The sequence below is a fragment of the Neopsephotus bourkii genome, unplaced genomic scaffold (genome assembly GCF_033783945.1).
Source record: "Neopsephotus bourkii isolate Nb327-2 ecotype Australia unplaced genomic scaffold, CSIRO-AGI_Nbou_v1 NB_962, whole genome shotgun sequence".
In the NCBI taxonomy this organism is placed as follows: domain Eukaryota; kingdom Metazoa; phylum Chordata; class Aves; order Psittaciformes; family Psittacidae; genus Neopsephotus; species Neopsephotus bourkii.
Genome location: NW_026901456.1, coordinates 5,809,426 through 6,097,783, shown reverse-complemented (window position 1 = coordinate 6,097,783; position 288,358 = coordinate 5,809,426). Strand labels below are relative to the sequence as shown.

The 288,358-nt window shown below is 40.3% G+C and overlaps 1 protein-coding gene and 1 long non-coding RNA gene across 7 annotated transcripts; one reads left to right on the top strand and one right to left on the bottom strand.

The window, feature by feature from the left end:
• Positions 1–44,062: 44,062 nt before the first annotated feature.
• Positions 44,063–45,273, bottom strand: LOC133215357 (uncharacterized). Its single transcript, XR_009726393.1, has 3 exons — positions 44,717–45,273; positions 44,532–44,609; positions 44,063–44,422 (listed from the first exon to the last, which is right to left on the bottom strand). It is a non-coding gene; the product is annotated as an uncharacterized LOC133215357 (long non-coding RNA).
• A 71,102-nt stretch (positions 45,274–116,375) lies between these two features.
• KCNJ6 (potassium inwardly rectifying channel subfamily J member 6) lies at positions 116,376–284,925 on the top strand. Of its 6 annotated transcripts, XM_061359153.1 has the most exons (5): positions 116,901–117,032; positions 125,730–125,821; positions 170,062–170,110; positions 244,039–244,959; positions 284,460–284,925. In XM_061359153.1, the coding sequence occupies exons 3-5, from the start codon at positions 170,086–170,088 to the stop codon at positions 284,783–284,785; spliced, it is 1,272 nt and encodes a 423-aa protein (XP_061215137.1). In that variant the 5' UTR covers positions 116,901–117,032; positions 125,730–125,821; positions 170,062–170,085; the 3' UTR covers positions 284,786–284,925. The 6 variants fall into 6 exon arrangements, with proteins under 6 accessions (XP_061215135.1, XP_061215141.1, XP_061215137.1 ...); XM_061359151.1 differs by lacking the exon at positions 125,730–125,821 and having other exon boundaries at positions 116,376–117,032; XM_061359157.1 differs by lacking the exon at positions 125,730–125,821 and having other exon boundaries at positions 116,376–117,032; positions 244,039–244,985; positions 284,460–284,597.
• The last annotated feature ends 3,433 nt before the right edge of the window (positions 284,926–288,358 follow it).

Below are 288,358 nucleotides of genomic sequence, written 5' to 3'. Positions count from 1 at the left end.
CTAGGCAGGAATTCAGGACTTAACTGGTTACAGCAGGAAAATGCTGTGCAGAACCAGAGCTATGTTTCTAATGAGATGTGTATCTGATCAGAATTACCAGCCTAGTTGAGGTTATGGATCACTAAACCAGTATTTACAACCCAGTCACTTCAAATATGAGTTATTTTGTTAAGGCACCTGTACTGGTGAAGGAAAATGGATTGCCAGGGAATTGATTTGCTGATACTTATTTTGCAATGGTCAGATTCATAAGTGGTTGGTGAGTCTCAGTTGATCAAGATGGGGTTTATATGTGAAGAAATTAATTCTTTCTTATTTGTATTTAAACAATCGTCATTGCTTTTTCAATAGATAACTTCCATTTAAAATCAATTACTCAGTTGACTCCTTTATCAAATAAAACTCTTAATTTGCTTATATTCTCCTTGTCACTGTCACTGGGCAATGGTTTTCAGCTAAAATTGCATTTAATGATACCACAGCTATAGTATAAAGACACTCTGACCAATCAATTAACTCCAGTGGCTGTTATAAAGTCCCTTCCTTCTGCTTCTTGTGAAAGCTAGAACTCAGTGCTATTGTGAGACCTTAGCAGGCAAACTTGAGAATACAAAGGAGGCTTCAGTAAACTGAAATCTTCTTATAATAATTTTACTGATACAACTACACTATGTTTTACAAAGAGTAAAATCTATGCTCATTTTCTGGAAGACATTATGCTAATGGTAAAAATCACAAATGAAAGCACATAACAAATCACTTCTGATATAACAAGGGCTGAGATTCAGAACTTATTTGTCAGAACACCTGCAACCTGCAATTACGAAAGCTGCCTGCAATGCAGTGGGAACCACTGCGTTGTTACATCCTTGGTTAAAGAACAGAATCTTGCACAAAGTTTAACACATCAGTAAGATTTCTACTATGTATGAACTGTATCCTGCTACTTTTTAACCATTCCTGATGAGAAAAATCCTGAAAATGTACACTAGGTCAGTTGTTCAGTAATCAGAGGATTAATTCCTACCCTTAAGTAGTTGCCCTGCCAGTTCCTGCATCATTCTTCAGCAATTAGAGGTCCAGAGGTTAACTGAGGATTTAACCAGCTTCTTACAAATACATGGGGACAAATCCTGTTCAGTGGCTCATTCACTGACATGCCAGAATGAATAAAGACATCAGGATCTGCCCATCATCATAGGGACCGAATGAATGGCCGTTCCATTCAGTGGTGAGCAAGCTTTGCTACAGCAGAAGGTGCTGAATCAGACCTTTATCTCAGAATAAATTAGCACCAGGCAAGGGAGTTGGGGAATGCAACTGCCAGTTTAAACTGTAGCATATTTTTTATTTAATTTAACAGCTTTCAAACCATAAGTCCCATAACCTTTTGCAAAAAAAGGCAAGACCTGACTGTCATACCACGGTCCTGGAAATGTCTCTCAAATAACACCAGAAATAATTAGAAAGTGTAAAAGTATAATTTTCACTAAGAAAAAATAAATCAGGCTATAGTGATCAAATTTTATCCATGTCAACATGAAGATCAAGGTCAGAAAACTGAGACAAACATCCTCAGCTATCTTTAACAGAAGGGTTTTTTTCCTTGTAGTACTGCCATAGTAAAACAGATGCTAGAAATTCTCACTCCAAAACTCTTTGCTTTTCATCCAGTTTTAAAGCTGTGGTGGCTTTCCAAGTTAAACTCACAAAGGGGAAAGAAATATGCTGATGTTTTCATTGTAATATGAATTTTCCATTGAAGATGTGGTTGAATTAGCAGTTCATTTTTTAACTATTGCTTTAATTTGCTCCTTGTGGTCAATCCTTTTTTCTTTCTATAAAAATCATGCCCTAGTCCTATGCCTTTTGAGACAGCTCAATGAAAATGTTTTAAAAGGAAGGGAACTGTCTAATTATACGTCCGTAAAGTGGCTAGAGAGCTTCATTTGTGTGGAATAAAACAAATAAGAGAAAATGTGGAGGAATGTGCTACTGAATGAATGAGGACATACCCATTTTGTTCCCATAAATGGGCAGTAACATTAAGGTGTTGGGAGTGATTCTAAGTCTAGACATCCATTATAGCTTTTGTGTTTTCAACCCCCTTTCAACTTGTGCCTGGAGTAACTGATGTCTTCGCACACTGGGACATTTAAACAAAACAGAAGGAAACATTTTTCCCACTTTTTTCCTCTTTAGTATATGGAAAGTAAAGAGAATTTTGTGCTTTTTGATTATAAATTTCCCACAGCTTAATTTTCCAGGAGGTAACTCATAAGGAATTCAAGGGTGGTGGGTCCTCTTTATTTGGACAATCAGTGTGGAGCTGGAAACTTAATGCCAGTATTGAACACTATGAGTATGTGAGAGGGACAAATGCAACTTATGTTCCTTTTCTTTTACAGAAGGTAAGAGAAACTAAAAGAGGGCTAAGCCAATGGCATAGTGGAGAGAGAGGAAGCTGGCAGGAGGAAACAGAGAGAAGGCAGGTGACTGAGACCCCTATCTGAAACTAAATGGAAAACCAGTGAATTCATCTCACTGAAAAGTTGGAGAGGCCAGTAAGGTTGTGGGCTGTGAGAAGAGAGGAGGAAGGGCTCTGGGGAATTAAGATTACTTTTCCCTCTGTTCACAATAATAGTTGTCTACCTCCGAAGAGGGAGTGTCGGAGCAGCTGCACTTCAGCTCCTTCCAACCTATTATATCCCAGGATATGGCTACTATATACATATTGTATGCCAAGGCAATATGAAGAAACCTCAGATGCCCTGTGCAGACCCCAATGAAACAAAGATTTCAGTACACTTAATGAAGCTAAGGCTATTCAGAAACAGCAGCAGCTGTGGGAGACTCAGGGTGAAAGTACCACACAGCAAATCTTAAAAGAGCCCTACATCTTCCCCCAGGGGATGCTTTCCCCAGGCTGCAGTATGGACACTAGACCATTACTAATGAAATAAGACTTTGTAGTGATGTCTGGATAAAGTTGCCTGGGGTCTCTGTTTTCTTGCTTAAGGCAGCACCAGAGGGAGCCCAGATAAAGTTGTCTGGGTGACTTAACTGGGTGTTTTCACAAGTTTGGGTTCTTTTCAGTTCCATTTAGAGTGTACATTTCACAGACATTTATAGTTTCCTGCAATCTGCAATAGTGCTTCATTTTACGAGCTTTCTTCCCCAATAGTTGTGCATGCTCAGAAAGCTTTCCTTAACTGGACTGCACTGCCATTTTTAAAGTATTCTTAAATTCAGTTTGTGCTTAGAAGTTGTTTCCTTTTCCTTAGTGTACAGTTCCTAAAGAGGAGTGTGAAGAAAGAGCCATATAAGGGCCTGACTGCCCTTATGCCATGCCTGAAAACAGAAGTTAACAGACTTCGGATAATTTGCTCTATGGGTACACAACAATTATTCAACACTCCTGATACAACATTTCATCTGGGAAAAAACAGGACAGTGCTCTAACAACAAAAGAAAACTCCACACTGCAATAATTCATTGCCAGGTTAAAAATAAACTTTGCAAGACAGACATCTGCTACCTCTTCTATCATCCATTCTAAGGGATAAGAGTTTCTGCATTTATAATTGCATGCATAGGTATATATGACCTTGACAAAATTCAGCCTCTTTTACTTTTCAAAACTTCACTGATCTTCCTGATATTGATGCATTTTAATATTATCCAAATCCATTATATCTTAATCTAAATTTTGTCAAATACACTTGCTGTACCAAAATATGCCTTTATATAAAAAGTCAAATAACCTTGAATCCTGAATGCCATCTCAGAAGTACTTTAGTACTCAGAAGACACTGATGCTGCAGCCCCACCTTTTAGTCTCTGTCAATTCCTTCTTGACAGTGAAGAAATATTTTCAGGAGGTTTTTTTCTGATGGGTATCCCTAATTTCTGGGACTGACTAAGTGTGTGAAAGCTAGCCACTCTTCTGGCAATGTCTCTTCAGCCATATTTCTTACCCAGGAACCCTCCTCTGGCCTTTGTATTCCATAGGTTCAGCTCCCACCCCTCTCTCCCCTTTGTATTTTCCCCAAAGGAGCTGAATTTGCACCAGATTCTGTTCTATTTTAGTATAACTGCTTGGATATGAATGATCATTTGCAACTGTTACTGGTTTAACCAGAGGCAACTGCCCTCATGACTGGTGATTGTTATATTGTTTCACTGCAGTAAGCACAATTGAACTCCAGGAGCAATGACTCGTCTCATTACAGCCAAAGAGTTTTCTTGAAGATAAAAAGGTTCAAGACGGAGATGTAGATTTTTGGCCAATTAAGGTCTTGGTTCAGCATCAAGTTTGAGCAGGCACTTCATGTGTACTTAATGTATTGTCTTGTTCACAAAATCCTGTGACCCTCTCCAAGGAAGCTAACTCTATAGCAATATACGCCTAAATGCTTTGCTAACTATATGGGCATCAATTTGTCTTTATATATTTATCTATATCTGGGCTTCCCAAGCTGTAGAAAACAAATTAATTTGAATGTGTCAGAGGTGCACGTGGGAATTTAAAAAGAAATCTGTGGGGAGGTAGCTGTGGTACTCAGATCCTGGTGGTAGGAAAGGGAAATAAAAATGTTGGAAGGTGGCTGATGACATTTGAGAACAGACTTTGCAGTGAAGATGTGAGATCAGCAACCTTGTCTGTGTGCTGGGACTAAAGAGCTTGAGGCTGCTCAGCACAGCAGCATGCTTCCACTGATCCTCATAAGCCAAAGCCAGTGGGGTTTAATAAATGAGGGGCTACCAAAGCCCTTCTTTCTCTGTTTTCAGAATGCTGCTCTGAGAAGTTTCAGAAGCCGTTTATTTGTGTTCAAGAAGCCAACACATTGACATGTCAGTGAATAATATACCCTGCTTCTTCCTACCGCTGCATGAGAGAAAGAGGGTGACTGTGTACCTACGACCTTTGGGGAATTTTCCTTTTCCCACCTCTGAGCTTGGAAGGTGCTGAGCACTTCTAACAGGCCCTGGGCAAACCTGACTCTCCCTGAACTGTAACCATGTAGTCCTGTACTATAGTATTGCCATTGCAAGTCACAGGCCATAAGAGCAGTCCCAAGTCTGCAGTCTGCAAAGCCTCAAGACTGAGGTCTCTCGGTCTTGCTCCTCCTGAGCAGCATCTTGACCTGCCTGCAGCTTTATTTTATTTGGTTTAACTGTGGCAGCAGTTTCTTTAATTGACTGTGTGTCTGTGGCTAATTTGTTCTACTTTTGTCTTTGTGCAACACCCTCAGCATGCTCCCGAGATGGTCTAAAATGTCCATACAGGTTGGAGCACCCATCAATAGTCCTTTTCCACTATGACCATTTCCTTAAGAGAATTACCCTTTTGAACTGCTCCTGAAGTCATCTCTGGGCTTTCCACTTGTTAGCCTTTGAGGCTGCAATCTCATCTGTTTAGCTGACTGTGTTCTCTAGCCACTGACTCCTCAGCTATGTACACAAGCTCCCAAGGTAGTTATTTTGCCATTCCAACTGTTCCACCTGAAATGGTTAAATTCTGGGGATTCCTTCTTTGTTTAGAAATGCTGAGTCAGTGGTTTATTTGTAACAATTTATAACAATAAATTACTTCAAAGGGTGAGCAACATTCCACGCACTATCAGGAGAGTATTTGCAGCATTTTGGCAAGCAGTAAACATAAACTTTTTTTGCCAAAGTTTAAAATACATCAAGCCATCTCTGAATGAAGTGATTGGAAAAGAGCATGTGTTTTTAAACTCTGCATCAAGTTAATACTCTGTTTTAATCTTAAAGACTGTTTGAGGAGGACACTGTGTTTAAATTCCGTGCAGGTTAAAATTCATATCCTATGTTTTAGGAGTTTTTTTATAGACTACATACTGGTAAATCTTACAGCAATAGGAGATTTAGAACACAAACCAAAAGAAAAGAGACTTGTGAAGCAAGGGTGTTTAGCTTTATGAAGTGACTTTTCAGACAGAAAAGATTAGCCTACAGAAAGGCAGAAACCTAAAATTAAGTACTTTGTTAACGTTAGTAAAAAAAATGAGTCTGCTGGTGATTTGTGGTTAACTAACTGAGCACCAAGGCATGCAAACTCAGTAAAAAAGATGTGGTTATAAAACAGGTCTCTGTTGGCAGAGTTATTTCCGTTTTCACAAAGCTAATGAATAGCAGAGATAATTATTTGCTGCATAAAGTGCTGTCTAAGCTTCAACAAGTTTATCCTCACAGCTCCAGAAGTTAGCATGGGAATAGGTAGTTAATGACTGGACAACCTAATCTGCTGGAGTTCCCATTTAGTGCCATGTCCCCTCACAGGCAAGACTGCAGAAGGATGTAGGACTCACTTCAGAAACTCTTGATTCCCTATCTTGTGCTAAATCTCTGTTTCTAAAGAGGGTGAGAAAGGGGCTGGCTGTAATAGCTTTTACCTTACTGGAAGGTGGCGGGGGGGGGGGGGGCTAGACAGCCAACTGTGTGAAATTAATCCTGTTGCCTGTATTCTAGTTATTGAAGAAACTGAAAGTTTTCAGGGTTTACAGTTCAATGGTAACTGTATTAGCAGTGGTGTTGACATCACTTTGCTGACATTTGCTGACTTCAATAACTTCTTTTAGAGGCTGTGGAAAAAGTTAGTTTGAAATTTTTCCTCATGGCTTCTTATTACTTAACACATCCTCATTCCTTTACTTACAGGAAGAGCGAGGCAGATCTAACTAGACAGAGATTGTGACTTTGCTAAAGATTATAGATAGTTTTTTGTCATGTTATTTTTTACTAGCTTTCTTCAAGCTATCCTAAGTCAGCTATCCATGAGCAGTAGAGCAAACATGGTTCTTCTTGTCCTGAAGCTATGTGAATCCTACCATGCTCATGTCACAGCTACTTGAATGGCTTTATGGAGGCATTTTGCACATATGCAATTTATCCATAGATTGGTTGAAGGCATGATTCAGGAGAACTCTAAACCAACACTTAGTTACGATGAAACCTTAATATAACAAATCAATCAACAAACATTAGGGAAAAAACTTGTAAAGACAGGAGAGGAAACCATGCTCCTCCCAGTCATTCAAGCAGTAAACACCAAAGTGAACTCAAAGCAATTGGTCTAAGCCAGAATATGATGGGAATGCTATATATCAGCCCAAAATGTTTATAAGGCCAGATGTTTATATTTACATGGAAGAAGCTATATGATTTTCTGGAACATGGCCATTAATTAAGTTTTATTTCATAATTACATCTTTAAAATAACTTACCGGCATTTAGTTTTATGCTAGCTCCATGACAAGGAATTGAAGAGTCTTTTATGCATAAGAATTCTGAACAAAGAAACAAAAAAGCAAGAAGTACAATGTAACCTTAGAATTAGAAAGACTTTTTCATTACTTGTGGTTAATTATCTCCAGAACTGCCAGCTCTATGCCATTTGGACAAAGAAATGGAAATTTGTTTCCTCTTCCATGAAACAAACACTGCATTTATGCCTCCTGAATATAGAAACAGGTTTTGCAACCCTAATTATAAACAATTCTTTATTCTCAGTTCAGAATCTATAACCTCTTCTGTAACAAGAAGTAGCGTCACTAACAAACAGACCGATCCCATACTGAAAACTTCAATATTAGTGTTAGAGAAGGACACCATACACTGATTTTGGAAGGGGAGTCTGACACTGGCATCCTGGATTGAAAATGAGACCATGCTTTTTAGAAATACTCCTACAGGGCTTTAAGGTGATGCTCGAGTCACCAAGAAGGAAATAGTTTTTCAGAACATGAGATTTGCTGCTAAAAGTCAGGAGAAAAAACTATCTGCTTTCTTCTTTCTGTTTTATTCTTCACAGGAATTATAATTATCACCTTAAACTAGACTGGCTCCTCTTACATCACCAGGCATTTTTAGCTATTTACCACAGAAAGTGTTACAGGTAATAACAAAGGTTGGGGTCTGTGACACCATGTATCAGGAGAGCTGGTTGGTAATTTTCTACTAACATTGTATTTCTGTGGAGAAAGCTTAATTTTCCTGATGTTTTCCTATATCCCAGCAGACCATTCCAAATCAAATGTCTCATTGTGGCTGGCTTGAGGTATTCACTACAAAATAAGCACCTTCCTGGCAGCCAGGTTTTGGCTGAAGCCCAATATGAGAGGGGTGTAATAGGAAGGCCTGTTGGATCAAGCAGATCACAGGTGAGTTTGGAAACAGCCCACCTGTGAATGCCAGCAGGGCTTAGCCATGGGATAAGTGCTCAGACCTGCCAAGACTGCACAGGACCTCTAAGCACAAAGGGAACGTTTTTGTAAGAAAAAACAGCACTTCGAAGAGCAGGCTTCAACGGAGAGGGTCTCTGGGGGCAACCTAGGCTGTGGTACTTGTCCTGCTGTATGACTCCAACCCTGGATGACTTGTCCCTGCTCCTACACAATCAGAGCAGAAAACAGTTTTACAGACATGTAGCCAGTCTTTTGCCACAAAACTATCTCCTACTCATTTGTTTGTCCCATAAATTAAAGAACTGCATTTGTGGCTGTACATAAAAACCATGGGGGACAGAAACCTTTGCTACTTCGTAAAAAAAGACTCGTGTTTTCCTTACAGTCAATCTAAATTTTGCTTCATTCCCTTCCACCCCTTGCAGCCTCCTCCAGCCACCTGGCTGCCCTTTGTTTTCTGTAGGCTCCATCCCCTCTCTGACTCTGCCGGTAGCCGTGAAAGTTAAAGTCCTTACACTTTTCCTCACTAACTGGTTACTCTATCCTTTTTCTCTGTGTATTGATATTCGCTAGTGTGGCCCTGCCGAGTACAAGGATACAACGTCTTGTGTAATGTCATTTAAAGGCTTCCCCACACCAGGCTTGCTGCATCTGTGCCACCTTCTGGATGTTCAGTGAATCATGTTTATCCCGGAGCATGTCTGGCAGTTGCATGCTCTGACTAACGTGTAAACCTCTTTACCAAATGTTACCACTTCCTGAAATCAGTAAAGGGCAGATTAATGATATCGGGAGAGGGACAAGGTTTTGGGGCCAGGGTCACAGCTTCAGATGTGTTTCCTTTGTTTACTGTCTGTATACTAGGAAAAGTGATTGCTCTGCTGCTCGGTGAACTGTCACTTCCACGCTAAGAATAGTTACTGAATTTAGCAAAAAATTCCTTTTTAACAACGGAGCTAATTTCCCTAATTTATCAAATGCTTTTTTTTATGCAGTGTGCACCTGTTTAGAATTTTCTCAGGTTTGGGGTTTTTTTGTCTGCAATATGTTTAAATTATAATTTTCTTTCCAGTATTTTCTCATCTTTTATGTCTGGGTTTCATCTCACTATTTCTTCGAGAACTGTAGCTCACTTTCTTTCAACTGTTTTAACTAGAACTGTATCTGAATAATATACAATTTATGATTTCCCTAGGTGATGAAGGAACATCTTCATTTTGGTCATTGCTCTGCTATTATTTATATATAAATTCAAATAAAATAATACTGTGGCTTTCTTTGGTGGAAACTAGCTAGAATTCTTCAGTAGTCTCTCTGGTATAAAGTCCAGAATTAGTGATGACTTCAGCCAATAAACAACTTCTTTCTTGCATATTTAAATGTTAGCAACATGCTTAAATGACTTGCTAAATCACAGCCTGGATAGCAATCTCAGAGAGTTAATTTCAGCTTTAGACAGGGAATGAATAATACTAATTACTTAAGGTTTCCACTTAATCTCCTCCAGAAGTGCAAATAATTCATAGGAAAACCAGAGAAACAGTAGGCTATTTTGTTATTTTAAGTGCTGTATTCAATTAGGCAGTTTTAGCCTGATCAATGAGGCTGTGGTGCAGTATAATTCCTTGATTTCAAAGTCAAACACTAAACAATTTGTTTTTTGAAATTAATATCATAATTGCCACAAACTGAGACTTCTTAAGAAAGTTGGCTACCTCAGATATTAAAAATAAACATCTAAAGAAATCAAGCTTTCATTGCCAGCAAGAAATTACAGTAACTTATTGCTGAATGGTACTTTCACAGAGTGATATTACAATCAGCTGGAAAAAAAAATAATCATTTTCACTCCATCATAGATTCAGATTATGGCCAGGAATGAAAGTGTTGTAATTCTTCAATAAGAACAGATTCCAGAAATGAGAAATTTTCATACTTGAGCTCATGTCCACCTGCAAAGACTCAGAATCCTGCATCCTACATATTCTACTCCACAGATGAAGGAAAGATGTGGACAAAAAACACTCCTGGCCCAAGTCCTGGATCTCAAGTTCAAGGGTGGACAACTACAAGGTTCAGGACATTCAGAATGATCCTGCTGTTGCCAAGCTTGCCGTTATCTCAACCAAAATCCCAAACATTCCCTTCACTTGCCAGGAACCTAGACTGAAAAGTAGAATTTGGTAAATCATACAGCTAGTTTTCAAATTGTCATCCAGTCTTTATTTACAGAGAGGAGTACCATTATTTACCATCTTTGAAGAGCAGACAGTTCCATGGACATTTTGGAAAGTTGAAGCATGGGGATGTATCACCATCCTAGCAATGCTTAAGTAAGTACATCTAACAATCTCCCCTCACAGTCCATACCAGGCTGGGATTCATCTTACCTAAAATATCCAGTTAACTGCATAAACTGGTGATCTTTGCTCTCTCCAGATTCTGTGCAGACAGGAAGCTCCAAGGGACAGTCGACTCTGCCTAATGTAGACATCTACCTCATTGGCAGTTTACCAGCCTAATCTAGAAGCTTGAATGATAGTTGGCAAAAGCAAGGTGGAATGGGACTTAACTTGGAAAAATTTCACCTTGAAATTTTAAAGTTTTTAAAAGATTAAGTTGCAAAAATAGAAGAATAAATGTTGGTGCAAATCAAGTAAGTTATTACCCTTTCAAAGCAGTCTGGAGAACTCAAAAGCAGGCAAAGAGAGAGAACTCTCATCTTCTCCCCTGTGAAGAAGATTCACAAAATCAAGCTGACTGTACCCCCTTAAAAGAATGGGAATCCTCCTTCTGTGAATTATACAATGCCTCTACCTAAAGTGAAATAGTCCCAGTTAGCAATCCACTATTATGATTTGTGTTGTTCTAAATGCAACTATAATCTATCTCTCTCCAAAATTAGTAATAAACTTCTGGAAGGAGGACTGTAAACATTCAATACTCAGCCACCTTCATTGTTCTGTAAAAAGACATCTTTAATCTAATGACCTGGTCTAGCATGTTTATGGTGTTGCTCCCAAATCCACTTTGTGTTGCTAACAGACTATTTCTGTTTCTGGGTTGCTGATTATTCATTATTTCTCACTAATTGATGTTAAACCCACAGAGGTTTGGATGAAAAGTCTGGTAGATTTGCTTTAGGTTTCCAAAAAGAGTTATAATCCCCTGAATACCCTTTTATTGTCAGTATACATGAAGAAAAACCTGCAGCTAACTTATGCGCATTCTGCAGTAGAGATCCATGTTTTTAAGACCCATGCCGCAGGCATCAGTCTGGTCACAGCCGACTAAACACAGCGAATCAAGTGTCTTGCCCATGTTCCCACGCTAAGGGCTTGATCCTGTGAGGAGGTAGGCATGCCTTCACATGCCCTGCAGTCAAATAAAGCATGAGCTATGCTTAAGTAAAGGCTCAACCCAATTTAATCTTTCTCTTAGCTTAAAATGCCCAGAGCAATAGCAGACTATGGGAGAGAGAAAATGTGAAATATTTATGAGTGAGAAGCAGATATTCCCGTCATGGAAAGATTTGCATTTGTGTCTGGTTAAGCAGAGATCAAAGTCACAGTAAGAAACCACTCTTCTCTAAGAAACAGAGATGCATGAAGGAGTTTCTTGCATTGGCGGGAAGGGAAGGTTTGGGTGTGGTAAGGAATACAGTTCCCGAATTAGGTTCATCATTGCTGTGTTCCTCAGGGAACCATTTCTATCAAGGCATACAGTTTGTGGGGTCCTGCCTGCTTCCTATAAAAATAGACTGCGTTAAGCAAATGCACAAGACAGAAGCTGACCCAGCGTTAACTTCAAGCCATCCTGTTTAGCAATTAAGTCTTTATCTTCATGTGTGAATCCAAATGCAAGGGCAGTTCTGCACAGAGCAAGTTTAGTCAAAAATGGCCAATATTTAGTAGCAAATGTAGAATTTAAAGTCAACAGTCATACTGCTCTTATTTCCAGAAGGTAAACATGTGTATATGTAGAACACTTGCTATATGCATGCTGATAAATTCGAAGTGCCCAGGACCATTCTCTGGAACCAGAGGTAAAAGGCAAGAAAGGCCACATTTGTTTAAATGAAATCTCAGCCTCTCTGCCAACTCATCTATATGTAAACTATTTATTGGGAACTGCCTCTGGGACATACTAACTTCCAAAAGAGGACCAAGAGGCATTTGGGAAAGCCCTATCTGTCTAAGACTAAAACCATATTAGGAACTGCTCTAAAAGTCGTACTGAATAGGAGACAAATTTGCAGCATCTGAGAATGTTTCATGGCACTTTTTAATTTACTGGTAGAAATGTGGCCTCTATAGAAAGATACGGTTAGTGAACTACTAAAAAAAATACACCCCACAAATTTAATGTTACGAAAGGGTTTACAACAAGAGAGAAATACATAGCAGGAGTAACACTTAAACTGGATTTGAAGGGATTCTTTTTTGCCTCTTTTTAGTTTGAACATCTAGTGTAATTTCCTTTCAATGATTTTTTCTTCACATGAAAGATGAGCTTCTGAAGAGAAGTATGCTGTAACTGGAAATGAATTTTACATGCTTCAGCATACTGAAACTCTTTGACTTTTCAGTATAGATAGAGGAAAAGGGATATATTCCATGCAACTTAGCAGACTCCAGTATATGTCTCTCCAAGATTTGCAAACCTGGCTAGCTGGCTATCCATGCTGTAAACATTGTGCTTAAAATGGCTGTCTCTCTTGATTAACCCAGCAGAGATGGAGTAATTAACTACCTGGATCTGCTGTTCTCCCAGGTATATAGTTCCCAGCTTAAGTTTCCATTGGTTTACTGGGATTTCGAGCAAGCCCTGCAACAACAACAACAAAAAGTCTGCTGTGTCTCCTATCAGGGGCAGACTTCTATGCAGTCACAGAAAGAGAGTGCCATATTTTATGATGAAAGACTTATAATGCAGCATGCATGTATACATACAGAGGTGAGGTTTTATTAAGACCTTCAACTGGTAAGATCCAGAGAAAATCCTGTTTAGCAGCTATGGCTAAGGCTACTAAGGAATTCTTGTGAGGAGAGGCTCTTAAAGCACTGCTATTCCATTTCTGACACGAGAACGTATGCTAGAAATAGCACAGTCATGCAGAACAGGGAAAAAAAAAGCAGCACCTGGACCTCCCAATGTCCTCTATTAGCTCTGATGGCTCAGTAGAAATAAGAGCAAGTCAGATGAATGAAGTATTCCTATTATTTTTCTTTTTAAAAGCTAGCTACTGATTCATCTTTCTATAGTAAGCATAAAAGTTTGTGTAATCCTGTGGAGAGCTGAAAGATTCCCATTTTAATAAAAGCACTTCTTTTCCTTACTTTTTAAGTCAAAATATCTGGAAACTGAACAACCCACTATTTCCATAAACACTCCCTCCTTCTGCATTGACTAATAGCTGGAGGATAAGGCTATTCCTTGCATCCATTCTTTAGAATTTATAATGGAAAAAACACATGCACACATAGACATACACATAATGTACATCTTTCATGCATAAACACACTCTGCAATGATCAGAGAGGATACAGAAATACCAACAGGATGGTTTTCAAATCTCAGAACATTTATTTCTTACTGCAGATCAAGGTGGTTCCCCCACAACACCAGTCCATGCAGGTGCAGTTAAGTGACTTTGTACACAGTTATACAAAGTAGAGGTATGAAAAGCTCTTGTACCCCAAATGAGGGAGTACTGCTGTTTCTTTCCACTTTGGGTTACACCCGTTCATGGTTTTCAAGACAGCGGCATTTGGGTCTGGTATTACTAACAGCATCATTAACAAATCTGAAGCAAGCAAAGCAAAACTTGCTGTTGTTTTCAATAAAGTTTCACATTCCCTCCCCCCTTTCCCCAGGAATTCTCTGCTAATCACAAATTGCTTTTCTATCTGATAAATAAAATCAATTTACTATGTTTTCTTTCCCTACTGGTTTATGTACATGAAACAGACTGACGAAAATATTATGTGCACCACCCAGCTGCTTTTCTTGCTACTCCAGGGCTGGCAGGATCTGAATTGCTGTTGTAACCACTGACAGAGCTCTTATCAGAGAGGAAACGTTACTTATATCAAAGCAAAGTCTGTAAGGTAAGGCAATCTACCCAGAATGCTTAGATAGCACTGTTCACCTCTATGAGAAGGCTTCAAAGTATGAGAGCAAGCTGTGAGACTGAGAAAAAGAATTTGGTAGTTTTTGAAGTTTATATAAGCCACAGTGACAGTAAAATAAGACTTAGCTAATCAGCAATGAGTGTAGAAATGTATGGGCCACCAGTTGGTGAAGAGCATTAGTTTGTGTCAGCATCATGGAGTGCAGTGCAATAAAAGCAAAACAGCTGTTTCTGAAAAGATACAGATTCATGAAAATTTAAGCGTCCATGTGTATCTTCTGGTTCAAAGCAGCCTGTTTTGATAGAGAATTTTACAGTGTCTTATGGGTGGTGTTATTATTAGTACTACTTTGCTCTTAGGGTCTTTTCCCAAGGATTCAAAAGACTATCTCATGACAGCTCTTCTACCTAGTTACTGACCCAGCTGGACATAATGGACAGAATCATACACATGACTTAGGCTTCAGAGCATTTTTGCTTTGAAGTAATTTTGAAGACTTTTCTGGTTTTCATCAGCATCAGTTTAGGATTGACTGCTGTATTTTTTGAGTAGCAATAATAATAACCACAACAATTATGATATTAATAATAATAATAACAATAATAATAATGAAAATTCCTCTCTTCTATTTATACTCTAATGTTTCCAGAAAAGAGAAAAAGAGGCAACATGAATTTCTTTTTTCTTGTTATGTTTTTCTCCCTCTGTACACAAAGTGCTAATGATCGTCTCTTAAATGACCTGAAAAACATCTTGGCAAGTTTATGGCCAGGCCAAGCATTAGTATGTTTTCAGAAGACAAGGAAGAAGACCAAAGAAATAGCCACAGAAGGAATAAAGAAGAGCTGTGATATTGCAAAAACAAACAAAGCAGGTGAGAGAAACAGTCCCTGCTGTCCAGACAAAGAGTGAAGTGTAAATAATACCTCTCACACAGAAGGAGTCTGCTGCAGAGTGAACTGCAGCAGGCACTGAGCAAAATAAAGCAAAAAACAACTGAGAACTGGAAAAAAACCCACAACATCCAGGCTCTAGGGAAACAACCAGCAGGTTGTTGACAAGGAGGTCAGCATCAGAAATTCCCTTTTTCACCCAGTTTGAGTATCTCCCAACTATTTTGTTTTCAACTAGTGTTAACTGTGACTCGGCTGCTTGAATCAGTGGGATGGAAATAATTTTCACTACTTTTGCAGACTTGCCTATCAGAACAGTACTTAGTGCCCTTATTACTTTTCAGTCTCCCTCATACTAACAGTTAAACATTTCTTCTGTGCCAACTGTGAAGAAGCGAGTTGCTGACAACCCATGTCAGTCACACATCATTCTGTGGCACAGCTGGTTTCTGGAATTTTGCTTGTACCATTGGTAACATAGACTCATAGGCAGATAACAGAGCAAAGGCTCATAGGCAGATAACAGAGCAAACAGATCTTGGGCTGCAATCATTGTTATGCAACAGGACATCTTATTCATGCTCAACAGACATTAAGACCACCAGAACCCTTTGGAGCACAACCATGGGAGAAACAGTTCACGCACCTTACGAGCTATGGTTTTACCACAATGGAGAGGTTCTGCTGTGAGCAACAATGGATGACTTTTGCAAAATTTTGTTAGTACAAACGGCACTCCAAGGAGCTGGGAAGCTCTTCCATCATCCAAATATATTCATCTGCAGAGGTAGTTTTGATCAACTTGAGAACAGAAAGGCCAAGTTCTACAAGTAACTTTGCCATCCTGAAGATACAAAATGCTGTTAACATTTTTAGTTTCTGAGTCCCACAGGTGAGTGGACTTGGTATCAAGGCCCTCCCTACACAGCATAGGGAGGTACAGTCCTGCTGAAATGGACAGCTTCCAGTGTAATGGTCTCACAGAAGAAGTCACATGGGGCCCCCAGCACCACACAAGGATCTTGTAGATCTGTCTCTTGCATAAAACAACAGAGCCAGGCCAGTTTTCCTGAATCCAGGTGTTTCTGCAACTCAAGTCAGCACATTTAAGTTCTCGGTAGACAAAATGATCAGGCTTTGCCGATAATAAGAGCTGCTCTAGCACTGCTTCGGGACCAGGCACTCGAATAGTTATTTATAGATGAGAGAAGAGCAGCAACAGGGAAAAGGAAGGAAAAAAAAAACAAACAAACAAACTAACTGGCTGAATGGGTGAGCAAGATTTTTCATTTTTAAATTATATATCTGCAAAAGTGATCTTAGGAGCTAGCAACACACATTCTGTTCTCCAAATATGTGGTTTCATCAAGAAGTTTTAAGGACATGATAATCCCTTCATTCATAGTTGTGCATTAAGAATAAAGATTAAATCTATACATAATGCTCTGGATTTTCAAAGCCCTCAATAACTCATGGTGCAGTGACCCTTGCTATTGTCTTTTCCTATTGGGCATGAACATCGGTCCTGTTTAATGGTCAAGAAACACATGGAAATGATCCTGTCCTCACGACCAACTCTCACATCTTGCATCTCCAGGCATTGGCAAGGTGCTCATGACTAATCCAGAGCAAAACTCTGCTGCTCTAAACCAAAGTTTAAAAAGCAGCCTCTCAGAGATTGATCTAGTTAGGGGAATTGCAAGGGAAAAGCTGAACTCCAAGGCACTTTGTCCTAGCCTTGGAGCCATCAAGTGGCACCTCCTATCTCATCTCACCACTCCCACATCTGCTGCCCACTGGGGTACTGCAGCATTTCCTCCCGCACTCTCACCAGTGCAGCACAGTAAAGAGCTATATCCTCAGTACTTTCTGTGTTGTATATGGATTAATTTGACCTTGCAGGTATCATGTCATTGGCTCTTAACTTGCTTTGCTAAAAAAAAAAAAAAAAAAAAAAAAAAAAAGAAGAAAAATAAGAAAAGAAAGGAAAAGTGCCATACTGAGATACTGATGTAAAGCTAAAAACTGCCCCTCATCCCTCTCACTTTAGGGTCAGAAAATATCTCCTACGCAGCCAGCTTGATCATCTCGATATGTCAATCCATTGGATGATATAGACATTCACTGCCTATTACCTTTCCTGTGCAAATGGGCTACGTGGAGGCTCCTGCTGAACCTGTTTTCTTGTCACAAGCCTAGAGGGACAACTCAGGAGAGAGATGGAAAGGACTTCCTTGTGTCTGAGGTTTGGCTTACCCAGCATTTTCCACAGCAGGATTTCCCTCTCAGCCCCAGGTTTCAAGCACCCTGAGTAGAACCGGTTTCCAGTACAACTGTCAGCAGTTCAGGAATCAAGGAAAACACAAATCACTCCCTTTTTTCCAGCTTATCAAAGGCTTTGACACTTGGGGGACGCAGTCCAGTGCCGCGGTGTGTCCCCATCCAAGGCATGCGTGGATCACTGAGGCTCACTGGTCTCCATATCCCGACGGTCGTGGAAGGGGGCCGATGTCTGCCCGCACCCTCCTCCTGCGGAGAGCCAGCAGCTGTTTCCACTAGATGGCATCTCGGTCCCGCAGACATCTCCGGCTCCCGTGGCGTTATCTAACCCTCCTGGACTTGCACGGCTCGTAGAATATCGTTCTAGTATCTAACAACTAAAGAGAGGCAAATATTTCATTGGCCAACATCAATTTCTGCTCCAGGATACCACAAAAAGAAAAAAACCCACCACAAAATCAAAAGACTAGCGGCATTGGAGCATCTTCCCTGCAAACATCCCTTCCAAAACACTGTTACTGCTGTAAATGATCTCCCAGGGACAGTGTTTGTTCTCACAGTATTTCAGCACATTTATTTCCAGTTGTACTTCCTGATTAGGGCAATCTTTTCAATGCTAGTAGCAGTTTGCTTAATATTTCTCATACTTAGGGGTTAAACCACCAGGTCAAACAGTAACAAAACAAGGTATTGACTCCGAAAAATTCCATCTGTGAATCACATTGTAACATGTGCAAGCTATATATTTTGGATTGTGACTAATGTGAACAAAATATCAGCTGTAACAGACCTCTCCAAGTCTCCTGTGCTACAGCTTACTAGAAGCTTTGCTATCTGAACCTTGAAATAAATGTCCAATCTGATATGTCCAGAGCAACAACAGTAGCTTGTCAAAACTGGGTCTGTAGCAGCTAGTCTGTTTGGTTAGCACCAGGAGGGCTAAGGAGACTTCCTTTACTTAACCAGGTTTGTTAAAATACCTGCAGCTCAGCTGTGACTCATAGACAGCACTATCTTAGAGCCAAAGGGATATGTTTTGGAGAACACTCTTAGGAACCAATGCACTGCGTGCTTGCTTCTCTCCTCTACCATATTATTTACATGCTTTGGGTATCAATGAAGTACAGCTCTACTAACAGAAAAGAATATGGTCCAAAAACCATGAAACAGATTCATTTAAATTACCTGTCAAGGTAGAATAACATATATAGAAACAAATCCCTAGTGCTGCCACACTGGACTAGTCTTCAGTAGCAGTCCTTCTCAGGAGACTGAAGGGGTTCTGATGTGAGAGAGACAGACAGACAGATAGAATATAGATACACACACAGACCTCATCTTATTAAATGGATTTTGGTGCTGTTCCTAAATTACTCACCCTGATTCACTCCCTGGGCACTTCCTAACTAGGAGAATAAAATATCTGAACTTTTTGGAGGCAAATGCACCAGAAGAAACAGCAGGCATCAGCCCAATAGCTGGTGAAAGACAGCCAGATTTGTGCCTAGGGAACTCATCTGTTTCTGCAGCACTTTTCTGGAATCACTGCAGCTGCTCTAATTGGGAAAATGTGTCAGAGACGAGATTAGGTTGGTTTCCAGCAGAAGATAGCTCTTCCACTGGAAGGTGAATATGATGATAACAAGTCAATACATCATACCCATTGAAATTAACCTTAACAGTATTTGAGTTAGACCAATTGTCCCTAATAAAATGAACACAAGGAATAATGCAGATGCTATAATAATGTTAATCAAATGCAATTTTATACTGTAACTTTCCTCATGACCATTGCATGGCTAGAAGGTCAAAGAAGCAATATAGATGCAAAACCGCAATGCTATCGTCATGGTTGTTTGAGCACAGATTATAAACCATAGAACTGAAATACTGGATAAAAGTATTTTGATATCATAGTATTTCCACTGACTTAAGGAGTGCATACTATGCAGAACCCTAGTATTCCCAGACTCTGTTCTCGCAGATTGAGGGTTAAGAGTTACAACAAAGATAATGTGATGAGGAACAAACATTATCCAAACCTCAGATGCCAGGAGACAGCCAATGAAACACCACAGGTGAGTTGTTGAAACATCAGGCTGAAAGCCTCAGGGTCTGTGTTTAATTTGCTCATGTGCTGCCGGCAGATCCTCTTTCTTCAGGTGTGCTTTTTCCTACACCTCTGTGCTGTTGTTTCCACCAGCACCTGGGATGTCCAGCGCATACAGGGCCCTGTGCCTTTGTGTGACTCTGACTGATGGGCATCTGCCACACAAATGAGGTTGTCCTCCTGCAGTTTCCTCAGATATGAGGCTTACATGTTTTCAAGTGCAGAGGAGAAAAAGCTCAACCAGCAGCAAGTCATTTTCCAATTGTAATCTTGAGGCCACAACAGATATGGAGCATGTTGTGAGCATGGTGTTCTAACAGGCTCACACCCCTGAGAGAGGTGGAAGGTTATTCTGCCATCTTAGTGCTAAAATTTTTCATCACTTCTACTGCCTCCAGCAAGGATCCAATGGATTAGGTATGAAGAGAAATATAAACCCACAGAGCTTGCAACCTTGAGGAGCTATCTGAATTTGAAATCCTGGCAAATCTACTCTGTGCTAGTATATCACTAATATCATTGCTCAAAGAACATCTGCTTTAAAAAAACACTCTTCTGTGGTGATCTGTGGCTGTGCCCTGTGGAAAAGGACCTCGGAGTGTTGGTTGACAGCTGACTGAATAAAAGGTGATCAAGAAGGCCAAATGGCATCCTGGCTTGTATCAGAAATAGTGTAGCCAACAGAACTAAAGACAGCAATTGTCCCCCTGTACTTGGCACTGGTGAGGTTGCACTTTCAATAATGTACTCATTTCTTGGACCCTCACTGCAAGAAAGACATTGAGGTGCTGGAGCAGGTCCAGAGAAGGACAACGAAGCTGGGAATATTTAGCCTGGAGAAAAGAAGGCTGGGGGAGACCTCATCATTCTCTACCACTACCTGAAAGGAGCTTGTAGAGAGGTGGGTGTCAGACCCTTTTCCCAGGTAGAAAGGAGTAGGATGAGGGGAAGCAGTCTCAAGTTGTGCCAGGGGAGGTTTAGATTGGGTATTCAGAAAAATGTCTTCACTGAAAGGGATGTCAAGCATTGGAACAAGCTCCCCAGGAAGGGGTGGAATCACCATCTCTGTAGGTATTTGAAAGATGTGTAGATGTGGCACTGAGGGACATGGATTAGTGGTGGACTTGACAGTGGTAGGTTAATGGTTGGACTCAGTGATTTTAAAGGTCTTTTCTAACCTAAATGATTCTATGATCTCTATTGTGATGGTAATATTGGCTTTATACACTTAAAAGCATAATCACTCTTCATATGAATGTTTCTCCTAAATATTTTCTAATTTCGCATTTCATTCCATATTTTCATATTTCTTCAAAATATTTTCTAAATATTTATATGCATATTTCTTCTAAAGTCAGGAGCTTTCAAGTATGTTCTTTTTTATCAGAAATATTTGTGCCCCAAGCCCACTGTGATCAGTTTGACTTTTTCACTTGGGTAGTCAATTCCTTAGAAAAAATTAGAAGTATAATGAAGAAAAATGTCACCATCTGTCTGAAAAGTGTACAGAGTGAAATGCTTTAAAAGAAGGATATTATTCCTAGAAGTAATTTATCCTTTTGACCCCAAGATTAAAACAAACAAACAAAAACCAAAACAACAACCAAAACTGCTATGAAACCAGTATTACACTAGCCACAAAACCTGTGTGCTCGGAAGCTTTGAACTTTGTTGTTTTTTCTCAATGTTTGCCAAGACCTGCTGGTGTCAGTACCAGCAGGAAAGCACTGCAGGTGCAGCAAGAAACAGATAAACCAGAAAAGGCAAAAGAGAACATGGGGATCCTGAAACTCCTACCTCTTAGCACAACACTGGCACTTCCCCTGGAACACTTCCCCATATGCAGCCTGCTGTGGGATGATTTGTGTGGCCTGCTATGCCCAAGCAAGCTGCAAAACTGAGGTGGTACTTTTGCAATGAAATCATGACTGCAGTTAGGGAAGTTAAACAAGTTCTGATCAGAGAAGAAAGACCATAATTCTTCTGTCTTTTTCAGTGCAGTAGGTTTTGTGCTTTCCCTTTTTTCCTTCCCCATTTCTTTTAATTACACCCTAGCTGAAAAAATAAACCTCTGTGTGGGAAAGCATTTGCTATATTTTTATGTCCCATCCCTAGCGGCACAACATGTTGCCAAAGTTATAAAACATTATGTGGGAACATTTGGATCCAGTGAAGTCCATGTGAAGTCTTCTTTTTAGTCCTTTGGATCACCCTTGATTTTTTCAACATGTGAGAGCTTCATATCTCTCACTCTAGAGGCCATTTCTAAGGCCCTAAAAATCTGTTTCAAAATGTGGCTCACTAGGAGAAACAGTAACCACGCTGGTGTGAGACCAATGAGGAGCAGCTGTATCACGGAAAGTCATACTCAGCTTTGCCACTGTGGTGGGTTGACCCTGGCTGGACACCAGGTACCCACCAAAGTCACTCTGTCACTCCCCTCCTCAACTGGACAGGGGAGGGAAAATAGGCCTGTGGGTTGAGATAAGGACAGGGAGAGATCATTCACCAATTACCATCACAGGAGAAGCAGACTTGGGGAAAATTAACTAAATTTATTACCAGTAAAATCAGACTGGGATCCTTTCTTCCCAAGCTCGTGATTTTCTCCACCTCCTCCACACCAGCAGCGCAGGGGGATGGGGAATGGGGATTGCAGTCAGTTCATCACATGTTTTCTCTGCAGGTCCTTCCTTCTCGGGGGGAGGACTCATCACACTCTTCCCCTGCTCCTGAGTAGGGTGTCCCTCCCACAGGACACAGTCCTCCACTAGCTTCTCTAGTGTGAATTCTGTCTCCACAGGATCACATAACTTACTCAAGAACACACAGCAAATAAACAGCAAGACTGAGACTAGGACGCACATACCCTGAACACTTCCAAACTCAATTGTTCTGGCAATGTATTGCTCTTCCACAGAGATCCTGTTGAGCTCCAGCTACTTTCAGAGCCTGAAGATTAATCAGGGTTGTTATCATAGGTTATCACTGCTTGAACCTTTTCATTCTGACAAGTATTTGGTCACTCATAATTCTTCAGTGCTTCACCCATTGTGTCCATTTCTTCACAGCTCTGTTTCTGACTTGTATGTCAGTGATCAAGTTCTGTATCAGTGTGCATCTGTCATCCATCAGGAATTTTCCCATAGATTAGATAATTTACAATTTGCATATCAAGTCTTCAGATTCTTCCTAGAATCGAGGAAGCTGAGATGGGTCCCAGCCAGCAGGTGGGAAAGGTTATTTGGCACACAAGGTTATTACAGCTACCTCGAATCTGCCCTCATGACACTCCATCAAATGGGACGAATGGCACATAGTGACCCCAAGGCATCACTGGAGGCCTGACAATCTGGCCCACATGGCAGAGAATGAACAGTGTCAAGTGAGAGATGATCAGGCCCATAAGCATTTTGATGCAGTAGTTTCTAAATCTGCAGAAAGCAGATTGCCTCTGCTCAGATCTGAAACTGAGTCCTGACACAAGAGAGAACTATGCCTTTATGATCAGCTGCTTCCCTTGCACTCTCTTGGTTTGCTGTTTTGCTGCCAAGATGCTGAATTACTTTAATCAGATGTATAACAGACTATGGATATCCTCCCAGAGCACTCTGGGCTTGTCCTGCCCTAGAGCAATCACTTTACAATCATAGCAGTCAGGCACTTTAGAAGCAGAACTGGGAGTACATGGCTTTTTCTTGGCAATTTGAGGGGAATAAGAGAGCAGGGATACAGAAGAGAGCAGGGATGCAGAGAGAGCAGGACTGAACAGCCCATAAGGAAGCAGCAGAGGAAGAGAAGACGCACCCCTGTAATTTTCTTGGGCAGAAATCTTGGATGTTGAGAAGACCAAAGGAGCATGAGCTCTGGATTCAAAGCCAGTTCAAGCTGTCTGCAACTGCAACAAATCTCTGCTAACAAGCAGTGGAGTGGCAGAAGGTCCCAGAGCATATCTGAACTCAGAATGAATCAGGAGAGCTGTGCTGGCTTCTGTCCAGGCTTCATTACATCACAATCTGCCTCCAAAATGGGCCCTGCAGAACTGGGACTGTGCACTACACTGAGGACAATTAGCATTTCTTCCACCTTTTCACCTTACTGCTGTGCCTGCATGTGGCCACTTAAGGTAGAGTTGAAGCAAACAGGTTTTCCTTCAGATTTCAGTTTGGGGACGTGCAAAGAAAAGTAACTCAGGCAGATGACTGCAAGACTTCACTGCTCCCATCATCATTCTTCTTGCCTGTTTGTTCCTCAGCTCCCCAAATCTCGCTCATTTGCTTTTCTTACCATTCCTTTGAGAAGCTCCATCTCTCCTCTGCAATAAATTTAATATTATTTTGGACAGATGTATGAATCCTGCAGATACACCTGATGTTTACCTCCACTTTCACATTTGATCTAAAATCATAGCTGCTCTAGAAGGTGATCCTTAGCTGAACTGTGAGCAGTGCTAATTACAAAACAGAGCTCTCCATCCAGACGTGGTGGGAAGCATATAGGTTTTGCCATTGCCTTTTCACTGTCATGCAGAGACTTTGCACAGCTTAAGTTCCTGCCTTAAAATTTAATTTCAGCAAATGATAAAAATAACAAAATTAATTAGCAAGGGTGTCTTTGAAGTGGAGATCTCGAGATGTTGAGATTATTTCTGCATTATTTCATTTCCAAAAAAGGATTGACAGCAATTAAGTATAGAGTGAAAATAAAAATTAAAATCAACAGCAGTTTAAAAAAGGGAATTCTTTTGTCTCACACACGACTTTGTTAGGAGCACAAAGGATTTTCTCTGTTAAAAATCAGATCTGATCCCTACATTAATGTAGTAAAAATCATCTTTATGTGCACAGCTCCAGAGGGGTGTAACCTTCTAGAGACTCTGAGAAGGGGAGCTGTAAGGGATTAAGCTTCTTCATTGTTTGGCAGACTGAAATAGGTTTGGCAAGAGGAGTCTTAGAGACTTTGCATGGCTTTGGGGGATGAAAGAGAGGAAATCATAACAAATGGGAGAGAAGACAAGTCCAAACTCATCAGTTACACAAGAACATTAGCAGATCTACCACCTGTTGTGGTGATTTACCTTGCCCAGCTGCCAGCTGCCCTCCCACAACTCCTTCTGCTCTGCCCTTGAGCTGCAGGACTGCTTCCCACACCTTTTCCAACTCACTCCTTTCTTACAAAACCATCTTTTTTACCCTTTCTTACAGATGTTTCCACAGAGGTGACAGCAGCTGGGCTAATAGGCTCACCTTTGGCCCATGGTGGGTCCATTTTGGAGACACCTGGAACTGGCTGTGTCCAGCATGGGGCAGCTCCAGCCTCCTCTCACAGAGGCAGTTTCTGCAGCACCCCTCCCTACCAAACCTTGTAAAGTAAAGCCAGTATACCTGTAAACTCTGCAAATCTTTGAGACGGTCAGCAAAAATTGAATGGTTTCCAGAATTGGCTGTGATGGATCTGTTTTCTTCTATGTATGTCTTGTATCACATGTCTCTCAAAGTCAGCTTTCAGAGAAACAGATCTACATCCAGCCATTCTACTAACTGAAGCTCTAGTGTACTTATCCCAGTCACCCTGCCCAATGCCAAGGTACAGTACTGCGCCTTCCAGCAGACAACCAAGAAACAGGCTGAGAGTTAACCAAATGAATATTTGGATTGCTATGCTTTTCAGTCTGTGTGTGCACATTCACATGTTGTCTTCAAGAAGGCCTAGATTTCCTAAACCTGTTGTGGTTTAAACCCAGCCGGAGGGATGGGGAGGAGAATCAAAAGAATGTAACTCCCACGGGTTGAGATAAGAACAGTTTAGTAACTAAAGTATAACACAAATCACTACTGCTGCCACCAGTGATAATAATGATAAGAGAAAATAACAAGGGAAGAGAATACGATACCACCCGCCAAAACAAGTCCAACCCAGAAGACCCTGTGTCCTTCTGGGTAACTCCCTATTACCTCCCCGGGCATGATGTGCTGTGGTATGGAATACCTCTTTGGCTAGTTTGGGTCAGGTGTCCTGTCTCTGCTTACTCCTGGCTTCCCCTCCTCCCTGGCAGAGCATGAGACCCACAAAGTCCTTGGTTAGGGTAAACATTACTTAGCAACAACTAAAAACATCGGTGTTATTAGCACTCTTCCCAGGCCGAAAGTCAAAACACAGCACTGCACCAGCTACCAAGAAGGAGAAAAATTGACTGCTACCGCTGAACCCAGGGCAAAACCCTAGAGGACATAATACATACAGCTGAGGGTTACTCTGCGCTATGAAATGGAACAGACTGCTGGGGATGGCAGCAGCCCTCCAAGTCCAACCATGTGAGAGATGCTATAGTGAAACTGCTGCTGAGATTGCTGATTTACAAGCTAGTCCCCTGTTCATTTAAAGTGAATCTAGAGTTCATTTTAAGGGCAACTAGGCTCATCAGGCAAGCCATGTACAATAAAACATAAAGAGGAAGGGCAATAAAAAGTAATTCCCTTCATGTTCAGCAATCTTTTTTCTGATTTACCAAGATGTATTGACCCAATTGTACATTTGAGCATGGACAAGTCACAGGGGATAAGTTGGCCTGCACAGCCTGCTATAGATGGATCATTGATCAGACAATCAAGGATGATTAGCCATATTCCTTATGAGCATGTCATTCTTAGTTCAGATGTTAAAATGAAAACCATGCAACATGAAACAAAAGGCTACAGTCATGTCTATTTTTTGGCAAAAGAATACAGTCAGATGAATGCACATGGAGAGGGGGAGCTATCTATGAAACACATGGGATTCCAGACTCCCTGGTGTTTAGCAGCTTTTTTCCAGTAAAGCAGAATCCAAGACCTGTCTCTGAAGAGGAAAGTGGGACCAGAATAGTGGGAGAAAAAAGACGTGACTTGTCCAATGGCCACCCAGCTTCTTGGCTGTGTTAAGTCAAACTTGCAGCCTCTGCCCTGAGTCTTTTCTGTGCTCTGTCTCCTGTGCTTAGAAAGGCAGAAAGGTGGATGGGGTTACATTGTTGCTGAACTCCCATTTCAGTCAAGTGTGGCTTTCTGTTCACATCATATAAATCACCAGGATCTAAGCCAGATAGCTTTGAAATACCTCATGAGCTAAATTCTCACACTGGACCAAAAGGCTTGGATGTAATCTAAAAGATTTTAGAAGGAAATGAGGTGATTCCCTAGACAACAGATCTGGATCTGCACAGCTTAAGGAAGTTGAGGATTACAATTGCTTTCTAACTTTTTATTTCTGGCAAATTCCAAGAAAGAAAAGAGATTCATTTTGCACAGAGGGAGAATTTTGCAGAACTATTTAAGGAAATATGCATTATCATCTGAAAATTAACACAAATTTTTTCAGGCTTCCATGGTTGTTATCTTTCATTGGCCCTATTTCAAATTTGCCAGTTTTCCCAGTGGAGAGTTTTTAATTTCTCTCATTTTCTGTATGAAAAAGCTAAGCCAAGAAATCCAAACAACACTTGAGTAAAAGAAAACTAGGAACATTCTGCCCTTCCACAAGCCCCATACGAAAACTCCTAGAACTGCTGCTGTGAGAAATGAAACAGAGGTTTCTGTAAGTTAGCATGTTTTCTCTATAGAGTTAATCCTGTTTTCTAGAAAGGCTGAGCCCACTCTCTCTCGTTACCCTGGAAAACTGTTCCTGGAAAACTAAAGACAAGGCCACAAATGGGAAACTTGACACAGAAATTTATAGATGCTAGGATAGCAAATTAAAAATTCAGTATTTTAGCTGACTATAAATACAAGGGAGGGAAAGAAGGAAGCAGCATAAAACCTTGTCTGTCAACATTTTAAAATAGGATTTTAAACAGCAGCTGAGCAAGGAGGTGTTACAATCAACATTGTCCTAAAGCTCAATGTATTTCCTACCCCCAACCCACACAGAGGGAAAGCCCCAATTCATTTGAAATGAAAACTGAGCCCTTCAAGCTTGTGTCTGACAGAGCCCCCAGAGTGCTCCCAGTGTGACCCCCCAGTGCTCACTGCCCTGGGCCAGCTTAGACCTTGCTTGGGGGTGCTCCTTTGCATAGCTGGTTGGACGAAGGGGACAGGAGCCCGTGGGCCCACAAGAAATAGCTGAAATTCACCTCTAGTTTCAGGGCTCTGAAATACACCTGCACAAATAACAGTTAAGCATAAACATGCCTCAAAACATAAGCTGTCCTATCCATCCATCCATCCATCCATCCATCCATCCATCCTATAGTCTCTCAGCTGTGTCTAAAATCATCTAAATACCTTCTCTGGTCATACAGGTAGAAATACCTTTAGAAAGAGATTCATTTCATCTGTTTTTCATTTAAAGATGGCAGGAGATCCCACTGGAAATATCAATTTATCTTTCATGGAATAAACTCAGATAATTGCCTTACATGAGACATCTACCTTGCAATTGGGCAAGATAAATCCCACCAACTGTGGTCTTAGGAAGCCTTACAGAAAATCTCCTCCCCTCTTCTGGGATTCCCAGGTGTAATTAAAACAATTCCCTGTGGTTGTGGGTACTCCTTCTCCAGCAGAGAAAAAACGTTCAGGAGGTACAGCTTATGGATATTTGTAAACCACTCACATACCATGGCCAAATCAATTAAGTGCATAAGCCCTTGCACTGACACATGGATTTTCATTAAGGACTTGTTTAAACCAGAAGAACCTGTGAAATCAAATATAGGGTGAAGAAGAGTACCTACACACATAAAAAATATATATTAGTTTTTCTACATTTTCTAATGTTTTAAAGGCGGATATATTTTAAGTCCTAATTACTTGCGCTCCCCAGGGACTATGAATACATTTTCTACCAGTTTTCAAGGGAAAAAAATGAGAAGACGTTTGAGTCAATTTCAAACTTCACTTAACTTAGCGTTCAGCTGCAAAGTCACAGCTTCCTATCACAGCTGGAGGGAAAGTTGAAAGTAGTTAAAGACTATGGTTATATACCTGCTGACCCTAGGACAGATGGACTGTGGGTTGTTTCCATCAGTGTCATAGTTACTTGCCAACATCCAAGTCCCTTTTGTGAAGGGGTTGGATTTTTTTGGCTCTGTGACTGTTCTGTGTCACCAAAGAGGTGAAAAGAAGCAAGAGGATATTATAGTGCTAGCTCAGAGCTTTGGTGGAAGGTGTGTGCATAGGATTATGACTCCCCTAAATCCAGTCTTCTGGGAACTCAAGAAAATGTATGTCACAGCCTCAGATTTATCCAGGGGAGAGGCTCTGGCCTCAGTGCAAATGTATAGATTTGCACAAGATATTCTACAATGGACAGACCTTAAACCTGCATGCTACAAGCTCAGAAAGTATTTTTTTGTCTTGAGCAGATAGGTAAAATATAAATTTATTTCTTTTACTTCCTAAACAGAAAGACCAATGTAGGAATGAATAATTTTCTTAAAAACAGCCTGAACCATCCAGAGAAATACGGTACTGTGGAAGAACAGCACAGTACACAGCACAACAAACAGAGAACATGCAAAGATACAGCTTTTACTGAAAATCTACAAGCCACTGCAGCAAACTGCAATGACAGAAAGGGAGAGAGAGCTTCTCTTATGCTGCTCACGAGAGCTATGTACAGAGAACTGATTCTTTCCCTTCAATGCTAAGCACCTTAAAAGGCCAATGATGTTAACCACTTCACAGCTGGCAGCACGTTAAGATGACAGAAGGCTTTGCCTAGGGTGGGACTTGTTTGGGAAGGTAAAGTGACCTGAGGAAACAGCTAACCTAACCAGCTCCTGCTGCAGTCAGTGGGGTGGGATTGACAGCAGAGATGTAGACTGGTGCCACTGGCAGAAAGAGACCTGGCTTATTTCCCCTTAAAATCAAGTTGTTAACACTAAGCAGAGGGTCTGGGGAATGCCAAGTTCAACGAATGTTGAAGATCTTTTTATGATCTCTGCTTAGTCCACTGGAAATTGTGATCCTTTTTTAGCCAAGGAAACCAGGAGGTAACCTGATTTTATATATTAGATGGATAGATAGGTGTATAGATAAAGATATCAAATAAGGAAGATGAGACAAAAATATATTACTTTTTACCTGCCTGATTTAATCCTGGCCCAGGAGCAACCAAGAGGGAGAAAACATCACTCTGTCCTGCAGCAAAGCTGAGAAGAGCCAAGCCCCAAGTGCTCTTTCAGACTGAAATCTAGAGGAAAACTGAGCATGTTTTCTCTGAAGCATCTGCTTTGCCAGCACTGGAAAATGCTCAGGATTTCTAAAAGTCATTGTTGTGGGTAGTTAGGCCAAATCTGGCACTTGACAGACAAATCACCCAGAGTAAGCAGGCACTGTCCTGAACTTTCAGACTAGCTTATCCCAGGAAGCTTATGGATAAGCTGAACATCAGAGCAAAACTAATAAATGAAAGGTGAAACTGAGTCTTTAACAGAGAGTCTGTACAGGGGCTGTGTGATACAGCCTCAAAACACAGATTAGGTGGGGCTTAAGAAATCCATGAACTTGATGTTGTGTGTCTGCACAACTGCAAATTTCTCCCTAAACAGAATGACAGTTACGGAGGTGACAGTGTCCCACCTAAGCAAGATTCAAGTGCTGCCGTAATTCAGCAGTTCATATATACTGTCAAATAATTTTGTATGCTTACTAGCTCTGTTCAAACCAAGGAAGAAAAGCTATATACATATTATCAAGTTGATAACTAAAGTGATCTGATTTCCCTTGTGTGACCCAGTGTTCGGCTTTTGTAGAAGTTTAGTCATATATAAATGGATTTAATGGATACAACCCTTGTGCTGACAACCTGCTTAAATAAGTATGGAAGTATTTATATGTGTCTCACTGCTGCAGTCAACCACAGCTACACAAGAACGTTCACCTCTCCAGAGCTACAACATTTTCACTGTATTTGTGTAAACCCTATTATCCATATATATCTACAAAAAACATTACGTATTTTATGAAGGTTATTAGGGTGTACCTAAACTTAGTAGGCTAAACTAAGTGAAGCAAACATTCAAGGATAACATGTAAAGTCAGAAGTGTAAGGCTACACAACTGTTTCATTTCTACAGCATTCAAATTATCTTTTCTTCCTACCATCTTTAGTACTGAGTCTCTTTTCTCCAATTTTTGCACAATCCCCTATCACATTTGAGTAGCTTCTGGTCTACCTTGAAATTGCTTTTAGAGTCCCATCATTCTTCCTTATGTCTACGTGCTGCAGAAAGCCATGCAGAGTGCTTTTATTCATGAAGGGTGGGAAGGTCTAAAAGTGCAATTAAACCAAACCCAAACCTACAATTTTACAACAGGCAGGAAGCAAAGCCAGAAAAACAGAGCCTAGAGAGCAGAAGCTCCAATCTTAGAGTATCACTGTTTCAGTCATGTTGCCTGCCTGATACAATCAGTCAAACCCTCAATTATGACACTTAAATATGCATCTTGATGTAAAGCACTTAGGCAGTTGACTTGTGAAGCATCAGCCATCGGTTCTAAATGTTAATAACACTTTCCTGCAGATTACTAGAGCTTCTTTTGCTGATGTTTCAAAGTCATCACCGTATTTCTTTCCCTTCGTAGTCCACTTTTTTATGGTTTTCAAATACCCTTCTACTTTCTTTACAGTACTGATTCTTTGGAAAAGTATGTTTCTTTGTCGTACTTCTATATTATACTGTGGTGCACTACTCAGTCTTTATTTCAAGGCAAACAAGTATGGATATGTTGTCATTTGTCTACTAAGAAGCAATTTTATTAGAGCCAAAAATATAAACAAGATCAGCCAGGAACCATGATATATCACACATATTACTTCCTCAGGGACATTACCATGTTTGGTGTGGTGCCAAGCAACAGATCTTAAGCGTATACCTAAATCCATGCTCTTCAGTCATCCTCATGGCCTTCATGTTTTCACTCTGACCTTAGTCAAAAGAAAGCCTATAGGTTTTCAAGCCAAGCTGCCCACCTATGGGGACGTCTGGGATTGAGCAGGGCTTGCAGATGAGCCCCTAAAACCAGCGAGGTTGTAGATGTCTTGAGTCATAGAAGTCTCAGGAATTAAACCCAAACTTGCTCAAAGACAGTATAAATGTAGTCCCAGTAGAGTGTATAGAACACATGTCAAAGATCAGTTTGAATTTCAGTAACAAACACACAGAGCCAGAAACTGCTTTGTTCTGACAAACCAACTCCCTCTGTCCCTTTAAACTGCCTCCACACAGCTGTGAACAGCTAGGTGAGAAGGAGGCAGCACATGTGTGCTCGAACTATCCAGAGCAGGCATGCTCTCCCTGGGGAAGCAGAGCCAGCTGAGCTCAGGTTAAGAGTAATCCCTAGGCTGCTGCAACCAGACACAAATCCTTCATAATTGGCTTCCTGGCAACCCTCGCCCCAGTAGACCTCAGCTACAACAGAGACTCTGACCCCAAATGCCCTGTAGTTCCCAAAGTATTCTACATCTGAAAAGCTTCAGGTCTTGTTTTCCACCATTAACCCCTTCTTGTGAAAGGAATTGCTGTCCAGGACAGAGAAGCTTATCCGAAAGCTGTTTTTTCTTTCAAATAGCACTACAAACAAAACCTATAGTCTGTTGTGATCAATGAAATTCATGCTGCTTGTACTTTGATAGAGTCAGCCATGAGAAAACAACCAAAGACAGACTTATGGTTGATGGAACCTGTGAACACTACTTGATTTTCCTGATGTTGTAATACCTGAGACAGAGCTAGCAGCAGAGGATTGCAAGAGAGAGATCTAGGAGAGGAAAACGAGCTAGTTCCAGCCTCCATTACAGATAATAGCTATGCTCAGTAAACATTTCACATAAATTCAGGACTGAAAGCAAACCAAATATTGCAGCAACATGAGCTCTTCTTTCCTCAGTAAGGGATGCCTAGCATTTTTCTGCCAAGCCCACAGGCTCCTCAGCAGCATACAGTATGTTTCTCCTTGTTCATTCATGTGGACAAGCAATGATTATTGACAATTAACATCTCTGCTGCTGAAGGCAAATTAAGTGCTGTGAAAAACTCAAATGCCATGCTAAAAAAAAAGAGGGAAGAAATGAAAGAAAGCACATACTGACTATGGTAGCATGCATGTCACTTAGGCACTTTGTAATTGGAAAGGTACCTGGGTTTTGCTTCATGATTTATTCAACGAAACACTATAAAATGAGGCTCCAGGTGAAATACAGTAGTGATTAATGCAATGTCCCACTGTGACGAAATATGGTACTGTAGGGAAGTAAGGAATTAGTAGGTTGCAGCCACATTCACAACTAATATCCAAGTTCAAAATAGGATTTCTCTTATTCATACACATGGTACTCCAAGGAAATGAGCCAATAGCACATGCCTTTTGCCACTCTTACAGTCTTCTAGCATTCAGGGAAAATAAATTCACAAAGTAGTATGGATGTATTGCTAGAACTTCTGTGCTACAGTCATCACCACAGTTTCTGAGCGGTTCTCTAATGTTAAATCAAATCTTAGGGTGAGATATGCAGAGAGGAGGAGTGGAGGGAGCCAGCTGGGCTTGTACATGAAGAGACCATAGCGGCAGCCAACCTGGGCTCTCAGACCTCCTCACCATTCAGACTCTATTTGCAAGGTCACAGAGGCTGAAAGGTACAGGGGATGTCAGCAGAGGGAATCATAGAATCATAGAATAGTTAGGGTCTGAAAGGACCTTAAGATCATCAAGTTCCAACCCCCCTGCCATGGGCAGGGACACCTCGCTCTAAACCATCTCACCCAAGGCCTCGTCCAACCTGGCCTTGAACACCACCAGGGATGGAGCATTCACAACAGCACTGGGCAACCTATTCCAGTGCCTCACCACCCTAACAGGAAAGAATTTCCTCCTTATATCCAATCTAAACTTTCCCTGTTTAAGTTTTAACCCATTACCCCTTGTCCTATCACTACAGTCCCTAATGAAGAGTCCCTCCCCAGCATCCCTATAGGCCCCCTTCAGATACTGGAAGGCTGCTATGAGGTCTCCACGCAGCCTTCTCTTCTCCAGGCTGAACAGCCCCAACTTTCTCAGCCTGTCTTCATACAGGAGGTGCTCCAGTCCCCTGATCATTCTTGTGGCCCTCCTCTGGACTTGTTCCAACAGTTCCATGGTCTTTTTCTGTTCAGGACACCAGAATTGTACACAATACTCCAAGTGAGGTCTCACGAGAGCAGAATAAAGGGGCAGGATCACCTCCTTCGACCTGATGGTCACGCTCCTTTTGATGCAGCCCAGGATACGGTTGGCTTTCCGGGCTGTGAGCACACACTGAAGCCGGCTCATGTTCATATTCTCATCGACCAGAACCCCCAAGTCCTTCTCCGCAGGACTGCTCTGAATCTCTTCTCTGCCCAGCCTGTAGCTGTGTCTGGGATTGCTCTGACCCAGGTGTAGGACCTTGCACTTGGCATGGTTAAACTTCATGAGGTTGGCATCAGCCCACCTCACAAGCGTGCCAAGGTCCCTCTGGATGGCATTCCTTCCCTCCAGCGTATCAACCGAACCACACAGCTTGGTGTCATCGGCAAACTTGCTGAGGGCACACTCAATCCCACTGTCCATGTCAGCGACAAAGGTGTTGAACAAGACCTGTCCCAGCACCGATCCCTGAGGGACACCACTCATTACTGGTCTCCAGCCGGACATTGAGCCATTGACCACAACTCTTTGTGTGCGGCCATCCAGCCAGCTCTTTATCCACTGAATGGTCCATCCATCAAATTGATGTCTCTCCAATTTAGAGACAAGGATGTCGTGTGGGACAGTGTTGAATGCTTTGCACAAGTCCATGTATATGACATCAACTGCTCTACCACTGTCGATTAGTAGCCACATCATAGAAGGCCACCAAATGGGTCAGGTAGGATTTCCCCTTACTGAAGCCATGCTGGCTGTCACCAAGCACCTTGTTGATTTTCATGTGCCTTAGCATGCCTTCCAGGAGAATCTGCTCCAAGATTTTGCCAGGCACAGAGGTGAGACTGACTGGCCTGTAATCCCCCGGGTCATCCATTTTCTCCTTCTTGAAAATGAGGGTTATATTTCGCCTTTTCCAATCGTCGAGAACTTCACCTGACTGCCATGGTTTTTCAAATATGATGGCCAGCGGCTTAGCAACTTCATTTGCCAGCTCCTTCAGGACCCGCGGATGGATTTCATCAGGACCCATGGACTTGGGCATGTTCAGATTTTTAAGATGGTCTCGACTAGCTCCTCTCCTACAGTGGTCCCAAGGTCTTCATTCTCACAGTCCCTGTGTCTGCCTTCCAAGACTTGGGTGGTGCGGTCAGAGCCTTTGCCAGTGAAGACCGAGGCAAAGAAGTCATTCAGAACCTCAGCCTTCTCCAAATCCTGTGTAGCCAGTTCACCCGAGAGCTTCCTGAGGGGGCCTACGTTCTCCCTAGTCTGTTTTTTATTTGCCATGTCCTGTAGAATCCCTTCCTGTTATTCTTAATATCCCTAGCCAAGTTTAATTCTAACTGGGCCTTAGCTTTCCTAACCTGGTCCCTAGCTTCCCAGACAACATCCCTGTACTCTTCCCAGGCCACCTGTCCTTGCTTCCACTTTCTATAAGACTCTTTCTTCATTTGAATGTACACGCATATTTCTCAGTCATCAAGAGGAGGACATGGCATCCAAAGGCAGGGGACTGGTACTTTCTAAGGCAGTTTCTTTAACTGCAGGTCCTGCTAGGAAGAGTTAGCATTCAGGTGCTCAGCAGGACCATGGCTTCTTCTGCTGTGGGTGGTTGGTCAAGCAGGTCCCCGTGCTGCACTGGGACCTGCAGAGAAGCAGCAGCCCCCCTCCTAGAAATGTGTGAATGGGCAGTACCACCTCAGATAATCAGGAGATGGAGATGATCTGCAAAAGACCTCAGTTTGGTATGTGACACTATGCGCCTAGCAAAAAAAGCTGCATTAGATTTTATTCCTGCCCTCTGCTCAGGACTCCATGTGCAGACCTTCTGCGTGAACTTACATCACTCCTGATGTGCAGTCTAGACACCAGGCAGAATGACAAAACATATCAGAAACTCAGGACTTGAACATCTGAGCTAGCAGCAAAGAAGTGGTGAGAAACAATCCTGAATCTGCAAAGCCAAGTACACCATGCAAGCTGCTTAACTACCTTTCACACTGATTCATACCATCCAGGAGGGCTCACACACTCAGCAGCTGCATCTCGACTGAAGTAGTAAACTGATGACAGTTTGAAGTGAAGCCTGAGCCATGCCAATTGTCTTATAGCTGCAATTTCCAGAGCTGCCAGCAGAAGAAGGTTTTGGAACAAGATTACCAGTCATATGCATGCTGGTGACTAAATCTGTTCTGAAATCTTCCTTCTCCTGCAGGGAACAGCTCACCAGCTGCAGCTGTGCAAGTCTCAGCTCTGCTGTTCCTTGTGCATGTATATGCCTGGTCTGGATATAACAGCGGGTTTGCTAGGCTAAGGTTTGCAGTCAACGTATATAGTGTAGACCCACTTGTGAGTTCTCACCTCTATCAAATCCTCATTAGAAACCATGAGAACTTCTCTGAGCAACCTGTTCCAGTGTCTCGTTACCCTCACAGTAAAATATTTCTTCCTAATGTGTCTAATACATCTCCCCTCTTTCAGCTTGAAGTCATTCCCTGAATGCAATATTTCAGATGGGGTCTCATGAGAGCAGAGGAGAGGGACAGAATCACCTCCCTCAATCTGCTGGTCACACTTACTTTGATGCAGCCTAGAATAGAATTGAAGAAAGTTAAGGCACAAAAGGTCTAACAGAAACATAAGCTATGAAAACACCAGCCCTGCCTGAAAACTGAAGTGGACACTCTGGTTAGCTAGGGCATGTTTAATTTGTAAGAACACTTAAGATAAAGTACGTGCATCAAACCAGCAGAAGCACTCTTGTGGATGGGATCTGACCTTGGAAGGAAATTTGGCTGATTGTGTGTGTGCCCAGCAGCAAAAGGACAATATCAGATTGCTGGCAGTGAAAAGCACAATACAGCATTCTATACCATAAACAGTGAAGAGAGCATAAGCTGCCCAGTTTCCACAGAGCCACTGCTTTTTCTGCAGGCTGAGTTTGCCTATCAAAATAGCTGCATCCTCTCAATGTGGTAACACAGTGGAGAAAATTATGCTGTAGGGTGGTTAGCTTCACAGTACATGCTCCTTTATGTACTCCCAGAAAAGTATGGCTCATGCGAGCTGAATGAGGAACAGGCAAAAGGCATCAGTGCCCCCATGTTCCTCTGCTCATGCACCATCTTCTCTGTCATCCTACTCTCCAGAGAGAGTACTGCTAGATGTGAGACAGCAGTGTGGGCACAGCACTACCATAAGGCACTGCTGGACAGATACCTCCACAAGGTCAGAGGACAAGACAAGATGCACCAACCTCCAGTCAGGATCTCAGACTCTGGAGGCTCCTGAAACATAATTACAGGGGGAAAAAAAGCTGAAAAATAAATCAGAAAATATGCAAATTTGTAGAAAAGCAAGAGTGAACTCCATCCACCTCACACCAAATACCTTTTCATTACCAACCAAGCCTTCCTGTCTCTGCTCCTTTTTTTTCCCCCATGGGCTCTATCCATCAATTTCTTCCCAGTATGCCCTCAGATAGTCCAGGCAAGCAGTGTCACAACCTTCACAGCTGACCATATATCCCCTATATATATATATATATTCCCTATATACATATATAGGTAAATAGCTGCTTCTCCGGATTCTTCAGTGTTCGTACAGGCTTGCAACAGGAGGTTACCTCCATCAGCTTACACCCATGCCACCAGCTCATACTCCAGGCACCCGTGACTACCTGCCCTGATGTGATTCATGTGCTGAGTGACCCATCTGAACTCCTCCTTCTCTACATGTCCAGGTATGCTGGTGTCATGCTAAATGATTGAAGTAGGGGGGTTGGAACTAAATGATCTTTAAGGAACCATACTATGATTCTATGAGTGATAAATGGAGCAAGATGAACTCTCCATGGGTATCAGGTAAGTTTGCTTTTGAGTCCTGGAGAAGAGGTAATGGTTCATAAAATCATTCTTATCTCCTTCAGATTACTTTATAGAGCTCTTTCTCAGCATGAGAAAAAGATCAAGGGAATACCCCAGTACTGCTGGATTATTTGGCATTCATTCTTTAAAATAATTTTCTGTTTTGGTTTAGCTTCATATTCAGCAGCAAAAAACTACAAAAAAAAGGCAGAATCAGCATGAAAAATGCCATGTTCAATCACAAAATAGGTCCCCGTTTTAAACAGGAAAAAAGATCTTACTATATCTAATAAAATACAGTGATGATCATTGTCAAATCAGTGTAACAAAACAACAGTTTTGCTTAGATGGGTGTTCATGCCCAAATTTAATTAATAGACTAATAATTTCCTCTGTATTTATAGCAATTGAGGAACAGCTGCTGCTAAATACAGAAAAACGCACCCCCAGGAGGTTAGATTTTTCTCATCTGGGGTTTTCTGAACACAAAGGATAGCGTTTTTACTGAAAGATGAACTAAGTTCTTGACAAATTGGAGTCCTCAGTAACCATGATTCTCCTAATTTCTGAAAAAATGGGTGTCAGTCAGGTATCTAGGCAAATTTTTTCAGTACAAAATCCTGTTCTTTAGTTAGACTAAGTCCGTGTGGTGTTCATTGGCAGCAGAAGCTTATATAAGTTTATATAGTTAAGATCTGCTTTGCTGGGCCAGATGGTACTATCCTTTTATAAAGAGAGGTCTTCACTATAAATGAAGTTCTGTCTCAAAACTGGTGGCATGTATTTTGCAGATATCTTTACAGTAGCTGATGTTGCTGGAAAGCTTAAAATATTACCTTTAGTACACTGGGAAAGTGTTCTTTGTATCTAATTACAGGCACCTATCCTTGCTGTCTGGCCTTCTCAGGCCAGCCTGGAGTTACTGGAGAAAGACATGGTTCACTTAGGGTGATCCAGTGACTAAGTTAGGATTTGACTTGGACTTACTCCCTCAAAATAATCTCTCTCACTTTGCAAAAGACAACCAGCTTCCAAAACGAAACCTTCCCGCTTCTTTAGTTTGGCTTACTGTCTTTAGGGAAAGCCTTCAAACTGGAGAATCTAATAGGATCTTGCTACCTATAGTAGACCATAAAATATTCACCCTTCCTGTAAGAAATGTGTGCATGTTCAAGTCTCATTCTGCAACAGACTAAAATCAGGCTTCTTTAAGCTTTTCTGGAAAGAGAAAACAGGTCTTCTGAGAAGGACCAACTTATCAGTGGCTGTGGGTAGCAGAATAACTGGGGTCCACCTTCTTGTCTACTGTATGTATTCTGGAGTAGACACTACACTTCCCATGTGACAGCCTGACCCCTTCCTTTGGGATATTTTTGAAAGAGGAGACGTATCTTGTCCTTGGTATCCTCCCTTTTATCTCTTCTATTCCCCAGATTCCTTTCTGGACTGGAGCTACGTAGGCTGATGAACACGTGTGATTTCTGAAAGCAGTGCATGCCTGAAAATGTCCCAGTTTTTCACACATTTGACAAAAACACCACCAAAACCTGAAATACACCAACCTGCTCGATTCTGACATCAATATTTAAACAGTCAAGCCAGAATGTCCCACTTTCCAGAGGTAATGAACGACCCAAAATTCAGGCTAAATAAGGAACATAATATTCTTCATTTGAATATGTCTAGGAAACTGAAGTCTGGGAGTTTACTTAGTTGTCTTGGGATAAAAAAGATGTTGGAATGTTCTTAAATGCAAGAAATCACCAGGTACAACAAACAATCATGAAGCCTAATATGCTAAATAAAAGGTCGTTTTTGTTTATAAAAACAATAGCTTTACAAGGTAAAGAGAGTTTCGATTCATCCCACATTAAGGTATTTTATATAATTTTACATCTCAAGACATTTAATACAATTTTTATTATGCCAGTGTAGTGTTAATGTTATTAGCTTCATCTATTCCTACTCGCTATTCAAACCCCCTAGCTGACAGCTTAAACCCCTGTGAGTGGGAAAATGTATGAGGCATTATATATGAAATGTCTAATAACTGTGTCTACAGAGAGAGACAATAAATAGCATTTTGATGGAGAGTAAAAGAATAGTTTGAAGAGACAAGCTTATGAAATGAGTGGGAGTGGAGGCTCACGATCATATTTGATTCTTCTGAGGTTATGACTGTATTCATTTTACTTTTAAAGAGGCAGGAACAGTACTGCACACTAAGTGAATTAACTTCTGTAATCACTTCACTAATGGAAAATGCTGAGCAAGGTTGCTGTGATTTTGGTCACTAGAATGGGTCTAGTATAATATGCTAACTGGTCATCAGTCTGTCATTTAAAATGGGAAGAAAAATCACAAGTGATAAGGCTAAAATTAGACCACAGCATTACATTATTTTTCCATAGGGAGTAGGTATAAGCTATTCTAATGTCATAGAAAAATGAACTAAAAACATCTCTCCACCTCATAGCCAAGCTGCTTGGTAGATTTACTGAGGTGACAAAACAGTTCCTGTTAGTGAACTGATAAACATCCTGATTAAAAGGTGAATCAATTAGTCTTTCTTGATGGGTTTCTGCTTTACGACAAAACCACAGCTGGTTTATTTCAAAACAAGTGAGCACACAGCCTGAAAAACACTCTGAGCAGAATGAAATGCTGGCTGCCACACATGGGTTTTAATCCCAAGTCTACTTTTTGGAATTAGAAAAGCAAAAAGTACTGATACAAAAAAATTCTAAGTCACTGAAATATATGATTATTTGTATCACCAGAACATGTATCCCTACTATACTAGACTTGCTGCAGTCTTATAAGACATCTAATCAAGCTGCTGGGGAACACTCACTCATTAAAAATACCACTTTCAAACCATTAAAATCTGGACCTGTTTCCTCATTATCCAGTGAGGTTTGTTTATTACATTCAGACAGAAAGTTCCAAATAAACAAGCAGCCTTTCTCTAAGTTTGATGCTGCTGTTCGTACTGGGAGTCACACTCTATTTGCCTTGCTGTGCTGGTTCTCAGCTTTGGATCAATAAGTGACCTCCATTCCTCCCCATAGTACTATTGAACACAATAGCTAGGCTGACCCTTAGCGTTTCTTTCCATCCTCTCACAGCCTGCTTTCTACCAACTTACTCTATTGCATACAGGTGCAGCATACATTTTCCTTTAACTTTTCTGCATATTCACTTCTGGTGATGCACAGTAGAGAAGGATATGCACCCTTTGGTCTGAGCCTTCCCGGGTGTACACCTATACAGTATTTCTAACCTATATACACTACATATATGCCTTATGCTTACCCATATAGCAAATGCTCTTTCACATGACTTAACTCTTCTATGTGAGGTCATCGACACTGTAAAAAAATTTTCAGCCTGCACCACCTTATATGCATATATTTGCTTTAATATATAGATGTTTGCATCAGAGCCACCAGTGAGAGAAGAGAACATAAGAAATATTCAATCCATCTTTATACTCACTGACAGGTAACTCTAAAGTTGGATGGGTTTCTAGTCTGTCAGCACATGGCCATTCTCAATATTGACTCCCTTCCCACTGCTGCAGGATACCGGTTTAATTAACACTAGCTTGCCCTTGGCTCACCATGTGTGACAAGGGGTCTCATTGGTCAGGCCAAGCCAAAGGAGTGCTGGAATGGGGAAAAGATGCTACCAATGAACTCTTTTTTTTTTATACACTTACAAGGGTTTCTCAGAAGCTGACAGGTAAAGACCTTCTGGCTGCTAAATTTGTCACAGCTAGCCCACAAGCCCTTCTCCAGACACTCACCCCCCCTTTCTCCATGTGTTGCTAAGCTTCATATTAGCAAGTCAAGCCTAGATAGACCTTTTCCAAAACACTTAAGTTCTCTGTGGACTTCTCATGTCAAATTTATGATGTTTCGTAGCCTGGGATGTGAAATTTAAAATCATACCCTAATTTTAAGTTCTATGTTCCCCTATTTTGTCTTGTATTTGAATACATACTGAAGAGGTCAAGGTCACTCCATTGGCATAATCTGTGCATCAAGATACGACCTAATGCCACTTGATTCCTTATCTTCTTACCTTGTTCAAAGCTGTGCACTACTGCACAGAACAAACACTGTGGGTAGCTATACACTCATGTATCTGTGTGCTGCTTTTGATGCCAGGCACAATTATAACAGAAAACAATTAAAATATAAAATGATTTACTTGTAAAGACAGGGACACCCCAGACAGAGTGCTTCCCAAATAGCAAAAGAAGTGGGTTAGAAAAGAACATAAAAATAGAGGCAACACAGCTTAAATTTTAATTACCAGAGGTAAAATGTCTTTACCATATCAATAGTGGAGTTTTATGGTAATAGACCCACTGGCAGTGGGTTCTATGTATTCAGACCAAAAACATGATAGATTGTGCACACTGACACTGACCTCTCCCCAGCCCAAAGGAGGGCCCAGGTTCAAGGCATGTTTTTCCAACTCAGTGAGTTGGTTATTCTCCTTCATGGAGGGACATAGCTTCAAATGAAGGAAGAGCTTCTTTCTTAACCTGCCCTGTGAACTGAGACAGCCTCAAGGGAGGAGGTCGAAGTCTGAATCCCTGAGAGTATGTAAAGAACCATACCCTGGCTTCCTGGCTGTGTTCCCTGTCCACAAGCAATGACATCACACCCATCACTATCACTTTCAAGGATGGTCATGCTCTGCCATGTTCTCAAGACAAAAAGCATTTTGAGTTGCTTTTCAGAGCCAGAAGAGAAGCATCTCTTAGCAGTGCTGGTTGAGACATCTATGTTCCACGTTTGAGACATACCTTTCTACTAATGTTTTTGCCATCCCCCACATTACTTTCCCCCTCTCAGGGGCTGGCTGCCAGTGACATTTCTCAGAAAGCATGTCAGTTCCTTGATTTCACTGCACTCTTGCTCATATAAAAACATTCAATCTGCAGTGGGGACAGGAGGGTCACACATGCCATTGTTTAAGAGTAATAGCTATAGCATGATATTTAATGGTGTAGAGATGTCATTCCTCACCTTACCGCTCTTGTAAATGCCTCCAGCTCCATTTCTGTGATCTATAAACTGTTTTTTGTACAGTCATGTACAGCTGGATCTGGCTTCAGGGCCTGGATACCACCAGCACAGTTGGCATTTCCTCTGCTGTACAGTGTGTTCTCATAGAAGAAATGTTTCTACTGTGCATGGCTTTTTACAGAAGCCACTTTCCATGGCATGGTGTATATTGTAAGCAATGTTTTACTTCATCTCTGGGAGAAATGAAACCTTTCTGATATGTACTTATTAGCTTCATTGCACAAATAATATTTCTTACAATAGAATACAAGATTTTTTTGTTTGCATGCAAATTGTGACAGCTAAGTCACATAAGCTGTGCATGCCATCTTATTCTTTCTTTTGTGACAGCCAGGCCTTTGAGAAAACGCTGCCTTTTGTGACAGGTTCTTGCAAACACTGGGCCAGAGAAATTCTAACACATCCTTTATTCAAGCTGGCTGTTAACTTTGATAGTAAATAATTGTCCATTTCTTCTCCTCTGGTGGAGCGGCTGGCAGGACACACTCTGCATGGGAGAAGAGAGGGAAAGTGCTATATGCTATGAATTATTCTCAATCTGGTGTAATATAGAACCATGTCAGGGGTAAGCAAAATGGCACTTCATTCCCTTAAACTGGACTTTCTAACTTTAATGGTCAGCCTTACACAAATGTCTGTCCTTGGAGATGCTGGTCACACACAGTGAAGCAGAGGACAGAGTCAAGCTGGAGCAATTCTTCTCAGTAAGTTATTTTAGAACAAATGAACGTTGGAGAGCAGTGTACTTCCATACTCCCACCTCCCAGCAAGCACTCATGAGTCATGGGTAGAAATAAAAAAACAAAGAATAAAACCTAGGTTGGAAGGTTACTAGAGGAAATTTTAGTTCTAGTATTACAAGCTCTGTAAGATAACATCATAAACCATAAATTTCTGATACGTTGTATTTTCAACAGGTGAAGACCTCCTGAAACACAAGCTAGGAGTCCCTTTCATCATATACACTTAAACATTAAGAATTCACGAGGACATGAGAAAGGTAGCTTCACTGCAAGAACTGTTTAGGTGGCTTGACATGGTGTTGGTTCAAAAGGTTTGATACAAAAATCACCATAAAGCTGCTTTCAACCCTTGTGTCAATGGCTACTCACACCTCCATTTAAAACTACAATTAAAGATGACACAAAGCCACCGTGCATTTCACCCAGTTTTCTAGACATGTCACAGAGCAAATATTAGCACCACAATTGCATTGTGACTATGATTTCTTTTACCAGATCTGTCAATACACTCATAAAAATTACAGTCAGTCTTTACAGTTTGGTTTTCACTAGCACTGCTTGAACTTCAATGGCTGATTAACCTTTCTAGAGAAAAAAAAAAGCCTCTTTAAAGATGTAACACTCTCCCTCTAAAGTGAGATCAAATCCGTTCAACACTCCCACTCACACTGCTCTTCAGAAGAACCAGGGAAGAGAGGAGAAAATATGTTTTAAAAACATGGCCAGACATTTCTTAAACAAGTTAAGGTGACATAAAAAGCCACATTTTTCAAAAATACTTCATGTGTCACTTTTAATAGCAGCTTCATCCTTTGCATGTGTCCTCAATTCAGATGTATTCTTTCCAGAGCAGGAAAGGAAACACTGGTCCTCTGTCTTGAATGCCCACATGGATGTTCTAAGCTGCCCTATACGGTAGATATTAGGATCACTGTGACTAAATCCCCTGAAAACAGGGGACCAGAGCAAAACAGAGAAAGGAAGAGCTGAGGTTGAAAGAAACTAGGGAAGGAGTCCTGAGGCCAAGGTGAAGTTAATTGGAGCAGGAGACTCACCACGAGGGAATGTCCCATTCTCCAGGAGATTTCCAGGAGGAAGAGCTTGGGAGCATTTCTCTTCATAAGGCACCACTTCTGCAATGTGGCCATTTAAGCATGACAACAACACTAGTTACAGATGCTCCAGGGTCAGAGCACCAACTGTATGGGTTAAAAAGCAGTGTCTTCTGTATTTCTGATACCTGGAAAGCTGAGTGGTTACTGACTCTGGGGGTCTTTCTGCCCCTCAGACTGAACCCCCACAGAAGGAGATGGATGCAGTGCATAGCATGATTTCTTGCTTAATACTGGTATGTCAAAACTGCAGTACAATATTACAATGCTGGCAGTCACAGACTGCGGATAATGAGTGAAATAGCTGCCACCTGGGATGGTACACTAACCTTTAATGCAAATTTGCCTTCAAAGCCATTGCATCCCCATTACCATCCACGTTATTTTAAAACAGGCAAAGTCCACTTAATGTTTCCATCCTTAGCATAAATGTCATTTCAGTTGTAAGCATTAATTTAAGCCTCTTATAGTCACAATGAGGAAAGTTTCCTGGTCAGCCAGTGGTAAGGCACTTCTCTGACATGCACGACACCTCATGATGCTGAAGGTGACTTAAGCTCCTCATATGCAGATCAGGCTTTCTAGGGCTGCGTGGGGCACAGTGCTGAGAAGGGGTGAACACTTCCCTCTCCTCTGCTGCCTACAACCAATGTGCCTCTGCCCTGGAGATCTTCCTCCTCCTCCCCACTCACACTCATTGTCCCCTGTTCAGAACAGGCAGGACCAAAAGCCCTGGCTTTCCAACACACAGCAGCACTGTGATTCCATGGTGCCTGACATCATTTTGCTTGGTAGGAATAGAACTTGATTTGCACGGCTGTAGGCCCCCAGAAGTGTCTGAAAGAAGTGATCTCCAGAGGAAGACTTACAAAAAAAACCTCTTTAATGTTTATAATGAGATACAGAGTGAAAACAATAAATAATGAAACTTCATATTTGCACAGTGAAGGGGAGGCAAATAGTATACAACCCTATAACACCAGCCCACTCCAGTAATTTTAATGTCTCTTGCCAGATTTTTAGACAATTAGATCAGCAAGGTATTTTAAATAGCCCCTGAAAATTAACTTGCACACCATCTATCTATCAAAGCAACAGTCAGCAGAAGCCTTTCCTTGGGTATTGCACAGCGTGCTCTCACTGTTGCCCTGGCAACCAGCTGGTTCTTGACTCTTTGGCAATTGCCGCGGATGGAACAACTTTTAGATTTCTGATTATAATGTTATTATTTTTATAAGACACACAAAAAAAAAGCTGAAGGAACAGTCATGTCAAATTTAGCCTATGTGCTCAGGTGAGGAACACTTAGAAAGTCTGACATTTAAATAGCTCCTAATGACTAGGGCACAGCTTAATTTTAGAGCACTGTCAACCAACATAAATATCCGTAGGTGCTTTGATTCGTCTATGACAAGAACCCTGTAACTACCTAGATAGTCCAGTGTTGAAATGTGAACTCTCCATCTGGATTTCTGAGCCTGGGACAAATCCTTCTCTTCTGAGGCTAATCCTTTTTATTTTCTGAGGAGGTAAGCTAATATTTGTAAGCTAATACACATAAGTATTGTAAGCTAATACACATAATAATCTAAACGTAGCTGAAAGCAGCCCAAAGAATTTTTCTTACATTTTCTTGACTGTCACCAGGTCCCCACTACTGTCTTCTGCCTCCTCCCTCCCCCCCACCCCCATCCATGAAAGGGCAAGCCAGTAACCATAAAGCTTCTGGGACATGTTATGCTCTCAAGTGCTCTGGTGTAAACCTACAGCCATTCCATCAGTTTCCCATTTAATTTAGTTCCACATTTATACCTCTGCACAACAACAGTTTTTGGATTTCTCTGTGTTTCTGTCTCGCTCTGTCCAAATACATTCGAAAGCACAGTCCCTTCATCAGTCTAACACATTATCAGATACTGATTTATAATGTGCATTATAGACTCTTGGCTAGAAAAAGCAGACATGAATCAGCTATGACACCGTGTCTTCTGCAAAATCATCCACAGACCATTGGCATACTCAGTGAAAGGTTGCCATTTACACCTTTGCAGGTTTTAAAGTTTAGATGTAAAGTGTATGGTGAAGGTTTCATTTCACTCTCACCCTCTCCCAAGTAACCCAGTTACCCATACAGTGCGTGTTCATTAACATGCAAGCAAACATCTTGTCCTGTCATTCTTTTGGCTCCTATTTATAGCCATTACATTATTAACAGCTGTACTGTTTATCAAATAGAAGCTTTCATGGATTATACAACAGAAAAGACAGATAAAGTGATCATTTAATTGTAACTTTTAGGCTGGATTGTTACACATTTGATTTAGAACCTAATGGGTTTATGAACACAGCAGAACAAACAAGATCAAAAATACTATATTTCAATTTGAAGTAAGCCTCACAAAAGCTGTCTTTTGTCACATTCATCCAAACATATTATTCATCAAAACACCATGCTATCAAAAGACTCTTAGCCAAGAAACACAGAGGATGAAAAATAATCTGGTAAATTTTAGTTAGGCAGACATTGCAATGAGAGTACACTTCAGAGTTCAGGCTACAATTTGTCCCTCATATGAAGTCAATTATTTTGTAGGATCCTAGGAAGAGTTACACGAAGAATAAATGCACTTGATAGCTATCCAAGTTGTTATACAGCCTCTTTAGTATCACCACTGCACTCTGAAGACTGACAGACTGATTACAACCTCTTTGCAACTTCTGTGCAAACCAGGTTCAGGGCCACAGGGTCCACAAACTCCCCTAACATTGTGGGGCATGGAATCCTACCACAAAGCAAAAATAGGAAACCAGTCTCAAGGCAGTAATTACAAGGATTATCAGAACAATATTAGGCTGAAGAACAAATAGTCACTTCTCTGTTCACATGATTAACAACAGGGTGCTTGGTGACAGCCAGCATGGCTTAACTAAGGGGAAATCCTGCCTGACCAATTTGGTGGCCTCCTATGGTGGGGCTATGGAACTGATGTCATCTACCTGCACTTGTGCAAATCTTTCGACACTGTCACGCATGACATCCTTGTCTCTAAATTGGAGAGACATCAATTTGATGGATGGACCACTCAGTGAATAAAGAACTGGCTGGATGGCAGCATGCAAAGAGTTGTGGTCAATGGCTTAATGTTCGGCTGGAGACCAGTAACGAGTGGTGTCCCATGGGGATTGGTGTTGGGACTGGTCTTATTTAACATCTTTATCGCTGACATGGACAGTGGGGTAGAGTGCACCCTCAGCAAGTTTTCCAATGACAACAAGCTGTGTGGTTCGGTTGATAACGCTGGAGGGAAGGAATGCCATCCAGAGGGACCTTGACATGCTTGTGAGTGAGGTGGACTGATGCCAACCTCATGAAGTTTAACCATGCCAAGTGCAAGGTCGTACACCTGGGTTGGAGCAATCCCAGACACAGCTACAGGCTGGGCAGAGAAGAGATTTAGAGCAGCCCTGCGGAGAAGGACTTGGGGGTTCTGGTCGATGAGAATATGAACATGAGCCGGCTTCAGTGTGTGCTCACAGCCCGGAAAGCCAACCGTATCCTGGGCTGCGTCAAAAGGAGCGTGACCAGCAGGTCAAAGGAGGTGATCCTGCCCCTTTACTGTGCTCTCATGAGACCTCACTTGGAGTACTGTGTGCAGTTCTGGTGTCCTAAACACAAAAAGGACATGGAATTGTTGGAAGAAGTCCAGAGGAGGGACACGAGGGTGATCAGGGGACTGGAGCACCTCCTGTATGAAGACAGGCTGAGAAAGTTGGGGCTGTTCAGCCTGGAGAAGAGAAGGCTGCTTGGAGATCTCATAGCAGCCTTCCAGTACCTGAAGGGGGCCTATAAGATGCTGAGGAGGGACTCTTCATTAGGGACTGTAGTGACAGGACAAGGGGTAATGGATTAAAACTTAAACAAGGGAAGTTTAGATTGGATATAAGGAAGAAGTTCTTTACTGTGAGTGTGGTGAGGCACTGGAATGGGTTGCCCAAGGAAGTTGTGAATGCTCCATCCCTGGCAGTGTTCAAGGCCGGATTGGACAGAGCCTTGGGTGAGATGGTTTAGTGTGAGGTGTCCCTACCCATGGCAGGGGGGTTGGAACTAGATGATCTTAATGTTATTTCCAACTCTAACTATTCTATGATTCTATGAAACAAATGCATAGTCCTCCAAAGTCTCATGCTCCCTTCTGAACTGCACATGGTCAAGAAGGCAGGAGGCATCCAGATGCTCAGAAACACCTGCTTTTTCACCAGCTTCTAGGCAAGCAAATCCTGAGAAGAAATATTGGACAGCCATTATGTTAGATATATTTTTAAATTAAGAGCTACAAAAAACATTGCCCTGATTGTAAAATTAAGTGATTGAATTACTACTGTTGGCACTCTATTTCTGGACTTTGTACAATACACTAAGAATGAGCACATTAAACTTCCTTTAAAGCTGAATTTCCCAGTGCATTATAAAATGCTAGAAGACAGTAATGTCTGGTTGTGTTCATGTTCACTATCACAGTGAAGTACTAGTGAGAGGTACTTTCCTACTCAAAGATAAAACCACTGTATGGGTTCCATGAGGAACTATTTCCAGGCTCCTTACTGAGCAAAGCTCACTGGTGAACAGACTTTACCTAACCTGTCTAGACTACGGCGTAACCTGGAGGCAAAGACTTGTATCTGTCCCCTTTTATCACTGCCCCAGTACCTGGGCAGGAGGCTCACTGGTTTTGTGCATCCTGAGCTAGCACATAGAACAGCATACTGCAGATTCTCTCCTGAGAGGCTACTATGAACACATCCAACATGCCCTGGGCTTTCTCCACTGGAATCCTGTTGAAATGTTGGTCAGATTAAAAATCTTGGTTCCCTCTGTAAAGTTGATCAGTCATCCGATTCAGCATCTCAATGCGCAGCTGAGGCTTTCTATAAGTAATTCTCCTCTCCTAACTCAATCACATTTCCTTCATAAGGATGAAGATGTGGCACATTTCTTCCACCTTTTGTTTACAGCCAACAGACAGAAACCTAGGCCTTCAAAAATCATTTGCTTAACAGTTAGCTACTAAAGTACTGTACAAAGAAGGCAGTCAAAGTGAAACATGGAAAGCATCTGAATACTATGGTAATGACGGATGGTGTCAGGACTTTGACAAACTAGGATATTAAAAACATATACTAAAAAAAAAATGAAGGGATGAAACTTCAGGTTCAAATAGTTCAATTAAAGGTTATTCTGAAGTACAAATGACCAAATCTGTTGAGCACGTATTTCCTTTTAACTTTAAAACTTTAAGCATAACCTTAAAATTAGGCACAAATTTAATTACTTTGCTCAGGCAGAACCCTTGAGAGGTGTTCAACCAAATGTGAAGTGTAAAGCAGAGTTTAATAGACACATTTTCAGGCTCTCTTAATTGTCGCTGCTATAATTCAGTTTTCCCTTAATAACATGCAATGACATTTTCACATCAACACTAGACTCTATAGCTTTCAAGAAAAGCGTAGATGAGCAACAAAATGTCTTAAAAGTCACTGTCCTGTTCAAAGGGAGATGTAGTTTGCAGGCAGAGTTATTTTTATCATTACCATCATCATCATAATTATTATTTTTATTAACTAGTCAGCAGATAGAATCAGGAGAAAAAACCTTTCAGGCATACATTCGCTTTCCCTCAAACTATCATTACCAACTCAAAGACAGAGACACTGCAATTCATTACAAAAGAAACATTGAATGGTGACAGGAGTGTCTTGGAGAAACCAAGACAACTTGCAAAGACAGCACAAAGAAAAGTGCCAGGAGAGACAGAGGAGCAAGGCGGAATTTACCCCTGTCTCTGACTGTTAAAAGCTACATCTTGGAAGCTAAAGCAGATGCAGCAATTTTGATGTTCATCAGCTTTGCTCCATATTTGGAGGCAGAAGATGTCAAAGCAAAGTCCTGCCTTGAAATACTGGGATGATCAAATCATGGTTATTTACAGCCAGGTCTTGCCCTCCATTTCCCAGTGCCCCTTTCCCCCACAGCCAGCACCAAGCCTGGGGAGATTGGAGGCAACCCTGAGCATAGGGTGAGTGAAAGGCAGGCATTACAGTGGACATCCAGAGGCAATGTGCATGGATCCAGGGGCTGCAAACCAGTGGCACATGCTGGGATTCAGTGTATCAGGCCACCAACTGCTCCATCCCTGGCAGGCATATCTCCCTAGTGCAGCTCAGCCTCCCCACAGCCACAGCAGTCCCTCGCTGGCCTGATCCTGCCCCTCAACACCAGCTAGTACTACACACATAGGATTTTGCAGCTTTTAAGGCCAGTGCAGACAGTGGCATGTATATCAGTTGTTATATTCAAGTCCTTGCTAAAGTCATAATTAATAATCTCACAGATTATTGAATATTAGCTTGTTCTGTATGACCTTCCCCACTTTAGTCCCCAAAAGGCAGAATATAAGGAAAAATACTAAAAATGTATCATAGAGACGAAACATAAGGTGAAAAAAAGGCCCTCCCACAAATTGGTCCCCCTGTGTATAGAAGCCTTCATTTATCCTTGCGCATTTGTGTGCTAGCAATAATTAATACCCAGCCCAGATTTCCTTTGTGTCTTAAATATTTCTGTTCTTTTTTCGGTTAGAGATGCCAAGGTTCATAAAATCAGAGCTCTCTACAATTAACTACTGTATGAGCACAAGCCACTGTACTGCTCTGCTTACTGCCCAGTTCTCCCCAGCAAAGCAGTGATCACTAAGGTAAAGCAGAAAAGAGACTGTAAATACTGCACATGTGTGCTTGTATATCTATGTGTACAAGAGGTGATAAGAACTGTGCTCACCTTACTCTGGGTAGATGAACAAAGAGAGAAGTTCAGAACAGGACGTGGACAAAGTCATGTTCAGTGGTGGGTTCCTAACAGAACCCCAAGAACATCTGATGCCTGGCAGATCTATCATCAGCTCAGCCTTTTAGCCAGCACACTTCTTTGCTGTCTCTCAATGCAGCTGTTTTTCTCTGCTCATCACAACTTCTATGAGATGCCTTCAGTCAGCCCAGCTGAGCCCTTCTTGGACTGCTTCTGCCTGAGGGTGCTGAATGCATACATGGTTTTTGAGGTCTGGGCAAAATCTCTCAGGGACTTTACTGTACTTTGCCTCACTGAGGGTATGAAGACCTGTGTGGTCTCTTCATTCATGTGAGAAAATAGCTGCCTGCAAAACAGCTATAACCCCAAGCTTAGAGACTGTTTCCTGCTTCTTTTGGGCATACTTACTTTTTCTTTAAGATAGCATATTTGTCACAATCAGCTCTAGTGTTCCGTAGGCAAGGGTAAAACAACCCACTTCTATTTCAGTTTTTGCAGTATTCTAGCTGCTTGAAGGGATAAGGACATGCACTGGGTAACTACAGTTTTCAGGTTGGAGAAGAGAAGGCTCCACAGAGACCTTGTAACAGCCTTCCAGTACTTAAAGCAGGCCTACAAAAAAGATGGAGAAGGACTTTTTACAAGGGTATGTAGTGACGGGACAAGGAGGAATGACTTTAAGCTGAAAGGATGGATTTAGATTAGCTATAAAAACAGCATGGAACTGTTGGAACAAGTCCAGAGAATGGCCACGAGGATGATCAGGGGACTGGAGCACCTCCTGTATGAAGACCGGCTGAGAAAGTTGGGGCTGTTCAGCCTGGAGAAGAGAAGGCTGCGTGGAGACCTCATAGCAGCCTTCCAGTACCTGAAGGGGGCCTATAGGGATGCTTGGGAGGGACTGGTCATTAGGAACTGTAGGGACAGGACAAGGGGTAGTTTAGATTGGATATAAGGAAGAAATTCTTTCCTATTAGGGTGGTGAGGCACTGGAAGAGGTTGCCCAGGGAGGTTGTGAATGCTTCATCCCTAGCAGTGTTCAAGGCCAGGTTGGACAAAGCCTTGGGTGATATGGTTTAATGTGAGGTGTCCCTGCCCATGGCAGGGGGCTTGGCACTAGATGATCTTAAGGTCCTTTCCAACCCTAACTATTCTATGATTCTATGATTCTATTAGGAAGAAACTCTTTACTGTGAAAATGGGAGGCACTGGAACAAGTTTCCCAGAGAAGCTGTGGCTGCCCCATCCCTGGCACTGGTCAAGGCCAGCCTAAATGGGGCTTTAAGCAACCTGGTCTAGCAGAAGGTGTCCCTGCTTATGGGGGGGGGGGGGTGAAACTAGATGGTTATTAAGGTTCCTTCCATCCCAAACCATTCTATAATTCCATTATATGCATGCACAGGAGTGCAGTTAAACTGAATTATTAAAACATATGCTGATGACTTAATTAGATAAAAAAAGACTTCTCCAGCTCCACTGAAGTCAAGGGAGACACCAACTCATAATTCCTCATGGGCATCCAAAGGCATATCACACTATACTTTTGCAAATTTCCACTGCTGTGCAATGACACTGGATATCAGTTGAGGATCTCTTCCTGGCTTTCCCAGTCCTGCACAGAATAAGATGTAAATGACCATCATTCAAAACGAGAAGTCACAGAAGATATTTAGACATCAGGAAATTCAGGTTAAACAGAGGCCATATTCCTGTCCTCATATACTTGGTATAGCACTTAGAAAGATTCTAGCCAGTCTCTACAGTCAAGTCTATACCTTACATGATCTTTTGCAGAAAAGGTATTCAAACAAAATCCCAAACTGGCATATTTTGCACTAGTCTCCCAGCTCACAAGATGCAATTTAATTTGCACTAGTTAATCTGAAGTGATGGGAGCCTGAAATTCACACTGTAATTTAGAACCTGATAGTGTTTTGTGTCTAACCCATACGTTAGATATTGAGATCTATATTCAGGCTTCTTCTTTTAGTCACCTAAGTATAGCATTGCAGCACCCAAAATTCAGGCTTCTCACCCCACCATGATGATTCAGACTATCTAAATTAGATGCTTATATGATCTTGGAAAAACAGAGTCATGTGCTTCTTAAAGCCTTCAGTGGGCAGTTCAGTAAACCTAGATTGATGGTGCAGAGTCTGCACTTTCTTGTAAGATGATTCACTGGCTCTACAGTGTAAGCCTTACAATTCAAAATGCTGAGTTTCTTTTTGGCCTCTTGTATAGGCCAGTTTAATTGCCGGAAGAGGACACTGGGTCTGCCAGTCCTGCCTCAGCCTGATTCCAGGACTCCCACTGACATAAGAATGTTTTTTCTCTAAGCAAGACATTGGCTGTTCATTCTTTTGTTGCTAGTGGTAGGGGCTGCAGCCCTATGTCATGCAATCTGACAGCCAGGACATCCAGTGAGCATCTATCTTGGCTGTACTGGATTTTTGGTATTGGATGACCAGGCCATTGCATCTGCAAGAGTTATTTTACCTGCTTTTTGCACTTGCTGACTGAGGGCCAGGTCCATGCCCACCAGCCACCTTGGATTCCCTTCCACTCACTTCATGGAGCACACTCCAGGAGTCTGCCAACACTGCTGAGTCCTGGTTGATATACACACTTCCCTTTCTGTCTTCAGATTCAACCTGGGTTCCAATTTTTTACACCAGTTTGAAGCAAACACAATATTTTGGCTGTTATACTAAAAGCATAACATTTTGACCAGTTCTGATTATCACCAGGGCCTGACTGTGGCACAGATCCCCAGCTCTGGATTGACCAGGGCCTCAGTAAGGCTATCCAACTCTTTTTGTCAAGACTTATGCTTAGCTTTATAAAGTTCACTCCCATCAACTCCAGTGCTGCAAGTGCTTAACTAACAGGAATGGAGATAAACACATGCTTAAATCCTTTGCTAAATTAGTGTCCCAGAGAGGAAGAGGATTAAGACTCATGTTCATTGACTGCATGTGATTTTAAAGCATTGTAAGTTCTACTGAACTTTCTCATTAGAAAGCACAGCAGGCCATTCACTCTTAAGAGCACTGTTTATTTTATTTCATTATATTAGAATGCAGTTTTATTTTTTCAGTTAGTCCAAGAAATTGAGCCTGAACTTTTATACAGACTCTATTCAGCTTTCTCCATCTATGAAATCAGCAGCTTTCCGTTTGCTCCAGGGGTAAATAAACCACTAAACTCAAACCAGGAGTGAAATTTTTGAAATTAGAAACCTTCCCAGGCCTCAGCTGAGCCAGTTTGTCTTCAGGCTCCTGGCCATTGGGTGGGAAGTGGTGTGCAATATCCTGAGCTGTCCAAGGTATTTCAGGACTGCAGCACTAAGTGGAATGCAATGGCTAACATGCCTACTTAGCCGTTCCTAATTGAATATGCAAATTGAAAAACCTACATTAACATCTCAGAAATGTGTGATTCTGTACCCACTAGTGTTTATTTGCAGTTTGAACAGTTTGTTTCTGGAAGAAGAAGAAGAAGGAAAAAAAATGCTTTCAAGCTTGTCCATTACATTATTCTACCAGCTGTCACCTTATTAAAAAGTCTGCAGTTATTAATAAAACTACTTTAAACTACTCACCAGAAATTGCAAATTTAAGAACAAACTCCCTTCCCCCAAGGGTTCCTTAGAAAGGTTCTCAGATTCTCTGACAACCTCCAATATATATCTCTCATTTTGCCAATACTCCTGCATGCAGTACAGCAGAACCTAACAAGAATATGAATGCAGATTTTCAGATCTGAAGGTGAGGGGGAACAGGATGGATTTTTTTCTGTGACAAACACTGCTAAAACATGGTACAGAAATTCTGATAAAAGCTGAAATTCTAAGTAAACATTTGTCTTTTTGTGTATTTATAAAAAAAGTTGCAAATTAAGACATAAATGAGGAAGAAATAGAGCACTTGATTTATAGGAGATGGGAGAAAAATGAAAGAGAATTGTAAAGCAGGAGATATAACCCTTTCTTGTGCACCACAGAGCAAAATATCAAGATTTATCTGAAAATGTAATTTTAGGTCAACAGGAATTAAGAAAGTAAGAATTTATTACCAGCCTCCATCAACACAGTTGAAGAAAGAGACTTTTAATGGAAAAAAACAAGCAGAAATCCCCTCTCACACACACGAAAAAACCCACAAAACTTAGAAATAAATTATCATGTTGAACTCATTAATTTTTCATCACACAAATAAATATTAATCGTGTCATCAGGTTAATAAGTTGATACGATTTAAGTTGATATTGTGCTTTTGTCAAAGCCCTTGCTTGGGTGGATTTTACTAACTCTGCACCTCTAGCTTATTGGGTTGCTATCTAGAGCTCATCCAACAGGAACTGGCACAGTTTATGCCCATTTGTTCCAAGCAGGAAACAAAGATGAATCTACTGCTGGATTTGAGCCATGGTATCTCAAGTTGGGGGGCAAATGAGGTAAACATCAAACTGAGACCCAGAACGTAAGTGTTGTGGAAAGCCTGAAAATGGGGAAAGACTACAAACTTTCACTTCACTGAACTGCTATCAGCAAGAAGGAGGGGAAGAACCTGGTATGATTCTCCTATTTCTGAACTGGGAAAGCAGATCACTGTGATCACAGTCATTGTGATTATCTCCATTAAAACAAAACAAAACAAAAAAAAAATAAAACTTCAACCTTTTCTTTCAGGTAGAAAGACAGAAAGAAAGAAGAGGAAACAAAAGGAGCTAGAGAAGGTCAGATTTTTTTTTTAAATGCCTTTAAGATTTTTGCCATTAAAGAGAAAAAATACCTCATCCCAAGTGAGCAGCTCAATCCTGTCCATGTGGAATACAAGCAATTGCTAGTTCAATGACCAGCAGGCAGGCCTGCCAAAGTTCCTGCTCATATGGACATACATGTTTTCCACTAGACAATGACAATTTTTTTACCTGTTTTTTTTTTTCCTTCAGCTTCTTGGTCATTCTTCATTTCTTACTAAACTCATCAGAAAGCTCAAATTATATTCAGCTGATGCTGAACAGAATAAACAGTACTTCCAATCTTGTAAATGTTGATGGCATTCTTGTTCCTCATGATGCCCTCTGTGATGGTGCTTTCACCATGTCCTGTGAAGAAATGTAACACCACCAGACTGGCTTGAAAAAGGGGTCTTCTGTGTAAATAACCAAACAGAAACAAAACCGTTACATCCCTGAAGGCATGTCTCTCTCTTTCTGTTTTGGAACCTCCTCCAAATTTGTCATCCCTCTATTAGCCCAATAGAACCATCCCACCATCCTTCTTCTAACTTTATGTCAGTTCAACTTCTTTGCTTTTAGTAAGTCAAATCAATTCTGATAAAAACTCACAGTGTACGGCTCTTCAAACTGTAGCCCATCTCATCACTCCAATTTATTTCAGTGCTTTATAAACAATGAGTGTTCTGTGGTATCCTAATTTCATCATACATATAAAAGATGAAGTCTGGCCTTTTCTGAGCTTTTTACTGTCACTGGAACATGGGTGGGTAGGTAGGTGGAATAGCACTCCTTTTCCTCACACACAATCCTGAAAATAACATTTTCAAGAAGCATTAAAGAGTAACCACAAGGCTTGGAGCAGAATGAAAGTTAATACAAATATATATTTTAAGAGTAATTTGATTTTTATAATAATGGTGATATTAAATATTTCTCATTTGTAGGGTCACCAGCATCTTCAGACTCTAACTCAACCAACAAGGTTTCATTCAATGGTGGGTTCTATCCTGTGGAATTTGAAAAAGCCCTCACTGTTTACATCTTTGGATGTTGCAAATTCTTGTCTTGATACACCAGAAATGTTTGAGATTAATTAACTCTACCTTCTTAACATGGCAATTCTTTTTGTTTGTCTCCAACCACTGCCTTCAGTTTTAAAGATTGTCTGATAAATGTACAGAGTGATGTCTGACAACCATTAAGCACTAGTTGCTCATTTGCAGAACAGATCAACAACATTCAAGTTTAGTCAAAGCAGAGGGTGAAAGAGCTGCCAAGAAAATGCAACAACAAAAGAACAAAGAGTGAAAAAATAAAATTAGCTCACCTGTTATGCAGAGAACCACACTGTGAGATGCCTTCTGCACATGGTGGTGGAGCAGAGTACCCCAGCAGGCCTGACAGCCAACTTTGGACAGGAATGCCACGCAGCCAGCACAGGAGCCCCAGCTCATCTCTTCCTAAAGAAGTCAGTGTCTGCCCCAGCAATGCTATCATGGGTTCCCCCAGACCCTGCCTCCTGGGTGGACCTCAGCTCTGTGCTGTGGTATTTCATCTCCTGGATGGATCCTTAAGACAGACATTTTAGTTTGTCCCCCCACTCTGTCTCTAGCATGAGGGTCCTATTGGACCTTCAGGAGCGGGCAGTCCTTTCTGTGCTCTGACAGACCTGAATGTGCTAACACTGAGCTGCATACCTTTAATGAACAGTTGAAAAGATCCATTTGAAAGCCATACAAAATTACATTGTTCATTTCTTTTGCCCTGTTAGGCTTTTGTAACATTTTGAAACACAGCAGCACCAGGATATTGTCCTTGCTGCCTTTTACATTGTTCAGCATCTTGTGTGTAGATATGGGCTGAAATTCAGGTACAATGTCTGCAGTAACCAATTCTTCCAAGTATGCAATATTTGGACTTAAGGCTCACACAAAAGCTGCAACAATAAAAATAGAAATAAAAACTAGAAAGAGAAGAAAGATCCTCTTAAAACTCTTTGCAGAGCAAGGCATTTGGGAAGTGCCTCCCAAAACCACCTACTCCAACAGGTTCCATGTCTCCAGAACTTCCCAGAATACACTTTACAGCTACCTCTCCTTGTTCTCCAGCCCACTTGCTCTTTCAGCCTCCTTCATTGCCTCTAGCATATTCTCATGCCCCTGTTCAGAATGGCTAGTTTGTAGGTCTCTACAGTCAGCAGCCCAGAGTAAGGAGGTGTCGTTCACACTCACAGTGAGTCCCAAAGCAGGGTTCCCATGAAGCACTGGAAGATGCAGAAAGGAGACTGTTATGCCTTGCTTATTCCTTTGTAGTCCTTCTTTGCAGTCTCTGCTAAGAGCAGCATCTTGAAATGTGAAACAATGTAGGAATTTGTTTACTGTTCTGTTTTCATCACTCAACTAAGTTGCCTACAGCCTATAGAGATGAAAGGAATATTTGAGCTGTTGTAACTTTAGACTAAAATGTTTATGTAAAAAAAACCCTAGATTTTTATTTTGATGTCACCATGTGCTGGTTTTGGCTGGACTAGAGTTAATTTTCATCATAGTAGCTGGTACGGGGCTATGTTTTGGATTAGTGTTGGAAACAGCGTTGATAATTCAGGGATGTCTTAGTCACTGCTGAGCAACGTTGACAGAGGTTGAAGGCCTTTTCTACTCTTTACACCACCCCACCAGTGAGTCAGCTGGGGGTGCACAAGAAGTTGGGAGGAGACATAGCCAGGACATCTGACCTCAACTGATCCAAGGGATATCCCATAACATATGGGGTCATACTCAGCATATAAAGCTGGGGAAAGATGAAGGAGGGGGGAACTTTCAGAGTGATGGCATTTGTCTTCCCAATTACTCATCATGCACAATGGAGCTCTGTTTTCCTAGAGATGGCTGAACACCTTCCTGCCCATGGGATGTGGTGAATAAATTCTTTGTTTTGCTTTGCTTGCATGAGTGGCTTTTCTTTACTTATTAAACTGTCTTTATCTCAATACAAGTGTTTCCTCAATGTTACTCTTCTGATTCACTCCCCAATCCCATTAGGGTGGAGTGAGTGAGCAGCTGTGTGAAGCTTAGTTGCTGGTTGTTAAACCACAACACAGTACCAGCAAGATCTTGCATGGTAATGTCACAGTACTATTACAGGCAAACCCCATACAGTTAAGGCTATTAGCCTAAAAACTCTTTACTCATGTGCACTGCTACTTTACTAGAAGTTAAGTTTATAAAGAAAATCATGAATCAAAGAAAAGTATCTGTTTTCCTACTAAACCTTTTTAGTGGCACCGGATCCGCCAATCTGAAAAAAACAAAACAATTAGGCTTTCAACAGAGTAGTAGAGAGTAGACCTTTTAATACACACACACTATCATTTTCAAAATGACAAATCTAAATTTAGGATTTCAAGCTTGCAAATATGGAACTTTCAAAAATAGTGGCATGGTTTAAGAATCTCACTAAATTCAAAATATATTTCTTAATTAAGAAGTGCAGTTTGCCTAGCTCTCATGTCTTGCCAAAGTTACTAGAAAATGTTATCTGATATGAGATGGGTTTTTAAAGGATGTTTTATTCTTCACTGTCTTTTCATGGCAAATGTGAAAATAAACATCAAAAAAATATATATCAAAGATTAAATTCTACTACTTATTACAAATCTAGCAGAAGAGGCACAAGACAAAGAACGTTCAGAAATTATAGGTTTAAAGTATAATTAAAAACCTAGCTGTATATACTAAAAAGGAATTTTCAAAAGCATACAGGTACAGGTATACAGATTCTACCAAATGCCTGACACAAGGCAGTGGAAGAGCAATCTCCTAAAATGTTTTTCTTTCTTTTAAGTACATTTGAAGGAGGTAATTCTGCCCTTTACTCTGCTCTCGTGAGACCTCAGTTGGAGTATTGTGTGCAGTTCTGGTGTCTTCAACATAAAAGGGACATGGAACATGGAACTGTTGGAATAAGTCCGCAGAAGGGCCATGAGTATGATCAGGGAACTGGAGCACCTCCTGTATGGAGATAGGCTGAGAAAGTTGGGGCTGTTCAGCCTAAAGAAGAGAAGGCTGCATGGAGACCTCATAGCAATCTTCCAGTATCTGAAGGGGGCTTATAGGGATGCTGGGGATGGACTCTTCATTAGGGACTGTAGTGGTAGGACAAGGGGTAATGGGGTAAAACTTAAACAGGGGAAGTTTAGATTGGATATAAGGAGGAAATTCTTTCCTGTTAGGGTGGTGAGGCACTGGAATAGGTTGTCCAGGGAGGTTGTGAATGCTTCATCCCTGGCAGTGTTCAAGGGTAGGTTGGACGAGGCCTTCAGTGGCATGGTTTAGAGTGAGGTGTCCCTGCCTATGGCAGGGGGGTTGGAACTAGATGATCTTAAGGTCCTTTCCAACCCTATCTATTCTATGATTCTATGATTATGTATGTTGGTTGTCGTAAAAACTATTTCCGTTAATTAAAAAAGCGGATGTCCAGTGTAACCATGTATCTTCAAAAGAAGAACGAGATTCAGTGCTAATCACATCACTCTCATTAGCTGTTGGGAAGCAGCAACACACTCCCTGTGATCAGGAAATCTTGTTCTCCAAAAATGGTTGCTGACATGGCAGGTATTTAGTCCATGCAGATCCAGATCTTACCTGACTCTCAAGAACTGCGTAAATGTTCCATGCTGTGACCACCCAGCTGGAATTTAGCTATTTCATGACACATCCAATCTGTGCTGATAAAAGAAACAGTTCTAATTTAAGATGCTTACACAACAAGGATGGATAGAAAATAGGTTGTAGAGAAGATACAGCATATCTTTGATAGTCTTTAGGTAGTTTCTTCATGAGGAAACCTTCCCTTTGTGAAAATAGTAAAGAAATTTTGCAGCCTTCACAACCATAAAGACCTTATCAGAACAGAAGTATTTGCATTCCGGTAGCAAACATAAGGAGTGAGTAATTTCTGGGGCTGGTGGGCTCATTTCTTCACTGTTGCCAAACTGATTAGCCTCAAAGGATCTGTTTGAATAAATATACCTCAAAGGTAACCACAGAAGTCTCAGTGTATTTGTACAGGAGATAAAGACCCCAGTTTTTTATTATTACTATTTTTCCATGCATGTCATCATTTCTTTAATCTACACAGCTAACATTTTCCTGCTTCCCAGTGGAATACATTGCAAACATTTCTTTTTAAGACCACTTGACTGACTTTAAAGACTGGCCAGCTGGGGAAGTCCTCAAATATATTCGTGTTTGAAAGCTGCATATTTGAAATGAAGAGTGTTACTATAGAGTAACTTCTCAGTATTTTCTCCTTGATATAAATTTTCACGGGGGAAATTTTTCAATGTTTCCTTCACAGTCTTCAACAAGAGTGCCCTGCCTCATTCTGTGACTAAGCCTGGCTAACTTCTATGAGTGGGTTACATCTAACTCATCTAATGTCTAGATGTTGGGCTAGCGGTTCACATTCCTTCCAAAGTCAACAGAAAGCTGGGCAGTGCTTAGCTTTGAGAAGGCCACTCATTCCATCCTCATAGAAGTGTATCAGACAGATTGGCTGAATCACCACCTGCAGCTGACTCCACGGGTAGCATAGACAGCAGGACTCCACCAGGGACTGCAGTGTCTGACCTAGGTCTCCAGTGACAGCTGAGATTATCTGTCATATCCTGCCTGAATGCTACCCCAGAAGGTCTCTGCCTATCCTACAGATTGCATTTCTTTACTGACAGCCTCACATAGATGCCCCAGATACCCTAAAGTGTCTCTAACTGCATTATATGCCTGTACTTTGCAAACAGATCTTGAGGTTTCTGTCCCTTATTGTCTCCTTATTGCCAGCCTCTAGGCAATCTCATAAAGAAGCTCTCATACAGGTTGCCTCCTTAATTCCTCCCCATTGAGTATTTACTTCTCTTAATTTTCTTGCAATCAAAAGCAGCCCTAGTGGTATTGTCATAGTCATGACTGACATCACTGCTTTTGTCGCTATGGACAAAATGAAGTCATCATTGTCATTGTCTTATTTGTACTCATGACTAAAAACTTCAGTTTAAAACTGCAAGCTTGTTCCACTACTTTCAAGTAACAGAACCTGCCCTGGAGAGCCCAAAATCTAAGCAGATAAGAAGATAGAAGGTAGGCAAAAAAAAAAAAAAAAAAAATTGAATGCAGACATCCATCCTCATAAGCACTGTCTTCATCATAAATTTCATTGAGGTAATTTCTCTTGGAAAGATAGCAAGGCTGTAAAGAGCATTAACCATGCTAATATACAGTTTCCAGCAGACACCCTTGCCAGCAGAGCCCCTGCATGAGATTTCCAGCAGCGGGGCAGCGGGGGGAGGGCAGGAAGACTCTGTTGTTAGACCTGCCAGCCAGGGCTGGATCCACATGCCTGCAGAGCATCATAGTTTAAGGTCAGATTGTGACAAATTCTTTAAAAAATGAACCAATAAAGAAATATCTACACGTATCTTGAGAAATTCTTTAGCCATGGCAAGACTTTATAGAGTTGACAAAATAAAACGATTGATCAACATTAGAAGATGTTAATAACATAATACAGAGCTAAGCATATCTTTCACCTGAGCATTTTTAATTTAGTGGCTTAATTTAATGTTTTAGGAAGTTAATTCAATATTCTTTGCTTCTGTTTTGTGGATCTATCAGCATGTTTTAATCATTTGATTTTCCATTTTCCATCAATTTTGGTCAGAGTAGCACTACTGTAATATTTCAATAATCTAATCTGCTTTTTTGTTTGTGTGTGTTGATTTATAATTTATATTTAAAATTTGGTTTGGTCTTTGATAATCTAATCTGGTTCTTAAGCAAGTAATATATGGTATTTCTCCGTAAAAGGAGAGAATAATCTTCCTCTCTTTTCAGTGATCATTTTTCAATCCTCTCAAAAACATTATGAAAATGAATAGGCTGAGGTTAACTTGTTTATTCTGAATGAGCTTTCTGAACATCCATCTAGGGAAGAAGAATTCCTCCTGACACTTTGCTCACTCCTGCAAGGATTATAGAAGTACTTCCAGTGGCTCTTGGAGTCACAAGTCTTCAGCATCCTCCCATACAATTGTTATCTTTCTCGATATTTTACCTGACATAAATGAACACACTTCCAAAAACATTGCTTATGAGCATAACAGAATCCCTATATCAGAGCAATGATTTCAGAGCAATATGAGGTGATTTAGACAGCCAGTGAAATTTAGTGGTGGCTTAGATAATGCAGCCTGCATACAAAGCTTCAGATAGCTCAATGATGTACATACACTACAACAGTACAGTTTTCAGTATTTTCATTTATTTCATGTCATAGGAAACTCCATGTCTGGAAAATGGATTTTATTTTTACTATACTGCATATGGTTTGCATCTCAGTCCCATGACTTGTCCCATCAAGGATCCCTAGTTATCTCTCCTCGCTCACTTCCTGTGACTGCTTCTAGTCTAAGTACACTTGCCTAGGCAACCTCTGTGGCTTCTGAGTCCTGGTATCACCCACCAGGCTCCTTTCTCATGCTCTTTCTCCAATTTCTGTTGGTTTCTGACTATTTTAATCTGTTTTCATAAGTGGAAATAAGTTTTAGGTTCAGTAGCAGAGCCACTGAAACCAAAGCATGGACCCTGAGTAGCCTACAGGTGTCTGAATTTGCAGGTACAGGAAAGATACTGCTCAGCTCAGCTCTCACCTGGAATATGCACATGGACATGAAATTGCAAAAGGATACTTCTTGCTAAAAATCCATGTTCAAGTTCTGAGCACATGGGGTGAAGATTTACTTCAAGAAAAGATTATCGAATGTTCCACTTGAGCCTCTTATAGGAGAAAAATTAATTATTTGAAGTCTCCTCTCTCCTTCAGAATTGTCCACCTAAGGCATATCGCTTGCTGGGAAAGTTTCCTCTAAGTGAAATTCCAGTTTAGTGTACAGATAAGAATTTAATACATGCTCTTTTATATGAAGTATTAAACAACCTGAATAATATTGAAAGGTTCTTCCTTCATTAGTAACAGCAATTTACTTTTGAGTTGTATAAGGAACTACTACACTTGCCCCAGCAGTATGCCAGTGATACTAGGTTTTTATCAAGACCATACATATCCTTTATCTTTTTAAAACAAGGAAATAGCTGAAGAAACCTGTGAATGTTTCATTTGTTTACAGAAGAGGGTCTTGTCTCCATAAATTGCCTGTCCATATTACCTTTGTGAACCAATAGTGTTCTGTATACTTGGATCCAAAACTGAAGCATAGTACCACCCTTCCTTCTGCATCTACACAGTCATTGTGTGCTACCTGATCATTATTTAAATGAGGAGAGATATGTGAATTAATAGTCGATGTGTGTTAAGACTAAAAGTTTGTTAACTCCTGTACATAAGGTACTTTCTGCTGAAGGGCTGAAACACTCATGCATAATACGAAAGGACTGGGAACAAACAGCACCTTTTACAAACCCAGTGAGATTAAATTGCAATACAAATTATCTAATAAAAACTTCATCAGTGAGTCTGTAAACTCAAACATCTAATAGGAAAGAAGAGAAAGAACAAAAGTGACTGCTACAGAGCCCTCTGTGGAAAAAAAACACAAATAAATCAAACTATATAAATAAATACAAACCAAAATCACTGCAGAAAGGCAAGAAATTTTATTCCTTAAAATGCAAAGTACATACACTGCAAATTCACACACAACTATGTATTTTAATCAAAGGTAAAAACACCAATACTGTAAGCAAAATGTAATTCTGAATAATAAATAATATTCAAAGCTCAAGAGATGTATTAGTAGACTTTCTGCATATTTGGCAGTCAACCTCAATAGCTCCACATGGCATATTTTTTTTAAGGCATCATTAGATAAATACCTTTCAAGAATCCTGACCCCTCTTTTTGAGAGTATAATTCACAAGGCTAAATGAAAAACAGATATTTAAATTCAGTGTTTGGATCCTTTCAGAAGTACCTTTGTGGACTGAAGTAAATCACTCAGCACATAAGAAAATACATTTACATTGCAAAGCAATGATGGAAAGCACAAAATGAGTTCTCTGACCCTAGTCTCAACCAATGCAAACGTATGCAGTCTCTAACAGCCATTTGGTTCTAAGAAATACAAATAAATATTTTTATGGTCTGTTTTGCTACTTTCCTTCAAGGGGAACTCAACACACCTGTGGAGATACAAGCCTTTTGTCACCTCTTCTTCACAACAATGCCCATACAGACTCTCTTGGCTCCCCAAGCAGAATGTGGCTAATGATTTTGAAGACTTCATCACTGCTCTCCCCCAGTGAAAGCCAAGGGGAGTGGAATGTCTCCGTGAATAGTGGTTTCAGTCCCACCAGCAACTCAGTCCCTATCCCATTCTCCAGTGATGTCACTCTTCAGTTTTCGAATTACTGGGGTACGTAAATCCTTGCTATTAAAAAAGCTATTTCATCCTTTAGCTCTGTCTTCAACCACAAAAGTTAAATAGAGAAAGGAAAGGCAGGTTGCTTCTTTGCTCCTCAAGATGTATACAAACCCAAACAACTAACAAGGGGTGTTACCATATCTAAATAATGTGTGTGAATCATTATGAATGGGATTGGAGAGTATAAACACAATTTGTTTGTATTCTCAGATATTCTCTCCTAAGGGCTTTTCAGGTTTGGATACTACAAATGCCATCTAATGTCACCATTCCAACAGTCCCACTTGTTCCTTTTACAGACCGGTCCAATCTCAAAATGTGAGATTCTCACATGGAGCCACAGGCTGAAAGATGACAGTCACATGTTGAGAGACCATATTTGCTACATGAGCAAAGAAGGCCACAGGGTTTGGCTGCTGTAGGGGAGCATAAGGATGCATGGAGCACAATGCTACAGCTGCTCCTGCCCTTGTGCACCAAGCACAGTTGGGGAACAGACCGCAGAGCTGTCTGTCAAGAGTGTGTAGAGGGGAGCCCTGAGAGAAGGAAAGGTAACAGCAGCACCACTAATGCATGAGACACGACACGGCAGTAGGCAAGTTTGAGGAGACAGGTGCTAAAGGATCTCATACTCACCACAGGAGACTTGACAGGCCTGTTAGACATCTGCTTAGTGCAGAGAATAGCAGAAGGTGCAACAAATCTGGGAGCTTTAGTGCAGTAGAGAGTTATAGATCAAGCAAGAAGTGCCACAGAAAGGCCTAATTCCGTGAAATCCAACAGACAAAGAATCCACAACTTCTACCATATCAACAGGACAAAAGAAGAGAGGGGCAAAAGCCCCACTAGCTGCCTGCTCCGTACACCTCCCACCACCAGATACCACATGCTGTTGTTGGCAGGCACGGAAGACTACTGCTACAATAGGTGACGGTAATTTCCACTAATCTACAGTGCACTACAGTTCCTGCAGATTTATATCTGGCTGACTTGAGTAGGTAAAAAAAAGCTCTGCTTTCTTCTGGTTTACAGGGACCTGTAAAGAAATTACAAGAACAATTCTAGGATGTCTCCATTCATCCTATGTGTACCTTCAGAAGTTCTTACACATCTACACACTGTCTGGTGCTTTCTAACCATTGCTAATTATCCCAGAAGGGAGTAGAATTACCCCCAAAGGAGCCACTTGAGTTGTGACAGAGATCCATGTTCCTTTGCTTTGTCTTGCTATTTGACATAATCTGAAAAGTTTTGGATTATGGATATAGCATCTATTTACATACAGCAATTCTGACTCTTTTCTGGAATCTTCATGTTGTTTTCAAAACAGAGAATTCATTACAGGTATTTCTACAGATGATGTCTGTTGCTTTGAATGTGACATGTGAAAACCCTCACAAGAATCCCTATGGAATCGTGTACAGCCATAAGTGGGTGTTGCTTTCAAGAGAATTTTAATGAAGCTGTTCCCAAACTTGATGGAAAAATTTCAAGGGCATCTTACAGTTAGAGGAAGACACTTCTAAATTGCCCGTTTATGGAGGGATCAGTCTTCTTGTGGCAGAGATACTGAAGTGCAATTACTTCTAAAATGTGGAATAATTCTTTTTCTACAAATGCCCACTGTCACATAGCTGCAGACAATCCAGGCCAATTAAAATAAAATTAAGCCCTACAGGCCAAAGTCATCACTCACTATCAAATGACTGTAAAGGCAGAACGTTTTTAGCTAATTAAGAATTCCCAAAGCTCTAGTATATCTTATAACTGTCAGAAACAGCAAGTTATAGACATAGATAACATATCCTCCTAACTGAGTATGTGTAGTTTCTTTAGAAGACTATGTTCCCTTACACTTGAGAGAAGATTTTTTTTTATTACAAAACTACAAAGTAGCAGGGATCAGTAAGAATCGAGAAATCATTTAAAGACGCATTTACTTTCAGCTAAACACAGGAAAGGAAAAATCTTTTTGGCTTGGATGGAAAGAGAAAATTTGAGGAAGAAAATAAAACTAGAAAACAGAAAAACATCATGTCACTGAAGATAGAATTTTAGTTTCTGTCATTTCATTTATCTTGATAACTTGATAAAGGAACATAATGGATATTTATGTCCAAATTTAATTCATACATATTTGTTGATAAGGATGTGCTCTTTTGACTTTTTCATAACCTACTGGAGATAAACATCCTTAAAACAGACCCTCCAGCACTTTCAGAAGCCAGCCTTCCATCTATAATTAACTGTTTTCTTCTTAGAGTTTTGACCTATCTTCCACAAGGATTTCAATAATACTGTTTATAGCTTCTTTATTATGTCTAATATGGCAGATAGTATGTCATAAGCAGCTTAAAATTCAATAATAGGAAAAAGAAAGTCAAGAAAGTCACTAGCTTTATCAATAAATACCTCCCCAGTCACAGCCTGATCTGAGCATACATTATTTCATCATGCGATTGAAACCAAGATTGGCATGGAGAAACATTAGAATTTGTCAAATACTGCCAGAAACAAGTTAAGCAATACGATAATACAGTACATTAATTGGTGTTTAAAGCTTGCCAAAGATTTAGATGAGTGAGAACTGGTGAGGCTGCCAAGTAAAGGTAAGATGGAATCAGACACCTGAATGTTTTGGGCATGTGGCTCATTAAGCCCATTTGTAATAGGGAACAAACAAGATTTCATAAGAGCAGACACATAGACCATTTCTGGACACTTTCTAGATTTTTTTCATATGAAGCGGAAGTAATCAAACTCATTTCCTAGAGATAAGTGTTCTTCTGGTAACTCCCTCATTCTGGTACTCCCTGGCTCATGTGACACCTCTAACATGGGGACACAAGAAGATTTTGCCTCTTGTGAACATCAGTTAGCAGCTAATAAATTGACAGCAGAAATAGTGAGTTGTGCAACACTGGGACAATAGTTTGGGTCTCTCAAACAATGAAACTGATTTTCACCAAAGTTACAAAATTTTAGTTATCTTAGTGACCTGCATGTCAATTTGCTCAACAGAAAGGGTTTGATTGACAGACAGGTCGTACCAGACTCATTTGTTTTGAAAACCAGACTAAGAAAAATAAATGTAACTTGTTTCTGACTGAATATGTTACTGGGATTCTGATCTCTGATTTTATATCTGACAGAAGTTCAAGAAAAAGCAAGGAGAAGAAGGAATATTGATAAAAATGATTGGTGATCTTTAATATCCTGGCACAGCAGTGCTCTCTTCAGCTGGTGATGCTTTAATGCACAAATTTAGATATGATCTATTGAGTTCATACTGGGTGCTGAATTTTGTCTACCTTGGCATTTGTTGCACACAGGATGTTGAGACAGGCTTATACTCCAAAGCTTTAGTAAGCCAAGCGCACAGTTGATGGCATATATCACTTTGCATGAAGGCCCACCATAACAGTATTATGTGGGCTCGCAGGCCTCTCGAGACCCACAAGGGATACGTTACTGTCACCAAGGCTCTGGAAAAAACTGCCAGCAAAGCTTGGCTGAAAGGGTTCAGAACAGCAAGCAGAGGGTAGGCTGGAAGATTGCAGATGGAAAGCCTTTAGTACTAGAGGGTTTAATTCACCCAAGGAGCTGTGCAACACACTGAACTGTTAACATTTAATTTGCCATTTGTGGAGGTTGCTCAGAGCACTTCAGAGTATGAAAGTCAATAAACAAAAAGCAAAATCTATTATTGCATTCCACAGCATTGCCTGCTCCCCAGCAGTATAAATCAGTGTCAGGAAACAGATAGTGCACCTGCAGCTATAAGAGCTTAAAAGCATAGAACTTTCTCATTCCTTGAGCACTGTTTTCAAGGCACTAAACTCACTAATTCAAGCATCTTAGAGAATATGAATGCCCCAATAACATTATAGCTACAGTCAGCTCTATGCAATGCCTCTGCAAGTTTACACCCTCTCTCTGCCCCTCCAGTTTTAGCCGTATCCCATGTGATGTGGTCACAGCTGTGTGGCAACTTCTAGCTCAGTGTCTGATTGCCAGGTGGCAATAAAGCCCTTTATACATGAGCCATAAAGAAATATATAATGTATCTCATAAGAGGTACACACTTGGGGAAAAAAAATATTGCCTTTTCCCACAAATGAACCACCCCACCATTTCACTGTTCATGAATGTGAACATAAGATGTGGACTGTTGAAGGCACTCCCTGACTGAAGATGTAAAAGCATATAATGCCAGCCATGTATATGGTGAACACGTGACAAATGAGGAAGTCTGGTGTCAAAGATCTGCGTGTCTCACCTCCCTCTTAGATGTATAGGACTTGGTGGGTTTAAGCCTAAGATGTGCTATTGAAAAGTCATTAAAATGCACATAGTGTGAAATCAAGTCCCCAGCTCATTTATCACCAATAAAATTATTCTATCTCAGCTCAGCTGAGGATCTGTTCACGTTGCAGAATAAATGAGAGTACATGACTTCAGGTTGTCAGTCAGACTCCTCAGCTCAGTTCTGTAACCTGCTAGGATATATACTGTTTGGGCCCAGATATATGAGAGCAGACAATCATCCTCTGATTGCAGACATCTTCATCTGTGTGGGTTATGAGACTTCCATGCAGCCAAACAGAAATGGCATGGGGGGCTATGGCCCTCTCAGTTTTCCACCTCTTCTGGTGTTTTCTGCTTGAGGCTATAGACTGTCCTGCTTCTCACGGCTGACATTTCTTACATACCACAATGATGAAGTACCACTGTAGCTAAAACTGCCATGCTGGACAGATATCTAACTCTGCACAGTGTATAATGGATAAAATGGTTACAGAGTGCACAAGATAAAAAATCGTGCCCATGCTGCATGCAGTGGTGTTGTGAAGAGGCACCTAAACTACTGCTGTCATTTATCCCATTGAGCTGCTCCTCCCACAGAGCTCAGCACAGACCAAATCAGCTTGTTTCTCCTTTAGATTTGTATCTCTGTATTTTCCTCTGGCACCATTAACTGAATGTGTCAACATAATATGAGAGGGACAAACCCAATATTTTTAACCCTCAAATCTCCCCATTTACTAGCTCACCTGGAGAGGTGTTGATGCAGTGTGATAATGATGTTCTCTGTGCTGGCACGTGCTATGGGCTGTGGCCACTTGCAGTGAACTTTTTGGCCAGGGGGAAATCATCATCACTCCACAGTACACTGCAATTTGAGAAGTCTTTCAAGAGAAGTCTCTCTACAGTTGCCTGCCAAGTTAGAGAGATAATCAGCAATTCCTCACTCACAACAGTCCCCTGTATCTATATCCCATCTCACAGTTTCCCATTCTGCTATTTTATTAATCCCTAAGAGTGCATCAAGAATTTATTTTGGATCCCTTCCCGAAGAAGGATGCTGCCTGCCAAAAGGATCTCCTCACATATGGGCCTCCGGTCCCCTTACACTCACACATGCATGTTTCCACATGTCCAATGAATCAAAAAGCCTAGAAAAGAGTGGGCAGATTCTGTTGAGGTTACTGTTGAATTTTGAATTGCAGATTTATTTAAAGAGCACCTACAGTTGCATTTCAATTTTATTTCCTCTGGCAGCAAAGTTAACGGGGCATCTTTTTCCTTCACAGAGCCACAGGCTTCTTACCCTTAATACTTAGCAAACATGAAACTGATTGCCACGTAAATTGCTTCTTCACTCATCCAGCTCTCCTTCTGTAACACATTCTCACAGCCCTCAAAGCCTGGGACTAGAGGGTAGAATTCTTCAGTGTGTCGCTTTTGGGACACTTTGAACCTCTCAGAAACAGTGATCTCATGTTAGTGCCCCCAGATCTAGTGCACAGATTATTTAAGGGCATTATTTAAGCTCCTGCTAAATTCCTGCAAATAAATACCCAACTCCAGACACAGACAGTACTACTGCTGTCACTGCAAGAAGCAATGTGCAGGAAAGGACTGCAATGGTACAGGGGGAGAATGTGTGTGGGTCATAGTATGAGATGCGCACAACACTTCTGGGCTTCTGCCTGCTAGGCTGGTTCTAATGCCTGAGCAAGCCTGGGCTTTGTATCGTAGGGCAGGTTTTTAAAGAACATTAATGCCTATTTTGCTTTAACAAAAACAGCTCCATGTTCAGTCTTGGTTAGTCTTAATTCCTCCTATTGCCTCTACTGTGCAAGGAGATTTTGGGATTATACTTTCAGTGGTTTAGCTCAGGACTGACATTATTCTACAATTACTCAAAAACATACATACACAAGGGTCATAATTAATTCCTTTTGCTCTTTGTAATAAATTGTTCTGCAGGTAACAACTGAGGAGCTGAATACGTTTGAGGGATTTCTTAGGGACGCTTTAGTAAAAAATATTTTCTAACAAAATCTGTCCTATTCAAGCTTGGGACCAGCCAAGGTGTTTTTAAATATTCTATCTGTCTGTCTCTCCTCTGTAAAGACACATTTTTTACAGTGTAGGAACATAAAAAGCAACTCCAAAAAGGAAAAACATCCAACTTGAGTCACACTGGGTAGTCTCTCCGTTATTAGAATATGGGGGATTTGCTTAATCTTATTGTCTTGGGGTTTGTTTTTCTTTTTTTTTTAATTAGCGCTTGAAACTTTTTTTGGGGAAAAAATCAGAATAGTCGCTATGATCCCGAAAATGAAGTTTTCTAGATCAAAGTAGTCAAATGCAATGCTGACAATTTTGTCACATTTACATTTACAGTCAGGTTACTTATTACCACTACATCTGCTTTCAACTGGGTTTGGAGTCTTTTGGGATAAAAAATGAAACAAAACAAACCCCCAAAATCCCCCAAACAAAACCAAAATAAAAATTAAAAAGAAGCAAGAGCTGTTCAGTGGGTTGCTGGCAAGCTCTATTCAAGATGTTCGAAGCACAACATCTGATTCCATTCTGTATCACATCACATTGATATTCTGCAGCAAACCTACTTATTTCTACAGAGTTCTATGAAGACTGCATTTCTGTGAGAAATAGGAACCAGACCAAAAATGCCAAAAATACAGGATGCAAACAGCCAAGCCAGATAATTCTGCAAGCTGAAACTTTTTCAGAAAGATGTCAAGAAAGTATGCTTGCCTCAGAATTCTTATACCAGACCACAAATAATCTGTCCCCCAGACCCACACTGAATCTAACACAAATCCATAGTATATGCTAAGTCTAAATTGAGGAGATGCACTTTGTTGTGCATACCTGATCAAGTTGAAACTGAGACTGCTAAGTTAGTGCACTGTCCAGTGTAAAGAGCTTGAATGGCTATTTCAGGCTGAGACTGTCAAAATGCAAGGCAATATCACATGTACACTGCCTCATTGCAAAGCATATGATTTTAATAAAATGCATCTAGTGTTCCAGCACGCTGTCAAATCCCAAGATGAAAATTTGGATGTACCTGTCTAATGACCGAACACAGAAATGAATTCACAAGTTCTGTGTCTAGAATTACAAAAAAACCAAAAACCACCTAGTGTGGATGGCTGGCAAAAATATTCCCTTAGTCCCTTCACAACAAAAGGAGAGTGAAGACTGCAAAAACCTTCCTTCCTCTGTTCATTCCTAGAATGTGAAACGAAAATGGCAGATTTTTGCAGCCATGCTCCAGGCAGATTTAAAAATGAAAGTCAGTATGCTTCCCCTGGGAAAGAATACACTATTTGCAGTCAGACCGCATTCGTACAGGCCAGGAGACTCTGGGAGCAGGGGACAAAACCACAAGGTTAGAAAATAAAATTTAAGTAAAATTCAAAGTGTGAAAAAGACCAGGGAGGCAGTAAGAAGGAAAGCCTGTATAAGCACAAAACATGCTTTCAAAAACAAGCTGTGCTTTCTACTTTACTGCTGTACAGCAGAGTGGCAGCTGCTTTCCTTCCCCTCTTGGCTGCAGCAGGCTGAAGGTGGTGTGGGAGGTATTCTGAACCCCAGGATCTGGCAAGAGTTCCAGGGTGTCTGCAGCACAAAGTGAAAGGAACAGGTCATTAAACATCATTCAAAATTGACACTGATATAAAAGAAAACATTTTTGTGTTTGTTGTTCTTGAAGGAATGCAGCTCCAGATCACAGATAGGGTACAGAATGTTAATAAAAGCCTGTGGTTCTGACACTGGTGTCTGATATGAGAAAATACATGACACCATGGCAATGTAAATAGGGGACAAAATCAGAGCCATTTAAGCATCTCCTGGTAAATCACTGCCTAGCTAAGATATATTTTTTGGTGTATTACATGTCTGTAGCACAGATAAATATCACCATGTTCTTTAGAATGAATGGTTACAGTTTTGATAGGCTCTTATGGATATTTTGCTTGGAAAGTGAATAAATCAATTGATGGGGGAGAAAAAAAGGTTTTGCTAACAACTGCACGGATTTTCCCATGGTTTCCTAGGAAAAAAAGCATTTATGCAATTTTTTTCTGTGCACCCATATCCTCTCTCCTTCCAATCTCTTTTGAACCTTTCACAAGAGATCATCCATATTTGACAACAGTGAACAGCCACAAAGTGTATCTGTGCTGGTAGAAAACCCACCATATCCCTACCTGCAGGAGCAGGAAATTACATGTACCTGTTAGAAAGTGATTTCATCAGATTAGACTTCACTACAGTTTTGTTACTATCAAAATTCTGAACATCTTCAAGTGTGCAGAGAGTCTGTTGTCAGCTTTCAACCTATCTACACCAGCACAGTACCCTATCAATATGTGCCAGCATATAGCCAGCACAGCATCCTATAACCAGCAACACTAATCTGGAAGGCTAGAAAAAAACCCTAACATTGCTTATGACACTTTGAGCTGGAAAATGACAAGAAATTTTAACATTTGCTACTTCTATGCTCTGCATTGGTCCCAGAGGAGACCCAGGCCAAGAGGATCACAGTGGCAAATCCCCTCCAGAAAGGTCAGAAGCTGCTCTGCAGCATTTGGCCCCTGAGTCAGGGATAGCTCCCTGTGGCAATGAAGCAGAGCCACATTCATTTCAGGAATGAGGGACTGAATGCAGTACAAGAAAAAATAAGTCCATGAATGTATTAACTACAAAATTGCAACAATCAAGTGCAACAGTCATCTCATAAGATGTTCATAAGATGTCCATGTGACAATGATGTCCATAAGAGAGAAAAATGTGAATGACAAGTCATTTTCAAGTGCTCTAATGCAACCAAATAGCTACTGCAGACTTTATTATAGGCATTTCGGTGTTAGGGTTTAGCCTTAGGTTTTGCCATCCTCATACTTTTTGCAGATTACATTCACAAACAGAGCAAACCATGTCAATCAGCTTTTGCAAGAAAAGATCTGCGCAAAAGCTAAATGGGACTGTCACAGGGCCCCGAAATATACTGTTACAAAATTTGTCTACAAATCATTAGCTCAGTGGCAAATGAAATAAACTGGTGTTTTGTCTTAGTGAAAGGAGTTATTATTTCCCATTTGCATCTTCGTATTAATTTCTTGAAAGAGGTTTCCAGCAGAGATGTCCTGTTGAGCACGTGTGAGATAAAGGTTTTGCTTCCAAGAGCCTGCACTTGAGGGAAGAGGTGGTGGGATTTGACTCATCAGCCCAAGAAAGGGTACAAAATTGCAGCTCCCAGCCTGCAATCTGTATGAATTTCTTTAAGCGTGATATAAAAAACACAGCAAATATGTACTATCTGCTGGAGCAATGGTAGGACTAAGCTGGAGACCTGCTGGAATTTACAAATTGTCTTGATAAGTGAACACAGCACCATGTTTCATGGAAACAGTGAATTGGATGCTTGCCTGATTCAGTAAAGAAACTGTCTTTACAACTTGCATTTCACCTAAATTTTACCCATTCCCTAGTTTTATTTCCAAGAAGTTGGTGTTCAGTAGACTGGGGTTCTTTTCACTCTCTCAAAAATTCAGTTCCCTTGAAATAATTTTTAAATTAGGATTTTTATTTATCAGTTGTCAAGTATAAAATCTAATTTGATTCAGCATGAAACATAGTTGTGATGTAGAGCAGAGCTGAAGGATTGAATCAATAGCAAAAGCTGAACAACTAGTCATCAACCTACACTGAAAATAAGATGAAACTTTTCAGTCTACTGAAAGTAGAAATGGCATTTGGGCAATGGAAAGTGTGCAAACAAGGTCCTATTTTTTAAAATAAATTATCAGAATCCAGATCTTAAAGAAAGGAAAAAAATTGGTTTGTGAAGGTCAGATCCACAGAAAATAAATCCAAACCCAAGATGTACTCCATCTGGGGCTCTTGAAAGAAAGACAGAGTGGTGTACAGGGTCAAATGGTTTGAACATGCCTCCAAATATTGGCCTCTCTTTATAGAGCTGGCCACTCTCTCTATGTTTTTCGTGTGATAAGGGCCAAATACCATTGTGTGCAATCACTGTGTTGCGCAATCACTTTGTTACACAATTGCTGGGGTGAACATTCCAACGGTATTAATCTAATGTAAATGTCTGGTAAAGTTTTGTGGCTGCCTTTCTTTGCTGGAATGTTGGCACAGAAGATGTGAAGGACTGATAGGCAGATGTTCGTTTGCTCCCAGGTTTGTCTGGCTCTTGATTAGCAATTCAAAGATCCATTGTTTATAACGCACAGACACATCTAAAAACACACAGAGCCCTTATAAGTTCTTATTCAATAAAACTGCTTAGAAGCAGAGATGAACTTTTGCATCTTAACCTTGTACAGGAGCACTTCTGATGGAAATAGAGCAGCTCTAGCAAGAGTTGCTTGGGAGAGAATGGAACCAGCTATGTGATACCACTTCATAGCATTTAAAAGAGCGTGTTTTAAAAAATTGAGTGCATGCTTCTGATTCTTCACTGTACAGCAGGGAATGCAGTACTTGGCAACATGGATGACAGATACAGTTGGGACGGATTAGAAGTGGATTCATATTTGTTCTTAGAGAATCACTGTCAATTAGAACATCAAATGAGGAAAAAAATAAAGAACAACAAACCAAACAAATAAACAAAAACCCTACAACCACTTCCCCAACCTAAACCAGCCTCCAGAAAAGCATTAAAATGCCTGCATTTGGTATAAAGAGGGAGTTTGCTTAAATTAAAATGAAAAGTATTGATGGCTAGACTAATCTTTTAAAACTATATTTTGGGCTTCATGAAACTGTAATAAAGAAAAATGTCAGCAAGTGATTTCCCTGCAGTAATGGGGAAATTTATAGAATTGACAAGACTCAAAAAGCACTGTATAGTGCCACTTCTGGAAATCACAGTGTCTTAAAGAGAAAACAGGAAAAAACACTGAAAACCAAAGAAATTCTATAACTAGATAGTGGACATGGCTATTACACTGTGTCTATATGAAACACTGCGTGAAAAATGCATCTGTGATGAAGTTGAAACTACAAACTGCTTCATAAGAATTGCAAGCACCAAAGAATTAAGAGTAACAAGGGGCAGATTTTTCAATCAAATAAATGAAGTGTGTAGAAGCCCGTAAAATCCATTCAAAATGAGCCAAATTAAAACCCACTTTTGATCACTGGAAAGATAACAATGGACTTAGTGTCAGGGCCCAGGATGCCAGAAGACTAGATCAAAATGTAGGCTGAGACAGTATTTGATATGTGTGTTAAGTAAAACCAAGAATGACAGATACCATCTCAATACAGTACAGTCCAGCCTACGTTTTCAGAGCAGTGAAGAGTGAATGCCTATTCCGCTGCATCACACGGTGAGCATGCCTGCCTGCAGTGATCAGTCGGTACCTAGGGAAGAGAACCAATGATGTCACTGTGAAAGCAAAGTATTCATCAATGACATCACAACCTGCTGGGCATGGATTAATTTCACTAAATAGAAACAAAATAGAAATTTTAAATGACAAATGATGGCAGGGTTACCTTTTATCTGGCACTGAAAACCTTCAATGGAAGAGGGTTTACACAAGCTCCCTCCAAGGGCAAGAAGTTAGAACCTCCAGGAGACGTGAATTCAGGGGGAGATAACACACCATGGGAGCTACTGATCAATAGGAAAAGACGAGAGAGTTTAGCAGCAACAGTATTAATCCTAGTTTTGAATTACATTAAATTTTCAGATCATTTGCTCACACTGTAACATAAATGTCCCCTCTTAAAAATACACACTGCATACTTTCTATTGTCAAAATCCATTTTTTCTCTTTTAAGTGGGGAACTTTGTTGAGCAATGGTGCAACTGACTTTAAAAATGGCGGCGAATAGTATATTCTAGATTTCATGCAAAACAAGATTCACAGGGCTGTAACTATATAAAATGGTTATGCTACAACAAAAGAGAACCTAACCATCTGGTTATGCTGGTCCAGTACATGTGAGCAGCATGTCCAGCGCATGTGCTTACTCTGTAATGACTGACCCTACCAGTCTGACAGAGGAGGCTTGAGCTAGGCTGTATATACGTCCATCCAGACAGCGTAGCAACTCTGTAAAGACAAACAGGTTCTTTTCTGTCACTGCTAAAGTCTCCAGAGGAAAACCCTAGGAATCATTTTCAAAAAAAGCTCTCCAATTCCATTTGCAAACACCGAAGTAGCCAGTGTGCAGTGAGAGCTCTTCTGTTAGAAATGCCCTTCATCAAGACTAGTTGAATACCTGAACATGAGTCAATAACAGACTGACAACTTCTCCATATAAAAGACAAATCACAGGTTAATTTGAGTTCTATAGAAGGTAATAGACTTGTGCAGAAACCTGCAGACTATTCATAGGTCCACTGGTGGCCACCAGTACCATTTCTCCTGCAAACATACCAATTTTCCTGCAAAGATCCAGCAGTGGATTAGACCTGAAGGCTCTTCAAAACAACACACAAGAGAAATACACAAAAAGGTGATTATAAATGCATTTCTCTTTTGGCACATCCCTTTCCTACATGGAAGAAGGTGGATTTCCAAGATTTTTCCAAATGCAAAGTGCCTTTTTCATGGCTACTTTCAGGAACTAAGGGGCAGAGTTCATTTAGAAACACAATTGCCAACAATTGCCAGACTCTCACTATATAGTTTTACAAAATACCATTTCCCTTTTCTGCAATTTGCAAAAACAGTTGGTGACAAGTATTGAAAATAAATTGGGACAAAATTTGTTAATTTTGATAAAATTATGTAACACCATTTTATGCCACTTTAATAGGAAAATCATAAAGCAACAGCATGTTTCATAGAACATTGATTTTTCTGGGGAATAAAATAAATCTGTCTTTGTTGCATAAAGCTTAAATTAGTAGCATGGGAAAATCTTCATCAGTACTAGGCTTAATGAGAGAGCTGATGTTTTCCTAATGCCTCATATTTTTTAAGTAAGTTCTTTTCCTGTCAGCCTTACAGGTTTACATATCTACTAGAAATTTTTGTCACTTTCAGGTAGAACGCTTTATTCCAGATACTTATGCCTATTTCTTGATAACTTTTTTTAACTCTCTGTGTTTACTTCCACACTCAGAGCATGACACCAGTTTCAAACTGATATGGTTCAATCAGCCACTAAACCCATTGTTATAACTCACATACTGTTGCCTGCAGCTTTGATATTAAAACCTTCCTTAGACACATTGCAGTGAAAAAAAATAATAACATATTCACATTAAAAAAGGGGATGAGGGAATTAGTGAGGTTGCAAAATTAGTTCTTATGTGCAAGGAAATAACAGAACTGTTTTTTTCTGTGCAATTCCAATTAAGTCTTTCTGCATGTGTGCATGACAGTCACATACTGGTCACATACTCTTTTCTTCCCCATGGGTGCCCTATTTCATTTAATGTGCAAAGAGAATGACAATTACACAAAGATTTGTCCTCTGATTTCTTTTTACTGCTATAATTGTCTCTGTCCCAGACCATTTTGCAAAATGAGGACTGAAGACTAAATAGTTTTCTTTTTCATTTGTTATGTATGAAGCTCATGACAGGTGTAGGGAAGCCTCTCTCCAGCATAAAAAAAATAGTCTTCAGAGTGCTCTTAAGTGCTTAGATGCTTTATATCTAGACATCTGGAACAAATAATTATCCAGAGGTGTTTTTTTCTCTCTACTGACTAAAGTAGGAGCCTACATGACAAGTATAACTTTTAATAGTTGTCCTGGGTTCAGCAGTAGCAGTCATTTTTCTCCTTGGTAGCTGGTACAGTGTTGTGTTTTGACTTTCGAGCTGGGAACAGAGCTGATAACAATGATGTTTTGGTTTGGCCAAGGACTTTCTGAGTCTCATGCTCTGCCAGGGAGGAGGGGAAGCCAAGAGGAAGCAGAGACAGGACACCTGACCCAAACTGACCAAAGAAGTATTCAATACCACAGCACGTCATGCCCAGGATGTAACTGGGAGTTACCTGGAAGGACATGGGGTCTTCTAGGTCGGACTCGTTTTTCGGCGGGTGGTATCGTATTCTCTTCCCTTGTTATTTTCTCTTATCATTGTTGTCATTGGTGGTAGCGGTGGTGATTTGTGTTGTACATTGGTTGCTGGACTGTTCTTGTCTCAACCCGTGGGAGTTGCATTCTTTCGATTCTCCTCCCCATCCGCCCAGGAGTGGGGAAAGGGGTAGCACCCAGCAGGGGGACACGGGCCTTGGCTGCTTCCAGCCCAGCACCACTCACTGGGAGTGAGTGCACGAACTGGCTGTCTGGGTTTAAACCACGACAGTTCTTTTTGGTGCCCAACATAGGGCACGAGGGGTTGAGATAAACTACGACAATAGTTTAACATTAGATAAGATTTATTGTTCTGACCAGCATCATTGTCTAATTCTGTGATGGAGATCGAGAGAAGCTGTAGCTCTCCTGAGCAGCATGCAACCCTTTACAAAAGAGACAAAATTCTCACTTCAGGCTTTCTCCATCCTCCATCCCTTCAACATGCAGCTCAGCTTTGGTAGTAAGACAGTGTCTTCCTTTCAAAGGTCTTCTCTGCCTTTTAACACCTATCAGCATCAATGATTAGGAATACTGGTGGATTAGGAGCTAATTCTCCCACTGCCTCTACTCATAGTATTCACTGTCAGATCCTCAGAACTCTAGTATAAGCCAAATATATGTTAGGATGTGAAATTTCAGATCCTAGCAAGGTGCAACATCATCAATAGTTCAGGATGCTGATCACTGGGACAGCACTACAGATCTGCCATGTCATTTCCATTTATCATGGTCCCAGTAAAGAATTTAAGCCACCTGTTTTTAATCCACTTACTTAATTTTATTGTTTAGAGGACCATCACACTTAGCTGCTGTCACAGATCCATTTCAAACTCTTGCTGAGGTGGCCCTAGAACAACTGCCTGATTAAGATCAATTAATTCATGCATTGCCACTAGCAACAGCTGTGATGGTGCCTACCTGCTGCCTGTGCCTTACACAACCAAAGGGCAGGGAAGGGACAAAGAGGAAGAGCAGATAAGTGTGGCATCCTGGAAGATATATATAATAGCTGTCTCAAAGACAAGGATGACAGATTTCTACCTTCTGTCCATCTTTACAATAAATTATAAGGTTATGCCTTTTTGTCAGAGAGCATAGCTTTGCAAAAGGGCAGATTCTTTCAAGTCCCATGGCAGCATTTGCAATATTTTGTTGGTCAACAAGTCTGGCATTTGTATTTGTGCAGAAAAGCAGTCATTATCAAGACTTATTTGCTCAGGTAAAGCTTTACAGATGCTGCCTTCAGTTAGCATCATTTACTTGTTGGCTGAAATCCATTATTGTGCAACTCTGTAAAAAACATAGATACCTCTTAGTGCATGTAAGCCTGGAGGGCAACTGGTGAGGAGACATTGTACTTGTACTTTATAGAAGAGCAAATGTCATCCCGGAGGCATTAGTTGATGTGCCTTGAATTTTCAAAGCAGATGTTAACAGAACTCTCCTTTTCTAACAGTCTTCTGTGTATTTCAGTGAAAAAAATACAAATATTACATCCCTTCTGCTCAAATCAGCTTATAATAATTCAGCACTCCTCTCTTTGTTACCATAATTCTCATTTTAAATGAGGACCTTAGTCAGGTGACACAATGCTTTGCGATTACCTTTTTCAAACAAAAAATGAGCAATTTTTTACTTTTGCCAATCTTATGGCTGGCATTTTATGGAGCAGACCCATTGCAAAAAGTTGGTAAACACATGAAATGTGAATGTTCATATTTGAAAGAAAGTGCTAGACTAATAGTAAGCGGTAGATGGGCTGTATTTGTTTTATTCTTTTTAGAATCAAGATAATCATATAGGATATGATACTATAAATGTGTTTACAGAGTAGGAAAGACCTCAGCAATAAAGGAAGCAAAATATAACTGAGGCTGTAACTGAGGTCCCATTTAATAACCTACTCAACATCAGAAAAACAATGACTAGGTTGATTTCAATGGGAAGAGGATAGGATACAGCAGGCAAAGGTCCAGCACACAAGAAGAAACAGCTTGAATGAAAAATATGAGAAGTCTGGAAAATCTGACCAAGCCTTGCTGATCTCCATGTGCTTTCAATTGCAGTTAGATGCCTGCATGTTGGAGAGCTGATTGATCCTAAGTACTTGTAGGAGTTGTGTTACTGTAGAATCCGTCTTGTTGATCACTTAAAATATAAGACATAACAAGTCCTTGACATTTTGCCATGCTTGGCATAGATACATAGATATGGCAATCACTGATCCAATCTCTCTGCCTTTTGGAGTAGTCATTTTGCTCATTTTCAACCACTACAGACTGCATCTTGTTAAACTCAGAACAAGAAAATAGAAATGCATGTATGTGAAACACTGTTCTCCCTACCTACTCTTCATGTAATTCAGCCATTGTACTGTGTCTATCAGAGCACACTTATCTTTACACACATGAGTAATCATACTCCTCAATGCATCTATTCAAGTGTCCTACCTTCCTTGTATTTATATTGCATTGGCCAGCAGAAGCAACTTTAAACTGCAGAGAGAGACAGGCTTGAAATTTTCACCACAGTCTCACATCTGCCCAGCATGGGAGGAACATAAATGTCTCTCAAGTTCTAAGATTAAAACATAAAATCTGTCATCCTAATATGTTGAGCCAGGGGTTAACCACTGAGCCCTGCAACAGGGCAGCTTTACTGAAGATAAACTGCATTTAGAGAACAGAGGAGCTCTCCTTTGAAAACCAGAAAAGTACGCTCTGTTTTCAAAGAACTTCTTGTACCTGAAGAGAACACAATACAGTTTTACATACAACTTCTGAGATTCTCTTTCAAGTAATCGTGGACATGTCTCAGAAGCAAAAAGTGAATTTGTTCTTTTTCCTTCAGCATTTGGATTGATGAGCATTTACTTAACAAGGGTTACTTATGAAATGGTGTGAAGCCCCAAGGAAACACATTAAGCCGATGTAAACACCATGCAATGGTGCAAAAACATTTTGGCAGGAACAGAGCTACATACATAGGTGTGGACAGGTGAAATGCAACAAACACAGAGGTGGGTGCTCCTGGTCTCAGGACCATGGTCACAGCCATGGCAGAAAGCTGTTACACAGCACCTGTGCAATGCCCTTCTTCCCTGAGTTGTTTTCCCTGTACAACAAGGACAAGAAAAGGCCAAAGTTAATGGAAACAGAAAAAGTTACCTTTGTTAAATAGCCCAAGAAACATGGAAAGCATCTGATGTAAATCTGAAAGAGGAGGAAAAAGCTTCTCTTTGCAGAGGGTGGGAGGAAAGCCATTATTTTCCTCCCTCTCTCTCTTATCTTCACCTCTGAGGATTATAAATTGTTTATATACAGTACATAGGTTCTGCAAGGATTAGTTAACTGGTATTTGTACAGTATTTTTCTTAAGGAGAACACCATACAAGTATTATCATTATATGGAAAAGCTTACTGCAAATGTTACCCACAGCAAGTGGGATAAACCAAAAACTTCAAGATGGGATGTGACTCATATGCCTATAATGACAGCCCTGGAGGTTATTCTGCTTTCAAATACAAGCTTCAGATACCAGATCAAGATTAATAATTGTAGCCCTGTTCTAAGGAAGACAGAAATGGAGAGTGACATTGTGTGTGCAAGTACAGAGGAATCAAGAGTCAGCACTGTTATAGATGGCCCCAGAATAATCCAAAATCATTAAGGCTTTGCAATCACTTTCCACCAAGCATAAACAATTCACAGAGTTAAAACAAATGCTACATAAACAAACAAATGTTGAGCTTGATTTTTTTTTTTTAATATAATGACAGATTGTTCACAAACATATTCAGACTTTGCTAGAGGACACTGGCTGAGAATATAAAAATGTGTTGCTTATTTACATAAAGAGACATTTTTAGCTTGAATTTTAAACCCATTCAGTTCAATGACAGCTGCCAATTTTAGAAACAGTCCAGTCAGGCCTACCAGAGAAGCAAACATTGGCTTGCCTGGGATATCAAGTAACAATCAAGAGCTCAAATACACAAGCATTAACACAGGATAAGAGTTTCATATGCATCTGCTGATCACCTGTAACTCTCCACACTGCAGGCAGAAAAGGAAAGGTAATTTGAATTAACTCAACCAGCTTTCAGTGAAGAAGCCATGCTTGCATAAATCTCATCCTGTTTTTCAGGGGAAATATAAAGTGCACATGAATTGCCATTATGTATCGGCTCTTGTATGAAGAACTGTTACCCTGTGATAACCTATTTTGCTATGTTTTCTGTGAATATAGCACATCTGAGTTTAATTAGGCATAAAATCTCTCTTTAGTCCCTTCATCTCTACTCAAGCACACCTATTTTTTAGAAACATAAAATGTATTCCTATATAAAATATAAAGGTAATTTTGGAGGAGTGCTTAGGTGTGCAAGCAGTAATCCCAGCCTGCCAGCTGTACAGGTTATTGTAGAAAGCACATCTTCATATTTCACAACAATGAAAGAAACATTACCTCTGTGGTGTCTTATGGCAAACCTATGTGTGTCATTTGGTATCTCCACACTCCTCTAAGAAGTAAACCACTGACAATAAGACTACAACAATCACTGTCATAGTCTACTCCTGCTTCAGGGTAAATGGAGAATTGCAAGGAACCCTATAACTTTTCCAGCATGCAGCAATTTGAGTGACTTGTTACACTTCTCTTCAACAACAGCAGTGTCATTAGGTTTTTCTTTCCAGTTTATGAGTCTGTCTCACAGCATCTAGCCACTCTCCTGAAAAGTATACAGCAAGAAATCTTGTTACTGCAGCTATTCAGGCTGAACATCAATGCTCTGAGGCCTCCTAGGAGCACTTTAGAAGCCACAACCTGTTGGAAAGATAGCATCTACTAAAAAACCACTTTTTAAATGGTATCCTCTATGAATGAGACTCATCTCACATACTTCAGGCACCTCTTTTGTCTCAGGCAATTGTCTGGGCTCCATTTTCAGACAGACGATCAAGACCAAGGTCTCCATAATGCAATTTTGCTCTCTTTAGTAATGATAGACAAGGCCAGGAAAGTGGTACAGACTGAACATGAACTGGACGTGAATAGGTGAGCCAGCTGACAGTAGTATAATTAAAGTAATGAAATCCAGTACAGTATTTTTCAGAAATGTGTCAAGAAGCTTGCACAGCTTTATCTCACCAGGCAGCAATACATGTCAGCTTTGAGGTTCTGTTGTATTGGCAGTGACCATGTCATAATTTGCATAAACATACATGTAGATGTATGCACACATGTGTAACAGACATATTTCCCTCTACCATCATCCTGTCCTCATTTTAACAACTCTGAGAACTCAAGAACAGGTTGGGGGTTTTCTCCTTTGTGTCATGGGAGTGGGAAAGTAAATCAGACTCTTTCCAGTCATCTCACAAACACAAGTGGTAGATTCCATTTCTTTTTCTGTTTCTTTTTTAATCCCTAAATTGCTTCTAGAAAAGAATACTTTCAAAGTGCGGTTCTGTAGTATTTGTGGGTGCATGTCTAATATGCAACGGTGACAATAAAGACCACTTTGATTGCTACTGGGCAAAACATCAGTTGATTAAACAGCTCAGTGCTAAGAAGTCCCAGATTTAGTATTTAGCCTGCCTTTCAAAAGGAACATGCAAAATATAGTCCTTTTATAGCTTTATTTTGATAAGGCATCATTCTCTTAATCAGTCACATTGTTAGAGTGGCACTTAAAAGGAACTGGAGCTAGCAATCTAACAATAGCAAGGTTCATATAGGTCATTGAATCACCAACTTTATATGAATCACCAGCAGAACAGGACATATTGTCTAAAGGTAATGTTTGGTAAATGATTTTATTTTGACAGGGAAACATATGCTTCATTGTTGATTCACCAGGTGATGATTTAATTGGAAGACATTAGCCCAGTGTTTGCACATTGCCTTTTTCCAGCTCAGGCTCTGGTGAATCTGCTAAACAAAGTAAGCAGGACTTTCAGTGCTCAGCTCTCAGCCCATGGGCTGGGTATTTCTGAAAGAAAACCTGTCTCCAGTTTTCTAATCCTATCTACAGATATAGGTCTCCCTGAATTTCCTGTTTAAATGCAGAGCTGGGGAATAAAAACTGTTAAATTTAGTTTGAATGATGATTTTGGGCACTACCTAGGCAAGTTGCCACAATTTTCAAAATGAATATTTTTAATAGGTTAGATAAAACCTAACTTGAATTTGAGCTATTTTAACCCTAAACAGGATTTTAAATTAAAATGTTAAGGACTGGACTCTGGAGGCACAGATGACAACTAAATGACCAAGTCCCGCAGCAAAGGGGCAGGAACTGGGTGGTTCATTCCTGTATATGATATTAAATATCTCCCACTAAGCCTTTCTGTTAAACACCCAATAAAATATTTTGTTTTCTGAACTTCATTTTCCTATTTGAGTCTTCCCTTACAAAACTAGTTGAAAAAGTTGCTCCAACTGTTGGAGATTTCCTCTGTTTCTTCTTGGAAATGGTAAGAAGGCTTGCAGTAAAACTTTTGGATGGACATATACAGTCAGAATAGAAGTAAGCCCTGGTGATTCAGTTTGTCTTAGGGTCAGTTAACTGATACACAGTCTGCCAGGCAGCTCATTTCCAGTCTTTTTGTCTTCTCATGAATGATCCAAGCTGGGACCTCCCTGTGAGCAGGATTCACTGTCACTTTCCCTTAACTAGTGTTCAGTGTTCAAGCTACCCTCAAAATCAAGGGACGTTCAAAGCATCTCATGATTTATACACTGAGTCCTGCAAGCGTCAGAAAATATACTTTAGTTTGTCGCTATCCATACCTTCCTTGCTGTATGTATTAGATCACCTGGTTAAGCTCATGTCCTGGAGCACACTGTAAAGGAGACTGTTTATCTTTCTATACATGGGATATTTATAACACCCTTGGTAATATTGCAATGAAACTTTATACTACAGTTGAATTATCCAGGAATAGGAATAGTCTTCTGCTCTGCTTTATGATTACACTGTGCATTTGTTCCAAATGCTCTTCTTACCCCTTGAAAACCACTCTTTTCCTCAATAAATCAGTGCATTTCTGGCTTACATATTCATGGGGGGGGAGAGAAAAGGGAGGGAAGTTGGCCACCTTGATTTAATTTCCTCTCTGAAGCAGAGCATATTTTGATTAAGGGAGCCACAAGGAGACATTCCCTACAGGGACTCAATATTTGAAATTTAATTTCCTTCTTACTGAGCTGTATGTTGTTGGAATCAACAACTGAGCAAGTGATGAAAAGACCTACCTGAAGGTGCTGTGGCTGCAATTTTCATTTGAAAATTCCTGCTAATGTTTCTTGGATTTTTTTGACAAAAAAAGTTGCAGAATTTATTATGCAATAATTTTTAAACAAAACACATGAAGCCAATTTTGAAATGCAGAAGCTCAGCTACCTGTGCTGAGTAAATTGTACTGCTGTGTAAGAATAGAAAAATTACACATGTGGGTGTTTAACTCTCACTTACTTACAGTTACAAAACAGATTTTTGGAGCCACAGTTAACATTAATTGCAAATAGGGAAGTATTTTGACTGGTCAATGTGCAATGGATACATACAAACCTCTTTCCTTCTGATCTAGCTTGCAAGGCTACATTTTCCTTCCCTCTCTTCCTCTACACTTCCTGGGTGTTCAGCAGGTGTTATGTAATGAAGTTAATGGAAAAAAATAAAAAGGAAAAGAAAAAAGAAAAAAGAAAAAGAAAAAGGAAAAGAAAAAAGAAAAAAGAAAAAGAAAAAGAAAAGAAAAAAGAAAAAGAAAAGAAAAAGAAAGAAAAAGAAAAAGAAAGAGAAAGAGAAGAGAAAAAGAAAAAGAAAAAGAAAAAGAAAAAAAAGAAAAAGAAAAAAAAAGAAAAAGAAAAAAGAAAAAAGGAAAAGGAAAAGGAAAAAGAAAAAGAAAAAGAAAAAGGAAAAGGAAAAGGAAAAGGAAAAGGAAAAGGAAAAGGAAAAGGAAAAGGAAAAGGAAAAGAAAAAGAAAAAGAAAAAGAAAAAGAAAAAGAAAAAGAAAAAGAAAAAGAAAAAGAAAAAGAAAAAGAAAAAGAAAAAGAAAAAGAAAAAGAAAAAGAAAAAGAAAAAGAAAAAGAAAAAGAAAAAGAAAAAGAAAGCATTCTAATTCTACAAAACCTGCCTGCCAGAGGCAGGCCTATCCCCATCCTGATAATTTTGTACTCAGGGTACCATGAAACTTCACAGCAAGAAAGACTCCACTGTGTGCACCATTGTGAGCCTCTGTAAGGTTATATTTGACAATTGTATATATTGGAAGCTTTCATGTAAGTTTGAATTAACTAGGAGCAGCCATAGCATTTGTTATTTTATATACACACGTGCATACAGGATTATTCGTAATCAAGACAATTACTGCCAATCTGAGAGCATCTTGCTGTACAACATATTGCCATAAAACTTACGTGGTCCCCAGGCTTCAGAAGAAACTCATGCAGTTAGTGAAATAGAGGGTCATTCTTTTAATCAAATAAAGCATATAAGATGTGCTAAATTTTTAATTCAATGACACTACTCTTATACTTCAGGATAAGCTTCAGGATAAGTCATAAGTGTTATGACTCCATGCCAGACTGGAGTCATAACACTTACTGTTGCATTCCACTAGCCCCAGTGGGGTTTAAGGCAAACATAGAAAATACCTTTCAGTAACTTAACAGGAAGTTTGATATCTGTGCTAAAATAAAGATTCCTCAAATTTAGGAGACTATCAGTAAAGCAGATGATAAAACAACGCAGACTATAAAATATACAACTACAAAAGGAAGTATATAGAGTCAAGTAATTAATACAATATTTATTCATATAAATAAATGGTTAGAAACAGGGGCTTATGTGGTTAGTAATTTTTTTTAACACTTATGAAAATTAGTTAATTAGTGTAAAGAAAGGATCACACAGGACTTTAGCAAGTATTCCCTTCTAACAGCTGGATTGAACAAGAGGAAATTCACTACTTTCTCCATATCTCCTTTCTTCTAGCAGTGAAAGTAAATGTAAAGGCAACCTTTGGACAGATTTTCCCTTAAGGCTCACACAATAAAAACAATACTAAGGACAGATGCTAAAGTATGCCCACAGTTTTTATGCTTGTAATTTTTTCTAATCATGAGCATAGTAAAGGTACATATCAGATAACTGACTGTACAATTTTCTCTTTCATATTGCAAGCAAGTGCAGTAAACAATTATCACTAATTCATGCTAATGACTGGCAGATGAATTGTGAATTACCATAGATTGCAAATTGATGAATAATCAAACAAAGACAAGCAATAAGCAAGCATAAGGCTTCACATACTATACTTTGCTCATTAAGGCTAATAGCCACCCTTAAGTTCTCTTAGTTATGTTAATAATTCAGAGAATTGCCCTGGTAAATGAAGTGTAGCAAATTTGGTACCAAATCCCACAGTCCAAATATTAAAACTTCACTACCAGATCTCACTCATATATTTTACCAAGGCATAACAAAGACCACCAGATCCTTGCTGAGCATCACAAAATGCACAGACAACAAGTTAGTGTTTCACTTGTATTTTAAAAACTTTTCTCCTTTTTTTCCTTACCTGAACTCTAAGAAAACAAATTGTTCCAAATCATCTCCTAAAATAACATTGTCAAACCTGAATAGGTAGGAGCCTTTGCAATTTGTAAACGACAAATCCCAGCCTAAAAAGTTCAAGTAGTTCTGTCATACATACATTTGCAACAGCCTGCTTTGGAAGCGTGCTGTGCTACTGATGAAGGGTCTGAGGTTGGGGTTTTCAATCCTGTCCTGGGTTTAGCAGCACACTCAAAAACATTTTGTTTCTCTCTGAGGTTTTCACATATCCCCACTGCACATAAACTAGAGGTTTTTCTCTTACTTTCTGAAGTATTTGTTTTTTAATCTTTCTACCTATCATCTTATAAACTGCATGCTCTGTCTCTTGCTAGTCTGACCTGCTTTTTGTCATTATTAAAACCAGCAAAGATTTAAATTAGGTTTGGATTCAGATTCATAAAATAGGGCTTCCAACTTTGATCACAAATATTAAAGAAAAAAAGCTTGTTCAAGTCTTTACAATCTTATTCTTAAGGCAAAAGAGCACCATTAGTTGCATCTCAGTACTTTTTCCGGTGGCCAAGTGTTGAAAATTATTATCTGCAAACATTCACATAGTTGTTTTGAGTATGATATAATATAAATGGAAAAATACAAATGGAAAACTCTCTTAAAGGTCTAAATTCTTATCTTCCTAAGCAAATACTTTCTTAAGAGAGTTTTCTAAGTGGTTCTATAGGACCAAAGATTCACCCAGCTTGTTTAGCTTTTTTGATTTACAGTCCACTTTACTGCTATATTATTCCTTCTCCTTAATTGCTAAAAGAGGATATAACAAATGCCATGTTTTAGTGTCTGTGAGGCTTGAGGTCTCGGAAGGCCATTTTTGGTTGGGTTTTTTTCATTTTTATGGATTTTTAGAACACGCAAGTTGCCTTTTATCATTCAGAGCCTGTCTTGCCATTTGTTGAGCTACAGATAGTACCATAATTTAAATAGAAGCTCATAACTGAAACTGAAACCAAGTGAGAAACAAGTAGCCTAGACCAAAGGTCCACTGGTAAGTGACTGCTTTCCAGCCTGTCCTGGTGCATCCTATCCCCAGGTATTTTGTAGAAGGGTAGGACATCCAGAACACATTTGTTTTCCTGATGTTTCATGCCATCAGCTCTTCTATCAGCAACCTGACACTTTGATACTTACAGCCTCTATGGCAGAGAAATTAACATATGGATTTTGTGGAAAGGGGAGACAAAAATGTGTATTATTTGTTACCTATATCTCTGTACTCTAAAGCCAAAAGAAGCTGCACAAGATATCTTGCACTTCTTATTTGCTTACATATTGGATGTATGAAGAGACACAGCAACTGGCATAATAACCTAAACCTGCAGTACACGATAGGCCCATCAGTTCTGGTCACCAAGCCAAAGAGACCTTGGTTTGAGTGGAAGTTATTTGGTGGAAAATCTTGCCTACTGACAACATACCTTGGCTTTGCCAGTCTTTCTGTATTCACAAAAGATCCCATATAATTGCAAGTTCAAGCAATTCCTTCCCCGTCTAGAAATAATCTGATATTCCTACCTTCTGGGAAAAATAGTTCTTCTGGAAGCTTGTTCTTTAAGACTATTTTTTGAATCAGCTCTTCCAAATTTTGAACTGAATAAATTATTATTATCCACAGCAGCAAATGTTTAGCATATACTGCTTTTTGCTAGCCTAATTAATTTAATTCCCTTCACTCCTGCTCTCCTCTCTTAGCCTTCCTCAAACTTGAAGACAGTACAAACTGATGTGAGGATACTTTCGCCTGAGAATATAGCAAAGACATTCTCAAGAAGAATCCCTATGTCTAATACTATTAATTTAATGCTTTCACTAAAGCAGAAGAAATTACCTATAATAATTATCAATATACATGAGGTACTTAACAGCATGCAATCAACAGCGTAGGTAGGGTTTAGACAGAAAAGGACTAGATGAAAAAATTCATCTCATGCTAAGGTAGATATTTCAAATAGATTTAGAACAGAAGTCAGAATCTCTTGCAGGAAATATGCAACTGTCTTCACTACTACAAAAAGTCCCAGGTGAATACTACAGATGCAGATGTCTGTACTGGATTTGTCTGACGTTAGGTAAGGGAAATACCACTCTGAGGGTTTATGTGACTTTTAGATAAAATAATTGCATAAACTCCCTAGGAAGAAATTACAAAACCAAAGAAATTGCTGTCGCTCAGATCTCTAAAGGGCCACAAATCTTTGGAAAAGTTCCAGGATTCATTTAAATTATCATTATCTAAACCACGTTATAAAATCACAGCTCCTCTGACCCCTTTGTGTTGCTCAGGAAGTGCAGGTTTCCTATTCCCACATCCTTCCTTCACTGGTTACTTTTCCAGGAGGAGCAAAATCCTCTCAGATATCTCCTGCAGCAAGCATTTGTTTCCATAACAGTTCTTGCTGTCTTTTTGCCCTTCTGCCAAGATGAGCCCTTCCTCTCCAAGCTGATCCCTTTTCCACCCCCTAAGCTCTTATTCACTGTTCTGCTTTTTAATACATTTTCTCTGCCATATAAGTCTCCTCTAGTCCTCCTCCTTTTACTTTTGTACTTCCATAATCATTTGGAGCTACAGGTTGCAAGAAAGCCTTTCAGTGCTTTTGAGTTTTCTAGATTTTGAACATTCCCAGCATTATATCACATACTACAGCTTTTAAAAATCCCAGCAAACTCATGTGCCTGGTTAGCTGGCCTCCTTTCCCTCCATTACAGTCCATGTTGAGCAATTGTTGTCTAAACACAAGACCACAAACTTATCAAATGTCAGACTTGAGAAATCTGAGGCCCAAGACACTTGCTAACCAACATTTTCTTCTAGCTGGTCACAGCCTGGAGAGGGGACCCAACTTTTTCTCCATTCTTTCATATGCCATGGGTGATATTGCATTTATACTTGCAGCTTCCCCTAGCAAACCCAAAAATTTATCTTCCAAAATCTTTTGATTTTTCCATAAATGGTGATGCACACTGCAATTGAATATGAAATGGGCTCTGAAACTGATGCTGTTAGAAATTATTTTTCTTGCCCTAGGCTTTGGCAGCTTTGGGTACCAAACATTTAAATGCCAAGCTGATGAAATCCCTGGTTAGAGTCTTTTCATGTCAGCTCCACTGTAAATATTAGACTTTTGCTGATGCTAAATAGTCTAAACCCTGAGTCAGCTATCAAAACTCCACAGCTCATAAGGGATCAGGCTGTGCTTAGTATCCCACCATTCGTATCTGAATTGACTTACAGGTCACATTAAGTAAATACATTCTTAGCTCTGCCCATCAAATTCTGTTAGGAGGCATGGAAGCAATGACAAAACCTATGCAGTAACTTTAGCTTTGTTCATCATCTGACTTATTTATTCTTGCTAGGTAAAGTAGTCTTCTGAAAGACTGAGTGAAAAATCTCCCCCCAAAAACTGAAGGCAAAACGCATGCATGAAAATGCGAAGGGCCAGGATGAGTCAGGGTACCAGTGAGAAAATCTTTTGCAGCTGTGCCATTGTTCCTAGACCAGCAGAGACTTCAAGTTAATGATGGTTCTTCAAATTATTATATAAAGGAAGTTGGAAATTTTGGTTCAAAAGTCACAGAAAAAGGCCTCCACATTACCGAGGGCACCACTGTCATTAACAACCAGGTTACCTGCAGTTAGCAAGGGGTAAAAGGCTGGAACTAAGGTAGTGAACAACTTACCTCTGTGAACACAAGTGTTTCCTCCAAGTAACAATTGCCAGGGAAGGAGAGAAAGGCTGGACTTCTGGTCTTAGAATCATAGAATCATAGAATAGTTGGGGTTGGAAAGGACCTTAAGATCATCAAGTTCCAACCCCCCTGCTTTATGCATCCAGAAGACAAAAAAAAAAAAGACAGGGAGGAGGAAAGGAGAGAAGAAGACGGGAAGAGACCTATGTACCCAAAGATGCTCACAATTACGACACTCCCAGCGGAAGCTGAAAAACAGACAAGAATTTCCATGCGAACCTTTCATTTACACATTTGCATAACGCTTTAGGAAAAACACTGAAAAGAAAATAAGACTTGTCTGTAACCAAGATAATGAATTCTACCATGCTTCTTTCATTTACATTTGATGATATGAAGTTTGAAAAATACATAATCTTCAGTTATTCTGCAGGCAACATGGACACAGAGAAATTCCGCTCCCATGCAGCTCATTCTCAAGGCCAGCAATATTTACAACTTAAAAACCTTAGCAGAATTTAAACAAAACATATGCTTTTCTCTGTGAAAGTTTACATCTATTTTTATGTTCTGATGATTTAACCTCAGCAGTAATGAGAACAGATTCAGTAAGATGATCTTTCAGCTGCTGAAAATTAAGACCATGGACAAAAGGGTGACAGAGGCACGTGGCTCAGATGGGTAAGCCCTTCAAAACAAGAGCCACTTCACACTTGTGAGATATAGCCAGGTAAAGTCTACTAAAATGAGACATCTGTATTTTGAAAAATCAAACTTCTTATGAAAGAGAACATTGTCCTTTCCAGGTCAAGAATATTATAGTGCTGAGTCTAAGTACTTTTGCTTTTGCCACCTTAATATCTTGTGTGAATCCATTAAAGCAGGAAAAAACTACCACTGCAGTATGAAAAGATCCTCCTTAGGCTTTCACCCTTCTTAGAGAGAAAAAAGTCAGCCATGGATCTGAAGACTTTCTTTACTAGTAGAAGCATTCTGATCTTACTTCTTAGAAAGCTTTCTATATTGTCCATATACCCTGTCATATGAAGAAAAATCACTACATATTCTTTTTTTTTGACATACCCAATGACATATTGAGATTTTCTTACCAAGTGCAGTTATAACTCTTAGGATATATTCAGGTCCAGTCTTCCATGCTTATTGCTCTGTGTCCTCTGAAAGAATTGCAGAGGTCTGGTATTTACAGGTTATACTACAGAAGGACCAAAACCAGCAGCCATTTCTTTCAGTCTTGGATTCACTGTGCAACTGTCATTTACTCTGCTTCAAAGCAGATGGCCCCTATTTGAGGATATGAATTGGATGTGCAGGAAAAGGGCTATTTAGGAAGCAAAATTTGACCTGCTCAAATCTAATAAGCAACTTGAGCAAGGTTGCCAGCAATTATGGTTGACCATCACTTCAGTAAACTGTTATATCAGTTAGTCTGTCTATCTAGTCCAAAAGGACCTTGTACACAAAAACAGAGAAGGCAAGTTACCTCTTAGCAACTTGCAAAATATTATTAAAACCAAAACAGGTGACCAGCCTGGTATCCAGACTCAGCAGCCCCAAGGCATGTACCTCTAATTTCCACTCCTCCCCACCACTCCACTAATTCCCTTATATTCAAGTATCTACAAGTGAACCTTAATTTGGGGGAGAGGGGGAGAGTGGGAAATTAACAAAACCACCAAAAATTCCATCCAATGTGTTTTCCCATTATTTATTTTTTAGTTACATCTAAGGTTTTTGTTCTCAGTAGCAGGCAGGAGCAGGGAAAACAAACTTGATTCTTTGTCAGAATCTCACTCATAAATCCTATGCAAGATAGTGTAAACACATGTGCACTGTTACAGTCTCTTTTAGCAAGGAAATCTGTTCCCCTGCAAATGAAAATGCTGAAATGGATATTAACCATGACTCTTTCTACTAAATATTTAGAGCTATGTATTTGTCAGTGTTTAAAATCCCTGCATGTTTAAAGTCTAATTCATAAAACCTAAGTTTTCTGTACTTCACATTAGCCTAATAAAATATGTACACTTATGGTAAGGATTTTATATATATATATGTGTGTGTGCGTGTGTAATTACAGGTTTGAATAAATATGGAAAAATGGAACGTGGGACTTCCCTGTAGCATTTATCTGGATGCAAGCTTATACAAGCATACCTGCCTGCATGGCAAAAAACAAGTAAACCCATTAATATGTTGGATGTCTGGCTTCCCTATTATCAATTTTGTGTTTACATAATCTTCACTTGTTTACCATATACACAGCTCTATAAATATGTGGAAATACATATATGTCCCATACTTGGGTCACTTTGGTGACCCAATCAGTCACTTTTTCTCTGTTACCAGTAAATATCTGCGCACTGTCAGCGTGACAGGCAAAATACTTAGGATGGTTTGCATTAAAGATACTGTCGAAGACGATACTGAGCAATAGCCATTGCTCTTTGGTTGACGTGCAGCCAGTATTTGCTGATGATAAACATGGCAAAACCTGAAATATATAGTTTTTAAGAATAACAGCACAGCTGCACATCACAACTGTGTTCTGAATATAGAAAAATACGTGTAAAAAATAAGCATACAGCTGGTCATAAATCCTTCGTACTCTTCTGTCCAAAATTCTGATAAGCTGAAGAAAATCCTCTGAAAAATACAGTTTTCCAGATTTCCAGATTCCAGTCTGATACATCATGGGAAAATTCAGTTTAGCATAACAATAGAAAAATCTCACAAGGCATGTTTTAAAGTGTAAAGAGCAAGATAACAAGTGTACCCAGCGTAAATTGCATGAGTATCTGTGTACAGTAATTATTTGATTACGAAAGGCCATAAATGAGAAGACAGTGCTGCAAATTACAGCACCCAGCATAAGCACCAGGAAGCCCGAGATGTTTTGATCAATACCTTCAAACAACTTCTTTCCAATTATAAACTTCAAACTTTGTCACTTCTGTATAAAATAATGAGGTCTATGTTTCATGTAGTGTCATGTGTCAGGGATGATACTCAGTAGATACATCATTAAAATGACTGGATTAAAATTAAAAACGTAGTGTAGGAGGAAGGGAGGGAAGCAAGAAAGGAGGTTAGGAAGCTACATTTCAGGAATGATGCTCAAAACACTTTCTGTTTTGGTCAATCTTGTATTATTTCAGTCAATACTGAATCACATTCCTAAGAAATATATATACTGTAAAATGTATAGAGATCTTTTTATAGGCATACTGAAAAGTATTATTAGTTTATATTCTAATCCTCGCTAAGTATTTTAGTAATACTATCTAATGAATAACAGAAACGGCTGTGTTTTCACACTATAATTGCGTTACGTGTAATTCACCCCTGTGAATTCCTTACCAGATGGTGTATTGGTGGAATTTAGTGGATATATAAACGGTGAATTTGGACTGAAATAAAATCTTTTGCTTGTGAAATGTATTTTGCATTCCATTACTGATTTCAAGACAAAACTCTGAAATGCAAAAGCTGGAAAATCAGCAGAGGGAAATAACAAAGGAGTGTTAATGCACCATACAAATGAATCACTGCAATTCATGCTCGTCATAGACTATATTTTTCTGCATGCTCAGCTCTCACTGATGTTGTGAAAGTGGGAGACAAAATTACTATTTATGAGGTTCGTGGAGGACACAATGAATGGTAAATAATATTGAGGACTGATCAGTTATACAAAGTGATGTGAAATGCTTGTTAAGCTGAACATATTGAAGAATTATGCAGGTAAAGAGTAGAAAAACCAAAGTTACAGGAGCAAACCTTGTGTTTTTCGGCTAGTAAATCTTGTCAGACCTTGAGAATAGACACCAGAGTCTTGACTAGCAGAGTTTGAACAACAGGCTCAAAGTCACAGGAGTCACACAGCTCAGCAAAAAATATGTTAACATGGTGCTTGTATTTCAACAGGGAGAAGTAGCAAGAACATGATTTTATAATGGCAGTGGTAAGAGTGATACGGTTTTGTTATGATCAGCTTTACAATCCACATTCCAGAAAGAATAACTTAAAAGTGGGAGAGATCTACAGGAAAAAAAAATAAATATACCTAATGGTTGGAGAAACCAACATACAGTTTGAGAGATGGAGATTTGACCAAATGAGACAGTTACCAAGAAGAACTGAATAGAACAGACTATTTCAGTTGGAAGGGACCTACAATGATCATGTAATCTAACTATGTGACCAATTCAGGGCTTACCAGGTTAAAACGTGTTCTTAAGGGCATTATCCAAATGCCTCTTAAACAGTGACAGGCTTGGGGCATTAGCCAATTCCCTAGGTAGCCTGCTCCAGTGTTTGAACAACCTCTCTGCAAAGAAATGTTTCCTCATGTCAAGCCTAAACCTCCCCAGGTGCAGCACTGAACTGTTCTCATGTGTCCTGTTACTGAATACTTGGGAGAAGAGGTTGGCACCTCTCTCTCTATATCCCTTCCTCAGGAAGCTGTAGAGAGCAATATGGTCACCCCTCAGCCTCCTTTTCTCCAAATGAAACAAGCCCAAAGTCCTTAGTTCCTCCTTCCAGCTCCTTAACGAGCTTTGTCGCCCTCCTCTGGACACATTCAAGGACCTTCAGACACTTCTTAAACTGTGGGGCCTAGAACTGCACCCAGCACTCAAGGTGAGGCTGCATCAAAGCTGAATACAGCAGGATAATGACCTCTTTTGACTGGCTGGTTATACAGTGTTTCATCATGGCTTGACTTTGCAAACGAAGATTTGGGAAGGGCATTTACCCACGCTTACTACAAGCGCGCTGATGACTAAGAAGGCCAATGCAGGATAGGCAAATCCGGCTACAAAAAGCACAGCAGAAGGTCTGCAGGGTTGGGTCTGCCACTTCCAGTGCACCTTATCACCTGCTGTTTCGTCCCTTGCCTGTCGCTCCAGGGCTTTGCAAGTGTGGGTAAACCCTTCCGGCCTGCGCAGTGGATTTATTTTAGGTGAGGCACAGCGTGCGCAGAACTGGCCTCACCCTTTACACCTGAGGCTTATCTGCCAGGGCCTAGCGAGCTTGGACAGTGACAGCAAAGTCCTCAGGTCGAAGGTTTAATTAGAGTATCCTTCTCTTAGATGGATGGCCTTACAGGGCTACACGAGCTCCATCTGCCCGAGTTTGAAGTTGGAGTTGTCCTTCTCCTAGGATGGTTGCCCGAAGGCTAGTGAGCCCATCCTGCCCATGGACACACCTTGTCTGACCCTTCATTTGAGAGCTGACTGGCATGGGAGACCCTACCGGAAGCATAAGCCACCACCAGCATAACTCCCAACTTCACAAGGGCACGCAAGCTCTTTCCCCATGACAAGGGGGTGTCCGTGAAAGAGTATACAGTGTTTAATGCACCAGGATAGCACAGTAACCCAACTACTGTTTGAAATATCCTGAAGATGAGAAAATACTTTATAATAAATGAAACTTCAGGCAAGTGCAAATGTGTCTTATGAATGATAAATAAATTCACACCAGATTTAAGACCTTTTTTTAACAGAATTGTGTTTAATCATATGAAAAATACTATGATGCTTTTCATTTAGAAGAGGATGAGGGGAGTTATTTTGAATATATGCTTTAAAAAATATTCAAAACCTGGGCAAAAGTCTTTGATAAAAGTTTTGAAGGATGCATTATTAGATTTTTGGGTGATCATTCTGAACCTTAAAATCTCAAGATGGTATTCATGGACCAAATGTAGCTAACAATCCTTTCCTAGAGACAGAAACCAAGGCAGAGATGCTACTTTTTGAGTAAATTAATTGTGTATTGGGTTTTACAATTTAATTTTGTGACCTTTAAGATCCATTTCTTCAGTAAAAGAAAATATTAGGGATGATGTCTATGGCTTTTTCTCCCTTTGGTATTATTTAAATAACCACCTTCAGTGAAATCAATTCAAGCTTTACTACATATGGTATCCACCACTGAAGCTGGGATTTTCATGAAATTAGGCTTTTCAGTGGGATGCAGACCCATATTTCCCATAACTCCTTAAGTGCAACAAGGACTGGAAGATTTTGCTGTTAATCTTGGAAAAATGACAGCCATAAAAAATGTTGACTCATCTCACCAGTGGATCTAAAAAACCACCATTAGGCTGTTATCACTAGGAACAACACTGTGTGGGTTGTGCATGTGCAAATGATCACAAAATCACAGCTGGTATTTCTAATTCTGTCCAACCCAACAGATACATGTTCTCAGAAGTATCTGAGATAATTACACAACTAAATCAAACCCAAATACTGAATTCCCAAGGGAAAGAATCTTTAACATGTGTCATACATAACTATTGAAACATTTACTTTCCATCTGTGTACTTTCTAATTTTTCTTGTCACACATTCTAGTCATTAATAATGCTCATAACCAGATACATGTTTACACAACTTACATCCACCGCTCCAGACCCTGCTGAGAGACTACACAAACTTGTTACTCTAGCATCCTGTTTAGAGTGATTGCATGATAATTTAACTTGAAAGTTCTGCAGGCATTAAACCAGAAAATTATTCTGTATCACAAAGAGTATTGCCATTGTGTAGTGGATACTACACAAGAAATTGCTTTTTGAATAAATGCTTTTTCTTTCACTGGTTTGCCATCACAAGATGAAAAGCATCACTTTTCTCACATATTGCATTTCAAGACAGACTCCATTCAGATAACATGCAGTGGTTACAATTACAGCTTTAAATCCAGAGTGGTGTTAGTCTTCTTACAACGAATGTAATTCACAAGAATTTTTACAATAGTGACAGGGAGAAAACTTCTTTTCTAATGTAACAATCCCCATTGCAGCATTTCATCCTTCCACAATCCAGAACATAGAGGCTTTTCAGCACCAGAGGGACACAAAAATTCCTATAAAGCCTTGTGCACACAAGAAGAGGAATTCAAAGCTGGGCAGATGGAAAGAAAAGGTAAAAAGTTGTGGCAGTGTGTACCAATTCAATTGTTAGAACTCTGTTTATATTAAATGCAACCCTGTGAGCAACTGACTCATGAATAGCTCTCATATGCAAAAATAATTAACAGAAAAAGAAGGCTGAACATAAATTTTTTCACAGTTCAAGTTTTTTTACTCAATGCTGAGTAGAATTAATACAGTTTATTTTGCTTACATTCATAATTCAATTTCTTGAAAACTAATTTTTAAAATAGTTTTAAAATCATATACCAAGCAGGCTGTTCTATGAAGATACATATATGATAGTATGGGGCATAGATTCTACAAGTACCTTTGAAATACTCATATCAGCTGTGATATCTGATATACACATACTCTGCATATTATACACTTATATTTATATATAGACTTGTAAAAACAAACACAACATTTTGTCTTGTTTTCTCCAAGTTATAGTCAGAAGATGTGCAATCACAGGATGAACTAAAGCTCAACCTCCAAGTGATTCACTCCAGCTGCTATGACCCATAGACAGAGCACAGTTCTACCCTGAGATATTCATGCAGGTCTCCTAAAAGCACTAGGAGTCACTAAGGTTGGCCATAGGACTGTATCTGTAACTAAACCTGAGAACTAAAACTATTCCATGAGTTAGATTGCTTACATTTTTCTCTCCATGTGTGTACGTTCCACTAGGCAGGGAGAAGGCTCTTGTTTAGCACCTCTAAATAAAGATGCTGAATAACTGACAGTTTATTTATGAAATATTGTATCATTTGGTGTAACTACAGCTGGCATAAAAATGCCTTAAACATATGTGATTGTTTGCAAACCTGTCCAGTGAAGGTGAAAACAGTAATGTTTTTTGTCTAACCTTTTGCACTTGAAAATGTTGGATATAAATCACAAAGTTTTGCAAGTTATATTTTTTCAAACACTCTGCTTAAAATATGCATAGAAAATATGCATTATGTTATAAGTACACACATAAGCAGTTTACACTGTATTGCCTGTTTTGTAAGTGGGAGTTGATCATACAAGTGCTTAAGATGCATTTCCATAAAGCAGCAGGACTCCATCTCTGTGGTTACTTAAAAGTGGCTTTAGAGCTAATCTGAAAAGCAAATTGATAAACCACAAATAAATCACTCAGGGACAAGTTAAGTGCAAAACAGTTAGGAGGGCTGAGAGGCAAACTCCACCTCTGCCCATCACTGGGGCAGGGCACACAAACATGCTCTTGCCTGCTGAGCAGACAAGCTCCACTCTGCTTTGCTTAACCCAGCTATCTGCCTGTATCCCATCTGCTGCGCCAACATTGTCACATACAAGCCTGACATCAGCCAAGTGAGAGGGTTAGTGTCCCTCCTGCATGGCTGCTAGAATCACCTGCTGGCAGAGCAGATGGGATTTGTTGACAGATTGAACCTACGTAGACTACCTGCCTGACAAAGCTGGGTCTGAAGGGGCTCATCGGCCATCTGAGCATAAAGCTGAGTGTTAGCCTGCATCACTGTGTACAGAGACTTGCTTCTGAGAAATTCCTATGTGAAAGATGTGATTTTTCCCATGGTCACATATCAAACGATTGACAGAGCGGGAAACAGAATTCAGGAGTCCCAGATCAAAGTATCCTAATTTATAACTAATAGAGACAGAAAGCCACAATGGGAGATGAGGCTGTCTCTGTCAGTCTTCAGGGAAACAATCCTGCTGACAAGGAGAAGTATTTCATTGTTCAGTGTAAGTTTGATTTCTAAATGAACAGACATTCTTAGAAATGATTACTTAAGACTCCCTCAGTATTTGCACATCTTCTGTCTCCGTGTTTCTAGCAGCTCAGCACGTCATTAGAGCACTGCTGATTTTAATGACTGGTTGCCAGAAAATGGTGCAACTAGAATAAAATGGGGAGCTGGCTGTGCTGAGTAAGCTACTGTCGTTTACTTGCAGGGTGGACATGGAGTCACAAGCACAGAAGGTGCACACAAGTTCAAGCTGTCTTCTTCCCTTCGTCTTCCATGTCAGTGCTTTGTTTTTAATATTATTCAGACACTTCATGTCTCAGCAGTAAGTCTGAAATGTAAAAGTCAGCATTTCCACAGTACAAAAGCCAAAATCCATTTAGGAAACAAAATGTCTTCCACTGAAACAAAAACAATGCTGTGAACTACAGCAGCAGTAATCAGAGTTGGAATAACTGAAAGTCAGTTTTTAACCTACAATGTTCCATAGAGAATCAAAGAACTAACTACTTATGTGAACAGGAGGTGTGGATTTCATGTATCTATACATCAGAATGCAAATGCATGCTGCAATTATAGCTTTATGCATATTAACATTTAATAACTTGTGTTATTTATGTACATAAACTATATTGTACTATATAGTACCATATTTTCATGACAGCCCTCTATTAAGCAGATCCTACTTTCTTTATCATGAATGGAGACGTAAAATACAGATGAACCCGTGAACCCATTTTACTGCAGAGTCCATAACAACTGTTACGTTAGAAGAGAAAAAAACCCCAAACAATATGGACAGTCAAGACCCAGTATCCTGAGAAGCTTCCCTGATCAACAAGTAAGAGAGCACTTCTGAGGCGATAAAATACTACATAAATCTTCCAAGAAACAGATAAGAAAATAAGCAAGATCATAAATCCTTAATATTCAACTCATCTCAACCCCACTGAAGAAACACCTTTTTTAAAGTATTTGGTTATTTTTTAACTACAGCTAACCAGTAAAATGAATCAATATAAGCTATAAAAGAGACGATCGCATAGGGTGTGAGGGTAAATTTTCACAGTTCAGAAAAGAAAAAGAGCCAGAGCAAAGTGAGAACAGCAAAGTTCTGCTGATCTCCCCAGGCAAGTGAGATGGTCTTTTGTTACAGGTGACAGGTTTTTTGTCCCCAGATAATTAGAAGAGTTAATATGTTGCTATAAATAAAGGTGGGTTGAAAAATAAACTCCATAAATTGACCATCAGTCTTTTTTTCCTAATGACTGCAAACAAAGTTGTCTTGTGTGATACAAATGACAACACACTGCCTGTCATGCAATTGTTTCCAAACATTCCTTAATTAGCCTCAGCCATTAACCTTCAGTCAGTGGATCATTGAGGTCAGGATTGGGGATTTATAATCTAGTCAGTTTACACTTATCTCCCCACAGAGTAAGAACTGCAGAGGGGCCTCTAATCAGAAGTGTTTCCTACACAACCTTACAACTCAAACAGGACAGTTCGCCTGTCCACAGAGCAACCTAGGTTTCCTTGTCAGCTGGAGGTAAACTAAGACTACCTGAACATGCTTCAGTCAATACCGATTTTCAGCAGGAACTTTGGTGTTTGGGCAAGCAAAATTTCATTAAAATTATCTACTGCAAACAGAAAAGCATCTGCTTTTGTCAAAAGCTGACTACTAGAGAAGTTTTCTTTTGTCTAATAAGGGAAAACCACTTGAAACTTTATCATGAAAATCCAGTCTTTCTCATACTCCAGTGGCCCTGTTCTGAACTGTGAGGTGGGCCACTGAAATCTCCCAAGCCATGTCACAGACCCAGGATGCACAACAGGGGTGGAGTTAAAACCTGTGGTGCACCAGAGGATAGGTGTTGCAGGCTACTAGCCCACGGACTGAATGGCGGTGATAGGAAAAATCTCAACTGTAACATCTGCTATGTACAAATAGGTAGCTTTTCAGCCAATTTTTTTAAGCAGAACAAATGCCACCACTTCAAAAAATCTTATACATACGTAAAGCAAGACGGTCAAACAGAAACATAGAATCAGAACCATTCAGGTTGGAAAACACCTTGAAGACCATTGAGTCCAACCATTAACCTAGCACTGCCAAGTCTACCACTAAACCATGCCCCTCACTGCCACATCTATGTATCTTTTAAACACCTCCAAGGATGTTGACTCAACCACTTCCTTGAGCAGACATTTTTATTAATATCCAATCTAAACTTTCCCTGGCACAGCTTGAGGCCACTTCATCTCATCCTATCACTTGTTACTTGGGAGAAGAGACTGACACCAACCTCACTACAACCTATAAGGCCTTCTCGACTCTTCTGCAGGCTAAACAGCCACAGTTCCCTCAGCTGCTCCTCACAAGACCTGAGCTTTAGTCCATTCTCCAGCTTTGCTGCCCTTCTTTGAACACAATCCAGCACTTCAGTGCTGTTTTAGAGTGATGGGCCCATAACTGAAAACAGTATTCCAGATGCAGCTTCACCACTGTCGAGTACAGGGGGATAATTCCTTACCTAGTCCTGCTGGCCACATTATTTCTGATACACACCAGGATGCTATTTAGCCTTCTTGTCCACCTGGGCACACTGCTGGCTCATATTCAGCCAGCTGTCAACCAACACCCCTATGTCCTTTTCCACTGGGAAGCTTTCCAGCCACTTTTCCCCAAGCCTATAGGATCACAACATGATGTTGTTGTGACCCAAGTGCAGGACTCAGCACCAAGCCTTCTTAAACCTCATACAATTGGCCTCAGCCCATCGATCCTGCCTACACAGATCCTTCAAAGACACAGACATGCTGTTGAGCCAAAAGACTGCAAAACCCCCTCTCAAAAACATCAGCACTCTCAAAGTACCTGATCCAAAGCTATTAAGTCAGTAAGACTCCATTAGCACCAACTGGCTTTCTGTCTGATCCCACACATTAAGGTGGAAATTGTATTCCTTTAAAATACCCCAATGAAATTAAAGAGCATTTCCAGTGAAAATATCTTCATGATCTCCTATTACAGAAGCTGTACTTTTGTTATTTAACCAGAAATACTGAAAGTTTGTGTAAATGTAGTGTATTTCACTCCATGCTTAAACATTTTGTTTAAGCCCCACAAGTGGTAGTTCCTTCTTTGTTTGAAAATGAACTATCTACTTTTCAGTGCTCGAGCTGCAGTAGGTGGAAATTAATTTAGACCCTGGCAAATCAGGAAGAATCCACCAAATTATTGACAGCTTAAACTACAGAGTGCTAGAGGAGCCTTGACTGCTTCAGGCTACTGCCCACCATTTGGCAAGGCTACTAAAAGATTGTTAACTTACAGCTATCCTATTTATTTTTTTTATTTATTTTTTTGTAAGACCTTCTTATAGACTTTCTGCTGAAGAGTAAAGATCCTACAAAGCGGAAGAAAGCCAGGAAGGCATGTGGTTGAGCACCAAAGAGAGAGGACAGTCAATAGGAACAAGAACAAGAGTAAAGTTAGGGAGCAAAAGCAGTAAGAAGAGGATACTGAAGGAAAAATAACCAGCTACCCCTGGCAGCCTCCACATGTCACTCTAGAAGCCCTTCTGAGAGTTTTACGTGAGTGAGTGCCCAGGGAATAGGCCCATGGATACCAACAGGCAAAGTCCTTTCTGACATGGCTTTTCCTGGGTGGGAGAATGGAATTCTACCAGAAACAGGCTGACCAAGCTATGTACAAAAGGACCTTCCCTGTATGGATCATAGCATTGAAAACAGCCCACACGTGGCTTCACAAATCTAATTAGGCATGGCACAGGGGAACAACAGATATTTCTGTGTCTAGGTTTATAGAGTCTTTGGCTTCTCTCTGGAGGCTACCAGCAAGGTTACCAGTGACTGCCAAGTGTAGCGATGGTGTCATTATAGAAACACCTGTCCACGGGACCACAGCAATACAGCTCACCCACGAAGGCCGACAAACAACAGATGGTAGCAAGTTTTGATCAGTACCAACATGGACTGGATTTGAACCAGCAAGTTAGAAGTAAAAAGGTTGCCAGCTCATTTCTTATTCTTTTGAGCTATTTTTTCCCCTGTTAACATTATATATTATGTCTTACCTTACATGAAGTCCTAGAGAAGGACTCATTTAAAAAAAACAACAGCTTTCTCTTTGCTGTGTAATACAAAATAAAACTGGCAAACTTGGATGCCTACTGTTTACATTTTACAGTAAGAGGGCAATTTCACACTGCCTACTACTGCTGCTGCAATATTTCCATACCCACTTTTTTTGTTTGTTTGTTTTAACTCAGTTCATGCCAGAATTAAAATGAGAAGACTCATCAAAAATGTCAGGTCTTCTCCATTATGAGGAGTCTGTGCCAACCCTCTGCCTGCATTTCTGTTGTGTTATGATATTGATCCATTTACAAAACCAGGTCAGCTCTGTGGCTGGCCTAGATGAAACAGCAGGGATCCATCCCTTACCTGATTCCTGCTGCCTGTCAGCCAACCGCAGCTACTGTGCTCCTGCTCAGTACTTACTCCACATGTGGTTGTAGGTCTGGTTTTACTAACTCGACTGTTTCCACCAGTGTCACTCAAGGCATAGGATTCCTTAATACTTAAAATCATCTGCCTTGCTCTCATTCAGACATCTTTTACTGTCCACAGAAAGTCAATGAATCAAAGGTGAAGCAGAAAGCTAAAAGTTAAAAACATCCAGGCAGATTGCCGAAAGCATACGTTGTAGGGCAGGCATGATGCAGTGATGTGTGGGTGGCCGGCTGCTTGTCTGGCTGCCTGCCTGCCACTCTTCGCACATCGGCAGTACACCTCCAGGTTGCTGCTGTACCATAACCAGCCTCAATGGCACAGGCTGCCAACGCTTCAGGAGACAGGCACAGGCCTCTTGTGTTTGGAGAGCTTTTGGATCTGCAGTTATTTAGGATTCTATTTATGAGCCTGTTGTGTAATAAAAAAGCGTGCTGGGGGAAAAGAGTGGCTTTTCTGTACCTCAGACATTATTACTTGGACAGAAATTAAATTATAAGCCTTTATCACCACTTCGGAGTGGAAAGCGCTGGAGGTTATAAACCCCCTGGGTAAAATCTTAACCTAGTGGAAAGCAAAGGCAAAATTACTGTTGACATGAATAAAGCCAGGATCTCACTCTATATATCTGTGTGTGTGTGTGCATAGGTGTGCTTACATTTTCATAGAGAATCAGGATTACTTATTAACTGTCAAGCACAGACTGCAGCAAACACTGCCCACAGCATCATTGAAGCTTATGGAAATGTTCCTAAGATTCTCACTTCCTTTGAAGGTACCAGTAAGAGCCAAATAAAAATGTCCCAAACCGAATGTGGGTTTTGGTTTAAATATAATTTATTTGTAAAATAGCATGCTTGAGTAATTACATGATTTTTTGTTGTTTTCTGAGATTAATATTCATTTGGTAAAATGAGAGTGCATTATTCTGTGTTTTATTAAATCACATTAGTTACTGAGCTTTAAGTGGCCTTCTCAGTTAGAAACAAATCTCACAACATTGGCTAGTAAGTTTTGACTGTAGATACCATATAAAAGCAAACTGGTTGTGAATGCCTTATTTTTAATGCAGCATTTATTATTGTGTCTGTATTGTATCTGTAATTTCTGGCTTTTTCAGAAGCAAGATATACTTAGCTTTGTGTTGCTATTCAAGCAAAAAATAAGAATGTAAAATTTGTGATATAATCATTCCTAACTCATCTATTTGCTTATTCTAATGTCTACATGGAATTAGATCTATGAATTTTAAGGAATTACCCTGTTTGGGTTTTTTCACTTAAGCACTTTCTGTCAAAGGCAGATCCCTCAGTGATGTTAATGACTACAGAACCTTTGGCATACATGGAAATAGAACAAGTAACTCCACCGGAAATCTGCTCCAGGTAACCAAAATACTGCTTTTCTTAACATCTGCTAAGTTTCACATTAAGTTTCACATTAATTGACTTTTCTCAGTTTATCTCACATAGCCACGCGTCTTTTCCCACACAGCTCGCTGGTGACCTCCTTCTGACTGAACGGAAATGGAACCCTTTTTCCAGGTTTGCCACCTCAGACCTTCTCTTGGTTTTCAAGAAGCTGTTCCAGTCATCTTTCGGTCTTCACAGTCCACTGTATCACAGGACAGGATTCATTTCAGCCAATTCTAGCTGTTCTGGTGCAGGTATCTAATCTACACTTGTAAAATCCCTCAGAGACCCCAGAGAAGGAAATACAAACGGGATAATTTGTCTCATCTTTACTGCAACCAGATCCTGAGATGCCCAGATTGCTGAGTACCTCTTCATCGTGGCAAACTCCACAAAAAGGTAAGACACATTCAAACTTTGAAAGACAAGGATGTTGCTGATCACGAACTAGGATAATGGACTTTTAGATGGCAAAAGCTGATATATGACAAAAAAAACCCGAACAGAAATAGAAAGGATTTAGTTACTGCTTTCACCCCTGATCCTTTTCTTGCTTCCATGGAGGGCCTCAACAAACTCAGGGAGTGGTGGCAGACACTGGCTTATCCTCCTGTTCCTGCAGCACATTTTTGCTGTATCTCATCCCCAGGACATGGGTCCCTCCTGATTCTTTCAGCAGTTTCTCAAGCTGTCCTCTAATCATAAGCCCTTAGCACCATGATGGGAACTTCTCCCTGCTTCCTCTGCTTCCCTGACTCAGTAGTTTCTGGCACCTGGTCCCCTGAGAAGGCCCTGCAGCTTCCCTCAAGAAGGTGCAATCTCCCCTTTCTTGTGGACAGATTTAGGGCAAACTCTTCAGAAGATGTGCCAGGAGAGGAATTCCAGGAGCTCACCCAAGATTTTTAATACTACTTTGCATCATATGGAAGAGCTGGAAGAGGGAATCTCACAGTCTGGACTGTTACTATGAGTAACCAGTTCACCTCCATTTTTTTAGCAGCACCTGATTGTGACCACTTCTTTTAGCTGAACTTCAAAAGGGACAATCACCCAATTGCTTATTTCCATTTTTGTACATTATCCAGAAAATGTGAACTGCCTCATGAAACAAGCAGTGGTAATGCTGTATGTACTTTCATGACATTTAATTTCTTATGAGGCAAGACAGAAGAGACACACCAACACCACAGCTGGTGTACGATCTCATAGACTTGGACAAAAAGACATTGAGATGTTAATCCAATTTGTTTCTGTACAAAGTACATTTCATTTAATTTGGAATTTACAAATCAAAATGTACTTATAATTATAGGAAGAATGGTACCAGCTTGTTTATAATTGCTAAACTGAGCTATACAGCAATGGTTTATGACTAGCATAAACCAAGTTCCTCCTACATTAGCCCAACTTGCCCAATCTTTAAATTAAACAGAAATCCACCCTTGCTCTAAAGAGACCATATATTGTAATTAAAACTCTTTTTAGAACCAGTAGTTTTCTGTAGCCAGACATTGCACTTCTGCGCATTTCACCAGGCTCGGTGACTATGTTTATGTAAGGACACCTTCTAAAGGGGTATGTGCTCAATTTGACAATGGGTGGATGGAATCCATCTTCCTTAAAAGCCGCTTAGCAGAACTGTCCTTTTCCTTTTCTTTTTTCTGTCTTTTTACCTTAAGCAATAAGAATATATTCATTACAGTCTATGGGACCTTTCTTCTAAATTGCCACTAGCTTCTTCAGTTTGTTTCCTTTACACAGATTTACTTTTATTGATACAGACCTCTTACATCCTTAAATTCAGTATCAGTTTACCTATGTTCTTTGGAGAAGATACCTGCAATGACACAAATAGCAGCTGTCTGGCCAAGAATTAACATACTGATAAGTACCTCAAGCCCCTTTAACACTACAAGAGGTATAGCACAGATAGAGGCAATATCAGCTTTCAAATCTCTCCATATAGGACAAGGGGCTCCTTTCTTATCCTGCTGAGTCAACCTGAAATGTACCACATTTCAAAATATTATTATTTTTTAGGAGCATAATGCTTTTAAACTAGTTATTAAACACTCTGGAGCCTTACCAAAGACACCAACCCCCAGATAATTTTGTAATAAATAATAGTAGGGAAAAAGTAGCTACTGCAAAACCTAATTAAGTATTTTGATTAGATCATACTTGCTGCATTTTGGATGCTGTTTATAATTAATTTTATTACCTGATGTCTGTCAGTGCTGTTTTTTTCAACTACTGCTTTGTTTACTTAATTGAGCAGTTTATAATTATCATTTTGGAAAAACAATTTTTCCTCTTTACTTTTATAGCTGATCATATTTACTAGGCTTTTTAGCCCTTTCAGTTTCAATACCCTTCATAACACTGGCAGGATTAACCCTAAGCAACAAATCATCTTTCCACTTGCAATGGCAGGGTGCTGAGCTTTGTTTCCCACCCACAGTCAAACACAGACATTCCCCTACCTTCAGTCACCTTTTCCTGCAACGTGCAACCTATTCCCCATAACACCAATCAGTCTGTGGTAGTGAATTCTTGCACATATGGAGAGGTCTGTGGCAGAGGAGTGTCTTCTGGACACAACCAGTCAGCCTTGCCATGAAATTACTCCAGAATCAGAGCAAGTGCCACAAAATCATTCTGATTTTGCAGCAAGAAGGATCCACCATAATTTTCAATACATGACTTTAGACTCTGAACAACCAGACTCCTCATTTGTTTTTTAGGTTTCACCTTTTGAAGTAGGTTATTTCCTTTCTCCTACTTGGGCAAGGCAGTAATTTACTAAGAATATGAAGGCACACACAGCCAAAACTATTTTATGTTGCAGAGTGGGAAAGTACCTGTAAAATGTGTCAGTTGCACAGATTGAGGCACTACTGTGTGGAAAACAGGAAGACTGGGTATATCACACTGAATTGCATGTCCTTGAAAACTAGAGTGAAGTAACAGGTATGCAATGAGATTTAATAGTACAAAGTGTGGAGTCATGAATTAAACAGAAACTCCTACCCTCAGGTATGAATGTGATTGGACTGACAAGGAAAAAGAAGGAATTGACTGGTAGCCTCCTCAGTCATAGGATAAAAAGGCCATGAGTGCAATGTAACTGTAAAGAAGTAAATGTGATCCTACATCACATCAGCTAGGATGTTTCCTGTCGGGAGAAGGGAATATTGCTTCTGTTGTACATGACATTGATGAGCCCTTTACAGTAAAACTGTCACAGTTCTAGTCATATAAATTTAAACTGATATTGTACAGTGGGGGAACAACAGGCTGATAAGGAGAATGGAGAGCTCAGAGTAGAAGAGACAAATAGCAAGAACTGGTCTAGCTCAACCTAGAAACATTAAGAGGGGATTACATTATTTAACTTGAAACTGAAAGAAGGCGTATTTTGATTAGATAAAAGGAAGAAGTTTTTCTCTGTGAGGGTGATAAAGTGCTGGAACACATTGCCCTGAGAAGCCACAGGTGCCCCATCCCTGGAAACGTTCATAGCCAGGTTGGACTGGGCTTTGAGCACCTAGGTCTAGTGGAAGGTGTCCCTGCCTGTGGCAGGGGGCTGGAAATAGATGTTCTTTAAGGTGCCTATCAACCCAAACCATTCTATGATTCTAGATGGGAAGCTGAAGTAGAAATGGGAGGCAAAGGAAACAGAAACGGAAAGACAGATGCAAAGAAGCAGCGATGGACTTTGCAATGGCAAAGAAGCAGTGATGGGCTGCTCTATAAGATGCATAAGGAAGACCACAAATGCATTATTTAACCCAAACTTTGTAAAAAAAAAAAAACAAAACAAAAACTGTTGAAAATTAAAATTCAGAGTTGATTAAGAAATCCCATCCAAACAAGAGAGCTGAAGGGAGTCACTTGAAATTTAAAGGGTTGAAATAATTACTCTCAAAAGGAGTACAAGGGGATAAAAATTAAACAAGCCTTGATTAATTAAATTTGTTTGTAAGGGAGGGAAAACAGTTTCACACAACTGGTATGTGTCCTACAGTTCACAAAGAAAGAAGAATACTCACAAAAATATTTGTTGTCCAGTCATGAAGCTACACTACCCAGGAAGATGGTTTGCACATCAAATTGGGATACTGTGCAAAAGATGAGGAGATTTTGCTTCTGCATGCAGTAAAATTTCAAGCTTGCCATTGCATTTCTGTGATGGTTGCAAAACAGCTTTACATAAGCAGCTTTTATAATGCTCCGTGCAGATCAATAGCTTTAGGTTGGAATTCTTTTTTCCCCCTAATCTCCTATTACAAGAGTACTTGATTGCAGACAGGAAAGATGCTTCATTGCGTCAGGTACTATCAAAAAATATGAGGAAAGATGGACTTTACCCGGCAGAATACAGAAGATAGATAAAGGGCAAAGGAGAGAAGGTTATTGCAAACCCCTCCATAATACATTTTGGCAACTGTGACACCTAACTCCATATTTATAGCAATTCCCTATCTTGACATCCAGAAATGGGAAGGATAGCAAGTGAAATAGGAGATTTTGCACAGTAAAGCAAACTTAAGTATCGGGCAGCTTTTCAAAACAGCTGTGCTAGGTTTACCAGATTGCATTATGGAAATGTTAGACACCAAAAAATCATGCATTGATGTGTAAATAAGGAAAAAAATGGGGGTGGTAGGCTGGGAAAGAGAATTCCCTCTGGTATTCCTCCTGCCAGAAAACAAAATCAGACAGCTTCCACCCACTAGTCTCTCCTTATCTCCCCTTCAGTTTCCAATGGCTTGCTCTGCAAAATTTCCCCAACTCTAACAAGCCATAAAACCTACTGAGGATTTAAAATTACTGTTAGATTAACAAATTTTGACCCTTTGTCAATATTATCAGGTTGTGTGAACTAAAACTGTTTAGCTGATCTTTAAGCAGATATTTCTAACCATAGCTTTTCTTGCTGTTGTGCAAAAAAGCTCTCGGTGTTGCCATATGGTCTGAAGCAATATCTAGACTTACACTTCCTAGGCCAGTGAGAAAAAAATGTAATAACGAGAGGAGGAGCAAAGAGGCTGTAGGCAAAGTGGCTTCTCCAGAGCTTTGATTGGAGAAGGAAACAGATTTGTTTCCTTTGTACATTAAAACATTCCCACTCCTGATCTTCACATGCTTTTTATTCATGATGGTGTCTAAGAGCTGTGGGTCAGGGTCAGTTGGCCATCTGGATGTCAAAGTGTACATCTTAGTCATAAAACTAGATGCTTTCTTGTGCTCAGGAGTGGTTTTGATATCTCCAGGTGTCATAATTTTGAGAAGAACATTGGACAAACTTTGTCTTACAGCTAAACAGCAACCCTTTAACGAGGCAGAATGAAAACCACTGACTATAAAATAATTGAAACTCAGAGTTTATGTATGAATCACTATTCTGTGGCCAAAATTCCTCTGTGGGTTCATATTTTATTCATCTACTAACCCCTTCCAGATGAAAGGAGGGATGTATACCAACAAAATTAAACATTTCAGAGCTTGAAGGGAAGAGCCAATACCTCTGACTCAATTTCGTCAGACTTCAAACACGCAATGCTGTTTGTCATGCATGGGATTCATTTGCAGAATGCACACAGCAAGCAAAAATCTATACACACAGGACTGGTGCAGGTGATCCAGCGCATCAGAAACATCATAGATAGCAAGCTGATGGCATTGCATACACTTTATGGATGTGAATTAAATAATGTTAAAACAAAGCTGCACAAGCTTGCAGGATAAATTCATGGGAATAACATGTGTTCACATTTCGCACTGGCAGCTGTAGCTTCACTGAAATTCAAGTATCTCCCGCTGCATCAAAATCACTCATAAAGAGGTGCTGGCAGGTGATTTCCCCATGTGTAAATGTCATGTTGCATTAGCAAAATAAAAACTAGAGGGGCATAGTCATGCATCAGATCCTAGATTAGGCAGCTAATCTCTCTAAATAATCTCTTCACAACCTCTGAACAATCCCTATACAATTACAATCACCAGGAGGCAAGGGAGAGAAAAAACTCCACAGGGCGATTCAGAACTGAAGTTTATTCCAGGTGCACTGAGTAGCCCTCCATGGGCTCCTCTCTTCAAGTAAAACAGACTCCCAAAGTGAACTCCTAAGGTTATTTATCTAAAGAAGGATGTAACAATCCCCTCTACCACTTACCAACTTTTTATCCTCTACTTGTTCTCGTGTTTAAAACATGTACTGTCCAAAACCAATTCCAAAAGCCTCAAGCTGAAATAAACTTTGGCTCCTGACACAGCCTGTTCCTTTGGGCAAAGCACGAGTCTGCTGAAGTCAAGTTGTTTCTGGGAATATCCATCCAAAGGGTGGCGGAGGGTATCTCTGAGTCAAAGCCCATTAACTGAAATCACACTGAACAAGCAACATGGATTTACAGACTGCCAGTTCGAGCACTGCTTTGTCCTTCAACTGAAACAGAAAGGAAAAAGAAATCTGAGCAACGTACCAGCCAAGCATTTGCCTGGGACCTTAAGAAAGTAGCCGGCATCCTTTATGTATGAGATAGCATAAGTATTAACAGACTTTGAGAAGTTTTGCAGTGAGATTCATGGAGCTGGCTTAGAAAAAACTGCAACTGAGACAAACAGATTGAAGGGGGACAGCAGGCTAAGGATAAAATAATTATTCGTGCACCTGCTCAAAAGCCTTTTTAGTTTGTGTGCCATTTGGAAAGCATGAGGGTTTGTGCAATTTAATGATGCTATTATGGTTCCAAGCTCAATGTAACCACTCATACGTTACTCCTCCTGAAATATTTAACAATTAATAGAGATAAAAGGCCCTATCACACAACACATTGTGTCAGGATCATGAAGTCAGGAAGGATAAGCTCATACATATCCTTGTTGTTCCATAGAAACCCTTTCTCCATTTAGAATATGCCCACTTTTCCTGCTGTGTTGTCAAATGAAAGCATGAAAAATGAATAACAAGTGGAGCAGGCTCTAGAAAAGCAGCTTCAGCTTGGAGAACAGATATTGTCCCAGTAGATACGCCCCTAGCACAAGGGAAGAGATTTAAGCAGCAGTAGTTTGCAAGAAGAAACAAATAGGCATGCAAATCTCCAAGGAAGAAGAGGCCCCATGTTGCTCTTTTCAGTGAGGTTCCCTTTTATGGAAAAGCCTAAGAAAGTAGAACACAGCCATTTTTTACACTAGTTTGAATAATAGATACTTAACACAAACCCATGGATTCAGAGGAGATTAGACAGATGAAGAAAAAAAAAGAAAAAAGATTCCCAGGAAGTACATAAATACATTAGGAAATGTAGGAAGGTGTGAAGAGGAAGGGTGAGGTGAGAAAGGAAATGCAAATAAGGAAATTTTACAAGCTAAAGCAGTGCTGGTTTAAAACACTACTTTTGTCTCAGAAGGAAAAAAAAATAAGATCACTGGTGATGCATGGCCACAGAACATGAATGAGCCATGGAGCTGTGTTTGCAGCTAATCTCGGGGGGAAAAAAAATACAGAGAAACTGCTATGACTGGTGCAAGTGCAGATTGCTATTTATGTTACCTGAAAAGCCACAACTCCATTCTGCTTCCCATCGAATAAGTAAAGCCACAACCCCATTCTGCTTCCCATTGAATAAGTACATTAGTTAGGAATATGGCTAATTTGACAGAATGTAAACACAAAAGGTAAAGTGTAAGGTGGAGTTGTCTGGAAAGGATGCATTCTACACAAAAAAATGATAATGTCTAGCAGATGACTTTGTGGTTCTACTTTTCAGCTAGGTTTTCTAGGAAAAGGAGGCCTAAGTGCCTGTTAATGTCTGAATGGTTTGTTTGTCAGCTATCCTTCCTTCTCAGGAATATGTTGGCCAATTTCAATCAAACCAGAGAGCTCAAAAGTAATGTCAAAGATACTCCCTTCCCACAGACTGAATCAGCGGGGAGTGTGTGTAAAGGTGATAGAAACATAGAATGGTTTGTGTTGGAAGGGACCTTAAAGCTCATCTAGCTCTAATCCGTTCCCGTGGGCAGGGACACCTTCCACTAGATCAGGCTGCTCAAAGCCCCGTCTAAAAGATGCTGTTAAGGGCCCTAAAGGAGACAGAGGTTTGTTTGCACTGCCGGATCAGCCCTTACTACACACCAGGAAGCTTCGTGGGACAAAATCCCAGACCTCCCCGGTCACCTGGACGCACCTGTGGTTCCTCCTGACGCCCTGCCGGGGAGGACTCTCCTTGGGAGGACGGGAAGGTCCCGCGGCAGACGGCGGGGCGAGAGCTGGTGCACGCACTGCCAAGGGGGTGGGGGGGAGCACAGCCGGGGCCTCGCCCCCTCGCACACCCGCCCTGTCATCTATTCCCTCGGGCAGCAGCGGAGCCCTCCGCCGGGGGCAGCTCTGTGCCTCGGCTGCCCCAGCGGCAGCCCGCCCGGGCCGAAGGGGGGGTGCAGGAAGCGGGCAGGACCCCCTCCTGCGGAAGGACCGCACCGCCCCCACTGCCCCGCGCTGCCCGCAGGTGGCGCTGCCGGCAGCCGCGCTCCGACCCGAAGCCGCCGCCGCAGCCGCGCCGGCTGGGCTAGAGCAGCCCCCCGGCGCCGGCCGCAGCCCCTGGGCCCGCCCGCGGCTGCCTCCGAGGAGCCGTGCCTCCCCCGCCCGCCCTCCCGCCGGGCTCCGCGCCGCCTCCCCCCTATCCGCGGGCAAGCGCGGCGCCGCCGCGGCCGTCCGGTCGCTTTCCGCACTCCGCTTCCCGCGCTCGTTGCTAGCGGTGCGAAGCGGTCCGGAGCGCAGCTCCACAGCCGGCTGGTGCCGCTGCCCCGGCGTGCCCGTCTGCGCGGCGGCGGAGCGGCGCGGGAAGTGGGCGAGCGGCGTGGGGAATGGAGACGCCCGACAGCATCCCCGGGGCCGTGTGACAGCAGCGGCGCTCACACGCGCGCACGCACCAGCCGGCCCGAAGCCGGAGACGGTGCAGAGCCGGGCAGCACCGCCCTGCCCCGTCCCAAGGGAAGCCGGCATGGAGTGAGAGCAGCGTGTGGCCGCCAGGTAAGGAGGGAAGCGTTACCCAGAGGGTAGAGGAGGAATGCGGGATCGGGGCTTGCGTTTTGATGTCTTCACCCTTACGGATCGTTGCCGCCGCGTTTTTTCAGCTTTACCCCCTCCCCAGAAACGCCCTTCCTCAAACCCCCCGGTAGCTACCGCGGCCGTTCCGGGAGACACGGGGCGCGTTACTTATGTAACCGGGGGTCTAGCAGCCTCGGCCGCTTTCCGCTGGGCAAGCGGCGAGGTGGAGCAGTGGCAGATGGGGACACGAAAGGTGCCTGGGCTGGCCCCGAAGCGGCCGTTTCCAGCTGCCGTCGCGGGAGCCTCCCGCCTGGGAGCCCCGGCACCAAGCCATCAGGCAGAGCGCTGCCGCCGCGACGGGGCCGGGACTCCTCCGGGCTCTTCGAGCCTCGGGACTAAACCGCGGGCACCAGCGGGCGGGAGCGACCAGAGACGACGTCCCGCCTGGCCACCCGCTCCCCAGCGGTGCTCCAGCGGCAGTGCCGAAGCCGGGAAGAACTTCAAAGCGGGGTTCGGAGGGAGATGCTCTTTTGGCTGCTTCCGTCTCACTCCACCTCTGGGAGGGCACTGGGGCCCCGCCGCTGCTCGGCAGGGAGTTGAGGTGCCTCCCGGCTGAGGGCTGCCGGGGCCAGGCTGAGAGGAGACTGAGCTAGGTTGAGGGATCGGTGGGGCCCCGGCCCCGATGGGTAGGCAGGGAGAGGAGAGCCTCCGCCGGAGACAGCGGGAACGGAGGGGAGGACGGAATTTCATGAAGGGGTGCCCGTCTCTTCTTGATCGGAGGGAGAGCGAGCTCCGTATCACCATGGCGACCTGAGGGAGGAAAGAGCTAAATAAATAAATAAGTAGGAGATAACTCCCCCCTTTCTCTCTCCCGGCCCCCACCGTTGCCCCTTCCCTGCCAAGTCCGGTCCCAAAGGTGGGGAGCAAGGCACCACAGGCAAAACTTTCCTCTCGTGATAAAATGGGGTGGCGAAGGACCGGGGGGACCGAGATGGGAAGGGGCGGCCCCACCCGGCTTAGCGAACCGCGGTTGCGGGGACCCAGGTGCCCCCGAGTTCCTGTGCTTGCAGGCTTTTGTCCGGTCGCGGCAGGCGGAGGAAGCTGCTTCGGGAAGAGCTCCCCACTGCTACTCCCCGCTGTGTCCGCCATGCCCCCAGCCGCCCGCTGCCCGTTCTCCGGCCCCTCTGCGCACCGCAACCCACGGGCGCTTTGTTTGCGGCCCTGCTTCAGCACCGCGGACAGCGGCAACAGCACCCTGGACAGCGCCGGGGCCGGTGGTCCTGACGGCGGCCAGGGAGCCTGCCAGGGTCTTTGGACTGGGGCCCTGCGCTGGGAGGACCAAGTGCACCCCCCGCTGCTGTTCCCGTGCCAGAAGCGGCTGCCTTTCTCTGCCAGAGCCCGCCTTGAGCACGGTGCTGTTTCCCACTGGGTGCAGGGAGCCAGAGAAAGCCTCACCTCAGGCCACAAAACTTTCCTGAGCCGAATGCATGGAGGAACTGAGAGCAAACATGTTAACAAATGTTAACATCTTTCACATGAACTTGCTCGAGGTTGCTTCTTACGACTCTTTCACACAGGTTGCTTCTTAAGGCTCTTTTGCAGAGGTTCTCTGTAACCTGTTACGGCTGTTTCTCTGGCAGGACTGTTCACATGCACGACATTCATAAAACATGTCCTGCAGAAATTGAAAAATATGTGCTCTCAACTTGTTTTCCTTAAGAAAACTTGTTGAGAAATTGCCCTTGAATAAATTGCACTTTTAGCTCTAAGAAGCTATCCTATTGCTGAGGTGCAAGATTAGAGAGCTGGAGTTTGTGTTGGTCAGACTGACATAATCACCTAATCATTAAAACACCTCCTGTTAAACAACTGTTCTCCTCAGACATTTGGTGACCAGTTTAAAGCACTACACAAGGTGGGGGGGGAAAGTATTCAGGTTAGTGATAATTCACCAAAAGCGAAAGCATTGATAGGTTGTAAATTATTGGCTTAGTTTTCCTATACGTATCTCGTGCTAGTAGTTACATATGCAATTATTGCTTCAGACTACCAAAAAAAAAATCTAGAAAAGCAAACAGCATAATGAATATTCACTGGGGAAGATAGAGATGGATTAGTCACTTTTATGTGTTCACTGTGTCAGGATGTTCTTTTTTTCATTAAGCAAACAAGATTTATTTAATCTTGCCTCAGTCCTGATAGGCAGTAAACTATAGGTACATGTAGAATTATTGGGTTTTGAATCCAAATACCCAGCCTTTTCAGGTTAGGCTTTAACTATAAGCTGTCAAATCACACAAACGATTGTGTTCCTTCTTTGTTATAAATTGTCTGTTTCAAATAAGTCCTAGCTTAGTAGTGGCAACCACATAGGTGAGTCCTATTCAAGCATGGAAGTTTGTCAGGATTTGTGCTTATGCAGGGACTCCAAGCAAATTCATCTCTAAGAATAAAAAGTTGAAGACTTTTTAACTGTAGATCCACATTTCGCCCTAGCTACACTTCTTGACAAGACAAGGGAACCAATGAGTTAAGCCTTTATGGAAATGGAGACCTGAATTTCTTAGTGACAGGCCTCACATTTTCAGACCTATATCATGGGTAGTACGGAAATAAAGGACAGAACTGTAAGTATGGGCTTGGAAACTCGTTACTTTCCTGTGGGAAAATGAGGAGAAGTAATAGAATACAACTCTTCAGGGCATTTGCTAGATCATTTATAATACTTGAAGCTATTGATTGTGTTATATAAGGCAATATTCCTGCAGTGTGAAAATTGTCTTATCAGATAATTACAAAAATATTTAGCTTTATGAGCAACATAAGAAAAAAGTCATAGAAAAATCAACAGAAAATCCCACAATTACAACCTCAATCATTTTAGTAAAAGGCAGATTTTTTTGTACAATTACTGCCAGTGCATTTACATCATGTTCAATATGAGCTTCAAAAGATACATAATTTCACTGCAGAAAATGCTCGTTTTTAATAAACACACATTTGTAGCCTTGTTTTATATTCAGTATTGAAACATGGTGTTTTGGAAGGAAGACAAGATCTCTCCTTCAGAGTATGCAAGAGAAACAGAATTTCATTTATATTTTCATAAAATATCCATTACAAGGGATTTACTGAAATTTTTCACAGATACAAGCTCTAAGTTGTTCTCTCACGTTTAAAATACCAGAAACTCTGGACACTGTTGGTGTAAGGTTACTGAGTTTGTCATGATCTTCTCTTGGTATTTTTACATATACAAGCAGATTTTTATTCAGGAGTTGTTTACATGCTTCTATAAAAGTAAGAAGTAAAAGAATTCATATTAGCATTTTCCCACATAAACTATGTCCCACATAAATTAAGTAATAAGGTTGAAGCATAATAGAGAACACTTTTATATATATATAAATATATATATTTCTTTTCATTGTTGTTAAAAGCTTGGGAGCTCTGTTCAGTGTTTTCCTCACCTGCTTGCTACAGAATGTTGCTTTTTATTTGGGACAACTAGACACTGGCAGTTTTAAAAAAGAGATACAGTTTAGGTTAATGTTTGTTACATTTATGTGGATGTACAATTTTTATTGGTGGAGGCAGTTTGATATTAGCGAACAATAATCCTAGTGTATATTAAGTATCAATATATAAATATTGATCATGCAGAAAAATACTGATGTTTCTTAAACAATGAATGCTAAATTTACCAAACAGTAAACACAAGAAAAAGTGTTTTAATCTCATTCCCACTTGATAGTAAATTCCTGGAAGATTTTTTTTTTTTTTTCCCCCAAAAAAGCCATCAGATGCTTTCCTGGAATGCTATTGCTATTGGAAATACAATTTTATTATACGGGCATTTTGAATAGCTGAAATAAAAGTACATAAAAAAAAAAGGTTACTAACTCCATTTTTCCACACACTCCTGCAATTTTGAATTGTGCCCAAGCATGCTGGCTGTCATGGAAGCTTGAAGCCTTTTGATGGAGCAGTGTTGTGGAGTCCCTGTCAAAAAGACAACCCACAGCAGGCCACCCCTCCCCCCGGGTACTGCAAGAGGTGAATGGGAACAGGCTTGTCAGTGTGGGGGCTGGAGGAGGAAAACTTCTGTAGTGAAAGGTCATGTGCTGAGACTAGAATTTTTCAGTCATATACATTAGTATGGCAGCTGCAAAGGTGCTGTGCTGCAGGTATGAATCATGACCATAAGGAGGCTCAGAGCACCATCCTCATTTAACTCATCACCCATGGCCTGCCTGGCAGAATACCACACAGGGACAAGGAAATATGACAGCTAAGGAAATACATCTTGTTTGCATTTTAAGGTCTCATTAAAATTTATTTTTGCTAGCTAGTAACATGCAGTCTATTCACAAGCTTTTACATACGACCAGCAGAACATCCTGTCTTCAGATAGAGGACAAAAAAGGAGTAAATTTTAAATGTCTTAAAAGATAGACAATTTCTACCAGCAGTTCATGCAAATGGACCCTCAGAATCGCACAATGCCTAGTAATATCAGTGAAAATCTGAATGAGTACAAGGACTGTACACAGTCCTGACTGAAGAATGCTATTTCATGCCATGAGGTTGCTGAAGAAGCTCTAACACAAATGAGCGGAGCCACTAACAGAGGTTTGCTCTACAGTGTTAGTAAAACGATATTTGGATTAAAAAATGGATAAAAGCCCATCGATTCCCTGCTGCTATTTGCCAGTTACAACTTCAGGTCAGACATTAGTAGTAGACCCAGGTCTGAGGTACAGTATGGTATTGCTGATATAAGAATCCAAGACTAGAAATCATACTATTACTATGAGTCTAATCGACAATAAGATCAGAAGTGCCCTCAGAATACACATTGCCCTATCATGATAATAAATATCACCTTAGTATTAGAAAATGAAGGACTCATCAGGCTTGCACTGCTGCAAAATGAATGCAAGTATATGGCTGGAAATGTGAATTCACAATACACACCATTCTTCAGTTTCATAATATTTTCTTCCAAGAAACATTTACTTTCTTATCTCACTTTGGTAGGAAAAATTATTTATTATATCTAAGGGCAGAACTACCATTGCAGTCAGAAAACTCGTAGCTTGCAATTCATGGGAGTAAATTACAGTTCCACAGAGATTTAAGTTTTTTAGAGCATTTGCATTAATAGCACTGAAAGTATTAGTGCAGACAGTGAAGTCTCATTCAAATATTTAAGCCAGAGAGCCTGCTATTAATCCGTACTGCAAATGACCTACCTACCCTTTCTGTCATGTGCACAGTGAGTGGTTCATACTGAGAGACCTCAGCTTCAGACTTTGACATGTACATGGACATCCGAGCCTTCAGAAAAGTCTTCCAACCAGAAGTATCTGACTCATTCTAACGGAGAGACTTCAGGAGCTGGCACAAATGTAGATGTGATCTTTGCTGTTTGGCCTTGAGGCAGTGCCACCTGATCCTCACATGCCCCATGGCTAAAGTCAGTGGTTGATGACAGTATGGGTGGGGAAACGTGCTTTAGCACAAGCTTGGATATGGTTCTACATCCCGTCACAGGCCTACAGAAACAGCCTTAATCTTGACTGATTTCACTTCGTACTCTTTGACCTGACTAGGTTGGGTCTTTAAGTTCAACCATGCCTTTAGAAAAAGAAGTCCTAGTACTAATTGCTACAGTCACAGCATCAACAGTATTTCATAGGCAAATAAATACTAAAGATCATAGGTTTATACAGCTGTTCTGTATTATTCCACATTCATTTAATCTACATAGACTGCTGTAGCCTGACCTGAAGAAACCACCCTGTGCAGGATTTGTTGGGACTCTCTGGAGCAGAAAGCTGGGGCTTGTTTTCTGACAAAAGCCAAGTGCTGGCATTTGTGCTGAATTCTCAAAAAAACCCACTTCTGGATAAGAAAACAATAATGTGCAGATGGAAAGGGTAAAATAGGAGTCTGAAAGAATCAAGAAGATGATGAGAGAGAGACTGCATGAGAGCACAGTTAATTCAATGCTCTAATCAACTGTGTTCTGCAGTGCTTTATCATAAGCATCCCTGCATTAGGCTCACCAGCTCAGAGCACTTTGCAGCATTGCAGGAAATTCTCTGCTTTTTGATTCCCATTTAAAAAAAATAATCTTATTGTATCTTGTCAAAACAGGCAACTTTGTCAGTGAAAGCAGAGGAGGAATTATCATATAATTTAGTATTTATCATATTAAAGAGGAGGGGCTCATTAGAACAACAAGCAATTGCCAAATTATTCCTCAAAGTATTAATCTAAAGAATGAGAAATAGTGATATTTCCTACCTTCCTGCTTCTTCTCCCCCTCCTTGACACACAGTCTGCAATTTCTATCAGCTTGTCAGATCAATTTCCCATTCCTGAAAAGAAGCATTTATGCTAAATGATTGTAATGAAGAACCTTCTTCCAGCTCAATAGCTGTCTGGACATGCAAAGGTAATTCCCATTGACTTCCATAGGTCCAGATTTTCACAGAAAGTTCTTCAAAAGGCAATGCCTGCTTTGGAAGTATAACATCCCTGGGATCCCTATATCATCAGTGAAAAGATAAAGGGCAACTCTAAAGGGCAACTTTAGTCTACCAAAGATCCCAATAGGCTTCTAGAGATGTCAGATTTTGGTGCCTTAAGTTTCAGGGGTTACATCTCAAGTAATCAATTTAATGTGGCAATTTACAGATGCAAAAGGTGTGGGAGATGAATCCCTGTCTTCAGAGCTCCCACACAGAACTGTACCCACTAAACTTCTTCATTTGCATGGTCCTACATCACTGTCTTCCTGAGTAGATTATAAAAATACCAGATTATGTAGAAACCAGGCTTATTTTTTTCTCCCATTGTTTCTGATACTCTCCAGCTGCAACATAGGAGTAGCTCAGTGCTTCCTGGTTTCAGAGGTGGCCTTAGACTATCAGAGCTGGAACCAACAGCAGGAGCAGGGAGAACATAATTATGCAAGGAAATGGAAGGAAACCTTTCTTAATAATTAAAAACAGTGGCTATTTAACGATACCAAGATTGCTATCAATTGCAATGGACTCTGAACCATGACCTCTGTGTCAATGCAGAGAGGAAAGGAGGTTGAGCTGAGAGCAAAGTAAAGGAAACTGTGCCAGCTTTGGTACAGTCCTAGTGCTGTAGTCTCCTTAGTATGCAGCTTGCTTTCTCTGGTATAAATGCAGGAAAGTATATCAGTTAGATGGGAAATAAATAAAATGCGTCATTTATCCTTTACTGAATTGGAACAGAGATTATCAAATCTTCACCCACCATCATTTTTACAGGGGAGGAGGAGAAAGGAATCTATTGGATAGCAGCTCGTCAGCAGTACCCAGTGTGGTGTGTACACCAAACTGGGGCCGTGTTACAGAACAGTGTCTCTCCAGTAATCTTTCAATCCCTGGCTGTTGTGAATTCCTGTATAAGAATTCTAACACTTCAAGAAGTTAATCATGTTAAATAAACTAGATACATGTTTATGTCAGCCAAGTATCCTGCAGGGATATATACAATCTTTGCAAAGCCATTGGATTCCATCTATTAGGCATAATTGCATTAAAGTATAAAGTGCATCAGAAGTCTTTCAGGATTACAAACAAGGCAATGTTAATTTACTTTCCAGAAATATACCAAAGTTACCACTGAATCAGAAAGGAAAACAATTAAACAGAAGATCATGGTTACTAAGAAAATGTTCCTACAGTATCTGCAGTATTCTAGTGATGGTAACTTTAATTACATGTAGGATATTTACAGTATGAGTTAGTGGTAGCTGTTGATAAGCATTGACTTTGCACTTGTGAGTGCCATGCAGTGTGTGAGAACATGGCTCTCATGTAACTGCTCTCCTGGCATTCATTGCCATTATTTTGTTCTCTAAAACTGGACTTGAACTTTTAAGAGGTCACCACAAACCATCCCAGTGCCAAATTCTAGTCTGACTGAGCTCTTCATTGCTAGTCAGAGACTGCAAAGCTATGTAAAAATTTAAGATGGCCAAAATGTTGAACAGGTAGGAAGGAGAAGAGCTCAAGAGGAAATGAATAAAGACATTCAAAAAGGGGAAAGGACAAAGGCCCATAAACACTCCCATATTTGGAACAGTCCATTGCACAGTTCTGGGGTGGCTCACTGAAAACAGGGCTGATTTGCAACATCCAGATGTTGCTGATCACTATTTCCCTTATCTCTGCACCTTCCAACTAGCAAATTCATGGTTTTACTTCGAATCCACCTCTTGCCAGATCACAGGGCTCAGAAATGCATTTCACAGGAAGCTGCAGCAGTTAATCTGATAACACTACCAAAGCCTTTGCCTTCTGGATATAGAAAAATAATTACTAAGGTATTCTAAACTGCTATCCAGAAAAGAAATAGTATGCATTGTGTATATATGGCAAATATATATTATTATCACACTGCATTCCAACAGTGCTTGCTGCAAGAAATAGCTTTGCTCTTTCATGAAGTAAGATGTAACAACAGCAGAAGCTGGTACGTCTCCAACCAGAATTTAAACTAAAATACTTTATAAAGTCAAAGACTTTAAAAAAATATATAAACAGACAGAGACAATTAGGAATAAAATCTGGTTTGAACAGTTTGTAAAGCATGGAAGCCAATGCTTGATTGTTGCTTTGTTTTAAATTACAGCTGCATGCAGAAGCCAAACTGGTGGGTTTGGGGAGTCACACACAGCTCACATCTTAGAAGAGAATTAAGCTGCTGGCTAGCAGGAAAATCAGGTAGGACCTTAGAGATGCTGAAAAGAAAAGATGTATGATACTATCATGAGGAGAAATAATAATAACAGAAAAACCCTGGAGGAAGCCTTGCTGGAAATATGTATGCATAGTAAATCTTGCCAAGCTGTAACAGAAATAGAATCACAGAAAATATGCGATCTTTTACATGCATTTTAATCAAAGAACATGAAAATCATTCCATTAACTTCAATGGGTTTCATATCAGATCTTAAATGTAAATTTATTTTAAACAGGCTAGTATATAGGAGATAGAGGTCTGACATACAGCTTCCTCAGTGGATCACAGGATGACTTCATTACTTAAAACTGTCATTGGAAATCTTTGCATAATCCAGCCTAAATTTTGTTCCTGTCTGTGCTACATAATTGCAAGGGTGTGGCCAGCAGATAGAGGGAAAGGGATCAACTAACATGTTCTAAAAATGTCTCCAAATAATCCAAATAATTTTCCTTCATGATGATTTTAAGATGCAGTTTCTCACATTTTGCCATAATGGAAGCACATTGTATATTTTCAACAGAGATGGCTGTGTATCAACCCAAACATTTACCAGGAGTTTGAGCCTGAGTATTTCTGCTTGACCTTTAATAAAGATCATCCTGCTTTAGTTCCAAAGCATGGATTTGTGAATAAACATTAAAATATCTTTAAAAGCACATTATTTTAAAATTAATGGCTGTTGCAAGCTGCATGTGATGTCAGTCAACAGCGGTCAAGGTGAGCATAGTTGAAATGGTCAAACTGGAATCATAAAAAATGTCATCTGTTTTATTTCCTCACATCAACCGGTGAAATACCATAACCCTTTTTTAAAGTTCACAGTAAAGTCAGATGTATTGCTTCTTTCCCTTCATTGAGTTTTCCATAAACAATAGTGCAGGATCAGATCCATATCAATTTATGGCAATAAGTCTATCCATTCCATCAATTTAAAAACAAAGCAAAAAATGTTTAGATCAGCTGTTTATAAGGATAACTATGCTGAAGGAGAAACTAAGAGAAAGGAAACGGTATTTTAGTGTATATAAATATATAAAGGGGGAGTGTCACGAGGATGGAGCCAGGCTCTTCTCAGTGGCAAACAATGAAAGGACAAGGGGTAATGGGTACAAATTGGAGCACAAGAGGTTCCACTTAAACCTGAGAAGAAACTTCTTCTCAGTGAGGGTGACGGAACACTGGAACAGGCTGCCCAGGGAGGTTGTGGAATCTCCTTCTTTGGAGACATTCAAAACCCGCCTGGACACGTTCCTGTGTAACCTTATCTAGGTGTTCCTGCTCCGGCAGGGGGATTGGACTAGATGATCTTTTGAGGTCCCTTCCAATCTCTAACATACTGTGATACTGTGTGATTATGCCTGAAAGAGGTATCATGTCTTGTAATCATGCTGCACTAAATCCTGTGTGAAGAGGACCTTTTCAGTCGTAAGCAAACATTAGATTAAGGCTAATGAAAAAATATTTTCTTGAACAGTAGGCCCAGTAAAACGCCAAATACATAGGCAAGGCTACCCCATATAGTACAAGGCAAAGCAAACCTAAGGAGCTGGGCTGTGCAGTTGGGAAAGGTGAGAGCAAACACTGGCAACTGACATGACAAAAAAATCTTCATTTCGTTCTCAAAAAAAGGGCCTCAGGTGCACCCCTTATGAACAGTAGAAGGAGAAAAATCGGGCTTCTCTTTTTGCAAATTACATAGAAGAAGAACTTTAACTTTCTACAACAATTCGTTTTCTGGCTTCAGGCCAATTTTAATTTCAGTGAAATCTGAAGTTGAGTGTGGTTGGTCCCAAAGCGTACATCCACAGTTCAGTATAGCCTTAGTTTAAAGACTGGATTTTGATTGGCTTCATAGTCAGTTGAGCATCATTGCTAAAGATGTGACATCAAACAACAAAAAAAAAACAACAAAAAAACAACAACAACAAAAAAAAATACAAAACCCCACCACAAATAAAACAAAAAAAACTCACCCCAAAACCCAAAGCTAAATTTCAAACCTTACTCTCCATTTATAACTGTAATTACCAAAGCCATACTAAATAACCTAGAATTAGCAGTTTTACTTAATCATACACACCAACATAGGAAGCAAAGAGGAGAACAGTATAGTTCAGATGCAGCTAGATAAATATGTATTAACGATTAGTAGAGAGGTCAAAATTAGAACTATTAGAACTAAAAGTTAAAAGAAATGTTTAAAAAGTTTCTCTCCCCAAACAAAAGTGTTTATAGAGGTAACTTACCTTTATATTGCCTATGAATATTTCCTCTGTGCCAACTCATTTCCCATGTCCTACCAACTTCCAGGATCTTGGTCCATGTAAAAAGACTCTTGTTTAGTATAGTTATTATTCTAATTTAACCCCTATTATGGACCTCTAATGAACTCAGAACAAAACCTAATGAGCAGTACTGAATATAAGCCTTAAAAAATCATTTCACAGGATTGTAGAAAAAAATAGATCAGAAGAGACTTCTGAAGTTCTCTAATCAAATTTCACCAGTACTAAGCAGAGGAAAATAATCCCTTCCATCAACATGCTCTCTGATTTGTTACTAACGCATCCCAGTATATGTTCACCCTTCATTGCCATAAGGGTAAACAGCTGATCCTTGTGCAACTTGCCTCCTATAGAACTCTCAGGTCCTATTCTGCAGTGTTGCTACCAGCGAGTTGGTTCCCAGTCTGTACCTATGCATAGCTGGCTCTTCCCCACGTGCAAAACTCTGCAGTTGTCCTTGTTCAGCTTCATGAGATTCTTGATAGCTCATTTCTCTTGCTTGTCTAGACCCCTCTGAGAAACATTATACTCTTCCTGTGCATCAACTTCTCCTTCCAGTTTGGTGTAATCTGGAGGTTGGCTGAGATATCTTCAGTCCTGTTGTCCAGGTCTCTGATGAAGGCTTTAGAGCTGGCCACAATAGCTATCAGGCACCAAGGAACACCATGAACTCTTAGACTTGAAATCATAGACCCTTCAAGTTTAAAGGTCTAGCCAGTTTTCCACCCCTTCTTTCAGTCCACCCATCCAGTCGATTTGCTCTTGTTTGGCTAGCAGAAGCTATGGTACAGTGCCAAAAGTATTGCTAAAACTTGCTACTCTCCCCTCATCTACAGACCTAGTGACAGTAGAAGTCTGTCAGATTGGCCAAGCATGATTTACCAAGGGGTAAGTCCAAGCTGACCATTTCTGATCATGTTCTTGTTTTTTGTGTGTCTGCAAATAGCTTTTTTGGGAGTATCCTCCATAGTTTTCCTAAGGACTGAAGAATAGCTAATCAGACTGTGATTCCCTACATCTACCTTCTTATCTTTCTTAAAAGGAAGGTGTTTCATTTTGCTGTTTACAGTCATAGGGGAGCTTTGCATGTATTTGGATTTTTAATATTCTTATGTTTGTTCTTCTCATTTTTAAATTTCATTATTCCTTCCACCGCGAGTATCCTTGCCTCTTGCTGCTAACTTGGCTGATTCTCAGGGTATAATTTGATTTTCTATGTGAATAGTCTATCATCAGATGATTACTTGGCAACCTTTTTCAAATTTGTGTCATATTTCTGGAAGTTTTATTTTTCATTTGTAAAGCTTTCTCCTGCAGAAAGTAGCCCAGATATGGATTTGGAATTTTCCTTTATAAGATGTTACCTTTGTAAAATTCCTACCCTTGCTAAATACTTCAGCTATATTCTTTCGACGTGCATGTGCACTGTAATGGTAAGCTGCTTAATTTGGAGAAACTTTTAACTCATCTGCAGCAAAACAAATATAATTTTAAAAATATTTAATCCATCACTTGGCAAATATTTGTTGTGTGAGTAGCTTTGCACTACTGAAGTCCATAGAGCTATCTGGGCATATATAGGATATAGGTGCATAAGAGTTTTGGTTTGGTTATTTCTGAGTCCTTACCATTAGCTTGTTTTCTTCTTATACTTTCAACTGTAATTTTTTTTATGCCAGTCATACATAAAAGGTAGCTGCTGCTTTTGAAGTGAATGAGAGTTTTCCCACTCATTTCAGTGGGAATAAATTGAAACCCTTAATTAAATTTTGTCAACCTATATCAATCTTTGTGGAAGAACTTTAGCATGGTGATATTTTCCTCATAGACATAGCCTTGTGGGATAATAATTGAAAATGTGAATCAACTGCACTGACTATCACAAAATCAGGTGTTTTTTTTTGTAAGACAGTATAATTTCTGATTGAGTTACACTGCTTCAGTAGTGACTTGAATTAAATTACTGACATTTCAGTCCACTAATAAAAGCACAACAAGGGCATTACAAGGAATTCTGAAACAAATATACCCCTGCACTGCTTTGGTTTTGATCAAACTCCTTTCTCCAGCTTGTTTCTTAACTTCATGAATACAAGTGTGTATGGATACACCCTAGGCCACCAGACCTGTTTCAGGTACTGAAATAAACTAAACACTCATTATTTACTCACCTTCAAGTGGCTTATCTTTCTCTGTCTTCTTTTCCCCATGCTCCTTCTCCTGATCCTTATATCTGTAGTAAAAAGCATTTTTTCGTCATTCATTTTGTCAAGGCTGCTAAACAAAGCCTTTTATCCCCACTGGTCCTCTGAAAATGTGCCACAGTTACCCTTCACACTTGGAGGGACTTTCCACATCCTTCCTGAGGGTCTTCTTTTCTTTTTCTCAATGTATATGAATGAGAAAGCTCAGGGGTATAAAGGTATGTTGAAAAATGAACCAATTATCCTGTTGTGAGGAGTAGACAGATTTCAATTTCTCAGATTAGAAGTGCATAAACTCTATCTCTTAGTACATGCCCTCACTAATACTGAAATGGTTTTCATTTTCCCACTGGAATGATATGTTCCATCTCCTATTGGAACGACATATTTTGTCTCCAAGAGCATGCAGGGGTGAAGTGCTAAGAAGTGCTAAGAACAGAGCACCCACCACAAGGAGACAGAGTACCCCATTTTCTAAGCAGAAAGCAATTATAGCCCTTATTAACCTGTACTCCTTCTACAGGCAATGGGACCAGATCAAAGAACACAGTCCTTACTAAAAAAAAAAAAAAAAAAAAAGAACAGTTTCAGTTTAGAAAACAAAGCATCAGTGCAAGGACAATGACTGGGAGAGCAATGTTGTAGGGCTCTGTTTATTCTCTCTCAGACTCATCAAAAGCTCTGAGTGTTCAGATGACACATATTCAGTTTACAGTAAAATAATGGGTTTTGCTAATTACTAGCACTTTGAACTTTTAAGGAGTAACTCAATGTGAAGCTCCTCTGCCTCTAGCAACTCCCACAGAAAGAACATTTCAAGCCTAGCATTGCTACAGTAAATGCAGCACGCAGCATCTTACAGCTCTACATTATTGACAGTGCCATAAAAAGAAGGTATGATGAAAAGAGATGCAGGCCAAAGTAACTCCTGATTTGCATGCCATGCATTCTCTCTGGTGTTGGACAGAATGGATCATACACTGGGAGACAAATACTCAGAGGCCTGCTGAATATAGCAATCTTGTACCAGGCAGAAATTGTATCCCTACAGAGCTAGTTCCTCAGCATGGGTGGGCAAGGTACAAGAAGTTGACCCACAGACAAACTAGAGTGTTTTCCCAGTCTTGGTCAGGTTCTTTGCTGACATAGACAATATAGCTATTCTGTACTATGCTGGCTGGCTCTTAGTGTCTTCAGTCTAGTGCCATGAATGGAGAAGATCAGATTCCAAAAGCTTCCAGTGTAATCTCCACATGCTACTGATGATCACACAGCTAAGCCTACCTGGGGATTTCTGAATGTCAGAAGAATGCCATGGTCAGCTACTGCAAATGGTCAACTACTTTCACAGAACCAGGATCACAGGGAATCATAGATCAAATACTAAGTATGCATTTATGCATGCTTTTTATCAGGTCACTGAATTAAATCAGTGGGCTACACCAGTTTATTACATACACACAGAGATGGACATTTTGCTTGGTACAATTATCCTCTAATCCAAATAATCCGTGTTAAAGAACTTCGTTCTCTTAGCTGTCACAAACTGAAGTTGTTCACCTTTATAATGAAATTCAGTGCTCCATTCCACTGTCACTTTCCTCATCAAGTAATTCTTGTCTTTCCATGCTGCTGCAGTATTACATAACCAGCCTTGTGCAAAAGCTGGATGCAAACCCAGCTTAAAAGCTAAGCTCGACACAGCACAGACACGTTCAGTTATCTATTTGGAGAAAAGCACAAACTCTCAGCTGACCAGTTCCCACTACAGTGTAACAGTGTTCAAGTGTCATAAGTGTGATTCTTCCCTGCGTTGACCTCCAGAGAGTCACACATATACCTGAGAAAATCAGGAGAGAAGGATTTGACAACCACTTTGCAAGAGTGTGAACAGCATGCAGAAACAGGTCTCCAAAACCACGTACTGACATTATCAGCAGGTAAAGTAAATCCGTCATCTAAGTCAGACTAACTCCCAAAGGTGCAACATTTGCACACACAGGGCATGATGCACAGGAGAATCAGGTCTGCTCTTGATAAAGGTAGTAAAATTACAATATAAAAGAAAGGAGTGGTGGAATGGAGAGAGCAGAGAATGATGTTTTAACAGTAAAGTCCAAGAGGACACATTACCTTTCTAAACTCTAACATTTCAGTGAAGGAGTTTTAATCTTTCCTTCAGCAAGGGTGTGAATTTCTCCCAATGTGCCTGAACAGAGATTAAAGAAAACATAAAGGTCAAATCTCATGAATAGCAATACTGGTTACTTTTTCTGAAATCCCACTATTCAAGATGCACATAGGGCCTTAAGCTTCATTCTGGGCATACAAAGCATGACACAAAACACAGTGCAGAGGCTGTGGCTGAGCCATTTTCAGATCCAAAAGTTCAATGTGGTGCTGCTCTCTGGAGAATTATTCCTACCAACAGCCAGAACTTCCTCAGACACAGGCACACAACCATGCTAACTCTTCCATACAACATTTAGAACCTAAGTTAGCAATGCCATACAATGAAATGTCCCACTATTAATTCACCACAGGATTCAGTGTTTCCTTACAACAAAGCAGCAGAATTCATGTAGGCAAACAGGTCGGTAAGCCACTATACCAACAGCTCTAAAGAGCTACTAAACACAAGTTTCAGGATGGAGCTTTAAATATAAGGCGTTGACAAGTATCACAATGTACATAACAGTGATGAGTGCAGGCAGTTCCACAAGAACTGTCTTGACTCTGAAATATTTGTCAACCTGCATCACTAAGGATGAGGACAATTCTTGATCCCAAGCCTTGGATTACTTTTGCAGGGACTGTATTTCCCTTTCCAGGAAGGTCAAGAGTGGAAAGATACTCGGCACTGAATGTGCCACGTAATAGAATTTCATTACACTCATGAAGGAAAGTTGTGAGATTGGACCATAAAATGAAACAATCATAAACATTTTAACACAGGAAATTTCAAAGACAGAGACAGTAGATGATTGTCTAGATTTTGCAACATACCAGTAACAGAATAGGACGAAGAGAAGAGATAAAGTTGGCTACATCCATCTTTGGATACAGACCATTTCTAGCTCCTTAGTAATCATCTGCTGAGATCAGGAGTAGACACATCATCCTGGTAGGCAGAAAAAAAAATCTATTCCAAATCTATTACAAAAGAACTCTAGAATTCAGAGGATACATTACTGCCAAGCTGCCCGAGTCTGAACTGACTAACTGAAAAGTTACTCAGGCTTACCTGTACCACTAAGCATGCTTCTTACTCCAGGCACTGATACTACCTTGAATGAACAAATCAAAATAATTTAGGAAGCTCAAAAGGCTGGAGCAAAGGACTTAAGGGAACACAGGGAACATAAGAATCCATAGTAACATAAGAATATCAGTATATGGTCTTGGCCCATTCTTTAACTGAAGAGCCAAGCTCATAAGGACTAGGGTTCAGGCCCCTCTGCTCACATGCTATAACTGGGATGTAGTGTGGCTTCCTTGAAAACACAATGGTGTTCCACAAGCTAGTGGTAAGAGTAGTGCAACCTCCTGGCAAAGAGAAGACCAGTTTATGCTTATAAACTTCCTCCTGGAACAGGATTTTAGCTGTCCTTGAAGGGATAGATAACAGAAACTTTTAGGAAAAATGCCTTCGCCAAGCATTGGAACAGGCTGCATAGGGAAATGTTTGAGTCACCTTTCCTGAAGGCATTTAAAAGTCATGTAGGTGTGATGCTCAGGGACATGGTTTAGTGGTGGACCTAGTATTAGGTTAACTGTTGGATTCAGTGGTCTTGAAAGTCTTTTCTAATCTAAATGATTCTAGGATTTTAGATATTTGTAAGCCCCAATAACTTTGACAAGAACCTAAATTCAAAGGCATGTACAGGGCCATTTATGGGAAAGTCATAAAAATGTGAAGTAAATTAATGAGTCTATCCATTGAACAAGTCCAATTATTTGCCTTTTATTTCTTGTCTTTCTTGCATTAGCACAGACATCTTACAAGATGATCAAGACAACATGTTAATTGTGCAACAGAGGCTTAAAAAGGTGGATCACATGGTAGGTTTGTCCAGTGCTTATCCAGCCATATTATGTATAGGGAGGGACTGACTAGATGCAAGTGTCCAGTTAATAAATGAAGAGGAAAGGACCAAGGTGTTAATACTCTGGGGATTTAAAATAGGTCACTGAACTAGAAGGATTAGTAGATGAGTTCTTTTGTGGGTAATTAGAAGAATCACATGGATTGCAGGAGCTGCTGGTCATAGGGATTTGGGGGATTTTTGTAGAAAACTGCAGCAGTTAAGGAAAGCTGTCCTTCAGAGAAAGGGCACACGCCCACACAGGCACACACACACACACACAGAGGAATCCAGATGAAGTATAAGCAATGTGGTAAGAGATCAGCTGAGCTAGCTTGTGAATTTCACATTGACTTTACAAGAAGGAAGTACAGACAAACTATGTCATAGCATTAAGAATAACTGCTGAAGGAAATAGGGGCTGACTCTGGAAGCCAAGAAACAAAAAGAAATTCAGCTTGCAAGAGGCATCAGTGATAGCAAGAAATTAGTCTATAAATAGATTAGTAGAGCTGGGAGAATCTTGGCCTGCTTCTCAACAGGAAGAAAAGCTACAGATGATACTCAGTAGAATAAAGAGTATTTAACATGTTTTTTTGCATCAGCTTTTACAGGAAAGGCCTGTGGTGAGCAAGGGACTGCTCAAATCAAGAAGGAAAATCTTACCTTCTAACTAACTGGGAAAGTACAGGCTACAGTGTATATAAAGCTAGATGTTTTCAAATCAGTTAATGAATGCATTAAAGGACTGTCTGAGACAACATCAACGCTACCTTGTAGAAAACTTCTAGCAGACTGGAAGGAGTAAGTGTGGTGCCCGTCTCTAACAAGAAGGATGTTTGCCAGAAAAAGGAAGAGAAACTGGTGAGTTATGGACCACTCACCTTAATGTAAGCTCTTTAAAAAATAGAAACTTCTTTAGGCACCAGAAAATATAATCTGAGAGCTGCCAAAATGGTCTTATCAGCAGCACATTGCATCAATTTCATTCAGCTCTAGATTAGCACAGGCTACAAAAGAAGCTGAGGCAGTCATATAATTTCATTTTATTAAGACATTATAACATCTGCCGCAGTATTCTAATAAGGAAGCAGTGAAACTTGGTCTAGAAGATATTACCTGGTCATGGTTACAAAACTAATTGTAAAAGTGCGCCGGGGAAGAGTTATCAGTGTTTCACTGACAATATAGAAGGATGCATCAAGTTGGGTCTGTAGCATGTCCAATTTTATCTTAAATGCGTCGATGCTCTGCATCACAGAATCAACTGCACTTGCAAAGAATGCAAATGTTTTAGAAGATAAGGTTAGCATTCAAAAGGATCTTGGCAAAGTGAAGAAGAGGTCTGAAAGACCAGATTTAAATTCAATAGCAACACAGGCTATTCCCCTAAACCAAGAATAATTGGCTGCAAAAGGAAAAAAAAGACTGGAAACAACTGAGGAATGATATACCTTTCCCAAATATGCTAGATCTTTCCTATTCCATCCTGAAACATCTGATTCTCTCTTACTCTAGGGAATTAGAAACAAGAGAAGTAGTGCATTCTGCTCCTGAGAGCAAGGATCTAACAGCTAGGTTTGATCATGCCTGGTGACTTTTTACATTCTTTCTTATGCTTTGCTTCCACAGAGCCTCTGCTTCAAATGGCTTCAAAGTTTTTTTACATTGCTTCCAGCCAAATGTTTCTTCAAGGTGTTCAGCACTCCAGAAATGTAGGACAGCTGTTTTATCAGGTTGCCTGTAAATTACAACAGACTGATTGTGTCTGCCAGGAGCATCCTGCCCTGTGAGCAGATATTGAGAAAGAATTAAGCATGCTTGGCTGCTTCACTGAGACATTTGGCAGAGGAGGAGGAGAGAGGAGGCCTTTACCCAGAGCTCCAGAACACCGACTGAGTCACCCTGGACTCAGGACCCCATGAACAGCTATGACTGGGGAGGAGCCCTGATGCCAGGCCTAAAATGTCATTGATTCGAAGTCTGTAAAACATGTGATACGAATTGAAGAGCCTGGGAAAAGCATCAGTACACAAAAGCATATTTTGATAAAGAGGATAATAAAAAAAAAAGTCTATGTCCTTTTCAGTCATGAGTATTGAAGCAACTGAATGTTCTTTTCTCATTTTTGGGTGGAAATCACAAAAAACAGATGTTACACTATGCTAATTTTTGTCATTGGCATCTAGCCCCCTGGCAAGATTAAAACAACTGTTGGCATCTTTGGAGCAGCTGGGCAGCAGAGCTGCTTCCTTTACTTACACAATACCATTCTGAATAACCTTTAGGCCTAAGATTTTGTTGCTTTGTAATCCATGTTTTGGCAGTGTTCCCTTCCACTCCCCCTGTTTAAATGTGTCATTCCCTAGTCCTCACAGAACCTTATACCATAAACTTTGATGAAATATAGATGAAAAATCTGTGACATCTTTGACATCCATTTAACTTCCACTGCAAGGAGGAAGGTTATCTTTGCAGTTTAACTTCTTAGTATCTTTCTGAATTCACACTTGATCAGTAAAGCAGGATAAACAGACTTCAGTGTGGTGTCACCTGGATGTCTAACATAAGTACGTAATTTCACATAAAATGTTGAATACTTCTGACATTAGACATATGATTTAAAAGTTGAAATGGCAGTCACTGGCACATTTGAAGAATAAGCACTATTAATTCCAGAATTGATAGGTGGGATAAGAAAAGATATTTCTTATAGATTGCAGTTCTTTTGCTAAAAGCAAAAAGCTCCTAGCTCCTATGTGAAATGTCTAGGAGCCCCAGATATCTTCTGGAGGCAAAAAAAAAAAAAAACCACCAAAAATTATTTTGCACACGACCAAGTGTACAAAATTTGAAATGTGTCACTGAAACAATATAAAAAAGCAGAATTACTATACGCTCGGTTTGACAACAAACGTAACTTTGCCTCTGGCTTAGTTAATTGTCATTAGGAAAGCACATATTAGTCCAAAAGAAAACAATCTGCAGCTTATCACTTCTGCAGTCTACACTCTAAGTTGTAAGATCACACAATAAAATACTAGACATTGCTATATAATGTAAATTCTATAGGTGGGTGTTCCCAGCAGTAAAATGGGAGATATACTTAGTAACTAGAAAAAAAAGAATCATGATTCAGGGGAGAAGGGGGAAAGCTAAATGGAACAGTGTTTCGACACTCTGAGCATTTCAATGGTTTTTATCATAATGTTTGTTAGAAAGACTGCGTTTGTTCAGACGTTACCTCTTGAAAGTGTTTTTATACGAAGCTGGGAAATAGATAGATACCTTTCAACTAAATGACATCTTACGTAGCCAGTACTGTAGGCATTTTATTTTTGCCCATCAAGTTAAAAACTGAAAAAAAAAAAAAAAGTTTAAAAGATTCTTAAGTGAACTGAGTTTTCAATTACATTGGTGTAATAGGTTGCCATCAATGTGCTAGCTTAACAGAACCAATAGGATACTAATAATATATTAAAAGCAATTATATATGACTTAGAATCTAAACACCACTCAAAACCATAGTGTCTATGGGACATGCAGAGCTGCTGTGACCAAGCCCAACAGAAAGGCTTTACTAATGATAAAATTTTCATGAAGATAAGCAAGGGAGCACAGCTAACTAAGCCACTGTAATCATAAAGTGATGGCTGGGACTATCCTCTGACAGGGACACACTGATACCAAACTGTCCTAAAATCCCAAACTTTGTCCAAACACAGTTACGTCCAAGTAGCTTGTCAGGAGCAGGCTTTAGCCCATTACTAACTCCAAAATGATACCTGAGAGTGGCAGACAGACAGTCAGCATAGGCCAAAATTATGCTCATGGGCACTCTAACAGTTCAGAATTACAGACAACTGAGTTCCAGTAACCATAATTTTTATGTGCCTTTTTTTACTTACTCATGCAGACAGAGCCTTGGAGGACAGAGGTGAAAGAGGCTTACCAGAACTTACCACATAGCCCTAGACTAGTAGCATCATCTATTATTATGCCAACTATTCCTCTTTGATTCTAGAAAGAAGAATGTGACTACTCTGTGCTACTGTACTACTATATCAAGAATACATAATGCAATGGTGAAAAATTGTTATAATTTCCAGTATATCTTAATAATAATCAGCCATTTCAGTCATGATAGCTGTCAAAAACGCAGGCATCTGGAGTAAGTCGGACTGCTCCCTCTGCAGTCTGTCAGTGAAGAGGAAATTAATTTTTTCTGTCTCAAATCCTGTTTTCAGGGGTATATAATGATCTCTGGAAGTACCTGCTTGTTGCCTGCTTGTTGCCTCCTTGGTTTTTGCCTCAGTTGACTACAGAAGGAGCAGAAAGGGCATCATTATTTAAGAAGGAAAAAGGTGAAATGAATTCCACAACTGCCACCTAAGATTTCTTTAGTTTCTGTAGGCTTTTTGAATATACCATCTATGAGAAACATGGTTGCATGGAAAATTCCACTGAAAGTTTAACTTGGTTCATATCCTCTTTAAAAGAAAACAACCTGTTTCTAAAGGGACAGAGCAAGTTGCTGTTAGTATTAAGGAGTTCCTGGCTTTTAACCTTTGTTCAGTACACTGGATCTTACCAGCAGAGACAACCTTCTACATCTGGAAGGAGTAGATATTTTCAAGGGTGAATAGTGTGATGAAACAGTTTTTTAAAATTGGGGAATACATTCAATGTAACATCATCGATCATTTGTGAAATATCTGCCTGTACTGCTTCTAAGGTTTTCAGGCAAAATGGTGCTTTATGAAATGAATTTCAAGTAAAATGGTCCTGATCTGAGGAGATGCTATAACTAATCCTTTTCCAGGTTTTACTGGATGTGTGTAAGACAGAGATTGATTACTGAACATGGATACCAAACCTGAATATTCTTTTAATAAATATAGAAAAACCAATAATAGATATATATCTGTAAATGCTATTTATATGTCTTTGGGAAACATAGACAAAACTCTGCAGGATGTATTTTTAGATTACTGCATGATTTCACGTGATTTGAATCTAAATTTAATTCAGATTTATACTGAGTAACTACCCCGTTTCAAGCCCCTAGAAGCTGGAGATCATTCCAATAGATTATTCAATAACAAACCAAGAATTTTACTTTTGATGCGTAAAATTGTAAAAATATATATTTACTTAACAGAAGAGGTGACTAACTAGTTGAAAAAACAACAGTGTATCACCCAAAGGCACAGAAGAGACTGCTGTCTAATGAAGAGAAAGCTGTCATTGCATTAAGCATTCCTACAGTTATACACTTTAGAACATTCTCATTAAAATCAGGTGATTCAACTTAAGTAATTTATTTGGACTCCGTCTCTCTTCTGGGTTGAATATGGACCTACAGAAAGGTGATTAACTGTTGTCAAAGAGAACCAAAGTCCCTAAGACATCTGATAACACACGTCCCATGGTTCCCAGGAACCATAGCCCACGCATTAATATCAGCCAGTGCTTTATTCCAGGTCTGTTAAGCCTTTAGCTAAAATTCTAAATTTTGGGGGGCAGAGCCTGTAAACCAAGGGAATAACATGACTCACAGATAGGGTCTTCTGTTGTTTTAAGAGTAGGGGTCATCATTATTTCATTTGATTTTACTCCTGTAAAAGCAGAATTTACCACATAACCCTAGACTAGTTCCTTGTCTTTGGCAAAAACATTTTTCTAGGCTATCTACAGGTCTTATAATGAGAGCTCAAGAAGTCATGAATCCATGTCACACCTGGCAGCTGAACCCACAGGTTATTATGCAGACATTACTAACCATTTGTGCTTCTGTTCTTCTTGCTTTAACTTTCATCTGTTGTTTCCCATTACACATGCCTTCCTCCACCACATCAGAGATATTTATAGGACTACCTGAACAGTGATTAGTTACAGAGCTGGAATAAAGTTGTGAAATAATTCCATATAGACAACATATGGCACACTGGCTTAATCTTGGCATAAACCACAGGCTTATGAAAAATGTTAGTACTTCTAACCTATATGATCTATTAATTCATATCCACGCATTTGCCTTTTGTAACAACCTCCCTTCCCCTCCAGTGTTTCGTAGTGAGCTGTATCCAGCTTCAGGTAGGCTGCATAGAAGCTTTTTAAGCCACAATACATTCAGTTATTAGTAAGTACAGAGAAATGCCAGCTCATAATAAGCCAAGATATAATATTTAAATATCTACAATTTTTGTCAGTTCTGAAAGTGATGAAAGCTTGCTAATGCCATTATGTATGCAATTCCATGCCTCTGCTTCAACACTGCAAATCTACAAGCAACTGTTATTAACTGTTTTCTTTATTAAAGGTTATGTAGTCAGAAGTCTGCAGAGGACTTTGTTTGACTGTAAATAACAAATTTCCCTCACCAGTTTTCACTGTGAATCACTCTTATGTTCTGGTTCTGTCAGAATAACATCCCTTGCAAGCATATTGAAGGTACCCCACTTGAGTACAATATATAGCATGCATTAGAAATGTACGTTGTTGTCTGGAGAGAAGGATTTTCCTCAATTTCTTTCTCCATATATAGTCTTTTCTATTAATTTGCCATGAGGGGAATTTAGGAATCAATAAGGAGAGAAGAAAGGAGTCCATCAAAAATTACTGGCAGGAATAACAAGGAAAATAAGTGTAGTAAAATTAAATTATGTGCAGACAGTGTGTGTATTTATGCCCACATGCTTGCATACGTGAGCACACAACAAGATATGTCTGTACACTTGTGGACTAGGGTGCATTTGAAGGGACAGCTGATTCAATACCTTTACTGTAAATTAATTTGCAACAGTCACCCTTCTTCTGACAGTCAATTGCTTGATATGTGTATGATCTGCCTATGTGAAGAGGTGATAGCGCAGCACAGAGGTATGCAAAGAAGCAGGAAATAGCATGCAAATATGTTCAAACTGGAAACAGGAGTTCAGATAGTAGCAACAGAACAGGTCATCCACCTAGCATTCCTCAAAAGGAAGTTAGCCCACGTGTGTCTGGTCATGACAATGTTCATGATACAGTTCTAACATGCATACTTCATAAAGATGAATGAGTCCATCACCAGTGTGCTTCTAGAAGACAGGGAAAAAATATGAGATACAGAGATAATACAGAGGAAGAATAACCTTAGGAACTCAAAATCTCACAAGATTACTCTAGCACAGCAGACTGCAAGATTCAGAATTTCACTGCCCTGGTTGATTTCTCACTCTTTGGAGCCATTACAGTAAATTTGAGGGAAAGGAATGCTGCCACCATGTTCTTCCAAACAGATCATTCTCCTACCTCCTCAATAAAAAAAGCAAGCAATACACTTCTGAAGCACAAATATTGCAAAACCTTTTAATTTTCAGAAATCTGTCTGAGTTAGGGGAAATTTAGGAAGCCCAGTTGATGAGCAAATTTTTTTCCTGCTTTTAAAAATACAGCATATTTCGTTCTGTAAGGTGTTGAAGCCTTGTGTGCTGTTGCCATTGAATGTGCTTTATAATGGAAATGTAGAAGATACCAATCCCCAGCATGTGTTTCCAATTAAGATTCTTCATTTTCTGCTCAGATGTTATAATTTGACCTGATTAGCTCTTCCAGTTATCAGAGCTCAGCTTCTGTGACTTCTTATCTTATTCGACAGCTAGAGTCTGACTGCATATTTGGAGAGGAAACAGCCATATCCCTCAAAGATCAGGGAATTGTTCTGAAGATCATTGGCAACATGAAAAATTTAGTGTGGGTCAGGGGACACACTTCCAGCCTGTTTTCTGTCCTTGGGTCTCCCATGCCTGGTCATTCATTGTAAAAAGAAACAATTAGCACAGCTCAAACTGCAACTTACATCCTAACAATACAGATAGATGTCTATTTTTCAGGTACACAGTTTTACATAGCAGAGTTTACTGCAGTAGAATAATCTGCATGTTGTTAAGGCTTAACAATAGGAAAAGTTGTTTCTTTCCATCAAGGAATCCTCAGTGGTGTTATCAAATAAGGAGAAGCGAGAAAGTCCTTTCTTAAGAACTACTGTCCTTTGTCAGCTAGAAAAGAGCAGTATATTATTTATGGAAAGCAAACTAGATGGAATCAGAGTGAAAGCAACTGACATGAAGGGTGATAGATGGAAGTACCAGATGATTAAATCTGAGCTTTGAAAACGTATTATATGTCACGTATAAAAAATACCTCAGCATGGCTGTTAGGTAAATTGCATACAATTACCAGAAGTTACCTTTTTGTATAGATTTTACTTCAGGTTTTTATTTCATGTGTTGGCCACCCATATTCAACCAGTGTCATAAAAATCTTTTTTAAAGCACTTCTATGTCATGCAAAGGCAGCAGCTGCCTCTCCTCACCTTCCCCGAAGACATACCAGTACATACTATGCAGCCGTTTTCAGTGTCTTGTTCTGCCCCAGCAACATGAAGGAATAGCTAGACAGATGGGGAAAACAGGAGCAAGTTCTCCAGCTGAGAAAGGGAATGTTTTTAGAACAGAGCTGCATACGCAAAGACTTAGCCTGGAGGTGGGTGTTAACGTAACTTTTTTAAAAGTGACAGTAAAAATGCAGTGCCCATAAATGGCAGGACAGATGGATTTCTCTCTGCTTTCACGGGTTATGCCTCAAATACAAAGATGCATATGTATTTCGTGTGTGAGGTGACTTTCCTTCTGGGTAAAATGTACTCCTAGTCATTGCACTGAAGCCTTTTGGTATTGATAAAGCCATAGATATAAACTGGGAGTTTTCCAAGCCCTGAGATGACAGGTTTACACTTTACTGACAAAGGTATCTGTTATCTGTAGTTTTATCCTTATGTTTGCTCTAAACAGCCTGCATTACACTTGCCCATACTGAACCGTACTTTCAGTGTGAACATGACCATGTTAAACAGAAGAAAGCTATGTGCTTTGGACTTGTGGAGAACATTTACTGCACCCAATGAAAGGAAGTAGGACTTGTCTAATGAAGAAGTTAAAGCTCTAGTTTCAGCCCTTTTTCTGGGTATCTTTTCTAACCAATCGAAGGAGACAGACAGCTGCAGAGGATGATTCCCCATGCCATCTTTAGGGGATACCAAAGCAGTGTCTTTTCTTCCCAATTACCTGTAGTGACAGACAGGATGATCCACAGAAATAGATACTTAACTTGTGGGTGGCTGAAGTGAGGCGAGGTGAATGCTCTTCTAAGCATGTTCACACAATGTATTAATAGCAAGCCTCCTGTAAATGCTTGCACCAGCATACCATGCAGTAAGCTCCCCACAGAGACCCATCTAGTCTAAGCAAACTGCAATCTGACCCTTTGGGAGCCAAATAAATGAGAAGAAAAAAAAGAAAAGAAAAAAAGGTCCATCAGCCTGTATATTATTATGTTCATATCTGGAATTACTAATGTTTATTTGTTTCAGTGCAGTTTGGGAGGTTTCACCTCTGCCTTTCCAAACCTTTTTCAAAAGTAATCCTTACTCCTGGAGCTAGCTTTGCAGACTGTGTGGGATTGCAGTGATGCAGATTGTACTCTGCTAGAACTTTCTAGCCTGAGTTGCACTCCAGACACCCACAGACTTGCACTATAAATTTTAGGCTCATAAGTCTCAATGTAACTTTTCGAAGTGGGATAACAGAACCTATATCACTCACATGCTTTTATATATTAAACTGTTTTAAACTAAAGTCTGGATCCTGAAGTCTAGCTCATTACCAGACCTTTCCAGTAAGGTTACCGTAACTGAAACTAGAAAGGCTGAAGGAGCAGGTAATTAATGTGCTTAGTGTGGGAGGAAACAAGCAAAAGAAAAACAAAAGGATCTCTGGATTTCTGTGAACCACAATGTGGGGGGGGGGGGACTGGGAAACCAAAGCTCTTTTTACTGTGCCTTAGGAAGCTTCATCACATCGTGTTTCAGTAACAGGAGTGTTCTCAAGAAAAAAGAGACAGGAATATACAAGGTTCTACCTTCAGACTCCTGCTGAGCAGTAATGGAAGTATAACTAATTAAGGGCCTGATCAAGGGCCCACTGAAGCCAAGGGAAAGCCTCCCACTGTTTTCAATGGGCCTTGAATCAGGTTTAAGTGCGTGGAGTGTAAATATGACTGCATTGAAAAACGTGATGAGCCTATGTCTGCTTTCGGCTGGGGCTGACTGCATTATCCTGTGTGGCACCAGACCTGCTCAAAGCTTCTCAGGAGCTTCACAAGGTCAAAACTTACTACTCCAAAAAGGAGATCTTGAGCAAATTTACTTTTGATCTGAGAAAAGTAAATGGTACAGAAAGCCTTGGGAAAATCCGTGCTGAGCCAAGCTTGTGCTGCTCCTGCCACTGGTTGGATGAAAGGGAAGAAATTAGTAGATCTGAAAGGATTTTTCTCTACCTAGAATTGGTGAGACCACACCTGGAGTATGTTGTCCTGTTCGGGGCTCCTCAGTGCAAGAGAGACATAGACACACTGGAGGGAGTTCAATGAAGGGCTACAAAGATGATGAAGGGTCTGGAGCATTTCTTCTATGAGGAAAGGCTGGGAGAGAAGGGTCTGTTTAGCTTAGAGAAGAGAAGCGTCAGGGGGTTTCGTGGCTTAAGCCCAGGCAGTAACTTAGAACCATGCAGCTGCGTGATCACTCCCCTGTTTCTTCCTCCCCCTGCTCCCAGAGGGATGGGGAGAAGAATTGAAAGAATGTAACTTCCATGGGTTGAGATAAGGACAGTGCAGTAACTAAGGTATAACACAAATCACTGCTGCTACCACAAATAATAAAAATGATAAGGGAAATAACAAGGGAAGAGAACACCACTTGGCTCGCCACTCACCAAATGATACCCAGCCTGACCTGAGCAGTGATCTAGCCCTTCTGGGTAACTGCCCCCAGTTTATATAGTGGGAATGACGTGCTGTGGTACAGAACACCTCTTTGGTTAGTTTGGGTCAGATGTCCTGTCTCTGCTTCCTCACAACTTCCCCTCCTCACTGGCAGAGCAGGAGACTCAGAAAGTCCTTGGTTAGGGCAATCACTACTTAGAAACAACTAAAAGCATCGGTGTTATCAGCATTGTTCCCAGGCTGAAAGCCAAAACCACAGCACTGCACCAGCTACTAAGAAGGAGAAAAATGACTGCTACTGCTGAACCCAGGACAGTGTCCACCCCTTACTCCATACTATTCATGTCATGCTCAGATTCAACATTTTTCAATACCCCATCACTTTTGTCTCTCTCTTTCTCTCTCTTTACATACACACCCACACACACACCCACACACACACAAAGAGAGAGATAGTGCATGGACCATTCTGTATAAAGCTGCCGAGTTCATCTGGTCCATGATGTTGGGCTCCATCTCTTGTAACAGTCTTTCAGAGCAGGAGAGACTGTGTGCAGTGTTGGACTGTTGCCTGCTGATGACACCCCGGAACTCGTCTGGTTTCATCAAAGTTCATTCTTTGTTGGGATGATGGTCGGAGAAAAGTCAGGGCCAGTTGCTGGTGACCCAAAGGCTTCTGTTTGGTGGGCTGTGAAAGTACTACATAGAAGGCAACATCATACAAGTGAGTTCATTGCGTGTTTTCCCTTAAAATCAAATCCTCTTGAGGCACACATCGGACTTCCCCATTTTCCCTCATTACCCACCAAGTATATCTGGGTCCTTGAGCAAAAAGCAATCCCACATGTGGGTTTGCCTTTACCTGAAGTAGAAATAACCCAGACTGTCTTACCCAGCAAATTCTTTATGTGCAGCACAGGAGCTTTATCCCCCTCTACAGTATGTAAAAGTTCTGACTGGGCTGGGCCAGCTCTGTTGGCAGATCCCCTGGTGTTGACCAACCAGGTGGCTTTTGGTAAATGTGTATCCCAGTGTTTGAAAGTTCCCCCACCCATTGCTCTCAGTGTAGTTTTTAACAGCCCATTGTACCTTTCAGTTTTCCCAGAGGCTGGTGCATGGTAGGGGATGTGATATACCCACTCAATGCCATGCTCTTTGGCCCAAATGTCTATAAGGTTATTCCAGAAATGAGTTCCATTGTCTGACTCAATTCTCTCTGGGGTGCTGTGTCACCACAAAATCTGTTTCTCAAGGCCCAGGATAGTGTTCCCGGCAGTGGCGTGGGGCACAGTGTATGTTTCCAGCCATCCGGTGGTTGCTTCCACTATGGTAAGCACATGGACCTTGCCTTGGTGGGTTGCTGGGAGTGTGATAAAATCAGTCTGCCAGGCCTCCCCATATTTGTATTTCAGCTATTGTCCTCCATACCAAAGAGGCTTTAACCATTTAGGTTGCTTAATTGCAGCACATGTTTCACAGTCATGAATAACCTGGGCAGTAGTGTCCATTGTTAAGTCCACTCCTCAATCACAAGCCCATCTATATGTTGCATCTCGGCCCTCATGGCCTGAGGTGTCATGGGCCCAACGGGCCAAAAATGATTCACCCTTATGTTGCCAATGTAAGTCCATCTGAGCCACTTCAATCTTATCAGCTTTATCCACCTGTTGGTTGTTCTGGTGTTCTTCAGTTGCCCGACTCCTGGGTACCTGAGCATCTTACATAGCATACCTTCACCACCAGGTTCTGCACCCGGGCAGCAATATCTTGCAACAATGCAGCAGAGCAGACGGGTTTACCTCTGTGTTGCCAGTTGCTCTGCTTCCATTGCTGCAACCACTCCTTACAGCACCCGGGATTCCCAGGCGGTCTCCCATCCACGTATTAACTTGAATTAGACAGGATCGGGCTGAACCAGGTAGCCACTGCTGATCTGTAGGAACTGAAAGCTAATGACTCTATTAGCAAATAACACTTGGTTTTTCTTTTAAATCAGATTCCTAGCCAGCTTAGTGCTAAGCTGGAGAATGGAAAATCTGTTGTTGTGTATTAGTCCTTAGATTCTACAAATTATTCTTTTCAAGTCTTTAACCATTTATAGTACAGTAGTCTAGTTCTTAGTGAAAAAAATATTTTCACCAGTTTACTAGTGTGGGCTGGCCTATAGCATAGTCTTCATATGCCTGTTTCTAAGGTCAGTCTTTAAAGGCTGTGACACAGCTGACTACAAAAGTTGACACATCAATATCATAGGAAAAAAATATCCAATTAGTTGGAAAAGCTTTTTGCAGTCTACATAGGAGAATGGAGAACCAAACCTTTGATTTCCAGTGGTCTAAGCTGTGTTAGTCGTCTTCTTTACATCCTCTTAAAAGGATAAGTTCAAACCATCTGGGGACTTTCTTGCATGCGCTGCTTCAGAACAGCCATACCTTTTGCCTGCCTCAGAACACAAAGAAATAAAAGCCTACCCATTCAACATCTGTGTGCTAACTTGTATTGTAGGTCAGTAAATTAGACTTAGAGAAGAAATGTAATAGAATATGCTAACACCCAGGAAGGAAAAAGAAAACCCAACCAAAAAAAGAAAAAATGAAACCCAGCTCATATATGAGCAAAAACCACAGAATATTGTTTGTTCTGTTCTTAATTCTTCAATCAGCAAGAAAACAGCCACAGAAGAATCTATCCAGGCTGGAAAAAAATGTGTCTTCTTTCCATCACTATAGTAATTCTAAGTTGTAAAATGCATATTCTTTTCCAGCAAAATGGAGATTAGTAGGCAGAGAACAGGAATTTATCAAAATTATTTGTCAAGTCAGGCCTGTTATTACCCAAGTTAATGTAAAGTAATACACTGCCAACTTTTTAACACCCTCTTCAGCTTGATAGAAGAAGGAAGTTAAATTAGTAAATTGGTGCAATGGCAAATATTTTACATATCTGAAATGCTGGAATTCCACATGCCAGCAAAGTCAGACGTAATACTCTGTTCTCTAGTTTGCATCAAAATAAAAGCATATCCTTAGTTCCAACCAGAAAACAAAAACAGGTACAAACATACAAGCGCACACATTATGCAAGCTGGGTAAAAAGTCAGCTTTCCCAATGACCAATAAAAAAGGGAAAACAGAACTAGGGGTCAAACTGTATCTTTTTTTTTTTTTTTTTTTGTCTTTCTGTTCTTTAATCTACCAATTGGTTAATGAATGCTACGGCTGAATCCAAACCCAGCCTTATAAATATGCATTATGTGCAGAAGACTAAACTGGCCCTGGCAGGAATATAGATATGATCAATAGTAGCTGATTTTTACAGGATGGGTTCTAGGTAGAAGAAATGAGTGATTTCAGATTGCAGTTGATTTTGTAGGTGTCTCCTCCAGGTTAACTCATAGGATTGCCTTAAATTTATTCAGAGTATCTCCTTAAGTACTAATTTACATGTATTTTCTTTTTCATCAACGTTCTATTGCTAACTAACTCTGAAAACCAATCATTTCCTCTTGGAAAAGAAAAAAAAAAGTAAATACAGAATCATAGAATGGTTAAGGTTGGAAAGGACCTTAAGATTATCTAGTTTCAGGGAAACATGCGGAAAAGAAATTCAAAACCATGAAAAGTCAGAGATAGTCAAAATCCTAATAAATAGAAAACCAGCAAAAGTCTTCAGAACAAAAAGGAAGAGATTTTCCCCTTTTCATACAAAAAGCAATTTGTGTTCTGAATTGATGCATCATTATGTTGACCAAAGAAAAATGTATATCTCACTTGGCAAAGTGATTTACCCTCACAGGCTTAAAAAATGGGTACATAAAGCACCCTTAAACATGATGCCATCGTCACCATTACCACTACCTATCATCATCAGCTGAAATCCAGACTTGCCTAGTAATGAATGAATGAATCATACCATTGCTCTGTATGAGGTGGCAATAAAGTTTGGGTCTTGATATTATTAAGTAAACATTCACATTACAAAAATGATACATATATAGACTGATAGACATATTCATATACATACCCATACATCCATATGTGTATATATATTCTTTCCTTGTGAAGAAGCATGTGACAAGAATCCTTATGTTAAACCTGTGCTGCAGGTGGTTGGTTTAGACAGCACAAGCAAATCCCTGCTCTGTGTTTAGGTAGCTCGATTCGAACTCAACATGCTCAATGCAAACCTCTTCCCTGAGCTTCTCTTCCTTGGGAAAGTAAAAAGAGAACCATAGCAAAAAAGGAAAAGAGATGCTAGCAAGAAAATATTCTGAGAACTTCATTTTTAAAATGTTGGTTCCACAGAAAGGTACAAGGCATTTCTTCACAGTGACATAAAAATATCTCCCTCCAAAGACATACAAACTTTTCACTACGTGTTCATAAAGCACCAGGTTTTTTTAAAGAAAAAACAGGTAATTTACTGTCATGGTTTAAGCCCAGGCCGTAAATCAGAACCACACACTCTCCCCCCCCCCCCCCTTTTCTTCATTCCCCCCACTCCTGGAGGCATGGGGAGGAGAATCGAAAGAATGTAACTCCCACCGGTTGAGATAAGGACAGTGCAGTAACTGAGGTATAACACAAATCACTACTGCTACCACCAATAATAATAATGATAAGGGAAATAACAAGGGAAGAGAATACAACTGCTCACTACCCGCTGACTGATACCCAGCCCGACCAAGCAGTGAACCAGCCCTTCCAGGTAGCTCTCAGTTTACATCCTGGGCATGACTTGCTGTGTTATGGAATACCTCTTTGGCTAGTTTGGGTCAGGTGTCCTGTCTCTGCTTCCTCCTGGCTTCCCCTCCTCCCTGGCAGAGCATGAGACTCACAAAGTCCTTGGTCAGATTAAGCATTTGAGCAGGAACTAAAAACATCAGTGTTATCAGCACTGTTCCCAGGCTGAAAGTCAAAAACACGGAACTGCACCAACTCCTGAGAAGGAGAAAAAATGACCGCTACTGCTGAACCCAGGACAAAAGTTATCTCCCCAAATCAAAGATAGGGAAATTGCAAATAGGTAGTTTTTCAGATTCTCTACAGATGCTTGTGCAATTTATTTGTTTAAAACAAAAAGACAGACTTCTTTAGATGAGTTCCAGCACTATGCTTCTGACTGCATCCAAAATGATAAAAAAATATAGTATCTTTCATACAAGTATTCCCGTTTTCTGATTAGAAGACTTATAAAAGATTTTTGGGGATTGAAGACATGCCTCAGTGCAATCATTTTTGGACTAGGATTCACAAAAAAAACCCAAGATTTAGAAAAGGCAAGGTCCTTATTTTACCCAAATTGAACATGTTTTTACATCATCCAAATCAGTCCGTTTATTTTTAGACATAATTGAACACCTTAGAGCACTCATAGAAAATCTGTATGGATTGTTTCCTATACTAGACAGTTTGGATATTTGGCTCAGAGCCTAAGGAGATTACTTCTGGGCAAAAGTAAAATGGATATTTCAAAGATCCATGTTACTTCTGAAATATTTGCTTGGTAGGAAGTATTGCTGACATTTACTACTATTAAATGTTAATTTGTACAACTTGAAAAAATCAATATTTAAAACTAATGATTTTTCAACAAGCAAGAAAAATAATAGAATACACTGTTGGGCAGTTGATAAGGAATGGTAAACACAGGTGTTCAGGATACAATTTTGCTAACATGTGCCAAATTACAGTAGCAAACAACATTGTCAAGGCTGCATTATCATTTGTATTGGCTATTTCTACACTGGTTAGAGACCTGACAATTTGTTGACATAGGCATCTTAGCAGGACATCCCAGCACAGGCATATGCACTCTAACAAGAACACAGTTCTATAATATGATACATCATTTCACTTGGCACACATGAAATTGTCAGAGACATGATGCCACCTCTTACTACGACTCCAGAAGCTATTTTCCATCAAAATGTGAAAGTACTCTTATAGCAGTAAAGAGATCCTCATGTAAACATAGTTATTAGAGTAAAATATGTAACACATAGAATGCAACAATATCCTAAAAAACTCTCAAAATACATTTCAAAGCCATTTTTCAACACTGCCAGTACACCGTGCTACTTGCAGCATAGATTACAGCTCTCACTTTGAAGAATTAGAATTTCTAGTACTAACAAGAGTAGCAATACAACCCTGGTATGGTACTTACACATTATTATTTAGGAATAGATTAATTTACACATCTTTACTATTTTCCGGGGGGGGGGGGGACAACAGAAAAACAGAAAAAGAAAAAAAAAAAAAGAAAAAGGAAAAAGAAAATGACAGGTTTTTCTAACCTATTTAGATGCCAAAATAAGTAGAAGTGTCCCACAAAATACTTTCAGAGCTGGCTGGACATCTACTCCCATTCGTTTCTCAGTGTCAGTGCCTGTATAGTTTCGATATGAACTTCAGACAATTTTATTACTTGACACAGTGCTTCCCAGAGTGTCAGTGTGTGAAAGATGAGTGAAAAAAGACCACAAACAGAAGGTAATAGAAGGTGCCTTTTCTCATGAGTGCAACCCATACGGCTAAATGAAAGTAATACCCTTCTGGGAAGCCCCAAAGGAGTTAAATAATCCACAAGGACTGGCAGACAGATGAATTAATTCCTTGCAGGGAGCTCAGCAATTCAATCTGGGGTACTCCTAAAAGGAGACTGGGTATCTTCATGGGTTACAGTCCATTTGAAAAAAGTGATAAATAGCAATAGAGGCCACAAAATCTCCCCTGTCTCACCTTCCTCTTTCAATTTCCATTCCTGATAGACTGTACACATATTAACAGCTTTCTATGTCTTTCGAGGGTATGTATTTCTGGCAAGGACATATACTTTTCTGTCAGGGTTTACAGAACATTTTGTTCTGCACCATGTATACACATGCTGCTGGATTCTACTCCTATTATATATTCAAACAGCACACATAAGATTGCCATCACACAATCTGTCTTAAGCAGTCCCAATGAGCAGAAAAAAATCCAAACCATGATGTAAAAAATTAATCACCCTTTACTAATTCTTATGCAGAATAAGATGGACTGAGGCACACCATGGGAGAAAAACACTAAGGTATCTGTTCCCCAGTTCTCCTTATCCATTTTTTTCATCCATCTGCACCTGCTTTTAATAGCTTCATGAAAGCTTGTCATTTCAGGAGCAACTATCCATAATGGAAGTGCTCTATCAATACAAATCCTCATGTCCCTCTCCATTATGTCACCAAAAAACAATTTCAGTGGCACTTAACCATCTGCTTAAGCAGGTGTGCAATTGCTTTCCTGACTAGAGAGGTTTTGCAGTATTACCACCTTAATCCATGATGAAGGCTGGCAAGCAGATGAATAGACTTTTTCAAGAATTCTAGACCACCAATAATTTTCTGCTTAGCCAAAAATACTACAGCACTAAGTGTACTTTGTACAGTCAGCAGTAGATCATCTCAGGAAGTGCTGGAACAAAGGAACTTATGCTATTGCAGAAGAAGGGAGAAAACAGTGTTAAATTAATTCCTAAAATGGATTAATTAGTGCATATTTTACATTAAACTGGTACTCCTGTTCTACTGAACGACTTCACTTGGGTACAGATAAAATGAAAAATCAAACTAATTTTTCATGCATGATGTAAGATCTAAGAGACATGCATTTAAAAAAGATAAAACGACAATCCATTCCAGTCAGGAGTGTTACACAGTGAGTTCTTCTCCAAGACCTATCACATCTGGAATAAGGAGGACGTAACTTTGCACCCTTCTGAGAAGACATATGGCTATAGCAAATTGAGAAATACAAAGAACTGCACAGCAACAGAAAGTTGTGAAAGCAAGTGTGTGTGCAATAATATAAATCGCACCCTGATTAAAATATTTATCTCATACCTAGAAATTTATAACTTAGACAAACACACCAAAACAACTATTACTCTAGAACTGAAATTGTGTCCTGAAGTAAACATAATGATTGTCACAGCTTACCAAGACCTTCAGGGAAACTGCTTAAGTTTAATGAATCACAAAACTGTCACCATTTCAGCACCTGAAGGTTTATGCTCTGCACCATCTATAGGTAATACTTGGAACAGAAAAAGGCACAAATTCCTGTGGAACATGTGGAAAAAATTCATGTGGAACTTATGGAACAAATTCTTGTAGAACTTCTGTCCCACATGAATTCTGCACTGCCTAGCAGTAAATTCAGTCCAAGCAATGTCTCTTGCTCAGCTGCCAATTGTCAAAAAATTTCCAACAAATTAATGTGATTATTTTCAAAAAATTAATGTGAAATCTCTAACTACTCTGACAAATGTGGTTGAAACTGACCTCAAAACTGCCAAAATGCTTAAGTAGAGGGAAAAAAAACCCATCATAGTCAACAGACTTGTTTCAGTAGGAAACCAGAATAAAAAAGAATGATAGCCTTTGAGTAATCTATAATTATATATATAAAAAAAACCCCAACCAAAACAAACAAAAAAAAAAACAAAGAAGTTGGCATAGAAAAAGGTATTAACATCAATGTCACCAAACAGAAGAAATTAGGCATTTGTTTCAGTTACATTGAATACCAATCTTTGGGGTAATATACATTAAAGTGCAAAGTAGAAGTCACCAGTATAAATTGTCTTTAAGCAGTGCCAGAAAAGACCAGTGATTCATCCATCCAATTTCTGCTGTTTTGGCTGAGGAAAAAAAAAAATTAAATAAAAATTACTTGGACACACATGTCCATGTAACTGAAGATTATCTTCTTACTGGAGTGATATTATTCAGCTCTTCTCTCTATTAGGCTGTTTTCATGCTCTTCTATCAAACACATAGAAGCATCTTGGACATTCAGGGTCTAAAGCTAAACTCCAAAAGCTAGGGTTCTTTTACTTTTTCCTCAAACATTATTCACTAACCCATCAAACTGTGTCCAGTCTCCTGAGGTAGATCTGAAATAGACTGGTACTCCTCACATAGCCCATCTTACACAAGTAGTTGCTCAAGACACACAGTACTGCCATGTTAGCACAGCACTATATCCAAGCTAATAAACTCTGCTTCTCAGCAGGCTGGTGGGATACTCTAGGATATCCTGACATACTGACAGCCATTCTGCTTCCAGCCTCCAAATCAGACCTATGCTCTACTGTGCAACCCTCCTCCTTTTGCATAACTCAGGTGGTTTTCTCCTGGTTTTCCATGTCTTTGAGCTGCCTCAAGCATTTCTACCCCTACATGAGATTCCCTTTCCCCTATCTGGCATTATCTTCCTTTTGTCCCACTTCTCTCTAGTCATGCAACATGAGCTGTTCTGCTGAATACAGGTGATTTCCTTAGGACTAAATACAGAAAGCCAAATTCTGATGTTTCTTCCCACAGAAAGCAATCTTGGTAATCTCTTGAGGAGCAAGGCACCACTCAGTTTGGCTATGTTTGGTACAACCGGCCCTGAAAAAGGAGTTCAAGATTTTAGCTCACTAAAATCAGCATCAAAAAGAAGGAAAAGGGTAGCGAGGGAAAAGCTGTATACTTCAAATACCACACATTATTTGTATTGTAACACATTATTCTGAAGAGACCATCAGAATCAGAGAACACCAAAGGAATCAGATATAAATCACGGTGCATTTCAACAAAATATACAACCAAAACATGGATGGTTCCATATTTGGCTGTACATCTAACAAGGAAGGCCAGTGGGGAGACAGGGTGAAGAGCTCTTTCTGATTTCTCTAGTCTAGCTCAGATTGCTGTCATGACTTTCCCTAATGAAGATACTGTGTATAACTTCTGTAAAAAAGAACATACAGTATTGTGCTAAGCAGAATGAAGAAACAGTAATAATTGTGCTGAAGAATACATCCCAGATGTCTCAAAGTGCTAAGACAGTTTTTGCTCACTGAAGAGTTGTACTGAGGTGTTTCTCTTTCCAAATAAGGAAGCATAAGATAACTATAAAGTGCTGAGGTTAAATATTCTGTACAGATTTTCTGGAAGTGGAGCTGTGATGTGATAAATCCAATAGTTTTTGACTACCATTAATTATGTGTTTGGGTACACCAAAGTAATTTTCTGGATAGAATGTGACCTTGTGGATAAGGTCAAATGCAGTCCATAAATAAGGAAAAAAACCAACAAACAAACCACCAACTAAAGGAACCCCTCCTAAGCAGAGAATTAAACATCCAGAGGTGAAGCTCTCATGCCTGCCTAACGATGTGACAAACTTCTCCTTTGGACACCTGAGTAGCAGAAAAAAAAAGGTAATTATCATGTGACAGCTTTCTTTGCATACAAAGAATTGGTAGCTCCTAATGGGCAGGTGTCCACATAAGAAAAAACATTAATTAGTACCCTTGTTGGCAGCCTCAGCTGAGAAAAACATGACTAAATGAGCATGGAAACTGAAGTGCCTTCTGTGATGGTAATTTCATGTACCCACACTTATTGTAATTTGGAATGTGATTTTCCATTTAGATCTGAATCACTGAAAGGGTCTAGTTGTTGTGACAACATACAGGGATAATGACTCTATTAAAACACTCAAGGTCTTATTTCCAAAGGTATTCATCACCCACACCTTTAATGGGATCAGAAAACTTTTGGTAGCTTGGAAAATTTGGACACTCATTGTCATTTCAGTGCAAAAACTGGCAAGTAAGAATTATAAGAATCAGTGCAAAAACTGCCAAGTAAGAATTGTGAGAAAGCAGTGACTATCTACATAATGAAAAGCAACATCAAACTTTAAAAGAAAAGATTTGATAATAAATGACGAATATAGAGAAGTGCTAAGAGAAAATGTTCTGTTTTCTTTCAGTTTGCATGAATTAAAAAAAAAAAAAAAAGCAACAATAAGTGTTGGTCCTGGGAATTACACACATCAGCAACTTCCTTCAGTAGCAGAAACACAATTTCAAATAGTATATGAAAATTGAATTACAAAGTTTCTGGAAAACTTGAAGGTAAATTGTATTTTTTCACAGGCACACATTGTAAGCAAGTATGGAATGATATAGAAAAGGCAGGTGTCATTTATCCAGATCCTCAGGAGTATTGCATGAAGCCTTTCACAAGAGACTGGTCCCCAAGGCTGTAAAACAGAAACACCATTCTGGGCTCCAAAGTACTGTGGAGCTGTCTGCAGAAAAGACTGATAGTAACCTGGGAAGATCAGGGTTGTTCTGATGATGTTCCATAAACCTGATTTATCTGACCAGTAGCAGAAACAATTGCACACCACCTCACAAAGCCCAAACAAGTAATTTTTCCCTCACCTAAGTGTTTGGAGTGCCTGCTTTAAATTTTCCAGTTGTTATTATAATCATTATGATAAATACCATGTTCTTTTAAGTTGCTTGATATGAAACCCTTAATAGCCATGATTTATACCAGCTTGCATCATATTAGTAATTACATAGCAATCAATTTAACAAAATGAAAATCATTTATCTAAGGAGTTGTATGATCAGGGTTGATTTCATAGGATGGACAGAAAAATTAAGATATCTTGTTACTACTTTATACTCAGAAAAAGAAAATTGGTTTATCTCCAATAGAATGAAAACCAAAGTAGTCACTTTCATTTGGGTCTTTTCAAATGCTACAGAAGAGCCTGGGATAAAGTCAGAGCCTTTTAAGCCCTGATCCTGCACTGGAACATCTCTGTCTAGATTGAGCCTACCTATGGTTTGACCACATCCAGCAGAGCTTCATAAAGATGTATAACAGGTCTGCCTGTACTTAATTTTGCAATCAGATCTTATATGCCTATGTTAGAAAACATTCTCCAGGCTTCTGCAGCTGAAATTGCTCTGGAAAGAAACAGAAAAACAGAATGAGATTAAAAATAGTCCAGAAAGCTGCACATCAAGGCTTTGCACAGCAGAACGAGCTGTTCCATCAAATGGTTAGGAAAGCCTGGAACTGATCTCTTGTAACATGAATGACTAAAAGTAGATATTTATTTTAAAAAAGAAAAAACCCCAAACCCCCAAGAAAACTGCACAAAACCTAAAAGATATTAAAAAATGATGAAACATCTTACCTAAATCTTGTCCCCATTTTCTGTGAGTAAAGATTAATTTAGCCTCAAGTTACCTAGACTTTTCTGAAGTGCTAAGCATTTAAGAATTATGCAGCAGACATCAAAATCAAGTCAAGTTGCAGAACTCAGATTTTTATGTATCGCATCTATTTTACACAGTGGGAGAATGCTTATGTTAATAGGACAGTATGGGAACTGTCATGTGCTTATCTTTTTATTAACCAGATTTGGACATAACTGAATGAATGTTGGGCACAATCTAGAACTTGGGAAGGAGGAAAGATACCACTGAAATAGGAAATAAGGATGTTTAAAAAACTGGAGGAAAAACAAAACACCTCTGACTACAATTATTGTTGATTAAAATTTCACAAAACAGCTCTTAGCTCTTATATAATTCAGAGTAATAATGAACTTCCTCATAATTTTAAAATGCAGGAGACAATGGAGTTCCTATTGGGTTTGCATGGCAAGGTTTTGGTAGCAGGGGGTGGCTTCTGTAAAAAGCTGCCGGAAGCTTTCCCTGTGTCCAGTAGAGCCAATACCAGCCAGCTCCAAGATGGGCCCATAGCTGGCCAAGGCCAAGCAAAGCAGCAACAGTGGTAGCACCTCTGTGATAATAGATTTAAGAAGTTAAAAAGAAGCCCTGCATAATTGTAGCCAGGGAGAGAAGTAAGAATCTGTGAGAGAAACAGCTCTGCAGACACAAAGCTCAGTGCAGAAGGAGGCAAGGAGGTGCTTCAGGTACCAGAGCAGAGATTTCCCTGCAGCCTATGGCACAGATCATGGTGAGGCAGACTGTCCCCTGCAGCCCATGGAGGTCCACAGTGGAGCAGACATCCATCCGCAGCCCATGGAGGTCTGTGGTGGAACAGATATCCACTCACAGCCCATGGAGGACCTCCACACAGGGGAATGCCTGGAGAAGGCTGTGACCCTGTGGGAAGTCCGAGGTGGAGCAGGCTTCTGGCAGGACCTGTGGCCCCATGGAGAGAGGAGCCCACACTGGAGCACGGTTGCTGTGGGACTTGTGAACCCACAGGGGACTTTTGCTGGAACAGTCTGTTTCTGAAGGACTGCTCCCTGTGGAAGGGACGCATGTTGGAGGAGTTTGGAAGAACTCATGGGAAGAGCTCGCATTGGAGAAGTTCATGAAGAATTGTCTCCATAGGAGAGACCCTATTCTGGAGCAAGGAAAAAGTGTGAGGAGTCCTCCCCCTGAGGAGGAAGGAGTGGCAGAGAAGATGTGTGGTGAACTGACCACAACCCCCATTCCACATCCCCTTGCACTGCTGGGGAAAAAGAGGTAGAGTATTTGGTAGTAAAGTTGAGCACGGGAGAAGGGAGGGGTTGGGGAAGGTGCTTTTTAGGATTTGTTTTTATTTCTCATTATCCTACTCTGATTTGATTGGTAATGAATTAAACTGATTTCCCCAAGTTGAGTTTGTTTTGCCCATGACAGTAATTGGTGAATGCTTTCTCCCTGTCCTTACTTCAACCCACAAGCCTTTGCTTCTGTTTTCTCTCCCCTGTACAGTCGAAGAGGGGAGTGATACAGTGGTTTTGGTTGGCACCTGACATCCAGCTATGGTCAACCCCTCCTTGAGTTAAAAAAGATAACTGTAATGTTTTTTTCTCAAAAACCTTTGTTAGCCACAAACAAAAAAGTCTAAGACCAAGAAACCCCTAAATTTGAGTAATATAACCAGAAAAATGACAAAATAACCTCAGAGACTTCTAATTTCTATACCATCCAGTACAACATGGTGCAGCTATATCCAGCTGATCCGAAACTGTCCTATCTCACAAAGTGGCGACACTACAGTCATGCCAGTGACTGTCATGCTAAGCTGATGAGCTAGAGCACAGTGGTGATGCAGCTTCCCAGCCTAACCCCTCCACAGATGTGCAGCTGTATTACAGCTTATATCAGTGGCATACAGGACGTCTCCACACTGGCTGGTGCACTGATGAGGCATGTCTTAAATTTACAGGTAAATGAACTCAAGGTAACAGAAACCAAGAACAATTTTCAGCTGATAATAAGTTTGTGCTTAATGTGCAATAAAGCTCTGATGCTCTTGTGAGTCTGCTGCCTGGCATTGCCCTCTCTGAGTGCTGGCTGTGCTAGTGCAGTTATGGGGCAAGGTGAGCATTTCACTCTTTCATACACAGGCTGGGCCTGAGCATACTCCTGCTCTCCGCTCTCTCCGCGCTATTGTACAAAGATGTTCATCCACACCAGGAGCCTTCAGCCTTCACAGAAAATATAGGCCCATGGGCAGCTCCAGAGGCTGCTCTTTTACTATAGTGCTGCTTCTACTTTATACATAGAGGCATCCCAGACAAGTGGGAAGAGTGCTTAAAACAGTCAAAAAAGGTGAAGGAAAAGGCAGAGCTTTGTAATGTTGAAGCAGCAGGGACTCCTTTGGAGCAATAGTGAGGGAAGGATGTACACAGTACAGGAGCTTAGAATGCATTAGGAAAGAACAGTCATGTAGGAAGTGATGGACAGCCTTCTTCGAGACATCAAAGTACCACAGAGCAGCCTAGAAGATGTATCTATGAATGGTAATACCATTACAGTTTGATATCTCTGTAATGGAATAAAATGCTTTATCCAATGCCATCTCCATTACAGCATATATTTTTTCCTTTTAGAAGTCAATAACTATTAATATTTTATTACTTTAAACAATTAGATTAAAAGCAACAGAAATACCAGGCTTCATGAGCTGACCTTTCATCACTAGTATCAGACATATTATTTTTGGTGGTCAACTTAGAACTCAAGCTAGTACATTTGAAACCTCTCCATTATATGGCACTGCATATATATAAAGTGCTATCAGCTGTACTATCTGAGAAACACATAGATTTGCTATGTCTGACTTGTAAATATTTAGCCTGATTCACACAGTTTGTCCAGATATTCCAGTTAAAATGTCTTCAGATCCCCAAGACACAATACAGGTGTCTACATGGCACAATACAAAACACGTCTAGGTAAAAAGCTAACTCAAAATACTAGCAGCACAGTGCAAGGCTCTTGCAGACTAATTTACTTGTTGACAGGTACCATTCTTACAGAAGCTGTTTGGGGATCTCTAGGCAGCCTTGCACTGTACTGAGCTGGCGTTCCCTTACAGAAAACAGCCTTTGGTTTTAGTTTAAAACAATAAACATGAATGCTATATCTGCCTCAGCTGATAACAAGCACAAATCTCTGAGAGCAGTCAGAACCCTTTGTCAGTTTGGTCTAAGTACCAGGAGAGCATCAGTGCAATTATTTTCACCCTGTTTTGCATTTTTATTAGTGAACATTTTATACTTCTGTCATTTATGATCATGTATAATATAATATATTGTACTCATTTTTAAAATGAGAATATCTCCACAGAGTCTGAAGACTTGAGGTAGTGCTATGATTGAGCCTGCATAGCTTAAGCAGTAGACAATACCTGCTGCAAAGATGTACAGTCTATTTAGACAGCACGTGTGAGTTTGAGGGGTAGAGAGAGAGGCATGCATGCTGTGAAACCAACAAATAGTATGATACTTTCACAATCATTCTTTTTGTATGCGTGGGAGAGTGTGAAGAGAGGGAGAAGGAAGGTTAGTTATGAAGTTAGATGGAGAGAAAAAGCAAGGGAGAGAGCATTTTAGGAAAGGTGATGGGCTGGATAAGAAGAGAGAACAAGAAGAAGAAACAGCATGTGCGGTGAGGAGAATGGGAGATGAAGGGTAGGAGCAAACCTTTATCACAGCAGAAGAATGATAGTCAATACCACAGCAATTTCAGCGGAAGGCTTCATACCCCCAGTCTTTGGCCATATCACAAGTAAGTAGTTTGATTTAGTCACAGATTAAAAAAACAGACAGTTGCATTTCAGATAAAGAATGAATGATAGCCTAATTGCAGAAACTGCAGTGACTTAAAGTGTTCAAAAACTATGTAGATGTGGCCCTCTGTGATATGGTTTAGTGGTGGTCTTGGCAGTGTCCTGGGGTAATGGTTGGACTTGATCTTAAAGGTCTTTTCCAACATAGCTGATTCTACGATTATGTGTATTTCTCATGAGTTGAGCACGGCCACCAGCAATTTATCTACTCAAGGCACCTGGCTAATTTGCCTTTAGAGGTGCTGGTTTCCCTCCATATAACTTGCTTAGACTGTATATACAAATTTTCAGTGGGCTGAACTTATGTGGCATGAACTCCAAGCCATATGGCTGAAGGTCCCTGTTTTGACTGTTTCTGCTGCAGCTCCATTATCATCTTCATTAACACTAAAAACACTGTCAGACTGAAGGCCAGGGTTGTAACTTGGTGCATTTAAGGAAGGAAGAAGTTTCACTCTAAGGTGTAAAGGTCACTGATAACAAAGTAGTCATATGGAATGTTCTACAATCTCATTTTCTGATTTTTCTGTGTGGAAGACAGCAAATTGACAACAAAGTCTTATTTCTTAAATTAGAAAGGCCGATTTACCTCAGCATTTCTGGTTTTTAATGATTTTGCAGTTCAGCTGAAAAAGATCTGTGTAAGCTAGCCTGCATATCAGCATAAACAAAAGTTCAATTTTCTGTCAGAGAGTAAGTAGTAAATGGGAGGTATTTCAGGTAGTTTTCAGTAGACAGGGAGGTATTTTCATTATTAACCTTTTTACATCATCTGACACATTACTTGTTCTTTTTCAACATATCTGCTTTTGAAGATTTCCTTTTAAATATATTTAACAAGAAAAAGCTGCTAAAATTGGAAACTGTGAGAGATACTTTGGTATAATCAATTGGAGCCAAATGTGACACTGAAGACAGTTCTTGTCTAAGAACTTTCACTGAATGAACATGATCATAGCACAAAACAAAGAAAAGTGTCAGATCCCCTAGTTGTATGTTCATCATTGAAGTCTCACAGGGTACCTGAGGAAATAGGTTCAGGTTTGAAATGTTTGATCTGCTCTATTCAGTCCTGAGTTATTTTTACAATGCATCAAGGCAAGTAATACAATAATAAACAAAGCTTACTTGATTAGATCATTAGTCTCTTAAATAGTTTAAATAATAGTTTCTAGCTCAAGCATGCTTCTACATATAATTTTTCATGTAAAAATCCCTGTCTATAGATATTTATTAAGTGACTCTTGTTGAAATCTGGAATTTAATGCTCTAAGAATACAAACAACCAGTTGAGATTTTCCCTTTGAGGGCCACAGAAGCAATGGGTTCATAAACCCTAAACTTATGCATTATTAACAGTGGAAAAGATTGTAAGTATTCTTAAGTCTTATTTCTATAGTCAACCTCTTCTTTTGGATTTCTACCAACTTTTTAAATAGGGTAGCTGCTGTTACCTCAAGAAAACTTGCATTTCTTCTATTTTGATTCAGAATATATAAATGAATTGTGCCTTAAAAAGGCAAATAGCAGTTTCTTAAGAGTTTGATCCAAAGGTCTTCGAATTGATAAGAACATTTCCACTGATTATAGAGCTTCTCACCATGCATTAATTGCACACAGCCACCCAACCTGCAGTCTAAACATTTAGATGACAATGCATACATAAGATTATCCACTCTGTCTTGAAGAATGTTTGCTGATATGTAATTTATGCTGGCTTGTCCAATGTAGTTTTAATAGTCCTAAGTAAAAAACTTTCCAACCTTTTTACTATAGAATCACATCACTTTGTTGCTAGGATATTCTTGATTTTCAGCTTATACTTACAATTGCTTAATTTCACAATGTAGGCTAGAAATGATATATGAAAGACTTAAATACTCCATCGCAATTACATTTATCCATAATTTGTTGGAACACCTGAGCTGAGTTTCTCAAAAACAAGCAGCACATATAGTTCACTGGCTGTCAAAGTATAGGCATGGAAGCTTTCCTAGTATTTAGTCAACATAACCATTGTCTTAGAAGAGATGTATTTTCACTGGGATCTCAGGGAATCAAATAAATCTTCAGATATTCTGTAGGGTCTTTGAAATGGGACTTGAAAATTAAGATGACATAATTTACCCTCTAGAGCAAAGAAACTAAGAAAATATACCCGCCTTTAATCACATAATAGTACTACAACATTACTTAAGACCTACCCCTTTTGCCCTTTAGATACTCAAAATATTTCTTTATTAATCTGTCACTGTGTAATGTTCCCATTAGTTCCTTAATGGCCACTTCATATGAATGCTTAAGTGACTCTTCTACAGTTAACAGCAGAAACAAAAAAGTACTTAACAGCATAAACCCCACAGAATTGTTAGTAAAATAATCTGCATCTTCTGTCAACATTCCGTCAATAAATTAAGGATATTTAAATGCCCATCGTTCTGAGGTTTGCTGCCAAAGGTAGGATTTTAATTTTTTTTTAGTTTTATATTCTCTGCAATCAATTTTAATAATCTAAAAACATAAAGTTCTTTAGGTTATTTAATAAAAACTGAAAACCTGAGACCTACTGCAGCTTAGATCTTACTTAAAATGTGGAAACATAAAGTCTTTTCCACCTTTCTTCTTTTTCTATTTTTGCTTTGCTTTGCTTCATAAACATAAGTATTCTTCCTCCTGAAAACTCTCAGATTATTTTTTTCTCTTTATCATTTTGTTAAAACAAGATTTTTATTTATTTATGTTCTGGTAGGTGCAAGTACATTAAAAATACGTTCATACATACTCAGGAGCAGTCAGCAACATTTATTTATGCTGCTTCTGTTCCTAGAAAGATTTTCTACACTCAGACACCCTCCTCCTGTTTAATATGTGCATATTTGTTCCTCCTAGTTAGAGAATGACAATGTATTTGCAATGGATTTAATACATGACTGTGAGCTTTGTATCCTGAGTCTGAGGGGAGTTGACAAGCTTTTCTAGAATTGCTGCTTGATTCTCTGCCTGGAAAAAAACAGAAATTTTTCCATACATATTTCACAGACCAAGTGTGAATGATGAGTAAGTTAACTAAAAACTATGAGAAATATAAACCCAGAGAAATAAATTCAGTTCCTCCTGCTGTTAATGTACATTTCTTCCATGTAAAGCATCTTATATCTAATACTGAGAGTGCTTTATGACACCGGAACACATTAATGTGCCGTACTCACCACTACTGCTCGGTAACTAGCAAACGAAGCTAAGGTACACCCATGGTGAACTCTGCTGACTCCACCTATTCAAATACTGTATTTTAAACTCATTCCAACTGATGCAAATTGAAATCACCTCTTGGGGCAAGCTCAGGATAATCCTTTGAAATGTATTCTTAGCAATTCAAACTCTGGGATCACTGCAATGAAATGAAGATTTGCTTGCTAGTATTCTCACCTTTAAAGCTAAGGATGAAGCCAATTTGATTGAGATCACACTGTGCTGGGTCCTGCACAGATGCAGTCATTATAGTGCCTACCACAAGAGTTAATTCTAGAAGACAAGACAAAACAAGCTGTTTGCATCAACAACCTTTTTGGGGATAGGCAAGACAGAATAATGAAAATAAACAAGATATGCGCTATATTTTTTAGCTTTGGGACAGGGAGGCACGGAAAGCAACTCCCATAAATCTAGACAGGTCTTACATACAGCTTGGATTTTGGTGATAGTAAAATAATGCAATAACACAACTCATCTCTTTATTAGAGGTTGTAAAGATGGACTATTAAGGTTTTTTTTAGCTTTGTTGGATATGTGTCCTGATAGAAATTAAAGTTCCTGCGGCAGTTTTCATAAGGAAGAGCTCCAACTCCCTCCAACAATCCCTTTCCACCTAAAATAAGCTATGCTTTTGAGAGCTGAGTGTAGGCTATTGCTAAAATGAATACCACATAATGAGTGCAGCATTTGCCTACACACCATTGCCTAACAACCAGTATCTAATTCATTACTGTAAAGCATTTGAGGATGTCACGAACATGAAAGACACTATATAAAATGAAATTCTATAATTCTCATTTAATAGTGTTTCCAACATAACACCATTTCCATGTAGTTTGAAAAGTAATTTAAGGTATCCCAAGATACATTACTCTAAGCTAGTATTTCAGAAAAGGTTCTTTTCCATCTTGCTTATTGAATTTGCATTTAGTGATTGCATAGCTATTGCCTTAAAGGATATATCAATGAAATTACTAGGGATTTGCTTCTGAACGACTTTCAAAAGTGACAAACCTTAACAAAATGTATGTGTAATGGATATAATGTGTTTGAGTTCTGATCCATAGCTTAGCCATTACCAGACTGACAAAATACCACTGGAAATTTTTAGCCAAAGTTCTATACTAGTTCGATAGGTTCCTAGGATGTTAGTGCACCTCTGCACTTGTGAACTGGCAAAAGTTTTAGCCATGCAGCAAACAAACAAAACAAGGATAGCAAACTCATTGATTTCTGCCAGCTGAAGCTAACAGCCACTGAAGAGGAAGCTACAGGAAGTGACCATGTCCTTCCATTAGAAAAATTACAATATAATGTACTCTCTTGCCCAAGAATTTTCCTTACAAGACAAGTGACCTGGGTACTCCATGTTTTGATTCATATCTGGAATTTGATGCAGTTTTCATTCTCTGCTCATGCATGACCCTGAAAAGGTTAAGTCTGCATTGCCTTGTCATTACTGTCACCTATCTTGGTCATCCTCTGACAGAACCTACGTCAGACCATGCAGCATGGGAAGTCAGGCAAAAAGAGATTTATACAAAGGTGCTTGGTTTTATTTGTCTGAGAAGGGAAAGAGTGATGCGAAAGCCACACTTTCTTGTGTTTGTACTTAGAGCATCACAGTAAACCCATGAATGTTGCAACAGCATGATAATAATTTAAGAATAAACTCAGTGCAAGACAGAGCACCACAGTCTTGAGGTATTGTAGGACTGGGCAACTGTTCATTTGTATGAAGGAAGAATAAATGAAGGAAATACCTCAAAAAAAAAAAAGATAAAAAAAAAGAAAAACCACTCCATTAGAAAAGGAGAGTTTGCAACTTCTTTCTTATACCCTCAGCTGAATGAAAGACCTTACCAACAGTGCAAAAAAATATAAAGAAGCATTTTAAATAGCCATTTTTGCTAGCTGAAGTTAACATGCTTCACATACCAATTCCAATTTATATTTCACACATCCCTTCCTGCATCAAAACAATATAATATATGACTTGCATTTTAAATGCATACCATTTAAAATATGAAGAGCAGGATTTCTTGCTTTTTATGCACCCAGGAAGATGGTAGTCGCCTCACACAGGTATGCAAGAGTGGCTGCTAGCACAGGTCTGCACACAGTCCAGTCTTTTACCAGAGCAGCCTGTATCTGCCTCTCCCCTCAGGTTGTGACAGATTTCAGTTCTTGGCCCCAGAATAGGTACACAGTCAGCAACAGCAGAAAACACAGTCAACCCCTGCAGAAATCACTCCATGCTGACTACATAGCTACAAAGAAGAGGAGGAGAGGGGGGAATAAAAATGAGGCTCACTGTGTTAGGAAGGAAGGAAAAAAAAGGCCTGCTTTTCTTTATGTGCTTTCTGAGGTGGCAATTCTGGTTTACCCAGTGTTCCAGAGGGAACACTACCGCAGTCTACCCTTAAAGGCAAGTTCTGTTCTGAAATGAAACACTGTGTTGTTTGCCTGTTTTTTAAAAATGACAACAAGTCTTTCTCTGCTGTCAGTCTATATTCAAAATCACAGCTACTGATGCTATGACCAAAAATATGTTTTGCTTTAATGCTTATTTTTCCAAAATTAATGTGTTAGAACTCATTCCACCAGAAAGGAAGGAATTCCTTCTTTATCTGCCATCAAAAACCAAATTTCTTACAGCAAAATATGCCATTTTAATAAAACAGAGAAGCAGAAAAAATTTCTTAGATTTTCCAGGAGAACTTCATAGTGTGGATGTGTGCACATACTAGTGACCATTAGAGAAAGGGAAAAATGCAAAACTTGAGATAATAATTTCATACAGATTTTAAACTTCAGTGATAGAAGTAAAAAAAGAAAAAAAATATATATATTTTTAATAGAGTACCTGGAAAATAGGATGTCTATTTTCTAAAGTGCCCTTTTGAAAAACAACATTCACACAAGAATATCTTTTATCCTCCAAGGAAGTAGGAGCAGGACTTCAGCAGCTCTGGTCATTTCTCTTAGGAAAAGTAAACCAAACTCTTTCAATATTTTCAAATGCAGGAATTAGTTGAATCTTGCTGCCATTTCATGTTATCTCTCTAATAGGGAAACTAACACAGGTGGCAGTATCCTAAACATAGAAATTCAGCTTTCTTCTTTAGTCTGCTATGCTCTAACTGCTGCAGTGAAGATATGCAGGCTCTTACATGTGAAAGTTTCTGTGCTTACCTGTCAGTGGCCTCAGTCCACTACTGGAGGAAGAACTACATTCTGTTAGTGCTTGCCTTTACCAGCTTCTTCAAAACAAATATTTTATTATTAGCTTGGTATATATTTGATTCAAAGGCTTAAAAACATAATAATTTAATTTTCTCCTTATATATTATACTTAATACTTTCACAGTAAAAGGAAATTACATTCTAGTCTATGTCCTTATGATAGAACTCATAATTATTAAAAAGTATTTATTAATATTCAAGAGCAAAATATTAATATTTAAAATCTTATTAGTTTAATAAATCCAACCTTCCCTCTTCAGGGCTCAACATTGATCTTCCCCAGCTGATCATTCCTGATAAACTGTAAGTTCTTCACTGAAAAGAAGTGGTTTAGGGTCACACTATAAAGCAATATGGACACAAATTACTGATCATTTTTCACAGTGCTGTGCATTCATTTAATGATTAATACTGAGCAAGAAATTGCCATATGGGATATTTTGGGTTTTTTTAATGGGTACTGTTGTACTACTTCTTTTTTCCTCCTTTTTTTCTTTTCATAGTAATGCATGAATCTGGTGCTGAATGCTGCATTATCAGCATGGCTTAGGGCATTAACCTCACTACAGATTCAGGACATAACCTTAAACCTTTCTCTTAATATGAAATGCTCTAAGGGGTATACATACAGTTTTGAAGCATTATCTGCTTGTTTCATGTGTTAAAATGTTTCCTATTACTATGATATATGAGCTTTTTGTTAGCAGAAGTCTAGCTTTCTGAAGGGCAAGTAATAGCATTTGATGTGGAAAATATTCCTTTTAGATTTTTTTGAACTAGGTAAAGCCAGTGCTGGGGTAAGACAGAGATGGACAGACTTTACCTTCTTTCAAGTTATGAGATGATCCTACTCTTTTAAATAAAGCAGGAAGGGTAGTTCTTGTGACAGCCTAGCACCTCTGCAACAGGGCCTGCTCACTTCATAGCTAAATAGAATTGGAAAACTATGCCTATACTGTCAAATAATGTGTGGCAGGGACCATTCTAATACCATTCTCAGCCCATGGCTTGCCTCAGTGTTGTTTGTTGATATAGACCCAGCCAAAGAGAGATGCCACCATGCTCAATCCGGTCCCTATACATAGCAGCTACTGCAGACCATCCTGACCAGAAACCTGCACCTTTTCCCAGAGCTGATGCAGGAGGCAGGGGGTATCTGTTTGGTGTTGCTGCCCATTAAAGTCATAGTTTGGAGCAAATGCTCTCCTCTAATGAAGTTTTTAGGGAAAAAAGGTTGCTTGGATCAAGAGCTGCCGTCTGTACATCTATGGCTCCCAAGACCCTCTCTTGCTGCCTTGACAGAGGTGGAGGCAGGCTCCCACATCAATTGTTAATAAGTGTTGACATCTGGCCCTTTTCCCTTTGGCTTTTCCAACTGGACTGTGTCAGCTGTAGTTAAAACACATGAACAGCTGGTCTGTTTGCATTTTGAAGACAGCTGTGGGGTAAAGGACGGGTAGCCGCTAACTCTGCTTTCCCACAGGGCTGGGACTGTCACAGAAGATGCTTATACAGTTTCAGGGGTCATAACGGTGACAGCAGCCCCACCACATCTTCTCAAAACCAGATAATTAGGGTTTAAAGGGCTGTGAAGGGCTGAATGTTTAATTCAGCCCAAACTTTGGCTCTGGAATCAGAAGATTAGACTCAGCCTTCATTGCTCTGGCTGAGGCCTGCTTTGGGGCATTGGTAAGGGGAAATCCACCAAATCCAAGGGCTTTTGATTGACCAAGCCTTCTGCCAGAACAGGCTTAGTTAGAACAGCTACAAGTGTATGAAATGGGAAAACAAAACTGGATTTAAAAAATGCTGCCCCAGACAAGTAACAAAGACAAGCAGGTTTCATTGGGAGTCCCTCTTGTATCAAATGAAATAGTACTTCAGTCAGTTCATCTCAGTGTCAGACCTAGTACTATCCCAGTCACTCTGGCTTCTGTATGAAATTTATTTATTTCTAAATAAGCAGCTTCTTTCCTTCAGTGTATCTGTTCTGTGTGATGGCCATTTCCATATCTTTTGTCAAGAAGCCCTAACAGACTTGCAAATTTTAGTGCAGAGTAAAAAACAGAGGATTTCCTCCTCCATTATATTGAATATCTTCAATTACTCCAGCTAGATACGCGCACACACACGGAAAAAAAAATACAAATTTCACTCTTCATAGTTGATACAATCCAGAGGTTACAATAAAAAACCCAAACCAAACGCAGAGGTGCAGGCTCTGCTTTTACTTTAGGAGTAAAGTTCAAATTCTACATAAAATAGAAATACATAAAGGATTAATGTCCTTTCCTCTCATTGTCACTTGCAGTCAAGTGTATTTGTATATATATACATATTATATATATATATGTTTGCTTTTTATTTTGTCTGTTCCCCCAGGAGAAGCCCAAAAGAGAAAGAGAGATGGCCAGATTGACAGAGTCAATGAGTGAGTACAAATAGAAAGTTCAACCACTTTCTTTTTCCATGTCACAAAACCAGAAAATAGTGTTTGCATTCAGGGATCTCATTCAGCACTGTCTTCCCACCTAACCTCATCGCAGCTCATTCCACTCCTAAAAAAACCCTGGAATACCCAAAACAAGGACTCCTGTTTTCTTCATGCACTGTTTAAATCACCTGTATCTGGAGCTACTACATGTTTGACTTCATGAGCCTGAGTTTTACTTATATAGAATTTAACTACTTGTGGATTTAATGAGTGCCTAATTTGCTTGATTCATTTATTGCATACATTCCTCCACAAGCTTACAAAAGGTTGCATTAAATCCAGTGCAATTACTCAGTGCCAGATTCATCCAATAGGAATCATGCCCAGAGATGTATGTGAAAAGCTTGACATTGATTTTACTGGTTTCTAAGAGGTTTGCATTGTCTTAAATCTGTAGTCAGCGAGAGGTAGTTTGTACTTCTGCCATAATATGGGATCTAGATAATGGAGCAGTGCCTATAAACACTTGTAGATGAGACACTCAAAATGTATAATCTACTTCTGGACAAAATTTTGAGACAATTTCTCTTTTCCCAAACTTGTCTAGCTGCACAGCCTATGCAAGCTTAAATATGATTTTAAAATGGGAGAAATCTTTTACTCTGCTTAACCAGAGACTATTAAAGACACAGAAATGCATAAGACTCGTTTACATTAGAAAGTTGTTTCCAGTTAATTTTTTCTGTTTGTGTACCAAAGGACTGTTCCTTGGTCAGCAGTTGCCTGCCTTTTTGCTTTCCCAGCTCACTTTGCTTCCTTTTGAAATCATTTTCTATATCTCTTTACATATGCCATTGCAAGGCAGAGGCAACACTACTAGCTATAAAATATTATTTCAGTATCAGAAAACCTATCCTACAAAAAGGCACCAGAGACCCGAGAGACACAATAGAGGAAGCAGCACATCGATTAACAAAGACCTTTATTCCTAAAGCTTCGTGCATAGATACAGGATGCAGATGTCAAACTGAGAGCTCTTCTGCTCCTTGGCAGAGCATTGCTAACCAGTAGCAGACTATAGGCAATGGCATATGATACATGGCAACCTACTGATAGGTAGTTGAACTCAGAGTACTTAATAGATTTCTTGCTATGGAGGAGTGCACTGTTATGTGAATGCTGTTCTGTCCACTTCTTCTCCCCAACTGTCTGCATCTCATAAGACCTGGCAAAGTTCAACTTTCTAAGGAAGATTGACAGGTGATATTTTCAATTTTTTGAGTTACCAACAGGATCTGCATTCCTCTACTTCCTGAAGTATTCATAAGTAGAAAGAGGTATTTCCTTATGGTGCAGGAAAGCCTAGGTGGTAACAGTGGAAATGATAACATTGCAGTTTAGCAAGGCCCAAAAGAACAGTGATACCAGACCCTACAGAAACTCTCTGCTATAAAGAATAGTACTTTTGCTCCATTAATCTCAGTGGGTGTACAATGTTTTTCTTAGAAACATCCTGTGACCCCATAATTTCTCTAGCATTACTGGATGCTGGATAGCTATATAATTATATCTTAATGGATGTGTGAAAGATGGATGGAACAAAGGATGAACCTATTATCAATGGTGGAAGCAGATAAGTAGTGTGTGACCTATGTGTTTGGTACTTGCTGGGCTTTGCACAACCTTTCTGAAACAAGGTGAAAGAATGTCACCAAAAAGTGGTAGGGGAAAGTAAATAGACTCTTAAGGAAGAGTCAGAGAAGTGGCCTCTATAAAACCTTCCAACTGATCAGGAGCATGAGCTAAAAAATTCACTGTGCACTTCTTTTAGGGTTTGTGTTTGTCTTCAAATTACTTTTACGTGACTTTTTTAAGGTAGCATGCTTCTCAAAAGGATTTATTGCTGCTTTCTATGAGGATTTGTCCATACTTCATGCAAGCCTTTTGTGAAATTTTCAGATGATTTTATGACATATTTTAAATTATTTTTAATAAACCATAAACTGCATTGTAAGCTGGAAAGAAAATTCTTAGTGAACATAAAACAGTGTTCATTTTAAAGCAATTGCCAATAAAAAGGGAATGAAAGGAATGGGAAAGCAACAAGCTGGGTCTCTGGTTTGGACTGCAGGGCCTTTTTCTTGGAACTGAGAAAAATAAAAAAAGTTCTTTGAGGCCTTAGAGGGTTTCAAAGGTCGCAAGAAAAAGTTTTATCATGGTACGTATATAACAAAATTATTATTTGCCTTTCAGTTTCACCCAAGAGCTGTGCTTCTCGTCTCTTTCCTCTGTTCACATCTTTTCACAGTTCCAGAAAAAATCAATCATCTTCCTTCCACTGCTCTACCTTTTTCTCTCTATCAAAGTGCTCTGATGAAGTTACCAAGCACTGCTGTCTGCCCCTTCTTCTCCATAAAGATTCTCTGGATGTTTCTGCAGTAAGAAAATCCCCATACCTGAGATTCATGTCACATTGTGCCCTAAGAGGAAGACTGGGAGAACACTGATGCAGTAGTTGTTCCAAGCCCATTATCTTTGCCAGCAGGGATAACAGTCCGTATTTTTGTCATATTTTGTATTTGCATTCTCAGAGGACCTGTCACATTGTAAGGAAGACTGGTAAGGAAAAAATGTTTTAATACTTGCTGTCCTATTTATAGTAGGACCTTTATGATGATGTAAAGATATGAAATATTATGACAGAGCCCTGTACTTGTGTGTGGTGAGAGAACTGCCTGATCTGAAAGTTAAAAAAAAAAGGAAAAAAAGAGAGAGGGAAAATCACTTTAATGCAACAGTTAAAGTGCAAACTAGAAAGAAATGTTGTGCTAAATTTCTGGGGATAGTCCCTTAGAGGTGATATAGAAGCAGAAATGCATACAAAACAAGACCACTCTTTGCCCCAAGTTATTATTTTACAACACTTCCACAGAATTAATAGAAAACCACCATAATTGCATTGAACCTCAGGGAGCTGTCCAAGAATTCCTTTATATTGCCTTAAAGTCCGTATGCATTTTGAAATTTCTTTATAGCCTGGGTTTGGCAATTTACCTCATATAATCTCTATATACTTAAAAGCTGAGCATATAAATGAAACCCAGAACCAAATTATTTTCCCTATGAGCTTTGGGGTTATTTTTTCTTTCCCTGTTGTTTTCATGCTTCCCATGAACTGGTGGTCATTGTTAGCCCAAATGATGCCATCACCTTGTCTGCAAATAGCTAAAGGACAGCAATCAGGGTAGGAGAGAAAATATTAAACAGTAGAGGAAGGTATCAGACATTCAGCCTGATATATTTGGCCAATTTGAAAACCAAGATATTCAAAGAAGCATCCTGTACAGAACTACTCAGTCCTTAGGAATGATCACCATTTTAAATACTCTGGGGAAAGAGAATTATTACAAGACATTTAGTGAGTAGCCAAATATGGTGATGCCTTGATAATTCCTTAGAAAATTCCCTCTAGAGTCCAGTGTTATACAGAAAGAAATTTCTTCTCTAGTTCCATCAGTTTCTCCTTCTTCTGTTCAGGTAACCAAGGTGTGCAGCATGTTCCTGAGTTGCTTTGGGTAAAAGCGAGCTATCTACATTACATCCCCTAATTGGTATCTGTGGGATGTCTACCTTATGTCAGAGGTTAGTTGGTTGCTCTTCTTGCAACATGATGGCTCGCCAACTTGGAGAGCACCTGCAAAGCTCTCCTCAGGGTCCAGACATTTCTAAACACCCTGTCAGAGATGTGATTTTGGCTGAAGACCAAGTGGGAATATGAGTGAGTCCCTTCTCTTTCATCCAGTCGGAGCTCTAAGGTTTCCAGGTCAGCGGTGTACAGACAAGTCTGTATAAACTCTTCTCCCTCAGGTAAAGAGGAAGTCCAAAGTCAGCTCTGAATTATGCAGAAGCGTGGATCTACTGTGCCATACAATGGCTTCAGTATAATCGGTGTGTGACGTGAGCAGTGTGAACTTGCTACAGGCTAGAAAATGAAATGGGCATGGTTGGCTGCCTTAAAGCATTTAAAAAGAAAAGGGACATCCAATTAAGATGTTCTCCAGCAGTAGGGGCACATCAGTAAACAGTTGTGTTTGTTCTCCTACTCAGTTAAGCCACATGGTACACCTGCATGAGGACAGCCAGAGGCAGAAGAGCTGGTTTAAAATACTGATGTTCCTTCATTTGTTACAAAAATGTGTACTCCAAATGTCTGTAAATTTACTTTCAATGACAGTGAAATAATGAATACTGAGACCTTAGATGACTCCAGGTAAAATCTTTTGAATTATGGATGCTATGAATTTTACTCAGGGGGGAGTAAAAAAAACCCCAAACTATCAAGCTAACCTGAAATAATTTAATGAGCAGGCAAAGCCTAGGAGGGATCTGTTTTGTGATGGAATGCTTTTCCCTAAAGATTTCTTTTTCTTGCCTCCAGTGTCTGAATCTGAAGTGTCCCTACTGCTCTCTCATACTTATAGAGAGGATTTATAAAAAGAAAAATGTTTCTGATTTGAGCTAGGTAGAAGTCACAGAATTTTCCTATTTCCATGTGCCAGGGTAGTCATCTGGATTTTCTTGAGCAATTCCAATTATTTTGAGTTATTTTTCATTACATGTAAGAAAAATTTATGGTACATTACAGTAAATTCATATCCAATATATTCTTTCTTGATATAGGATTTTATGACTTTTCTATTTCAACTTTTTTCTTTTTTTCCCTACTACATCATTTCTCTTTGTCTTTTATTCAGAAACCTAACCTTTTCATTATCACATAACAAGTTGGTGCACGCATATATGTTACCTTGTGTGAACACAACATCAGTTGTACATATACAGAATCAGGACTTTGGGAACTGATCCTAAAGCCTGAGTTTCCATCTCATTGGTCTAGAATACTGATTCTTCAGTCTCAGGAAACTAAATTATTTCTAAGTACAAATATCCAGTTCAACACTTCCCACTGATAAAAAGTATGACCAATTTGTTAGGAAAAGCAGCTTCTTTCAGTGTAAAATTCAAGTGCAAAAACTCCAAAGCACTCAGAAAACTCATCCAAGAAAGACATTTCCCCATGCTTGAGGAAGTTAGAGGCATTTGTTTTCAAGATACCCAGTTACTCTTTTATGGATAGCCTTTTATGAGGGCTGCCAAGAGCAGAATGGGAAGGCTAGTTTTCCACAGTGTATTCTCATCATTTCTTACTTTTCAGTAAGAAGGTTGTTCTGCTGTGACAGTTATTTCTTGGGGAGTAGTTTTGTAGCAAATATTAAGCCATAGAGATACATGTTCTATTAAGTGAAACATCTAATTACTGTTGATTTGATACCTTATATATAGGTTGATAACATTTATTTCAAAACCAACTCCTTAATCTTTGGTCAAATTTAAATTACAAGTAACAAGAATGTGTCGTTATTATTACTAATAATATTATTTCAGCAGAAATTAGCTGATGCATATAATGAAAAGAACAGAATGAACAATGCTATTATCATTAAAGCAAAATACAATCTATTCTTCATGATAAAGTTCAGGTTTGAGAGAAGAAAGAAATTCTAATACAGGAGTTAATTATACAAGAAAGCAAGTTCTATTGTTTCAGTGATACTCTATAAGGGGCTTAGAAGAACTATGAACTCATATATGCAATAACAAACAAAAGAAATTTGTCTTCATCAGGAAGCTGATTGACAGTATATCCAGTCCTCAGTATATAACAATGTGAAGAGCATTTGCTTTGCATTCTCTCAGCTTTTAAGGGTCTTTTCTTTAACTTCTCTCTGCAAATGTGAGGGACAGAAATATTTTTTCCAAATGAAAACAAAGACTCTCATATATTCATAGGACTCTAGAAGCTTAGGTTTTTAAAAAATATATTAAATTTTTATAGTACTGCTTGTACTACTTTGCTAAGCTAAAATCTTTGTGAAAATTAAACTCAAAATACCAGGAATGAGGAACCAAAATTATGAATGAAGTAAAACTTTGTTTCTAGTTAGGAACTATTATTACCTATAGACTACATTGTACTGCTTCTTACTGGAACACAGTATTTCTCACTACTTGTACCTTTAACAACATTTATTCCATTGAGGTTGCAATTTTCCATGGTCGGTGTGTATTTCTGTAATTCCCTTATTCTCCTTAGCTCAGGATAGACCCATTTCTAAAAAAAGAGTCTGTCGTCAGCTAAAACTGGTTAAGAATTCTCATAGAATCATAGAATAGTTAGGGTTGGAAAAGACCTTAAGATCATCAAGTTCCAACCCCCCTGCTATGGGCAGGGACACCTCACATTAAACCATATTACCCAAGGCCTCGTCCAACCTGGCCTTGAACACTGCCAGGGATGGAGCATTCACAACCTCCTTGGGCAACCCATTCCAGTGCCTCACCACCCTCACAGGAAAGAATTTCTTCCTTATATCCAATCTAAACTTCCCCTGCTTAAGTTTGAACCCCATTACCCCTTGTCCTGTCACTACAGTCCCTAATGAAGAGTCCATCCCCAGCATCCCTACAGGCCCCTATAGGAAGGCTGCTATGAGATACTGGAAGGCTGCTATGCCTTCCAGTGCCTTTCTTTCGAATTGCTGTAGTCCATGGCACAGCAAAGCTGAGTTTTCCAGTCACAGGGTTCCCAGATCAGGCACTCATCTTCTATACTAAATCTAAGTGGTCTAGACACAGCTATTTAGATAAAACCTTCACAGCTTCCCACAGCACTGCCTTCTACAGAACCCAGTCCACAGTCATATTGCAATAACATCTTCTGATCAGCAGTAGCACAATATTTTGAATGCGTATGAGACATGGTCTGACATACATTTAGGTATAAGATTGCCTTTAGAGGGGAAATACGTGCCCAGTTTTTCTCAGCACAATTGGAATTAGTTTAAACGTGCAGAAAATTTATATTCAAAGCAGAAGTCACTTCAGATTTTAAGAACCATTTTCTGAGGACCTCAGCATGGGACTTAGTTGCCAAAAATGTCAGTTAGCTGGCTAAAGCTTTTATTGAGACAACATTTTCTCATCATACCCTGAGTAATATGGGTATACTCACATCTGGGCCATTTAGCGTTGCACCCTTAACTGTGTATTTCCAGCTATCTGGGGCTTGCTTTCACAATCTCAGTGCTTTTATAACGCAGAGGGTTTTTTATATTTATTTATTTAACAGGCACTTAAATCTTCCAAAGGTATTAGCCAACAATGGACTTCTGTTGGAGAAGTGAGCAGCGCTGAAAGACCACACTGAATAGCCTAAAAGCAGGAAGTTCATATTCATCCAGAATAAAGAAGTCATTAAAAATATCTAACCAATTGTCTTCACAGGGAGCAGATGAGTTGAATTAAAGGATGAAAAAAAGGATCAACGTTTCTGAAAGCTGTAGAAAACTGTCCAACCTGGGTTAGGTTTATTGAGCTATTAAGCAGATAAGAGGCCATAATGGATTTTATTTCTAGGAAATAAGCATAGCATGATGAATAGTAAAGAATGATGGCCAATATTTGAGAGAAAAACAATCTAGAAAAGGTATTTGAGATGCACAAATACAGCTGTTAAACAGGTAGTGCCATAAATGTATTGGATTTTGAAACCCTTAGACTGAAAACAAATAGCAAAGGGATCCAGCAACAAATGCAAAATATCGTAGACCATGGTAGGATAAAGTATTTGATGTGAAAGAAAAATACCCCCACTTCAGTGGAAATAAGGCCCAGTTGCTTTTTTCAACACAAATAATGAGAGAAAAGTCTCATCATGGTGTTTTGACAGATGCATTTTAAAAGCCTTATAATCGGATATTAAATTAATCCCTAAAGGTAGACTACATTTTCCATGTATTTTTCACCTGCCTCCATTGCTCTTCAAACATTTTACAGGGGATAATAGGGACCACATTAACCATATTACAGGCAAAATAATGCCTACAAGTGAAAATCTCTCTTGTTCACAAAACACATTAATTCAAAGTGTACTATTTCTGAACCACTGCTACACTCATAGCTCAGACTCTTCTAACTTTATTTACCACTATTCTTTTTACCATAAAATATCTTGAAGTACATGAGGAGAAAACCAAAAAGACTCCAGTGAGAGTCATTGCCAACAGTAAGAGAGCTGTAAAACCAACAACGAAGAGACTGGTAGGACCTGTCCTCCTTTGAGTTAGTGCAGCACTGTTTTCAGATGCAGGCATAGCAGTGATTGTTCAATAAGGCTGTTCTGCACCCCAAAATCAGTCTATTCCAGACTTCAGCATTCCTCCCTTTGCTGTCTTAGCCCAGGCATGCTGCAGAAAAGGGAGGACACAGTTGTGTGCAGCTGCTGATGCTCGCTGTTAGCACTGTGCACTGCATGAAATTCTGCCATATAACTGCTTCTTCTTCCTAGTATAATCCCTCCTGCAAAGATTTCCCCTATTTCCCCTCTTCAAATATTTTCCAGTTTGCAGAACCCCTGTCTAATCACCTGGTTAGATTTTATAGTCCACTTCAGCATTCAAGGCCTCCAGTCCTGGTTGTTCTTTGATGAACTTCCTCCACTTTGTCATCATCATATTTCATAAGCACATTTCTTAATCCACATTCCTATAAGCAAAATAATGGAGAACAGAAAAGCTTGAACAAAAGAAAAAGAATCCTGCTAGCAGCAAAAGCAGGCATGCAGCTCCTACTCACCTGACATTTGAAAAAGAATGCTCAAGAAATGTGGTATTTCACTCATTTCACTCTCAGCACAGAAGCAGCAGCAGCAAAATTACTTTGAGAAGCCTAGCTCTTGCACTGGTATGTGTCCTTTCATCTGGAAGTCTTCTTTCAACCTGGAGTTGGAGCCCAAACTTGAATTTTTGTTTAGTTTGGATTAATGTCTTAGGTCTTCACACACACAGAAACTGCTATCACTGACCATTGTTGAGCTACGAGAAATTATCAAAATCAATAATTATCCAAAATAAAATCCTGTGCTTCCTCAGGACAAAGAAGGGTAATTTTGGCCCAGCTGATGGAATAGTACCTTAGCTAGATGCATTTCTCTTCACACTTCCTGACCCTCTCCTATATGGAGAGGAAGATGGCAAAAGACAGGTATCAGAAAACCTTAATGCCATCATGTCTGAGGAAATAGTTTTCAGAGCATGCAGCCTATGAAATGCTTTGCCACAAAGTACTGTAGAGAAGATAAAGAGTTTAAAAGAGGGCTGTTGAGTTATATGCATGCAATTTAGTAACTCTGACATGAAAATATAAGGAGTTAGAAGATGAGCCACTAGGAGGAAGGCTAGAAGGAAATGATCCAATAATCAATAAAGCTAGGCAAAAACATCTTCTGCAGATGGTTTCACAGAGCTTCACATGAGTTTGCTGGAGAGATTGGTTTCTATCTTTCTCCCTTATCATCACCTATAAACACCACCTATTAGCATCACCACCTCCAGCCCCACAGTAGGACTATCAGCAGTTATAAGGTAACTTTCCCTGTCTTTCTATAGTTCTAAGGTAGGGACATCTTTTAATCCCCTGGCAGTATGGGCCACCTGTGTCCACTTGAGAAGTGGAAAGAATTCCAAGTATGGAAACACAACTATTCCCATTCGGTTGCAAGACCTTATTGATCCTGTTTGTTCAATTCCCAAAGGCAAAGGAGCAGCTTACAAACAGACAGAAAATCCATTACACTTCTGAAGCTGAAAGAGTTGCTGGCCGCTGTTACAAGGGTTTTCACTGAACCTGTCCTTCCCCAGCTGGGCTCTACCTCATCCAGCTAGCAGAGGGACTGAGAGTGGTGTGCCTAGAGACTGCACACAAAATCCACAATGTATTTGACTTGTATAAACACATACTTGCTGCCTCATCTCCATCAAGTCTGGTCACATTTTAGTGGTATGCAAGTGATTAGGCTCATTTAATTGGTTGTTTTATCAGTTTAGATCTGATACTCTTGTCTGACTCCAAATCTGTATCCGTGTGTCTTCACACAGCTTGCAGTTTATGCACAGAGAAATATCAGGCTCTATTCTACTACAGCTGATTGGGAATGACTGATACAGAGATGATTATGCTTCCAAATCATGACACTTCAAATTACCATTTTCATTCATTCACAAGAGCTATATTCACAGAATGATTGTCATCATCTGACATATTTATCATTGTCAAGCATAGCCTGCTATCTCTTCATCACAGGTTTCCTCTGTTGCTCCCAGGAACTTACACAATGGAGTCATGTCACGTGTCATGAAACGTTTGCTAACCTAGCTGCAAATCAAAAGGACAATAAATAGCATGATTACTTGCTCTTAAAAGTGGCACATTTTTGTTGAGTTTAGAAAACCTATACTTTCACTTGACAGATTTGGGAGGCAGTTTAAATTCTTGTTCTGCTCTGTTTTCTAGTATTGTTTGAATAGTTATTTTAATGATAGGCAAAGAACCCTACTGAAACATAGGAGACTCTGCGCTGGTGTACATTTTCTTCTTTTTATTTTTTATTTTTTATAGGGCACAAAAGAACTATCTACATACCTCCTGCTAAGTCAGTTTGCTTCCTATGGCATATTGCTCTTGCATGTGGTTGAGTGTCTTTTTGGTGATAACATTATTATTATTTAGGGGAGTATTACTATTTAAGGCACAAGTAACTCATGCTGCTGTACTAATTTGTGGATGAATGCTGCATATTTTTAGTATGCATTCAATCATATGTGCTGGGCTGTAATGTTTAAAAATGAATTCATGAAAAGCATGATACAAGACCCATTAAAGACAACAGAAAAACTCCTACTGTTTTTTTTTTTGCCTCCCTGATTTGAAAAGGTTCCCATAATGTCAACATGAAAAGGAAGGAGTTCATTAAAATTATTTCTTTATGTCAGTAACTTCGAGCAGGTAGCCCCTTTCATTAAGGTATGACCTCTATGACTGCTAGTCAGGCAGAATGGTCCAGACAATGGAGAGACTGATAATGTCAAGGTCTTAAAAGTTGTTGTGTTGCCATGTCTTTAGCATGTGATTGATAGGTTTTTAAAACCCAGTGCTGTCTTGGTTCATTCTGTGACCCTACTGAAAGACATTCTGCTCTGCGTTTTGCCAAGCAGCTGACTTGACATTTACAGAACTCCCAAAGGCTGGTGCTTTGCAGGTGTAAGAGCAACATTTTAAACAACTACACTTCAAAGCAGCTTGAAATGGTCTAGTTTTAAAGTACATTTCTTCAAATGTTCACCCTTTCTTCTCCTTTGGGGTAGATCCGAAACAACCATGTAGAAGTCCATTTGCAAATAGGTAGACTGGTAACAAAGCTTGAGTCTGACTGCTGGCACAACTCTTGTTCATTGTTCAGAAAGATCTATACAGCTTTGTACAAATGCCCATGAAGAACAGTTAGGGGTTCATAACTCAGAGGCCTTCCCTCAGAGATGCAAAGGAGAAGGAGTCAGTGGTCTCTATGGCCATTTTTGCAACTTGAATCAATAAGTCAAACTTCCTGGCCGTGACAATCCTGATTTGAAGCCCTGGAGAAACATTGTTGATGGGAGGAATTAACAGTGGGATTTAGGCTTCATTCTGTCGAATTGATTTTGTAAGAATTGGTATGTCAAACCATTTACGCTTGGGCCATTTACAGTAAGTGTCCGTTCCTTCCCTGACTGCCCCGCTGTTTAGGAGCAGGTGGTTGACTCCTTCTGCCTCATGAGCAAAGTCCAGCTCTCCATGAAACATTTCACTCCTATTTTGGACAAGCCAACTGTAATCAAGTCCTTCTCCCTCCCACCTCCTCTTCCAAATCATTTTCAAAAGATCTTTCAGACCTATTTTTCAGACCTTCCTACTCAAAAGTAGAAGGTCTGGAAATGCCTCTTAAATGCTGTTGAATTTGGTCAGTGGATTAAATTTCTTTTAAATGATCACATTGAATGAGGAATAAACAGACTGCATAATAGCGTATGTCTTAGAAAACTAGGGTAAAGATCCAAGGCCTATAATTAAACTTGATTAAGGCCTTTCCAGTAACTCTTGAAAGTGTTGTTGGTTTAAATGCAGTTACCCTTTTTCCATGGCATTAAACAAACAGTCATAGCAAAAGAACTTAGTAATTTAAGAATAAGAGGAGGCCAGAAAGCAACCAAATTATACAAAATTTATAATGTACAAGGAAAATGAGCGCCGAGAATGTGTATTTTTAACTTCAGCACTGCTGTTAGATGATGGGTTTTAATTTTAAGAAACTCTTTTCAAACTTCCTTTAGAACAGAAGCGAGGTTTTACCACTGTGGCAAAAACCATTTATTTTTTTTTTTAAGAAAATACACTGAGAAGGGGGCTGAGGGAATCTCATCTTTATCAAGAGATTATAATTTCAAATTAAGTCTGCATTGTGTGTTACTATAGAAACTCCCATTTTGTGGCATGTTTGTGGGGAAAAAGTCAGAAGTTGCATTTTAATGAAGGCAGATCACACATTAGCTTCCTCAGTAAAGAAAAAAAAAAGATAATAAAAAAAATAGAAGTTTCTATCGGAACATGAATAATTACCCAAAATAAGGTGAGCTAATTAAGGGCATGGAGAAGGGATATTAAATCCTGAAGTGACAATATGTCGTGTTCATTTTTCAACACTAGTCTCCGCCTTACAGATTATGTATTAGATACTGCAGGAGTCTGATGGATTGAGGGGCTTGTTGCCATGGAAATATTTGCTGCTTTGCTGGTATTCCCTACAGAAAGTAAAGGATTTTTTTTCTTCTACTCAGTTAGACAAATTGGCTATATATAGCAAGAGATATTGGAGAACTGAAACAGCAGAATCTGGTGGGGGGAGGCTCCGGGGGTAGGACTGACATTTATAAGAATTATAAGAATAACAATAGACCACATATCGGTGAGGCATAAGGGAGTCTGCTGAAAGAGAGAAAAGAAAGGGAGAAAGGAAGGAAGGAAGGAAGGAAGGGAGGGAGAGAGGAAGGGAGAAAAGAAGGAAAGGAGGGAGAGAGGGAGTAAAGGGAGGGAGGAAGGGAGGATGGGAGGAAGGAAGGAAGGGAGGGAGAGAGGAAGGGAGAAAGGAAGGAAAGGAGGGAGGGAGGGAGTAAAGGGAGGGAGGAAGGGAGGAAGGAAGAAAGGGAGGGAGGAAGGGAGGAAGGAAGAAGGGAAGGAGGGGAGGGAGGTGAGAAAGGGAGAGAGGGAGGAAGGGAGGAGAGAAAAGAAGAGAGGGAGGAGAAAAAAGGAGAGAGGGAAGGAGGGAGGGAGGGAGGGAGGAAGGGAGGGAGGGAGGGAGTGAGGGAGGGAAAGGGAGGGAGGGAGGGAAAGAAGGAAGGAGAGAGGGGAGGAGGGAGGGAGAGAGGGAAGGAAGGAAAGAGAAGAGGGAGGGAGAGGGAAGGAGGGAGGGAGAGAAGGAAGAAAGAATACAGAGGGAGGGAAGGGTGGAGGGAGCAGGGAAGGAAGGAAGAAGGAAAAGGTGCTTAGATCACATATTCATAGTACACCTTGATATTAGGGGCAGGGAGGCCAACAAAGTAGAACAGGTAGCGTTGCCTAAAAGAAAGCTACAGCTGTTCTTGGTTCACTATGCATGAGGTGGTTTATAGCTTCAGGGAGAGTTAAGAGGTAAAAATCTCTAAAGTGGGAAAAAAACAAATAAACAAAAAAAACCAAACAACCACAAAGAAAACAAAACCCAACCAAACACATTAAAAAAAAAAAAAAGAAAAACACAAAAACCCAGAAAAACAATGGACTTGCTTACCACTGAAATTGTCCATGTAAATCACAATTTGAGCTCCAAATATAAGCTGCCACCTTCTGTTCTTTTTTTTTTTTTAAATCTTTGCTCACAGCATTTTTAAAGCAAGGTGTTGATACCATTTCCATCCTCCTCTTGGCACAATGAAAGCAATGTGCTTAAGTCAGATGTTAGGGAGTACTGTCTCTTATGTATAGTTCAGTCTGTTGCTCGGAGGTGTGGGAAGAGTGTGACAATGTGCTTTCATTTTAATATTAGCCCATCTCAGCCAAGCATTTACAGATTACTGCAGAGAAAAAAAAAAAAGGCTATTTTGTTTCTTCCTCTTTTTATCTCCTATCCCTTTTATACACAGAAATGAGTGAAGCAATCTATAGCATTTGCCCTGAGGCTTAGAAGGACACTACTCCAATAAGACAGATAAAGCAGCTTTAACAGTCCTTGGTGTTAATTCACTTGCCATTCCCCTACACATATTCTTTCTTTCTTTCTTTCTCCTTTTCATGCTAATCTATCATTATGGTTTTTACTCTTTAGAGCATCAGACACATACACTGACCTGTACAAAAGACAATCTGTGGCAAATCATTAACATAGCTCTTGCACCAGAGAGTTCACACTTACAAGAAAGAAGAGCACAACAAGGAATCTGTATTTCAGTGACCACAACTGACTGACAATGTCATGACTATGGAACACCTTGAGGAAATGCACTTTTTAAGGGTGAAGAGGCAAAGGAGAGAAAGCAGGTCTATAAACAGGATGTGATTTCTTGTGCTTTCTGAAAAGAAAAAGAAGTTTCAATTTAATAAAAAGAAAGAAAAAGTGCTAGCAGAGAAGCAGAAAAATATTGGTAACACAATTGTAATAGTGAACACTGGAGTGGGATGTAAAAGTATGTGTGCAGAAGGGAGGAAGAGGAAATAGCAGCAGCAGCTTTACGGACTGTGTTTCAGTCTATGCATATTATACAGAGTGTGCATTACAGCAGTTTTAGTGATGTGATTAGATAGAAAAAACATAGATCATTATAAAACATTTAAGCAAGTACTGCAGAAGTGAAGGGAAAACCAGGGAACTAAAAGATAATACTAAAATATTGAAATGCTATGGAGACAGAGCGCTCTGTTTACACCAATAACAAGAATTGGGAACGAAAACAAGAGACTTTTTGAAAGGGATGAAGAGAGTAAAAAAACCTTTCTTAGACATATTAACATTCAGCTGTCAGGTAGGCCTTAAGAAAATTAAAATAGAAATCAGAGCATTAACTACAGTTCAATAAAAACAGAGAAAAGTTGGGAGAGGGGGAGAGAAAGGTTAGAATCCTAATATCCTTTTTTCACCTGTATAACCTCATAAAATCCAAACCTCCATGAAAGTACAGGGACTAGAAGATAGGTCCTCACATAACTCACAGTTCAAAATCACCATGCAGAGGAGTGAAAGGGAATATTGGGACAGAGGGATCAGGCTAATGGGAGTGGGGCTAAGTGAGCAATGGTGGGAGGTATGGAGGTAAGCTTTCACTCCTGTCACCAGCAGATAGGTATATATATATGCACATACGTATATATATGCACGTGTGTGTGTGTGTATATATATATATAAACCACACAGTTGTTGAATCAGAGATTAATGGGGAAGGAGGAGCTGCCTTTGGGTTTTTCGGTTGGTTTTGGTTTTACTGTGGTGCCTTGTTTTTTCTGAAGGGAAGGCTGTTTCTTTACCAATAGCCTACACAAAGTAAATGAAAAAATGCACCACGTCATGGCAGAAGGCATAGTAGAATCATCAGGAATGAATAAGAGTTTGTAAAAAAAAAAGGAAGAAATTAAAGGAGCTCAGAAATGGCTGAGATCCATGGAGAATGAGCAAGGGGCCTGAGAGTCAGAAAGAGAACATAAAACTCATTATAAAATTCAATACATTACAAAAACATAGCAAAGATTGATTAACTCTTTATTAGAACAAACAAATGAAAATGGCTATTAGCAAACTGAGCAGTAGCACTTTCAGAGGAGTAGTTTGACTCTTTCATAGATGTGACACAAAAAGGCAGTGAATTAGGGTTGTCTGAGGTGGACTCTGTTGCTTTCGAAATCCTTAGCCACAGCGTGTCTCTCCATGATCAGTTCTTAGCAATTCAGAAGTATTAACTACCTAATCATCATTATGTTGCTGAAATTTGTCACTGTGGACTAAACCATGTGTCCCACAAAACCATAGTATCCCATTCCTGACATCTGGCTATTAAGCCAATGGGACATTGTGCTTAAATAAACACCAGCTGTACACCTGTTTTATAGAAGTTTGATGTGGGTAGGCATAAATAGCGAGGATTTTAACTTTCCACAGAGGGCTATATGTTTCCCTGCCAAGATTTTCAACACAAAATGAAAAAAAAACTGACTGGAACAAAGATCTGGATGGGATACATAGTATCAGGCATTCCCAAGATGGCAACAGAACAACAGCTTTTGTCTCCCACCAGCAGTGAGGAAGATATTAGAGAAGCGTCTGTTATGGATTCACGCTCCTTAGAATCCATTTATACTGGCTGGTTTGGGAGCCATTATAATTTACAGTCTGTCATGTAAATTGTTCCTGGTCTGCAAAATCCATTAGATAGACATACCATGCCTGCACACAGATCACATGGACTCAAAATCCTTGGGGATTTGGCTTTTTAAACAACAGATTATTGCCCACGTTCTCTAACTACTTCTGCAAACAGCTCAGTAATTTTAGGTTTTAATATCCTCCTCAACTCTCTTGCCACATAACTAGAGGTAATATTTGATGTACTAGGGATTAAAAACCTGACTCTTTTTTCCCCTAAAATACAGTAATTTTCATGTGCATGAAGTGTTTCTTAAATATCTTCAATAGATGTACATACACACACACATATATGCACAGGTTTGTGTGTATGTAAATGTATATGTATCTTACACAACCTTTGATTAGATTGGAGGAGGTGGTGAAGGACTGACTTCTTGGGTGAGAATTTGTTTTGGCTTTAAACCTTACACTGCCAGCAACATGAAAGAGAAACTATGTACAGCTGATCTGTAAATGACAGTGATGTATAAGAGTATGAGCAGGGGAAAAAGCAGTTGTCTCAGTACATATTCTGTCCCCATCACTACTAACATGTCCAGGTCACACCACTCGCTCACTTTCAACAGGATATCCAAGTTCTTTGCAGACTATAAAGGAAGTTATTTATGTCTCCGCCTTGCAGACAAGAAACAGATGGCTCAGAGTTACCTGACAAAGGCCGCTAGAGAAATGAGGGATGAGGGCTACAACTAGCGATGTTCCAAGCCCCAGTACATTTGCATCTCAGCTGGCCTTCTGCCAAAGGTGCTAAGCTTCAGTGCAAAATGTCAGGTGCAAAGGTATGGTAAGCAAGATTAAAACCAGGATATCCAGCTCTGAGCTGAGCACCCAGAAATTTAAGAGAATGTGGCTGTAATGGCAGCCAAACATGACTTTAATTAAATATGTGCGTAAGCTTTCAAAAAGGACAATTAAATGAGAGTCAGAACTAAATGGCCATCTACTTACAAAGTCATTATTTATACTTACAAATTTTAGAAGTGGAAAAGTAATCAGATGTACAACCAGCCACCTTTTCACTGCATATCCTTGATTCGCACATTTAACACCACTTATTCTGCAGGTGGAGATTTCCCAAAGAAAAACCAAAACATAATTACAGACCATACTATAAGTACTCACGTCCTAATTTTGCTAACACTGTGGCTTTTAAAAGATTTTTAATACAGCTAATTTTGCATACTAGCTCTCTTTGAAAGGAATAGGAAGCTACCTGTCATGATACAATCGTGGGATATAGATGGAATACATGTGTATGTTCCATCAGTAGCAGATTAAAATACAGATCCCACACTAGCACAGCAAACTCCCTCCCCCATCCTGTGGCACAGAAATAACTGATTAAGTGTCATAAGGCAGCTCCCATCCTGCTTGAACCAAGCACTAGAGAACTAAATTACACTGAAATAGCAGTAGGTGTGTAGTACCAATAGTTGTGCTACACAATCAGGATACTCAAGAGGAGAAAGGCAGTTTGCTCTGAAATGCAGTGCCAATGGGTCTGATGGGCAGAGATGCTGCTGAACCTGTGATCTGATTCTGCTGCCAGTTCTGCCCCTTCCCCCAAAAGACAAGACCTAGCTTTCCTCAATGAAGATCCCTTGCTGATAAACAGTATCTAATGTCAGACCCCTGAACAATGCTCTTCCTTTTTGGCACAACGCTTTCTAGCAGAAGAAAGCATGGAAGTCATGACCAGATAGCACCACTGTATCTATTTTTCCTCAGAAATGTTCAGTCTGTTTTAAAAGAAGTGAGGCTCTGGACAACATTCCCCAGTGCTATAAGTCACCACTGATTTTGGAGGAATGTGTAGGAAGATAGTGGCAACCAGAAGTCATTTACTGAGACAGTGTAAAGGAAATTAACATCAGGCCAGGCCAAGGCACTCCTGGCCTCACGTCAAACATAAATGTCTTTGCAAAAATCACAGACAGCATAATTTTTCAAAGAAATACCCCCACACAAAAAAAAAGAGAAAGATTTAAGCTATCCCAGCATGACAGGTTGTAGGGGTGGAGAAGGCTGCCAGATATTCACTGCACTACAGTTGTGTTCACAGAAAAACTAGGTTTTCCTCTTTCATTTTTTGGTAAAATTTCTGGGCTACTTCTGCCCACTATTCCTATCAGAATAAAGAGATCAGTCTTCAAAAACTGAAATAAATCCACATGGCAAGCGTTTGTTTTTAAAACGTCAGTTGGAGATTTAGCATCAAAGAAAGGTGAACTGGCAATGTATTTGCCTTTGCATATCATACAAAAAGTCAGCTGAAAAAATCCCTGAGAATATGTTCCTACAGTTGCAGTGGAGAAGCACTTGAATTTCTCATCTCTTCCTGCCTACAAGACACATCAGTCAGTTTTCACACCAATGTGAGCAACAGAAGTTACAGCCATGTATGACAACAAGCAGTAGCACAACACCTGAGATAATCACATGTAGAAAAGGGATGCAATTTATCAAGCATTTCATATTCACTTCCAAAACCCGAACAGCAGTAAACCATATCACTATTTCATTGAGAGAAATGAACATACATTTCTTCAAATCTGCTAAACCAGTTTCAAGAAGAGCTGAGGATCTGCCCTGTACATGGGTTTACACAAGGGTGGCACAGCAGAAAGCCCCTGCCTTTAGAATTGTAGTCTCAGTGCTGCTAATTCCCATAGCGCTCATGGTAAAATCCAGCAACTGTTCAAATATTATGACTTTAAACTGTGTTTCCATCTAAAAATCCAGCATATTTATAAGTTTTTATCTCACACTGAGAAGAGCAATAAGAATTTCTTCTTAAAACAATATTGAAATGGTCACACAATGGACTATGAAAGCTATCTTAATATCTGGATTTCAATGCAAGGAAAGGCTGTAGCACATCCAATAAATCTGGAGTCTCTCCAAGTACATATACAGGTTTTAAAATAAAAACCTGCATTCCATACAAAGTCATAAAAAGTAAATTCTTTATTTTTGGTAGTTCCCCCACAGTTGAAAATATTTAAATGGATTACAGTCCTTTAGCACCATCTTGAGAATAAAGTGACAAAGTTAACATAGCATTATTTTATTGCAGCGGTCATTTCATCTATAGTAGTGTAGAAGACTGATGGGTTAACTCCTTGTTCTTTCCTCATCATTATTTCACATTCTTTTATATTCACCTCACTAAATGCATCCAAGAACAGGAACGTATGTCACCAAAGATTATTGTTTGCTACTAGCTTTATTATATAAGCAATACAGCTCAGAAAATTGTAGAAAGCTCTGCAGCTACATTGGCAGGACCCCAATGATTTGTTGTTTTGAGGCATACTCTAACCAGTTTTCATGGAAGGCAGTACAGGAAAGTTATTTTAAAAGTGATAAATATTATGAAGACTGTAAGAATAGGACAAGTAGGAATTGTTACTCTGTGTAGTGAGCAATTATTTATTCCAGCTTAATCATATAAATAAAATGCTCCATGAAAAATCACTCTTAAAAATTATTTTAGAGCTTTTTCCTATAAATAGCTAGTAAAGCATTCATTTCCATTTCCTTAATGCATTAGGAACAAAAGGTCACTAAACAGGAGCTAAACAGTTAAAAGGAAAAACTGACACAAATATTTTTTATCTCCAGTGTGCATCAAGACTGAATCTTACACAGTCCTTACATAAACCTAGAGTCACATTCATGTGGCATACACGTAGATACATACACAGGCAGGTACGTAAACACACATAAGATAAATTTTCTAGATATTGACATGCGGAACTTCATATGTCTGAGGCTGCTAGAGGTGTGGCATTACCAAATTTAATAATATTTAGCTGAAACGCATTTCATGCATATTTCTGCAAAGTTGCATAGACAGTACTTCAGTCACTGCTGTCTGGGAGGTTTTAAACTTCAGCTCTGATTCAGTGCTTATGCAAATGCAAATGCAATAGATAAAGCCAGGAGCAGCTGAGAAAGATGCCTTGCAAGCTTCCCCTGACAAGTTTGCCAGGACACCTCATCCCCATGCTAATGTATTCCTCCTGGTCCTGCAGGTCCTGTCTCTCAAACACATGGTAAGGAACAGATGAATATTCCAGCTTCTCATCTCTGCAAGTCCACTTCCAAGCTCCCCTGCAAGATTCATTTTAGCACTTACAGGCTGTCGTTATTTCCCAGTAGTGCAACCAAGCAGAACATAAACAGCGTGGTGGCAGGCAGAGTTTGTGGTTCTCAGAACCTACAGCTGTAAATGTGAGAACCACCAAGAAGCTTTGTCTTGTCTCAGGGTGTGTTCATAGGAAGTTATTTGCACATATTCTTCGCTCAGCCTAAAAAGTCTATCACAATACTTCATAGAACCAAACAAGGTGAACAAGTGCCTTCCTTCCCATCACGCCTCCCTGCCTCCTTCTGCTCCCAGGGTAGCATTACTCATATCACAGGCTAGCCGGGATGCATGGCACCAATGCTCTAACAACTGAGATTTCTAAGGAAAAACAAGTCCTCTCTGATAGTTTTCCATCTGTCTGTGTTCCCTCACTGGCTTCTGCACCAAGGAAGCCCACAGAGTTATATTACATGCCCACACTAATTTTCTAAGGACAAGTGGGGAAATTACAGTTGGCTTATGATGCATTTTGCCCTCAGCTGGGAACATTCAAACTGAATCATCACCTTTTTTCCTCTTTCAGTGCTTTCCACACAGGAGGTGGTCACATCTCCCATCACTGCTTGAAACTCAGCATGAATGTATCAGCCTCTGCAGAGAGCCACTGCTCTCCTGTGTCTTGTCCTTGGTTCACTTGTTGAGAGCTCCATACTGTACCACAGACAAGACTGGAGGTAAAAGGGCCAAGAAGAATACTCTAATCCCCCATCACAAGGATATGAGGTTTCCCAAAGAAACAGAAGATTCTGGTGACAGCACTGTTGACGTTGATAGTAAACAAAAACCTATAGTTCTTATAAAAACATGCTGCCTGAAAATAAACCCTGGACAAAACTGAAAAATAAGTATTCAGTAAAATAGCTAAAGTTACATAGCAGATAAAACCTGCCTCTTTGGTTTCACTCTTCCCATAGGGAGCTTTGTTTTAGATCTCACTGCTTTGAAGGCATGAGCAGGTTTCTGGTGCTGGCAGTGGCAGTCACTGGTGTGGAACTCAATGCAACAGCGTGTCACAGTCTGTGATATTTTATATTCCAAATTCAGAGCTATAACCTATGAATGAATCAACTGACAGAAAATAAAATTATGCATAAATACCCCCAAAATCAGAGCACATTCTCATTTAAATGATTCCCCTGGATCCAGTATCCCTCAGTAGAGCTATGTGCCATACATCTAGGTCTAGAAGGCCAAAATTTCCCGTGCTACGCAAAACCACAGTGCCTCCAACACTGTGCCATATATAATACTAACAGCTTATTTGGAGCAGTGATGCTTGATGGGTGCAACAAAGGTTGATGCACATGGGCATGTTTGCATACAGATCCTGTCCAGAGACAACTTTAATCTAGCCTATAAAACAAGCAGGATCAAGGCAGGTCTTACAGCTGAAAAATACTTACGTATGCACAGAGTGAGTAGGAAACATCGAGAAAAGAAAAAGGGGAATGTTTCTAACAATCCATTATATAAACAAGAATAAAGCAATCTGAAATATATCACAATGTTTGTGCAAACAAACAACATGCACAAACTGATTATCATAACATTTCACATTACAATTGTAATGGCTCTGGGTAGCCTGACATTTTGCTTTGAAAATGCATTTTTATTTTCCCCTCAGCTAAAATTGCCAACTGAAGGCTGGATTTTGGTATTCTAGCTTTCACATCTAAGCTTGCTTCATTCCTAACAAAACAGTCTAATAACAGAGCCTTAGAACTAATAAACTTCCTAGCCAAACTGAAAAATGTCCATGCTTGTGCTGCAATAGACTTTTGAGCATCTTGTTGCATTAGATTGTAGAAAACAGAAGCAGAATTAAAAATCTCAATATCATTTCAACATAAGAAACATTTTTTTTTACACTGGAACATCCCTGGAGATGTGGTACAATTCCTATTGCTGGATTTTCCAGATGTGATTGGACAGGGTGCTAGACAATCTCGTCACCCTTCACCACAAAAGGTTGGGCCAGATGATCTTTCAGGGTCCCTTCAAACCTGGGCTATTCTACTGCTCTATGAACAATATTTGAAACATGACTCTGCCCTTACAGCTAAAATAAAGCATCGGTTGTTGTAGAAGTGGATGGAGGAAAGTGAGACGGATATTGCCCATGTGAAGGAACACACCATCCTATTAAAGCTAGCTATTATTTGCCCCTTTTCACTCATACCCTTGTTCGCCTTTCCTCTATTTGTAATTGTTCGTATAATTACATTACTTTTGTCTTAAACATAGTAGCATTAGATAGAAGAGCTTCCTTTCTGGAGAAATGAAAATCACATGAGATTATAGCTCTTCTTATCAGAAATTAGCTGAGAAAGCATCAATACAATTTTTTATCTGATTGGCCATTATAAGCATTTACTGTTTCCAGTATTCCAGAACAGACTCTAAAGTCCTAATCATGCTACAAGCTAAAATGGTGTGGGTGGATCATTGCACTTTGTTGCTGAGCTGGAGCCTCAGGATATATCTGCAGTGCAGTCCCTGCTGTGGTCATAACTTGTGCAAGTATTCCCCACTAGTTTTAAACTAGCTGGTTTAGACCTGGTTCATAATAAAAAAGTAATAGCCTGGAAGTTCACACCGGGCACAAAATCTGCCTGATAAAGTGACAGATCTGGCAGAGAGTGGTAAAGGCTTGCCTTGGGAAAACTAAGGATGCTTCCAGTCGTTGCTATGGAGGTCATCCTCAGGGGCTCTGCCCAGTGCTCTGAGCTGCTTGGCAGGCAGCTCTTCAATCAGTGTAGTTCACAGCATGGCATTTTAAGGCAAACAATCAACAGTACTTCTGACATTTCAGCCTCAGTCTTACCCTGTCATCAATTAAGAAACTGAATAATTACTCAAGTAGCTAGTCTGGGCTAAGCAGAGTCAGCTCCTTTCTGTTTCAGTGGCAGTAAGGGCAACTCAGCCTTCAGGGTTTTGTGGATCCACCTCTGCATGTACGCTATTTCTCTTCACTGACCCACTGAAGTCCTGAGCTCCTCTTCCAGATCCTTCAGTTCCCTTTCCTGTGTTCATCTAATTACATGCTGTACCAGACCTTTACTAGAGATGCCTTCATGGAGATTCCTTTACCAGAAGTCTTAGAAAAGGCATCTTAAATGTGGCTCAAGACATATGCCTATATTTTTAAGTGCAGTGTCTTAAGTAAACTCACTATTCCAAGGAGTTCACATTCTCACAACTTGACAGAATCACAAGCAGCCATATAACTTTTTTGTAAAGCTGTCTGATAAGAAGCACGGTGTTCTGTATACTCTACAGAAACTGAAAATACAATCCTTGCCCTGGGGCACAGGATCAGAGAAACTAAAACTACTTATGCAACTCAGAGCAAGAGATAACTTAGCAGTGAATTGCTGAAGCTTTATTTCTTATACTACTTATTGATTATTAAGTCACTTTGTGCAGCCATTCCAGATTTTCTGTCTATTTTACACTGACATTACAGATGCAGGGAATTTTTTTCATTCCTATGAACTAAAAAATCATAAGCAGGACTACAGGAAGAAGACAATCAGCTAACATGGGAGGAATTCTTGTCTGCTTCAAGAATGAGTCAAAGGTACCTAACTGATCCTCCAGCTGATCACAAGCCAGTTTTCCAGTAAGTAGTATAAAATGAAAGGATGGATAGTATGACTACGACAGCAGCAACTGTCTAAAGTTCTCTCAGCTATAGCCAATATTTTATATACTAGCTACTATCGAACTTCAGAGAGGTCAGTCCATTAAGCACTGCAGCAGTCCCACAGCATACATAGAATTTTCATCAGTGTTACCTCTGCTCAAAAAATTCATCAGATCTCACAGGAAGGCTGAATTTAACATCTGTTTTGCTCTGCTACTTTTCATTAATCTCATTGCTAGTGCCTCCCAATCTCTCCCAGTGACTTCATATCCACAGGTATAAGGAGGGATAACAACACTAATTTGTCTTTGAAGACCTTTACTACATATATAAGAACAGATACATCATATATGTGTTTTCAAGCAAAATATTTACAAATATTGAAAGAGGAGTTCAATGACCAAATGCATTCAACGTATCTGAAAATCAATCCAACTCTGCATCAGTGTATTGTGTGCATAGTTTCTAGGCATTGCTACATGTGAAAGTCCCCTAAGCCAACCAAGCCAAGGAATTCAGTGATAAAGCCAAAAAAAACAAACAAACAAAAAAACATAAATATAGAAACAAAAGGTTAGAGAGCCTACAGTTTTACAGTTTGAAGCTTCTGATATCACTTCAAACTTTTCTTAAGTGTGCAAGGGTAAAATAATCAATTTGTGTATTCCATAAGCAACCTGATCTTGCATTTCCGTTTATCATTTAAACAGCAAAGAAATGTCTTGCAACAATCAGGTAATAATAATAACAATATTTGTAAATACTCTTTTAAAAGCCAATTAGGACTGAAGTGAGAAGCCCAGTGCATGTTGCAGTGAAAATGTGCCCTGACCAGTTTGTTTTGCTATCCAAGGAGGATGTAAGCAGTCTATTAGACTTCTGGCACGACAACCAATTTTACCACAGGGCACTACAGGATGGAATAAGGACAGAATTATTTCCAGTGTTAACTCTGGGTCTGAGTCAAGCTCTTCACATTACTTCGCATTTGTATTTGCTTAGGTTGAATAATACTTCTTTAGCTGTTTGAGGGCAAAAAGAAAATAGCCTGTTTACCAAGAACGTTTGGTAACAAGAACTCTATTTTCTCTCTAGTTACTTTAAGGCACTGCCATACTATCTGAGCTCCTCAGAAACATTAGTTTTACATTTTCATAGGACTGCAGGGTGAGGCAGTATTGCCCCCTGAGGTGCAAACATAGGCTTCTATTTTCAAGAAGGCTGAGCTGAGCTGTGGTGCACTGCAGCAGGAACATAATTGTTTGAAGGGGGCAAGAAAATCCAAAGCCCCCATTATCAGTGGACATGTGACAGAAAAAAAAAATAAATCTGCTGATAAAACTTGCTACAGATCCCAAAGGATATTTATGGAAATGTGGGGAACAGATTTCCTGGGTTCTGTGCCTTTGGCACAAGTACAGTCTTCTTCTGGGATACATCACAATATAAATGTAACTAAGGTTGTTAACAGAAATACCTCAGGCTACCTCAAATGCTCATTGCTAGCTCCCCAAATAGTCTAAATATGCCAGTTAGCCTGAGAGGAAATCTAGGAAATCTCATATACACACTCTGCACAGGAAACCAATACAGTATTAATCACTTGAGTCTAATCCTGTTATTCAGCTCACAAGTAAGGAATGCACTGCTATGTTTTATCTTCATCAACAGCTATGTCTCATCTCATTTGGAAAGATGGAGTAGGAATAGGGAGCTGGTAGAACTGAATTATGCCTACAAAAATGGTGCCTTCCCTGTATGTACTACCAAGTGGCAAATGTATTTTTTCAGGTTGACAAGCAAAACTGCTTTTCTTTCACAAAGTCTGGTTCACCCAAGTGCTATAGTTTACATGCTGTCTAGAGTCTGTGTGTGATCATCTCTCCATTCAATCACAAGTAGCATAATGTCCATTTGACCTCTAAGCTGAGAATGGAAACCACCAGTAAACACACAATTCGAAAGCTTAATTTTACTTTTCATTATTAGCACATGTATGCTCAGTTCAAATATTTCAAATGGGTAGGTTTCTATGCGCATTTGCAACAGGCAGATCTCAAGCAACAGAGTAAAGGCAAAATGGAAACACAGATCCCCAGCATGGCATAACCAGCTTCCTGACACGGGAGAGGCACCTACAGGCCTGGCAGATCCTCTTGGACTAGAGATGCAGAATTCTGTATTTGTGCTAGAAAAGGCCCTCAGGGATGTGCCCAGCTGCCATTATCTAACCAGTGAGCACCAAATACAGACTAGCTGCTCTTACTGCCTTCACTGGGAAATGCCCTGGAGTGACTCTTTCATTGAATTCCCAAAGACTGCTTAGGTACAGGGAGGGTTGTTTAGTGTGCTGTGAATTCCTTTGCAGAGAGTAAGGATTCTGAGGGCAGCTCAGAAATAGTACAAAGTCTCAGAATGCAGACAGTACAGCTCCATGTCAGCTGACAGTCACTCTGACAAATAAGATGATATGTGGGGAAAATTCAGAATTTCTCTTTCTCCCTCAAGCATGCGCATGCAAAAAACCTACTCACCCTTACTCTGCAGTACTAGAAAAACACCACAGTGTTTAAGAGCTCATGAATGTCTGCTACTGCCAGCTCATAGCAAGAAATATTTCTGAAGGAAAGCAGAGGACTTTTATTTTTTCTAGATGAAACTGTGTGCTGGGCAGCTGCGTGAAACATGTCACTCATACAAGCAGAGATATTGGTATCTTGGAGTACCACACCAGCACTGAAGCACAGACAGCAAGAGATTGAAAACAAATTTTTCCCTGAAGCACCTTATGATGTTCAGCAAAGAAGCTCCAGCAATGGAATTGGTGGCCATGAAATGCAAATAAAACCGAATTCTAAACTACAATACCAAATATACCAAAGAACCTGCTGATTCGTGGACATAAAATACCTCATATGCTCTGCTTATCATTATTAGTAATATCAATACATGCATTTATTTTATTTTAGTACTCTAAACTGTTGAATTAACATCATCTTGTACCTGGTTTTACTAGAAAAAAGTAATACATATATGCACATGAACAAATGAGTGCAAGTATAGATATACATGGACTGATGTGCATGAAGTCTTCCCAGATGGTTAGCACAGAGATAGAAACAGAAGCCAAATGTCTGATACTCATTCTTGCTGAAAGAATAGCCAGAAAGAGCCTGGCATACCCAAATTTCCCTGACAAGAGATACTAAGATGACATCACTTATCTGATGGTTATTTCTAAGCAGTAAGAATGACACAGCCACTCAGAAAAAGTCCTTAGAAATAAAACACAAGCATCACATTTTGTGAGGGCTTTTTTCTGTGTATTTTTTGCTGCCATTTTCCAGCAATTTGTCTGTTGGGTAAAAAAAAAAAAAAAAAAAAAAAAGCAAAACAAACAAACAAAATACACACAACCAAACCTGTGCCTTAGAATCATTAGATTTCTTTCTTCCTTTGTTCACCTTCCAAATACAATTACTCCTTTTGGGAGGCAGACTATTTTCATCTACTTTAGTGGCATATGATACTCATATGCTGATCAGTAATTTGCAGTGGTTTTTGATGTCTTGTTTTCATAACTATTACTGAAATCCTTTCAAAGCCTTCCACATCAAAATACACAGTCTTTCATTAAATGTCATTTGGATTGTGTCATCAAGGTGACACTTTTATTAATTTCCACTCCAGAGCTAAAGCATGCTTGTGTATATATTCCTTCTTCCTTCCACTTACAGTTCTTATGGTCTTCTAGTCTATAGCCTGGTCTGAAAGCTTCTCATAATCTCTTACCAACTATGACAGTAGGAACACTGGAGCTCAGACTAGAGCTCAGTCATCAGAAATTGCTTCATGGAATGAGCTCTTACTCGACATGATACAGGAGCTGGCAAATGAGAATTGAATCCGTAGTCTCTTAGGCCCATCATTCTTTTGCAAGAATGAATTCCTCCTATATTTCTGCCTCCATAAAACATGGACAAACAGGAAACTTTCCTGTAGCAATGTGAAACACTGACTGGTTGAAAAAAGCACCCTTTTTTCTTACTAAGCAATTTAATTTTATCCTTTTCTTGAAGTTTACAAGCAGTTTCCCTTTACCTGATGCAGTCCAGGGGGCATTTTATGAAACCTCAGAATGACCAGTGATACCATCTGATTTCCAGTGCTGTGTCAGGGAGGTCTCTTCTGAGGATTCTGCACAGCTTAATTTAAGTGCCCATTTTAGATGCTATGAATTAGGGAACTTTGGAAGATATCCTCTCCCTCCACTGCCTATGGAAAGAATCTGGGAAGATCAGCTTCCAAGTTGATTGAGCCTAGGGGTACATGTGTTCGTTTCAACTGTAAGTTTCCGTATTCACATTACAAATCCAAGTCAATAACCTTCACCTCAGCATGCATAATTCTTAAAAATGAACATACTTCATACGACTACTTGTGAAGGAAAACGTGGATTTACTAAAATAGAGTGCTAATTTCTTTCCTGTAGTATCTGACAGAAATTCCTCCTTCTGAAAACCTGTAGTAAAAGCACAAGAGTCAGCAATTTTCAGACAATGTCCCAGCAGGTCAAACGCTGAAGCCAGCCAGGAGTTAGGGGAGTATTGTTTCTGTCCTTATACACTCTACGGTTTAGCTATAGGTTTGCTTTTGCCTATGTCACCCTTACAGGTAAAAAAATCTTTCAAAAATCATCTTAGCCTTCCAAATCAAAACCAACAAGTTTTGGAAACAGTGGACAAACAAACAAAAAACCCTATAGTTTGCACCTTTTTAGGTAGGACATTCAGAGGTCTGTATGCATGCTGTAATTGTCCAGTCATGTATTTATTGTGACAGAAAAAGAAGCTGCATTAAGCAAGATAGTAAAAGAATCAGGTAGTTACGTCTAATATATTGTTGAGAGCAACCAAGTTCCTTTACTAAGTTACCTCCAAACCTTTAAATATGTAGTTTGCTTCTAAGAGCCTTAGTAAGCATTCAAAATATAATTTGTTTTGGTGGAATAATAGCAACTCTGTGTTCTAATGAATTATTTTCATGTGCTTGCCCTCTCGGCTCAGAAACCCACCACCTAGGCTTTTAGATCTTGATTGAAGTGTTTAGACCTTTCCATTGGTCTTCAGCCAGTTGTTATTGCTGTGCACAGTGTCATATGTTATAGAATAAGCCTTTAGTCTGTTGGGTCAGTTATCCTGACTCTGTTCTCTCCCCAAATTCTCAGGCACCCCAGCCTACTCACTGACAGGGTCACACAAGAAACAGAAAAGGCCTTACTGCTGTGCAAGCACTGTTCTGCAACAGCTAAAACATTCCTGTGTTATAAACACTCTTTTGGTCATAAATCCAACACACAGCACCATACGAGCGACTTTGAAGAAAATTAACTCTATCTCAGTCAAAACCAGTACACAGAACCACTGGCCTCTCCCATCAGTGTTGTTTGCTATAGACCAGTCAGATGCATGAAAGGGAAGCCTTGTGAGGGAAATCCCAACTCATGTGGGAAACTTGTAGGAGAAAGAACTGTAGTGGTGGAACAAGGAGAGCCTGCTGAGCGTAGTGCACTCAGCCCACGGGATCTGTACAATGTGTCATCCTTTAGTGATATTGAATATGCAATATGATAGGAGAACAGTCTTTAAAAATGTCTGAAAAATACTTCTGTTAAGAGCCTTTTTGTTATTTATAATGTTTTGCAAATGCAGTGCCACAGACTACATGCTGGGATTTTGTTTCATAGTAAGATAAGAAGTATTTCTATACCATTAATACACAACATCCCCCTCCACATAAAAGAGACTCATAAGGAAAATTTTTGGTGAAAGCTTACCTAAATAATACAGAGGGAATTATAGCAGTTGCTAAGACTCCTACACCATGAGCCAAGGAAGACCCATGTGTGTCATTTCCCTAGTAGTCTTTTTCTGAAGAGCCCTTTAAAAAAAAATCTTTTGAGTTTTGCAGGCTGCTGGCTGAATCCTTCACCAGTCATTAGATTGGCTTATTTCATGTGAAAACACATCAGAACTTCTTTATAACTCTAACTATTTCATGGAGGAGAATGCAATGTGACATTCTTTGGGTGACATCCATTGAATCAGAACATAGCTGTCTTGACTCACATAGCTAGGAATTCAATTGTAATAATACAGGTTGCATCACAGCTTGATGCAGAGTTCTCAGGGTAAAAGGAGAATATGCAGAACTGAGGGGCAGTATTGATTCCCCAAGTTATTTTCCCCTTTCAATACCCAAGAAGACTAGTGTGGTCTGCACCTATCATCATATTTACATTACACTACAATTTCAAGACAGTGTCCCCGCTTCCGTGTTTGTCACTCAGCCATTTTATGCTAAAGAGTCACATTTAATGAGTGAAAGGTTAAATGTCTGATTTCTATGCACATGAGCTTAGCCTGAAGTCCATATGATATCTGGGTAAGTAGGCAGGACATTAGTTGTTGTGAAGTATTTCCTTTCACTGATCAACAATAAAATACAGAAGTTAAGACAATTTCCTACATCCTCACAACATTCATTATCTGAAGAGAGGCACGTTTTTGTGGATTTTCCAAGTTTAAGAGTATCTAGAAGAGGATTCTTAAACTTGGAGAAGATGGCTGGCCCATTCCTTATACTAGTCATATCAGTGCCAAACCATGGCAGCTTGCCCAGTCTCAAGTCCTCCAGAGAGCACAAGCAAACTGAAGAGCTAAAGCCAGGAGGATATAACCAATTTTGCAAGCTGACTGAAATGGCAAATAGGATTGTCCAATTTGGTTGGCATACCAGCACAGTGAAAGAATCTCCTGGTCATTTAAGTTACTGCTCTGCTGGCCAAGGGGGAGCTGTGGGAGCAGGGACATATGCAGCCTCTGGAACCAACCAGCTGTTGGATGACCTTGAAGCAGATGTTTTAGATAGAAGCTTCCTCAGTTTGAGTTACATGTTACAACCTGGAAAAGATACAAGGGAAGAAGCCTCACATCTGTTCCCAGAGCCTTTTTTCCATCCCTAGTCCCATTACTGGAGAGGAAGCAAATTCTAATCAAGACTGTGAGTGTAGATGCAAAATCAGTACAAAGTGGTATGTGCTCTGTCACCACCTAGCCACAGTTCTTATGTAGATTCTGGCTTTTTGCAGAAATAAACCCTTCTTTTCCCCTAAGGGTCCTGAGTCTAAAACGTTTAGTCCAATGAAAGGGCTTCCATTTCTTCTGTTTCAGGATTAATAGTGAAGTGAGGCTGTAAATGATTTAAAAGCATAATCTACAAAAAACATTTAACTCTGAGAGTGCGAAGTGCTGACCTGGGAAAAAAAATCAGTCATTTTTCTTTTGCATGCTGTTGTCTTGTTGGTTCGAAGCTCTGCTGTGAAAATAGGAAACTTAGTTCAGTTGCCTTTGAAATTAAACAGCTATATCAGACTTAGCAATTTGGAGCTACAGGAAGGCATCAGTCAAATGCTTTTAATTATTCACATTCCCTCCTTGCTCCCTCCTTTCTCTCTCCTCATTTTCCTCCAAGTGATCAAAACCTAAGCTGTTGTTTATGTCATGGAATATCCAGCAATTTTCTTATGTTTTGCAGATAGCAGTCATGAACTTGTACGTCTGAGCAGCATGAAAATGTCTGCTGCCATGTGGTCTAAGAAACTTGACTGGTTGATAATAGACGGGTGCATTGGGTGCAACAGTGCAAATTTTTGACAGTGCTCTATGATGGCTGTGAAAGTCTTCATAAGATCAGAGATGACTTTTACTCAATGTGGAGCTAAAGTCATTTAGGCCTTAGAGATTTCTCCGTTCCACACCATCTCTCATGACCATCCAGTTAGTCCATCTAGAGCATTCTGAGATACCTGTACACGACATCCTGAGCTCTTTTCACTTGATGGTCAAAGGAAGTAAATCAAAGGTATCCTAAGTACATATGTAAGCAATAAAGTTCACAGGAAACCATGGTACATCAGAATCTGTTGCTTGTGATACTAGCAGGTATTTTCATTACACATAGAAGCTTTGTTCTCATTATTATTGTTAACAAACATGATTCTTCTGGTTGTTAGCCAAAACAGATATTTCAACAGTTGTCACTGTGGATGAGAAGCTGGTAAGTCACATTGACAGAAAAGCTTCTCAAGCCAACCTGAGAACAAAACTCTTGCAATAATATTTCTGTTCTCAGAAACAAGAAAAACTAATATCCAAATTCCTGTATAATCCACCAAGATGATGATGAATAGTCAAAGTAACACAAAACAAAATCTTATTAAAGAAATAGGAGCCATCAATAACAACTGCTCATAGCTGGTGGAATCATCAAGTAAGTAGAGCAACATTTCTGCCAGGCACAGTATAGCAGTAGAGGGATCAGGAAGCTTTCTAAGGAAATCAGACCACACTTGACATACAGCAAGTGCGAAAGCCACAGCAATGCTTCCTCTCTTCCCCAGCACAGTCTTGCTAAGCATATTTCTTTCCATGCAGCTGGGTCCCTACAAAGCCCTCTAAGGACAATTCAGCAAAAATGACTCCTGAAAGTATGAGAGATTCATTGCCTTGCTTGGAACGGTGTTCATATTCTGTGTTAAATTAACTTGTGATGGAAAGATATCTTCTGCTACAAACCTGAATGTACTTCAAAAATAGAAAATTCAGATTCACATAGGATGCCTGACCAGAAATATTCACACATCTATAAGATTTCCAAATACTGTTTTATAAAAACCACAACATATCAAAATCTTTTTTCCTGAACAGCAGGGCATTTTTCTGTCTGAAACTGAAGGTGCTCACCACCTTCTTCCCAAGGGCTTTCAGTCTTTCTTCCTTCATTCTTCCCAATTCTTTGAATAGTCTTCCACTCGGGTACAAGAAAGACTTGTGAGCAAGCAAATTGGTGCTTAACTCAGCCCAATTTGCTCTTGCACTACTACAGATTTCTGTGAACATGCAGCATTTAGCAGGAGGAAAAGGACTTGTCCTGCCCCTTCTTATACTTCACTGCAGGGCAGCTTAAGAATGGAATGGTCGCTGCAGAACACTGTGATACTCTTCATTCTGCGCACATTGACTGATGCTTCTGCTATTTGAGTAGGGTGAATTTAAAAAGGAGAGCAAGAGCTACACTCCCTCAATATTCAATAATAGCTGGATCAAAATAAGCTAGTAGCAAAAAGTCACATGATGCTCTGAGTTGCAGCTTCCCTGAAGGAAAAAGTAGAAAAGATTACGCAGCCTCCTTTTTCCCTTTTTTTCTTTGTTAAGTAGGGAAAAGTCACTTTTTCTTAGAAAAACATCGCTTTGCATCTTGGCAGTTTAGATTAGCACGCTTTCATTTTCATTCTATGCCATCTATGTTTCCTTTGGCCTGTCAGCAACTCCAAATGTGAACAAGGCAAAAATCTCAGCAGCATATAGTCAATGAGACCATGCTCCCTGGCTGACAGCACTACAGGACAGTACAGTAGCAGCCTAGATCCCTTGCTCATTTTGAAGAGGTGGTACAATCTGAGCTGCTTCATTATAAAAAGGCAACCATATGGAAAGCCAAGAGACACTAATGAAGCCTTGGGCATTATCATGTATTGATTTAATACTACTTAATGTCTCAAAATGACAGGAAAAAAAGGAGCTCAGAGAAGCCCAAAGGAGCCAAATAATTAAGTCAGCAAGGCAAAAAAGTTGTGTTCAGCTCTGGAGTCCTCAGTACAGGAAAGATATGGACTTGTATGGGCCTGTTGTTGTCCTCCCAGAGTAGGGCAACAAAAATGGTCACAAGGATGGAGCACCTCTCCTATGAGAAAAGGCTGAGAAACTTAGGGTTGTTCAGCCTGGAGAAGAGAAGACTCTGGGGAGACCTTATTGCAGCTTTTCAGTTCTTAAAAGAGGCCTATATGAAAGACAGAGAAAGATGTTTTAGCAGGGCCTGTTGCAATACGACAAGGGGTAATGGTTTTAAACTAAAAAAGGGGAGACTTAGGCTAGATATAGAAAATAAATTTTTTAAAATGAGGGTCGTAAAATACTGGCACAGGTTGTCCAGAGAAGTGCTGGATACACCATCCCTGGAGACATTCAAGGCCAGGCTGGATGCAGTACTGAGCAACCTGGTATAGTTGAAGATGTCCCTGCTCACTGCAGGGAGGTTGGACTAGGTGACCTTTGAAGGTCCCTTCCAACCCAAACTGTTCTGTGATAAAACTGCATTGATTCTCTCACACTAAACAGAGTTATTTTGGTAGCAAAATGACAAGGAGCAATATGCAGCACCATTAGGTATTTTTAAGCATCTGCCCATTCATCCTAATTAAAAATATTAAATGCATGCAGAACGTTTGAAAATAGCTTTACTATCTTCATCTCCCATTTCTGCAGGAGAAAATAAATCTCACATCTTATGGCAACTTGTATTCTCACTGTATCTCCCATCACATGAAGTTCTTCACTTCCTCTTTCTTCCTGCATTCCTGCATATTGGGTGTATTTACCTATCAACCACACCTTGAACATCAAAAATCAATTTTCTTCCTTCAAAATAATTCATATCAGACAAAAACAATTAATATAAAAAAAAAAAGAATTAAATGCAAAGCTAGCAGCAAACTTACCTATTAATCTGCTAGCTTTGTTTTTGGTAGACATCTTCAGGATAAATGCACTGACTACTCATTCAAATACCCTGAGGGTTATATCTTTGAAGATTTAAATTCTGGATTTTGCACATTGTTTAGATTGAACTCATTATTGTTTGGAGCAACAGTTTTTAGGATGTTAATCCTTCTCTGGATAAATTGAATAATAAACCCCCCCCTCAAGGGTTGTTAAGAAAGTCAGCTGTACTGACAGTGCCTTTCACAGAAGGCCTGGTTATAAAATGGACTATGTTACTACCTGTAAAAGGCTTATGGATCATGAAGGAATGTTTAGGATCAGTTAATGTTAGAGCACAGTATAGACAAGTGTGGTGGGTTGACCTTGGCTGGATGCCAGGTGCCCATCAAGCCATTCTATCACTTCCCTTCTCAGCAGGACGGGGTGGGGAGAACACAGGATGAAAAATACTCCTGGGTCAAGATAAAGGCAAAAGCAAAAGCAAAGGTCATGCATGAGGAAGCAAAGGAAAACAAAAGATTTCTTTCTGCACTTCCCATCAGCAGGAAATGTCCAGCCACTTCCAAGGAAGCAGGGTTTCAGTACAAGCAGCGGTTGCTCTGGAAGACAAACATTATAAATAATGAATGTCACCTCCTTTCTCCTCCTTTCTCTTAGCTTTTATTGCTGAGCAGACATCATATTGTATAGAGTATCCTTTTGGCCAATTTGGTCAGCTGTCCTGGCTATGTCCTCTCCTAGGATCTTGCCCACCTCCAGCCTACTGGTAGAGGGTAAGAGTTGGAGAGACAATCTTGATGCTGTGGGAACACTGCTCAATAGTAGCCAAAACACTGGTGTGTTATCAATACCTTTCTAGCTTACCAATACAAAGCACAGCACTATGAGGGCTGCTAAAGGAAAGATCAACTCCGTCTCAGCCAGACCAAATCAGAGAATCATAGAATCATAGAATAGTTAGAGTTGGAAAGAACCTTAAGATCATCTAGTTCCAACCCCCATGCCATGGGCAGGGACACCTCACACTAAAACATCTCACCCAAGGCTCTGTCCAACCTGGCCTTGAACACTGCCAGGGATGGAGCATTCACAACTTCCTTGGGCAACCCATTCCAGTGCCTCACCACCCTTACAGTAAATAACTTCTTCCTTATATCCAATCTAAACTTCCCCTGTTTAAGTTTGAACCCATTCCCCTTTGTCCTATCACTACAGTCCCTAATGAAAAGTCCATCCCCAGCATCCCTGTAGGCCGCCTTCAGATACTGGAAGGCTGCTATGAGGTCTCCACGTACCCTTCTCTTCTCCAGGATGAACAGCCCCAACTTTCTCAGCCGATCTTCATACAGGAGGTGCTCCAGTCCCCTAATCATCCTTGTGGTCCTCCTCTGGACTTGTTCCAACAGTTCCATGTCCTTTTTATGTTGAGGACACCAGAACTGCACACAATACTCCAACTGAGGTCTCACAAGGGCAGAGTAAAGGGGCAGGATCACCTCTGACCTTCTGGTCATGCTCCTTTTGATGCAGCCCAGGATACGGTTGGCTTTCTGGGCTGCAAGCACACACTGAAGCTGGCTCATGTTCATTTTCTCATCGACCAGCACCCTCAAGTCCTTCTCCGCAGGGCTGCTCTGAATCTCTTCTCTGCCCAGCCTGTAGCTGTGCCTGGGATTGCTCCGACCCAGGTGTAGGACCTTGCACTTGGCATGGTTAAACTTCATGAAGTTGGCATCAGCCCACCTCACAAGCGTGTCAAGGTCCCTCTGGATGGCATTCCTTCCTTCCAGCGTATCAACCAAACCACACAGCTTGGTGTCATTGGCAAACTTGCTGAGGGCACACTCAATCCCACTGTCCTTGTCAGAGATGAAGATGTCGAACAAGACCGGTCCCAACACCGATCCCTGAGGGACACCACTTGTTACTGATCTCCAGCTGGACACTGAGCCATTGACCACAACTCTTTGCGTGCGGCCATCCAGCCAGTTCTTTATCCACCGAGTGGTCCATCTATCAAATTGATGTCTCTCCAATTTAGAGACAAGGATGTCGTATGAGACAGTGTCGAATGCTTTGCATTAGTCCAGGTAGATGACATCAGCTGCTCTACCACTGTCCATCAGCTCCGTAGCCCCATCACCTTCCACTAGACCAGGTTGCTCAAAGCCTCATCCAACCTGGACTTTAACACTCCCAGGGATGGGACATCCCAGGATGACCCCTGGAAGTGTTACAACATAATACTTTGCTTTTCCTCTCTGACTTGGTGATTTGTTCATACTTCAAAATATGTGAGTTTTAAAATCCATTAAGATACTAGAAGGGATTTAATTAATGCTATTTTGGGTTTTAATTAATGCTAGAGTATAAGTTAGGTGAAATTCCAATGGAGCAGGAGCATTCAGCCCAAACTGCATCACCCCTCTGAACCTCATGTACTTCAGGATTCCTCATTTCCAGCCACCAGCATATCCTGCACTAATCTGCAGCATCCTCTTGTTTGCTGTTTTCTTTCTGCTCAGAGGCTACTCCAGGCCAGCAGGTTGACAGGCAACTGAGGATGCTGTGACAGCTGAAATCTTCACACTGGCATTTCCTAACTTGTAGTTCACAGATAATGTATCGGACAAAAGACTCAGTGGTTCTGTTTACAGCCTGATATTTTGCCCTCTGCTATTACATATTTCTTCAGGTTGAAAGAGGAAGAAAATGTGACATCGCTGCTTGTCTGAGAGCAAGAAAATATTGGGACTTTCCATTCTAACCCCCAATCTAGCATCCAGGCAAACACATGAAGTTATGGACATTTATTCAGCTTCACAGTGGGTTTCAATGTGGCCAAATTAACCTACTTGTTCCCAGCTGTATCACCTATTGTTAAAGCTGCCTAATTCCCATTACAGCAACACTTCCAGCTTGTTTAACTCCCATCAGAATAACTGCTTGGGCTGAAATTTTCTGTGCTGAGGGTCAGCTTCAGTTGAAGCAGTTTACTGGATGTGGCAGTGAGAAATGAAGAGAAATTAAGAAATGTGCTTATTCCAAAGGTCCAGGAAAACTTCACATTCCCAATTGCTGAGCACATACATTATGGAAGAGCATTTAATTACACAAAACCACCTTCTCTTGTTTCATGGGTCTTCTCTCATTCAGTGCATAAATATGTGTAGTGCTCACTTGACTGGAAGATATTTGGTATTTTGTCTTATTCTTGTTATCTAGTGTGGCTTCACACTTTCTTTCTTGCAGACCATTTACCCACGGCTCAGCAGACAGAATTACTGACATCCTCATGGGGTTTGCTGCAGAGCCACAGTAAGACAAAAGAAAGCTGACAGAAATTTGCACTGTGTTGAAGAGGCTGACCATAGTAATAGTGTGGAATAATAGATAACTGAGCTAGGCTTGAAAGCGTGGCAGCAAAAAGAGAAATGACAGTAGATAAATATTTTACCAAAGAATATCCCTCTCTCAACACCCAGGTGCAATTAATGGTTCAACTGTGTCCTAAAATAATTGGTTACATTACACTAAAACCATGCATTTTTTTGCATCCTCTTGCTTCCTCCCTCCTAATTTCTTCTTCCCTATATCAAGAATAATTTGGGTGGTGACCCTGCAAACTGTTTTGCTCATGCTGGCTCCTGCATCCATGCCAACCCCTACTGAATTCAGCAAGTCAAGACAGATTGGTAGGAAGGGAGATTACTCTACTTATGCAGTGTAGATTTAAAAGGAGAGCTCATCATACATAGCTTTAGTACCTACCAGAGGGTAGAAGAATCATGGCCATCTCTCTTAGACAAAGGAAAGGAGACAGCACATTGAAAGATTATCCAGACACATAGGCCAAATCAACCCCAGATGGTGCTGAACTCTCTTCTTTGACCATACAAACAACCTGTTAACACTGAGTTCTAAAACTAGAGTAATAGAATCATTTAAGTTGGAAAAGACATTTAAGATCATTGAGTTAAACCATAAACCTAAGACGGTTAAGTCCACTGCTAAACCATGTCCCTAAGCACCACGTCCACACATCTTTTAAACACTTCCAGGGACACTTGGAGTATTGAGTGAAGTTCTGGTGTCCTCAACATAAAAAGGACATGGAACTGTTGGAACAAGTCCAGATGAGGGCCACGAGGACGATCAGGGGACTGGAGCACCTCCTGTATGAAGATCGGCTGAGAAAGTTGGGACTGTTCATCCTGGAGAAGAGAAGGCTGCGTGGAGACCTCATAGCAGCCTTCCAGTATCTGAAGGGGGCCCATAAGGATGTGGGGATGGACTCTTCATCAGAGACTTTAGTGATAGGACAAGGGGTAATGGGTTAAAACTTAAACAGGGGAAGTTTAGATTGGATATAAGGAAGAAATTCTTTCCTGTTAGGGTGGTGAGGCACTGGAATAGATTGCCTAGGGAGGTTGTGAATGCTCCATCCCTGGCAGTGTTCAAGGCCAGGTTGGACGAGGCCTTGGGTGATATGATTTAGTGTGAGGTGTCCCTGCCCATGGCAGTGGGGTTGGAACTTGATGATCTTAAGGTCCTTTCCAACCCTAACCATTCTATGATTCTATGATTCCATGATTCTATGACTGTAGTGATAGGACAAGGGGTAATCGGTTAAAACTTAAACAGGGGAAGTTTATATTGGATAAAAGGAAGAGGTTCTTTACTGTAAGGGTGGTGAGGCACTGGAATAGGTTGTCCAGGGAGGTTGTGAATGCTCCATCCCTGGCAGTGTTCAAGGCCAGGTTGGACGAGGCCTTGGGTGATATGATTTAGAGCGAGGTGTCCCTGCCCATGGCATGGGGGTTGGAACTTGATGATCTTAAGGTCCTTTCCAACCCTAACTATTCCATGATTCTATGATGTCCACTTCCCTGGCAGCCTGTTCCAAGGCTTAGCAAAACTTAGCAACCCTTTCAGTGAAGGCATTTTTCCTAGTACCCAACCTAAACCTCCCCTGGCACAACTTGAGGCTGCTTATTCTCATCCTACTGCTTTTTAATCTAGGAAAAGAGACTCACATCCACCTCTCTACAGCCTCCTTTCAGGTAGTTATAGAGAACATAAGGTCTCCCCAAATCTCCTTTTCTTTAGGCTAAACAAACCCAGTTTCCTCAGCTCTTCCTTATAAGATGTGTTCTCTAGACCCTAAACCAGCTTTGATGTACTTCTCTGGACATGGTCCAGCACCTCATGTCATTCTTGTAACAAGGGACACAAAACTGAACACAGTATTCAAGGTGAGGCCTCACCAGTGCCAAGGACAGGGGGACAATCCCTTTCTTAGTCCTGCTGTTCACATTATTTCTGATACAAACTAAGATGCTCTTAGCCTTCTTGGCCACCTGGGCATACTGCTGGCTCATATTCAGACAGCTGTAAACTAACACCCTGAGGTCTGTTTCCACTGGGTAGCTTTCCAGCCCCTCTGGAAATTATGCTTACATATATTTCTGGACTGTAGACATAGACAGTACCTGTCTATATCTCCCAAGCCCATCTGGCCATGACTCTGCTTTGCATATCCTAGTCTTTCAGCCAGCATGCATTATCTTCATATCAAGTATGTCACATGAAGCATCACGAGGATGCCATATGTCATCAGATGGCCAGCAATACATACGAGAAAAATCACACAGTAAAACCACACCAAAGTGAAGACATCTTGCCCTTGATCAAGGGTGTGGTGACTGAATAAGCCTAAACAAAGTCTTGAACAACTGTAGCTCTTTTGCTGAAAGAGCCTACAGAGGTCACCACATTCCTCTCCTCTTTTCCCCTAAGACAATTTTCACAAACTGCTTTCTCGTATCTTACAGACCCACTAGGGTCTTACTTGCAGTATAGCACTTTAAGCAAATGACTGACGACTGGTAAAAAGGACAGCAAGGACAAGAACTGAGTTAGGAGGTTTCACATGACTTGCACCATATAAGTAAAATAAAACAATTTCAAAGACACCCACATCCTTCCATTAAAGGAAAGCCCCCAACAATCCTGGGGGAAAAAAAAAAACATACAAACAAAAACTGACCACAGAAAAGAGAGACATTTGTGTAATTTTACAGATCTGTGTGATTCAGGCACTGGTAAGGTCTAGGGGCAGGACTGGTAGGGGCAGGGGGCAACCCTGGTGGAGTCAAGGTGAAAGAGGGGAATTTTGTGCAACAAGACCAGCTTGAAAGCACATGTGCTGTGCAGATCATGCTACAGCTCTGTGGTGCTTACCCTTCTCGATAAATCCATACCTTCATAACAGCAAGCAATACAAACTCTTCTGTGTTGGAAAGTGAAATTTTTTCCTACTTTCTCTACTGCTTTTAAGACCAGAAGAGACCAAAAGTTCTGTATAATACTTGCAAGAATATTTCACCCCTGTAGAGGGGTTATTACATTGCTAATGCATTCCTCCTACACTCCATTTCCAAACTAAGAGAAGCCTAAAAACATTGGGGGGCGGTGGGGTGTGTGTGTGTTTGGTTGGTTGGTTTTGACCCCAATTATGTGAGTTGATCTATTAGAAGGTATAATTACATTCCACAGGCAATGTGAAGTCATCTTACCTCCCATGCAAGGGTAACATCAAGAACAATTTCCCACCCTGTTAAAAGTAAGTCTCTTTTCTTGTTTAGGTTTCTTTTACGGCTCCCAGCCTTGCCGGTCCCCTAATTTCTTCCTGTTTCTGATTCTGATTTCTATGCAAGCCCAGAAGAAAGTTGGCAGTGTTATGAACAAAGAAGACATACATCCAAGTACTATCTCAGAATGAAGGAGATACAAAAAATCAACAAAACCCCAAAATAGAAAGCCAGCTCTTTTGCTGAACTTTCTTTTTGTACCCATGTGTACTATACCTCCTAAATTGCCCATGCATCTCATCCTTTCTTGCACCTGTCTCAGCTTTCAAACCCAGCACTTCACGCAAAATATATGCTTAACAGCATATTTGTAAGTTCTGGGAGATAAGGGGAAAAGCTGCTTCTGATGTCAGACTTGGAGGCAGGGAGTCTGCAGACTGCATTTTTTTCCCTATAAGAACCATCACTGCTTGGCATGCACAGCAGGCTGTGTCATCTTTACCACTCACTCCCTACAATGGTCCTTGTAAAGCAGTTCAGACAGAGGGCAATGAGCCATTTCCAGGGGGAAGGGAGCGGCATCATGTACAATATCTGTCAAAGGAAACAAATGGGCAGGATGTGGAATAGATCCCAAGAGAATCCTAATCAAGTCGGTATCAAACAAACCCTCCATATGCTGAAGGAACATAACACTAAACTCCTTTTGAAGTTAAAAGTAGTACAGTCCTTTCCTATTAAAGCACAAGTAATAAGGCTATATCTTAGTGTAGCTTCTGCCGGTTTTTGTTTTTTCCCCACACACTGCAATATTTGAAGTACTTCTTAAAAATAACAAAAGTGGGGAAATTACATTCATGGTTTTCTGTTTCAAATATTTATATGTTTTTACAAAAGTTGAGGGAGGAGAGCTGAGATGTACATATACATGCAAATAAACATCTGGGAACTGATATAACCATTGAATGCAGGAAAGTTTTGGCAATCAAAGATTATGCATGCAATCTGGACACAAAAGAAAATAAGAATGTATCTTTCATAGGAGAAGACATAGGGGAAGGCGAGCAGGTAGCCAGCAAGCAGTTCTCCACATCAAAGAAAAGCCTGCTTGTCAAATCAGACTGTTGGCATAAGGAGAAAAACAAGATCAGGAAAGCCTGTAAAGCTATTCAGGCACTGCCTATGGAGAGGGATTTCACTCCTCACCACCATACCGTGCAATACAGCATGCCAGCCCCATACAGCGCAACCCTGCTGAGGCAGAGAAGCCCTTCCCCTCTCACCCACCAGATGCTGCTCTGACCCTGCAGACCACAGAACCCAAACCTTGTTTGTAAGAGCTCACAGCACTCTGTCCACTTGTGTAAACTAGCTAAAAATCATGAGAGGTGTACCTTCACTAGGTAGATCCATTGAGCAAACGTCTCAGTTTGCAGCTGCTGACATGGTTACCTGGCTGGAAAGCATTTAGATAGTAGATATCTGCTACCTGCAGGTTTGTTCAGCTGGAGAAGGAGGCAGAATTCAGTAGCAAACAAGCTAGGTGTAGCCATCTTACATTAAATGGGTGCACGAATGCATGTAGTCTGTGACAAGTGACTTTCATGTCCATATAGTGCGGTCCAGACACAGGGCACAGGGATCAGAGGCACATTACAGAAATCAGGGTATCAGGCAGCAACAAGAAGCTGAGTCAACACCTCAGCAAGAAAGACTCAGAAAAGCTGGTAGAAAAGAGTCACTTTTACCACAATTCAGAGCTCCCCTGATATCGCCGAGCATGAAACATTCAGAGTACACCCCAAAAATGTACCTAGCAATGGCTGACTTTTACATCTGGAGATGTGCTCTTTGTAACCACCCTTGCTGAAATTAAATAAATTGCATTCAAGAAGCCTTCAGTCTGTTGTACTCTTGAGTATCATAATGGCAGTGGCCAATAATATCTGGAGTCTATCACCATGGAAGATGTGAATTTTAGTCTAATTTTGTTTTCTGTCTTGGCACCACTGAGAGGTGAAAAGCTGTGAGCAATCCATGAAAAGATTTCAAGGGAGCTTCTTCTGGCATACAGATGTTATAACTTTAGCTGAGGTGAGTTACATAAGGATCTGTTAATTTGTGATAAAAAACAGGTTCTTCTTGTCCGTTTCTAAAACATAGATCAGCTTCCAACAAAATCAAGCTACTTCTTCAATCAATGCAACATCCTTTCTCAGTTAAACAAAGTGCATGTTTCATGACAGCATCTGGCAGGTGCAGATTTACAAATTATTAGCACATTTGTTTTTGCTAGAAACCTCATTCATATCACAAAATGAATTGTTTTGTTAGCTTATTTGAAGACAAGGTGATTTCCTTATCATGTTGCCCTTAGGATACTCAAAATACCACTTTTGCAGGGGAATTTTGTTTTATCCTCTTTTATGAAACAGAAAAAAGAGGATCTATATGTATATACACATATATTTGGTCTAATTCAAGCAATATTTAAAGCTGATGCTGATAAATTTGTAAAGGCAAACAAAGAAAGGTGCATGTCAGATAGTACTTAAATGTCTATTTTTTAAATTGTGATTAAAAAACACTTTCAGCTCAGCACCCTACCGCACAACAAAGGCAGCAAATCCAACAGTGCAGGAACTTGCCCACACTTCAGTGGGATAAAGCAAGGCATGTTCAGTATTTCTGGTACTGCTGTGAATTGATTTTCAGTGGAAATAGCTTCTGATTGTCTGGCATGGGCCTTAATGATTCTATTATGACTGTAGACCTTTCCCCCAGCTTTATTTGAGGCTATTATGCTTATGGGCCATACAGAATTTTGGTCTTGCCAACTTTGAGGACCAGAAAAAAATAAATCAGTAAAAGCATCTGCTGTTGATTGTTTAAATTAAAAGCATAGAGCTCTCTCTTCACTTGAAATCTGATTTTCTTCTTCGCATAGTACTCTTAGCAGCATACCTTGCATGACATCTCTAGCTAGCATAAATCAACAGAGCTGTAGTGAAGACAGTAGCTAACAGCCAGAGACTCCTCCCTTACACTATTTCATTTTCTCTGCCCTTTTAGGAATGACAGACATTGGTGCATGCTTAACTCACCTTAACACACATTTTCCCACCAAGAGTGTTACTTACATCTTATTCCATTATTAACTCAGGCCACCAGGTCGAAAGGTTGTTGTGCTACTGTCGTACCTTCATGACGACATGGGGGGTTGTGTTCATTGCACCATGCTCTAAGCATGGTGAAGAGGAGGCCTTTAATGCAGTGCAAAAAAGCAAGTCTGCATAAGGGGAACCCACACTTTGAAGCTGATATGGTTGGTACTCCCCAGGCTATAGGGCCTCAGTCATGTAGGTTTCACACCACAGCCATGACCCCTTTGGCTTCAGCAATAGGGCAGGGCTCCCCCAACAATCTCTCAGGTGGTGGTACCCCATATGCACCTTCAGAGACAAGGACAGCCATGAGTTTGCTGTCAGCAGTGTCCATGTGTGGAAGTGAAGGACCTGCAGTTAGACCCTTACTACAGTTTCTCCTAAAGTTGCTCCCAGCTGCAGGAGCTTAGTGTCTCCTCTTGCATCAGTTTTCCCCTCTCTCAGCTATGTGGGGCTCCCTGTACCCCAGCAGTCTGCAAACACTTGTGCAGCAGGAGAGTGCTAAGAGCTGCTTTGTGCTTCCCATGATTTCAGCCATAGGAAATGCACAACTCCAGCAGAGTCACTATAAACCTTTCATTTGCCAAAGGCACTCCAGCTGTGCAATGAACTACCAGTGTGCAAAAGAGAGATTTCCCCCCAAAAGCAGGCAATGGCTGGGAGACCTAAAACTTTAAAATGTCTGACTTGCAGTATAGCATGATAGAAATTCATCTGTGTCTTGAAAAGGCTTTTAAAAAAGTCTGTTGGAAACCCCAGTAGATTAAGATGCAGGCTAGTTTTGCTACAAATGAGGGAGGTATGTTGTTTTGTTTGTATTTCCTTTGGGAAGCCCTAACATCCAAGCTTCAGGAAGAAAGAAAGCATCTACTTAATTTCTTTACTCTCCTGTTTTCTTTTATTGTCCTGCTTTCTTTCATGGGTTTCTTTTTTTTCTTGTGTGTTTCTGTGAACCTGTTACTAAGAGCCAGAGTCACTGTTACCCACGATTACAGGGTTTATACAGATTTGATCAGAACTTGAGTCCACCAGAAATTTGGAATTTTACATTAATAGCCTTAAACCCAGGAAATTTCTGAGGCTAGAATTCACTGAGTGTTTCAGCCCCTGTGGTTTCTCCTACTGTCCTCTAGAAAACACCTTCACATGTGCTTACCCAGATTCCAGAAAACACCAGTGCTCAAAATTATACCCACTTCTCATTAGAGAACCCAAAAATTTAAAATCACTTTCACCAGCTGAATCATTGCTGTTCATGGTCTTGATCAGAAAAGGAATCTCATTTAGGAGTCCTGTTTACTATTCAAAGGGACGTGGACAAACACAAGAAATGAGCCCATGTGAACTTCATGACATTCAACAAAGCCAGATGCAAGGTCCTGCACCTGGTCAGGGCAAGTCCCAGTACTGATGCAGGCTGGGGGATGAAGGGATTGAGAGCAGCCCTGCGGCAAAAGACTTTGGGGTACTGATGGGTGAAAAGCTGGATGTGAGCTGGCAGCATGCACTCACAGCCCAGAAAGCCAACTGCATCCTGAGCTGCATCAAAAGTGAGGCTAGCAGGATGAGAGAGGTGATTGTGCCCTTCTGCTCTGGTGAGACCCCACCTGCAGTACTGTGTTCAGCTCTGGAGCCCTCAAAACAGGAAACACATGGACCTGTTGGAGTAGGTCCAGAGAAGGGTTCAAGGTCAGGTTGGATGGAGCTCTGAACAATCTGACCTAGTGAAGATTGCTCATTGTAGGAGGATTGGAGTAGATGACCTTTAAAGGTCCTTTCCAACACAAGCTATATCATGATTCTGTGATTTATATCTGGAGTATGAAACTTTAAGTCAAAAGGCAGGACTATACTAGTTGTACCGTTACTGCTCTCCTGGCTAACATTATGCCTTTTTAATTCCTTCCTGGAATTACAGAATGCATTTGTGACTATGCTGGATCTCAATACCACATGAATTGCATATACAAATGTGACTGTGAACTGAAACAACCTTTAGGTTAATCTTTCCTGTGGACCTGGGGAAGATTTTTATTTAGTTTTGCAAACACATTGTGTTAGCCATGGATGGCTGGTGAGGTTTGGCTAAGTTACATGTTGTCAAACAGCATCCAAAGGAAAGGAAAAGTGATTATAGAACAGTTTGTTTCTGAAGGGACCTTAAAAAATCATCTAGTTCAACCCTGTGCCATGGACAGGATCAGGCTGCTCAAAGCCATGCTAAGTCTGAACACTTCCAAGCAAGGGGCATTTACAACTTCTCTGGGCAATCTGTTCCAGTGTTTCAACTCCCTCACCATAAAAAAATTCTTCCTTTTGTCCAATTTAAATCTGCCCTCTTTCAGTACAAAATCAATGTGACTTGTCCCACCAGTACAGACCTTGATAAAAATTCTCTCTTCATCTTTCCTATAAACTTCCTTTATATATTGAAAGGCCACGATAAGGTCTCTCTGGAGCCTTCTCTTCCCGAGGCTAACTGTGAAATATAGTTTAAGTTTTGGTCCTGGGCAAACAGAGTCAGAGTCAGAACTGGTATTTAACACAGAAGTTAGAAACAGGAGCTCTGGCCTTTATTTACTTGTTCTTCTCTAAGTAAGAAATGTCTGCTTAAGGAGACAGGGGAGAGGACAGTTTAACACGTTCTCCATGAGCCCTGTGGAGTGCAGACAGAATCACAGTCATATTAATATATGATAATGCATTTAATGAGTCCTGCTTTTTGATAATTTTATGTTGCAGCAAGTGAAAATCTCATTTGGCTGTGATTTGCACTGTGCCAGCATTAGATATTAGTCTGCGTTAGATCAAAATCAATGCTGTCACTGAAGTATCCATTCCTTTCATTTCTCTAAATAGCATTTTGTCCTGATATATTGAGTCATTGCAGTACAAGCAATAAAAATCAGTAAATTCTTCTGATTTTATTTCAGGGTATAAACAACTCTTAATTCATCCCCTCTTCACAGAAGGGTAGGACCAAACAGAGTAAATTTAGATAGGCTTTATTTAGAAAAACTTATATATTTTCCATAGGAGCAAATAAAAGGGGCTATTTTGGGGAGAGGGAAGGTGAAGAAGAGTAAGAGAGATGGAGGAGGCAGCACAACACAGTGGGATCATGCCCATTTGGGTGTCTGCCAAAAGAAAACAGATCAATCCATCTGAATGTTGTCATTAGGGATGTGACAGGTGCCAGCAGGTCCTAGACTGAATGGGTTGAAAGAGCATATGTGACAAAGGGGAAGTGATAGTGGCCCAGATAGAATAGAAAATAGACTGATCTAGACTTCATGTGTCATTCAACATCATTTTTCTGCTTTACATCATGCCTAATATGTGCCGCACACACTATAGTTGCCTGGGTAGCCTTGATAGCAAATCAGATTGGCAAACACATCTGTTGTCAATAAACTCCCACGATTTTACAGAGTTCCCAGTCTTTGCTAAGGCAACTATCTTGTGTCCACTTAACAGATTGCAGCCAGTCACGCAGCCCTGGGGAAAGCAGATCGTCAGATCAGAGTCTGCCCTGTGGATCAAAGAGGAGCAGATGTGCTCTCATTGGGCCAAGAATACTGAATAACTGACTCACAGATCAAAGGCTGCTCAATGCTTAATCGTCACATTAGTGCCTTCTCATATCAGAGGTAACCCAGAAAATCTCAACTCTCCGACTGATTAGCCTACTTGTCCCAGAAAATTTCTTCCTTCAGTCCCTTGCTCCCCAGTTGTTAGTTTAGTCTTGATGTAAGGCACAACAGCTGGCAGTTCCTGGATAGAAGACAATGTTCCCAAGCTTCTGTCTCAGAACTTGGCTATCTCTCAAAACTATGGCACAATATGCTACTTCTCACGTGAAAAGGCAAAACAGCTTCATGTTAGTAACAGCTTGATTAAATATGAGATAGAAAAGGCATGGGAAAAATAAAGCTGTGGAAACACTTGCACTTCTCTCACTCAAGCAGGTGTCTTGCTCCTCCTCACTTACCGGCTTTCTCCTTAGGCTCCTCTCCCAGAGTCCAGGCTAGCTCACCAGAGATGTGCAAGACTTCAGTGCCTTCTATGCAGTTTGCACAAAAACTTTATCCCACCCTATGTTTCCTGTAATAGTTTCCTGGTTCCAGTAAATGGGCATGAGGAGAGTCAGAGGAAAATCGTACAGCCCAGACAGTACCTCTATCATACATTGTTTCCACACATAGCTTGTTAGGGGAGCAGGGGCCAGGCGCCCCAGGAAATAGAATGCGTTGGAATGGTTCTGAGAAAAAGATCGCGTTGAAAAACATTTTTCTTTGAAAGCCGAAATGCTTAGCAAGGTGGGTTCCAGTTTCAGGAAAACCAGTACGGAGAAGGGATTTGTAAGGCTTTGAACTAGGCTGTCAAGTCAGAGGGACTGCAGAAGGGAAGCCAGGTTGAAAATTCTGATTCTGCCAAGACAAAAAGGTATGTTTTCCACAGATCCTTTTCATAAAAGCACTCTAAAGTATCTGGTTTTCCTTCAGTGCAGAAGAAAAACTTCACAATCTCAGAAGCTGTTTTAAAACCTGCAGAAGCTGTCATGAAACACAAAGTGTTCCTTTGCAATTGTTCCCACAAATCGGATAGCTTTTTAGCTTTAGCTTTAAAGACCTGCAAGTCTTTAAACAGCCACAGGTTGAAGTTGAGTTCTGCAAAGGTGCACAAAAGTCAACAAGTGTCTTGAAGAGATTTTATAAGATGCCTCTAATATACCTAGAGATAGGCTACTTCTCTTGGGAAATCTGAAATGAAAGCACTTTCTGGAAAAGTCAGGTGGTTTTCAGAGTCTTTCTGACCCATCATTGAAGAGTGCTTAACCCATAACAAATAAGAGCAAGGCATGTAACTCACACTGCAGCTGTAGTAAATTCCACGTGCAGCGCTGGATTGCAAGACTGCAATCAGTAAAAGAAACACATTTAGTGATTCTTGTGTTGGCAGGTAGCAGATGAACAGCTACAGGGCCTACTAAAACTACCATGACCACAGATCATTTCCATGTCCTCCCATGTTGGGAGGACAGACAGAGAGCTGAAATGAGAGCCTCAACTGTTTTCACAGTTAAAATCTTTCTGTTTTTTCAACTCTCACTTTCTTGGAGATTGGGACGTTCTGCTTTGTTTCTTAAGCCTTGACAATTGCACCTCATTGCAGGATTCCAAAGACAGCGGGAATAACCTCAGTTGCTATGGCAATTACTTGCAAGGGACAATCAAAATAAAGAAATGTTCATTTGAGTTTACATCTCTGTTGACTCAGGTGCTTTTGGATTCCATGGAGTGTGTGGCTTCTAGCTTTAAGTTTGTAATTTACAGCTTTAAAAGCAATCAGCTTATTTTAAATATGTATGTTGATAGCAGTCCTAAGTTAATTACACCTGCCTGTCAAGCTCCAATGCATGATAAAACATACTTCAAAGGTTTTCTTGACTTTGTAGGCAACTGGGTAGCAAAACCAAAGATGTGATGAAAAGTATTTAATCTCACTTTTGTAGATTTCAATGTCTTGTTACCACCTTTTTACAATAAGCTCATGCTAAAATTTAAGGATGCTTTTTGGTGGTGACCGGATACCTGTTAAGTACTTCCTATTGCAGATGCAAGCCAACCATGCTTAGAAACAAAACTTTATGAAGCGCCTCTATAATTTCTTTTTCAATCATTCACATAATGCATATTACAGAATGAATGAAAATTAAAGTCTAGATGGGAGCATCAGGCAGGGACATATTCAGGTTTCTATGACTCAGCTCAGGGAGCCTGGGAAGGCAGTGAAAGCAGGCAAAATACTGCTGAAAGGTTATTTTCACTGTGCTGCCTACAAGTCATTGAACACTACAGGTATTTTTCACCTTCTGGAATCATGTGTTATGTGAGAATCTCGATACAAAAGAGGAGTTTCTTCTCAGCCATGACTGCAGAGGCAACCTAAGGATTCAAAAACCAAAATGCAAGAAGGAGAACAACCTGAACATAATGGTGTTTACTTCTAAACTGAATCAAAGTAGAAAATTTTCTTAATGTTTGTCCGCTATTTAGAACAGACTCAACTTCATTATTTGTTAAATCATTATCAGAAAAAAAAACCTTGCTAGAAAGATGTAATAACAGAGCATATTCACTTCATTTCTTTTGTCTTTCTAATTTGTGCCCTTCTATGTTTCTAGATTTTTATGTATTAGGAAAAAAAATCCATTATTAAGGTGCCTTGATAAAGTTCTGCAACCAAAAGGTAATACTGTTTAAATTAAGACTTGAATTTACTTGCAGTATTCAACCTATAGCTTGGATGGGCAGCTGACATGGTCCTCAAGCAGTGCCAAGGTGAATGTCATAAAGCTAATGAACAGCATCCTTCACTTGGTCCCCTAGAACTTGGCAACTAGACAAAAATCTTTTATGTAATTTATTTAACACATTCTATATTCCCAATATTAGGAAATACGTAAATGCAGCAGAATATTTTGATATATAGAATCATATATATAAAAATATATATATTTAGCACTCAGTGTGTATATATACGGGATATATATATTCTGAGCATTGAATAATCTGCTTGAAAGTGAGCTGTGCAAGCTTTTCTTAATCATTGGTTACAACCAGTTAATAGCTGGTTTGTTATTCCTTTTTATACCCTGTATTTTTGTAAACATCATCCCGAGGCTAAAGTGTGTTAAGAGCAAATGAAATAATTCTTTAAATAAAAAGACTCATCAGACACTTCTCAGAAAGGGCTTCAGTGTCAAGTGACTTGAATATCCCTGCAAAGAAAGCTCTATTGTGTGAACCGTATTGGCTCACCACAGCTATGAGAAAGTATTCTCAAAACTCTTTCTAGAGGATGAGACCTGACCTTCATACCAAAATGGCAAACATGACAGCAAGACACCCTGCAGCAGCATGAGCACCTTGCAGTAACCCACTCTCACAGAACAATGCCAGTGCTCAGAAACCAAGATTTTTAACATAAATCCCTCTTGGCATTTCTCCTTCTGAATGTGCAGTTTCTCATAGGCATATACATGATAACAAACTATCAGGCAGCTCCAAGGCCAAAGGCAGGTTGATTCCTTTGGAGAGCTGTGCTCTCCCATACACTCTTAGGGGATGTCCAGGGGCAGTGTCACACAGCTGGAGAGGTACATCTGTAAGGCAAGATGTCCATGTGCAGGAGGTGGTCCCCCCAGATTATGGTCTGGGCACAGCACTGCACTACTACACCAGCAGCTCTTTCAGGAGCCAGGCTGGTGTCCCCATGCAGCAGGTCACTGTCACTACGCTGCATGAAAGCACAAGCTCAGGGCTGTCAGACATACTGGTGGTTCCAAGTGACAAATTCAGAGTTTCCATGTGTTCTCCAATCCATCTAGCCAACAAAGAGCAACAATGTCATGGGATTTGTGTGACTAGTCCCAGCTGGAGAACCATGCCCAGATTTCAAACACAACATACTGAATATTTCCAGCAAACTCTCTCATACCAGTTCATCAAAGGAAAGTGGAAAGGGAGGAAAATCTCAGAAATATTTATCAAACACTTTCCAGCACGAGTGCCAAGAAATCATGAGATATTTGTGAGTAGAAAATGAAGGAAAATTATCAAATTCTGCTCCAGAAATTATCTTCTGCTCTCTTTCTGAAATAGTTTTGGAAGAAATCTAGCTCTTTGCTGAATAAAAACCATCTCATACAACGTATCATCTCTGGCTCAGCTGCATATTCATTTTCCACTTGGGGCTTTCCTTACCAGCTGTAAGAAGTTCCACAAATGGGCAAAGAGCCCAAGTAAATATCTGACATAAGAAGTTTACTGCAAAAACTAGAAAAGCAGCATTAAGAACATGGATTACAGATAGGGTTGGGGGTTTTTGCACTGTCCAGCCACTAGAGGGGACAGGAGACACTCGGCCAGCGGAGTACATCACTAAACGAACAGAAAGCCATACTCCGAATATAGAAGCCTTTTATAAAAGAACTCTTGGAAGAGCAGAATAGAAAACACAGAGACCATATAGAAATGCTCTACTTCAAAAGTAAGTTCCTGCACACAACCTTCAGACTGCCCTTCTCAGTGATGCAGTTTTAACTTTCAAATATGCAGATCAGGGAAGCAAAAGTACTCTTGCTTTTAAAAAAAAAGAGTAAAAAAAGGTCCAACCTTGCTCTTCTGCAGACAGAACGCTCTTGGGAGAGGAGTGTGATAATTAAATTCACACTAAAGCTCAATTTTCTAACTGGAGGAAGCTCTGCATTTTCCTCAGACAAGAGAAATCATAATTGAGCTGCCTCCTTCTCACAAGTTCTTCCTTCTAATTCAAGCAATTAAAAAAAAAAACCAAACCCAAATGAATAAAAAGTGATAGGGTGAAGTTTTGGTTTAACAACAAAAGCATACATTTATTCCCAAGAATAACCTTCCAATTGCTATGAAAATTGTAGTTCACGTTCTGTCTTCTGCAGTCAAGGTGTTTCCAGATATACACAGCTAACCAGATCTGATAGTGCTGGAAACTGTAACAGAAGAAGAGCACTGGATGTGCTTGAAAACACAAAACTTTAAGGAAAATTCTGGAAAAATTAGTAATATGAAATTGATGTCACAGCAAATAAAACTGTAGCAATGTGAAAACTTTTAACAGTTTTACAATAGGAAAGTTTTAATTTCTTTAGGGTTACCTGAGACAAAGCTAAAAATATTTAAAATGCTATCTGAGAAGGAGGAGAAGCAAAGCAAAAATCAGTAACTCTTGAGTGAACCTTCAGTCTTGGGGAAAAATTTCAGATCACAGGGCTTTCTCCCAAAAATGCTGCTTTTGACAAATGCCACTCTTGCTTGGAAATGTCCTAGTGACAGCCAAGTGCAGCTGAGATCTTACTCTCTGCGTGGCATAAGTCGTGTTCTTCCCTTCTTAGCAGCTTATTTGAAGACAGCTATTTGAGTTTCCCTAAAAACCCTCTTTCTGTACAGTAGGCTTCACAACTGCAAAATATTTCTCCATTGCATTGGACCGCTTACTACAGAATGCAATCTCAACAAAACAAAAAAAAATCATGGTTTTCAGCTTTTCATTTAATCAGTGAGATTTTCAGATTTCTGATTCCTGACAGTTTTGCATTCAGACCTCTTCTTCTCCCCTGGTACCCACCCCAGTCTGAAATAGACCATTACACATCCATTTGAGTACAATGTCCTGTTTGATTTCAGTCCAAAAGGCATCCTTACTAAGAGAGCTTTTAGGAGAGGGGTCCATTTAAAAAATGCTATTTAGGGTGGAAAAAAAAAAAAAAGAAGAAAAGATAGAGCTTGTATGCAGCAAAGGATAATTATTTTTTTTACTGACAAGGAATGACTTAGAAGAGTACAGCTGGTAGGAGGTGACTGAATTTGTAGCTTGCGTGCACACTAGGTTAGTGCTCAACAAAAAGCTGCCAACTGCTTCATCTGAAATGCTGTTACAGGCTGACTAATTCCACAAAAGAAAGTAGAGGTAATATTGATAGTCTTAACAACTACCTTGGTGTGAATAATTATGTTAATGATAGGTACTGAATGCTGAAAGACATTGTTTAGACAGAGCCGGGGTTGTAAACTGTATTTTAAAATGCAGAGCAACATCTCCACTATGGCTTCCCTGATTTATCATTGGCTGTTACTCATTTTTTCCTTCATGATTAACACTGTCTATAACCCAGAAATTTAAGACTATTTCAAAGCTGTGCTTTTCTACTCACAAGTACGAAGCTCGATGGTTGTTGGATTATTTAGCATATTTCGTGAGGAAAGTTTAATATATGATAACTTGAAGTGTTCAGGGTGCGTGTACTGATAATTGGCACCTTGGCAACTGCTTTGAAAGTATGTGAGAATAGTGCACAATTCAAAAAAGACTGTGAGAACACAAGATGGTACTGATTTCCACCATTTTTGTAACCAAAACCTGTGCTGTAAAACTCTAAAAATCAGAAAGAGCTACAAAAATGCAAAGAAAAATTACAAGGGAAAAAGAAAACAGAATATCCAAACTGTATTTTGCATTCAGTAACATGGTGGCACAACCTTGAAATTAATTGTATTCCTCTTTCATTTTAGACAGATAAGTTATTGAGAATGAAAAGCCTAGTGAAAAGAAATAAAAAACAAACCCCAAAACACATAAGTCTTCTCTGCTGCTCCATTCTATTGCAACTAACATATTATTATCTCCCACAACTATTAAAATCTACTTACTGTTTTTCTTTGAATCCCTTCATTTATAACAACAGATTCTCTCCATTTTCAAAGCATCCCATTTTGCCATTCCAAGGACTTACCATACATCCTCCACTTCATACAAAGCAGAAACTATGAGTGTAAGCAAATGCTAATAATATCCCTTGCCAACAGAGTGATCATCACACTTCTTTCATACTGCTGTTTGCAAGGGTCAGGAGAAAAATTAAATGCCTTCAATACTTTTAATATTCCTTTCCATAGAAGAAGCTTCTGTAGAATTTGCAACTTGCAGGAAGTCTGATTGCCCTCATCAAAGTGGATCTATTAAAGCTATATAATCCCAGAAAGTATATTAGCAAGCATAAATCCAAAGCAGGCTCCCACGTTATCTTCTCATATCAAAGCTAAAAAGCAGAGAGTTTTCAGGTACCAACTAGCCTAGAGGACTCTACAAAACATGTTTCAGGTCTCTTTTCTTCTCTCTTGCCCTTGTTTGTAAGTAACTGGATACAGGAAAGTTATTCTCACCATTTAACAATAAATTTTCTTTTCCACCGTGAGTTGGGTTTGGAGCTACAAAACCCTTTTAGGCTAACGCTTACAGAAATGAAGATCCACCACTCTGTAAGCAGGCTGGGCTGCACCGCCAGCACGAATTGCTGCATGAGCTGCTTTTCCCCTGTCCTCCCATCTGTACATACGACTCTGAACAGACTCACAGGGAAAACCAGATAAATCCAAAATCTCTTCACCAATACAGTTATTTCTTTTTCCTACCCACCCTTCTCCCCCTTGTGCGTTACTGGCAGATCTTACTTTTCAGCATCCAGGCACTAATGTAATACTGAGTCCTCCTGCTATGTAAACTCCCTGCATGCATTACTCCTGTGGGGAAGCAGCTTCCCACACTTTCTCCCTGGCAACCCTCTCTGCATGCACTGCTTCAAGTTAGCAGGCACAGAGAGCCCAGGAGTCCTAACTAGCACCCAAATAACCCCACAGCAGGGAGTTTGGCAGAGCCTCAGTTGTAGGAAATAATGTGTCCTGGATTTAACTGCATTACAGAGACAGCTTGTACATTCTTTCTCCTCTGCAGTTGCATCTTGCAAAAGGGAAGAAAACCAAATAACCTCCCAAACCAACAGTGTTACAGCTCAGAGCTCTTTACCTCTTTCTGAACTTGCTGGCTCTCAGTTGCCAATGTCAAACCACACTGCATTACAGCAGGGTATCTTCTCTGTACCCCCTTATGAAAGCACCAAACCCACTTCAGCAACAGCCACTTGCACAAAAGCATGTAGGTGCCACCATTACAAAGTGTACATGCTCTGCTTTCTGACAAGAATTTGAGCATTTAAGTAAAGCAGGATCTGAGGCCAATACTTGATCCAAGCCTAAGTGCTTTGCCAGGTCGGAGAACCCATGCTGCAGAATTGCCAGTCCCCTATTTTATCCACTGATCCTGTCTTTACATAGGAATATAGGGTGTCAGTGTTCCCTCCTATGGATACAGGCCTGTTCTCCAGCTCAAAGTCACTTGACCAGAAGCCAACAGTTTCTTTTTATTACGAGTAGGAAGAGAATGGAACAGAAGGACTGAAACTTTCTGGTTCTGCTAGTTCCAGAAGGTTGGAACTAGACGACCTTCAGGTCCTTTCCAACCATATCTATACTATGATTCTATGAAAACAGTGACAGGTTTTTGAGAGGAGAACAAATGCTGGTCAAAAAGGTCCTTTAAAATCACCAATTCTGATGCACAGCCTAGTATGGCCCCTGAAATTTCACCCTGAATTTCTTGACTAAACTATGACTTCCCTTAGAGGAGATTCAGGACCACCCTTATTTGCATCAAAGTTCCTAGGATAACACCACAGAAGATCAGAAGAGTTTGGCCTGCCAAAGAAAGTGCACTGCCTTTCCCCTACCAATCTGGAGATAATACGTTACTGCCTCCTACAAACATACTTACCAGTGCATCCGGCTATATGTTTTAGCTCTTATTATTCATTTTGTCTGGACCAAGTAGCATAAGCACACTTAAACAATACCAAGATGATGGGCAGGGTGAGTGGGGAAGTAGCATTCCTTATAGATGTGAAGGAGAAGCTCTACCAGACAAGGCATACTAATGCTAAATATGAAAACAAATAATCAACACAATTGAAAGAGAAGGAAAGTGAAAGCAAAAAAGACAGACAATTTGTTAAAATTGATCACAGATGAAAAGCAAGAGGTTGCTCATTTAGCCACAGCATCCCTGCAATAGGAACATCCCTGCAAATAGGAAATTGTGCTTAATTTACATGTGAACAGTGTTACAATCTGATTGCTTATGCTTAGGTCAGCCATGAGATGCTGAAATCACCTGTAACTAATAAACATCTATCACAGTCAGCTGTTTTAAATGGCTTGACAGATTTGTTAGCTGAGACAGTGATAATAAATACATTAACATGGTGAGGGTGTAGTGCCTCGTGTTGTGTGCTGGAGGCAGTCCTGTGGCAGTTCAGGGCATCGGCTTTTTGTACTCAGACTTAAACTGAAGATTAACTTAGAAATGGATTTTCAGCTTATTTGGTACCTGCAGAAGTAACACCCAGTGTGGGTTGTTATACATTTCCTTGTTCTTTCTGAAGGTCTGTAAGTCACGTTCTTTCTGTTTTGGAGGTGATGACTGGGTCCCTAGAGAGTTAGATGACTATGCAGCAGCAAGTCTCTTTGTTGCAAATCTCCTATTTACCAAACCTCAAAAAAGATTGTCTGGGACCCTCAGACAAAGCTATCCTTAAGGTCCCTGTACATACCCAAAAATGAGAAATGTGAGGAGAATGATGTATCTTCTTACGTAACAGTCCACAGAAATTATGCCATTACCTTTTTTATTCCAACATAACAGATGTGTCAAGAGAGTGAATGTCGTGTTGCATTACTATAATACTCTTATCCAGGCCACCTTCCCAGTGTTGTGTACGTGAACAGGCGAATTGTACTTGCTACCTCTGGCACCCTTCAATGCAAGAGAAGAAGTCTAATTAGAGAAAAGAAGTGCTTTAGTTTCTACTTCATTGTAGTTCTGCTGATCATTTCAGGTTCCTCCAGGAATGCTGATCTACAAACTCACCGCTCTCTCAAGCTTTAGAGAAAAACAGTAGGTCCAGCAAACAAACACATGAGGCAGAATGAAATGCTTACTCTGCTACTGCTCCCTGTTGCTTGGCTGAGGAAGTATCAGATAAAAATGTCCTTGATACGGCTTCATGCACTGGCCTTCCAGGACAAAATATCAGTTGCACAAGCTGAAGGGGGAGTAAAGTCACCATTTCAGGGCTCAGTATCTGGGATAGAAAAAAAAATAAGTTGTGTTTATATACAGATAAGAAAGTGGTTCCTGTGCATATCACCCACTCTTCCTGAATGCATATTTATTGTTTTGTATTCCATATATCTCAGGTCCTCATTATCTGTTTCACACATGACTCCCACATACTCTGTGGAAATAGAAATAAGTATGCATTTGTTAACAAAAATAAGGTATTGGGATACAGGGGAGGTGTGAAAGTCAGAGATGAGCTCAAAATCTTAATCCAGTCGTTATAAAAACTGTAATAATAATTATCATAGAGTCATAGAATAGTTAGGGTTGGAAAGGACCTTAAGATCATCAAGTTATAATCCCCCCTCACCTCAGACTAAACCGTGTCACCCAAGGCTCTGTCCAGTCTGGTCTATTTCTCAAAGTGACAAGGGTAGAGTAAACTGACAGACTTTCTACTTTTCTACCAAAAGGTTGTATCTGGGTAACTCTCAGCCATACTGACCTTTCCACAATTGATATTGCAAAGAACTTTTCTTCTAAAGCTTCTCTTTTAGCACCAACCTAGATGTGCCTGAAATTTACATTGAGACATAGGCTATGAGGCATTTTAGTGGCAAATATTCACTGAACAAATGATGTTTTAAGTAGTCTATGTTAAAATGTTTACATTTGGGCCAAACTGGGTAAATATTTTTAACTAAATATTGGTTTAATTTTTCCTAAGGAGGAAAATATAGCTATTATTTACAAAAACAGTATTATATTTGGGGTTAGATTAATAAAGAAATGCAGGTTGCATTCCCAAGATAATCAGTAAGAGTTAAGACCCTTCTTACATATTCCTCACCCTTCTTCACTCCCAACACCCGTAGTAAGTATCAGGCATAATGGACAGCTCAGGCTCAGATCCTGTCTTTGCCTTACTCAAAGGCAAATCCAAGACTCCTCACCCTATGTAATGGCCAAGTGTGGGTAGCATTAAAAAAGGAACATGTTTAAAGAATGGCACCACCTTTGCTCCTCCCTGCCGTGTGACTATGATTTTTCTGAACATTGAGTTATAAAACCAAGCTATTATTGTTTATAGGCAGGCAGAATAATTTGCTGGATCCTATTTTTAATTGCCAGATATTCTGAAAAAATCTCCCATCCAAATCAATCTGAGGACATTTTTCATTTTTCTGTTCAACCACCAATCTTAAAGCCAGTTGTTTACAAAACCATACTCTGAAGGCAAATGAGGATGCCTGTTCAAAGTGTGAAAAGAACAGACCAGATTGCTTCTGCATACTAGCCATTGGAAGAAAGAACTGCTTTGAAATTTTGATTTTTGCCAAGAAGTCCTTTGCGTCCATCTTGTTCATTGCTGGCTAATTACCACCTTTGCAAAGAATCTACATGGTTAGATCTCCTTGGAAACTAGCAAGGCTAGGGAAAAAAATAAGTCTAAGACTCTGGATTTGAATTCAGAAATGGTTTTATAGCAGTGACTTAAGGCCCTATCACCTCTGATGTCAACTGATCACAGCATTTACATGAACAACAAAGCTGTTCATCAGGATAGTTGTTCATCCTATCAGGATAGGGATAAAATATCCTTTTTAGCATCTGTCCACTTCTTATGAACCCATCCTCCTGCCCCTTAACCTTGAGGATGTCAATGACTTCAGAAAGAGAAACGCATATTACACAGCTGAGAGAATATAAGAAGTGCTGTACTATGCCATGGTAGTGGGAGCACGTAAGCCTGTCAGTCCACCTACTCCCCCACAACCCTACTTCCTGTGTTAGACCTCTTGGAGGGAGCATCCCTGCCCCATCCTTTCAGTGTCTACTAAAGACCTATTGTCTATGGGCTTGCCAAACCACTTTTGAACTTCCTGGTATTGTCCAACTGCATAGCCTCCCAAGGGCAACAAGCTTCTGAAGCCACTACCAGCTGTTAAAGGAATACTTTCTTGTAACTCTTTTAAAAACAATCTCCTCCTAGTTATGCATGATCCACAGAATATTGGGATTCTCCGTCTCCCTGCCATTCTTCTTGGCCTTTACCCTCTTTTGACTTAAGAATCTAGGCTTTTTTTTTTTAACCATCTCTTTGTGTGGCAGATGCTGGAGCTTCTCCACCCCTTTGGCTGCCCATCTCAGCTACCTTCTCCAGTTCTTCCATGGCCTCCTGTGGTCAAGGGACCATGCATGCACACAGTACAATAGGATGTTACCTGGTTTTAGAAGGTGGCTCCTGGCCCTGAGAACAAAAGGAGCTGTAACTATCTTTTTTTTTATTTGTTTTCCAAGGGGAAAACAATAATTCCTGGCAAAGTATTACCCTTCTGCCACTGGCCTCAGCCTCACAAATGGGCTTTGAATTAGTTTTAAACAGAAGAAAACCAGAAACCTACCCAATACACAAACTAATTTGTTTGCAAATGTTCCACTCATTTCATGCATGGAAAGCCAATCTGAAGCAGCCAAGCTCTATTTTTACCATCTCAGTTTTCCCTTTAATTTTGCTTCTGGATGCACAAGAAGTGTGTTCTTGTTACCAGCCTATTCATGTATCAAAGCTATCCTTTGCAGGCTCAATACTTTTGTTTACTGCATGGGAGCTGTTTTCTCTTTAAAAGGTCAGCTCCTTTATCAAGTGTGTCTTTAAGTGAGTCCAACTACGTACACCTGACTGAAAAAGACAAAGCATTTACATTTTATTCCAGTATATTTATTGTTTCATGCAGTAGCTCTAACAAAGGCAATCTGGATTTCTGATGCCTATGAGCAAATCACTGAAAGATAGTTCATACCTTTCAGAGATAGATTTTCTCCCTATGCAAATCAGGGGATATATGAAAAGCAGAACTACTCTTCTCTCTCAAGATTCTAAATGCTATGAAAGCTTTGAATTATTTGTGCTCATGCTGAGCTTTGCTAGCTCCAATAAAGATACATGGGCTCTGCTATCTGAAGGCTAATGTACCATCTAAAAAGTCAATTATTTAAAAAACCTAATAGCAGTTCAGCCTGTTCTGATATAATCCATATGTACTGCTGAAAGAAAACATAAATCCAAAGCAGTGTTTTTTGTATGAAACTCTACATTAAAAATCAAATGCCATGAAGAACTCATAACACATTTGCAGAAACTGGATGTTGTAACCTAGCCAGGTGTGATAAAAGAGCTCAGCAGGAAGGGTTCTGGTTACCTCTCGAAGTATTTTACTTTTAGAGAGGAAACTGGCGACCTAGTGACTTCTGCATGGGACAATCCTGGTGAATGATGGGTTATTTTCATATTAGAAAAAATGAAGAGCAAATCAAAAAGACTTTTGCATACTTTTTAAGAAAGCAAGAAAAACAAATAAAACCCCTATGTCACCCAAAATAGACATTACAAAGTCTTTCATATAGGACCTCAATTTCGAGGTTATTTATCCTTTCAAACAACTTTGTTTCCTAAACCTAGGTAAAATTTCACTGTGAAAATTTAAATTCTCAATCTGTTGCTAAAAGCTCCTAGACTTCAATATTTCGCAGTCAAAATATCCCGTTTTTGAGAGCCTGAAATCAAATGTCTTTTCCTTCATAAAGCATTTTGGAAAATTTGTTGGTCAAATTGAATGCAATTTATAAAATGTTTCAGTGGTTACAGTACTTTTGTTGTTACCTATTTCCCTATAGAAAAAAAAAAGCAATTACAGCAATTTCACAGCAATGTCTGATTCTTTTTTTTGAACAAATTTATAGACCTATTTATTATGTAGTTTAAGTGAAATAATGTATTAAATGGTAGTTTAGACACCACTGAATTGTTTATTTCAAGACAAAAATTTGATATTTGTTGACATGGAAACATTTTTTTGTGGTTTTGACTTCAATTTTTAGTCATGCTGGGTCTCATATTGTACTTGCCTGAATATGTATTTTAACAAGTTCATGTGCAGATGGGTATAAAACCCTGTATAGCTGGTACTTATTGCAGAAAGGTTATATTGCTTTTTCTTTCAAATTCAACAAAGATTAAGAAAAAAATCTGGATTGAACGAAACCAGACACATGTTCTTTCAATCTTTTGTTCCAATTCAACTAAAAAATTTCTTGGTGGAAAAAAAATAAAAAGAAGTAGTTGAATCAGTTTTATTTTCTTGCATTCAATTTGCTTTGCACACAAAGCCACAAGCTCTGGCTTATACAAACCTGTTGCTGAATGTGGAATTTCTTCTATCAGATATGAGCATTAGGGAGATCCAGCCTGTAGCTGCAGTCTCACTGCCTGGAAATAAGAGCACACAACCCTTCAGGCTCTGCATAAAACAGGAGCAAATTTTTTGAAGATACTTCACAGGGACATTGAGTGGAATAGCTATTTGAAAAAATATTTGACGGTAGCTTTGGGAGCAGCAGCACTCATGAAAAAGAAACATTTCTAGCAGCTCCCTCTTATATGGATTCCTTGGCATTCGACAGTGTGGTTAACTCAGTCTGTTTTCACAACACTGGTAGGAATTTAGTGTTTCTGAGATGTCCACACACCATCAAATGCTGCTATGCCTACCTTTCAGAATCTAACTGAAGATCTCAAAGAAATCTAAAAACCTAAATATCAGCCAAAATTTCAAAAGTGATTGGATGGGGGCCAGACAGAGGGATGGATAAGGCACATTTCCTTAGGAAACGTGGCTGAAGTACTGTTCTGTACTTTTTCAGGTTATCAAAATACCACAACCTGAAACAAAACATTGATCCAGATGTAATTATGGAGGTTTTGAAACATTTATTTTTTCTAAATGTCTTTTTAATTGTCACTTATAGCTTCATGTCTCAGTTATTTTTTTCTCTACAGTCTATAAAATGCACAAAGTAAAAATGGGAAGTAGTAGCAAGAAAGTAGGTCTTTCTATTTCACGGTGACTCTTTTGGCAGGAAAAGGGGAAGAAGCTAGTGATGGCCTAATTATTTAGCTTAAAGAAAGCAGCCAGAATCCCAGTATCATCTGCAGTAAGAAATGGAAGAGGAGTGGGATGGAAAGAATATGGCGGCTGTTCTGATAAACTAAATAATTGTAAGAGGGATAATTGCCTGGTCTCTAAGACGTTGCTGTCTTTGAGGCAATGTTTGAATGTAAGAGCTTGGTTTTGTATGTTAAGCCAAAGGAACAATGTCATTCACCTCAAATGACAGAAAACTGTGTACATCCACCAAGTCACCACTACGACAAATGGCAGCAATCACAGAAATGTGAAACAGCATCTATCAGAAAAAATGTAGTAATTTTTTTCTCAAAAATGTGTGCAAAAGTTAAAATCCTGACAGATTTTCAGAAGGGAAGGGTGCCTTGCTTTTCTGACATGCATTGCTCAGAAGTAAACGCCACTGGAATCCTCCTTTGACTGCAAAGAAGTTTTCAAGAAATAAATTTCTATTACCAGGTAAAAAAAAAGAATACTAAAAAAAAACCTTAAAAAAAATAGTCTTTGTCTGTTTCAATTTCTCCAGTCTTCTCAGCTCCTTCTGTAGCCTCATGTAACTTTATGCAATACAGAAGGAAAACCAATAAATACACTTAGGTAATTATCTGTGACCTGAGGGCAACCTGTTTGGTGTGCAGCTGCATGTAAACTGAGTGGGGAAGCACAATTTAAGGAAGGAAGTTTGTGACATTTCTTTCATTCTTCTTTTTAGAGCTGAGCAGTAGGACGAATCAAGTATCCGCACTTCAAAGTCGTTCTGTTCTCTGCAGTCATGTTTCTTGATTTAAAAAAAAGCAGACATAGCAAGTGATAGTTCTTTCTAGCTTAAATGCCCTGTCTGTACCAGTGGTATTCAAACTGCTCCCCCAAAGCCTTTTGCTTCACAAGAAAACTGCCGATGGGCAAAATCATCTGCAAAATAACAGTCATGAAGAGAGACGGGCTCCTGGGTGCCTGGGTGTGTGTGTGCTACTTTACATTGTAGTACACACACACACACACACACACACTACCCAGAGTGCAATTGACACGTGGTTTCCACAGTGAATGACCATCTTGACCTAGGGAAATTTTACTCAGTTTAGGTGATGTTTTGCAGAGAAAAAGTAAGGACTCAAAGTTATCTCAGATCACCTAACCTTAAACTGATCAGGTACGATCAGTATCAATATATAGCATCTTCTGCTCATTTTTCTAGGGAAGTACTAGAAGTTCTTGTGCTTGGTATTCAGGCTTACTCCGTTACATAAGTTATTGGCTTTAGTTGACTGGTACAGCATATTGATTGATTCAAGTCCTTCCTTTCTGACAAAAATATCCTTCTCCATTCTTCTTATGCCTTAAATTTATGATAGTTCATTGATCAAAGCAAAGCAAGCTGTCAGAGTATGTCAGTGCAACAGTCAAGATGGTTCCAACACCTGCTCAAGGAGCTCTATGAATATTCAGACACAGTGTTGTCTCCAGGTTGTTCAGCAATGCAGGCAAAAATTGTATTTGTCTATCCCAAGGAGGAAGATTCAAGTAAAGCCACCCTTACTTCAGAAAGGGTACCTAAAAAGAACGGGAATAGAGTTGGCATAGGAAACAGCAAGGAGAAAAAAGGGCTTGCTTCTTCTGCCAACATGACAGTGGGAAAACAGGTGGTATCAGCTTCTTCTGTGAGGGTCCAGTTATCTCCTTTCTAGTGACATAACTGGGCAGATAGACTTTGACAAGGGCAACAGTTGCCTGCCTTGATCTGTAAACTTTTCACATACTGGAATATGCAACATGCCCATCACCTACCTGACTGCATCTACAATTCTAAGTAAAACCAGGCCAGGGATTGGTCTGCATCCTTGAGAGAAAATGGTACAGGATGTCTACACCATGTCACAGCATATGGCCCTGAGTCTTGTGTAGACTTCATGTCTCTTGGTTTTAAGGCATAGTAAGTATATTGACAGTGATTTTTTTTCCACTTCAAATTATTTGAAATAACATAAGGTCTGTGGTGCAGACCAATGTTACACATTGCTTGACACAGAGGTGACATGAGGGCCTGTGGAGAGGTCTGAGGAAGCAGGGTCTGCTGATACACTGGGCAAATGACAGTGAAAGAAGCCAAACCTGATGTGGTCTTATCCATGTTGCCTAATGGGAGCAGAGCCTGGCACATATTGTCCCAAATCATTCCCATGTATTGTCTCAGAAAATTAGCTGGCATGATGCAAAGCCAGGACTTGTAGCTTGCTAACATTTAGCAGTACAGATTATCAGCACTGGACAGGCCAGCCAAGCTCCTGTTTACACTTCAGCTTCCAGAAACAACCAGAAGCATTCTCTTGATGTCAGTGACATTACAGGTGCAGAATTAAATGAGTCAGTATTATCTATAAGAAAGGGTCAGCTGATCAGCTAATTTTTGTTTCTAGAGTTTTCAGTTGGGAAAATTTTAATGGGGGGAAAAAAAAAACGTAAAAACAAAGATATGAAGAAGGACCTGATTCTCTTTATCTCTTCCTGTAAAACTTGAGACTACTCTTTTTTCAAAGTAATCAGTGAAGGAAATATGTGGAGAAACCAGAATTTAACCAGTCCTCACACAACTGTCCTGGGAGGCTGAGCTGTAACTCAACAGCTCAGATGAAAAAAAAAAGCTGAAGATGAAGTCATACTCTTCTCATGGGTGCATCGGGCAAAGCAAAGAGCAATGGGAACAAGGTGCAGTGATGGAAGTTCCAACAGGATATGAAAAAAATGCCCCAAAAGTTCTTAATGTTAGAGGTGGAGCATCTGTCAGGGCCCAGAGAGGCTGTGGAAACTCCCATCCTTGCTTTGAGCAATGTAATCTAACTTTGAAGTTAGTCCTGTGCTGAGCAGGGACGTCCCGTCCAACCCAAAATATTCTCTGATTTTAAGCAGGTTAAAAATCTATTTATTTTTTATTTCTAGCAGTTAGAGTGTGTAAACCAGTTTAAAACTGATAACACTAAGGTGAGTATATTTCCTTCATGCTGTCTTATTTTCCTGGTACTTCCCATAGAGATGAAAAGATGAGATCTTGGTAAATATCTGAAGAAATAGTGCAACTGACAAGTAAAAGTTTTTGCTTAGTACATGTCATAGTAACTGGCAGAAATAGCTGGAGTTGAGTAACTGCAAAAAGAAATCTCTCAGGGGCACATAAGACAATGACATGTTACAGCAACTCAGGGAGACGTATATCTGATGCAGAGGCATCAGAAAGCAAGCATGTGGCCAGTATTTGCAGCTATTAAGGGCTGTCAATACTGTGAATCATTAATGATCCCTATTATCCCTACTACAGCAGTTGTCAGTAGTTTTGCCACATGGAAATACTAGACATGAGCCAAGGTCTAATGTTGCTTGATGTGATGACTCAGGGTGGGACACCTGGGCTGTCTCTGGCACTGACCTTGTCCACTGCTTGCAGTAGAAGAGACAATATTATGCATTTTCCAAGTGCAACAAAATGCATCCTTTTTATCTTTCTCAGCTTCTCAGAAGAAACCCTGCATCTGAGAAGGCTGTTTTCTGCCTTGGTTGTGAATAGAATAAGAGCATTATAGCAAAAGACTGAGGTCTCACTTTTTTCAAAAAAGATACAGTGCCTCTTTGACTTCTTTGTACATTGCTATGAGTAATTGCATGCAAGAGTCTCTGATTTTACTGCCAGTATTGCACACTTATCATGGTCAGGGGTCTTCATTCTGTCTTTCTGGTAGTCCTCCATTATCTAGTCTTCCACTCGTAGATCATAATTTTCAGTGTAACCACTGCTTCCACCATCATGTTGAACCTAATTTCTCTTGTTCAACATTATCAGGAACTGCATGGAGAATCTATTACTTTCCTTTTTGTAGCTCTTACAGCTTGTCATACTCAGACTTTCTTATTCATTACCTGCTTAAGGTGAAAACACCTTTTTTTTGCCTTTCTGTTGAGAAAAAAGTGAGGAGGTGGAGCGTGAAGAAGTAGTGAGCACTACACAAGGGTGATAGACTATCTGCCATAAGGGATTGGAAGATATTCTTAATTTAACATATAGCTAGTGACAGAGATTACTTGTACAGAGGAATATTGTAAGAACATGGCACAAGTCAGAAGTACATGTGCAATATCAGCAATAGCCCATACATATGCTGAGGTGGCTCAAAAGAATAGCATCTAGACTGCACTCAACTGGCTCACTCCCAGACACTCTGAACATCAGTCACAGTCACCACACGCATGAGTGAATGAGTAACATGTATGCTGACCTCAAAAACATAGGCTTTCAAGAGAAGCCCTACCTGCTCTGAACCTCTTGAGGTTTTCTGGAAGCCAAACCCCCAGCAAATATCTTTTATATCTAGACTAATCAGATGGAAGCAGGGAACCTTCCTTATTCTAGAAATCTATTTTTGATGACAGGCATTTGCACTAGAGATGGGTCTGAATTAACATTGACTCCAAGCAGTCAGATTTCAGGTAATAAACAAGTTTCATAACCCAGTTTGAGATCCTCAGCTTATAGGAAGGCAAAGACATTGATAATCAACTGTCTCCACATCTTTGCAGGTCCAGAATGTGTATCCTTATTACACTGCTCCATATATGTAACAAAGCTGAGGCTGTTTGGCTTCCCTGTGCTGCAAACGAAGCTAGGTTTAGCAAAGCAAAGGTAAAAGTGGCATTCTGGAGCCTTCAGTGGTAAATTCTGTAGCAAAATTGGTTAGAATCCAAGACAAAAACTACAAGGTTAAATGACTACCAAAAACAGAGCTGTGGATTTTTTTAATTCATGTATCAGTTTCCTTTTCCATCCTTCATAATAAAAGGGCCAAGAATCAGAAATGAATGGATATGTTTGTACTGCATAGAGGCAAAATGTACCCAGGCTGATTTTTTGCAGCTATACAAGGTTAAAAACTAAAATAAAAGAATTAAAATAGTAGACCATTGTTTTTATCAAGTTGTGTTAGAAGGCAATGATGAAGCAGGTAGTGTGAAAAAAAGGTATCATCTTTACATCCTCTTTTCTAATCAGAAACATACTTCAATTTGCATTTCTTTTCTAGTAAAAACTCTGCTGAAATAAATTTAAATCACACGCATGCTCTCTCTGAAGTTATATTTGTGATTCTATGGGTGCAAACAAGTAATTTCGCTCTTGAAGAAATGGGCTAAGTCAGTGTTGATTGAACATTTCAACATTTCAAAATAAGGACTAGACGATATTCCCAGCCAAGCAAATAGATAATCTTGTATTGATTTGAACAGCACAGGAGCAGATCTTATTTCCTTTCTTTTTCAGAAGAAAATCTGCATTTTGTGACTGCTTACAGTTGTTAGCTGGTCAGAAAATGTTCCATTTTCTTCTGTAAACAAGACTCTTTCTCCTCATAGCTAGTGGTAATAACACTGTTTCTTGCAGTACAGATTACCTGGTCTCACTGACAGTGATACAGGCTGAGTTCATCAAACAGGCAAATCCCCCTCTGTTCTAAGAATATCTGCTCCTGTGCCCTCAGTGCTCATCAGACATAAGATTTTACAAATCTCGGAAAGAGTGACTAATACCAGCCAGAGATCAGGCAAAGCATTTCAGAACCTTCCCGTCTGCTTCCTCTCTCCGACTTCTTGCATCACAAGCAAGAAAAGAAACAGAAAGACACAGACTTAAAACAGAGTAATAAACAATGCAGAAAATGTCTTGTGCTATGGTGCCTTCTCCTGATGTCAAAGCCTGACAACTTCTTAGAGGCACCAGGGAACAGAAACAGCCACCTGGCACTGCCAAATATTCCACAGATGAGTTCAATGTGAGGGAGGCTTGTGATCACACCAAATGAAAGGTGAATACTGAAGACTGTTCACAAAACGCAAGCTCAGATCTTACAAATGCAAACATACAAGTAACTAAAAAGTTAGCCTCATCCTATCAGGAAAGTGGGGTGTGACATGCATGCAGACAGAAATCACAGTCAAAATGATGTCTGCTTGACGTTTTTATATGCGCAATAAAGCCCTTGAGAACAATTTGTAGGTTATATTTTTTTAAATTAGTGAATTTTCAGTGAATTTGTATACAAACCACTCACAACTGTGTTACAAGAGATAAAATTAGTCTACTAAAGTACAGAGAAACATTCACTGAACTCTATATCAGTTTCTGCTATGAAAAGGTCAGTTCTAAAATGTAATATTCTCTGTTGAAAATCCTAATTATTTTGCAGATCATCCTACAACTCTAATACAGTATACAGTGAAAACAGGCTACGAATATTTCAATCAGACAAGTTTGCCCTTTAAATACATCCTTTTGCTTTTGTATTTGTACAGTATGATCACAAGATTTCTGAAGCACTACCAAAGTACAAAAAAAGTCACACTGTCAATGATAAAATGATTGCTTTGAATTACAATAACATGTTACATTCAGAGTCATGGAAGTCGTGAGAGCATCTTCTCTGCATTTCATGGTTTGTTGTTGACACTGGATTCATGTTATTTGGCAGAATCTAAAAAATATGTGCTTGAAAACACTGGACTGTGCCTGTACAATGCTGTTCTGGAGTAGACAACACCAGGGCCACAATACTGGTTCCATCTTTACTGGAAAATAAAATGTTCCCGTGCACTGGCACACAACACCTTGTGTGGTAAAATTCCTAGAAAAGCTCCTGGCATGGTTTTGACCAGTGCGGAACTTAGTACACTCAATTTCTGGCTACATTTCAGGTGTTAGCATGGGACTCAAGACTATTGCTAATAAGCAGACTGTATGAGACTACCCTGCTTTGAAAACAACAGGCATTCAATAGTACAAGTGTGGGCTGCATCACTCCATTTAGCCTCCATGCTGAAGAATAGGCCCAGGCACATTCAATTTGCTAATATAGCCATAGCCAGTACATAGTGCTATGATAAACACAAGTGAACTATTCAGGGGCTTATTTAGGAGCACTCCTTTTGACTTGTTGGAAAATAAGTCACTAAAATCTCATACATCACATACACGTTTGCCTAAAAGACTCACTGAAGCAAATGCTTTGATCAGAATAGTCTACATTGGCCTAAATTGGCGCAGTATTTCTAGCTGACCTGTGTGTTCAAACAAACAAAATGTTTGCTGGGAGAGAGGTAACTGTTCCAAACTAGGGACTTTTTCTTTGGTATCTCTTTTAATTTTTTTCAGTACAGGTTAATATTATGTATATATTTTTGTCATGAAGAAAAGCAAAGAGAGTAAAAATAGCTCTCAAGTGAGATAGCTGCTATCCCCTGTTCCTGGAACCATGACAGCCATTATATAACTGAAAAGAAATTTAAATTATATAAACAGCATAAGCTAATTGGTTTTAGATCAAGCAAAAATATAATTAGTTGAAGTGTTTTGTGGCAAAGGCACTGACAATATGTAGCTGTTCCTCAGCCTTAGTGGTGAAAAGGGATCCTGCCATGTGTTTAAAACTTATTCATCAGGCATTTCCATGGAAACACACAGATGCACAATCCTTGGATCACTTATTTCAGAAACTGCTGCTCCCAAGGTTCCTTCTGGAGTGAGAGCTCAGACCAGGAGACAGTGATGAGCTGTGACTGTGATCTAGAGACTTCCCCATAGATGTATTTGTTGAGTCTCACAGCAGGATAACTTAGGTGAGGAAAAGTGTAAAACAGCATCTTGCATAAAGAGAAAGACTAAAAACTTGACCTTGATTTTCATTCTCAGAGGCTGCTTCAGAGCTGGGAAATGACAGCACTGGAAAGAGCCTGAAGAGTTTATGAATTGGTCAGGTGCCCCCAGGGAGATTAACATGTGCTAGCGAGATGCTGTGCTGAGGGAGACTTTGGTTAAATGTAGTCACTGGTTTTGGTTGTCGAAAGCTGCTCGCTTATATACCCAGACGGCAGTCAGCTCTGATGTGACCTCTCAAGGTTAAGAAAAATCCTTCCAGGTTGGAAGGGGCAGGTCTCTGAAGCCTGTTTACAGTGACAGCCCACCACCATGTGCTGAAGAGCACAGCAGCTCCTTGCTCCTGCTACCAAACCTATGGCCACTTGAGAAAATGTGGCCCTTAGCTCTCTCTGTGGGTCAGCTCATGTGCTGTGAAAGACGGGAAAGGTTGGTTGCAATGCACAAGGGCTTGAAATCAAGAAAAAACATTTTGAAAGCATCAATAATTGTATGAATAAAAAGGTGATTCACTGTTAGCAAGTACTTCTATAGGAAATATATGCTGCATGAAAAGCAGGCTACACTTGTGCAGCATGTGACTCGTAGGCATTCCTGCATGGGCATGTCCCTTCAGATTTCTCCTGATGCTAGTAATAAAACCAGCACCTGTGTCCCCTCTCAGCTCTGCTATGGTTTTTAGCACACTTTTCTGTTTCTGGTAAGAGATGCTCAGACACGGAAGTCTAGTATATGGTTGACTTTAACAGCAAGGTTATAAGTAAGGTATATTCTCAAAGGCAACAGGGGATGCTTGCACCCTGTTTCTGAGTTAATGTCAGGCACTAGCTGGGAGGGTAAAGTAAAACATTCAAATGTCTTAATGAGCCACATTAAACCAGCATCAGTAGTCCAACATACAGTCCATTCAGGTCTCAAAAGCCAGAGCCTTCATAGGCTGTTCATAATTATTTGAGGGGTCTATTACTGCATGATGTGATAGCTCCTGTGGACTGAAATCCCCTTAGGCACAATAGAGAGTTAAGCGTAAAGTGTGATGCCTTAACTTCAAATCTTCTGACTTTGGTTTAAGTCTGCCTCACAAGGTTCCTGCAATGCCTTTTTATTGTGTTGATTTCGTCATACATTATATAGCATTAGTGATAATGCAAGTAGGCACACTGTCACGAACTGGGGTAAGTTCATTCAGAACTGACTGCCTTGTGACACAACTTCCAGCTCTGTCACCACCATCAGCCTGAATAATGCTCTATTTAGAGGCAGCATCAAACTGAAGAGATGACACAGGATGGAGCACACAGTCTTAAAAACAGTACTGCTATCAGGTTTTCATGCTACTGTTAATAGAGAGTCAGGCCAGAGCCTTTCTTGTAACAGAAAAGGCTGTGGGCTGAACAGAAGCTTGGCTGTCAATGGAGCTGGCCAAGAAAAACAACCAGTCTTCAACACTTTCTTTTTTCCTGGGTATTTCAGTAATCCCTAAAACTTTACAAGGGTCCGTGAACTTTCTCCACAGGGATGAGCTCGCACATCTTGAAAAAGCTACAGATGCTATGATACTTCACAGATGATCTGCTATGTAGCACAGGTCTCTAAGAGTCAGAGACTAAAATATTCTTCAGGCTATACTGACCCACCAGAAGCACTTCTCATGAAACCCTCTGGACAAGAGCTCAGGTTTCCCCTGAGCTCCTCCATGAAAATGCGTTTGGCTCTACTGCCCAGGGCAGTGCCAGGTGGACACATTCAAGCCTCTCCAGTGCCAGAGACAGGACTGCTGTGTCAAGCAGGAGCTTTGATGGTTTTACGCCTCCATTTCCCAACCAGGCAAGAGGTACTCAGAGGCAACCAACTCTTGGGGAAGTGAAGTACTTCCCAACCGAAGCTGCTTGCTCTCAGCTCTCAGCTTGAAGGTCACCACTCACAGCACCAACACCACATAGGTCAAAGCCCTGACTGTTCAGGAGAAGCATCTCCATAAACCGATGGTACAACATCATACCAGTGCCGCTATATTCAGAGTTAAGCATCTAGGAGGAACCAGCAGAAGGTTCTTCCCTTCACAGCCTGGTGGCAGAAGCAGTTAGCCAGAAAGGAAAAAATTAGGAGTTCAGGAGCTGAAATTCCTGCAGGAGTAAGTCCCAGAGAGCAGAAGGTTTTCCAGGAAAGGCAACAGTTACTCCAGACCTCCCAGTGTCCTCAGCTTCATGCAAAACACATTTGATTAAACTACTCTCCTCCCCAATATGCTCTTTTTTTTTTCTTGTACATAAAGATAATGAAGCTATTTATCTCAAAATGCTGGGAAAGTAAAGTTAAAAAGAAACGCAGTTACAGGCATTTTGGGGTTTTAAATACCTGTAAAGATACTTACAGAGGAATGCTGTTTATGCCCACACAGTTAGAGAAAAAGGTACATTTGAATCAAAGGCCACAGGCACACTGAATTAAAATGAAATCATGTTATGAAGTACTCTATGTTTTGCATTGCTGGGAGAAGGACACACAATTCCCTGTCTCAATATCAGCGAGACATTGATTTTCTATGGAAATGTACTTGAATTGATCTTGGTATACATTACTCTGTAGATTGCCTTTCCTTCAACAAGAGTAGGATTGTTCTTTCTTAAAACTGATGTTTCTTGTTTTTTTTATAAACTTCTTATACTCGTTTTATATTTGCCCCATAACAATGCAATTGATAGAAAAAACAGCTCAACAATTTTTCATTTTCTCTGCTCATATTGTTGTCTAAAGCCCCCAAGTGAATCCATTTCCTCATTATTATCTGCTATCTCCTAGATCTTACTTGGTGCATAAGAAATCTCATATATTAAACTGTTAACGGGGGTGAGGGGAAGAAAGATCTGCTTAAACACATCTTGCAGAATTTAAATATGGGTGTAGAAAGGATGACCTAATAGATAGGAAATGAGACATTTCCTTCATAGTATTTCTATTTAGCAATAAATTGAGGATGCTTGGCATCATTTGGCTTTTCTGTTGTGCATTTAATAGGTGAGCAAAGAATGAGGATAATAATTTTATTGATTACTAGCAAATTACTAGCAAATGCCGGTACTACCAAAAGAAGCTGTGTGTTGACATAGAGAAATAATAAGAAAAATAACGCCTGTCTTTTTCTTGTTTGTTTTTCATGGCAGCTAACGTACTGGAAGAAGACTCAATGGAGCAAGACATAGAGAGCCCTGTCGCTATTCATCAGCCAAAGTTGCCCAAACAAGCTAGAGAGGATCTGCCAAAAAATATAAACAAAGATTGTGCCAAGAGAAAAATCCAGAGGTATGTTAGGAAAGATGGGAAATGCAACGTCCACCATGGGAATGTCAGAGAGACTTATCGTTACTTGACTGACATCTTCACTACCTTAGTCGATCTCAAGTGGAGGTTCAACCTGTTGATTTTTGTCATGGTTTACACTGTGACCTGGCTCTTCTTTGGAATGATATGGTGGCTAATTGCCTACATGCGAGGAGATATGGATCATATAGGGGACAGCACGTGGACCCCATGCGTCAGCAACCTCAATGGGTTTGTCTCAGCCTTTTTATTCTCAATCGAGACAGAAACCACCATTGGGTATGGTTACCGGGTCATCACGGACAAGTGTCCCGAGGGAATTATTCTGCTTTTAGTGCAGTCTGTTTTAGGTTCTATCGTCAACGCTTTCATGGTTGGCTGCATGTTTGTGAAAATATCCCAACCCAAGAAGAGGGCAGAAACCTTGGTTTTTTCTACAAACGCAGTTATTTCCATGCGGGATGGAAAGCTGTGTCTGATGTTCCGAGTAGGAGACCTTAGGAATTCACACATTGTAGAGGCATCAATACGAGCCAAGTTGATCAAATCCAAACAGACAAAGGAGGGGGAATTTATACCACTCAACCAGACAGATATCAACGTAGGTTATTACACAGGGGATGATCGTCTCTTTTTGGTTTCACCACTGATCATCAGCCATGAAATTAACCAGCAGAGTCCTTTCTGGGAGATTTCCAAAGCCCAGTTGCCCAAAGAGGAGCTAGAAATTGTTGTAATCCTAGAAGGAATGGTGGAGGCAACAGGTAACATTTCTTATACTTTGTATAAGGTAAATGCTTTAATTTTAGAAAGGAAAACAGTGGTTGTGCTTCACTTTAAAAGAATCACTTCAATAGTCATTACTTTTGAAAAAAGCATCAGTTATCTGGTTAGCTTCAAAATTAAAAGCATGCCCAGTTTAACTGTCTGTTCCATCTTGCCTAATGGAATTGGTGTTTTTCTGCTCTGTTTGGAAAATGGGATAGCCTTTCTCATTTTCAGAATTTTTCACAGCATGTCACCCAGTTATTTCTCATTCTACTCAGGAGCAACCCAACTACGAGGACCTTATGGGATAAAATGGTTTAGAAAAAAAATCAATACAAATCTCTGTTTTTTGGAAGCACCATTGTTCCTGCTGCTTTCAATCACCCATGGGTAACTGCAGAATAACTGCCTGCCATGTGAAATTCCTGGCCTGTTTGGATCCTGTAGGAAGTGATAATGTGCTCAGTTTTCTCTTTTTGCTTGCTTGGTTGGTTGGTTTTGTTGTAACTTGTAACATGGGGCTTATTCCACATTAGTTCACAAAAGATCTGCTGGTTTCCTATTTCACTGAGGCACCCTACACACTGCAGAAGTTTACAGAACACTTAAAGCTGATAAAAACAGATATGGCATGTTATGTCAGTAGAGACTTGTTGAAAGGCTATTTGGTCATTACCTAAAATTATACAGCAGAACACCAGATATCATTTGATGCAGAGAAAACAATGCCTGGAATTCACAGCAAAGGGACTAGTAATGTTTCTGCTCTGCATTAAAGCCAGAATATAGTGGGAGTATATAGTCTCTAAGGCTGCTGTATTTCCCACACTCAGAATGCTGATATTCGTGTTCTAGGAGGTGTTTTTTCCTGTTAATGACAGCATCAATCTCTGAAGTGAGTAAATGTAATCAATAAAAGGGAATGGTGATTAGAAAATTAAGAAAATATATGCTTGGGGAGGAAGGAACACTGAGTATAGGAATAGGAGAACAAGATTTTCCATTTTTCACCACTACTGTAGCAAAAGCTAGGGAATTTTGAGGATGTGGATTACACATCTCTGACAGAGGTACAACCTTTCTAACCCTGACTCATGTTTTGCAACTGGAGCCAGGAAATAAAGAGCAGTCTTTTACTAGAACATGTGTGTGTGTTTCACACTTCTATTATGTGGTGTCAGAAGAAAACTGCATTTGTCACCATATAATAAATGTGTGAGACAAAAATGGAGCAAAAAAAAATTTGAAAGGAACTTGGCAGAGAATTTGAAGTGGTAAATGCAAGGCTTCCAGATTTTGCAGGAAGTAGGTGATACTGGAGAGAAATCAAGATGAAATTGGTGTTTCTGATACGGTAGGCACAAGATTTCAAACATCTGCATAAACTTTGGGTGAGACAACGAGGAAATTGCTGTTTTCTAGCAACTGAAACCATTTGAAATTTCTGAATTGCAACTAAATGAACCTGACATCCCACAGAGCGGTGGGTATTTTCATGTTTACTGAACTCCATCTTTTCTAGAAAAATGATTGGCAAGTAGTAGAAGAATTTAAAAAATCTCACAGAAAATACCTATATGATCAAAAGACAGTATACTTCTGCAGTGCATCAAATGTAGCTTAGCTGTCTTCAGCCTCGTTCCTCTTTATTGTTTAGTCCTTCCTTCCTTATCCCATTTTCACCCCTGCACACTCACACGGCTCGCTGGGCTCTCTTTAGCTGCTCTGATACTCAACACATTTTTCACTTCGTCATTATCATCCTTCACCAGAGGGGGCTACCTCTCAGACTGCCCGGTCTGGCAAAATTCAAGTTACAATGCTAGAAGAGTCCATATTAACAAAGAAACTGGATGCAGTGATTTGAAAGCCCACTGAAGCCATATGGGACTAAGGTGTTACCCTGGCACTGGATAGGTAGCTTCATTTACCATTTTAAGCTTCTCCATTTTGTTCTGTTTGGGTTGGCTCTCCAGTTGCATGCTATATGAGTGAGGGCATCAAATAATGTCCCTTAACTATGGCATCAGAAAGATTAATGTCAATTACCAGGACAATTTCTAAAGCATGCTTGTGTAAGTAGCCACTTGTTCTGTGCTTTGCCCACATGCATTGGTTTACTTTTGTTGAAGGTGCAATCAGACCCACTTTCCACCAATTACAGATATTTTCCCTCTTTGAAATTACAACTATATATATATATATATATATAATTTCAGTTACAATATGGAAAATGCTAAAAGCAAACTTAGGCCATCATACATTCAAATTTCCTTCCTATGCCCTATGTAGAGTGAGAGCATCAAAAGCAGTTGCTTACAGCAGCAATCTCCAACTCTGGAGAGCAAATGATACACTACCCATCATACCTGCCAATAGTGGTCCAAGTCATGGCATACAAAAAAATATTAAACCTGAAGCTAAGAAATTGTGACCTCAGCTATAGCAATATCACTGTTCAGCATCACTGCTCGTGGGTCAAAACCAGATGGGAATCATTAACTTATGCTATTCATCAGGAAAACAACTCCCAAGTTTGACCAGTGGAAACAATCCTTTCTCTATTTTCAGGTTTTCCCCACTCTGACAATATTTATGTCTTTAATGAGAAGTAATACAGTGGAAAATTCTAAGCATAAACATTTGCTATTCCTTTTACTCTTTATTGATGTTATTCTGCTTAAACTTTTACTGAGCAGATGATATCATTTTATACATATATTATGCTTTCTACCTCAAGGGCTCCAAAATCATATCTACCTGTAGTATGAAACACTGCTGTTTATGTAGTATCAATGCAGTGAACTCTGCATTGCATGTTAGGACAGGAAATTAAGAATAATGCATTTTATTAAAGTTGAAATAATTAACCAAATTAAATTCAGCAGATAAATCAGGTCAAGAACCCCTAATTCTCCTTTGAAACATTACGATATCTTTCCGAGATGCAAAAGAAGTACGTATGTCTTCACCAAAGCGCATAAGCAAAATATGAGCCTAGAAAGCATGACTACACTTCGACTGTTCACATCATTCTGCTATGAAGATTACTTTGAGGGCAGAATTTTCAACAAGGCACTTTCAATAAGACATGAAGTCAACCTGACTATTTCATACGGCATCAGCAGAAACTCAGAATAAGACTGCTTTTTTTAAATGTACATTATGAATCCTTCCAATATGCAATTTTCTGTATTTATTTACAATGACATTCAAAAATATTCCCTTAAGTTCAAAGGATAACACTCTTGCAAAGATTCACTTGTGGTTTTGCTGATACTGATGTACATCTCTCAAGTGTCCAAAACACCCAATCATGGTGTGAAGTTTGTTAGGCTGCCATGAAGCAACCAATGAGATTTCATGAACAGGTGGTAAAAGTCCAGCCAGATGTCACCATATCTGAAGGACACATCAGTTATTTCCATGTTTTGCAGCCCTCATTCCATTTCCTACCATACTAACAACAGGTAGGAGTGCCAGTGTAATGCAAGGATTTATACTAACTCTGCAAAAAGTAGAGCAACATTCACCTTCAAAAAGGAAGCCATTTCTGAGGCACTTATGCTTCTTTTAGTGTCAGACTACAGCTGTGGCACTAACAGAATAGCCCAATACCAGCAAAAGCTCTGGTCCCACATGCAGCACTAAAAAGCAGGATTCTGACATCCCTCCACTCCTCAGGGGAGAGCTGTAACAAATGCAAAAAGAACTAACTGGGAAGAACATGACTGACACACTGACCTCAGTTCAATAGTGTTTGATATGTGACACTCAAAATAGTTGGCTTATTTTAAAGTACCACAACTGTTTTAATATTATTTTATGGAGACCACTTAAAGAGATTTGTTAGAGAGCAATTAAGAGAGCTGTTAGAATATCCACATTTATAATAGTGGAATTTGAGAAAATGTTGATTTTCAGTGTTTCTCCTTGGACCAACAAAGAAGCTTAGGCTCAAAGATCCAGAACTCTGCTTCCCTAAACAGCAGGCACAAAAGCTTGAATTTGAAGAACTTATTTGTTCTGAACTATAAACAAAAATCTACAAGTAAGAATTTTTTATAACTTAATAGCCTCTTTTTAACGAAAGGCTTCAAACTCAAACCTTTTTCACTACTGAAATCTGTTTTTAAGGGCGCTCATATCATCATAAGCAAACTAATTATAAAAAATTATACAAGACCTCCAAAATTATAACTCCAATACAGGAAATAAATTGAGAGCAAGAAAAAGTAAGTCTTTTAAATGTGGGAAGATCAGGTGGGAAAGTGAGGAACGTAGCAATATCTGGAGAACCTGAGAAAGAAACTGAGACACTCAGAGAGAGGGATTCACACAAAAAAGAGAAGTATCTTGAATAGCCCATAGCCTTGTTGGTAACGTGCTACTGAATCATAAGCAGCCTGATTTAAATACCTTCTCTAAACCTGCTCTGATCTACAGAAAACAGCATTTTCTAACATATTAAAAGAATATGAAGTTTTTCAAACTACTCAAGCCAGCAAGGCCCTCAGACTTTGAGAAGCTGTATGTGGCCAGCAGGGTGCACTAGAAGATGCTCTGGCCGTTCTCTCTCCCCAAAAATAACATGAAAATTGAAATAGTACCAAGGAAAGAAACTTATCTACACATTTATAACTGTCAAAAAATAAGCCGCAGAGCTTGACATATAACTGGGCTCATATGGATTATTTCACAAATAAACTTGTAATAGTGTGCATTTATAATTCTGACACACGGGTAGCTTGAGAGCAATATTTGCAGATTGGTTTATAGATATGTAAACAAATACACTTGCCAGCTGTGGAAAATGTGTATAGAAAATAATAAAATGTTCACCTAAGTGGTTACTTATATAGTAGATGATGCTATCAACTAGACAAACATTATATAAAGCTGTTCCCACTCTTCACTACAGCCCCTTTGACTGATCTATTGTCTTTTTCATTTCTCCTGGATGAGTTTCCATATTTACCCCTTATCCTTGCTCAAACCTAGTAAATATCTCCCTCTGACACGTATGTTAAAAGTTCCAGCTACTCAAAACATCTCAACAGATTCTTTTGCTCTCTCTCCAAATAAGCATTGCTCCGATTACAGATTTTCTACTAAAGGGTTTCTTCCACTCTTCAAAGAAGAGATGTTTATGCTCTCAAATTGCTTCTTAAGGGGATGTAGACCAAAGGAAGAAAATAACCTGGATTTCTCACACCCACGTGTTCCTGCAACACAAGTGGTGAAAGCGGATTTGATTTTTGTGCTCCGGAATGTGACCAACATATATTTACTGAAATGCAATTTAAACAGGGTTAAGAATAAATGGTTTCTGGTTTAAGATGGATCATCATCATTTCAGGAATGGTCAGAATACAATGGTTCTCCAGTCTTTAGGTTCTTTTTCTGTTTTTAAAGTTTTAACATCTCTGTGTGCTAAGTGCTAGACATGGCCATCTAGTTCACCCTATTTCTCCCCATTTCCATAGCCCTTGCCAGTAGTCCCCTTCACCTGTATTTCTTGGTCACATTTTCCTTTTGTTAATTCTGATGAAAGATTTAATTGTTACTTATTCTAACACAGAAAACTAGGGATGTTAACATGTGTAAGTGCAGTTGTGAGCTGAATGCCAGCAATAAAAAGCACTGCAATTTCTTTGCAATATTTGTTTCAGGAAGTTTTCTCTACTGGTAGAAAGGATTAGACTATCTGGTGAAGGAGACTGTAAGGCTTAAATAAGGCAATTACAATTTCACAATAGTCAAAACAATAGGAAAAATTGCAAGAAGCCAGGCAGCAAAGTTCATGAGAAAAGAGATATGCTGGTTATGAGTATTTCAACCAAAATTTTGGTTAGAAATTGAGATCTATCTCAGTCTCAGGGAAGGCAGGGAAAAGAGACTGCACTTTTTTTTTTTATAGCTTTATTCTCTGAATAGTTGTACACTATACAAACATGTTACTGGTTGCTAGATAATAGGCTATTGTCCATCTTTGATACCTTTCTCATCAGTTAGTTGCTCAGCTTTTCACATCTACAGCGGCCCTAAGATTTCAGCCATAATACTCAGACTCAAGCAGTAACTCGTGTTAAAACATAGGATCCCTAAAACACATTTTTGAGGCCTCTATGCATTAAAAACACTTTAATATAGCTAATTAGATGTTATTAAAAAATTATGTTCTGAACACAAATCAAACCTGCAGAACAGCAGCTTTATTTTGCACATCATATCCTTACAAACTACAGTAGGTTTCTGTGGCCACAGAGAAAGGGCTGTTTCCAGTTCTTGGCACACTTCCACAGACCTCCACTGTCAGCACTGATCCTTTTCTAACACAGTGGCAAGCACAAAGTGATACCCAAAATTTTGTCTTTGCTCACCAATCCTCACTCGTGAGGCTGCACACATTATCTCTTGTAGGACTCATGATCTCCAAGGCCAGAAGAGTGACAGGATCTCAGTGCTGTGCTTTATGTTCCCCTAGCAGAGGGCACAGTCGGAAGCCTCCTTGATCAGCCCAGAGTTTACTGCCCACCACCAGGCCACTTCTCCTAAAACCCTTCTATACCAGACACTCAACAAATACTGTTGCCTCCAGCATGGCTTCAAGCAGCTGTGTTTTCCAGCAGTTTTAGTCCAGAAGCAAGGCATCTGTGAAGGTGATAGTGTGGAGTCGCTGGCTCTCCAGATCAGCTCAGACATTGAGGTATAACTGAAGGGACTAAGAAAGTAGAGGCTGAGCAGCACTGGGAAATGCTTGTGTCCCCGACACCCACACAGACTCCATCACAAAGAGCTCCACTTTGCAAAAACAAATGGATGATTCTCTGCAGAGGGCACAGCAGCATTATCCAGGTCAAAGGATTCCCCAGGCAGAATTAGCTCACTGAATATTTTTCACCTGCTTACAAAGCACAGACATGATTTCTGAGCCCTCCTGAGAAGTGCTTCAGGACAATGAAGTACCTTTTACATCTCTGAGCACTTTTCAAGACAATAGCTATGAAGTGAAGCATGCTCAGTTTGTCCACTTGGACAGTGTAAACAAAGGGTCAGCACTGAAATGGCTTTATTTTTTATATTTTTTTAAAGAAAAAGTATAGTTAGCATTTCTAATTTTAGACTTCTGCTTTTGGCCATCCAAGATTGCTACTAACCTGGAAATTAAGGCTGCTAATAAGCCCCTGTGCTGAAATCCCGAGGCACACACTGAGTCGGTTCAGGGCAGTGTTTCACCCCTGAAACTTTTGCCAAAATGAACTGACTCTTTCATGTTGATTACCTTATTCACTCATGTTTGATCTCCAGATATGAAGCACACTTAACTAGCCTGCAGTTCAAAGCCATGGGAAATATTTTTGGCAAACTCTTCCTACCATTATTTCTAAAAGATCTTCTCACTTCTCCCCTCGGTGCTTATTTACTTCCAACTGTATAATAGTGTTTCCTCCTGTTCTGTCTCTACAATTACTGAACCGTAATGAAGGATAAGCATTACACTCCTTGATAACAGCAAGGCCCTTCTGAAGTTACAAGTATTTACACTGGTTTCTAATGAATGTAAGCAGATAGATTATTCACCTTCAGCAGGAAGCTTTCACCAAACTGAGTAGAGTAGTAACTATAAAGTCAAAAGTGACCTCAAAGATTGAAGAACAAGCAAGCAAAGAAAGCTGTTAACTAAATCAGAAATTCAAAGTCAATGTTTGACAGATTAAAAAGAACAAGGCTACAGACTGCAACTAACCCCACTGGCTACATAAAGTACATGAAACAGAGAAGACTTACAAGTATATGCTACATATCATAGAAAGCCATTGCCAGCACTAAGAACTCCCATTATGGCGTATCTTCTGGGCTTCCCAAGGCCTCTAGAATGAAGTCCTCAAGGGGTTCCAGCAGAAACAAATTACAAAAAATTGCAATGGTCTCAGTGGTTTCAATCTTGGCATTTCAAGGAAAATCAAACACAAATTTGGACTCACTGACATGCTTTGCCAGTTTTTCACCACCCTGCTGAACTCTAGTATAACCATGTAGCCAAAGAGGGCTCAGGGAGCTGCTCACTTGTGTCACTGAAAAGCAGCAAACTACCACAACACTGGTGACTCTGAGCCCAAGTCCAAGCATAAAAGCACTTCCTTCTGTAACAATCTGTATAACTGGTGAGCAAACCACATCTCATTTTTGTGGTTGTACTCCACTCCTCACTTCTGCAAACCTGCTGTATTGGCAGAAGAGAGAGAAAGAGAGAGGATCTTCCAGGAGTGATGAGGCAGCCACTGTGACAACAAATACAAAAAGCACAAACAGCTCGTGTGATCAGCTTCGTGCTCTTGCTCCCTCACTCTCTCTCTCCTTCATTCCCACTAATCTCAAGAGAATTCAAGAAAAAGTCACAATACTTCTTGAGATTTCTGTGTTTCCTGGGTTTGAGTTTTGATTTGCTGGTATTTCTGTGGAATGGAATTATTCTTTCATTTGAAAAATAGGATTTTAATAAATATAGGATTTTTACATTTCAGGTATTCTGTTCTTGAACCTCAGCCAATAAAGAAGCTTGATTTAAAGAAACATTCAAAACATGAAAACAAAGCAAAAATGAAAGAGATCCTCAGAAACAAATTTTCACTGGCCATAAGAAACCCACTTGAGATTACTAAGGAATGAGAAAATTTTATTTAGAAAACCAATTCAGAGGGAATATTTGCATCAGCTTCCCCTACCTCCTGGAAATAAATAATGGGAAGGGTAACACGCACTCTTGCATATTTTTCTGCCTTGCAAAGGATGCCGGTTGTAGTTTCCCAGGCTCCTCCCAGCAATTTAATTTTACAAAGTCATGAACTGTACAAATATTTTCCCCAGACAGACCTGATCGGGTCTTGATCTCACACCATGAGCACTAGAAGAGGGCAACTGCGTATAGTTAGGTCAGTGTGAATACAGGCCACTGTCATAGCAAGGGAAAGGGGCAAGGCAGCTAAGACATCTTCTTCAGGACAGTTCACAGCACTGGCCAAGGCTAGTAGGGGAGCCAAAGCCCCAGAGATTTGTCACTGAAGTCATAGCTGCTACTAAACAGAGTTAGAAAAGGCCAGCATGTCTCTGATGTCACCAAAGGAATAGTGAGAATAAAGGAGGGAAAAGACAAGGTGAGGAAAAAAGTTAGAAACACCACTGTTTACCTCTGCCTTTAGGCACAGGCTTCCGAAGAAGATGAATGGGTTCAGGTTCACATGGATAAAGAACATGGCTGCCAACACTAAATTCATCAGAGCAAAATGAGTGAAAGTCTTTGCAAAATCAGTTCTAAGCAATTCATTAAACTACAGCTACTAAGCTACAACTATAAGCTATTCAGCAAGTTGATGACACATACTCAAAGAAGTCCTTTTGGTGAATAAGGCCAGCTACATGCTGGACTGTGTTAGTAAGAGTATACACTTAAGCTTGAGAAAAGTGACTCTTCCTCTCTGTTTACCACTAGTGAGACCACCTCCTATGTGCTGTGTTTAGTTCAAGACTCCCCAATATAAGATAGATACGGACTTAGTGGAACAAGTCCAACAGGGCCACCAAGACAGTCAGATGCTGGAGCATAGGACACACACAAGGAGACGTGGCAGGAGCTGGGACTGTTCAGCCTGGATAAGGGTCAGTGCAAGGGAATCTTACCACTGTCTGAACATACCAGTGGGAGATTATAGAGAAGATGGAAGCTGGCACATCTCAGAAGGGCAGGGTGATAGGACAAGAGGAAACATGCACAAGCTGTAATGCAGGTAATTCTAATTAGGCACTAGGAAATAATTATTTTTTTTTCCATAAAGCTGGTAAGATCCTGAAACAGGGGCCCAGGAGGATCACCAGGGAAATATCCATAACTTGACTGTATAAGCCCTGAGCAACTCGAAATCTTTGGCTGTGCTTTGTACAGTAGGTAGGGCCAGATGACTCCATAGATCCCTTCCAGGCTAAATTAGCCTGTAATTATAAAACTCAAAACCAGCTCCTCCTAGTATTTTATAGATGTGAAGAACTGAATGGCTTTGAAAAATGAATAACATCTAACAGCTTTCATTGTTCTCACACATCACCATTTAAGAAATTGTATTACATATACTTGAAAGCTGCTCTGTGGCCACCACTGAACCACTGGAGACAGTATTGCTTCAGATAGGGGAGGCAGAACTGAGTAAGGAGCATGACTTCACTGATGTCAGCAGGCAGGCAGCATGTGCAACCAAGCTTTACTCCAGGAGGTCTAATGGAAGAGGAAATTTTAAACATGTAAGCCTGCACTCCATCAGACAACCAGTCTTTGAAGAGTGATCCAAAGATTGCACTAACTCACAGCATTCCCTCCTTGTCTTGGATTTTGTCCCACTCCCCTGGCCACAGGCACCCTCTTTTACATTTTTCTGCCCCTCTAGACAGTGTGGGAGATTGAGATGGGCATCCAACATTACTACGATCATTCGCCTCTTTGTCCATTGGATGGGCTTTGTGTGATTCAAACTGCCAACACAAAATCCAGTTACAAGCAATTACTCCATTACCATTTTGTTATCATTATTGTTATCGCCATTCTTGTCACCATCATCATCATCACCACAACTGGCAGCCTTGTATCTAGCAACAGAGTCAAAACGTTTAAGTTTGTCTTTGGAGGAAGCCCTAAGGCATATCAGGGCTGACAACTTCTATTCCACATTTCTGGCTGATGCAGGCTAATATGAACTGAAGAGACATGGACTTACCACTAAAGGAATAAAATCAATCTGACTATGGCAGAGCTGCCAGGCACCACCATAAGAAAAAACATCTATGACTCAGCCAGTCCAACTAAATTATGCTGGCACTTCTTTTAACCAGCTGTTAGGTTCTTTTTTTATTTTTTTCACCCTTGCATAAGTATTAATTTATTACCCTTAGATCTCCAGGATGGGAAAATACCCCTTCCCTTTCCATAATTTCCAGATTCTTTTTCCATTAGTCTCTTTTTACAGTGAGAAGACAACAAATGAGCTGCTTTTTCAGATATAAGTGCAGCAGTGAGTTTCTATCCGCCAATAAAACCATGACAGATGCTGTGAAAAAGTGTAGAAGAGTCCAAAGCCAAAGGTTTTGAGTCAGTCAGGGATTCCTGTCTGGCCCAAAATCTTCAAAGACAGTGGACATGTCTATACAGCTGTGAAGCAGAGGAGGGTTAGATTTGCAGTCTGAGGAAAATGCCCTTTCCTGCCTTGAGGCGAGGGCAGGCTCTTTTGAGAAAACAGAGGCCAGTGTCTGCCTTCACAACACAACTGTCTCACTCTTTGCCGGCACCTGACCGGTCACAAGGCTTTGTGGGTGATTGACTTGGTCTCATGTTGTGTGCCCTTATTGCAGCAACTCAAACCTTTCCAGAGCATCTTTGCAGAGTATTCATTTCAGAAATACAAGCTGGAAGTAGCAGTATGTTTGTGTGTTGAGACCACAGCAAAGAGGTCTCCCACAGCACTTCCACCACAGTCTGCAGTTTGGGGCAGGGCAGGAAGGAGAGCCAACACCAAGAGAAAGGGATTGATATCAGGGCAAGGAAGGTATCACAGCAGCTAGTGCCGAATGAGCACAAACCCACCTTTCACAACTGGCCTCCTCCCAGTTCTTTCACTGAAGAACAACAACTGGTCTGTTCCCCTTTTGTATTTTACAATTAAATCGTTCTTTTTAATTCCCTTTCTGTAGCAGAGAATAATGAGAAAAAGGTCTAAGTCCTTTCAAAAGAAAGCTTTCCAAATAGATCCAGTACTCATTTTCCAACTTACAGTTGAATTAGAAACAGTTGAATGAAATTTGCCTGTCTGTGCTCTAGAACAGCTTATTTTATAACTGGGCTCAAATTCCTCTTTAAGACTCTTCCCCCAGGGCTTGAACACAAGTGCAACAGGAATTTAAAATCCTGTTAAATTAGTCAAGATCCAGTGTTTAAGACATTAATCTTAACCTTGCTACATCTGCCTTCCTTTACCCTCCAAAGCGATATAAAATACTGTTCAAGTATTCAAAAGCTATCAGTGATAGAAATCTAGTTCAGAAACATCTACCACTGTGTATCAAATGTTTAATATATATTTTTGAGCCTGATCCAAAGCTCTCCCAAACCTGTGGAGTAGGTCTCCGTCTCTAGTAGCTTTTGAATTAGGACCCTAAAGGAATAAATTGAGCTGTGCAATGCCTGTCAACTCCCTAATGGCCTCAGAGAAGAAGCAATTAAGACTAATTAAAAAGCAAACAAAAGATTAGAAATAGATAAGTGTTTATGAACCAGATAAAGTACTCATACTGGGAGTTTTGGCTATTAAAAGGGGACTTTGTGACATTTGAGGAGACTCCATACATATGGGAAGAACGATGGTATCAGACTGGGTATCTTTCCCTCAGGCGTGCTGTATTGCAGCACTCCTGCAGTTGTTCTCCACAGCCATCATTCTTCTGAGTACAGATGGAACAAGCTGTTCCACAAAGACAGCCCCAACAGATCTTGAATATTTCATCATACAAACTGTTCACAGCAAATACAAACACTGCTATGTATGAAAATGCTTGGTCCTTTAAAATACATCTTATTCTATCTCCCTTACTTATGTACTAAATTCACAGCCTCCTACCACACTTTCCATCTGTCATATGGAGTTTAGTGCATAATCTATTACAGAAAAAGGAACCAAGAGCCACAGTTTCATCACATATAGCAGGTCCATTACAAATACGTCATAATGATTTCATTTAAAAGATAACAGAGCTAGAACAGAGAGCTAGGGACTCTTGTAAAAATACGCAGATATCAAGGCTCATCATCTCTATGGCAGCCAAGACAGAGATCAGCTCTGTCTCAGAACTCTTTTCATTACACTAAGTAAATTAAAAAAAAAAACGTAAAATATCTCCAGGAGTTCTCCTGGAAATTTTTTGGAATTCTTTTTCCTTCAGAAGCAAGGAGGTATCTTGAGCATCAACCCTGTTTATAATATGAGGCCTGGACATCACTGTTCCAGCATTGCCATGCTTTTCTCCTCCTTATTTTTTCATATTCTCACTTCCTTTTCAGCAGACCCAATAGGCAGACAATCTTATTTCAAATAGTGTTCTGAAGAGCCCAACAGCCCAACTTGTGATGCCGAAAAGACAACAGCCAAGTTTCACTGATGTCTACAAAGCAACCAAAATAAAATGCAGTGAAAGCTATAAATAGTCATAATAATTTTTATCCAGCAACTTATACACTATCTTCCACCTGCAGGGTGCAGAACAGTCAGGGCATGATAGCCTAGTGCTGTGATTCTCCCATTCCCACATTCTTCAGTGAGTTTTGATTTCCAGCTTTATGCAATGCTCCACTGAGACATAAAAACCCATGTGGAGGGAACATAAAATTACCACATTCTGGCTTTTTGGGACAAAACACTAATGTAAATCTCCAGTGTTGCAATATCGGGGCCAAGCTAGAGGTGAAAAGTTGTAGGCTGATTTGCATCAAGTTGAAAGGAGCTTTGTGTGACTCAGGAAGACAGATGTAAGGAATTGCAACAAAGTGGAGGGATGGCTCATGGCAATTAAAAGGCTTTTAGGTGTAGTTAAGGAACGATGCCTTTAACTTACTATGTCAATACCCCATCTTATACATTAATATGGGTATAATATGTATGTGTGTGCATGTGTATAAAACAGCTGGATGAAAATATAAACAAAATATATAAGTTAATTCATTATGTCTGTCCATGAGGATGAAAGAGAGCTGATCTGCTAAACTGGCTTCTGGTATGAGTTGTTTCTTCTGTCATCTCCAAAATTACTTAGTCTAAAACCACCCCAGAGCCCCTGAACTTCGGAAAAATGAAGACAGAGCAAAAAGTAATAGCCAAAACCTAAATATATAAATATCCAATGCTCTTTCCACTGAATATGAACCACTGCTTTCATGGTTCATTTAATAGAAATGTGAGACACATCATTCAATGCGTTGGTGCTAAAACACAGTTTTGTGGTCACAGAAAGGCTGATGGCTTGCGACCTGAAGGGAGCTGAGCAAGGCAGAATACAGCAGCCTGAACAAGAGAACAGAGGCTAAATTGTCATCCTCCCCAAGGCAAGTTTTCAAGGTCTGGTTTGACTCTCAGTTGTCTATTCAACAGATATTGACAGGGATGCTACCCAATTTTTATGGACACCTTCTATGCCAGACAGCCAGACACTTCTCCCGCTCTTCAGAGCCCAGACCCTCAGCAGGACACTAAGTTTGCTTCTAGGCACCCGGCAGGATGTAAGGACACAAGAAAAGTGTGCACTGTCCTGCAGGGATGCAGGAGGTATCACATCACCCATGGAGGCCCAGGTAATTTTGAAGCAGCTGGAGTCTGCCCTTCAGTAGCACCCTTCAGCCTCATTTCCCCAAAAAGGCTAGGACAAAGCTATCACTAGCTACTGGAAGAGCAGTATACTTCAGCCAGATACCTTTCCAAGTAAAAACATGAGATACAGAATGCCTTACCTCTACTATTCCAGCTATGCAGAACTTAAGAAAATAAGGAAAATTCAATTTTAAAGCAATTTAATAGCTATTTCATTTGAGGATGGACGTAACTCACTTAAATGGACAGTACATAACATACCTGTAGATCCTTTAACAAAAGGAGAAGAAAATAACACAGAGCAGGAAGGGGTGAACTGTCAGTAAGATTAGCACTCAGTGCTGTGAAAGCAAAAAAAATGCAGGGTGTCTCATAAATCCATATTGGCATTTATATGTGTTAAAATATCTTTATCGTGACACCCTGTAGCATCACATTACAACTGAATGATGAAGCCATGCTGATATATAAAGGATATTCCAAGCAGGTAGTGGTAATGCACAGCAACTGTATTTTCTATGTAAGTCATGAAATTACAATAAGCTTAGCCTAGATAATCTTGTAAAAGTAATATTTGTACTGGGGTAGCACCCTTCTGTTCTCCAGACTGTAACATATTGAAATACCATTAACATGAGTCTGAAAAGCCTGGTGCTAAAGGGACCCTGAAAACAGCTGTAACCTGCCAAGGAAGAAATGCAATTTTCTCAATCAATTTTTTAACCACAGATTGTTAAAAAACACTGAGTTTTTAAGATCACAATAAATACCAGGGAAAGTGTTTGTGCAGAGGGTACTCAAATATACATGGTCACTCAAATCCCAGGCAAAGTAACGAATGAGGAACGGGGTCTTTTAATTCATTTTATGGATATAGGGTTTACATTTGTGGAAAGAAAGATTAAGGAAAAGTAGAGGCATTGATACAAATCAAAATACACTTGCTATCACAGAACATCTTGCAAGCTCAGAGGCCGATTTCTACTTTCATTGTCATTCTGGTTATTAGTTAAGGGTCAATTAGCTCCTCCATCAGAGATCAGTAATTGCGCTAAGAAAGAAAGTAGCTGCTTTCTGCAACCTGGCATAAAGTATTTAGAGCATACATTATAGTTAATATACGTTTTCTACCAGTTTGAAAGTTGTATAAGTTTGTCAAGGAGAAGGAAGTTTATTTGTGAAGAAGTTTTGTTTACAGCATAAAATCATTTTGATAATAAAACACAGCCTTTTTCAAGGTACCCCTATGGGCTGCTATCCAGAGGGCACTTGTTTATATTAGAGTGCTGAGACCCTAAGTTGAAGGAGTTGCCAGTGTGGGTGAGAACACCCTGAGTCCACTGAAATCAACAGAAAGAATCTTGTTGCTTTGAGTCAAGTCACCAGGGCTTATTACATTTGCATAATAACAACACTGAGATTTTATTGCATCCAGAACATAATACACTAAATCTATCTCAGATACTGTATTTATTAGGTTTTCAAAGCAGGTTTTCTGCTTCCTCCTCTCTTTCTCGTGTTGGAGTAATTGAATGCAAGAGCATTTGATTGAAAAAAAAAAAAAGTACCATGTGAGCAGTACTTCAAGCCTAAATATAAATATTTCAAGCTCTAAATCTGCACTCTCAAACTGTGCATTCTGTTCTTCTCTTCCACACTGGGATAAGATGTGAAGGGAAAAAGACTGTTCAGATCCAAGCCTTTTGACCTCATTTTGGCTTTGGGTTAGTCCCACAAAGAGAAACTAGGAACAGGCCCAGTGAAGAAGCCACGCTGCAAAATTAAGACTTCTTCAGTGGGCAGCAGTGAGAGGAGCAGAGGGACTGAAGCTTCAGGGGTAAAGCTATTCTCCTGCTTCAGAAGAACAGACCTTTCAGCATCAGCAGTTTCCCAGCTGCTGCGGCTCACACACAGCATCACGCTCATCCAGCAATGCTGCCTCTGCCCTCCAGCTGCCCTTGCTGCACTTGGCTGCCTGCACTGGTGCCAGCTCTGGGTAAGTGCTGAGCACGTGCCCTAAGCCAAGCCATAAATTAAAGGGCTGTTTGCAGCACACTCTCTCAGGCTGCTGGGCTGCAAAGTCAGAGGCCAGTTTGAGACCCCCACATGACTCAAAGCCCAAGAACCCTGGAAGGGGAAGTTTCCCATGCGGGAGCAACACTGGCCCCCCATCCCCATCCCCGTCCCGTTTCCGCCCACCCCCGAAAGGGGAACAGCATTGTGCAGCCTTGAGTTAGGACTCAGGTCTGGCCAACAAGAATGAAACAGACCTTATGACTGGATCAGAAAATAAATCTCTGGACTGTTGTATTACAGACAGGCAGACAGTGGCATGACCTGGATGAGAGAGGAATTCCCTCTCACCTCACCCTCTACCTCTTTGTTTTTGTATCTGATAAAGTGAACACACATTTCCCCTATACTTGAACTGCACAACTCAGTAACAATTTAGACTAATTTTGAAGGCAATTTGCATGGATGTGAACAATTACAGAGAAGGCATGTCAAGAGATAATCTAGCCCTGCATCTAATGTTGGTAATGCACTTAATGATAACAATCTTACTCTCCTGGAAGAGAACATTAAACCTGTTCAAAACACAGTATTTTTTCCAGATGATAGTATTTCTTCCCTCCTACATCCTATCTACCTTAATCATCTGACTCCCACATAACTGGCTCGACTTCAATGACAGTCTCCTCTACTTGTTTAAAAGTCATGTTATTTCCACTGCCATCAAAAAGGCATGATTTTCAAGTGAAGTTATTAAGTTTCCAGTCCAAGGAACAGTGCGTGGGTGCTACTGAAGTAGACTTTCAGGAACGAAAAAGAGATTCCCTCCTTTCTACCAGAGGATTTGGTCTTCCTTCTGTCTGGGGCCTGAAGACACCTTTCTTTAGCATAAATTTTTGGCTGTCTCCAAAGGAGTGAGCCCAGTGATCTAACCCTGGCTCCATCAGAAAGAAACTGAAAACCTTTCCTCTATGTGTCCTTCGTGGTGCTGGATGAACAGGAAAATACTTGGCTATTTAAATTTATAATAATAATTTTGTTTATAAAAATAATAATTTATTTTGGCTTGCTTGTGTCCAAAGTCGCCTAACCAAAACATTAAAGACATTGGGCAATGTATGAACCCAGGTTTCCCCTGGAGACTCCATAAGGCCATGTTGTCTACATGTCTACAAACCAGGGTCCAAGTGAACGTGATCTGCTAGAGCTAAGAGCAATTATGTCTGACCCACATGCCTGATCCCCACACAGCTGCTAAGCCACTCATATGGGACACAGAAAAAAGAATTTGTAATGTTTTCTGGGGAAGCACAAGTGAAAAAATATCTCTTCAATTCTGACCTACAGCTTTTCACCTCCAGCTTTGTATCTGTGCTGGCAGCATCATGGAATTTAATAAGCTTTACTGAGTTCCAACTACATTTATATCAGCCTCCGTATGTTAGTATAGACTTTGTCAAATGACAGGGTATTTTCAATGTTGTGACTGACCTGAGCTAAGGGCTGAGAAATCAATCTCAAACCAGTTCTGTTTTGTAGGTTTCAGATTCTTTTCCACACAGATTGCTTAGCAGCTGTCAAATCACTGCAGGTCTTCATTTGCTGAATCCAACCTCCCGGAAGTTTACTTCATTAGCTGCCCTTTCACAAGATCTTTCAGCTCTGTTCAGTCCCTCTGAATCCAGCAGGATGAGTAGACAGAGAGAAGTTCCAGCTGTTACAGTAGGAAAGGTTTATGAAAACTGTATTATGCAGCACCTACACTGCTAATGAATGAAATCCTCCAGGTTCATTCTTAAGAGCTAGCATTGTTTCAAAACCTCTCAGAGCCCTTTAATCAAATTACACCCTTCATACAGGTAAAGATTATACTTGATGGTGTGTCAGTTTCACATACAGGCATCTGTCACTTTTTGACAAGGAGAGAGAGAAAAGAATAGATAAAATGAAAAGGTAAAGTTTTCTATCTTCCCGACTGCCCTCCCTTAAGACAAATCTGCCACACAGAGGCCAGATTTACATTCAGCTCAGATTTACCCGAGTTGATCACCTGAAAATGCTGAGTTAATTGTACAGCTTGTAGCAGGACTGTTACCAGTACCAGGACCAGAATGGCTCAGGACACAAAAATTTATTCACATCCTTTGAACATGTGAAGCTTGCTCTGCGCTCCTTTAGCTCATACTGATGTGCACAGTTCAAAACCTTCAGCTATTGTTATTCACATTCTAGGTTGTGTTCTGGCACTGACAACCTACAGGTACACCCTTACAGTTATGCTTCTCCATGCTGCCATAAAACACTGAGACTTAAAAGTAATACTTTCTGGAATCAGAACGTCTTCCTCACGTTCTCCGTGACACACCATGAAGCCGTACTAACTGATGAGGCAGAAAGGGCATGTCTGCTCCTATTCCAGCCAATTCTCTACAGCTTGTTTTCCATCACACAGTGTTTTTGCTGAGCCTGGATGCTATCTGTGCTGCTCTTTGCATGGCAATCCTTCAGGGAAGTGCTGCATGGGAGTGGGTTGGCAGCAATCTATGGGTTAGCATAGAGATTTTGTCCCCTCAAGCAGTACAATGTATCAAAACCTAATGCAAAACAAAGAATCACCCCTACACCCCACCTGCTTAGATGGTCATGGCTCCTGAAGGCCTCTCCCACTGAGGCATCCGCTCCACTCATGGGTGACCCAGCTGAGTCTGCTTCCTCACACTTAGCACAAAAGGAACAGAAAGGGAAAATTCAGGCCTGTGCTTTTCTCCTGTCCCAGCAGCTCATGTACCCAGGGGAAAAGAAAAGATGCTCTTGACCACCAAGTTGCAATTCTGTCCCCCAGATTTCTCAGTCCTGTACTGCTGGCCCTTGCTGACTGCCCCAAGAAGGAAGACTCCTTTAGTAGGTGATGCTCTTGGTCTCATTACTGTCTAAACAGGGAGTTCTTTTTTCTCCTATTCTCAAACAGATCTCTGCTGCTGAATTGTCTAAAGACTTTATGCAGCACAACTGAAATGTATCAGAAGTGGTCTATAGCCTCTCTACATCAGAAGAAGCGTATGTCAGATGTGATGTCTGGTTCTTTGATCCCTGCTTTTCTGTATTTGCATTAAAAAGACAAGGTCAAAAATGCCTGTCTGGCACTTCAAATGAAAACTACTGAGTTTTAGTTGCCATTGGAGTTTATTCCTCAGTTTCTTGCCTCTGTAAAAACAGAAAAGCTGCATTTGGACCATCCTTCCCCAGGATGGAAATGGTCTATAGTTATTCTGGTCTCACGTAATAAGCACCTTGAAAATAAGCATAAGTTTTTATTCTTGTTGTAGAGATGAAATGACAGGTAAGGTATGTCTCTGGAAGTGCTTCAGCATTCAGCATAGATTTGGCCCATGGTTTTATGCCTTGCTAAACTTCATTGCATTGCCCAGGTTGGAGATGAACTATACAGGTCCAAAGTCAGTCCATTTGAGAGCCATCAACTGTGCTTAAGACCTGTCCATTTGTCTAGATCTGGACCAATTTAAATGAAATAGGTTCCTTTAAGTGAAAAACAGCAATAACCTTAAGTTCATGAGTGGAAAACATTGTCTGTATCAAAAGAGCAGGGAGCCTGTCTAGGCTCTTGAATGATGACAGAATTAAGCTGTAGGAAGTTTAAACTATTGCTATGTGATGGCACCAAGTTGTAACAGTGACCAGTCTGATTGCCTATTCACTGCTGTTTCCTTTTATAGATGCCCCGTTCATGTTGGTTTCCTGTGGGCTTGTGTTCTCATCAGAAGGGTGAGGCAGACAGTGGGGTTCAGGTGTCCCCTCCATCCATTCAGTCCCTCTTTCAGTGTCTCTCCATGGCTTGGAGTCAGATGGACTTCAATCAGCAGATTAAAACTGAACAGCTAAAGCTGTTTACTGCCTCCTGCCAGCCTCCTCTTCCTTCTGAGAAATGTTGTCACAGTTGATGCTGGTTCAATGGACACAATTGCTGTTGCACCCTGTGGTTTTCCAGGGTATCTACAAAAACCTTCCAAAACCCTTGGTTCGAATCACATAAGCATGGAGTTAGTAAGTGGGTGCACTGAAGGGTTTGGGTAGATGGTAAAACCCACAGACTTAGCCTTTAATTTAGTCTCCCCTTCGCACAGTAGATGCACCAATGCCCCACTGTGTCAGCATCCCCCCCAGATGCCGGAGCAGCTGGTGCCTAACTCGGAACAGTGTTCATTGACCAGAGCCGTGGGCCAGCAGGTGCAACCCACACCAAAATAAAGGAACTGACTCTTTAGTCGTAGCTGAGGAAATTAGTTGCAAGGAATCATTTATCTCTCACTGCTTTTTAGGCCTCCTTCCAAGTAGGCAGCCCAAAGTAACAGGGACCCACATGTCGTGATTGAGTGGAGGAACGGTGGCAATGCATAGCACCACTTGAAGTTTTTCAATGCTCTTCCAGTCTTGGGAATATATTGCCTATCAATAGCTTGTAAAATTATTTTTGCTGTCAGCCTACAGTTCTAAAGCAGCAATGACTCAGACTCAGGGTGTATGATTACACCTCTCATCCTACTTCTTCCCCAGAAGCCCTTGCTCCAGACATACCAGGGCTCCTGGAAGATCCCTTCTGGCTGACCCATATTGCCCTGCAGTTCCCTGGGACAGGGAAAAACCTCCAGCAACAGAAGGAGACTGCTTCAGTGTTCTTTCACACCACTGAAGCAGTACAATGCAGCATTAACACATGGAACGATCTAGTCCATTAACTTTTAAAATTAGCTTATCAAGGGAGATGGCAACACTTGTGGGAAAACAAGGCGTTCAAAGCTTCTTGCAAATCCAAACTGTCCTCTAAAGCATCATACCTCATCAGCTATACTTGTAGCTTTCTTTCTTAGATATGACAGTGTAAAAAGTCTGTGAAGTGAATTTTCTTCTGCAGCTGCCATTTAATCTCTATCTTTCTCCTGTTAGCAACACAGCCACAAGCTACAGCATTATTCAGGAGTTTTGCAGTATCAGGGCTCTGATTGTGCTCCTTCCTTTGTGATATTTGTTACAGCAATTTAGTTCAAAGTACAACAATAACCCAAACAGCAGCAGGCCTGCCTGATATGGCTTGAACATAGCACTGTATGCAGTGGAGAGCTATTGTGGTATTGTTGCTAGGTATTGCAGAGTTCACGGAGCTGAATTATACATTTTAGATATTAATAGCAGCCTCATTACCTTGGGCTGACTTGGGCTGATTTCCTTTGAATTAGTTCTTTTGTTGTCACTCCATATGGCACACTTGGATTCAGAAACACTCATGTGATTAAGCAGTCACACAACAAAAGTTGAGACATTTCCCAAAGCTCAGGGATCTTGAAGAGAATCCTCATTCCCACAGAGACTTTTGCAACCTACTCTCATCCAGACTTGAACCACTCCCTTCCAAACCCCACGAAATACAGCAAAAAGATACTTTAGACTCTTGCAAAGCTTACATTGGGCCATCACCTTGTCATTAGCTTTGGACCCATCAGCTGGCTGGTTGAAAACCTGCAGAAATGGGATCATTGGTTAGCCCAAGATGCACACATCACAGCTAAAGCAGTCAGTTCACAAGGAAACCATATCGTATTTCTCTTTCTCACTACCGGTCAGGAAAGTAAACAAGATATCAATCAACTTCTCTTTCACTCACAGACACATACCCACATTGACATACAACCTGGCCAACTGCACAGAGGGATTCATTAAATTAAAGCCTTCATACTTGACCAAAATTTGAGGAATGCTCCCTGAAATGCTGGGTTTGAAGCCTGTATTCAATCAGGGGAGTAGCATATGATTAGCTGTGCTTTTATCCCTGTGCTGGCATATGAAAGGATCATAGCGTTTTTTGCATTAGTATGCCTGGTGAAGTCAGAGCAAACCCTTTGCTCTGTGATTAATAATGTGTTAAGCCACAATTCCTAATTATTTCAACTTTTCAATGGTTATGGGAACATTTACAAGACTGATGGCTGGACTGTATACTGCCAAAAGGCTGAAAGAGCTATCATTTATTACAGGGCTTTTTTGCAGCCAAAACATGTAATAGTACCCTGGTAAACTGTGCAGAAAAAGAATTATGAGGTTTGGTACAGCATTTTCCCAAACTGGAAATCAAGTGAAGCTTTCTGCACTATGAATGTTTTTGTGTATGGGGAGAGAGATGAAATGCCATTATACTTTCCCAAAAATGTAGAACTCAAGCATTTCTTCATTGAGATAGTGTAACAGAACTTCACTCACTTTGTTTGCTGATTTAATCCCATCATACCACAGTATTTTGTGGTGATTTGTTGTTCGGTTTCGCCATATGCTTATAGTAGCCTGATCTATCCATCACTTCCCAATTATTTTCTTGTAACGACATCTTACTGTCCCAGTGCTTCTCTGAAGTTTGTTAATTGTCTTCTCACTGCTGCCTGTTAAATATTCTTCTCCTCCCATCATAGAGCAGAGGTAATTTCCATTTGATGGTAATCAACTTATGTCATTAAGCATTTGAAGGGACTGAGGATTTCCAAGGCTCACACATCAAAGCTGTGCTATTCTGGGTATAGGAGAACCACAAAATCATGGACTTTGGTATCGTTGTACATTTTATCTGTACCTGTGTGCATACATGTGAGCATGCCACAGCCCCATGTCATCAGAGAACCAGCAGGCAAAATCTCCATTATTTTGATAGTAGAAATTTTTCAATCATGATCAAAAGAAGAGAAGATCTCCACTGCACAGAGAACAGGAAAAGGCTGAGGAAGAGCAATTGTGACTCCAGGAAAACACGTTCACATTCTATGACATTATTTACCTCATCTGCCTTCAGTTCCCAAAACAAGCTCTCCAGTTTTGTCATCCATACCCTGCGCTGGTTAAAGCAAAGGAGAGAATTGATCTTACAAAAGATTTTGAGCTCTGCTCAGATCCCGGTAATAAGCAGACGTTTGCCTTATGTTGAAACAACAGGACCTGAAAAAAATGCTCTTCTGAAACTTTAGCACTCCATGAAAACTGAATCGTTGCTTTAGGCCAGAAAATCCTCCTGGTTTACATCAAAGGACAGCAGACAGACAGTATGGCTTAAATTACTATCAAAATGTATATATCCTCACCTCACTTTGCTACACATGTTCTACAAGGCCTTAGGGTAAGTCAGTATTATCTGCCTTAATTTCCCCATTGGAAAAACAAAAGTAATACTATTGCCTTTCCTTGGAGACTTTTGTATAAAAGGTTACAGGAAATAAGACCCAAACATTACTTTTTGTAATGATAAAGCCTCAGTAATTCATTCCCCGCTGTGATTCTGGGTTCTGATGCAGATGTATTGGCATAATACATTCTGTGCTTGCATTATTGTATTTATATTGACCTCCATTTCCAGTAAAATCAGAATAAAATGTAATTTAAAAATTGATAGGAAACACAAGAAGCAAATAATCCAGGTTATACCAAATGAGTAGCAGCTAATGCTCTATGGACACAGGACCCAGCATGTGGCAGCTCCGTAGCTGCTTCTTAAACCAATGTGCAATGTCAGGGTTTGGGCTTTTTCAGGTGCAGCTACATCTTTCACTTAATTTCCAGTATTCACATGCATGCTGGGAATAAATGATTGCAGGGTTTTCCTCCCTTTTCCTTCCCTTGAAGAATAAGAGTCCTTATTCTTCAAGACACCTCTGCCTATGTCCTTATTCTTCAAGACACCTCTGCCTATTCAGATCTCAGATTAACCAGGCAGGAGTTCAGCCTTGGAGGGGTTATGAACATTTATTCACATCAGGGCCCAGATCCTCAGCTGTGCTTTGAGGAGAAACAAGGGGAAGAAACCAAGGTGGCCCTATCAATCTGTCACCTCTCTCAGAGGCACCTCCAGTTTTGCTTAGATAATAAAGAGCCTTGTGCAGAATTTTTGCTTCCTTTATCTCTCAGGTTAAAAATCTCTGCCTGGAGTAAGTGCAAAGTGCAGGCAGTGGCAGTGGATTTCATTTGGAAGCCAGGGAAATTTTTTCTCATGGTGGGAGGAGAGAGAAGGACTCACTGCATGGCACAGAGATGGCTGGATTCAGCATTCTTGTGATACTTTCTTGAGCTACTCTCAAACTCACATTGCCTTCATCAGCCTGCCTTGTCTCCAAACTCCTGCATTATTCCTCTCAAGTGTTGTGATTTACACTATTTGAAGGGAGTATGACTAGCTTTAAAGCCATCTTTGAGCTCCCTTACTACCAAAGCCTGGCTCACCGCAAGCATGGAGAGAAGGGGTCAGTGAAGGTTCAAAGAGGCCATGACAAATTTTCTTTCTCTTTCCCATCCTGGAGGTTAAGTGTGCCTTAGGAGCACGGCAGGAGCCAGAGGATTCTGCCTCACAAGTATACCTCTGCTAGATTGCTTGGGAATTAGCAAGGATGCCATGGAGGTGTAAAACTGTGGAGATCTGAGTCAGGTCCACAGTCTGGAATAGCTATATCCTGATGGAAGATGCTACTGGTTTGAACTGCTGCTGGATGAGACTAGAATCTGGCACAGCTTTTCCGTTTGCTATGGCATACCTTTTTTTTTAAACCCTCACATTAAACACTCATATGCAATGTTAGAGACAGAGCTCTTTGGCCAGAAATGCCTGGGTTTGTTTTTTTAACCCTGTTCACTCCTGAAGTGGGAAGCTTGGTCTAGTTTATTTTCTGCGAGGTGGGATACCATCAGAGTGAAGGATGTCTAGTTTTTGCCAAGTGCTCATTGTACGAAGCATGTATCAACGAAGTGCTCAAAATTAGCAGTGGTCTGGCAGCAGTAATAAAAGCTGCAAGAAAGAGACTGTGTAATTGTGCTTGTCATGAAGAAGAATATAGTCTGCAGCTGGTGTCCAGAAATGTCTCAAATTTGTATGGGAGTCAGAAGAAAGACAAGTAAGCTGCTAACCTCTGTCTCAAAGGGAGTTCAGCAAGGTATCTCCTTCAAATACTGTGCTCCTGCTGGTGTCTGATCAGCACAGGCATTTAAAAAATAATTGTTGCAATAATCTGTCAACAATATTTTCCGGGCATTGCTGCTTTTTTCTTAGTTTAGAGATATTTGCACGTTTCAAACCCTTTGTAAGCTATCTCTTCTGGTAGAAGAGTGCCACCTCATGACTGAAAGAGAGGCATGAAACAACCCACAGCCGTAAAGCTGAAAGCACTTCAAGTGCTCACGGCCGGGGGGGATAGGAGCAGCTCATGCCCTCTGTACCCAGCCAGCTTTCCTCCGGTGCTACAGCACCCTGAGGCAAACACCCCTTTGCCAAACAAGCGCTTTGCGTTGCAGGACAAATAAACTTAGCATCTTTGCTGAACGCCAAACCCATCCTCACTGTTGAACAGAAATAAATTACTCAGGAGAAGCTGACATTGTGAAGGCTTCTATACAAGGTGCTTCTTGTTTTGAAAGCCCATTTTGTTTCTGCCTCAAGTACCCTTACTGTGCAATTTTGAGTACGACCCTCTTCTTTCTTTCTCAGGTAGCTTTCTCCTACATAGCCCCCCTTTCCTCAAGTACATCATTTTTTTCTTACCAAAACAACCAATTTTTCTCTAACAGTTTAATATTGTTAAACTAAGGAGAATTTGGGGGTGCTAAAAAGTCCCAATGACTTATGTTGCTTCCATAAACGAGGTGCAAGTGTCAAAGAAACTCAGAATTTCTTTGCTCTGTCACTAGTTGGAAATGTTCATGGCAAAATCAGACACATATTGTCATGGACTGATTTGTCTATGCTCTTCCCAGAAACAGTTTAAATATTTACAACACATGAACAAGGAAGAGAGCAAAATAGCTTTTTGCTGTTTTCTTGCCTTCCCTCCCCCCCCCCCTTTTAAACAAATTCAGGCATTGAGGAAAGTGCTGGAATTAAAAAGCTTGGGCTTGAAGTGTGCTGTTCCTGTTTTTTCCCAGAATAGAAATGTCAGGAGAGTAGTACCAAAGCTTTCCTAAAATCCCAGCTCTACTGCTGCTATTCTCCCTTATTGGACACATTGCTAAATCCTAGGCAGTAATTAAAGATCAGAATCAGCTTCTTCCTCACCACCTCAAATAAAACCAAAGTCAATTAAAACCAAGCGAAGTATTAATTTTTCTAAAATGATCATTGATCTACCAGCAGGTATATTAATAGCACCTATTATCAGACAGGATGCCAAGCAGCTAAAATATGGATACAAATTTTGACATAACTTGAATATTAAACAGTGTTTCAGAAGTGAAATATTTTGCATCTCATTCCCTGAGGCAGGCAGTTTTTGCTCAGTCCTGCATTTCAAAAATACGCTGCTAAAGTTGTCAGGTAGCCAACATTATTAACCTGAAAGCATCAACTTAGTAAGTCTCATCCTATGAACTGAATTTATAAAAAAGAAGAAAATCAAAACCCACTTGTTATTCAGTGGGAGGATTTTAACAGCGCAGATGATTTTCTCTGCATAACTGCTAGAAGGCCTGGAAAAGTTCATCAAAAATCAGAGCTGCATGAAGCCTGGGATTGGCTGATTCTTGTGATAAAGATAGCAATATCTGAATCAATAAACCTAATTTCAATTTTAACTAAAGAAGTTTGTTATTATGACAGATTAATTTTTAGGCTTAGTGTGTTTAACAGTTTCCCTTAAAAATATTTTTATAAAGGAGTTAGCCAATCACACTAGCTACTAAATAGCATGAACAAATATTTGGTTGCTTAAACTCTCTCCCATTAAGAAAATGAAAGGGTGTAATGCTAACGAAACTAGCCCAGATATTTCTCCTCCTCCTCCCAGAGCAGGTAAGTTAGCTCTGGGTCACGTACAGCATGGGGATCTTGCGGTCAGAACCACAGCACTGCGCCCCTTCAGCTCTTACACTGAAGATTTCCAAAACCAGGGAATTTTTCCTCATATACTTCAAAGTGTACGAGCAAAATTTCTCCACCTGCCAAGTGCTGTATTGCCAGCAGGGCACAGCAATGGGAACAAGGCTAGAGGCAGGCCCATACTTAAACCTCCAAAGAGAAGACAGGGAGCTGCCAGCTGAATTAAGCACAGGTTCAGCCACCATCACCAAAGAGCAACACCTTCAAGGAGCTGAACTTTGTCGAAAATGCCCAGAGAAAAGGATGTTTGCTTGGTTAAAGAACAAGAAATCAGCTGTTCTGTTATTAGCCAGTGCTACAGAGCTGAATCAATCCAGCTCTCACACATCCCCATGCTCAGCTGCTTTTGGTAGGCTGATGTGTGATAGTAGCTAGCCTTCTCAAATAGTAGCTAAATTCATCAGGATTTAGAGCTTTCTTCTGAAAAACATGGAGTGCCTCTACATCAGTCCTTTTGGTACTCATTTGGGTGAAATATAAATCAAAAATAGAATATCTGAAACTCAGATGTCTTTAGAAAAAAATATTTCTACAAGTTGTCTCTTCTAAAAGCAAGTACCACCTACTCACGTTTAGCTGGGTTTCCAGCCTACCTAAAAGGATGCACCATTATGAAACTGCCCAGGCAACCCCACTGAAATGCTTTGTTGCTTACAAAAAATCCAAGTGATTTTGGACAGAACATGATTTCTCTTTATTTGTGTTGCATTTCTGACCATCACCAACATCTGCCTGGCAGAAACAAGTGTTTTATCCTGAACTTTTCTTTCATCTCCTCCTCTGATTTCACAACTAAAGCAGGCTTCAGCAATGCCATTAGCCACAAAGCTAGAAACAACCACCAGAATGCTTTGTGGGTGAGTCATTGATTTTGTTGTCAAAAAGCTAGTGACCGTCCTTATTTCCTGAAGTTTACACCATGCCACACTGCATGTCACACTGGTTTCTCTTCAGTCCTGGGTTCACAAACATTTCCACAGTAAAATGTGACATTTTTATAAAAAGCTCCAAGTCGGTGATGTTCAGGATAGAGCAAACCTTGGATGTCCTGCTCTCTTTGTAAGTAGCATTTTAAGAAGAGAAACAAAAGCCATCCAAACATGCAGACTTGAATGACATGTTTAAGAAGCCTGCACAGCAAGAGGTGAAATAGATCACATATCTATTTTAATTAAATATTTCTCTCACTGTCATGACAGCACAAGTGTGCAGCAGGTACAAGCTGCTACAGAAAATGCTTCTTTCACAGCAAGCACCATTCTGACTAAAGGGGTTTTTCCCCCAGCTACCCCTTGGCTTTAATGCTGATGTGGGATTTCAGCATGCCCAAACATGCTGTGTTCTAGTCTCAGCCCCAGCCATGACTGTGTGCTAAATACATGCTCCTCAAGAAGCTTGAATATGCTGTGCATTATGTAGCATGGAGCCGATATAGCAGTCAGCTGTGTTTCTCCAGAAAAGGTTGGTTCTCTGTGCATGCATCTTAGAGGATGACATCTCAGAAGGGCTCTCACATAAACAGTATCTTTGCAGCTTTCCAAGGCCAAGTTCATTTAGGGTCTGTATTCTCAACATTTGAGCAAGCAACCTGCAAAGCATCCAGTTCTATTAATACCTTCCTGGGAAGCTTGCTGTAGGTGCGTCTGATCAATTGTGTCTTGCAATGTAGCCTGAACACCTTGGAGAAGAAGCAGTTCCCATCTAAACTGCGTATCAAAACTGGAGTTTTCAAAAAGACAGTGTTTTATCAAACTGTGAAGCTTGGAAGCGTTAGAGGGTGCATTTTATTTTCTTCATTTCCTGCCTGTGATCTGTACCTGTCTCATTCCCACCTCCTGCTTCCCCAGCAAGGAGCGTGGAGAGAGGAACCTGCTTTTGAGGTACTGATCTCATTTAGACCTTTTTATGTGTTTATGCTGAACAGGGAAGAACAGAAGCTCTTCTACTGGTTTATTCACCAAGATGGGTAATGCAGCAGCTGAACCAGCTCCTTCTTCACCCTTCTTTTATCTAAAACTCAATCTTCCTGGGGCCCTCCACCCATTCACAAAAGGTGCAGGAAAGGGCAGGGGACTTGTATCGCTGGCCACCAGTGTGTGGCTGGCAGTCCCCCATCCTCTCTTCTCATGGTGCTTTTCTGAGATGTTTTTCCCCAGCAGCAGTGAACCTAGTGACTGGAGAGACCATAAAACAGATTGAGCCCAAAGTGCTTTCAAAGGCTGAGATAATTAAACTGGAATATTTGTGTAAAGTATATATTTCGTGAGCTTCTTTGGTATAAGAATTAAAGATGTTGCTTATGAGCCAACATGAACCCCTGAAAGGGCTGTGATTCTTGCTGGCTTGACATCCTCTCTGTTAAGGAAGCAAGTTAGCAAGGCAGTTCAAGAGGTCCAAAACTATAAACAGCACTGTTAGCCCTGAGGTACTCCCAGGGGTCTTCACACGCCCTGCCACTGAGGATCCCCTCTGCTCCATGTCGTACCTCTGCTCTGGTGGGTCAGGTTGTGCTATATAGTGAACTGTCCTGCCAAGACCTTTGTCCAGTGAGGCAGCAGCAGGTGTCTCAGCTGAAGCCCTGTGCCTGCTCCCAGGTATTTAGCAGGGAATTGCAGAGCAGACTGCGCGCACACCAGAGGAAGTCATCCCATCTGCAGGCCAGAATTCAGGAGGAAGCCCACGGATTAACAGCAATGTATTTTTAAGAGGTCAGGACAGGTCTGCAGCATTCTGAAAGCAGAGCCATCACAAATAAAACCATGTACTGCAGCTTCTTATAGACAAAATTCCCATATATCCTCCTGTGGTGGATACCTGTTAGGAGACATACAGCACTTGTGTGGTGCTGATTCAATGTTTGAGAAACCACCAGATTTATAAATGTAGCCCAACAGTCAGACACATAGTAGGGTACAAAATCCTGGTACTTCATGCTCCAGCTTCACTGAACTGGGTTTCCCATTTCCAAGGGCTCCAAGTGCCAATTCTGGAACAAGCTTCTCTCTCTGGTCAGATACTGTGTTATTTGATGTATCAAATTTAACAGATTTAGTTGACAGAAAAATGTAATCATCATCCATCTGAAAAAGTACAGCTGAAAACAAAATGATTAAAATTCATCCGCATCAGGCAGCTTGATGTGCTGGGCATGGCCTGAATATAAGGCTAAATGAAGGTTAACTCCAGGCTGAATAGTAACTGTACGATATCTTTGAGAAGCTGTTTATTGAGAGTATATGTAGTACTGTTAGCAAAACATGGCAGCACATTTGAGATTGAACCAGTCAAGCTTTTCTGCCTTATCGCGTACCATTCTCAGACTAAGCTACATGCACTTAAAAAGCAAGAAATTAGACACAAAAATACTCAATTAAGTATACTTAATTTCTGATGGGAGAAATACGAACCAAGTAAATCAAACATTTATAACTCAGCATTTTTCCATTGAAAAATATAATTTTGCTGGCTTTGAAATCTTTGGGCATAGGGGGGATGTGCATTTTTTGAATATTTTAAAAAAGACTAAAACATGGCCATCTTTTGCTGATTTAGATGCTGCATTGTGCAGGATATCACAGTTGAAGAAGTCAGACTGAAAACAGATGCTTTGACCGATCCAAGTTAAAACTTCATTTAGAATTTAACTTAATATCAATCCTGTGTTTTTCATACTTGTTATTGGTTTTCATCCTGTTTAGAAAGAAGTAGATTTTGGAGTGTCAGAAAGTCTCACTGGATTGAAATTATGGCTTCTCATCAGCTCAGTTGCCTATGCATAATCCGCTGTTACGCAAACATGACCTAACAATATAGGCCCCCTTCCATGGGGGATATGATTTTATTACCACTGCTTGTGGTCAGGCCAGCTGCTCCAGCCCACTCCATGGCAACTTGCATTTTCTGATGTGGAGTCCCACCGTCAGCTGTGAGATGAAGACAGCAGCTACCACAAAGGCCTCTGATCAGAATTCACAGATGGAATTAGATCAAAGCTATAGAATTTCAAATACAGTGATCAGCTTCTCGGTCTGATTAAATAAGAAATACAAAAATAGAAATACCAAATCACTTGAATCATTTACAGGGAAAAAAAAAATAAGAACCGGTATTAACATAAGAAAGGGAAACACAAGACCAAAAGAAAGTAACAGTGAAAGTTAGTTCTTTATATTCTCATAAGACAAAAACATCTGTCTCCCCTCCCTTTCTCTCCCATTCACACACAGATTCTCTCTCCAGTTGCTGCCCCAGATCCTGGAGTGGCCATGCTATGATGTCGCTGAGGCATGGAGAAGACACACACACCGTTCATAACCCACAACATCAGGCTGTCATGCACAGATTCCCAGGAATGCTGAAGCAAAGATACATTCAAATTCTCACATTGCTCAGCATGAGACAAACAGCCAATTTCCAGGTGTGTTCTGAATCAAGTTATCAGAACCCCAGGGAATTCCCCTTTGCTAGCTCTGAGTGAAAGTTTAGATACATGTTTATGGGATTTTTACTCAAATAAGGCTAATACCCTGCCTGATTTCTTGTCAGATGTACCCAAATTCAAAAAGGAGGGGAAAAATATCTTACCAGAGTAAGGGCATGTAGTGACAGAACAAGAGGGAATGGCTTTAAAATGAAAAAGGGTAGATTGAGATTAGATATTAGGAATAAATCCTTTACTGTGAGGATTATGAGACACTGCCACAGAGGAGTTGTGGCTGCCCCATCCCTGGCAGTGTTCCAGGCCAGGTTCGACAAGGCTTGGAGCAACCTGGACTAGTGGAAGGTATCACTGCCCACAGCAGAGGGTTGGAACCAGATAATCTTTAATGTCCTTTCCTAACCTAACCAATCTATGATTCTGTGGTATTTGCATCATTTTCCAGCAATGACAACTGATGATTCTGACAATAACTTGGTGGCACTATGAAAATTTTGTGCTAAGACTCTGCCCTTTTTTGAGGCAATAATTTTCACACCAGGGAGAATTGTTTAGTACGAATTTGAGAGTGAGTGTCTCAACGAGGAAGAGGATGTACTGCAAGCACCTCTACTGCCTTTGAATCCAAGCATATCCCTTGTGGCATGCCAGTTAAACACACCCAGCAAAGCAAGGTAATTTGCCAAAGCCCACACAATGTCTGCAGGAGAACCAAGGTGTCAATCAGGAGCTCTTGACTCCTACCCTTTTGGTTGTTATTAATAGCACACATTGCTTTCTCATTCCTCTTAACATCTATAAATAGCAGACTGACAAATCTTGCACCAAATATATGTGAGACCAAAAGGTCATCTTGGCAGAGACCATCTCCCCGCCTTGTAGTGTACTGCTCACTGATACTTAACTAGCCTAAAAAGTCACTGCAGCTTTTCTGAGCCCTACACTGAAGTTGCAGATGCACGGTGCACATTGATCTAATTAACTCAGTATTAGCACCATCATCACAGGTTTAAATAAAATTCCCCCACCTTCTCACCCTCACCTCAGGCAAAGTGCAAAAGTCAGCCTGAAAGCTACGGGTCAGGACCTCCCCCTTCTTCATAATTCCTATAGCAAAAGGGTTTCATCATGAGCACTGACACAGAGGCTGTAGGAATTAATCTCCAGGGCCATAGAATCTCCTACATGATTGGTTTGGGTTTTAAAGATCCTGATGATAAAAATGAACCTTTTGATGAAGTAGATCAAAGCCTCTACCTTAGTGATACCTCAGCAAAAGACGTTACGAATAAAGCCAGTGTGAAAGAAATATAATAGGAGCATTGCACGTGCATATGGAAATCTCAGCTCCCAGCTAGACACCCCAGACCAAATTCTGTACATGAGTGAAACTCCACTCACCCCAGAAATTGAGACGCCCCTGTTTTCTGTGCACAGTTGGGTCCCCTGCTGCTGAAGTCTTACTCCAGGTTGAACTGTGAAGGAAATTTCCCATGCAGTGATTGAAAACCAGTGTTCTTATGGGATATCCCATTCAATTTTGTCTGCCTCATTCTGCGAAGTGTGAGGAGGAAACTGCTGAACCTCGAAATCAGCCTGACATTGTGGCTGTCAGCCAAAGAGATGCAGTCAGCAATGCGCCATAATTCTTGCCCCTTTCATTTCATTTGCAGTCCATCAGGACTGGAATTTGAAAATAAAAAGTCCTGTTATAAGGAAGACTTCCTCAAGTAAAATAAAAGCTGAATGAGGGTGTCACTGTGTCATCTGCAGTAGACTGACGTGGAACTGAAAATCACTGTATTTCAGCCCAAACATGTATTTGATGCTGTGATTTTGAAGTACCCTTTCCCCCCTGACTTTTAACAGCATTTTATTTTTGACGACTCCCATCACAAAGTGAAATCATATACAGTAAGAGTGCATGACACAGCATATTATTGTGTAAGCTACTATGAAATCGTAAATTAAGTGCACTGTGAGAAAATGCATCAGGTCACTCTGGGTCACCACACCAAACCCTTGTAGCACTGTAAGTGCAAAGCATAAGCCTAAACAGCATTAAACATCATGAACAAACTGTAACCTCAAAATAACTGCACAGGTCGACTTTCCAAGAGTAATGAATCTGGAGGTGACATCAACTTTGATATTAGTTCTCATCAGTCAAAGGTGGGGTTGTAACCTTACCCACCTATCAGCAACAGCTTAGGGGAATTATTCTGTCATTTTCTTAGGCTGCATGGTGCAGATGTTAACCTCGATAAAACCTTTCACTCTAGCTGCAAGGAAAATTGCTGATGGGGTACACCAAAATAATGTCCATGCTCCCAGCCAGGCAGAGGGAGCCACTGCAGCCTGCACTCTGGAGAAGAACAGCCCACATGTTACCATGAACCAGAGCCTGGTCCTGACTTCTTGCTGAAGCAAACACGATACAATGTCATGGATGTCAGGCTGGACAAGGCTTGGAGCAACCTGATCCAGTGGAAGGTATCCCTGCCCATGGCAGGGGTGTTGGACCTGGATGAGCTTTCAGGTCCCTTCAACCCAAATCACTCTGTGTTTCTATGATATGTGACCAAGCCCTCTACAGCATCCCCACCCCAGCACGGGTACCTTGCAGCAGGAGCCCAGCTGTGTGTCAAGTTCCATGCAGACAGAAAGCGGCTTGGCATGCTGGCTCCTGCTCACAAGCCACTCTTCACTCTGCAGCATTGCTCATGTCTCTGTGCAGTTCAGCTCCTCACCTGCTGAATGTGAATAATAAGCATTTAGATGATAAATTAAAGTTTAAATTACACTGCTTGTATGGTAATGAGACTATCCAAAGTAGTAACTAATTGCTGATTTGAGATACATGCAGCTAATCCCAGCACTGTTAGCAGCAACTTTTTTGTTCCCATTTGAAAGCAAAACAACTAAAATGTTGCCAGGTTAGCTTGGTCACTTCAATTAAAAACAAAAGTCTCCTTGACCCAATGCCCATAACTCAGTTTGCCTCTCTTGATATAACAAGGACCAAAATTCAGCTTGCAACTTGCCTTGCATAGTTGTGACCCAGGAGTGGAAACAAAGGAGCGACAGGAACTGTGTCTACCTTGGTGGGTATCTTTCACAGAGAAGTGGCAACTCTTACAATGTGTGGGTAGATCCTATAAAGCTCTAACTGAACATTAGACATAATAAGAAAACAACCTACAATGAAGTAAGGTGGCAATTAATTTTACAACTCAGGTAATTTGCCCAGCAATCAACTATTTGCACAAAACTCAGTCGTGGTTCCCTCGCCTGTGCAGACACAAAACAAACAGACAGCAACGCTGTCATTAAGACCTAACAGAGAGCTGCAACATATACAAAGGCTCATCACCGCTCATTAAAAACTCTTCTTGTTTAAGGGAGTGAGACAGCAGCAAAGGGCAGCCGTCAGAGGTCTCATCACCTCGCAAAGTGTTTAAGCTACAGCATGCAGCAAGGTGAACAGGTGCAAGCACAAGCCTCATGGCACTGCAACCTAATCCTGCCACGGCCGCCCCACCGCGCCGGGCAGCAGGGACAGATGGTGCAGGGAGCTGCAGAGCCGCCCTGCGGGGACGTGCAGGGGCAAGCAGCTGCCCGGCCCAGCGGGAGCGCTCCTCCCTCATCACCCGCTGCGCCGGCTCCGTGCAGCGTCCATCACAGCAGGGCCTGGCAGGGCAGCCTTGAGGTTTCCGCTGGGCTCTGACGGCCCTTCTCAGATCGGCTGTTCCTTCCAGTTACAGTTTTAGTTAATGGAGAATGAATTATTTGGGTGTCTTAAATTCCCATCTTGTTTTGTAAAGGTCCAATTAATGCTGAGCTAAGTAGCTCCAAAGGCTCCCCGGCTCTCCTCTGCCCTAAAGGGATCCAATTAAAATGAGACACTAGTCAAAATGTCAAACCACAATCATTTTTATAACCATTGTGTAACAGATCTGTAGCTACATATAAACCACGCCATCACTGAATAAACCACGCAGTACTTGGAAACCTAAAGCCTAAAATGCCCTCACTCAAGATGCAGCCTCCCCTGTCAACCAAAAGCATGTCCAGAACTTACAGGAAATAATAAAAGTCACATTTCCCTTTACAGGACAATTGAAACCAAAGAATATCATGAAACATGTAAATCAGGCAATAATATATAGACAATAGCAAGAGCTTAAATGCAGAGAAGACAGTTCAGAAGGTCTGACATTTGAGGACCTGAAGGATGTCTGAGCCAGCACAGGCAGGGGCTGGTGAAGCCACCCCATGCAGAAATGCAGAAATGAATCTGTTTTGCTTCCAGAGCCGTGCAGGCACAGTGACAGTCACTTCAAGGGACTACACAACTGTGGCACATTTTAATCTGGAATCCTTGTGATCCACTTACACATTCTTTCTGTATTAGCTTACTCAAACCTTTAGAGAGCATATAAGGTCTCTGTCACACACACACATCCCTCACTAGCTAAGATCTTTCTCTTGATCAACTTTCTTGCTTGAAAAATCCTAACTCTTTCATTCTAGCTCTGAAAGTATTTCATCTGGCTGTGGAAAAGAAATGGGTATTAAATCATTCCTGAATGGGAGACTAAATTAAAAATGGAGACAGGTCAAGATTTCAGATGCGGGTTTGTTTTTAATGAGCTCTAAGTCTAACGGAATTCAATTAATCTTCTTGACTTCTGCAGAAAATCGCCCTGCTCTTTCCCACCAGTCAAACAAATTTTTCCCAGCCAAAGCAGCAGGATCCCTGGGTACTTGGTCTGAGCACAGGAAGGCAACACTGCTTCAAAGGGGACTCAACTTTATTCTTTTTTATTTTTTATTTAATCTAGTTGCCCTTGAAATGAAAATTCCAAATTTTCCACTCACTTTGAAGCTGAATTTCAGCAGCAGAGTGAGGGATTAGAGGAGCATGAGTCTTAGGAATGGCACATTCCTTTGGGGAAACACATCCAGGGTCACTGGTCTTCATGCAACACCAAGGAGCAGCAAAGGAGCTGGTCGGACAGCAACCCATGGAGGTGCCTGGGACAGCAGGGAGGACATGGCCACCAGCACTGGCTGCTGCTGGCCCTCTCTGCTTCTCAGACCACTGGTGTCCCAGGGTGGGAAGATCCTACCAAATACTGCACCCAAACTGCTGGATCTGTGCAGAAGAATGGTGTGAAAAGCAAATCTCCCTTTGGGAAAGCTGCCACACAACTAGTGTGTTTCTCGTATCTGTAGTGCTCTGTAAGCTGCCAAGTTCCTCTCCCTCCATCATTTTGTGGGGGAAAAAAAAAAAACACAAAAAGATCTCCTTTAGACTACAAATCACATAGGAAATCTCACAAGAGATTATTTTTGTCATACGGTTTCATGTCCTTCTGTCCTTCCCACCTGTGATATGAACAGAAAAAAAGATCTTTTTATTTCTATTTGTGCATTAGTTGAGAATTGAAATGTGAACATGTCTTGTCCTGCAACCCTGAGAAAAACGAAGGCTTGAGTATTTCCGCCAGGCATAAGGAAAGAGAAACTAAGATCAGTGAACACAGTAGGAGTGCAGTGGCATTTCTGCCTGACTGTGGCAGGTAGGTTCAGTGCAGCAGTTTTCATACTTAAGCTTTTCCAGGCAGTCACCACTCCAGAGGGTCTGAGGCACTGCAGTGAATGGAGGGAAAAGCTGAAGAGGGGCTGAAGTACCGCAGTGTGGTATAAGCTGGTAAATGTCTTTCTAAACATATTGTCAAAAGTGAAAAAGACAGAGTACCAATAAACAATGGTTTTCACCCAGAAGCAAGCTGTCTGAGCTAGGAGAGGAAGCTCAGGAGAATGAGGGCAGAATTATCGAGAGCAGTTTGCACAGCCCTGAAACATATTCGAGACATTAAACTATCAACGTTTGCTCTTCCTGGGCCTCCCAGTGTGACTTTCCATGATGCCGGCAGTGCAGAGAAACAATGTGCGCTTCTACAGACTGCCATTTGTGCCCCTCAAATTAAACTCCTTTTTTTGATTGCTTATGATTACCTTCTAAATAAGTGATGTGTGCCAGGCTTGTCCTGGGGTTATGTAACTCGATTTACTGAGTACTCAACATTTACTGTTCAGCTGAAGTTTGCTTAGTAATACATAACTAATTGTGTGCAAATAATCAGAGAATCATCACATAGAACCATAGAATAGCTACGGTCGGAAAGGACCAACCCCCCCTGCCATGGGCAGGGAACACCACACTAAACCATCTCACCCAAGGCTCTGTCCAACCTGGCCTTGAACACTGCCAGGGATGCTCCATTCTCCACTTCTTTGGTTAACCTGTTTCCTGCTATCTTAACGCTTAGGAGTGAAAGGGGAAACCCAGCAGACCAGGAAAAAAGGTCAGGAGAAGTGAATTTGAGAGGCAAAAATATGCTGTCAGCAAAGCGGGAGTAGATGGAGAGAATGGATAGGGGCCACGAGGATGATAATAGGGCTAGAGCACCTCCTGTATGATGACAGGCTGAGAAAGTTGGGGCTGTTCAGCCTGCAGAAGAGAAGGCTACGTGGAGACCTCATAGCAGCCTTTCAGTATCTGAAGTGGGAGCTATAAGGATGCTGGGGAAGGACTCTTCATCAGGGACTGTAGTGATATGATAAGGGGCAATGGATTTAAACTTAAACAGGGGAAGTTTGGATTGGATATAAGGAATAAATTCTTTACTGTGAGGGTGGTGAGGCACTGGAATGGGTTGCCCAAGGAACTGGTAAATGCTCCATCCCTGGCAGTGTTCAAGGCCAGGTTGGACAGAGCCTTAGGCGACATAGTCTAGTGGGAGATGTCCCTGCCCAGGACAGGGGGTTTGGAACTAGATGAGCTTAAGTTCCTTTCCAACCCTAACTATTCTATGATTCTATGATTGTAGTGCTTCCCTGAGTTTTTTGACTGAGATGGGACAGATTCTTCAAGTACCCGGTCTGTGTCATGGCCAGGTGTTTCTTCACCCAGAGAACACTCTGGACTACATTCTGAGCTTGGAAAAACTGCCTATCTCTATGCGTCTTAACAAAAGGTAGCCTCCTACAGATCTTTTTGCCCTATAGCAGCTCCCAGAGTGAAGTCCAGCAGAGCTGTGAAGGAAGGTACCAAAGAAGTTAGTCCCATTTATCTGAATCCACACACTATCACAATGTCCTTCAGCAGTTTCACTGATGTTTGTGCACTGACCACTAGCCCAAATCTCCAAGCAGCATAACTAAAAGGCAGACCCAACCTCTAGAGGAACAAAGTCAACCTATGAATCACAGGCTCATAGGTTGGCTGCAGTAGAGAAAAGCTTCTGCATAAGTTCCTCAGTTAGCCTGGGCAAGTGCTGAACGTGGCAGCATGGGTTTGTTACATGCCAGGGAGCTGATGGATGACATGGTGCAAGTTACGTACACTCTCAGTAAACCATCTGAGGGTCATCAGAGGGTGAGTTACTCATTGGTGAAATACAGAAAGCAGAACTACATTTAATAAAGAAATGTTAACCTCTGGTCACAGTCTCACCACTTGTGGTTATGTACACGCACAGAAGGAAAGAACATCAAACAGGTTACACACTGTAAAACTGCTTTCTAAGCTCAACCTGGTATGATGTCAAACCTAATCCTTTTCTGGCATGTGCGTCTTTATATACAGTTCTATTTCTATATGAAAAAATAATTACGGATTTGGGAAAGCAGTGGGTCCTTACTGCAGCACTTCTTCCTTTTCTGTTACAGGAATGACCTGCCAAGCTCGAAGTTCATACATTACGAGTGAGATCCTGTGGGGTTACCGTTTCACCCCTGTCCTCACTCTGGAGGATGGATTTTATGAAGTAGACTACAACAGTTTTCATGAAACATATGAGACCAACACACCAGTTTACAGTGCCAAAGAGCTGGCAGAGATGGCCAGCCGAGCAGAACTACCCCTGACATGGTCAGTTTCCAGCAAGCTGGACCAGCATGCTGAGCTGGAAACTGAAGAGGAAGAAAAGAGTCAAGAAGAACAGAATGAAAGAAACGGTGATGTGGCCAACTTGGAGAATGAGTCCAAAGTGTAGAAGCACCAGAAGCATAAAGGCCACACCACCTCCTTTATCTTCTACTTCTTTGCTCCCTTTTTCTTTCTCCAACATGCCTTTTTTTTTTTTTCTTCCTTGTTATTCTTAAGTCTGGGAAAATAAATACTTAAGTTGTGAAACATCTCCCTGCCCAGTTTAAACAAGAGATTCACAGACTAAGCAAAGGCATGGGTTAAAGCTGCAATACCCATTACTTATGGTGGAATCTCAATCCCCACCCTGGTAATGACTCCTGACTTCCTCGGCACCTCTCTGTGTTCAGACATCCAGGTTTATTCACACCAACAACAACTAAAAAACCCAAAAGCAGTGGGAACATATACAAGGGATTTAAAAGGAAAGACGAGTTAATGCTCATCAAAGTAATGGGCCTAGGCTCCAGTTTTTATGCATTTCAGGACAGTTTCCTGAACTCGGTGACAAGCCTCTATGAAATGGGCCTTGCAGCTTTAAGATGAAGGTGAGCAGAAGGATCTGCAACCCAACATAATACTGTACATATGCCTTATGTAATTACTTTCTCTTTACATTTAGTAATAAACATAGCATGTACAAAAGTACTGTAGTAAAGAACTTCTAAATAATGTACACAGATGTGTAATTAATGTAGGTTTAGAAACAGACTTCTAGAAGTATTGGGATGCAAAAACTAACTACCAACCAAGTAGGCATTTCTCTTCAAATATTTGGAGTGTAACATTGACTTTTTTCCCCTATCTATGGCTCTCCTAGTGCATGACATTTTCTTCAGTGTACCAGACTGGCAGCTATTTAGAGTACCTCACTGTTTACCAAACAGATCGTTTCACTGACTCTAAAAAGCCATAGGTCTGGGAGAGGGCAGGGTAGATAAATTTATAATTTATTAGTAATTACAGATTACTGCTATACTGTGAAAATGTTTACAAATAAGGCAAACCATTCCTGGTTATTTTTTTGGCAGTTCAACCTAAAATCTAGGCTGTGGCAAACTCGTGGCAAACCAGAATTTCCTGTATACTCTTAATATAGCAAGCATGTTTCATGTGAAGGTATTATCCTTTATGTGCAATATCTAGGGAAACTAATCCCTTCTCCCCACCTAACTATGGGATTTCAGCAGAGTAGTTTGCTACACAGACAACACAAGCCATTGAAAACCAAATGTTGCACCTTAGGAAGTTTAGCTACCTAGCTGCAAATGAAACAACTGAATTTCACCTGAAGCCAAAATCAATGAAATTCACTTGTTGGCAGCACCGGTGCTTGGCCAGTCCTGCAGGGTCACAAATGGTGTGACATCCCTTGGTACATGCCTCAACAGGGTTTCTCGGATAAACACAAGGTTCCTGCCACCCATGCTCAGGAGAGTAGTTCCCTAATGACTTTCTTCACCTTAAGTTAGCTCCTTGGCTGTTGTAAATCAGTGTAAATCCTGTACATTTGACAACTTTAACGGGGCAGTGATATTTGCATAGCTTACACACGAGTGGGGAGCTGAGGTGTACAGTCACAGATCCACGGACATGCTCCCTAAGGGGCTGCTCACGCAGTGCGGCATTGCCCAGTGCTAAGGACCGCTCAGTCAGGCCCAGCGTGCATAAAATGCTACCTGCTGAAAAAGCATTGCTTTTGGTGGGCTTTCGCTTAGGCCCATCGCAAAGAACATTTCTGTCAGCAAAGGAGAAGAAGCTGCAGCAGCCTTAATTTTGTTTTTCTTTTTATATCTGTCTACTCCAGCAAGAAAGAACACACTGAAGAGAATCCGAAGCATTTTTTTACAGAAACATTTATGCTAAAATAGAAGAGCAAAAAAACAACATAACCTCAGGAGAAACTTGGTGGGCAGGTGGGAAATTTGCACTGTGATACAGCTTTCACATTAAATTCACACCTATTTTCCTTTTTCTTTCTTTTTTTTCTGGAAACAACTGCCCCTTTCTAATTTTCACAGAGTGTGGCTAATCAGTGGGAGTTTCTTTCAGATCCTCTAGCTGTGCTTCGTGCTGAGGCAGTCAGAGTGGATTGGGGGAAAAGGCTTGCACACTAGGGACTGGCAGATCAGGCTGGATAGTTTCAGCTCAGTATTTTCCCTAAAAGGCTTTCACAAAGCAGCATGATGTAAGGAATGGTGCAGAATATAGATTTTTGTTCCCTCCACCCAGGATGGCCGATTCCATTAACTTGGTAAAGGTTACTTACACTTAATATCTGTGAGATAGCACTCATCTGGCTACAGACCTTTCAAAGCTCATTCTTCTGCCCCAGCATCAGCAGCTGCCAAGTGTTCCAGTTCATCCATCACAGTCCACCCATGAGGCTACCCATGAGGGGTACTGTTTTTAACAAAGGGTGTCTCCGCAACTCCACTGGAAGACAGAAGCCTTACAGCAGAGGAGTCAGGGGTAACACGGGATCGGTAGCCACCAGCAGCCCACGCATGTCAGTCCTAGCAAAAGGTGCATGAGCTGAGAGCAAAGCACTCCTCTGAGGATAAACCTGCTTTTCGCTCTTGTAATTTACTGGGCCACTCTATAATTCATTGCTGCAGTTGAACAAAAGTTTGTGTTAATCAGAACAGCAGCTCAGGGCCCTAATTAAACCTTTTTTCTGTCCTTTAGCACAAAAACCAGACTTTTCCGCCACTGGGGCATGTGCATGTGTAAGCTATAATTTTGTGAATAGGGCACTTAAAGCTTAAGGTGTGTGTGTTTGTCTCTTTCTCTCTCTCTTCCCCCTCCCTGTATTTTATTGTCTTTGGTATTAATGTAGTAAGGACTGTAAAGTTTATGAAATCTCATTTTTGTAACATAAGCTTTAAAACAAAATAGAAGCCTCCAAAGCTTTCAACGAGGAAGCTTCACGTAAACTTTGTACTAGAATGTCCCTATCAAACACCTCTATTTTTCTACAATGATTGATTAAGCAGTTTAACAATGTATTTTGTGTCAATGATTTCAACTGAACTGGTAAAAAGAAAATTAAGAATTGAATGCTGTTAATTAACAATGGATTTTCAAGCCGTATATACCGAGTGGTGTTTTCATTAACAGTAAATTACTTAACCTGGGAACTTCATCTTATCCTAAAGTAATGAAATACTATGAAATATCAGTGCCAATCAATATTACTATGAAATATCAGTGCCCTATGGGAATATTTTTGGCAAATCACATTTAAGGAAGATGAATAATGCAACATCTTAATATAATTGGCTACATAATCAGTCCAAGAGCCATTACATCTTTATACACTTCACTGATACATTTTGATGCCTTTTTCACAGAGTGTCTTGTGATTTCCAGGAGCAAAAGGACTTCCAGAGGTAAATGTGAGCTCTCAGTAATCTACTGCAGCTCTCAATTTGTCCTTCGATGAACAGAAATGCTGCAAAGGTGCTTTGTACAGACTTCATGCACTGCTGCACAGCCCTCACTGGCTCCTTCTCACTTTTTAAGTTTCTTTAAGTTTTTTTTAATAACACTCTAATTGTCTCTCTCCTGCCCAAGTTTCCAAACTGGGTATTTCAGGTGTTGATAACAGACATAGATGTGCTGCTTTTAACAGTGCAAC

Bases quoted from the DNA above. Each gene is read 5' to 3' on its own strand.
- KCNJ6 (XM_061359151.1), top strand. From the start codon at position 170,086: ATGGCCAGATTGACAGAGTCAATGA. The intron at 170,111-244,038 runs GTGAGTACAAAT...TTTTCATGGCAG, and splicing joins CAGATTGACAGAGTCAATGA to CTAACGTACTGGAAGAAGAC. The intron at 244,960-284,459 runs GTAACATTTCTT...TTTCTGTTACAG, and splicing joins AGGAATGGTGGAGGCAACAG to GAATGACCTGCCAAGCTCGA.